At 38.0% G+C, this 219,408-nt stretch overlaps 5 protein-coding genes and 1 long non-coding RNA gene across 14 annotated transcripts; 4 read left to right on the forward strand and 2 right to left on the reverse strand.

Moving 5' to 3' along the window:
• Positions 1–701: 701 nt before the first annotated feature.
• ZNF566 (zinc finger protein 566) lies at positions 702–38,919 on the forward strand. 2 transcript variants are annotated; one of them, XM_082367398.1, is made up of 5 exons: positions 702–6,472; positions 15,360–15,432; positions 18,656–18,782; positions 19,083–19,181; positions 37,274–38,919. In XM_082367398.1, the coding sequence occupies exons 2-5, from the start codon at positions 15,424–15,426 to the stop codon at positions 38,296–38,298; spliced, it is 1,260 nt and encodes a 419-aa protein (XP_082223524.1). In that variant the 5' UTR covers positions 702–6,472; positions 15,360–15,423; the 3' UTR covers positions 38,299–38,919. The 2 variants fall into 2 exon arrangements, with proteins under 2 accessions (XP_082223524.1, XP_082223525.1); XM_082367399.1 differs by having other exon boundaries at positions 19,086–19,181.
• A 4,019-nt stretch (positions 38,920–42,938) lies between these two features.
• Positions 42,939–67,246, reverse strand: LOC309616658. The gene is made up of 3 exons (XR_014237553.1): positions 66,638–67,246; positions 44,414–44,477; positions 42,939–43,759 (listed from the first exon to the last, which is right to left on the reverse strand). It is a non-coding gene; the product is annotated as an uncharacterized lncRNA (long non-coding RNA).
• Positions 66,562–107,845, forward strand: ZFP82 (ZFP82 zinc finger protein). Of its 2 annotated transcripts, none has more exons than XM_082367383.1 (6): positions 66,562–66,697; positions 75,486–75,571; positions 77,037–77,163; positions 79,018–79,110; positions 88,378–92,341; positions 93,098–107,845. In XM_082367383.1, exons 2-5 carry the CDS (start codon positions 75,563–75,565, stop codon positions 89,733–89,735), a joined length of 1,587 nt encoding a protein of 528 aa, XP_082223509.1. In that variant the 5' UTR covers positions 66,562–66,697; positions 75,486–75,562; the 3' UTR covers positions 89,736–92,341; positions 93,098–107,845. The 2 variants fall into 2 exon arrangements, with proteins under 2 accessions (XP_082223509.1, XP_082223510.1); XM_082367384.1 differs by having other exon boundaries at positions 107,155–107,845.
• Positions 107,846–109,510: 1,665 nt separating this feature from the next.
• LOC309616637 (zinc finger protein 14 homolog) lies at positions 109,511–187,163 on the forward strand. 5 transcript variants are annotated; one of them, XR_014237539.1, is made up of 8 exons: positions 109,511–112,086; positions 112,741–112,783; positions 116,646–116,732; positions 118,563–118,641; positions 120,067–120,193; positions 121,326–121,424; positions 175,574–176,739; positions 178,089–187,163. XR_014237539.1 is itself a non-coding variant. In XM_082367456.1 (7 exons), the coding sequence occupies exons 4-7, from the start codon at positions 118,612–118,614 to the stop codon at positions 175,594–175,596; spliced, it is 279 nt and encodes a 92-aa protein (XP_082223582.1). In that variant the 5' UTR covers positions 109,511–112,086; positions 112,741–112,783; positions 116,646–116,732; positions 118,563–118,611; the 3' UTR covers positions 175,597–187,163. The 5 variants fall into 5 exon arrangements, 4 of the variants coding, with proteins under 4 accessions (XP_082223582.1, XP_082223583.1, XP_082223580.1 ...); XM_082367456.1 differs by having other exon boundaries at positions 175,574–187,163; XM_082367457.1 differs by having other exon boundaries at positions 121,329–121,424; positions 175,574–187,163.
• On the forward strand, positions 125,066–146,724 carry ZFP14 (ZFP14 zinc finger protein). The gene is made up of 2 exons (XM_082367389.1): positions 125,066–125,470; positions 141,387–146,724. Exons 1-2 carry the CDS (start codon positions 125,392–125,394, stop codon positions 142,751–142,753), a joined length of 1,446 nt encoding a protein of 481 aa, XP_082223515.1. The 5' UTR covers positions 125,066–125,391; the 3' UTR covers positions 142,754–146,724.
• LOC309616601 (uncharacterized protein) lies at positions 160,522–188,846 on the reverse strand. Of its 3 annotated transcripts, none has more exons than XM_082367358.1 (5): positions 188,313–188,846; positions 187,171–187,223; positions 173,082–173,205; positions 172,690–172,785; positions 160,522–170,157 (listed from the first exon to the last, which is right to left on the reverse strand). In XM_082367358.1, exons 2-5 carry the CDS (start codon positions 187,177–187,179, stop codon positions 168,722–168,724), a joined length of 1,665 nt encoding a protein of 554 aa, XP_082223484.1. In that variant the 5' UTR covers positions 187,180–187,223; positions 188,313–188,846; the 3' UTR covers positions 160,522–168,721. The 3 variants fall into 3 exon arrangements, with proteins under 3 accessions (XP_082223484.1, XP_082223483.1, XP_082223482.1); XM_082367357.1 differs by lacking the exon at positions 188,313–188,846 and adding an exon at positions 187,968–188,110; XM_082367356.1 differs by lacking the exon at positions 188,313–188,846 and adding an exon at positions 187,557–187,825.
• Positions 188,847–219,408: the final 30,562 nt, after the last annotated feature.

Genomic DNA, 219,408 nt, shown 5'->3' on the forward strand with positions numbered 1-219,408 from the left:
ATGACACCAAAAGCAAAGGCAACAAGCAAAAATCAGCAAGTGGGACCACATCAAATTTAAAAGCTTCTGCATAGCAAAAGAAACAAACAAAATGAACAGCAACCTAAAGAATGGGAGAAAATATCTGCAAATCATATATCTGATAAGGGGTTAATATCCAAAATATATAAGTAATTCATACTACTCAATAGCAAATAAAACAAACCATCTGATTAAAGAAATGGGCAGAGGAACTACATAGACATTTTTCTAAAGAAGGAATCCAAATGGCTAACAGGCACCTGAAAAGATGCTCAACACCACTAATCATCATGAAAATGCAAATGAAAACCACATTGACATATCACCTCACACTTGTTACAATGGCTATCATAAAGAAGACAAGAGATAACAAGTGTTGACAAGGATGTGGAGAAAGGAACCTCTTATACACTGTTGGTGGGAATGTAAATTTGTTCAGCCACTAAGGAAAACAATATGGAAGTTCCTCAAAAAGTTAAAAATAGAACTACTATATGATCCAACAATCCCACTTCTGGGTATATACCCAAAGATAATGAAAACAGGATACTGAAGAGATATATGCACTCCCATGTTTATTGCATCGTTATTCTCAATAGCCAAGGTATGGAAACAACCTAATTTCTCTTCAACAGTGAATGGATAAAAAAGAAGTGAGATATATATATATATCTACATACACACACACACACAGTGGAATATTATTCAGCCATGAGAAAGAAGGAAATCCTACCATTTTCACAACATGGATGGACCTTGAGGACTTTACGCTAAGCGAGAAAAATCAGAGAGAAAAAGACAAATACTGTATGTTATCACTTATATATGGAATCTAAAAAAAGCCAAATTCATAAGAACAAAGAGTAAAATGGTGGTTACCAGGGGCTGGGGGCATAGGAGAGAGATTAAGGATACAAACTTGCAACTAGTAGATAAATAAGTCCTGGTGATCACTGGATCACCATTAGCACAGTACATTAGCACAGTACAGTGATTATATGCGACAAATTTGTATTATAAACATCACACCGGGTAACAGACTAGCTCTTAATAACTCCCACCACAAAAAAGAAATGATAATTATGTGACATGATAGAGGTGTTAGCTAATGCTACAATGGCAATCATATTGCAATATATGAATGTATCAAATCATCATGTTGTATACCTTAAACTTACACAATGTTATATATCAAATATAATTCAATGTAAACAAGAAATTAAATTCATAGTTTAAAAATTCCAAAAAGAGAAAGTTCCAACCCAGATGGTTTTGCTATTGAAGTCCACCAAATATTTAAAGAATACATAATGGGAATTCTGCATAATCTCTTCCAAAAAAACAGAAGGGAAAATGTCCTAACTCATTTTATGAGGCTAGCATTACTCTGATACCAAAACCAGACAAAGACAGTACCAAAAAAAAAAAAAAAGTAAAAGCACAGACCAATACCCTTGTTAACATAGACACAAATCTGCTCAACAAAAAGTTAGCAAATCAAAACCAGCAATACAGTATGTATCACAAGCAAGTTGGGTTTATCCCAGGAATGCAAAGCTGGTTTAATATTCAGAAATCAATTAATGTAATCCACCATATTAAACTAAAAAAAAGAAAAACCATATGATCATATCAACTTATGCAGAAAAAGCATTTGACAAAATTTAAGGTCTATTCATAATAGAAACTCTCAGCAACCTAGGAGTAGAAATGACTTTTCTTAGCCTAATAGAGGACCTAACACTAGTGGTTAAAGATTGAATGCCTTCTCTCCCAGATCAGGGATAAGACAATGATGTCCACTCTCATTGCTCCTATTCAACATCATACTGGATGTCCTAGCCAGTGAAATAATAATAATAATAATAATAATACCCCAATGTTCATTGCAGCACTATTTACAATAGCCAGGACATGGAAACAACCTAGATGTCCATCAACAGAGGAATGGATAAAGAAGATGTGATACATATATACAATGGAATATTACTCAGCCATAAAAAGGAACGAAATTGGGTCATTTGTAGAGATGTGGGTGGACTGAGAGTCTGTCATACAGAGTGAAGTAAGTCAGAAAGAGAAAAACAAATATTGTATATTAACACATATATGTGGAATCTAGAAACATGGTACGGATGAACCTACTTCCAGGGCAGGAATAGAGACGCAGACATAGAGAATGGACATGTGGACACAGGGGGGGGAAGGCGAGGGTGGGACAAATTGGGAGGTTAGGATTGACATATATACAATACCATGTGTAAAACAGATAGCTAGTGGGAACCTGCTATAAAGCACAGGAAGCTCAAATCAGTGCTCTGTGATGACCTAGATGGGTGGGATGGGGGGGGTGGGAGAGAGGTCCAAGAGGGAGGGGATATATGCATACCTATAGCTGATTCACTTCATTGTACAACAGAAACTAACACAACATTGTCAAGCAATTATACTCCAATAATAATAATAATGATAATAATAACAACAATGATAACAATATGAAGAAGAAGAAGAAGAAGAAGCAGCAGAAACAGAAGCAGCATACTGTGGAACACAGTATGGTGGTTCGTCAAAAAAATTAAACATTTAATTACCATATGATCCAGTAATTCCACTTCTAGGTATACCCACAAATTAATTGAAAGCAGGGTTTCAAAGATATGTTTGTATACCATGTTCACAGCAGCATTACTCACAACAACCAGAAGATGGAAACAACCCACATGTCCTTCAAGAGATAAATGGATAAACAAATATGGTATAAACATACAATGAAATATTATTCAGCCTTCAAAAGGAATGAAATTCTGATACAGGCTACAACATGGATGAACCATGAAAGCATTATATACTAAGTTAAATAAGCCAGGCAGAAAAGAACAAATATTGTATGGTTCTGCTTACATGAGGTACCTAGAATAGTCAGATTCATAGAGACAGAAAGTAGTATAGTGGTTACCAGAAGGGAGAGGGGATCACTAATTATTGTTTAGTGTGTACAGAGTTTCAGGTTAGGATGATGAAAAAGTTCTGGAGATGGATAGTTGTGGTGGTTGGACAACAATGTGAATGTACTAATGCCACTAAACTATACATTTAAAAATGATTAAAATGGTAAATTTTATGTTATGCATAATTTATCACATACACAAAAAAGATAGGCCTAGCATGGAAACAAATCTGTTGGTCATGAGTCAGTAAATGTTGCTGAAGCCATCGTAGTGGGATATAGTTGCTCAAAAAGAAAAAAATTACAGATTAAGAGAAGATGGTCAATAACAGAATCCTAACTTTAAGAAGTCAAGTGGAAAAACAATTCACTAATGTTTTTGTTGCTGTTATTATTTGTTTTAGTGATCAGAGGATTAGAAGTAGAAAAATGAAAGAGAGGTTTGAAGGAAGTCAAGGAAATTGTCAAGAATGGGGTTGTGATACCTTTCTGAAAAGAAATGTAATGAACACAAAGATCTTGGATATGCATCATCATAACTAGATCTGTAGGATAAAATCCCAGAGGTGGGATTGCTCAGTCAAAGGATAAATGCAATTGGAATTTTGAAAGATGCTGCCAAATTGCCTTCCAAATAGTTTGTACCAATCGCAGTCCCTCTTAACAAGGTAAGTTTTCAAATTTTGGGAATATTTGCCATTCAAGTCTATAAGAAACAGTATCTCTACATAGTTTTAATGGCATTTATGTTCCTATGAATGAGGTGGAGTGTATTTTCATATACTTGAGAACAATATGTAGACTCTGTTCTGAGTACTTTTTGTTAATCTCGTTCTCAGTTTTTATTGGGTTGTCTTTTTTGTTTAATCAATTTTTTGAGTGCTCCTTATATACTAGGGAGATTAGCTATTTGTTTGTAACAAAAAATGCAAATTTTTTCCAGCTTGTCACTTTAACTTTTTTTTTTTTTTCTCATGTAGTAGCAATGATCAATCTTTTACGTCTTGGTTTTGGGATTTTGAAGTTAGGAAGGCCTTCCTCATTCCATGGTTATAAATTAATTCAAGCTTTCAGTCTCTGTAATTTATTTATTTTTTTGTTTAAGTTTTAAGTTTTGACCCATTTGGAGTTAACTCTGGATTCAGTACATGGCATAATCTATTTTTTTTTCCAGAAAGGCTACCAAATTGTTTCTATTACCATTATTGAAAAGTCCATTTTTTCCAACTGATCTGAGATGCCCCATTCACCAGACACTAAAATTCTTTATTTGGTTCCATTTTTGGATTCTCTGTTCTGTTCCACTGGTCTGTCCAGTCAGATAACAAGCCCGCATTATTTCAATTCTTGAAGTTTTAGGGTATGTTTTGTGATCGGGTAAGACTAGCCCCAACTGCCTCCCACTGCTTTTTTTCCCCCAGATATACTGTCTATTCCTTCCTTTGTCATTCCACTTGAACTTTAGAATAACCCCTATTTAGAAAAATATATTCTTTTCAATGGAATCATATTAAATTCATAAATTAATTTTAAATGACATGTTTATGATGTTAAAGATTTCTATTCAAGAATATGGTATAACTTTTCATTTGTTAATTCTTTGTGTGTCCTTCATAGTGTTTAAGTTTTTTATGTAGGTTTTATTTATTTCTTGCTAAGATAATTCTTAAGCATTTTATCCTATTCCAAGGTTTTGTTTGTACATATGAAGTTTATTTACACGAATTTTATACCCAACAACCGTATTTTCTCCTTTTATTTAAAACTACATTAAAAGTAACTGTAGTAAAATTCTTGGAGAAAGTATCTTTGCAATTAGAAGCAATTTATTTCTACACCTAACAAAATCCACCTGGCCTGGCGGGGGGCGGTAACCAGAAAAAATTAGTAAATCCGTTGATATGACTAGGCTCCTTGAAGAACTTTAAACTTAAATTCCTTGATCTCTCTAGACCATGGTGTTTTCATCAGAAAATGGGAATAACACTCCCTAATTCACTTCTCTGCTTGTTTCCAATGGCCGATACTGCTCATCAAACTTTAAAGTCATTTCTTAGTCCGAGACTTCACAAATCAGCTCCCTTAGACCTAAACCCCTCCCCCAGGACATTAAAAGAACACGTAAGATTGAATGGCTATGACTCCAGGGTCTGGGCTCTAAGCAAGGGCAAGCACCCCATTAAAAAAAAAAAGAAAATAGAAAAAAAGTTCCTTTCAAACCGACTTTCTTTTTAACGAAAGCGCTGTTTTTATTTCTATTCCAAAATTGACGCTTCTGGTTGAACATAAAAGTCAAGCTTTCAATAATTTATTAGCTCAATTACGTAACCTTTCTCCCATCAAATCTAAAAAAAAAAAGAAAGAAAAGGCTTCCAGATCTATCCTTCTTGTTATTGTTTTACAATGAGGCTCAGAGATTATTTTCCAGTATACAATCCCAGTCATACATACGGTGATACTCATTTAAATTATCAATTACACAGACACACACACACACAGTTCTGTTCCTGCCCCTCTCTACTACCCCTGACACCCTAAGTCACACACATCCGGGCTTTCGTTACTTGCCTCCTGCACAACCTGCCTCACCGCCCCCTCATTCTCCTCACTCCCCGACTACCACAGAGAAATCAGTAAGTAGCACAGAATAGCATCAACCCCCTTCGCAACATCGGAAACGCATCCCGTTCAGTTTACCCCTCCCTGTTTCACGTTTAGCGATTCCTCCCCCTTCAACCTCCCCAATAACTTTGCAGGTTCCTGGTTTCCTCCCCTTTGTCCTCCCTGACTAGATTTCAGAAGCTCAGGTCTCAGAAGCCCTCTGCACTGAGGAACCCCCAAACCAAACTCACGCCCGAAAAGCCAAAACGGCGACCCAGGATGCCTGCGCACTCCTTGGGCGCAGGGACACTCCCAGAAATCTCCGGGGTGTGACCAAGCGCAGGCTGTGAAGAATCAAGACGAATTTCAAACGACCCATCCACCGCTTTTCCTGCTCCCTAACTACATTTCCCAGAAGGCTCGGCTGTGCAAATTATCTCCCTTTGCGGACTAGTTCTTTTCTTCCAGAGCCTGTTCAACTCCAGGGGATAGTAGGGCGGGCCCGGAAGATCCATTTTCAAACGCTTCAGAGTGAGCTTCTTTGGGAGTCACGGCCCGAGGCTGAGCCACGCTCCGTGAAGCCTCCGATGCGCGGTTTGATGACGGAATGCGATCCTTTCGGCTGGGTCGCAGCTGAGCTCTGAGAGGAATCCGGGAGGCCGGCGGCCATCTTGCTCACCGCAGGGACGTCTCTGACTACACTTCCCAGAGGACTTCTCGGCAAGAACGTTATTCTCGCGCGAATTCAGCCTCAAAGTCACGCGCTGGCGGGACCCTCAGGTCTGCACAGACGACTGTTACAGTCCTTTGGAAGGTTGTGCTGCTTTGGAAGCTTGGAAGACCTGAAGTGGGGAACCAGAGGAGAGGGCGGGACCGGAGCCTCGGCTTTGTACCGCTGAGGGGGTGAGTTTGAAATTGTGTGATTGTGTCTGTGTAGTGGTATGTGATGAATGAACGCGTGATTGTGTCTGGCTGTTCCTGTAGTGAGCGCGTGTGTGGTTCCAGTGATAATCGTGTGCAGCACAATCTGAGAGCCTGTGACTGTGCTGGTGTGATGGGATGCGACCCGGTGATGTGCGTGTAATCACGTGCAGCATTGTATGTAGGGGTGTGAGGAGCTTGTGACTCGGTGGATGTGATAGCGTTTGTCCCCGTAGAGGGGTGTGACTGTGCGACTGTGGGCTGCAGAGTACACGTGGGGGCACCTGTGGATACTGTGTGGTTTTAATCTGTGGTTAGTGTGATTGTGACTGTGCGACCATGTGCAGGTGTGCAGTGCCTGTGACAGTGCCGGTTGTGACTGACTGTCCTCTTGGTAAATGTGTGATTGTGCTTATGTGACCATTTGGGGCCCTGGGTATGCGGCCCTGTTGTTGGGTTGTGGGTTATCTCTAGCTGTATGTCACCATGGTGATTTAAGTTTGTGTGTGATTATGTTTGTGTGACTGGCTAAATGTTTGAAGTTTTTTCGCTTGTGTTTACCTCTTTAAGCATTATACTGTAGTTTTCCCCCCGTTTTTAAACTTTATATGAATGTTGCCATACTGTCTTTTATCTCTTACTTTGCTTATTTGTACAACTGTTTTTGAGAATTATGCATATTAGATATAATAGTGGTTCATTTGTTTTCCTTGCTATATTGTATTCCATCCCTTTAAAGTATACTACTATTATTCATCCCTTCTAGTAATGATGGGCATTTGAGTTATTTCTAGTTTTTGACTTTATAGACTATGCTGCCAGGAGCATTCTTTTACATAGGGTACACATGCATGAGTTTACCTACCAATGGAGTTGCTAGGTCATATATCTTACACTTTACCAAATAGTGCCAAAATATTTACAAAAGAGGGTGCCAGATTTATATTTGCACAGCAGTGTTTGAAACATCTCATTGCTCCATGTCCCTACCAAAACATGGTTCTGATAGTTTTTTTAAAACATTTTTATGACATACAGCATATATACAGTAAAGTGCACAAATCTTCAGTATACAGTGATAAAACAGTTTCCTGGATCAACATAGAGAACTTTGCCAGCGCCCCAGAAGTTTCCCTCATGCCCCTTCCCAGTTATTCCTCTCCCAGAATCAATATTCAGAATTCTATAACCATTAATTAATTTTACCCATTCTTGAATTTCATATATAAATGGAATTATATGGCATGTGTTCTTTTATGCCTGGCTTCTTTTGTTCCACGTTATGTCTATGAGATTCATCTATGTTTTTGAGTGTAATTGTACTTAGTTCTCATTACATTTCGGGGTATATTGCAATTTATTAATTGATTACACTGTTCAGGGACATTTGATATTTTCTAATTTGGGGCTATTACGAATTGTGTTGCTGCTATGAACATTCTACTGTGGTTTTGGTGAACACGTAAATGCTCTTCTCTTGAGTAAATATTTAGGAGTGGAATTGCTAGATCATTGGGCAGGCATGTTTAATGGATACTACCAATATCTCATGTTGTACCAATTTACATTCCATCCAGTAATGTATGAGAGTTTCAGGTGTTCCACATCGTCTCCATTATTTGAAATTATCAATCTTTTAACTATTCTGGTGGATGTGTAGTGGAATTTCATCACAGTTTTAATTTGCATTTCCCTGGTGTGTAATGATGTTCAGCACCTTTTCATATCTTTATTGGCCATTTGAATATCCAATTTTTAAAAGTGTTCTCTTGTCCTTTTAATTTTTTTCATTAAAAAAACTTTTAATTTTCATATTGTAAACATAGTGCAAAGAATTCCAATATACTCTTCACTCAGGTGTCCACAGTACAATTATGAAAACCAGGAAATTTACCCTGATACAAAACATTTGCTAATTTACAAACCTTATTTAAATTTTGCTAATTGTCTTATCAGTGCCCTGTTCTGTTCCAGAATCCAATCTAAGTTCCCAGATTGATTTAGTTGTCTTGTTTTGTTAGTCTCTTCCCATCTGACATAGTTCTTTAGTCCTTTTTGTCTTTTATGACCTTGACACTTTTGAGGAGCACTGGCCAGTTATTTTGTAGAATGTCTTTCATTTGGATTTGTCTGCTGTTTCCTCGTGACTAAATTTAGACTATGCATTTTTGGCAAAAAGATCACAGAAATGATGTTGTGTTCTTCTCAATGTGTCATATCAGGAGTTATATCAGTATATCTCATTATTGATAATGTTAACTTTGATCACTTGGTTAAAGGTGGTGTCTGCCTGGTTTCTCCTTTGTAAAATTACTGTATTCCTCTTTTTAATTAATAAGTATCTCGTGGGGAGGTGCTTTGGGACTATGCAAAAATACTGTTTCTCATTATACTTTCACTCATTAATTTTAATATCCATTGATAATTCTTATCTGTAACAATTATTACTGTGATGTTTGCCTAGTGGTGATTTTCCCTTACCATCATTCCTTCTACATTTATTAATTTAAATTCTAGTGTAAAGAAGAGTTGTCCCTTATTCCTCTTATGTGTTCAATTATTTATGAACTCATATATATATATATATTATTCTATGAGTTCATAATCTATTATTGTTACATATTTTGTTGCTCAAATTGTCCCAGATTTGGCCACTAGGAACTCCTTCAGTTTGACTTCTGTGTCCTTTCAACATGCCATTATTTTTTTGAGCACTGTCTTACTTTCTGGCACCAATATGTTCCAGGCTTGTATTTTTCCCTCCTCTAGCCCTGGAATCAGCAATTTCTCCAAGGATCCCTGGTTTCTTTTATTGGAGAGTGGATTTATAAACCAAGCTCTGGGCACTTGGTGTGCTCATTTCTATCTGGGTGTAATTCCTCTAGTTCCTGGCAACGGACAGAGCTAGAAAATAAGCAAATGTATATACACACATATCTATCTACCTATCTATCTATCTGTCTATCTTTATTTGTATATATTTAAAAACCACCAGTTCATACTCATACTTTCAATTCCAGTTCAGTACCATGGGATTCTGTCAAGAACTGTGAAGTGTCTGAGATTTTACCCTACTTATAAGTTAAAAGTTACCTTGGGCAGCTTCACAGATGCTGGTAGAAGACATGAGATTTCGGAGTCAGAGATGAAAGTTTGTTGCTCATTGTGGTAACAGTAGCCAAAGTATCAATATTTTCCTTGCACTGGTTCACTTGCATCCATAGGGTGATGCAAAATACACAGGTATTTATGTGCTCCCTTGAATTTAGGGAACCTGAACCTTTTATAATGGGTAATAAGCATGCCTGGCTTTTGCTCTAGAGAGAGACTATCTCTGTCCTCCAAGGCTGTTCATTATATAAACATCTTGCAGAAATTATCCAGAATAAAAGCACTTAGTCTCCGACCTGGCAACATGTGCAGAAACATGCAAGACTCATGGAGAATTGTCTCCCTTCAGGTTTGGCCATTTCCTTATTTGTAACTCTTTTCTCCAACAATGAGAAACCTGCTTCTTAGTATCAATAATTTTTTTACACATATCCTAGAATGTATATAAAGTAGTTGCAGAATTGCTAACCCCATACTCGTGTAAAAAATAAATGTACTAAGTACAGTAAAGTATTTGTGTGCAACTTTTTTGTTCTTTAACTTAACCTTATATAGTCAAAACTGTTTCCAAAGTTACTCAATTTAGTTTTCTTCACTACCCTCTTCAGTATAGTTTTGTTACTCATTTTTCCTACATTTAGCTTTGTGTGTTACACTTTGGGTTCCTTCACATCCTGGTTGATTGTAACATGTCATAATATTTTGAGTATGAAAACATTAACATGGTTCCTGCCCACTTCTTGTACATAATCAGTCTCGTTAGTTTCTGTTTTATCCTTCTGGTATTTCCTTTGCACAAATGAGCAGATACAGGTACTCTTTTGAATGACCTCTTTTTTTTTGCATTAAAGATAACATATTCTAGGTACTCTTTTGAACATTGCTTCTTTCACTTAATGACATATCCTGGACATTATTCTACTGCAATTCAAAGAGATACTAATAATTCTTTTTTACAGCTACATAATATTCCAGTATATGGATTTAATCATAGTTTATTCAACCACTCTCCTATTATGGGCATTTAGGTCAATATTTTACTACTAGAAATACTGCTGCAATGAATACTTTGTATATATGTATTTTTGTATTGCTGGAGGTATATCCTCAGAGTAGATTCCTAGAAGTGGGATTGCTGGGTCAAAAGGTAGGTGTGTATGCAGTTTTGTTAGGTGTTGCTAAATTCTCCTTTAGAGCTGTTGTACCAGTTTTCATTCCCACTTGCAGTGTGTAAGAGTGTCTCTTTCTCCCCACAGCCTAGGAGCAGAATGTGTCCTCATGCATGCCTTTTGTTTTTACCAATCTAATACATGAAACATAGTATCTCGGTGTTGTTTTCTAATTTCTTTAATTATGAATGTGCTTGAACATTTTAAAATCTGTTTTTGTGATTGCCTATTTATATCTTTCCCCATTTTTCTAGCAGTTTTTTAGCCCTTTGTCTTTTAGGATTAGTGGTTTTTTTATGTCTTGAAAAGAAATCTTTGATTATTCCCAAGGTCTTGAAGATACACTCCTATGTTTTCTTTTAGAAGCTTTATAAATTTATCATTCACATTTAAGACTATGATCCATATTGAATTAATTTTTGTGTACGGTGAGAGGTAAGGATAAAGGTTAATTTTTTTTCCATTCAAGTACCCAGTTGTTCCACCACTATTTTATTGAACATACCATCCTTGCCCATCTGAATTGCAAGGAGCTTTTATCATAAATCAGGTGGTATTATATATGTGGCTCTCTTTCTGAACTGTATTCTTTTTTATTTTTTGTCTTTTGTCAGTACCACTGTCTTGAAATCTGTAGTATTAATCCTCTGACTTTTTTTCTTTTTCAAGAAATCAATTTCCTGTAGATGTTAGAATCAATTTGTTAATTCTCACCAAAAAAGAAAAATCATTGCTGGGATTTTGTTTGTGTATCTATTTGTTAATATGGGGAGAATTGACATCAGTATTGCATCTTCCAACTATTAAATATGGCTTATATCTACATTTGTTAAGGTCTTTAATTTCTCTCATCAGTTAGCTATGGTTTTCAGTGCACATCTTTTGTAGATTTATACCTGGGTATTTGACATTTACTGTTGAAATTGTAACAGCATTTAAATTTTGAAAAATTTCCAATTGCTGCTAGAAGTACAATTGCTTTTTGTATTTGTCCTTGTATTAGCATCTACAAAAACACCTATTGTAAATGCTATTTATCAGGTTGAGGGAGTTCGCTTTCTCATTTGCTAAGACTTTTTTACATTAATGAGGGCTGAATTTAGTTAAATGCGTTTTCTGTGTCTATGAAAGGATCAAATGTGGTATTGTTTATTATTAATCTGGTAAATTATGTTGATTTTCAAAAGTTGAACCAACCTTTTATTCCTGAAATAAACCCTACTTAGCCATAATGTATTACATTTTTCCCCCAGTGGGTTAGATTTGCTAATACTTTTTGTAGAATTTCTGCATGTGTGTTCATGAGAAATATTGGCCTATAATTTTCTTTTCTTCTAATGTCTTCATTAAGTTTTGGTGTCAGGCTTACATTAGCCTCATATGAGTTGGGAAGAATTCCTTGTGTTCTCTTTTCACTACATTGTAAGGCTACAGTTAATCCTTAACTTTGGAAGAATTCACTGGTGAAGCTATCTGGGCCTGAAATTTTCTTGATAGGTAAATTTTAAATTATGGAATCAATTTAACTTTTCAGCTATTCTGTTGTTTCTGTTTGTTTTGTTTTGTCAGTTTTGGCTTTTTTTTTCCAGGGAATTTGTCCATTTCATCTAAGCTTTCAAACTTAAGAACATAAAGTTATTAATATTCTCTTATTATCTTTTTAACGTCAATGCTATCTTTCATAATGTTCCCTTTTTCATTCCTGATTTTGTTCATGTTATCCCTTTCTTTTTTATCAGTGCTGTTGGTAATAGATCTTTCATTCTTCTGGGTACTATCAATAATTTTTTCCTTTCTCTTTGGTTTTTAGCAGTTTGACTCTGATATGCTTGGTTGTGGTTTTGCTTTTGTTTTGTGTGTTTTGTTTACCTTCTTATATATTATTCTTCAGGTTTGCTGAAGAAACCTGAAGAAGGGGGTTGAAACTCTTGTTGAGACTTTTAATCAATTCATGTATTCAAATTAAAAAAAAATTTTTTTTTTAATTTAAAAAAATTTTTTCAGATCGGTCTCCCCCATAGGCTCTTTTGTTGTTGTTGTTGTTTAATTTTTTAATTTAATTTTATTTATTTTTTTATACAGCAGGTTCTTATTAGTCATCAATTTTATACACATCAGTGTATACATCTATTCAAATATTAATTCCTCTCCAATCTCTTCTCCTTCTGAGACTCCACTTATGTTTGTGGTAGATCTTTTAACTGTGTCTCATGTGTCTTTTATACTCCTGTTATTTTTTTTCTCCCACACTTCATGTGGCTATTTTTTGTTGGCTTGTCTTTGAGTTCAGTGATCCTGTCTTCTGCTTGTCTGACCTCAAAACCATGCAATGACTTCTTTGTTTCTTAATTTGCCAAAATTTTATGGATTTCAATTCTGTTTAGTTTCTTCGTCTTATCATCCATTTGCCTATCTTTTCCTTGGTTGCCTTTAACATTTTAATTATAGCCATTTAAAATTATTTGTTTGCCAACTCCAGTATCTAAATTGTCTTTGGTTCTGCTGCTGTTTTCTGTTTTTATCTCTTTGCATGTCTAGTAATCTTTAATTGTATGATAGATATTGTGTCTAAAACAACCATGGGGACCCAAGTCAGCCACTACCTACTTCTAGCCTTCTCATTATATAAGAAAAATTAAACTGCTTTTCAGGTCTCTGTTACTAGCAGACAACTACAGTTCCTAGCATACAGGAAATTTTCAGGGTAATGCTGGAAATATTTAATACATTACATTTTTTTTTTTAATTAAAAGAAGTGTGTTATTTAGAAGAGTGCAAAATTCTCAAAAATTTTAAATCACCTATTAGATTGTAAGACTCTCTTCTCCGTAGTGGTATCTTCTGGCAGTGCTCCATGCCCCAGGTGTCGTCATGTTGCAAATATACGATGGTCTTGGCCACAGAGATTGTTGGCTTTAAAAGGGAGGAGCAGATCTTCCAGATGCAAGAATTCAGCCTGGGAGGATACCATCTGGGGCAAAGATGAAGAGGGCTGGGAATGTGACAAACATAGTATGGAGCTATTGAAGTGAGATGTTTCCTGCCCATTCTGCTTGGAAGGTATAGCACTTGAGGAAGTCCCTTTAAAGTCAGGGAAAGGCCAGGAAGAGACACCAGAAAGGGGGACTTAAAAGTGAGGAGTATAGGAGAAGGAACTCTTTCTTTCTGGATTACTGTTGATTCTTTAGTATCAACAGTGACCTCCACAGTCCCCCCTTCTTCTTTTAGCACAATACCTGGCATGTAAGAGGCTATGTGGTTGATAAAAATACTAAGAACTTAGTAAGTAGTAATAATAGTTATTTAAAGGAATGCTTTCAGGTTTTAAGGAAGAGGCATTTGTGGATTACTTTGGTTTTCATTTCCTGGAATGTGTTTACCTGTGGGGGAATGCAGTGAGTAACTAGGGGTAGAAGTAGCCATTAAATAATTTATAACATGATACCATGGTGTTACTTCCTGAGTCGTCAGTTTTACATGAAATTATTGATAAATTGTTTGATGATCAAGGAGCTTGGTATATATAGAGGATGCTCACTGCCCGTTATACTTTTATAATGCTCAGTTTATTACATTCCTATATCCAATAAACAAAAAAAACACAAATTTTCTTAAACATTTAAACATCGATGACAAATTCAGTTACTCCCCTTAAACAGTTTTAGACTTCTATTAGTATAGAAGCACACAGAATATACACAATTATGAATTTTATTACTGTACTTATAGTCAAAAGCTGTTCTAAAGCATCAGTGATGTGGGTTTAGTCCATTTCTATGTTATTTCTGTAGTTTTTAATTCCTTTATATTGTTATGCTAATTTTAATATCTTCCCCAAATTACTGTAAATTCTGTAAAATTACTTTGTTTGCTTTTCTGGATTTCAGTTTTCTTAAGTCAAGGCTCATTAACCCCAAAAGTCTTCTCAACTAGGCAAGATTAGAGGATCTGGTTTATCAACCAGATGTTTCTTGGTCAGGACTTGGGACCTGATTGTACAATCCAAGATCATTGAAAATTGGTTTGACCAATGTATATCCAAATTAAAATGCATATGATCAACTTTTAGGAATTAATCATTCAGAATTTATATACAGGTAAAATGATATATGTACAAGAATATATATCACAGCATTGTTTGTTATAGTGAAAGACTGGAAACAACCCAAATGATCATTGGCAGCAAATTGGTTGAATAAATTAAAGTGTATCCATTTAGTAGAATCCAATGTAGCTAAGAGAATTATGTAGCTCTGAATGTACTAGTTGGGATCTGGTCCAAGATATATTAAGTAAAAATAGTAACAGTGTGTATAATATGCTAAAATTTGTACTTTTCAAAAGTACATCTTTGTGTGTATATGTGTATATATACAAGCTATGTTCTCTAACCCATGTCAAGTTGTCCAGATCTATCTGGCTCTAGTCAAAGCTTGAGGTTTCTGGAGTAGGGGATAATGAGAGATTTGCCCATTCTTCTCACTGATACCCCTCAACTGTTTGTGTGGAGTGAACAGAGGGGAAATATGATCATTCTGGGAGCTATGAGGCAAGTGGGATCTTATATAGCTTCTTATCGTCTCCTTCAGCTCTGCCTTTTTCCAGAAGAGGAGCCCAGAGGAAGACTGGTCCTTTTCTGCAAATATCAAAGCCATGGCTCAGGTGAGATGCTGTTTCTTTTTGCTCAAATAGAGTCATTTTTACCCAATACATGTAAATATTTGCTTTCCTCATCATGAGCTTTTAGGTGTCTTAAAAAAACAACTTTCAGACAGTTTAGTTATAAGCAATGCCAAAATTCTCTTACTCTTGCTCTAAAGAAAAGGTCTCTAATAAGTCAATTCAAAAATTTCTCGCGGTGGAAATATTTATAGAAAAAATAAGTGGTTAGATAATCATTGTTGGAAAAAAGGAAGGAATGTCTGGTTAAAGATCTTTATACTCTTAAATTACAGATAACTGTTAGAGGGCTGAGGGGTTAGATAACAAGTTTCTCTGAAGGGTCTTAATCAGATTGAAATCCATTAGAAAATTGCTTATGGAGTTCATCAAGTATCTTTATTTGTTCCCACAAATTGTTAATTACATAATGTAAAAACAGTCTGACTGAGACCAGGTTTGGAAGAAAGTTTTTTTCACTGGTTAACATGGTCCCCCTTCAGGAACCTGACCCCTATTTCCTCCTAAACTACCCAGTGCCCTCCACAGTCCCCCCTTCTTCTTTTAAACAGTGTTTACAAATCCATTTAGTAAGTCCTTCAGCATCTTCTCTCAGAGTTGTGTCAGAAATCTTGGTAGAACAGAAATGTGTTTTCCATTTGTTAATCTAATTTGCTTTGGACAGTGATTTGATAGGATGGAGATGGGTAATTAGGGGCACCTCATAGGAAAAAGCCCTGATCATCTCCACAGACCTAGGTTTTCCAGTAAGAAAGTATGTGGAATGGTTTTCTTTGATTTCATTCTTAACACACAGAAAGATCTCCTATGTATGAGACTTTCAGGTTTGGAGGTATGACTGGTGGTTGGTACAAAGCTCTGACACCCCACGAGATCATCCATGATAAATAGACATCAGTAATGCCATTGTGTGAAACTGGATCACGTTCTGCCAATTTCCTGTAGTTCAGGAACAAAGGAAATTTACAGTTGAGCAATGGGCGGTTTTAGGTGAGATTGGGCCAATGTTGGGAAGGTCTTTAAAGATCACCTTCACCCTCAACGTCTGAAAGCAAAGGAGAAGTTGTCACTTATGTCCATATTATAGAATATTATTCAGTGAAAAAAATATGCTTATGGAAAGAATTTAACAAGGAATAACTTATTATACAGTAGTGTGACATTAGAATGGATCAGTCTTGAATTATATGGAAATTTAAAATATTTTTTAAAGTCATATTGTACATGTTCAGAAGTAAAGTAGTGCTGTTTCAATCTGGCTCCACTACCAGTTCCACTCCCAAAAGGTAGCTGCCCTCAACTCTTGAATATTGATAATCAGTTTTACTCATTATCTCTTGACTTACTGCAGAGTGGAAAGGACATTATACTTACATATTGCACCCTTCATTTCCTCTGATTCTGTTATTATATCACAATTTTTGGTTAAATCAATAGTGTACACGTTCTTAGGACTGTAAATATCACTCACTGCTGAGCCAGCTCATGGCTTTTTTCTGTTACAAGCTTTCATTTTACCTGGGGTTAATTGCTTTCTTCCCCCCATTTGCTTAGTTTTCCATGTATTTATATCCAAAATCTCCAGAATCACTGCCACATGCCAATCAATACGTTTTCCATCTGGTCAAACACATCAATTCCTTTTGAACATGGAGACATCCATCCCTATTCCCTTTTTCACCCTGCTCCCATCTAGTTGCTCTCTAGGTCTGTTTCCCAAAGACTTCCCCTTCCCCCCCCCCCCCCCCAGGGATTTTCCTTCACTGTTCTCCCATGTTAATTCACTTATTTCTTGAATCTCATGTCTTCCTCTTTTCTGGTTTACTCTCTGATTTTGGTGGAGCACAGCCTCTGGTAGTTTCCTAAGAAATTGTGCTGAGTCGTTCCATGTCTAGGAATTTCTTTTTTCAATTGTCACAACAGAATGAAAATTTGGTTATAGATTTCTAGATCAGAATTTCTTTTCTTCATCAGCATATTGAAGAATTGTTCTTACCATTTCTTGTTTTTAGTGGTTTTCTTAAGAACCCCATTGCCTCTCTGGGTCTTTTTTTAAAATTTATTTTTTATTTATTTATTTTTTTGGCTGCGTTGAGTCTTTCTTGCTGCACGCAGGCTTTCTCTAGTTGGGGCGAGCAGGGGCTGCTCTTCACTGCGGTGCGGGGGCTTCTCATTGCAGTGGCTTCTCTTGTTATGGAGCATGGGATCTAGGTGCGCAGGCATCAGTAGTTGTGGCACATGGGCTCAGTAGTTGTGGCTCACGAGCTTAGTTGCTCTGCGGCATGTGGGATCTTCCCGGCCCAGGGCTCGAACCCGTGTCCCCTGCCTTGGCAGGAGGATTCTTAACCACTGCGCCACCAGGGAAGCCCCGCCTCTCTGATTCTTGATGGCTTTTGTCCAACCTGCTTTTAATGTCTTCTTTTTATCCCTTATTCTGAAATTTTACTTATAGCTATTTTGGAAAAGATAGTCACATGTATTCATAACATATTATATGACAAGCATTTGCTAGTTGTTTGTGTATACTATTTCATTTAATGAGGAAACTCGTCTTGGCTGGATTTTGTACCTTCCCAGACTTACTTGGATAATGGAAGTGTCCCACTATGCACAGGCAGTTTCCTTGGAGGAAACAGATGACTTGGAAACTCAGTGATTCAGTCCTGCTTATTTGTTTACAGTCCTCCAGATGCATCCCAGACATTCAGCCCCACTCTGTATGCTTGCTGGTTTTCACTTCTTCTAGCTTTATTTTAATAAATTTATTTATTTATTTATTTTTGGCTGTGTTGGGTCTTTGTTGCTGTGCGCGGGCTTTCTCTAGTTGCGGTGAGCGGGGGCTACTCTTCCTTGTGGTGCGCGGGCTTCTCACTACAGTGGTTTCTCTTGTTGCAGAGCACAGGCTCTAGGCACGTGGGCTTCAGTAGTTGTGGCACGTGGGCTCAGTAATTGTGGCTCGCAGGCTCTAGGGCGCAGGCTCAGTAGTTGTGGCGCACTGGCTTTGTTGCTCCGCAGCATGTGGGATCTTCCCGGACCAGGGCTCGAACCTGTGTCCCCTGCATTGGCAGGCAGATTCTTAACCACTGCGCCACCAGGGAAGTCCCTCTTCTAGCTTTATTTTTTTCTTCTCTCTTTCCATCACAAAAACACTTATGATTATTAATCCAATCTAATTTTTAACAATTTAACATGGTTGTTGTTCCAGGAGTCAGTGATGTTCAGTGATGTGTCCATAGACTTCTCTCAGGAGGAGTGGGAGTACCTGAATGATGCTCAGAGAGATTTATACAGAGAGGTGATGTTGGAGAATTACAGCAACCTGGTTTCAATGGGTAAGGACATCCATAATAATTCAGATTCTGCCTTGAGAAGGTCTACTTCTTCTGGTGTTATACTCACCTACATTTCAAGTAACCATTTGGATTTCTACAGCTTATTTCCAGAGGAATAATTTTAATACTGTAGAGTTAGAAAGAGGAAGCTGCATTGAGTTATGAGGCAAGTTTCAAGTCCTCTGTTATGTTTCATAAATCTGATGTATCTTTCTTTGACTCTTTCTTAATAATGAAGGGACTGGATTTGAATTCTGGGACATTCTCATCATAAACTTATCTCATTACTTCTTTTGTAAGCAGGACGTTCTATTTCTAAACCAGATGTGATCTCCTTCTTGGAGCAAGGGAAGGAACCCTGGTTGGTTGACAGAGAACTAACAAGAGACCAGTGGCCAGGTAAGTGAGGCATGGCAGGTAATGACCCAATTGGTCAGTGGAGAGACTGCACCTTTGAGATGAAATCTGGGAAACTCTCCTTAAAAACTTTAGGCCTGTTGTGCAAAAGTAAACCTTTTCAGCATGACATTTCAAATGATCTTACCTTTTCCCCTTACGTAACACATTCCACCTGCTCTTCTCGTGTACTTCTGTCCCAATTCTAAACAGCTGGTGCCCTCCTCCACCTTCTCTAATAATATTCCTTTCTTTCCAAATTTGGATCTACTTCCTTATCAGCTTATCCTCTTTCGTATTTAGTCTTTAAAAAGCATCACTGTCTCCTGAAATATTTTTTTTTTCTACATTACCAAAGACTTATTTCCTTTAGGGTTTTTATGATACAGTAGCTCATACACTCATTGATTCATTCATTTACTGATTTTCTAATGTGTGTGAGGTACTCTGTCTGCTAGGTACTGAAGAGATTAAAAAACAAACAAGCAGGAATTCCCTGGTGGTCCAGTGGTTAGGACTCCACGCTTCCACTGAAGGGGGCACGGGTTTGATCCCTGTTCGGGGAACTAAGATCCCTTAAGCTGCATGGTACAGCCAAAAATGAAAAAAAAAAACAACAAGAAATGGATAAGCAATTTTAGAGTTTATAGCTTTATAGGGATACTATATATAACTCCTAAAATGTAGAGGCACCATAAGTGAGGTTAAAATAGGGAGCCCAGCAGAAAGTGAGGGCTAAAGAGGTAGAAGAGGAGTTGATCCACATAGATGTCATAGAGGGAAATTTGAGCATGCATGTCATTGACTTTAATGGAAAAAAGGAAAAAAGGCTCTGTGCCTCCATTGAGAGCTTAGTGCTAGCAAAGATAAATTTTTTTTAAAAAAGGAAAAACCAGGACAGCACATTCCTTAATTCAGTATATGTGTTTTTTTTTAATTTTTATTTTATATTGAAGAACAGTTGATTAACAATGTTGTGTTAGTTTCAGGTGTACAACAAAGTGATTCATTTATACATATACATGTATCTATTCTTTTTCAAATTCTTTTCCCATTTAGGTTATTACAGAATATTGAGCAGAGTTCCCTGTGCTATACAGTAGGTCCTTGTTGGTCACCTGTTTTAAATATAGCAGTGTGTACATGTCATTCCCAAACTCCCAGTTTATCCCTCCCCCCAACCCTTCCCCCTGGTAACCATAAGTTCATTCTCTAAGTCTGTGAGTCTGTTTCTGTTTTGTAAATAAGTTCATTTGTATTATTATTTTTTTTAATTCCATGTATAAGTGATAGCATATGATATTTGTCTTGCTCTGTCTGACTTCACTTAGTATAATAATCTTCAGGTCCATCCATATTGCTGCAAATGGCATTATTTCATTCTTTTTAATGGCTGAGTAATATTCCATTGTGTATATGTACCACATCTTCTTTATCCATTCATCTGTCGATAGATCAGTATATGTTTATTGAATACCTGTTGCATGCCCAGCACTACAGTCAACACTGAGGTTACAGCAGTGAATAGAATGTGCAGACTCTCTATTTCCAGAGTTTACCCTCTGGTGCACGGAGAGATACACAAATAAATGAATATATAATATATAATGGTAAGTGCTGAAAAGAAAAACAAAGTGGAGAAAGGGGATGGGGGGGTGCTATTTTATGTGATATGGTACAAGAAACTTTTTCTAATAAGATGACATTGGGACAGAGACCTGAAGAAGTATAGCTGTAAATCATTGTATGTGATTACTGGGAGGAAGAACATTCCAGAGAGAGGAAGCCAAACATTCAACGGCCCGAGGCAGGTATGCATTGGCTCTGTGTGAGGAGCAGCCAGGAGGCCAGTGCTTCATCTATCCCAGTTGTTATTATTAAAGTATTTTCAAATCCAAGACTTCAAGTCATTTCACCCTTGTATAACCTCAATATGTAATTCTAAAAAATATGGAAATTTTCTCCCTTATATAACTTTAATGCTTTATCATCCCTAATAACTTTTACACTGATTTCTTGGTACACTGGATTGTTTTAGTGTCATTCTACTGAGTACTAGTGAGAGGAATATTTTCACCTTAATGGTGCTACTGTTTTTAACTTGTTTGCTACTATATTTTACACTTTTAATCTATTACTGTCCTAATTTTTTTCAGTCAATTTTTATGGACTTTATGAAATAAAAACATTATATACCCATTTCCACAGGGTGCTTTTTACTTTTTAAATTTTAATTTGGATTGGCATCTTTAAGTGTATGCTTTAATGTGTCTGTAGTCAGCTCTTTTGTGGTTATTACAATTTCTAATTTTAGAAAATTAACTGACTTCTACAAACTTCATAGATATTTTGTTCTTTTTAAAACATTTTTCTACTATTTTCAATAGCATTTAAATCCATTTTAAAGTTCTTTTACAATAAGCTGTAAATTGAGAGTCCAAATCAATCCCCCCTCCCGTGCCCCCATACCTTATTTTAGCACCATTTACTGAACAGCTGCTTATATCATCATTGTTTTATCTGCCTGTTCAGTTATAAGTTCTGATTTATGTTAGTTTGTATTTCAGGGCCTCTTTTTCTATTTCTTTTATCCATCTATCCACTTGTACCTGCAGAGATAGACAGGCCCAGGAGACAGTTTAATATATTTTAATTCTTTTTATTGGAAATTATCTCAAGTACAGAAAAGTAACAAACTATAGGTAGATATTCAAACAGTTATAGAATGAATTCTCATGGAACCATCACCCAGGTCAAGAACTACAACACTATCAGCACAGATCTCTCTTTGTCCATAGTATCTTTGTGTCCCTTTATACTTTTACCACCTAAGAGAGCCACCCAGTTTTTTATAGTCAGAGTTAATTCATTCGATTATATGAATATACCACAGTTTATTTTTCAGTTCTACTTTTCATAGGCAGTTAGGTTGTTTCCAGTTTTTGACAGTTATAAATCACTACTATGAACATTTTCTATGTTATTTGAATAGGATAGAAATGAATGGATCATAAGACATCATATCTTTAGCTGTCCATTTTTCAACTTTTCTTTAATGCGTATACTAGTTTACAATCCCACCAGCAGTATATAGGAGCTCCCATTGTTGCACATGCTTCCTAATGTATGGTATTGTCAAACTTAGATTTTTACCAATTGCTGAGCATATAGTGATACTTCAGTGTGGTTTTATTTTTATTTATTTATTTATGTTGGGTCTTCGTTTCTGTGCGAGGGCTTTCTCCAGTTGCGGCAAGCGGGGGCCACTCTTCATCGCGGTGCGCGGGCCTCTCACTATCGCGGCCTCTTGTTGCGGAGCGCAGGCTCCAGATGCGCAGGCTCAGTAATTGTAGCCCACGGGCCCAGCCGCTTTGAGGCATGTGGGATCTTCCCAGACCAGGGCTCGAACCCGTGTCGCCTGCACTGGCAGGCAGACTCTCAACCACTGCACCACCAGGGAAGCCCCTTCAGTGTGGTTTTAATTTGCATTTCCCTTTTTACTGATGAGCTTGAACACATTTTCATATCATTATTCGTCTTTTGAAATTCTTTAGTCAATTGCCTGTTCGTCTTTTTTACCTGTTTTTCTGTTGTATTGCCTGTATTTTTCTTAATGATGTGTAAGAGTTCTTTATATATTTTGCTTATGAGTATATTCCATGTTCTAAAAATTGCTGATATCTTCTTCCACTCTGAATTGTCCTTTAGCTTTCTTTATGGTTTCTTTTTGTGAACAGAAGTTCTTAATTTTGGTCAAATTTATCAATCTTTCCTTTTGTGCTTCACACTTATTAGGACTTATGTAAGAAATTCTTCCTTGGCCTATTTTTGAATCTTATATAAACAGATCATGCTATCTGTACTTTTTGTCCTGTTTAAGAAACCTTTGCTTACCATAAGACCATAAAGATATTCTCCAATGTTTTCTTCTCAATGTATGATTGTTGTTCCTTTATAAACTTTTCTTCTAAGGGGCTAAATTTTTACTGTAATATTCAGGTGTGGTTACCTTTATTCTGCCATATTTTGCTTCCAGTTGTATTTTTATTTTTTATTTTTTTAATGGACATTTATTTATTTATTTATTTATTTTATTATTTATTTATGGTTCTGTTGGGTCTTCGTTTCTGTGCGAGGGCTTTCTCCAGTTGCGGCAAGCGGGGGCCACTCTTCATCGCGGTGCGCGGGCCTCTCACTATCGCGGCCTCTCCCGTTGCGGAGCACAGGCTCCAGACGCGCAGGCTCAGTAGTTGTGGCTCACGGGCCTAGTTGCTCCGCGGCATGTGGGATCCTCCCAGACCAGGGCTCGAACCCGTGTCCCCTGCATTGGCAGGCAGATTCTCAACCACTGCGCCACCAGAGAAGCCCCCCGGTTGTATTTTTAAATCTGAGGAGTTATATCTTTTTCTTGTGATAGGAAATCCTTGGCAGTCATCTCTTCAAACATTACCTTGCTACCATTTCCTCTTTTCTCTCTTAAGCGCCTATTAAACAGACATTAGAACATCTGGATCACCTCCAATGGCTTAAACTCTTCATCTCTTTTTCCATTTATACTGCCTTTACGTAGAATTCCTTGCCTCGATTTGTATTGATTCACTAATATATTATTCAGTTATGTATGACCTTTTGGCTCTTCAGCTTATCCACTAAGTTTTTTTTTTAATTAGTATAGTTATTTATAAAATATAGTACATGCACAATAGGATATATATAACAATTAACATAAAATTATAAGATAATAACATATAAATCTCTAGATTTGCATATACAAGAGATTTACTAGGAAATACACCTAGGAATATAATTGCTGGGTCTTGGCATACATTTTTTCCCCCCCACCTTTAAAGAGTGATTTTTATTAAACTTTTTAAAATTTGCTTTAAAAAATCAGTTAACCTGTTGGATCCTGATATCTCCAGATAGTCACTTCAAGTCTCCATTCCACTTAGCTTGTATAGACATATAGCCAAAAAAGAGGGTAAAGGCTTCTGGGGCTTTGTCTGAGAATTTAGTGGATATTAAAACACACCAGACAGGCTGTGTGGCCCAGTTGACTTTAAATAGGCATACTTTCTTATTCAGCTTTACCAGGTAATACCAAACTGTTTTCCAAGTGTCTGTATCACCATCTTTCCCTGTAATTGATATTGTAAGATTTTTTTCATTTTTTAACAATCTGATTGGTGAGTATAAAATCTCATTTTGGGGCTTCCCTGGTGTCACAGTGGTTAAGAATCTGCCTGCCGCAGCCGCATAGCACAGGGAGATCAGCTCGGTGCTCTGTGACCACCTAGAGGGGTGGGATAGGGAGGGTGGGAGGGAGACGCAAGAGGGAGGGGATATGTGTGTATGTAGAGCTGATTCACTTTGTTATACAGCAGAAACTAACACACCATTATAAAGCAATTATACTCCAATAAAGATGTAAGACAAAAAGCATCCGCCTGCTGGGACTTCCCTGGTAGCACAGTGGTTAAGAATCCGCCTGCCAATGCAGGGGACACGGGTTCAATCCCTGGTCTGGGAAGATCCCACATGCCACGGAGCAACTAAGCCCATGTGCCACAACTACTGAGCCTGTGTGCCACAACTGCTGAAGCCCGCACACCTAGAGCCCATGCTCCGCAAGAAGAGAAGCCACCACAATGAGAAGCCCATGCACAGCAATGAAGGCACAACGCAGCCATAAATAAATAAGTAGAATAGAATAGAATCTGCCTGCCAATGCAGGGGACACGGGTTCGAGCCCTGGTCCGGGAACATCCCACGTGCCGCAGAGCAACTAAGACCATGCACCACAACTACTGAGCCTGTGCTCTAGAGCCCACATGCCACAACTACTAAGGTCCACGCGCCTAGAGCGCGTGCTCCACAACAAGAAAAGCCACCGCAATGAGAAGCCCGTGTACCGCAATGAAGAGTAGTCCCTGCTTGCTGCACACAGCAATGAAGACCCAATGCAGCCAAAAAAAACGTCTTATTTCATTGTTTTAAATTGAGTTTTCCTGGTTATTGTTGAAGATGATTATCTTTCCACATGTTTGGCCAATAGTGTCTCTTCTGTGTAATGCCATTTTTTTTTTTTAAACTGCTATCCCTCCCTTCTTTTAATTGCAGTAGCTGCAATGCAGCTATGTTCCACTTCATCTGATTTGATAATCTGCACTTTTTTTTTTAAGATTTATTTATTATTTATTTTTGGCTGTGTCGGGTCTTAGGTGCAGCACACCGGATCCTCGTTGAGGCATTCAGGATCCTCCACTGTGGTGCACAGGCTCCTCACTGTGGCACGCATGCCTTTCTCCAGTTGTGGTGTGCAGGCCCTCTCCTCTCTAGTTGTGGCATGCAGGCTCCAGGGCGCATGGGCTCTGCAGTTGTGGCACACGAGCTCAGCATTTGTGGCGCGTGAGCTCAGCAGTTGTGGCGTGTGGGCCCAGCTGCCCCGTGGCATGTGGGGTCCCAGTTCCCCAACCAGGGGTCAAACCCACGTCCCCCGCACTGTAAGATGGATTCTCTACGACTGGACCACCACAGAAGTCCCTATAATGCCATTTTGATCATTTTTTTATTAGACTATTTGTCTTTTTCCTAAAATTTATAGGAATTCCTTATATATTTTCTAGGTACTAATTTTTGGTCAGTAGCATGTTTTATAGACATCTTTTCCTGTGGTAGCTTATTTATTCATTTTCTTTATGATCTTTTGATGAACAGTAATTCTTTGTGTTATTATGGTTACATTATATATTTAATAGTTAAATTATATATAATTATATAATTTTATATAATTATACATAATTATAATTATATAAGTTTATTAAAAAATTCTACTTTTTTCCTTCATAGGCTTCACACCTTTGGGGTCATAAGAAACCTTTTCCTAGCCCCATTTTCTCCTGTTTTTTCTTCCAAGAATGTTTATGTTTTTACTCTCTTATTAAAGCCCTGTTAATGTAACTGGAGTTGATTTTCACAAATGGTATGAGATCAGTTATAATTTTTTCCCCGTAGAGAAAACAAATTATTTTTGCACCACTGAATGAAGAGTCCATTTGTTTTCCACTGATCCACAGTCACATATTAAAACTCCATGTATACATAGGTCACTCTTATTCCATTGGCCTTTTTATCTATACCTGTCCTAATTACTCTTGCTTTTATCAAAAGTCCTGATCTCTGATGGGACAGGTCCCTCCACCTTTTTCTTCAGAAGTATTTGGTTATACTTGTCTTTTTGGTCTTTCATATAAATTTTAAAATTAAGTAAAATTTCATTTATGTTGTTTTTTGTCAACATCCATTCATGATAAAAACTCTGAACAAAGGGGGAACATATCTCAGCATACTAAAGGCCATTTGTGACAAGCCCACAGCTAACATCATACTCAGTGGTAAAAAATTGAAAGCTTTTCCTTTAAGATCAGGAACGAGACACGGATCCCCACTCTCACCACTTTTATTCAACATAGTACCGGAAGTCTAAGCCAGAGCAACTACGGAAGAAAAAGAAATATAAGTCATCCAAATCAGAAAGGAAGAAGTAAAACTGTCACTATTTGCAGATAACATGATATTATATATAGAAAATCCCAAAGACTCCACTAAAAAAAATGTTAGAATTATTTATTTATTTTTTTTTAAAAAATTTATTTATTTATTATTTATGGCTGTGTTGGGTCTTCGTTTCTCTGCGAGGGCTTTCTCTAGTTGCGGCAAGCGGCCACTCTTCATCGCGGTGCGCGGGCCTCTCACTATCGCGGCCTCTCTTGTTGCAGAGCACGGGCTCCAGACGCGCAGGCTCAGTAATTGTGGCTCACGGGCTTAGTCGCTCCGCGGCATATGGGATCTTCCCAGACCAGGGCTCGAACCCGTGTCCCCTGCATTGGCAGGCAGACTCTCAACCACTGCGCCACCAGGGAAGCCCCTTATTTATTTATTTTTATTGACGTATAGTTGATTTACAATGTGTTAATTTCTGCTGTACAGCAAAGTGGTTCAGTTATACATATATACTTTTTTTAAAGCACTATTAATGTTTTCTTTTTTTTAATATTTTATTTATTTATTTTGTTTGGCTGCATTGGGTCTTCATTGCTGTGCACGGGCTTTCTCTAATTGCGGCAAGTGGGGGTTGCTCTTTGTTGCGGTGTGCGGGCTTCTCATTGCAGTGGCTTCTCTTGTTGTGGAGCACAGGCTCTAGGCACGTGGGCTTCACTAGTTGTGGCACGCGGGCTCAGCAGTTGTGGCTCACGGGCTCTAGAGCGCAGGCTCAGTAGTTGTGGCGCACGGGCTTAGTTGCTCCGTGGCACATGGGATGTTCCCGGACTAGGGCTCGAACCCGTGTCCCCTGCATTGGCAGGTAGATTCTTAACCACTGTGCAACCAGGGAAGTCCTATATATACATTTTTTTACTACTCTTTTCCATTATGGTTTATCATAGGATACTGAATATAGTTCTCTGTGCTATACAGCAGGACCTTGTTGTTTATCCATTCCATATATAATAGCTTACATCTGCTAACCCCAACCTCCCATTCCATCCCTTCCCAAATCCTCTCCCCCTTGGCAACCACAAGTCTGTTCTCTATGTCCGTGAGTGTGTTTCTGTTTCATAGATAGGTTTATTTGTGTCATATTTTAGATTCCACATATAAGTGATATCATGTGGTATTTGTCTTTCCTTTTCTGATTTCGCTTAGTATGATCATGTCTAGTTGCACCTATGTTGCTGCAAATGGCATTATTTCATTCTTTTTTATGGCTGAGTAGTATTCCATTGTATATATTTACCACATCTTCTTTATCCGTTCCTCTGTCGATGGAAATTTAGATTGTTTCCATGTCTTGGCTGTTGTGAATAGTGCTGCTGTGAACACAGAGGTGCATGTATCATTTTGGATTAGAGTTTTGTCTAATCCAAATGCTCAGGAGCGGGATTGCTGGATCATATGGTAATTCTGTTTTTAGAAAAACTGTTAGAATTAATAAATGAATTCAGTAAAGTTGCAGGATACAAAATCCACATACAAAAATCAGTTGCATGTCTATAGACTAGTAATGAACACTCAGAAAGAGAAATTAAGAAAAAAATCTCATTTACAAGTGCATCAAGAAAAAAAAGAATAAAGTACCTAGAAATAAATTTAACTAAGGAGGTGAAAAGACCTGTACATTGAAAACTATAAGACACTGATAAAAGAAATTGAAGAAGTCACAAATAAATGGAAAGCTATTCCATTTTCATGGATTGGAAGAATTAATATTGTTAAAATGTTCATACAACCCAAAGTAGTCTACAGGTTCAGTGCACTCCCTATCAAAATTCCAAGGCATCTTTCAGAGAAATAGAACAAACAATTCTAAAATTTGTATGAAACCTACAAAAGATTCTAAATTGTCAAAGTAATCTTGAGAAAGAAGAACAAAGCTGGAGGCATCATGCCTCTTGATTTCAAACTAGATTACAAAACTGTAGTAAAAATAGTATGGTATTGGCATAAAAACAAACACATAAATCAATGGAACAAAAGAGAGCCAAGAAATAAACCCACATGTATATGGTCAGTTAAAATGAAAAAGCCAAGAATATACAATGGGAAAAGGACAGTCTCTTCAATAAGTGGTATTGGAAATACTGGACCACTGTCTGACACCTTACACAAAAATCAACTCAGTATGGATTGAAGACTTGAATACAAGACCTGAAACCATAAAACTCCTAGAAGAAAACACAGAGGGTAAGCTCCTTGACATTAGTCTTGTATTTTTTTGGATATGACACCAAAGCAAAGGCAACAAAAGCAAAAATTAACAAATGGGATGACATCCAACTAAAAATCTGCACAGAAAAGGAAACCATAAGTGAAAAAGTCAGCCTACTGAATGAGAGAAAATATTTGCAAATCATATATTTAATAAGGAGTTAATATCTGTTTTATACACACACACACACACACACACACACACGCAAACACACAGAACTCATACAACTCAATAGCAAAAAAAAAATACAATTTAAAGAAAATATAAAAAGAAACAAATGGAAATTTTAGAACTGAAAAATACAATGGCCAAAAATTTTTAAACTCACTGGATAGGCTCAATAGGAGAATGGAGAGAACAGAGGGAAATTAGTGAACTAGAAGGTAGATCAAGAGAAATTAGCCAATATGAGTAACAGAAAAAAGATTGAAAACTTAAAAAGAGTGACTCAGGGACATGTGGGACAACAACAAAGCTTTCATATTTATGTCACTGAAGTCCCAAAAGGACCATAGTAAATGAAAGAACCATAGAAAAATAATGTGTTACTTGTAGGGAAACAAAGATTTGAATGACTAGATTTATCTTCATAAACCATGGAGGTCAGCAAAAAGTGGAACAATATTTTATTTGCTAAAGGACTGTCAACCCAGAATTCCATAGCCTGCAAATCTCTTCAGAAATGCAAGTAAAATTTAAAAAGACAATATTGCAAATGTACATGGCAACTGAAACTCTGGCCTGAGCATCCATGTGGGGCTAGGAAATAGTGGGGACAGTGGGTAATGAGAGAGAGTCTGTACCCTGTCTCAAAGGAGTAAGCACTTGTTAAGTCTAGGAGACAGCAGTCATGAGAATACAGGCCTAGTGCTGCCGCATAATCTGGTCCTTCAAGGAAAGGCAGAAATCCAGATTTCTGTATTAAATCTCCTGATATGTCAACACTGGTAACTAATTCAAAACTTTAGAGAACTATTGGGGCAACACCAAACACAAACATGTGAATAGGATACAACTTGATTCATTGGGTTTCTACTTATATAGAGTTATCTTTTTCTTTGAACCTCAGAAATTCTACCAAGGTATATCTAGTTAAAACTCTTTCCTTGGGACTTGCCTGGTGGTACAGTGGTTAAGACTCTGTGCTCCCAATGCAGGGGGCCTGGGTTCGATCCCTGGTCCAGGAACTAGATCCCACATGCATGCCGCAACTAAGAGTTCGCATGCTACAAATGAGGAGCTGGCGAGCCACAATTAAGGAGCCCATGAGCTGCAACTAAGGAGCCCACATGTCACAACTAAGAAGCTGGTGAGCTGCAACTAAGGTGCCCACGAGCCACAACTAAGGAGTCTGCCTGCCGCAGCTAAGACCCGACACATCCAAATAAGTAAATAAATAAATTTAAAAGAACAAAAACAAAAAGTCTTTCCTCATAAATTCTGCTCAGCACAGAAAGGAACCATCTGATTACTAAGAGTTTTCTTTGACTCTGGGAATTTGTCTTATTGTTGGTTTTGCATCATCACCATATTCTCCTTCTGGAACTCATATTTCACATTTATTTTATTTCCTATATAATTTTCCTTCCCCATGACCCTGTCATATTTTTGGGGGGGGGTGGGTCACCATTTCTATCTTTTCTCTTCTGAGAATTTTTTTTCAAGAGTTAATTCTAGTTATAGTGATGATTCACTTTTCACTGTGGAATTTGAAGATTTAGCTTACTTCATATACTCTTTCCTCATCCTCCATATATACTGTATATAGTATATATAATCCTCCATATATACTATATCACAATTGTAATTAAATTGTTGTTCAATTCACTCACTGACTATGTAAATGTTTTTTGTTGCTGAGCTCTGTAGTCACATTTCACTCCTTGTACAACTTTTCTTTACCATGGAGTTAAACCTTGTCTTAATTGAGAGTTTGCTTAGTTTTCTGTTTATCTGTCACTAATCTCTTTTCAGACACATCAGGTAACTGTGGGGTATTGTTTTGTTTTGTTGTTTTTGTTTTTGTATACTAGCCTGGTGTGTCCTTTATTTTTTTTGTTTTTAATTTTTATTGGAGTATAATGGCTTTACAATGTTGTATTTCTATTGTACAGGAAAGTGAATCAGTTATACATATATCCACTCTTTTATTTTTTAAATTTTTTTGTTTTAATTTTTTAAAGATTTTTTTTTCACGTGGACCATTTTTAACACCTTTATTGAATTTGTTACAGTGTTGCTTCTGTTTTGTTTTGGTTTTTTGGCCCTGAGGCATGTGGGATCTTAGCTTCCCTATAGAACCTGCACCCCCTCCATTGGAAGGCAGAGTCTTAACCACTGGTCTGCCAGGGAAGTCCCCTATCCACTCTTTTTTAGATTTCCTTCCCATTTAGGTCACCACAGAGCACTGAGTAGAGTTCCCTGTGCTATACAGTATATTCTCACTCATTTTCTGTTTTATATATAGTAGTGAATATATGTCAGTCCCAATCTCCCAATTCATCCCACCCCCCCCCCTTGGTAACAATAAGTTTATTTTTTACGTCTGTGACTCTGTGCTTTGCAAATAAGTTCATCTGTACCATTTTTCTAGATTCCACCTATAAGTGATATTATACGATATTTGTCTTTCTCTTTCTGACTTACTTTACTCTATGACAATCTCTAGGTCCATCCATGTCACTGCAAATGGCATTATTTCGTTTCTTTTTATGGCGGAGTAATATTCCATTGTATATGTGTACCACATCTCCTTTATCCATTCCTCTGTTGATGGACATTTAGGTTGCTGCCATGTCCTGGCTATTGTACATAGTGCTGCAATGAACATTGGGTTCATTCATGCATCCTTTTGAATTATGGTTTTCTCCGGATATATGCCCAGGAGTGGGATTGCTGGGTCATATGGCAGCTCTATTTTTAGTTTTTTAAGGGACCTCCATACTGTTCTCCATAGTGGCTGTACCAATTTACATTCCCACCAACAGTGTAGGGGGGTTCCTTTTTCTCCACACCCTCTCCAGCATTTACTGTTTGTAGATTTTTTGATGATGGCCATTCTGACCAGTGTGAGGTGATACCTCATTGTAGTTTTGATTTGCATTTCTCTAATAATTAGTGATATTGAGCGTATTTTCATGTGTTTTTTGCCCATCTGTATGTCGTCTTTGAAGAAGTGTCTATTTAGATCTTCCACCCATTTTTTGATTGGGTTGTTTGATTTTTTGATATTGAGCTGTATGAGCTGTTTGTGTATTTTGGAGATTAATCCCTTGTCAGTTGCTTCATTTGCAAATATTTTCTCCAGTTCTGTGGTTTGTTTTTTAACTGAGATATCCCTCCTCTAATCCTCTGTTCTTCCTCCCCAGGTGTGATTGTAACATAGCTTTATTTTAGAATTTTCCTTTATTATCATCCAGTGGATTCCCTTAGGATCATCCCTTTGATTCCCTTAACTCCCCCCCTTTGAATTCGTTTTGATTCTCTTCTGTATTTGCATGCCTTGGATACTTTTGTATACCTAGACTGTTGGATCTCTTGCCTTCCTCCTTCTTGATTTGTTTTCTTATTATTCTGAAGCACATCTTTCAAAAGCAACCAAAGGAAGGATGCAAAAGAAGTAAATAGAAAGTATATTTTGTGAATCCTTTCATGAATAAAAATGTTTTCATTTCACTCTCATAATTTGATTGATAATTTGACTGGAGATGTCATTTTAGGTGGAAAAACTGACTTCAACTTTTTAAAGGCATTGCTCCAAGGATTTCTAAAATCTTCTATTATCTAGTGTTGTGGAGAAGTCCAAAACCCATTCAGGTTCTTAATTCTTTTAAGTGACCTGTTTAATCTCTTCGGAAGCTTTTAGCATTTGTTATTTATTTATGATGTTCTAATATTTCGTGTTGAGGTATCATGGTGTTGATTTTATTCTTTCTTGTACCAGGGCACTCACTTATTCCAGAAACTAAAAATCTCTGAAATTTTCTTCTGTTATTTTGTTGATCATTTGTTCCGCATTGTTTTCTCTTTTTCTGTGTTCTCTATGTTTCAAATGTTGATTGATCATTTTTTATGTCCAGTGCTTGGCACCATGTCTGACACATAGTAAGAGCTCATTAAATTTTTTGAATGATTGAACACTTGTAATTCAGATCTTAAATTTTTTGTGCTATCTCTAGAATTTCTTTTTCTTTTTTTTAAATTGAAGTATAGTTGATTTACAATGTTGTGTTAGTTTCTGGTGTACAGTGAAGTGATTCAGTTATACATGTATATATACATATTATTTTTTCATATAGTTCTCTGTGCTATACAGTAGGACCTTGTTGTTTATCTATTTTATATATAGTAGTTTGTATCTGCTCTTTTTTTTTTTTTTCTTGTTCCATCTCTCTTTTTATGTTGTACTTTCCGTGAGGTTTTATTAAGTTCTCATCTTTGTATTTTTATTTAAAAAAATTTTTCAGTATTTCTTTTTCTGACATCATTTTCTTATGGAATTGCTATATAATATTGTTTTTAGAAGCATTCTTTTCTTTTCTTTTTTTTTTAGAAGCATTCTTCTTTTGAATTTTGGTTTTTTTCCTCCATTGTCTCTCCTGTTTCTCTTTGTGTATTTTAAGCTCTTATGTTTTTTTTGTTTTTGTTTTTAATTAATTTATTTATTTTTGGCTGTGTTGGGTCTTCGTTGCTGTGTGCTGACTTTTTCTAGTTGTGGCGAGTGGGGGCTACTCTTCGTTGTGGTGCGCAGGCTTCTCATTGTGGTGGCTTCTCTTGTTGCCGAGCACGGGCTCTAGGCACGTGGGCTTCAGTAGTTGTGGCACGCAGGCTCAGTAGTGTGGCTCATGGGCTCTAGAGCGCAGGCTCGGTAGTTGTGGTGCATGGGCTTAGTTGCTCCATGGCATGGGGGATCTTTCCGGACCAGGGCTCGAACACGTGTCCCCTGCATTGGCAGGCAGATTCTTAACCACTGCGCCACCAGGGAAGTCCCTTAAGCTCTTATATTTAATGTTTTCCTGAAATAGCTAGTGACTCAAAGCTATTTGCTCATATAAAACTGTGGCATTAAAAAGCTGATTTGAGCTTATTTGTGACAGGATTTGTAGATTTATTGGTGGTAGTCACTGTAGCGTGATCTGCCTAGAACAGTTCATTGGCTGACACCACCTATCAGGTCTTTTCTCTTGGGCTGATTTTCTCCAGAATGGGTTCCTCTACTTTCTTTCTGGAATTAATAATATAAGCATGGCTGCCCGATTCTTGAGAGCTTTTGGGTATAGTGGACTGTGGAATCAGCCTGCTATATGGAGTAGGTTTGAGAATCTGCAGTCTGTCTGTTTCTTATAGATTTTCAGTTAATTATCCTTTTTGCAACCCTTATGCACCCTAGTTTCAAGGGTATCTGGTGATTGCATTCTTGAAAATATCTGGTATTCTACAATAAGACTAATCTGTGACTTAGGTTTCAAGGCTCAAGGTTAATACATCATTTATTACTATTCGATCTATTCTCTAGTTTCCAAATTTTTGTTGATGCCCTTTTTTTTCCCCACTCTCATTGTCCTCATGGAGTTTCTTCTTTTGTTGAATCTCATTACTGTCTTTAGTGGCACTTCATGAAAGAGCAGTAATAAATGCATATATCCAATGTACCATATTTGCAAAAAGTGTGTCCTTTTTTTTTTAATTAATTAATTTTTTTGGCCACGTTGGGTCTTCGTTGCTGTGTGCAGTCTTTCTCTAGTTGCAGCGAGCAGGGACTGCTCTTCGTTGCGGTGTGCGGGCTTTTCATTGCAGTGGCTTCTGTTGTTGCGGAGCACAGGCTCTAGATGCACGGGCTTCAGTAGTTGTGGCTCACGGGCTCTAGAGCGCAGGCTCAGTAGTTGTGGCACATGGGCTTAGTTGCTCTGCGGCATGTGGGATCTTCCCGGACCAGGGATTGAACCTGTGTCCCCTGCATTGGCAGGTGGATTCTTAACCACTGCGCCACCAGGGAAGTCCCTGTCCTTTTTCCCTAGAGGAAATTTTTAGACATTTTTCATTAAGGAGTATATATTTAAATACTTTCTAATTGAGTCAGTCAGTAAATATTTGTTGATCTTCCAATATGTACCATGTGCCATGCTCAGAGTTGGATACACATTGATGAAGACAATAGACATTTTCCTTGCCTTCACAGAACATAAGACCTATTGAAGGATAAGATAGTAAATGAACCTAAATAAGTATGTAATTACAAATTATGAAAATCCTGTCAAGGAAGAGAACAGATTGCTAAAAATATAATTACAAGGAGGGTGTAATTTGGTCATAGGATCAGAGAAGACCTCAAAAAGTATGACCTTTATGTAGAGATTTGGAAAATAAGTAATAGTTACCAAGGCCAAGAGTAAAAGAAAATGCCTTCTATACATAAGGAAAAGTACCTAGAAAGGTCTAAACAGGGACTAATAGTTAGGAGCATTTGAAGAACTATAAAATAGGACCAATGTGGATGGAGCTTAGAAACCAAAATGGAGCATGGTGTGAGATTTGGTTGAAAGGTAGGCAGGAACCAGATCATTCAGAGTTTTGTAGACCACATTCAGGAGTTTGACTTTTATTGTAAGAGCAATATCGTATAGGAAACCACCAAAGGATTTTAAGCGGAGCATTGGCAGGCTAATGCCATTCTAGTGACATGGATTCAAGACTACAAACCTCAAGTGGAGAAACTAGGTTGGAGGCTATTCCAGTATTCCAAGGGAGAGATATTTCATATTAGGTATTATCTTGAATATAAAGGGAAGAGTGTCAGGATATATTTAGGAGCAATATTAAACAGTATTTGCTAAATAATTATATGAGAGGAAGATGAATAAGATGGTACTAGAATGATCTTCACTTTTTTGGCTTGAGGTTTTTCCTCTGGGTCCATAGTGTGGTCTTCAAAACACTTCACTTGCCTAACATCCCTATTTTTATATGGAAATTCTTCCATAATATTATCTCCCAAATACTAAATAATTATTTAATACCAAGTATTTTTTCATGTAGTATTCCCAGTCCTCACAATGATTATAAGAGTTAGTTATTCCTATCATAGAGACAGACACTTGGGAACTCAGAAAGATGAACTAATTTGCCCAAGAAAACAAAGCTTGTAATTAACTGAGTTTGAGTTCAAAACTCATACAACTGAATCTTGTACCTCTGATCTTTCAATAACAATACACTGCCTCCCATTATATTCTTTTCACTTCTCTTTGAACCTACAAATGCCCTTCCTGTCAGTTGGTCATCACTACTACAGTGCTTGTGCACTTGTTAAGTCCTCTCCTCTTTTTTCCTAAGTTCAGAATCACAGAATTCCAAGGCATAGTATTTTCATCAAACCTCAAGCATATACCATATCGAGCCACAGAAAATCCTCCCTATATAACACTCATGCTAGGTTCATTCAGCACCTGACTTTTCTTAAGGTACTCTCCCATCTGGATTGCCACCTTCTGTTTCCCTGTCATTGGTTGAAGAGAACCTAAGCCTCTAGTTACTTAATCTAGAATTTTCAGCAATGGTGGAAATGTCTGATGTTTGTGATTTCCAGTATGGTAGACATTGGCTATATTTGGCTATTTCTAACACTAGAAATGTGGATATTGCCATTGAGGAACTGAATTTGAATTTTTATTTAATCTTAATTATGTTAAATTCAAATAGACATATATGCTAGTAGCTACTGTAATGGACAACACAGATCTAACCAGGGCCTGGCAAACTTTTCAACAGGCCAGATAATAAATATTTTAGGCTTGCAGTCAATGTGGTCTCTGTTGCAACTGTAGCTCAAAAACAGCCATAGACAATACGTAAATGAATAAATGTGGCTGTGTTCCAGTAAAACTTTACTTATAAAAATTATTGCAGGGCTGCAGTACATAGTTTGCCAACCCCTGGACATTCTCCCTTAGACATATTCATTTAATCCTGACAACCACCCTATTAAGTGGTATGATCATTCCCCTTATTTTACAGTTCATGCTCTGCGCTATATGTGTGTTTGCATATGCTGTGAGATTTTGTGTGTGTGTATGTATGATTAGAGCCATCCTGTAACAAGGGAGTCTAAGGCATCTGTATATTTAGCAAGCTCCCGTAAGTAATTCTGATTTATAGCAACGTTTAGAAACCAGTGGCTTACTTACTGTCCTCACCTTACTATGTCATCTCTCTTCACTCTTCTTTTCTTGTCCATTTTTTTAAATTTCAGTTTAATTCTCCCATTTTAATTGAAGTTTTATTTCTCCCAAACAAGAAAAATGTGAGTGATTGCTTTCATATTTTCTTTCAGTCCTGGAGTCAAGATGTGAGACCAAGAAATTATTTCTGAAGAAGGAAATTTATGAAATAGAGTCAGCCCAGTGGGAGATAATGGAAAGACTTACAAGACATGACCTTCAGTGCTCTAGTTTCAGAGATGATTGGGAATGTAATGGCCAGTTTGAGAAACAACATGGCTCTCAGGAGGGACATTTCAGTCAACTGATATTCACCCATGAAGGCATGCCCACTTTTAGTCAACATCCATCCTTTACATTACAGCAAATCATTAGTAATAAAGAGAAATACTGTGCAACTAAGGAATATAGGAAAACCTTTAGACATGACTCACAGCTTACCACCCATCAGATAATTCATACTGTTGAGAAACCCTATGAATGTAAGGAATGTGGAAAGGCCTTTAGACATCCCTCAAGACTCAGTCATCATCAGAAAATTCATACTGGCAAGAAACCCTTTGAATGTAAGGAATGTGGAAAAACCTTTATTTGTGGCTCAGACCTTACTCGACATCACCGAATTCACACTGGTGAGAAACCCTATGAATGTAAGGAATGTGGAAAGGCCTTTAGTAGTGGCTCCAACTTCACTCGACATCAGAGAATTCACACTGGTGAAAAGCCCTATGAATGTAAAGAATGTGGGAAGGCCTTTAGTAGTGGCTCAAACTTTACTCAACATCAGAGAATTCATACAGGGGAGAAACCCTATGAATGTAAGGAATGTGGCAATGCCTTTAGTCAGAGTTCACAACTTATTAAACATCAGAGAATTCACACAGGTGAGAAACCCTATGAATGTAAGGAATGTGAAAAGGCTTTTCGTTCTGGTTCAGACCTTACTCGACATCAGAGAATTCATACTGGTGAGAAGCCCTATGAATGTAAGATATGTGGGAAAGCCTATTCTCAGAGTTCACAACTTATTAGTCATCATAGAATTCATACTAGTGAGAAACCCTATGAATATAGGGAATGTGGGAAGACCTTTAATTATGACTCACAGCTGATTCAACATCAAAATTTGTACTGGTGATAAAACATAGACTATATGAAATGTGTGCAAATGCTTTTATTTACAGCTCAAAACTATTAACATCAACTATTCAACAAAAGAGAATTTATCTCTATATTAATCCCTCTAAATAGAAGAAGGTAGAAACATCTTATTTGCTGACTACAGCTTGTTCAGCCCAAGAAAAATCATGTAGGAGAAACACCCTATGAGTAGAATATGTTTTGGAAGCCATTTAATAAAAGCCCCTATTTCCCTTGCCATCAGGTAATTCAGTCTAGTAAATACTCAGAATGACAACAGCACTTCTGGCACCTTTCTAATCTTATCTTAAACATCAGAGAATACATGCTGAAATGTAATCCTGTGATTTTCATTTTATTTTCCCCCCAATTTGTCTATAGTTGTAATATTCTTAATCTTTTAATCCATTTAAATTTATATAACTGTAAAGTCCATCTGTGTATATCATGGTTTGTAAAATATCTTTATTTTTAAGATACCTTTAAAACCCAAGAGCAGTGACCTCTTTATTTTTGAAGATAGCTTATTCCTTTTGCTCTTTACAAAATTTAGACTTTCTTGTTGTAAAAACGTTCATGTAATGACTTACCACTCAGTAAATAGAGATCCTTTACTATCTTTATGGTGTTTTCCTTGTGTTGCTATAATATCATTTCATCAAATCCTTATTGATAGACATTGTAGTTTCCTCCAGCATTTTTGCCATTATACACAGTGCCCTGACGGGCATTCTCCCTAGGTATATCTTTGTGTCAGGTCTTTTATTTTAATTGCAGAAATAATGCCTCAACATATATTTTCCTTATAATAGGTTTAAACATTACAAGTAAGGCCTTTGACCACTATCCTTGTACCCATATCCCTCCCTGTTTAGTATTTATCCTTCCTGAGCATTTTTCTATGTTTTTATACATATATGTTTTGATAGAAATTATAAAATGGGGATAATTATAATACCTACCTCATAATTTTGTGTGAAGATCAAATAAAGAGACACAAAGTGCTTAGAATTGTGCCTGTCATATAATAAATAGATACCCACAGAATGTTGGTCATTGTTAATTGTATTCACTGTTGTCATTATTAGTATTATTTGTTGAAAAGCAACTGTTTCTACAGACCTTACTCAACATCAGACAGGATAGATAATTGAAGAAAGACCCATTGAGGGTAATGAATTAAGAAATTTTCCATTATCAGTTACTTCCTATGGAACATGAAGTAATCCTGGGTGTTGGTGGGGAAAGTAATGTTTGTAATGAGTAGGAAACGCTGTATTCAGACTGGTGTCCTTTTCACTACATCATATAATGCCTAATATAAAGACAGACGATAATATAGACAAAACATTGGTGACACTGATGAAAAAATATGAAAAGACACAGCATTATGTTTGAAAATGAATATGCATATGTACATAAAGAGAAACCTTATAGTGACTGATTTTAAATGTTATACTGAATACAGTACTTCCAATACATTTGAAAACCTAAACAAAATTATTTTTTAGGAAAATAAAAATTACAGTATTGACTCAAAGAGAATTAGAACTCTTGGGAGACTCATAAACACAGGTAAAAGGGGAAATTTAGCGTGAGATATAGTAGCTATTACTAATGAAGCATCAAACCCAATTTCTTTTCAGGCAGAACTCTTTTTTAAAAAAATTGGGGTATAATTGATACCAACATTATATTAGTTTCAGGTGCACAACATAATAATCTGATGTTTGTATACATTGGAAAATGACCAGCATAATAAGTCTAGTTAACATCCACCACCATGCATACTTACAGAATGTTTTTTCTTGTGATGAGAACAGGCAAGACTTTATCAAGTATTCAAGGAACTATTTGTTATATAGAAGTAGACATCTCATAACATACTCTAACATAATCCTGATGTTAGATATGGATTAGGAGAACACAAACAGGAAGCTATTTTTCAGGGTCATCCATGAAGATATATACAAGCATACTAAAGAAAATAGCAAACTGTAGGTATCTATTAAATGAACAGAAATGAACCTGCATTGGGACAGTAACTGAAGAGGATCCTCAGTGCCCAGTTCCAGCTAATGAGTGCTATGAGAAAATGCAGGCCTTGTTTTGCCAGCTGTTCTGACTTTTGGGGAAAATCCAGAAATCTACATTTTTTCAGTATGTGATAGCCCTTGATTTTTTAAATGGCAGCTAGGGTTTTGTTTGGTTTTTTTTTAAACATGGTATGGACCAAAGATATATTGACGCTGCAAGTAGCAAGTGACCCATAGCTTACTTTTGTTCTGGACACTAGAGCAGTGAGCGTGCAAAAGGCTCACAGGAGGAGTTTTTAATAGTGCAAATCCCTTAGCCCCAAGGAAACTTAAGGGCGGCAGGGGAATAGTGAAATACAAGATAATTTACCTGGAATTTATTAGATGTGAAAAGTATTTTCAGAGATAAAGTAGCTAAGCTCCAAATATAGTTTTTTTTTAAGGACTTGATCCAGTCCCATATTTTCTACATGCAGTTTTTTATTCTCAGCATCATGTCATTTAAAAACTAGGGTATATTTTATATGTTGTAATCCCATTCTTGAGCTATATAACTATAAACACACAACTGAAAATAAGAATAAAGAGTTAACCTATTGAGAAAAATAAATAGTCAGACCATCACTCTAGCAGCAAATATGTCACTGGAATTATGCATTCTGTTTCAGACCAAGGGTCAGCAAACTTTCTGTAAAGGGCCGGAAAATAAATATTTTACCCTCTGTATGTCATACTATTTCTGTTGCAACTACTCACCTCTGCCATTATAGTGTGGAAGCCTACTAAAGTTTCTTAAGAAATCCTGAAATTTAAAAAAAAATGTGTCCCACAGCTTAGCTTTGTTTAGGTTTAGGTTAGTGTTTGAGATGGGCTTTTACTGTTCCTCAATTTTCATGCTCAGCAAGCAGCTTCCTACACTGAATGGTACCATTCTGTGGAAGGAAAATCCATATATCCAAAGTTACTATAGATCTGTCCTTCTATGCCCCACTCTCTTTTTTCTTAGATCCCATATTAGAGGACTTTAAAAAACAAAACAAAACATTGAGCTACTTTATTTTTTACGAGGCATGAAGAAGTAAAATATTTAATAATCAATTTGAGATAAGTAGAGTGAGCAACATATCTGCAGCTGGAAGAATTAGTAAAGACGAGGCTGTTTTGTTCTAATATTTTGCATTACACTAAAATGAGAACTAAGTGGAATTTTATATTCTTATGTCATTTTAAAGTCATTTATTGAGTTCCTCATCTAAAATTACACAAGTAATGCATTTGCACTCGAACCAATGAAACAATGCCAGTAAAAAGAAAAAAACAGTATCTCTGCTCCTCTCCATTCCTCACTCCCTTCCCCTCTGTCCATTTCCTTCTGAGTAATGTCTAAACCTCGTGTATCTCCCCCATATATTTCTTCATGCTTAAACAGTAACACAAATAAATTATTTTAGTATTTTTTACCCCCAAAAATGGATGATACTTTATACATTTCTCTGTAATTTGCTTTTTTACATTCAACAGTACATTTTGGATTTTCTTTCAAGTCAGTAAATGATGATTGAACTTAGTTGTTTTAACGGTTACAGTATATTCCACAGTATGCTTGTACCAATACTACTCAACTACAGTATTTCCGCAGTTGTGATATTTCATATTATCTCCTCTTCTTTGCCATTTAAAATTAGTGCTGCAATAAACATTCATATATTATATTCTTGTCTATTTATTTTATTTCTATAAAATAGGTTTCCCAAAACATTTCCAATGTTTTCCATGTTTCTTAGAAAAGTATTGCTTGTAGAAAATTTCAGAGGACAGGAGGATAAAGGAAAAAAGTACAGTTTTTCGTTTATGTGGGTATGTACACACACAGATTTAACACTTAATCCATTTGGACTGATTATTACATATGGTGTAATATAGTATGTTGGCTTGTTCTCATCCAGAAATAAAGCCAATTATGCCAGAAACAATTATTAAACTATTGAACTATTAAACTATTCATCTTCTACTGAATTAAAATACTATCTATCATATATTAAATGCTCATATCCTCAAACCTATTTGCCAGCAATCTTTGATTTATACTTTTCAGTAACTTATTACTTGTAAATAAAAATACATATATTATAATTACATAGTTTTTATTTGAAAATAAAGACAAATGTTTCATCATAAGAATTAAAAAATTTTTTTATCCAGTTCCAGTAAAGATCCTCATTGGGATTATATTTTGAATTATTAAGTTTAAATACAGAGTATCCCAAATGAATGCATGATTGACACTGGATATTCATTAATATATATGTATGTCTTGAAATTTCTTTGAGAACTCTTCATCCTCCTTACTCTCTAATATCTTTATAATGTACATAAAATATAATATATATAGTCCTTAAGGTATGCTAGTAATAGCTGAAAGTTTAACATATTTTATTAGGGTATTGATTATAAAGTGATAGATTCTTTTGATCTTTTATAATGTGCAGATAAAAGATATACCCATCTCACAGTATTACACCTATTTTATTTTCTTGTCTTATTTCATGTTGTAGACCTGATGACAGTGGATTTTGAGCAGGTCTTCTTCTTTTTTACCAGATTTTCCCCATTTTTACAGACTGAAGAGTTGGATTTTGAGGATAATTTCTGCTTCCTGTTTTCATCCCTACTCTTGTTTGTGTGTCATAAGAGAATTGATTTATTACCTTGGTGAAATGTATTAAAACACATAAATTACCTCCCTTTATTTGACCCTGAATTTCTCATGTTTCCTGGGGCAGATTATGATTCTCTATGCTGACTCTGCAGACCCATTCCTCTGCTGGTATATGTCCCAATATCTAGAGTTTGAATGAAGTATTAGGTTGTGCATTTTAACTCCAGGTTCAAGCTGCCTCTTTCAATAAAGCATTACCAAAAAAATGTTCTATTTCTCAATCAGTCCAGAAATCAGGATGAGAGAGTTATAGTTAATTATCACCCACAAAAAATTTTTCTATAGCCAGTTTTGTTTTATTTCTAATTTTAATGGAAATACATCAGTTACAGTCAATATGTTCTACATTTTATTAATTTGAGTGGATAAAGAATTCATTCAAATGGTTTTGAGTTGCTCATGGAAAATCTTAATGTGCTGAAAAACAAAGATACAGAACCAGAAACAATGCTCCAAATGATGACACAGAGCTTGTGTGGTGAGATCACCACTGCTGCTGCTGTACACAGAATGCCTAGCTTACACTACTGACACCATGGGTGCTGGGCTCTGGATGTTCCTGCTACTGCCACCTGTGTACCTGGGGTTACCCATCACCCAGATGGAATTTCCACAGTCCTTGTTCCTTTGTACCATCAGCTTGCTGTTTGGAGAGGAGTGTGTTTGAGTGCTGAAGCCTAGGTTCCATCCCTGTGCATTAGCTGCTGTGGAGACAGATACATTTTCAGATTAGTAAGGATCAGCCTCTGCTGCTTTTTTTAAATATATATATATATATATATATATATATATATATATATATATTTATTTATTTATTTATTTATTTATTTTTGGCTGTGTTGGGTCTTTGTTGCTGTGCACGGGCTTTCTCTAGTTGCGGCAAGCGGGGTCTACTCTTTGTTGCGGTGTGCGGGCTTCTCATTGCAGTGGCTTCTCTTGTGGCAGAGCACGGACTCTAGGTGTGTGGGCTTCAGTAGTTGTGGAACGTGGGATCCAGTAGTTGTGGTTCGTGGGCTCTAGAGTGCAGGCTCAGTAGTTGTGGCGCACAGGCTTAGTTGCTCCGTGGCATGTGGGATCTTCCCGGACCAGGGCTCGAACCCATGTCCCCTGCATTGGTAGGTGGATTCTTAACCACTGCACCACCAGGGAAGCCTCCAGCCTCTGCTTCTTAAAGACGGATGTTTCCCATCATAGCAAGGGTACACATGAACTGGGCAGCGAAATGAATGGCCAGTGTTTATAAGATGGCATCCTATTAATCATACATAATTCTTCCCACAGCTGAAAATGAAAACCTCACTTAAAATAATATAGCCATTCCCCCACTCAACTGAAAATGTGCTGGGTAATGTCTATACCTCTTCTATATCTGTCAGGATCCTTTGTAGACATTCTGTAAATTTTGTCTTAAGTGGTAACAACCTACCTATAAGAAAAAGAGTAAAAAGAAATGTAATCATAATATATAGGTATATATAAATTAGGTAGATGCTCCAGTCTTCTTCTCTGTAAATGACAGTTGTGACACACTCCCTTTTAATTTAGTAGATTGGGGAGTTTTTATAGGTAAAGTGACCTAAACCTTGATGAAAAAAGGATCTGAATCCTTGTTGGTTATTATAGTTTTCTATTAACTTTTACTACTGGAAATGATTTAGAAGTAGGAGTTGACCCAGGGGAATCTTTGGGTTCTATCCATGTTCCATTTGGAAATTTCAAACCTATCTTTCCCTTGAGAGCCAGGATCAATCAGCCTGGCAAACACCAACCTACACCCTTCTTCTTCTTCCACCCCAGCCTTTGGTCTGTTGTCCAGGGTCACGAGGAGCTCTAAATAGCCAAGTTATAGGCTCACTTTACATTGTATTGGAATCACTGTTGTGTCCACTGGTGAAAGTATTTCTTCATATATTCTCTACATTATCCTTAGACAATGTTTTTGATATTTAGGTTTGACTTTCAAAATATGCTGAGATTTGATTATAATTTATGGTCTGGATATAAGGGGAGTGGAGCATGAGAAAAGTAACACTATTGCAAGATAACTACATCAGACAAGATCTTCAAACAGGTATCTCTAATAATGCATCGTGTCTTAAAGTTTAGGTTGTCTGCTAGTAGTATAGTTACATGAATTGTTTATTGTTTGTATGATATAATTTAATTTCAATTAATTAAATTTCAATTATTTTAATTTCAATTTTTTGTATCCTTAAGTTATAGATGTGTTTTCTAAACACAATATAGTTGCATTTTTAAATTCAATATGACATTCTTTGTCTTTTAAATAGAGTATTAGATCTAATTTATTCAATGTAATTACTGATATATTTAGCTTTAAATCTACCATCTTTAATCTTTTCTGTTTATCTTGCCAATTCTATATTCTTTTTTTCCTCTTTGTTTTCTTAATGATTTTAAAAATTGTCATTTTGTTTTTTACCTCTATTATTGGAAATTCTACATACTATTTCTATGCTTTAAGGGTTACTTCAGAAAATATCATGAATACTAAAACCTATCATGGTCTAAAACAGTTCATATCTTTATTCACTCCCATGACAATAGAACATACTTAGAGTACTTTAGCTACATTTATCCACCCATATCCCAACGTAGATTATTGTTTTCTTGCATTTTTATTATCTTTTTTTAACCTCATAGACATAATTTTTTTTAAAGTGTTTGCAGCCAATTCACTGTTTTTTTTTTTTTTTTTTTTTTTTTTTATTTTTATTTATGGCTGTGTTGGGTCTTCGTTTCTGTGCGAGGGCTTTCTCCAGTTGTGGCAAGCAGGGGCCACTCTTCATCGCGGTGCGCGGGCCTCTCGCTATCACGGCCTCTCTGGTTGCAGAGCACAGGCTCCAGACGCGCAGGCTCAGCAATTGTGGCTCACGGGCCCCGCTGCTCCACGGCATGTGGGATCTTCCCAGACCAGGGCTCAAACCCATGTCCCCTGCATTGGCAGGCGGATTCTCAACCACTGCGCCACCAGGGAAGCCCTGACATAATTTTTTATAGTCAATGTTCATTTACATTTGCCCCCATAATTCCTATATTGCTTTTCATTCATTCTTGTTTCTCAACACTTCCATTGGGGATCATTTTCCCTATGTCTCATTATTATTTTATTTCAGTGGATAGTATTTTATTTCAGCTATCATTCCACTCTCCTTACTTTCATTGCTGCTGTGAAAAGTCAGCTGTCAGTCTAATGGCTAGTTTGAAGGTAATTTATCCTTTCTTGTTTGCTGTTTTAAGATTTTCTCATTGTCTTTGATTTTATGCAGTTTCTCCATAATGGGTCTAGGTTGAAGGATTTGAGTCAATGGTTTAGAGACTGCCTTCATCTTTGGAAATTGTTCATTTATTGTTTCTTCTAATATTGAAGTTTAGCTGCAACTCCAACTCTGTCTGGCATATCTTTAAACTCTCTTTTATATACAGCCTCATTTTATCTCTCTGTGATAGATTCTGTGTATTTTTATCTTTCTTCCAGTTAAGTAATTCTCTTTTCTGTTTTGTCCAATTTTGTGCCCAACCTGTACAATAAGTATCTAATTTCAGTTACTGTACTTTTCATGTATGAAAGTTTTACTTTGTTCTTTTTCAAATCGTAATTTTTATAGTTCCCTACACATATTTTAAAGAAATAAAATCGAGCTTTAAACATAAGCAAAGTTCTTTGGTAACTTGTATCTATGATTCAAATGAAGGCCTATTGTCACTATCTTGTGTTTCTGCTGGTTCTCTTTCATAATACCTTGTTTCATTGAGGGCTTAGTTTCTTTTACCACATGCTTCTCATTGATCTTGAAAATAATTATTTGTGAAGATTCCCTGAGATCAAGAAACAATTAATATTACTTCTGCCAGGAAGATAAGGGTACCTGTTGTAGATTACCTTAAACCATGTTCAGGGCTTGAATTCCTGTCCCATACAGGCTTTGTCTACTCAGGCTCTAAATATGCTTGAGGGCTAGTAGGCATGATATCTTATCCTTTTAGAATTTCAGTGTTTGTTCATTCTCTGTGTAACTGGAACAGTTTTCCAGCAAATACAAATGTTTTCAGGCTTGAGTGGCTTTCAACAGCACTGACTTTTCCCCTCCATGTTTACATGCTGTGAAGGAGGAGAAAAGTTATAATTCCTGAGACTCTGTTTTTCGTCGTTGTTGTTTTTTTTTAATCTTTTTTTATTGCAAAAATAAAACACACACAGAAAAACCACAAAAATACACCCAAATGAATTGTTATAAGACAAATACCCCTGTAACCATCACTCAGGTCAAAAAATAGAAATTTACCAGATAAGTCAGAAATTCCTCCATGTGTTCTGTCCGAATCATTACCTTGCCCTGTCTCCAAAAGTAACCACTACCACTCTCCTAACTTTTCTTCCTTGTGTTATTTCTTCCTTGTGTTTCTTTATAATTTATCCATTTGTACATCTCTAAACACTATGTTTTACCTTACCCCTTTTTTTAATTTGACATGTCTTTTAAGTTTCTTTTAACCTACAATATTTCTCCATACTCATATGTTAATAAATGTTTTTTAGTTTTGCTGGGTATAAAATATTTGGCTCATATTTTCTTTCATTGAGTATTTAAAATATGCTATTCCATTTTATATTTCTAAATATACTGTATTTACTGTCAAAATGTCTGGTGATAACCTGACTTTTTTTTTCTTTTTAAAAGTCACTTATGGACTTCCCTGATGGTCCAGTGGTTAAGACTACATGCTTCCAATGCAGGGGGCACGGATTTGATCCCTGGTTGGGGAAGTTCCACATGCCAAGCAGTGCGGCCAAAAAAAAAAAAAAAAGTTACTTATATTTATTTCTCCCTAGGTGCCCAAATAATTTTTTTCTTTTCTTTAAAGTAATTTTACTAATATGACTTGGAGTTTGTTGTTCTGAATTGATATTCTCAGGTACACCATCTACTTTTTCAATATGCAATTGCAAATCTTTTTTATATCAGTATTATTATTATTATTATAAGTTTTTAGTATTCTGTTCCTTTGCTTTTGTTTTCTTCTTCAGGAACTTCCGTTAATATGTTTGATCTTCTTTGCCTATCTCCAATATTTTTCTCTGTCTCTCAAGTCTTTTTAAATTTCTTTCTTCATTTCTTTCCAATTTTAGAAATTTTCCTCATTTTTACCTTCTATTTCTCTTAGGCATTTCTTGGTTTAGTCATTGTTGTATTCCTTCTGGTTGAGTCTTTATTTCCATTTTTTAAAAATTTTTTATTGGAGTATAGTTGATTTACAATGTTGTGTTAGTTTCAGGTGTAGAGCAAAGTGAATCAGTTATACATATACATAAATCCACTCTTTTTTTAGATTCTTTTTCCGTATAGGCCATTACAGAGTATTGAGTTCCCTGTGCTATACACTAGGTCCATACTAGTTATCTATTTTATATATAGTAGTGTGATATATCAATCCCAATCTCCCAGTTTATCCCTCCGCCCCATGCCCTGGTAACCATAAGTTTGTTTTACACATCTGTGACTCTTTCTGTTTTGTAAATAAGTTCATTTGTACCCTTTTTAAAGATTCTACATATAAGTGATATTATATGATATTTGTCTTTCTCTGTCTGACTTACTTCACTCAGTATGACAATCTCTAGGTCCATCCATGTTGCTGCAAATGGCATTATTTTGTTCTTTTTATGGCTGAGTAATATTCCACTGTATATATGTACCACATCTTCTTTACCCATTCTTCCATTGATGGACATTTAGTTTGCTTCCATGTCCTGGCTATTGTACATAGTAAATAGTGCTGCAATGAACATTGGGGTGCATGTATCTTTTCAAATTATGTTTCCTCTGGGTATATGCCTAGGAGTGGGATTGCTGGGTCATATGGTAGTTCTATTTTTATTTTTTTAAGGAGAGTCTTTATTTCTGAAATGACTCTTTTATTTCTTATTCTTTTCTGAGTTAGCACCCCATTTCTGAATTTTTTTTGGTTCTAATTTATATTGTTCTTTCATATTTTGTATCATTTTCTAAATGCAATATTAGCTCATTTTGAAATAGTAGGTCCCAATTTTGATCTTTCTGATATGCTTTCATTGTCTGTAAGGATGTTATTGTATTCCTTATTCTCTCTCTCTCTTTTAAAATAGTAACTTTTATGGAGTTGGTCTGATACCTTTCTGTTACTTATTTTTATATGGTAGTTTCCCTGAACCACTTTAGAAGGAGGCTTGATTCAGGGTAATTTTTTACACCTACAGAGCTCCTTCTGTAGGCTTCACACAGTGTTGAAAAAGAAATACACACACACACACACACACACACACACACATATATATATATATATGGGCTTTCTGACACTTAATTGCTCTCTTCCTCCCTCCCACTTTTATCTGGACCTTGAATTTGAGTCTGTTTTCCCTGTCTGGCTCAATTATGATTCCCCATTCTTTGCATTTTCTCATCAGGGAGGAACTTTCTCCTGGAAAGAAATTTGGGCTGTCTACTTTGAGAGTTCTCGCAGACAAAGCTTCACAAGCCCCTTCAGATCTTCCGTCATGGACAACTTGCACTCCTCTCCCATTGGTGTGTGCAAAGCTGCATCCCGTTTCAGCTGTTGTTCTCAACTTGGCCCACTGTGCTTTCCAGTGAATATGTTTTGGTGTTCTCTTGTTTTCAGGTTACTTCAGATGTCCAATTACTTTGCTTGGCTTCCTTCTTCACAGATGCACAGATTCACCATGCAGGTATTGCATTATGATTTTTCCCTATCTGCTTTTATTTGGGGATTCATGGGGATGTTATCTGTATTAGTTTGCTGGGGCTGTCATAACAAATTACCACAGGCCGGGTGGTTTAAGCAATAGAAATTTATTTTCTCACAGTTCTGGTTGCTATTAGTCCAAGATCAAGATGTCAGGAAGTCTTTTCCTGCCTCTCTCCTTGGCTTGCAGATGGCCACCTTCTCACTGTGTCCTCACATAGCCTTTCCACTGGGCCAGCGCTTCCCTAGTGTTTCTCAGAGTATCCAAATTTCCTCTTCTTATAAGAAGAGACTGGATTAGGGCCCACACTAATCATCTTAATTTAATCATCTCTTTAAAGCCCCTGTCTTCAAATATGGTCACATTCTGAGGTACTGGGGGTTAGGGTTTCAACATATGAATTTGAGGGGAGGTGCAATTGAGCCAAAATTGTTTCATTCAGTTTTACTTAAATGTTGCCAATAGGTTTTTGGTTTTACTGGCTGCTTGCTCTATATTTATGTGGGGATTTGGGACGATTTAAAAACTTTGCTAATGTAACTCCTATTTTTCTAGAATCTTTTTTACTTTTTATTGGTTTTGTTTAATCAGCTTTATTGAGGTACAATTTACATGCAGTAAAATTCACCAATTTTAAGTGTACAATTTGATGACTTTTGAAAAATGTATAAAATCATGTAACTGCTACCACAAGCATGATTTAGAATGTTTCCTTCACTTCAAAAAGTTCCTTCAGGGACTTCCCTGGTGATCTAGTTGTTAAGACTCCATGCTCCCAATGCAGGGGGGCAGGTTCGATCCCTGGTTGGGGAACTAAGATCCCACATGCCGTGCGGCACAGCCAAAAAAAAAAAATGTTCCTTCATGCCTTTTTGTCATCAACCCCTTCCCCAATCCCTGCCCTTGGCCTCTGGTAGCCACTAATCTACTTTCTGTCCACAAAAATTTCAACTTTTCCAGAATTTCATATAAATGGAATCTACAGTACATAATGTATTATGTAAGACTTCTTGTATTTAACATAATTCTTTAGAGATTCGTTCATGTTGTTCTGTGTATCAGTAGATTATCTAATTCTTTTTTTCTTTCTGAGTAATACAGCATTGTACAGAAATACTCTGATTTGTTTATCTCTTCACCAATTGATGCACATTGGGTGGTTTCCATTTTTTGGCAGTGTGAATAAAGCTACTATGAACATTCAAGTGCAAATCTTTGTATAAGCAGGTATTCATTTCTCTCGGGTAAATAAAGTCATATGCTGAGTATATCTTTAACTTTATAAGAACATTGATATGTACCATCAATGTTTGAGAGTTCCAGTTGTTCCATAAACTTGCCAACACTTAATATTTTCAGTTAAAAATTTTAACCATTTTAATGAGTGTATAGTATCATCTCGTTTTAATTTACATTTAATTTATATTTTAATTTACATCTCACTGTTTTAATCTACTAGTGATGTTGAGCATCTCTTCATGTGGGTTTTTGTTCTATTTTGTTTTGTTATGCCATTCACATATAATTTTTGGTGTAGTATCTGTTAAATCTTTTACCAGTCTTTATTGGGTTATTTGCCTTCTTATTGTGTCATATGAATTATTTGTATATTCAAGATACGAGTCCTTTATTAGACATATGGTCAGCAACTATTTTCTGCCAATCTGTAGCTTGCTTTTTCATTTACTTAACAGTGGATTTTGAAGAGAAAACGTTTTTAGTTTTGATGAAATCAATTTGTCATTTTTTTTTCTTTCATGGTTCATGCTTTTTACATCCTATCTAAGAAATATTTCCTAAACCAGGGTAACTAAGATTTATCACTTTTATTTTTAAATGGATTGAAAGAATTCAGGGTTGGGCAGTGAATAAAAAAGAAGCTCAAGTCATAAGTTTAAGTAATATATCAATTATAATAAAAATATGGGAGTCAGGGAAGACTACTCTATAATAATAGTCTATGGTATGAGCATATCAAAATTCATTTGCCCACATTTTTTTGAGACTTCAAACACAATTCTTTAATTACTTGGGGTTGCTTCCCCCATACCTTCCAACACTAGGCAACCACTAATCTATTTTCTGTCTTTATAGATTTGCCTATTCAATATGTTTAATGTAAATGCAATCATATAATATGCTGTCTTTTGTGTCTGCATTCTTTCACAGAGCATGTTTTCAAGGTTCATCCATGTTGTAGTTGTGTCAGTACTTCATTCTTTTTATGGCTGAATAGTATCCTGTTGTATGTATACTACATTTCATTCCTTCATTCATTAGTTGCTGGACATCTAGGTTGTTTTTACTCTTTGGTTATGATTAATAATGCTATGAACATTCATGAAATTTTTCTGTGGACATATAGTTTCATTTTTCTTGGGTATATATATCTAAGAGTGGAATTGCTGGGTTGTATGGTTATATGGCTTTAACAGTTCGAGGAACTTCCAGACTGTTTTCCAAAGAGGCTGCACCATTTTATATTTCCACCAGGAGTGTATGAGTGTACTGATTTCTTCACAGCCTTGTCAATACTTGTTGTTATCTGTCTTTTTTATTACAACTACCCTAATACATGAAGTGGTATCTCATAGTTTTGACTTGCATTTCCCTGGTGACTAGTGACGTTGAGCATATTTTCATGTGCTTATTGGCCTGTATATATCTTCTTTGCAGATATGTCTATTCAGATATTTTGTCCATTTTTAAGTTGGGTTGTCTTTTTACTATTAAGTTGTAAGAGTTCTTTATATAATTCTAGATGAAAGTTCCTTATCAGATATATGATTTGCAAAATTTTTTCCCATTCCGTGAGATGTCTTTTCACTTCCTTTTATTAATTTATTTATTTTTATTTTTTAAATTTAAAAGAATTTTTGGCTGCATTGGGTCTTTGTTGCTGTGCATGGGCTTTCTCTAGTTGTGGTGAGCGGGGGCTACTCTTCGTTGTGGTGCATGGGCTTCTTGTTGTGGTAGCTTCTCTCATTGCAGAACATGGGCTCTAGGCATACGGGCTCAGTCGTTGTGGCACATGGGCTCTAGGGCACGTGGGCTTCAGTAGTTGTGGTACACGGGCTCAGTAGTTATGGCTTGCGGGCTCTAGAGCACAGGCTCAGTAGTTGTGGCACATGGGCTTAGTTACTCCGTGGCATGTGGGATCTTCCCAGACCAGGGCTTGAACCCGTGTCCCCTGCATTGACAGGCAGATTCTTAACCACTGCACCACCAGGGAAGTCCTCTTTTCACTTTCTTTCACCAGTGTCTTTTGAAGCACAAAATTGTTTTTTAAATTTGATAAAAAACAATTCATATATTTTTTCTTTTATTACTTATGCTTTTAGTTTCATATCTAAATCATTGCCTAATCCAAAGTTTCACAGATTTACAGCCATGTTTTCTTTTAGATGTTTTATACTTTTTAGCTCTTATATTTAAGTATTTGATCAATTTTGAGTTACTTTATGTTTATGGTGTGATGTAGGGGTCCAACTTCATCGTTTCCATGTGAAAATGTGGTCCCAAGATGATTTGTTGAAAGACTATTACTGCCCCTATGGAATTGCCCCTTCTCAAAAATCAGTTGATTGTAGGGCTTCCCTGGTGGAGCAGTGGTTAAGAATCCACCTACCAATGCAGGGGACATGGGTTCGAGCCCTGGTCCGGGAAGATCCCACATGCCGTGGAACAACTAAGCCCATGCGCCACAACTGAGCCTGCGCTCTAGAGCCTGTGAGCCACAACTACGGAGCCTGCGTGCCACAACTACTGAACCCCGCGTGCCTAGAGCACATGCTCTGCAACAAGAGAAGCCACCACAATGAGAAGACAGCACACTGCAACGAAGAGTAGCCCCCGCTTGCCGTAGCTAGAGAAAGAACGCGCAGCTACAAAGACCCAGCACAGCCAAAAATAAATAAATTTATTTTAAAAAAATCAATTGATTGTAATCTGAGGGTTTATTTCTGAATTCTCAGTTCTATTCCATTGATCCTCATACCACTATCATACTATCTTGACTACTGTAGTGTACTGTTTTGTATTTAGGAAATGTGAGTCCTCCATCTTTGTTCTTTTTCAAGATTGTTTTGTCTATTCTAGGTCCCTTGTATTCAAATATGAATGTTCAGATCAGCTTGTCAACTTATCAAGGAAGCCAGGTGGGATTTTTATAGAGATTGCACTGAACCTGTAGATCAATTTAGGAAATATTGCCACTTTAACAATATTAAGTGTTCTGACTCATGAACATGAAATGCCTTTCCATTTATTTAGATTTTCTTTAATTTCTTTCATCAATGCTTTATAGTTTAAAAAGTATAAGTTTTACACTTATTTTGTTGAAGTTATTCCTAAATATTTAATTTTTGATGCTATTACAAATGGAATTTTTTCTTATTTTCAATTCTGATACTCATTGTATCAGTCTATGGAAATACAATTAATTTTTGTATATTGATCATGTACCCTGCAACTTCTTTAAACTCATTTATTAGTTCTAACAGTTTTTTAGTGGATTCCTTAGGATTTTCTATACACAAGACCATGCCATCTTCAAAGAGATAGTTTTACTTCTTCCCTTTTATTCTTGAAGCTTTTTATTTCATTTTCTCATGCCTAATTGCTGTACCTATAACCTCCAGTACAATGTCAAACAGAAGTGGTGAGAATAGACATCCTTATCTTGTTCTTAATCTTAGGAGGAAAGCATCCAGTCTTTTGGCATTAAATATGATGTTATCTGTGAATTTTTTGTAGAAGAACATTATCAGGTTGAAAAAAAATCCCTTCTATTCCTGGTTTGTTTAGTATTTTTGTCATGAAGGGGAACTGGATTTTGTCAAATGCTTTTTGTGCATCTATTGAGATGATTGGGACTTTTTTGTCCTTTATTCCATTGATATGGTGTACTACATTAATGGATTTTTGAATGTTAAACCCATCTTGCATTCCCGGGATAAATCCCACTTGGTCATGGTGTATATGTATAGCTGGATTCGGTTTGGTAATACTTTGTTGAGGATTTTTGCATCTATATTCATAACAGATATTGATTTGTAGAATTTGTTCCTTGTGATGTCTTTTTCTGGTTTGATATTAGGCTAATATTGGACTTAAAGCTAAGTTGGGAAGTATAACCTCCCCTTCTATTTTTTGGAAGAGTTTGTTAAGAATTGGTTGTAATTTTCTACAAGTTTGGTAGAATTCACCAGTGAAGGCATCTCAGCCCAGTCTTTTCTCTTTGGGTAGTGTTTAAATTACTAATTCAATCTCTTTATTTTTTATGAATCTATTCAGACTTTCTGTTTCTTCTTCAGTCAGTACTTTATGTCTTTCTAAGTATGTGCCCATTTCACCTCAGTTATTTAATATATTGGTATATAATTGTTCATAGTATTCCTTTATAATATTAAAAAATTTTTGTATGGTCAATAATGATGTCCTCTTTTTCATTCCTGATTTTGGTAATTTGAGTCTTTCCTTTTTCTTAGTCAATGTAGGTAAAAGTTCGTTAATTTGGTTGATCTTTTCAAAGAACCAACATTTTATTTTTGTTGATTTTCACTTTTGTTTTTCTATTCCCTATTTCATTAATTTCCACTCTAATCTTTATTTCCTTTCTTTTGTTTCTTGTACACTTAGTTTGCTCTTCTTTTTCCAGTGTCATAAGGTAGAACTTCAGATAATTTTTTTTTTTTTTTAATTTTTGACTGTGTTGGGTCTTCGTTTCTGTGCACTGGCTTTCTCTAGTTGTGGCGAGTGGGGGCTGCTCTTCGTTGTGGTGTGCAGGCTTCTCATTGCGATGGCTTCTCTTGTTGTGGAGCAGGGGCTCTAGGCGCGTGGGCTTCAGTAGTTGTGGCACACGGGCTCAGTAGTTGTGGCTCGCAGGCTCTAGAGAGCAGGCTCTAGTAGTTGTGGTGCATGGGCTTAGTTGCTCCACGGCATGTGGGATCTTCATGGACCAGGACTTGAACCCGTGTCCCCTGCATTGGCAGGTGGATTCTTAACCACCAGGGAAGTCCAGAACTTTAGATTATTAATTTCAGATCTTTTTAAAAAAATATATGCCTTTTAATGCTATTAGCTTTAGCTGCTTCCTGTAAGTTTGGTAGGCTGTGTCTTCATTTTCATTTATTTCAAAGTACTTGCTAATTTCCCTTGTGATTTTTTTTTCTTTGGTCCATTGATTCTTTAGGAGTGTGTTCTTTAATTTCCACATATTTGTGAATTTCCCAAATTTTCTTCTGTTATTCATTTTTAATTTCATTCCATTGTAGTCAGAGAACATGATGCACATGATTTCAATCTTTTTAAATTTATTGAGGCTTATTTTATAACCCAGCAAGTGGTCCATCCTGTAGAAAATTCCATGTGTACTTGGGGAGAATATGTATTCCAGAATTGTTGGATGGTGTATTCTATAGATGTCTGTTAGGTCTAGTCAGTGTACAGTGTTGTGCAAGTCCTCCATTTCCTTGCTGATCTTCTACTTAGTTTTTCTATCCATTATTGAAAATGGGGTATTGCATTCTCCAACTGTTATTGTTGAATTGTATATTTCTCTCTTCATTTTTTCTAATTTTTAAGTCATGTATTTAGGGACTCTATTATTAGGTGCTTATGTGTTTCAAATTGTTATATCTTCCTGATGGATTGACCCTTTTATCATAGATAAGATTTTTTAATATTTATTTTATTTATTATTATTTATTTTTGGCTGCATTGGGTCTTTGTTGCTGCACGCGGGCTTTCTCTAGTTGCGGTGAGTGGGGGCTACTCTTCATTGCGGTGCGTGGGCTTCTCATTGCGGTGGTTTCTCTTGTTGCAGAGCACCACAGGCTTAGGCGTGCAGGCTTCAGTAGTTGTGGCTTGCGGGCTCAGTAGTTGTGGTGCACGGGCTTAGTTGCTCTGCGGTATGTGGGATCTTCCCAGACCAGGTCTCAAACCTGTGTCCCCTGCATTGGCAGGCGGATTCTTAACCACTGTGCCACCAGGGAAGCCCCCTTTCATCATAATAAATGGTCCCTCTTTATCTCTAGTAACTTTTTTGTTTTACTTTTTTTTTTTTTTTTTGCCATGCCATGGGGCTTGTGGGATCTTAGTTCCCTGACCAGGGATCAAACCCTGGGCCCATGGCAGTGAAAGTGCCAAGTCTTAACCACTGGACTGACAGGGAATTCCCATGTTTTACTCTGTCTTTGACTGGTATTAGTATAGCCAATCCAGCTTTGTTATGGTTGGTTTATAACTAACTTTTTTGTATCTTTAAATCAAAAGTGTAACTCATGTAGACAGAATATAGTTGGATCTTTAAAAAATAAATACCGTCTGACAATCTCAGCTTTTTGATTGGATTGTTTAATTCATTCACATCTAATGTTATTGATATTGTTGCATTTATTGCTGCCTTGTTACTTTTGTTTTCTATGTTTTATGCCCTTTTTGTTCCTCTATTATTCTTTACTTCTTTATTTTGCATTAAGTGAATATTTTCTAACATAACATTTAAATTCTTTTAATGATTTTTTTACCATATTTTGAAAGTTATTTTCTTGGTGGTTGCTCTAGGGCTTACCATACATATCTTACATTATCAGAATCTATTTCAGATTTAGAGATATGGTTATGTTACTCCTATATAGCTCTATTCCCTCTCCCTCTTTTTTTTGTCAATTTATTTATTTTATTTTATTTATTTATTTTTGGCTGCATTGGATCTTTGTTGCTGCAAATGGGCTTTCTCTAGTTGCAGTGAGCAGGGACTTCTCTTCGTTCAGTGCATGGGCTTCTCATTGTGGTGGCTTCTCTTGTTGCGGAGCATGGGCTCTAGGGTGCACGGGCTTCAGTAGTTGTGGCTCACGGGCTCTAGAGTGAAAGCTCAGCAGTTGTGGCACACAGGCTTAGTTGCTCCACAGCATGTGGGATCTTCCCGGACAAGGAATCGAACCCGTGTCCCCTGCACTGGCAGGTGGATTCTTAACCACTGCGCCACCAGTGCAGTAGTCCCTCCCTGTCCCCCTTTTCTTGCTATATTGTTATCCATATTATACTTATATATGCTACATATCCAACAATACATTATTTTAACTATTGCTTTACATGATTTTATGGTTATTAAAGAAGCTGAGATAAGAAAGGAGAAGAAGTATATATTTATAGAGTTTGCTATATTAACCTTCTTGTTGACCATTTATGGGTCTCATTTGTTCCTGTGGATTCGAGTTACCACCCTTTACTGGGTGTTGTTTCCTTAGCCTGGTACATCTTTGCTCCCATTCACTTTCTTTGTGCTGTTACTGGCAAATATATTTCTATATGTTATAGGTCCTAAATACTATTATATACATATTGTTTTATTTAGTTATTTTTTAAATGAGTAAAGAGAAGAATAGAAAAGAAATATGCATTTATATACTTTTATAATTAAGTAATTATCTTTACTGGTACTCTTTGTTTTTTTCATGTGGATTTGAATTACTGTATGAGGTCACTTGCTTTTAACCTGAAAAGCTTCCTGTAGTATTTCTTATCTTTTTAAAAATATTTATTTATTTATTTGGCTGTGCCAAGTCTTAGTTGGTGCATGTGGGATATTCGTTGCAGCATGTGGGATCTTTTTAGTTGTGGCATGCGGGCAGGATCTTTTAGTTGCGGCATGTGGGCTCTTAGTTGCAGCATGCGAGATCTAGTTCCCTGACAAGGGATCGAACCCTGGGCCCCCTGCATTGGGAGCACAGAGTCTTAACCACTGGATCACCAGGGAAGTTCCCCTGTAGTATTTCTTACAAGGTGTATCTGCTAGTAAATAAATCTCTCAGTTTTTATCTGTTCTCCATTTGTCCTATTGAAAAGTCAGCTATTCATCTTATTGGTGTTCTCTTATACATTACAAGTTGGTTTGCTCTGTTGCTTTCAATAGATTTCTTTGTGTTTAGCTTTCAGTGTTTTTATTATGATGTTTCTATGTGTCGATCTCTGTGTGATTATCCATCTTGCAGTTCATTAAGTTTCTTGGCTGTGTAAATTCATGTTTTTCATCAAATTTAGGAATTTTTCTTCTGTGATTTCTTTGAATATTTTTCTGCTCTTTTCCTTCTCTCCTTTCCTTGTGTTACTCACATTATGCATAATTTGGTGCTCTTATTGGTGTCCCATATTTCTCTGAGGTGCTGTCTACTTTTCTTCATTTCTCTCTCTGTTCTTTGGATTGTTAGATCTCTATCAATCTACAAGTTTGCTAATTCCTTCTTCACCAATTCAAATCTATTACTGAGCCGCTCTAGTAAATTTTTTATTTTGGTTATTGTTATTTTCAACTCCAGAATTTCCATTTGGCTTTCTTATTTCTTTCTCTTTATTTATATTGCCTATTTTTTAAACATCTTTATTGGAGTATAATTGCTTTACAATGGTGTGTTAGTTTCTGCTTTATAACAAAGTGAATCAGTTATACATATACATATATCCCCATATCTCCTCCCTCTTGCGTCTCCCTCCCACCCTCCCTATCCCACCCCTCTAGGTGGTCACAGAGCACCAAGCTGATCTCCCTGTGCTATGCGGCTGCTTCCCACTAGCTATCTATTTTACATTTGGTAGTATATATAAGTTCATGCCACTCTCTCACTTCGTCCCAGCTTACCCTTTGCCCTCCCTGTGTCCTCAAGTCCATCCTCTACATCTGCATCTTTAATTCTGGCCTGCCCCTAGGTTCTTCAGAACTTTTTTTTTTTTAGATTCCATATATATGTGTTAGTATACAGTATTTGTTTTTCTCTTTCTGACTTACTTCACTCTGTATGACAGACTCTAGGTCCATCCACCTCACTACAAATAACTCAATTTCATTCCTTTTTATGGCTGAATAATATTCCATTGTATATATGTGCTACATCTTCTTTATCCATTCATCTGTCGATGGACACTTAGGTTGCTTCCATGTCCTGGCTATTGTAAATAGAGCTGCAGTGAACATTCTGGTACATGACTCTTTTTGAATTATCGTTTTCTCAGGGTATGTGCCCAGTAGTGGGATTACTGGGTTGTATGGTAGTTCTATTTTTAGTTTTTTAAGGAACCTCCATACTGTTCTCCATAGTGGCTGTATCAATTTACATTCCCACCAACAGTGCAAGAGGGTTCCCTTTTCTCCACAACCTCTCCAGCATTTATTGTTTGTAGATTTTTTGATGGTGGCCATTCTGACTGGTGTGAGGTGATACCTCATTGTAGTTTTGATTTGCATTTCTCTAATGACTAGTGATGTTGAGCATTCTTTCATGTGTTTGTTGACAATCTGTATATCTTCTTTGGAGAAATGTCTATTTAGGTCTTCTGCCCAGTTTTGGATTGGGTTGTTTGTTTTTTGATATTGAGCTGCATGAGCTGCTTGTAAATTTTGGAGATTAATCCTTTGTCAGTTGCTTCATTTGCAAATATTTTCTCCCATTCTGAGGGTTGTCTATTTTTGTAAGACATTTTCATCATAACTTCCTTTACTTCTTTAAGTATGGTTTAACTTAGTTCTTTTGAGATATTTATAATGGCTACTTTGAAGTTTTTGTCTGAACCTTATTAGTGAAATTTTCTGTTTGTTGCTTTTTTCCTGTGTATGGGTCACACTTTCTGGTTTCTCTGCATGTGTCACAATTTTTTGTTGGAAACTGAACATTTTAGAGACTGGGCACATAAGATGGCATCATCGATCATTCCCAACTTCAATCCCCCTCACAAGAAGACCAACCAGAAACTATCCATGGACAAGACACTATTGTGAAAATCCCAGAACCCAGGGTTGAGCTGAAGCACCCCTGCTTGATCACAAAGAATGAGAAGAACCACAATAGAAGGGTAAGAAGAGTGGCTTCCTTTTGACCACATTGCCCCTCCCCCAGTCCAGCACAACACTGTACCAAGAAGGGCCCCCCAGGCCTACAGTTATTCCAGTAGGAAAAAGAGGACCCAAGGTGGACATGTAGCTTCCCCAGAATTGTGGGACACTTTCCAGGAAACCCACTCAGGTGTTACCTCATGGGATTCACTGGGGGAGCCTATAGAGTTCTACCACAAGTGATCAGATAGAGATGAAGAAGGGAGGTGGACAAAGAAGCAACTAGCATTTAGATCTTTACAGACTGTATTCCTGCTTACAGCAGTGCCTGAGCAAAGATCCTAGCTAATAGCTTTGCCCACCTGTAAAACTGAGCTAGTGGTCCCATGGCCAGGGAGCTCAGTCAGCAGTTCTACCTGATTTGGATCCCCAGCCAATGAGCTGTATTGGCCATGGAGCCCATTCTGTGGCTCCACTCAGGCAGGAGAGGAACTGCTAAGCATAGTTACCAGTCTCACCCCACCAGGAAGCCTGACCACAGACACCTAGGACCCACAGAGCATATCCTTTGGCCTACCCAGGCAGGGTTGCAAACTAACAGTACCACCAAACAGCTGAGCATAGCATCTAGTTCCATTCCTCTGGGGAGTGTAGCCACAGATGCTCAGCAGCTGCAGAGCACATCCTATGGCCCAACCACAGAGCCCAGCCTACAACTCCACCCAGTAGCAGATCCCGGACCACAACCCTGCCCAATTACTGAAAACAGCCTGGGTCCTTGCATAGGCAGGGAGCTCAGCCAGTGACACCACCCAGTTGCAAAACATAGACTGTGGTCCCACCTAGCCATGGAGCCTGAACAATGACCCAGCCTAGCCATGGAGCACAGTTTCCAGACCCAACCAACTGTGGGGTACAGCAGGAGCCCCTGCCTGACCAGAGAGCCTGGCCAGTGACCATGCCCAATAGTGGAGCCAATGGTGTACCTAGTCACAAAGCCCAGCCTGCAGCCCCACCCAACTTTGGGGCACAACCTGCAGCCCCTGCTGATTGCAGAGTACAGCCTGAGGCCCCAAACTACCATGAAGCCTGGCCTATTGCCCTGCCTGAACTTAGACTCCAGCCAGTGGCAGCATCTAGTCAGGAAGCACAGCCTGAGGCCCAGCCAACCAAGATCAGTTCAGAGCACAGCCTGCCACCCTGCCCAATCACAGAAGCCAACCAGTGGCACTGCTCTGTCAGGGAACACAGCCTGATATCCCCATGTGACCAGAAGTGATTGCAGAGCCGAGCAAGTGACTCCACACAACAGCAGAGCCTAGGCAGTGGCAACCCCTGACCTCAGAGCATGGGCAGTGGCCTCACCCATCTAGAGACCCTGATTGCAAGCCCCAGCTGCTCATGGTTGCTACCAGCTCACCAATCCAGTACCCCAAGCTGAGTAAACTAGTGAAGTTCTTTCCTTGCTGAAGCAAATATGTAAAGTCTGGAAGAGAAGACCATTTAATCAAATGTGCAGTTACCAACTCAAGGATACAAGGACCACAAAAAATCAGGTAGACATAACACCACCAAAGGAAACTAGTAAAGCTCCAATAACTGACCCTAAAGAAATGGAGATCTATGAACTGTCTGACAATGAATTCAAAATAATCCTCTTAAAGAAGTTCAGCAAACTACAAGAACACACAGACAGACAACTAAACTAAATTAGGAAAACAATGTATGAACAAAATGAGAAGTTCAACAAAGAAACAGAAATCATAAAAAAAAAATCCTAGAGCTAAACCATACAATGTCTGAACTGAAGAATTTAATAGAGAGCTTCAATAGCAGAGTCGACCAATAAAAAGAAAGAATCAGTGAACTATTGTAGCAGACACCTCGTTTGAAATTATCCAGTCTGGGACTTAATGGAACGCCATCAAAAGAAATCCATAGACACAGCATATATGTTAGTGGCACACGGAGCAAAATGTTCCTGTGAGTTTTGTTAGCTGGTCTAGCAAATTAATCAAACCCAAGGAGGGGGTTGTTCGAACCTCCAATCTATAACCAGTTGGTCAGAGGCACAGGTGATAACCTGGATGCCAGATGCCTGCAACTGGCATCTGAAGTTGGGGGTGGGGAGATGTAGGGCTGAGTCCTTAACCTCTGGGATCTGACACTATCTCCAGGTACACAGAATCAGAATTGAGTCCAATTGCAGGACACCCAGCTGGTGTCCGAGAATTGCTTGGTGGTGTGGGGAACACACACACACACACACGCACACACACACACGCGCACACACACACACACTGAAATTGGATGCAGAACCCTTTAGTAAGCAAATATGAGGTTTAGTCTAGGCAATCTACACCTAAGGACTGACCAGTGCAATAGTGCCCTCCCTCCCTGGACAGGGACCAGTAGAAATCCATTTGAGGATGCACACAAACTACCAGCACATCTTCTGTAATCAGAACTCATTCACCCAGCTATTGCCCGGCTTTGGAAAAGCTATTCTCTGGGCACCTTGTTTGCACCAATGAGTGCCACCAAAGTGGCACTATGAGTGTCAAGGCTCTGTAAAGAAGCAGAAGTGCTGGTCAGCAGCAGGCAAGGCAAACATTAAGCACTGGGAAAAATCAGATAGAGACTGACTTCAAAGAAAACTCAGTATTGCCTGATAAATTGTTACAATATTATCCTACCAATGGCTAGCCTTCATGCCATGAAGATGTATCCATTTTAACAATGTCACTATCTTACCTAACTGCAGATGATAGGTGACATGAGAGAAGACAACAGAAATGAATGTGAACTTAAAGGAAAACATCATACTATACAAAAATCTTCATCAAATCCAAATATTGTAAATGTACTTGAAGCAGAGTTCACAGCCATGTAAAACAAACTTATTAGCTGGCATTCTTCTTTTTCTCTTGTTTATGGATTTTAATTTATTTAATGGGTTATAATTAATTACGGAATTTATTGATGGCACAGGAAAAGAATTATTTCAAGTAGTTTTTAAACACTCTATAATTAAGAAGGATATACTCTAAAACAGGAGCCAGAAAACTTTTTCTGTAAAAGGCCAGATAGTAAATGCAATCTATCCTTATTATTTGCAGATTCCATATTTGCAAACTAACCTACTTGCTAAAATTCATTTGTAACCCCAGAGTCAATACTCCCAGCACCTTTTTGGTCATTCGTTGGCATGTGAAAATCGATGACCTATGAGTCTCCCGACACACATGTTCTCAGCTGAAGTCAAATAGGGTACCCTCTGCCTTCTTGTTTCTGTTTTTTTTTTTTCTAATTAATTTATTTTATTTTATTTTTGGCTGCGTTGGGTCTTCGTTGCTGAGCGCGGGCTTTTCTCTGGTTGCGGCGAATGGGGGCTACTCTTCGTTGCGGTGCGTGGGCTTCTCACTGCGGTGGCTTCTCTTTTTGTGGAGCATGGGCTCTAGGCACATGGGCTTCAGTAGTTGTGGCACACGGGCTCAGTAGTTGTGTCTTGCGGGGCCTAGAGTGCAGACTCAGTAGTTGTGGCACATGGGCTTAGTTGCTCCATGGCATGTGGGATCTTCCCAGACCAGGGCTGGAACCTGTGTCCCCTGCATTGGCAGGTGGATTCTTAACCACTGCGCCACCAGGGAAGCCCTTGTTTCTGTTCTTATACCATAAATACATATCCTTTTCTCAGTGTGGTATTACTTTTTTCCTCTCATTTTTGTGCTTTTAAAAAAATATTTATTTATTTATTATTATTATTTTTGGCTGTGCTGGGTCTTAGTTGTGGCATGTGGGATCTTTAGTTGTGGCATGCATGCAGGATCTAGTTCCCCAACCAGGGATTGAACCCTGGCCCCCTGCATTGGGAGCACGGAGTCTTACCCCCTGGACTACCAGGGAAGTCCCTCATCTTTGTGCTTTTTGTTGGTGATTTTGCTGTTTAAAATGGCCCCAAAGTTTATGCTGAAGTGTTGTCTAGTGTTCCTAAGGGCAAGAAGGATTACAGAGATGTGCCTTACAGAGACAATACATGTGTTAGATAAACTTCATTCAGGAATGAGTTATGCTGTTGTTGGACTTGAGTTCAATGTCAATAAATCAATAACATATAAAAAGTATCTTTAAATAGAAACACATAAAACAATGTTATGTATTCACTGGTTGAGGAAAGTGTTGTAACCAGATATTTATAGGAAACTAACTTTATATCTCTGCTAGGAGCAACAGTTCACTAATTCAGTGTTTGCAACAACTTTATAGAATATAACTACCATGAATAATGAGAATCCACAGGCCATTCAGTCTACACTAAGTACTCAAGTCTGCCCTTGTAGTTCAAATGTAGCCATAGACAATACATAAAGGAGGATGGCTATGTCCCAATAAAACTTTGTGTAGGACACTGAAATTGAAATATATAATTTTCACACCTCATGAAATATTATTCTTCTTGATTATTATTATTATTGATTTTTTTAAACCATTAAAAAAACAGACACCATAGACACTCACTAGCTATACAACAGGTGGCAGGCCAGATTTGGCCTGCAGGCTATAGCTTGCCAACCCCTGCTTTAAAAGAACTACAGTCTAAAATTATATTTACAGGCTTGATTGTTAGTAATAATATTGGTATTACAATTTTAAACTATTTTATAGCAATTCTAGGCTAAGGGAAATAAATAAATATGTTAATATTACTAGGAACTAGGATTTCTGTTAGAGAAAAGAAGCAGAAATATAAAATAAAAGGTAAGAATAAAACCCTGTAGTGTTAAATTTGAATTAGTAATGTCAGTATGAACTCATGCTTTGAGTCTTAAACAAGTTTCTTGCCCTCCTTTAACAAAGGGAAAATAGTGTCTGATCCAGAACTCAAGATATCTGACTTCCTAATCCTGGACTGTCTGCTCTAGCCATACTGCTTCTCTTATGTGTAAAGATGTTTTTTCATAGACTAGGGCTTCTTAAATTTTCCTAACAAAATCCCCTTAACACTATGAGAGAGGAAAAGCCCACTCATGGGAATTTGGGGCAGAAGCTAATCAACTACTCTATGCGGGAATTTCCTTTGAAATCTTATTTTTAAAGTAATGCTTATTTGCATTTTTCTCCATAAGAAACCTGTGATTAAATGTGAAATAATTTCCCAGAAAAGTCCGTTTTTTCACTAAATCCTTCAGTAAAGTTGATGCTCCTTGAAGATGCAATATTCCTTTCTCTGTTTCAGAGCTGAGGAGAGTGAGGCTCCTGGTCACATCCAATCATCCAGAGAGCCACCTCCTCACAGTCCTGCAGGAACATACCAGAAGCACACACACTCGCCACACAATCAGGCAGGTCGTTTCTCAGACACACACTGAGTGACTCACATTCAGGGTCTGCAGAGAAGGCCCAAGGAAAACAAATCTACCAAAACCGAGCCACATAAATGCTCAATTACAGACAGGTTCACAGAAACGCAACCTCATGCACTCAGTCAGCCCCACTATCTCACAGGCCCTCACAACATTCTCAGTCCGACACAGCCCGACACAATTCCAGTCATAAAATCTTCATAAACCGCATTCCAATCCCAACAGTCGCACCATCTCAAACACAACCAGCCACATTCAGTGAAAAACATCGCACCCAGAACCACTCCAAAGACAGATACACAAGCGCTGTCCTTGGTCACACACCTCTCCGGTTGGCCCCACGGAGAGTCCTATTTTCGCATACACATCCCTCTTTAATGCGCCCGTCGTCCCTCCCCGCCCCGCTCCAGGCCCTGCCGCGACTTCCTCAGGACAAAGAGCCGAGAACCCCGCCCCGCTGGGGAGCGACTGGATCTCGGGCTCAGTCGACACATCCCACTCAAAACAGCTCACTCACTGATGCCCCGCCCACTGGGGCTCGGCCGCGCCTGCGCACTCCGTGCGTGCAGCCTGCGCTCCCAACAAGCCCCGCGCGCGGCCCGTTAGGCCCCGGGGGCTGTGGACTTACCTGAGCTGTCGCGCGCTCTCTTCCACTGGGCATCACTGTGAGACGGGTTCGGCGCCCCAGGTGAGCAGTCCAGGCTCGTAGCATTTGTTCTGGCCATCGGTAGGAAAGGCGTTGCGGCCCGGCGATGAGGGAGAGGGAAGGGAAGCGCTGCAGCACCTCAGAGTGTCGGGAGCCCAGCATCTCAGCCCCGAGTGGGCGTGAGAACCGGGGAGGTGTAACGGTGTGGTGTGTCTGTGGGCGTGCCTGCACCGGGGTATGGCATCGGGACTATGTGCGGTTGTGAGGCCGGAACTAGTGGGTGATGGCGTTTGTGTGACTGAATGGGGTGCAGAGCCTCTTGTGTGACCGTCGGTTGCCGTGGACTGGGTGGCTCCGACCCTAGCGTCACGGCTGAATCTTCTGCCAGCCGCAGAGAAATGGCCCCCAGTCAGATAACTGAGAGCCCGAGAAAAGACTTCCAACAAAAAGACTCAGACCCGTCTTGGGATAAGAATGCTAGAACTGAACGTGCCCCCCAGGCTGGCTCCTGGGAGTATTCCCAGCGCACTACATCCTCCGGCGGGCGCGCGCGGACACACACGCGCGGTTGCTCACACAGCTCCGCACTTTCCACCTGCAGGTTTCGGAGCCACGGAATTCCCTCTCTGAAGTCCAATTCCAGTCCCGCACAGCCGTGACCCTGGCTTTTCTCTAATACTGGGAAGAGTCAGTACTCTTCCTCTTCCTTACTCTGGGCGTGCGTGGGTGGTGGTTGGTGGGGACAGATGTGGTCGTGGCGTGCCCTAATTTAGCCGGCGTGGGCAGGGCTCCAAGAAAGGCCTATGTTGTCTTAAGATTCCCTTCTTCCTGAGTCTTGTCAAACTAAGAAAAGGGCTCTGATGAGGAGGAGGAATGAATTGCTATTGCCCACTTCAAAGTCAAGGTCAAGACGAGTGGGTATTTCCTCTTGTTCTGTGAAATGCATTTTTATTTTTTAGGACCTGGGAACATTTGCTTCCTTCTGCTTAATATGACTTGTCCATTAACTTGATATCTAGTTCCCCTCCCTAGTGCCTATATGCATATATCCATGTGGCAGATACTTCCCCTTACTTCTGAGAGCTTTCTTTGTTTTTTAACTATGTGTAAAGGTCTTGTAACAGTGCCTGATACTTCATAAGTACTTGATAAACATTAGCTATTTGTTGTTAAGTGGTGGTTTGGAGCAATTCCCCATCGGCCTCCAATAGATCAGGAAAAATGGAAATACCGTGCTAATTGTGTTGAACATTTCCTAGTTTAAAAAAATGAGGTGCTCCAGGGAACTCTACTCAATGCTCTGCGGTGACCTAAATGTGAAGGAAATCCAAAAAAGAGGGGATATATGTATAGGTATAGCTGATTCACTTTGCTGTACAGTAGAAACTAACACAACATTGTAAAGCAACTATACTCCAATAAAACTTAAAAAAAAAAATGAGGTGCTCAAATGGTTTGAATAGGAATTCTTAACTAGTGGTAATTTAAATCCATTTGGGGCTTTCACTTTACCAGAAACCCCTTGAGATTGTATGTAAAATTATAATAGTTGTTAATATGCCATTTCTCTGGGAAGGAAGTCCATAATTTAATGAGATTATCAAACATGACCCAAAAAGATTCATATCCATTGGCCTAGAATCAAAAACTGTAATGTCTGAGAATGTTCTTTGAAATAAGAACTATATAAAATTAGTATCTATGGGAATTTTCTGGGGGTCCAGTGGTTAAGACTCCGCGTTTTCACTGCCATGGGCCACTGGGTTCAATCCCTGGTCAGGGAACTAAGATTCTGTAAGCTGCGTGGTGCAGACAAAAATAAATAAAATAAGGTAAGATAAGAGAAAATAAAATGTGTCTAATAATAGGAAATTATTAAATAAATCACATTCCATCCATGTGATGCGATTTTATGCCATTGGTATTGACTCATGGGAAGGAAAAGAAGTAAAATGATCAATTTTAAGCAATAGTTACAGTTTTGAACAAGATGACTCAAGACATTTTTAGTTATGTATGAATTCCTTTTAATAAACTAGGGATTTGTGTGACATTTTGCAAGGATATATCTAATATGAAAATTTAATTAGTTATTCAGTGGAGAAAGGAGGAGATAAAGCATCTGTTGTATACCAAATACTGTTCTGTCTGCTTTGGTATACTCTTTCTAAATTTGGGTATGCTGTTTACCTTCATTGTGTTCAGTAACAGGAGAAGGATTGTGAAGATCGCTTATCGTTTTGATGAACAGTAAAAGAACAGTTATTTATTTCTGCCATACTAATTTGTGTGTGTGTGTGTGTGTGGAACCCTCTCATGTCACAGGCCTATGACTCACATTTCTCTAAACAACTGGAAGGTACTCCCTCTCCCATCTATTTTATTTATATGGAAATAGTAATTTTTGTTTCTGATGATAGAATTCATGCAGGTTTATTGTAAAAAGAAAAAAAATACAGGAACCTAAGGAAGTTTTAAGAAGAAAATTTTAAATGCCCTTAGTCCCATCATCCAGAGTTAATGAATATTACAATTTTGATGTTTGTTTTTCCAAATATTTTTTTGTGCACTTGTGTACATATGTTTGGTTTGCAAAATAGAATCATAAAAATTGGTTATTTAAGGAGATAAAGATTCTCCAACACTTTGAAAAAGCAATCCAGTGCAGTCATAAGATTTATTATATTGTTATGCCTATGCAGGGTAAAAGGGAGTGCAATGGTTCCCCTCTAATTTGAAAAACTTTTCAAGAATTTACACTTCTTAGTTATGGAGATATTGATTTTTGTTAATTACTTTCTCAAGCCTAGTTCTAAAATTTATTGATGTTGTAAGAAAGACCAGTTGTGAAAATCTCAAAAAATTTACTGTTAAGAAAAAAGAGAAAGGGCATTCTAGTATTAAAATTATTAGAGGACTTCCGTGGTGGCTCAGTGGTTGAGAATCCGCCTGCCAGTGCAGGGGACACGGGTTCGAGCCCTGGTCCAGGAGGATCCCACATGCCGCGGAGCAACTAGGCCCATGCGCCACAGCTGCTGAGCCTGCTCTCTAGAGCCCGCTAGCCACAACTACCAAGCCCGTGAGCCACAACTACTGAGCCTGCGTGCCACAACTACTGAAGCCTGCGCGCCTGGAGCCCATGCTCTGCAACATGAGAAGCCACCGCAATGAGAAGCCCGCGCACTGCAACGAAGAGGAGCCCCCGCTCACCGCAACTAGAGAAAGCCTGCACGTAGCAACGAAGACCCAATGAGGCCAAAAAATAAATGTTCCTTAAAAAAATAATTATTAGAGATGATTTATCAAAAATTTTAAATTTTTAATTAAAAATTATTAAAGATAATTTTCTTTAATAAATAGAATGAAGGACATGTCATGTTTTTCATTTTATTCAGTGCTTATAATAAGCTGCTTTAAGTTCTTTATATGTATTATATTAACGATTCACAACAACCCTATAAGATACTGTTATTTTTTTGATGTGGTCCGTTTTTAAAGTCTTTGTTGAATTTGTTACAGTATTGCTTCTGTTTTTATGTTTTCGTTTTTTGGCTTCCAGACATGTGGGATCTTAGTTCCCCGACCAGGGATCGAACCTGCACCCCCTGCATTGGGAGGTGAAGTCTTAACCACTGGACCACCAGGGAAGTCCCCTAGATACTGTTATTCTCCAGTTTGTCTATGAGGGAACAGAGGCACTGGAAATTAGTAACGTGTCCAAAGCCTCCTAGCTGATAACTGTCAGAGCTTAGATTCACATCCTGCATCCTGACAGCAAAGCCTGTGTTTTTCATATGTGAGAGTCAATCACCTCCCAACATTGTGCATATTCTTTTTAGTCTGCCTAGTGTACTTGGCAGTTTATCATGGATATCTTTCTTCATTAATTAATATGAACCAGTATCATCATTATTAATAATTGTATAATATGCCAGCATACAGTGGAACATAATTTATTTAGCTTGTTGACTATTGTTAGGTATTCTTTTGGTTATAAATTATTCTTTGAAGAACTTCCTTGCATATACTTCTTTGTGTATACTTTTACAAATATTCCCTAAGGATAAATTCCTAGAATTGGAATTTCTAGGTTAAATTATCAGACATTTAAAAAGAACTCATATCATGCCAGATCCTGTGCTAGTGCTTGGGGAAAATACAGTAACTAAAATCCTTAAGTTGCTTTTTGTCTATCAAGGTAGATAAACCTCTACAGGAGTAAGACTAAAATAAAGTCAATGAAGAAGTCTGATGGCATGGCTTGGGAGTTCCTGGAAAGGAGACATCATCTGATTATAGCAAGCACTATCAGGTTGTGACCAAATAGTACCAAACCCATCAGATTTCTGTGGAGGTCAATGGATTTTATGTAATAAGCTTTTTCTCACAGTTTATTTTTTCCTCATGATGTTGATGCAGGGCGAGACCAACAGAACAAAGACAATTCATTAGCTCTTTGGAGGGCATCGTGACTAAAATGACTAATTCAGAACCAAGATAAATTCATCAGTCAAAAAGTTATGAGAAGCAGCAGAAACTTAGAAATCATAGAGTTGGTTCAGATATTGGGAGCTGAAATAAATTAAAAAATAGCAGCTTTTTTCCTCCAAGTTCAAGGGATGACTGCTTTAAAAAAATCCCTTTCACCTACTTGAAGAAAAACTTCCTGTTTATAAAATTTTTAAAAATATATATATTTCAAGGGTATATATGGCCATATAAAATTATGAAGTAAATGTAAGCAAAAAGAAGAAAATTAAGATCACAATGTAGAAATAAGCAATCTTTGCAGATTTTTTTCTGTCGATGCCTGTTAGTACCTCTTTATGCCAATATATATGTATACTTTACAAATATAATTATAATATCCATTTCATTTTATTTTTCTAAAGACTGCATATCTTGAATATTTTGTATGTCTGTGTATTTTCTAAAGCTTAAACTTATACAATATTTTACATCAACTATGCCTCAATCGAAAATATTATTTTAATAATAAAGGTTAGCATTTAGTGATTACTTTGCACATACATGAATATATAGATACATATAGGTGTTTTTACCTGCCATGACAGTATCACAGTACTCACAACTGTTGTTACCTGCATTCTTCAATCAGCAACATGTAGTAAACATATTTCCATCTTTCCTATTAAAGATCTACATCATAATTTTTATTTTTATTTATTAAAATTTTTTTAAAAAATTTTATTTATTTTATATTGGCTGCTTTGGGTCTTCGTTGCTGCACGTGGGTTTTTCTCTGGTTGTGGCGAGTGGGGGCTACTCTTCATTGTGGTGCGCAGGCTTCTCATTGCGGGGGCTTCCCTTGTTGTGGCTCGCGGGCTCTAGGCATGCAGGCTCAGTAGTTGTGGTGCATGGGCTTAGTTGCTCTGGGGCATGTGGGATCTTCCTGGACCAGGGCTTGAACCCGTGTCCCCTGCATTGGCAGGCGGATTCTTAACCACTGCGCCACCAGGGAAGCCCTACATCATAATTTTTAAATGGAAAGTTTTTTCACGCTATGGATGCTTTATAATTTATTAAATCTATTCCTTCTGAAGGATGCTTCAGTTCTGGAAAGGTTTTTTCCCCTAGGAATAATGTCTGTCAGCACACTTTTACATTTTTGTCCATATATACAATTATTTAATATTTTCTTTAATCCCATAAGTTAGAATTTCTGCATCAAAGGGTTTTCATGGTTTAAATGCTGCTTGTACCTACTTTAAATTTTGTGCAGTCTACAGGTTAGAATGTTCATATCCTTACAAACTTGCTAATATGGGCATCAGTACTCTTAAAATGAGGTTTAATATCTTTAGGTAATTTGATGTGCTATTTCTATTTTTTAGTGAGTCATACCGGCTCATGTTTCTCTCACTGGGACAAGAGATTCTGGGTTTCAGGGGCAAGAGCTAGAGGTGAAAGAGAGCTGACTTTGTGGTTAGAAAAATAAGGATTCCAAATGCAGCTTTGCTACTTATTAACTGAATTTCTGCAAGTGATTTCACTTCTTTTAGTGTGAATTTTCTGATCCATTGCATAGATAGGATAATTACAATACTACATAGCAATCCTGCAGATACAATTAACATATAAAATACCTATCATATAAAAGTCCTTTTTTTCTCTTCTGTTTTTTAATTGATGTATAATTGACATAGAACACTGTTTTAGTTTCAAGTGTACAACATAATGATTTTATATTTGTATATATTGCAAAATGATCACAGTAAGTCTAGTTAACATCTGTGGACATACATAGTTACAATTTTTTTTTCTTGTGATAAGAACTACTCTCTCAGCAACTTTCAAATATGCAATACTATATTATATATATATATATTAACTATATCACCATGCTATACATTACAACCCATGACATTAATTTTAAAACTAGAAGTTTGTACCTTTGCCCCCCCTTCAACCATATCACCCTCTCCACCCCTCCCATCCCCCCACCTCTGGAAGCTACTGATCTGTTCTTTGTATCTGTGAACTTGGTTAGAGCTTGTTGGTTTGTGTTTTTTAGATTTTACATATAAGCAAGATTATACAGTATTTGTCTTTCTCTGTCTGACTTATTCCGCTTAGCATGATGCGCTCAAAGTCCGTCTGTGTTGTTGAAAATGGCAAAATTTTATTCTTTTTATGGCTGAATAATATCCCTGTGTGTGTGTGTGTTTCACATTTTCTTTATCCATTAATCCATCGATGGACATTTAGGTTGCTTCCATAATTTGGCTGTTGTAAATAATGTTGCAGTGAACATGAGGGTGCATAAATCTTTTCAAATTAGTGTTTTCATTTTCTTCAGAAAATACCTAGTAGTGCAATTGCTGGATCATATGGTAGGTCTATTTTTAATTTTTTGAGAAACCTCCATACTGTTTTCCTTAATGACTGTACCAATTTACATTCCTGCCAACAGTGCACAAAGGTTCCCTATTCTCCACATTCTTGCCAACATTTGTTATTTCTTTTTTTTTTTTTTTTTGATAATAGCCATTCTAACAGGTGTATGATGATATCTCATTGTGGTTTTGGTTTGCATTTCCCTGACAATTAGTGATGCTGAGCACCTTTTCATGTACCTGTTGGCCATCTGTTATGACTTCTTTGGAAAAATGTCTATTTAGATCTGCCCATTTTTTAATCAAGGTTTTTGTTTTTTGCTATTGTATGGGTTCTTTATATATTTTGGAATTGATCCCTTATCAGATATATGAATGCAAATATTTTCTCCTATTCAGTAGGTTGCCTTTTCATTTTGTTGATGATTTCTTTGCTGTGCAGAAGCTTTTTAGTTTGATGTAGTCCCACTTGTTTATTTTTGCTTTTGTTGCCTTTACTTTTGGTGTCAAAAAATCATCACCAAGACCTATGTCTAGGCACTTACCTCCTGTGTTTTCTTCTAGGAGTTTTATGGTTTCGGGTCTTAAACATTCAAGTCTTTAATCCATTTTGAGTTCATTTTTGTGTATGGTATGAAATAGTGGTCCAATTTCATTCTTTTGCATGTGGCTGTCTGGTTTTCCCAACACCATTTATTGAGGAGACTGTCCTTTTCCCACTGTATATTCTTGGCTCCTTTTTGTAAATTAATTGATCATGTACACATGGATTTTATTTCTGGGCTCTCTATTCTGTTCCATTGACCTATATAGCTGGTTTTTTTTGGGGGGGTCGATATCATATTGTTTTGATTACTGTAGCTTTGTAATATATTTTGAAATCAGGAAGCATGATACCTCCAGCTTTTTTCTTCTTTCTCAAGATTGCTTTGGCTATTTGGGGCCTTTTGTGGTTCCATACAACTTTTAGGGTTGTTTGTTCTAGTTCCGTGGAATATTCCAGTGGAATTTTGATAGAGATTGCATTTAATCTGTAGATTGCTCTGGGCAGTATGGACATTTTAACAATATTAATTCTTCTAATTTATGAACATGGAATATCTTTCTATTTATTTGTGTCATCTTCAGTGTCTTTCATCAGTGTCTTCTAGTTTTCAGTGTGCAGGTCTATTTAACCTCCTTGGTTAAATATATTCCTAGTTATTTTATTCTTTTGATGCAATTATAAATGGGATTGTTTTCTTAAGTTCTCTTTCTTATAGTTCATTATTAGTAGATATAAATGCAACTGATTTTTGTAAATTGATTTTGTATCCTGCAACTTTACTGAATTCTTTTATTCTAACAGTTTTTCTGTGGGGTCCTTAGGATTTTCTATATATAATATCATGTCTGCAAATAGAGATAGTTTTACTTCTTCCTTTCCAGTTTGGATGCCTTTTATTTCATTTTCTTGTGGAAAGTCTTGACAAATAGATATGTGTTATTGTCTAACTGCTGAGAACATGAATCCACACCTCTTCAGCCTAGGTTGTAAGAAGCAGAATGACAAATGAAGTCATCCAGGAAAGCAATGTGGATGATTCTGATTGAAAATAGTGATGAGCCCAGAGGATTCTGGAAGTTATTGTTCTGACTGCAGGCAGGCAGGGCTGCCAGTGTAGTAATTTCTCAGTGGTAACGGCTGCTAGCATTAGTCCTATGAATTTCTCTCTTTGTATCTGTTTAATTTAAGCAGGCTTGTGAGATTTTGAAAGAGATTCTGGTTTAGATGATGTGGTCCCTTATCAGCCCTGAAATTTATAAGTAGGGATTAGATTTGTCCATACCTCCTCAAATTTCCGTGTGTGTGTGTGTGTGTGTGTGTGTGTGTGTGTGTGGTGGGGAGGTCCAGGGAGGGGAAAGAATATATTAAACTGAGTCGTTTTGAGAGTTCTGAGGCCTATCTCATGGCCCCCTTTTTCTCCCCCTAGCTCTGGCCTCTGTGAACTGTGCTTCTCCAGGCAAGTAAACCCCAAGGAGGACTGACCAGTTCTTGAATTTCTAAACCATGGCCCATGTAAGTTGCTGTTTCTTTCACCTTCTGGAAGTTAAGGTCCTATAAACTTTTCTTTATCCTGAAACTTTTTACTTATCAGAGCCCCATCTAAGGACCCATTTCCTCCAGATCCAGTGAGAGATGAGGCCAAATAAATAGTACAATGCCCTTCTTGTGAGTCCGCTTTTTTCCAGTCATTGTTCATGTATTCATTGAACAAATCATTCAGCATCTCTTATATGTGCTCAGTCTTCTGCTAAAAGCTGCAGTGGAGCAGAAATGAAATCCCTTTAGGGAGACGTTTCACCATCTCTTTTGAGTAGTTGAGAGAGTATGGGTCCATTTGACTGCTCATGGGAAAACGCTAAATTTTTCCAAACTTGAGTTTTCCAAGTAGGTGAGATTTGCTGTTGGTTGACCTCAGCCTCAGTACATGGTGAGATCTCATGCTTTATGAGGCTTTTAGGACTAGGTAGGATTATGGTTGGGTCTTGCATGCAGAGAGTTCAAGTATCTTCTCTGGAAATCCCTAAGAGTTGTATACCATTTATATTGGAACAGGATGAGCTAGTCTAGAATGACATCTTTGTGATTCTGGATCACCAGTATCCAGAATCTACATCAGTATCCTCTAACTCAGGAACAAGGAATGCATACAGTGAGGGATGGAAAATGATAGATAAGAAGATCATGCAGATATCTATTGCATAGACTATTATACAACCAATTTTTAAAATTTCATTAAAGAATTTGTCATAAATGGGGAAATGCTTATGATATGATCTGATTCAATGATGAACTTGGAAGAAATTTTTAATTGTATTTGGATCCTTTTCCAACATAGAGATATCATAGGAAAACTTTTTTAAAAAAATCTGTTCTTTAAGGGGAAAGGGTAGAAGAACACATTTTTTGAGAATTTGTGAGGGAGACATATAACAGGCAGAAGACTTATACACAGTATTTCATTTAATTAGAAAACTGAGGGACTTCCCTGGTGGTCCAATGGGTAAGACTCCACGCTCCCAGTGCAAGGGGCCCGGGTTTGCTCCCTGGTCAGGGAACTAGGTCCCGCATGCATGCCGCAACTAAGAGTCCGCATGCTGCAACTAAGAAGTCTGCATACTGCAACTAAAGATCCCGCATGCCACAACTAAGACCTGGCACAGCATAAATACATACATACATACATACATACATACATACATACATACATACTGATTATTTTTTTTTCCCAGATGTGTTTGGATAGTTAAGATATGCTAGAGTATACAAGAGGCTGTATCTGTAACAACAGGATCCTTCAGGAACATATAGGCATCCTGCTTTAAGCACACTCATTTCCTAACTACTGTGTTACAGGCTTCCAGCCCAAGCCTGTTTGCTTGCTCTATGATCCATTTCCTGCAGTATCTCTTCCATTTTTTTCTCTTTCCATCTTAAAACAAATTTTCTTTAATTTCAGTTGTATGGTTTGTCATTTCAGGGATCAGTGATGTTCAGTGATGTGTCCATAGATTTCTCTCAGGAGGAGTGGGACTACCTGGACTTGGAACAGAGGGATTTGTATAGAGATGTAATGTTGGAGAACTACAGCAACTTGGTCTCATTGGGTAAAGTTATCTGCCTCCAGAAATTTAAACTCTGTTCTCTGCAAAATTAGCTTTCTTCTCTGGAAATTTCAGGAATGTCTTTCAAGAAACTATATAAATTTCTGCTCCCTGTTCTCAAGGGAATGGTTTGAGCTTTTTTTGTTTGGAAGTGAGCACCTTCACTAAGCATATTCATCTTTCCCATCCTTATGAGGCCTTCAGGCCTTCCTTAATGATGAAAGGACTGGGTTTGAAATCTGGGTGATTTACAACCTTACCAGTGTCAAAGAAAGCAGGCTTCACTTTGTATCTGAACTCAGAATTGCTATAGGTGTTTTGTTGTTTGTTGGTATACCTATAAGGAAAATAGCTAGACCTTATATCTTGGTTTTTCTCTGACTCTCAGATGAACACATAATTTTTTTAGTGGTAAGTTGTATCAACCGGATTTATTTACAGTTCAAGAGAACTCATATCTTATATTAATAAACAAACATATTCACTCCAACCTACTTTTATGATTAAAAGTTAAAAATCCAAGAACTTTGCATGTAACATTGTATGAATATCCTAAGAAAAAACAGTAAATGCCTCAGGAAACTTCTTATTTTCCTCTCATTAAAATAGCAATTATATGATACAGCCACTGTGGAGAACAGTATGGAGGTTCCTTAAAAAACTAAAAATAGAACTACCATACAACCCAGCAATCCCACTACTGGGCATATACCCTGAGAAAACCATAATTCAAAAAGAGTCACGCACCACAATGTTCATTGCAGCACTATTTACAATAGCCAGGACATGGAAGCAACCTAAGTGTCCATCGACAGATGAATGGATAAAGAAGATGTGGCACATATATACAACGGAATATTACTCAGCCATAAAAAGAAATGAAATTGAGTTATTTGTAGTGAAGTGGATGGACCTAGAGTCTGTCATACAGAGTGAAGTAAGTCAGAAAGAGAAAAACAAATACCATATGCTAACACATATATATGGAATCTAAAAAAAAAAAAAAAAAAGAAAAGGTTCTGATGAACCCAGGGGCAGGACAGGAATAAAGATGCAGACGTAGAGAGAATGGACTTGAGGACACAGGGAGGGGGAAGGGTAAGCTGGGACGAAGTGAGAGAGGAGCATTGACATATGACACTACCAAATGTAAAATAGATAGCTAGTGGGAAGCAGCTGCATAGCACAGGGAGATCAGCTCGGTGCTTTGTGACCGCCTAGAGGGGTGGGATAGGGAGGGTGGGAGGGAGATGCAAGAGGGAGGGGATATGGGGATATAAGTATACATATAGCTGATTCACTTTGTTATACAGCAGAAACTAACATAACAATGTAAAACAATTATACTCCAATAAAGATGTTTAAAAAAAATAATTATAGTAAATAATAGCTAATAAAATATATGTAGCACTTAGTGTATATTCTAGGCAATGTTTAGGTATGGATATATATTAATATAACCTGCACAACAATCATGTACAATAGGTACTATAATTATCCCTATTTTATAGGTGAGGAAGATAAAGCATAGTGGTAACTTGTCCAAGGTCGCACTACTGGGTTATGGCAAAGGCAAAATTTGAACCCAGATGTCTATCAACCACGGTTGCTCTCAAGAAAAGGAGTACTTGTGTGAATATAAATGAAAATAAGACCTTTTCCCTCCCTCTGCAATCTCCATTTCTTCTGTAATATTAACATGATTTTTTTAATCATCTCATTTTTCTTTGTTCTGAAGGCTTTATCAATTACCATTTGACCTATAGTTTATTAAAACTTTAACCAAGACTGAATCAAAGTAATTTTGAATTTATTTTTTATTTCCATGTTACCTTACATTTCTTTTCTTCTGTCCAGGATGCTTCGTTTCTAAACCAGATGTGATTTCCTTATTGGAGCAAGGAAAAGAGCCCTGGAAAGTAGTGAGGAAAGGAAGAAGACGATATCCAGGTAAGTGAGGGCTAATAAGATAGGGGAAACCATCACCAGAGAAAACTGCCCTGCTAGTTAGGGAAGAGGCACACCCTTCTGATGTTGTTTAGAAAGCCCACTTTGAAAGACCATGGCCTAAGGAGAAAAGGTCTGAGACCCTGGGAGCAAATTAAGGACTTAGCTGGGGTTACTAATAGTACTACTGTATCCTATTTACCACTCTCCTTTTTTTTATTGTTGTTGTTCTCTCTAATTTTCCTCCCCTTTGAAGGGGGCATGAGGTATGGAAAGGTGCTCTCTGTTCCCAATATTATTCTATCTATATTTTCATTTCTTCTTTTGCATGTATAGATAGATAGGCAGACAGACAGATAGATCGATCGACCAACTGGGCTCTGAGCTAGGCACTATGCTGGACACCATCAATACAGTGGTAAATAAAACCACTAGAATCCCTGTCCCTATGAGGATTTACCCTGATTTACAGAAACATAGTAACTGTAAGTAAATAGAAAATATGTTAGGTAATAAGGGAGTACTATGAATAAAGGTAAGCACAGTAAGGGAATAGAGAATGGTATGGGATGGGAAGGCTGTTTTAGTTATGGTCAGGAAAGCCTTTCTTCCCTAACTTTTCTCATAAAATTTAAAATGGGAAATAGAAGACTATGGAGATGAGTGTGCTTGACGTGGTAATAATATCATACGTTTTATCAGCAACTGAAGTTTCATGTGAATTACTCTAGAAGATAGATCCTTAGTTTACAGAATATCATTTTTATTTACCTTTTTCCATGTATGTATATATCTACCTTCATGTCAGGAAGAAACATGAATGTAATAGACTATAGGGAAAATGATCCCTTGGTTTAGCTTCTACCTCTGTGCTATTTTCATCTCTCTTTGGACCTTTTGTTAAAAGAAGATCCTTAAAATTCTTGATATAGAGATATATGTTGTCACTTTATATTTTGCTCTGTGTTATATTCAGGTCTGACAGAGGAGGCTCATTTTAGGCTAAAAGCTCTTTTGTAACACCAGGGCCATTTCAGTGCCCATACTGTTTATAAGGTTATATCTTCTGATTCACTTTCTACCAAAGGAAAGAAAAATATGCTGTTTTTCCCAATCCTAACTTATTTTCTATCATCTGATTAAGTGATATTTACAACTGTTAATACTACAAAAATAATGAAATACAGTGGTTCCAAGTGAATAAGATAATATCAGTTTAGTCAGGAAATATTTAGCCAAAATAACAACTGTTGATTCAAAGTTAGACATCTTAAACAAGGTCATTATTTTTTTCCTTTCCTTTTCTTTCTTTGTTTCTTTCTTCCTTTTAGTAAGTTTTATTGAAGTATAAATGCATATAGAAAAGTGGACAAATGAAGGAAGGTTTTTTTGAGGAGATGGTATTTGAGGAGAGATGTGAAGTAAGGGCTCAAGCCATTTGACTCTAGAGGAAGAGCATTCTGAGCAGATAGAAAAGGCCTAAGGAAGAAGTTAGCTTTGCATGTTTGAAAGCCATTATGGCTAGAACATGGGGGAGAGGAAGGGAAAGTAATAAGAGATGAGATCAGAGTTAGTCAAGGGCCATATAATATAATCATTAAGAGAAATTGGAAGCTATAGTCTGCTTTCTGTTTTAAAATGATCCCTCTGGTCAAGTGCAAAAGTAGGAAGGACCAGTGTGGAAGCAGTTTCAGTTCAGACTGGAAGTAATGGTGGTTTGGATAAAGATGGCAGCAGTAGGAGGTAGTTAGAAGCTGTTAGACTCAGGTTATGTATGAAGGTAGTGCCAAAAGAACATGCTGATGGACTTATAAATGCAGTAAGTAAGAAAGACATATCAAAGGAGGAGATAAGGGTGTTAGCTTGAACAACTAGGTGAATGGAAGCACAATTTACTGAGGTAGGGAAGATAGGAAGAGCAGGATAGCAGGTAGACGTTGAGAGTTTCTGTTTTGGATATTTTAAGTTTGAATTGTCTTTTATTTTTCCAGTTTTAGATGTTGAGTAGGCAGCTGAATATGTATATACACATGGAGCTCAGGGAGAGGTTACAGCCTGATGTCCATCTGGGTGTCTTCACTTTATGGTTAAAATTGAAATCTATGGGTCTGAATGTGTACATCTAAGGAACACATGCAGGTAGAAGAAAGCAGATAAAGAGAAGAGGCCTAAAGACTGATTCATGGGGTACTCCCCTATTCAGACGTTAGAAAGAGGGGGCCGCAAAGGACATGCAGAAGGAGCAGCCACGATAAAAACAAAAGAAAATGTTTCAAAATGGAAGGAGTAGAGAATGAGGACTGAGAATTGACCCCAGATTCTGGCAAGATGGAGAATGCTGGTGACCTTGTCAAGAATGATTTTAGTGGAGTCAGGGTGAAAACCTGATTGGAGTGACTTAATAAGAGTAGGTAAGGCAGTGATGAGATGGGTGTAAGACAACTCTGGAAGAAGTATATATGAAGGGAAGCTGGGAGATAGAGTTGGTAGTTACACTGGGGTTTTGGGTTATAAGCAGTGTAGTTTATGGTATGCAATAATAGACCATGTTTGTGTGCCCATGGGAATGATTCTGTAGGTGGGGGAAATTGATGCAGTAGAGAGGGCATAAATTTGGAAACAGTGTCCTTGAGGTGGGAGTGGAGGAAGGGGATAGGATCCAGGGAACAAGAGAGAATTAAAGGGAAAACAATGTAGTTATGAATGCAAGTAAGTTGGTCTGGGTAGTGGCGAGAGGACAGCGTATTCTTCTATTGTTATTTCCTCAGTGAAATCAGAAAGATGATCATGAATAGAATGAGGATTATTCAATGGTAGCATTCACTATGGCCTTATTCAGGATGTGACTAAAATTGATAATTTCAGAAGTACAGTTCCTTGGATGTTAGGTTTTATTATTTTCCAATCTTTGTACTCTGTCCACAGTGTTGAAATGCAAATAGGATTACCTTGGAACCAAATCTTCTATATCCAATTTTTTTTGTATCAACAAAGCAAGGTGGTTAATAATAAAATGCCTAAACAGACTAAGTACTAAGTTCAGGTAATTTACGTGACATTTTCCATTTAATTAAAGCTGGTTCTCTGAAACGGGGGAATCACATTTGTGATTTTTTATATTTATATATTTTTAACTGATCAAAGAAAGGGCTTATATTTTTCTATATTCTCATCAGCATTGTGTAATAGAACAGAAATCCTTTGGTTCAACAGAATTGGGACTGGTATTTGGTTTGCTTATTCATAAAAATGGGTTAGATATTTTATGTACATACCATAAAAGTAATATTTTTAATCTCAACATTAAAATGTAGCTCTTTGTCAATACTTTTGACATGTGTCTAAGGCTTTCTTTCCATTGTGTCTCTTATTTAATTTTTCATCTAAACCACACATACAATTTATAGTCTATTACTATTTCTAGTTAAAAATTTTTTAAGTAGAACAAGAACCAAATTTGCAACAAGTACAGAACACTTCTTGATTATTATGTTTTCCCCATCTTTTACTGTTGTCTCTCCCACACTTAGTTTTTGTTAGCCATGTTTTGTTTTTGTTTTTATTTTTTCTGGCTGTGCTATGTGGCATGCAGGATCTTAGTTCCCTGACCAGGGATTAAATCTTTACCCCCTGCATTGTGAGCACAGAGTCTTAACCACTGGACCGCCAGGGATGTCCCTGTTAGCCATGATTTTTAACAATGTATTTATGACCAGGTTTTCCAAAGTGTTCAATTTCATTTTCATAGAACCAATTTCTTCTCATAGTTACTTATAAGTTTACATATTGTTTAATTAAATTGGGTACTTTCAGGAAAATGTGAAACTGGCCTAAACTTGTTTGGAACAAACAGAGTTAACTCTTGTGAGATAGGAGTGCTTTGTCAACTGGGCCTGTGGAGGTGGCCATATCCCCTGGACGTGACCAGCCACTGGACTGTCTCTCATGCCCTAGCCCGCATATCTGTTGCCTACTCTGCAGGCAGACAACAGAAGTTGCTATCTGGCCCAGGGGTGATAATCTGCAGGATTCGATATACCTGGCTACTTTGAATACAGAATTTACCCTGTTGTTTGCCATTGTCTCCATACCTGCTCAGCTTCTCAGCATGAACACCCTTGATAGACTGCTGTCCCCTTGTGCAGAGTAATCTCCCTCTTGTGATTTCGTGTGTGATATCTTTAGAAAATCTAATGCCAGATGCTTCATGAGTGTTTCAGTGTTTTCTTCATAAAGGTTACATATATATTTTAAGTTTACTCTTGAAACTGTTGTGACTGGAATCTTTTTTTCTCCATCATATTTTATTATTAAATGTATGTATAAAGGCTATTAGTTTTTTTTTTTTATATCCTCCTACCTTATTAAATTCTGTTATCATTTATATTATTTAAACCTCTTAAGTTTTCCAATTATGAATTATCATCTGAAAATACAGTTTTATCTCTTCTTTTAAATTCTTAAGACTACCGCTCATTTTTTTCTGATATTTAAGTGTCTTGACTAATAACTCCAAAGCTGTCTTTTTTTTTTTTTTTTTCAAAGCTGTCTTTTTGTTAAGGTAATATGTATTTTATCATTTTAGGGAGGTAATTATTCCTCCTTTATTGAGCTTTTTTTAAAAATCAGGAATGTTTCCCTTTTTTTAGTTGCCTTTTCAGCGTCTATGGAGTTGATCATGTGAATTAAAAAAAAAAAATATTGGGACTTCCCTGGTGGTGCAGTGGTTAAGACTCCACGCTCCCAATACAGGGGGCCCAGGTTCAATTCCTGGTTAGGGAACTAGATTCCGCATGCATGCCACAATTAAGAGTTCACATGCCTCAAGTAAGGAGCCAGTGAGCCACAACTAAGACCCGGCACAGCCAAATAAATAAATATTTAAAAAAATATATTTATTTGGCTGTGCCGGGTCTTAGTTGCGGCATGCGGGATCTTCGTTGACACGTGCAGGATCTTTAGTTGCGGCATGTGGGATCTAGTTCCTTGACCAGGGATAGAACCCGGGCCCCCTGCATAGGAAGCGTGGAGTCTTAGCCACTGGACCACCAGGGAAGCCCCCAATCATGTGATTTTTATTTTTCCCTTTCCTCAGCTGTATTAAATGTGTTGAATTATCTTAATAGATTTCCCCATACTGGACCTCTTTAACATTCTTTGAATAAACGACGCTGGGTCTTTTGACACACTGTTTTATTAGATGCTTAGAATTTTTACATCAGTTTTCAGAAAACTGGTGTGTAGTTTTCTTTTTATGAACAGGATTTAGTATGATAATATTACATCATGAAAATAGTTTGGAAGTCCTCCTTTTTCTTAGTTCTCAGTCTAAACAGAATTTGTATGGCCTGTTCTTTAAAGCGTTAGTAACCTTTTTAAAGCTTTTTCCTTGAAGAAGGAGATGGTAAGTCTGACTACAATCTCTGTTTGCTTTATGGAAATTAATCTGTTGAAACATTGTATCTCTTTTGTGGTCAGTTTTGGTAAACTATATTTTCTTAGAAAATTATTCATTTTAGCTGTGTTTTAAAACTTATTGGCAAAGTAATCTTTCTTCCAACTATGTTCTGTATTTAATCATTATTTTCACTTTGCCATTTTTTAATTTCTATGTCTGTGCGTTTTTGCTGTTTTTATTATATTAACTAATGGTTATCTGTTTTGCTGATTCATTTATAAAAAAGGAATCTGGTTTTACTTTGTGTGTTAGTTCTTTTTTTCTGTTTTCTAACTATTCTAATTCTGCTTTTATATAGTTAATTTCTTTTTTCTGCTTTGCTTCAGTTTGCTTTTCTAATATTTTTGGGTGGGATTTTTAGTTAATTTTTTCTTTCATTGTTTTGCTGTATGTATTAAGATTTTTTTTAAAATAAATTTATTTATTTATTTTTGGCTGTGTTGGGTCTTCATTGCTGTGTGCAGGCTTTCTCTAGTTGTGGTGAGCGGGGGCTACTCTTCGTTGCGGTGCACAGGCTTCTCATTGCAGTGGCTTCTCTTGTTGCAGAGCATGGGCTCTAGGCGCACGGGCTTCAGTAGTTGTGGCTCTCAGGCTCCAGAGTGCAGGCTCAGTAGTTGTGGCTCATGGGCTTAGTTGCTCCGTGGCATGTGGGATCTTCCCGGACCAGGGATCGATCCCTTGTCCCCTGCATTGGCAGGTGGATTCTTAACCACTGCGCCACCAGGGAAGTCCCATGTATTTAAGTTTTTGAATTTTCTTCTAAGCACTGTGGTTACAGTTTCACAGGTAATTTAATGTAGGTTTTTTTTTTTTATTGTTACTATTGTTTTCTTTAAACAAATACCATTTGGGATCTTATTTCTCTATTGATCTAAGAGTTATTTAAGATAGACTTCTAAAATTCCAAGTGGATTTACTTTTTTGTTGTTATTATTAATTCCCAGTTTTAGTAGAAACTATATGATTTCAGCTTTCTTATACAGACTATATTATAATATTTGAAAACATCATCATTTTTCTCTCTCATACACAGCTCATTCAGCACTTAAATTCCCCTCTGGCTATTTCTCCTCTTGGCTTACCATCCTCTGGTTTACATCTATCATGACCTTTGTTAGCAAGTTCTTCACACTCAAGTTACTACAAAACCCTTTGACCCTATTAGTGAGTTACTTACAAATTACGTCTTTTTTTTTTGCTAAGGATTTCATAAACTTCAGTAAGGTATAAACATGTTTTCCTGTCTGAAAGTCACATTTCTAGGAAATAAGGAATGGTCTTGCCTCTGAGGGGATGGAAGGGAGGAGACCAGAATAAGGGGATGAAGGAACAAAATCCACTGAGCATTTGCAAAATGGATGAGTAATAGAATAAGCTTAAAAGGAGCTTAAGTACATAGAGTTTCTCAGTGTCTTTGTTGTGATGTGGAGACAAAGAAAGAGCAACCCATAGCTATGTGAAGGAGGGAATGGCAATGTAGAGAATACTGCATAAATAAGGGTATAAGCAATGGAAGGATGTACAGGAAAATACAACCACCATTTTTCATTTATATAGTCAGCTGGGCTAGCTTGAATGAATAAAGAAAATATTTAATCATTGTAGTAAGATGTGAGAGGTTAGAGGCAGAGAAATATATTCAAAATAAGTATATAAATATAGGAATTAAATGAGTGAAATCTATTTTGTGCTCTGGATTTATTATTTAATGGAGAGTAAAGCAGGGATTGTTTCTGCCCTTAATGAGGTTTAGGGGTAAGAAAATAAGCAGAATAACAATTGGAAAAATTAATAAATAGATAATTTCAACATAGATCTGTGTTGTATATGATATATGTATAATAACAATGCAGATATACAGTTAACCCTTGAACAACACAGGGTTTAGGGTGTTGATCCCCCAGCATACGCAAAAATCCACATATAACTTTTAAAAACATATTTATTTATTTTATTTATTTATTTTCTTTCTACTTTTTTGGCTCCGTTGGGTCTTCTTTGTGGCACGCGGGCTTCTCTCTAGCTGTGGCATGGGGGTTTTCTCTCTCTAGTTGTGGCGCGCGGGCTCCAGAGCACGTGGGCTCTGTAGTTTGTGGCATGAAGGCTCTCTTTTTGAGGCGCATGAGCTCAGTAGTTGTGGCACGTGGGCTTAGTTGCCACGTGGCATGTGGGATCTTAGTTCCCTGACCAGGGATTGAACCTGTGTCCCCTGCGTTGGAAGGCAGATTCTTTACCACTGGACCACCAGGGAAGTCCCCACATATAACTTTTGACTCCCCCAAAACTTAGCTGCTTATTAGCCTATTGTTGACCGGAAGCCTTACCAATAACATAAATAGTAGATTAACACATATGTTATATATATTATATACTGTATTCTTATAATAAAGTTAGCTAGAGAAAAGAAAATGTTATTAAGAAAATCACAAGGAAGAGAAAATACATTTACAGTACTGTACTGTATTTATTGATACCATAAGTTTATGTTGTCTGTTTATAAGATAAATTTTCTGTCAGTATCTACATCAATATTGTCTTATATGATAAACACAGAACGTATTATATGTATTACTAACACTGGACATCAGAAATGAAAAGATAATGTGAAAAAAATTTATATTTCTTTACAGATATAATGACTCATGCATTGGTAATGAAGAAGCAGCAATATGATTGCTTTACGGTAACCTAGTGTAATTGATGTGAATGCTTCATGGTAGCCTAGCCTATACAGTAATGAATGAATCAGCATAAAACTTTTCTGGCATACAATATTACAGTCACATTTATAAAACAGTATTGGAAACATTGTTACATTTTTTAAAAAACCACTTACTGTGATGATAAGCTGATATGCAGTTTATCCAATCACAAAAGAGAGAAGCACACTGTACAGTAATGTAATTCTTTAAAAGCAAAGTTGTAAAACAGTAAGAAAGCTAACATATTATTAATTTTATATTAGATATCACTCACCTTATGCCTATGTAAGGATAGATTATCCACTTCAATACAAGTCTTGCACATGATGTTCTACACATATATGTTTGTATATTTATTGAAAAAAGTCCATGTATAGTGGATCTGCACAGTTCAAACCCATGTTGTTCAAGGGTCAACTGTATAATAAGCACATAGCTTTAAGTACTGTCAGTAGATTCAGCCTTAGCGTGAGTAACTTAATCTAAGACCTCAAAGTGAGAAGGAGCCAGCCATGCAAAGAGCCCAAACAGAAGATTTGTGGGGAAATAGAGCAGACTGAAAAGTCCGATGGAAGTAAGTGGGAACATGTTCTAAGATCTGAAAAGAGGCCTCTCCAGGTAGCAGTAAAGAGAACAGTGGTTTGAGATGATGCGTTATAGGTAAGCAGAGGCCTTTTAGCGAGTTTGATTTTATTCTAAGAATAAAGAGAAATTGTTGAAAGAATTTATGTATGAATTCTCAACCTTTCATGTCCATCAAAATCATTGAATGGAGAATATTAAATATAGGACTGCCCAGGACTGTAGAATCTGATCCAAGTGGTTTAGGTGGTGTCTAAATCATAGTATTTGTAACAAGCTCCCTTGTGATTCTGATTCACATTTCAGCTTGAGAAACACTGACTTAAAATATTTACTTAGTCACTAATCTCATTTTCCTGAATGAACTCTCATTTTCCTGGTGTTGCCTTTTGCTTTTTTTTTTTTAGCTATGTAACTATTTTTAGAATTTCATTGGGTAGTACTTTGGTTGTCTTTTATTTCTACTGTAGAAATTTTACTACTTTTAGAAAAAGAAAACTGCATGTTTGCTCTCTTGTTTTCTTTCAGATTTGGAGACCAACTATGAGACCAAGAAGTTATCTTCAGAAAATGACATTCATGAAATAAACTTATCCCAGTGGAAAATAATGGAGAGAATTAAAAACCATGGCCTTAAGAGACTCATTTTAAAAAATGATTGGGAGTCCAAAAGAAAATTTGAAGGACAAGAGGAATATTTCAATCAAGTGAAAATTACATCTCAAAAAGTGTCCTCTTACCAAAAACACTCATCTTTTTCTTCACATCAGAGAATTCATTTTGTGGAGAAACCCTATGAATGTAAGGAATGTGGGAAGGCCTTTAGAGTACGCCAACAACTTACTTTTCATCACAGAATTCATACTGGTGAGAAACCTTATGAATGTAAGGAGTGTGGGATGGCTTTTAGACAGACTGCACATCTTACCCGACATCAGAGACTTCATTCTGGTGAAAAACTCTATGAATGTAAGGAATGTGGAGAATCTTTCATATGTGGCCCAGACCTTAGAGTACATCAAAAAATTCATATTGGTGAGAAACCCTATGAATGCAAAGAATGTGGGAAAGCCTTCAGAGTTCGTGGACAACTTACTCTCCATCAGAGGATTCATACTGGTGAGAAACCCTATGTATGTACAGAATGTGGGAAGGCCTTTAGACAGTATGCACACCTTACTCGACATCAGAAGCTTAATATTGCTGACAAACTCTATGAATGTAAAGAATGTGGGAAGGCCTTTTTGTGTGGCTCTGGCCTTAGAGTACATCACAAACTTCATACTGGTGAGAAACCCTATGAATGTAAAGAATGTGGGAAGGCCTTTAGAGTACGACAGCAACTGACACTCCACCAGAGAATTCATACTGGTGAGAAACCCTATGAATGTAAGGAATGTGGAAAGACTTTTAGTCGTGGTTATCATCTTATTCTACATCACAGAATTCATACTGGTGAGAAACCTTATGAATGTAAGGAATGCTGGAAGGCCTTTAGTCGTTACTCACAACTTATTTCACACCAGAGTATTCATATTGGTGTTAAACCCTATGACTGTAAGGAATGCGGGAAGGCCTTTAGACTACTCTCACAACTTACACAACATCAGAGTATTCACATTGGTGAGAAACCATATAAATGTAAGGAATGCGGGAAGGCCTTTAGATTGCGCCAAAAACTTACTCTACATCAGAGCATTCATACTGGTGAAAAACCCTTTGAATGTAAGGAATGTAGGAAGGCCTTTAGGCTTAATTCATCTCTTATTCAGCATCTGAGAATTCATTCTGGTGAGAAACCCTATGAATGTAAGGAATGTAAGAAGGCCTTTAGACAACATTCACACCTTACCCATCATCTGAAAATTCATAATGTAAAAATATAAGAAAGCCTTTTTAGTCTATGAATGTAGTAATTAGTTCCTTTTGCTTCCTCCATGCACCTGACTTGGCATAACGGGGTTTAAATCATTAAAAGAATGTGTTAATTTAATATATTCCACCATCACTCAGACCTGAGAATCTTCACATTCATTCTAGAAACTAATCCTATTAATACAACAAATGTGGGAAAGACACATCATCATTTCTAGCCCATCACTTTCCTACCTGTGTTATATTGAACAAGATGTTTAACTGCTAGATGCTATAATTTCTTCATTTATAAAATTATAATACTGTAGCAGAATAAAGATTACTGCCGATTCTTTGGTACTCCACCCATCAAGACGTGGAATCCACATCCCTTCCCTTTGAATCTGGGCAGGCTGTGACTACTTTGACCAGTAGAATAGCAGAAGTACTGCTGTGCTAGTTTCTGGACCCAGACTTTACTGGTAGATTTTGCCTCATCTCTTGGAATACCCTCTCAAGTTCAGACCTGAACTGTTATGTTAAAAAGTCTGGCTACTCTGCTGAACAGACCACATGGAAAGGCCCTGAGACTACATAGAGAAGGAGAGGCACTCTGCTGTGCCCAGTCTTCCAGATTGCCCATGAAAACATCAGACATTTGAGTGAAATAGTTTTGGATCCTCCAAACCAGCCATCAGCTGAATGCCAGTGAATAACCTCAGTTGATGCCATGTAGAACAGAAAAATCCACCAACTGAGCCCCTGCCCAAATTCCTGACCCACGAAATCATGAGATATAATTAAATGGTTGTTGTTTTAAGCTACTAAATATTGTTTTATTATTATCATCATTAATATTACTCTCTTGAAAATCCATATGAAAGACTATGGGCACAGTGAATATAGAAATGCCTTCCACCAACACTCATCCATTATTGAATGTCAGATAACTTATTCTTGTTAAAATAGTGAAAGTGAGAAATCCTTTTTCAATTTTTTCATAAAAAAGAAGATATTCTACAATCTATACTCTCTGGCCTCAGTATAAATTTGATTTAAAATTAACAGAGGATGGATGGACCTAGAGATTGTCATACTAAGTGAAGTAAGTCAGACAGAGTAAGACAAATATTGTATCACTTGTTTGTGGAAACTAAAAATAGTACAAATGAACTTATTTACAAAACAGAAACAGACTCACAGACATAGAAAACAAACATGGTTATCAAAGGGGAAGTGGGGGGATAAATTAAATTAGGAGTATGGTATTAACAGATAACATACTACCATATATAACATAGGTAAACAATAAGGATTTACTGTATAGCATTGGGAACTATATTCAATATCTTGTAATAACCTATAATGCAAAATAATTTTTTAAAAGAATATATGTATATATATATATTCACTGTATGAATATATATATACACACTGTATGTATGTATATACATATATGTGTGTATATGTAACCAAATCACTGTGCTGTACACCTAAAACTAGCACAATATTGTAAATCAACTATACTTCAATTAAATAAATAAAATTAACAAAGAATAAGATAAAAAGAAACTATTTGGAAATTAAAAATCACCTATAAGTCCAGCATCAATTTTAAAAAATCCATTGTAGCCTTTTAAAAAAATGCTCAAATTGTCCTATATTTGGCCAGTGGGAATCCCCTCAATTTGGATCCTTTGTCCTTTTGTCATGATTACTGTAGCCTGTGATAACTTCCTTTTTTTCTAACAAAATGCATTGGTCAGCTACAGAGCACATTAGGGCATTTATTAATAAATAAAGGGAAAATGGAGCATTTATCCTGCCTTTCCTTTATGAACTATATTTCAAGACAACCAAAAGTTGATGAAGGAAAGTTCTTTATTATTAGAGAATTCTAGCTAATAAAGGTCAAAGGAATGATAGAATCCAAAAAGTCACACTTTTTATTTATGAAATAATGGGTCTTGATGGTATCAGTGGATGTGAAAACCACTAGGTGAGAGATTATTCTAAGATTTTAAAGGACAGAGCAGAATGACAACCCGTTAACCTATAGTAACATCTCTAAATTAAATCAGCAAGACTATGTGCTTCTTGATGTAATGCAATGGATGTATACTACCTGTGGAGTATTCTTGTCCAAAATATTGATTCAGAAGTGTAATTTAGTCTCTAAACCTACCAGTTTACAGGAAACTTGGGAAATAAATGAACAAATTCATGACACAAAGAAGCAAACAGCCAAATCCAGAATGTGGGAAATTCCACAAAATAAAAGCCCTAGTTTCTTAACCAATATATGTTAAGAGAATAATAACAGAATTTTACAAATTAAAAGAGACTTGAGACATATTAATTAAATACAGTGTATGGAATGTATTGAGATGCTTGTGTTAAAATGTACCCAGGATTTGCTTTAATCAGGTATGGTAAGTCACGAAGACATGGAAATGATTATCATGAAGGAAGAAGCTTATACGCGGAGATTTCTGCAAACAGGAGGAACTGAGTACACATAGGAGAACATGGAAGGAGCACCTAGTCCTGTTAGGAGGCAGAAGGCGGAAGAGGGCAGAGCATGACTCAGAACCTTTACTGGAGTTTTCCCAGGAAGGAATGGGTGACGTGATGCCAGGTAGGTACACTGAGCAAGTTTAAGACTGGGTAGATTGAATAATTTTGTGGGCTCTGAGCTCCAGTGGTGGTCCTCAGTTGTCCAGTACCTGGCCCTGGGGTGATTTAGGGCAGGAGGAATATTGGCTTGGTGTGTGAGAGTTTGATAAAGGAGATGTTTGATAAAGGGGTGTGGACTTTGGATTGGTTGGTTTATATATCAACGGCATGCTTGCAGGAGGGTTGTTTGTCAAGGAATTTGCGAGCCCTAGAAGTGGTAGTCTTTCCAAGATCAAGTCCCCAAATGCCAGAGCATCAAGAATACGGAAAATAAGAAAATACAGGCAATACAATCCTGATTTGGACAGATAAAAAAAAGACAACTTTTTACATTATTGTGAAAAAGTAAACCTAGAGTGGGTATTAAATTATATTAAATAATTATTATTCATTTGTTAGGCATGATGATGGCATGGGAGTGGGTGTGTGTATGTGTGTATAAATCCTATGCATTAGAGAGCCATACTGAAGTATTCAAGGATGAAATTATATGTATGATTTGCTTTATAATACTAAAGAAAAAATGGGAAGGATAGATGAAACAAGATCGGAAAAATGCTGTAAATTGTTGAAGCCGGGTAATGGGTACATAGGGTTCACTGTGCTATTCTTACTACCTTTGCATATATTTGAAAACTTCCATAATAAAGTTTTTGTTTAAGTAGAAAATCTGAAATTTTAGACTACTTAGTGATAAATGATAATTTGATCCCTACAGATAAAAATTTGTGGGCAGGGCTTCCCTGGTGGCGCAGTGGTTAAGAATCCACCTGCCAATGCAGGGGACTCGGGTTTGAGCCATGGTCCAGGAAGATCCCACATGCCACGGAGCAACTAATCCCATGCGCTACAACTACTGAGCCTGCGCTCCAGAGCCTGTGAGCCACAACTCCTGAAGCCCGGGCGCCTAGAGCCCGTGCTCTGCAACAAGAGAAGCCACTGCAATGAGAAGCCCCCGCTCACCGCAACTAGAGAAAGCCCGCACACAGCAACAAAGACCCAACGCAGCCGAAAATAAATAAATTAAATAAATAAATTTTTTAAAAAAATTGTGGGAAGCCACCAAAGCTCTACTTTGTAGGAAATAAACAACCTTAATGCATTTAGAAAACCTGGATTGAGCAGTTAGTTCACGACTCTGTTACCACACATACCGTGCCTGTCACATAGTAGGCAGTTGACAGAAGTGTTGGGGAAAAAAAGCATTAACTTAAGCCAGAAAACGTGTTTTTTACACGGGCTCTCAGCAGTGAAAGCGCGGAGTCCTAACCACTGGACTGCCAGGAAATTCCCAGAAAACATTTATTTATTTATTTATTTATTTATTCATTTATTTAATTTATTTTTGGCTGCGTTGGGTCTTGTTGCTGCACGCGGGCTTTTTCTAGTTGCGGCGAGCTGGGCCCACTCTTCGTTGTGGTGCGCGGGTCTCTCATTACGGTGGCTTCTCTTGTTGTGGAGCATGGGCTCTAGGCACGTGGGTTTCAGTAGTTGTGGCTTGCTGGCTCTAGAGCGCAGGCTCAGTAGTTGTGGCGCACAGGCTTCGTTGCTCCCTGGCATGTGGGATCTTCCCGGACCAGGGCTCAAACCCCTGTTCCCTGCATTGGCAGGCAGATTCTTAACCTCTGTGCCACCAGGGAAGCCCCCCCCCCCTTTTTTTTTTAATTAAGGTAAATAGCAGGAAGTAATTCATACAATAAAAGTAAAAGTACAACTTAAAAAAAGTAGAAGAGGGACTTCCCTGGTGGTGCAGTGGTTAAGAATCCACCTGCCAGTGCAGGGGACATGGCTTCGATCCCTGGTCTGGGAAGATCCCACATGCTGCGGAGCAACTAAGCCCAAATACTTAGCCACAACTACTGAGCCTGCACTCTAGAGCCCACGACCCACAACTACTGAGCCCATGTGCCGCAACTACTGAAGCCTGCGTACCTAGAGCCTGTGCTCCGCAACAAGAGAAGTCACTGCAGTGAGAAGCCCGCGCACTGCAACGAAGAGTGGCCCCCGCTCACTGCAACTAGAGAAAGCCCATACGCAGCAACAAAGACCCAATGCAGCCAAAAATAAATAAATTTTAAAAAAAATTTTTTTAAGTAAAAGAATAGTTAATAAAGTAGTAGATTTTATCCAAGAATATTCTCTTTGAAAATACCATTAATATAGAATCAGCAGTTATTATTGAGGGACAAAAGATGATTCAATTACAGCTTTATGTATGGGAATGGTGAAATAGGTACACATATCAAAGAGATTTAAAAGTTTTAAAATTTATATGTTACTATATACGTATATTTCAGTATGTATAAAAATATAGAGAATGAGCTATCTAGAGAAACCTAAATGATCAAAGTTGACTCAAGAGACTATAGAAAGCCTGAACAATGTATAGATTTTATATTTTATACAATTTATAATTTATAGATTTTATAAGTTATAGTTTTATAATGTATGAGATCTGTAAACAAAGGAAATTTAAGTGGAGTTCTTGTTTTTTTAAAAACTAGAATCGATAGTTTTTCAGGCAATAAAGTTTTAAAGAATAGGTAACCTCTAACAAAATTTTGCAGGATCATTCTATAAGGCAGATATCCCAATAATAAAATTTTAGATGAGGGTAATCCCTAAAAAGCAAAATCTAGACCAGTATCATTTAAGATACATGCAGACATTCCAAATAAAGTTCAGTAAATTGAACTCAGTAGTCTAAAAAAACAGTTATAAAACATAAAATGATTTACCAGGAATACCCAGGGCCTGACCTTTTGTGATTTAGTTAGGCATTTAGGTTTTCTAACTTGAGCAGTGTAACAGTGTTGGGAAAAATGACGTGATCCTGCCCCAATAATTTCTTTCTATTGTTTCTCTTCTTTTTCTCGTTTATTTTAGCTTCATCAATTTTATAAAAGGAATGAAAAATTATTTGAAAAATAGGCATTCAATACTTAAAAATTATTACCTTCTACAAAAGAAAAACAAGTATTGCCACAGCACTTTATTTTCAGCCAAATGAATGTCACTGTCATACACTGACTTGTACCTCTAAGTCCATTTTGCTCAGAGTGGGCAGATTGGGCAGATGTCATTGAATAATCAGTCACCATCTAGAATAATAAATCTCTTCCACTCATGATTTCAAATTGCTTTTAATTTGTGGACATAACACAGTGTTTACACAAAAATGTAACATACACAATGAGCATTTTAAGTGCTATTATGTGTTTCTTCTCCCTGGTAACATTTTCTTGTTAACTGAAGTCTTTTGGGGACAGTACATTAACTCAAAATTTCTTAAAGTATGTTCCACAAAACACCAGTACTTAATGGTTCTTGAAGAAAATGATTTTGTGTTCAAACAAGCATGCAAGCTCTATATTCTATATTTCTTGGGAGAAAAAAATCACATTAAGTGCCTAACAAAAGACTATCAAAAATGTTTCATTTTATCAAACTCAATGTATCTCATACTTCACTATAGAGCTCACATTCCCAATACCTATTGTAGGTGTAATTCCACTTTGGCAGATGTTGCCCTAACCAAAAGGAGAGGCTTCAAGGATGGAAATGTCAGCATTGTGGCAGGTGTATGGTTATCTAGCAAGGCAAGCAACTCAGCATGCTGTCCAACCAGCTGCTTGCTCTTTTTTGGATTTAACATGGTGCTTTTCAGTAGAATAGAAAACCCCTAGTCCTTTTCTTTATATAAATACACCATATGTATTGAGGCCTTTTATTGGTCAATATTTAGGTTATATATAATTTCTCACTGAAAAATATCTTGTTGAATATCTGAGTTTCTTGCTATACATAACAAGGGTTTCTCTGAGGTATTTATCAAAAGGTGAGATTGGTAAGTCAGAGGTTATGTTCATGTTCAACCTCACTAGATATTGCCGTAGAAGAGGAGAACATCTTTATGGTACCAATTTACAACCCCTTCAACCAGTGAAATATTATTTCCTTATATCCCCACTTCTGGTATGTGCTTTAATATTTTCCTGGTAAATAATGAGTTGAGCATCTTTTCACATATGTTTATTGCTAAATACTATAGCTTGCCAATTCATATGTATTGCCCATGTTCCTTTTTAAAAAAATCTTCATATAAAAATAGTGGGATTCTTAAAAATAACATTCTAGATAGTAATCCTTTACCTAGTATTATGATGGACTCACCTTCTCCCAGACTGTGGCTTATTTCTGTTTTTATTGTGATATTGACATATTAAAATTTTAAATATGGATACAATCATCACTTTCATTATTACCCAATAACCTTTAAAATTCATTTTTTTACTAGACTCTTAATTTTTTAGGCAATCAGTTATGTCAACTACAAATAGATATGATTTTTCCTGAATATTTATAGTGATTATTTTATTATTCTTACTCTAACAGAAATAATTTCCAGAACAAGATTTAGTATTAGTGGTGATAACGGGCATCTAGTTGTTTTTCCCAACTTAATGGAAATCACTTAGTGTAATGTTTGCTCTCTGTTTGAGGTAAACAGACCTTGTGTGGTTCACTTGTTTCCTTCAGTCCCTATTTAACTTTTTTTTTTTTTCAATTAAAAATGCCTGCTGAATATTTTCAGATGCCTTTTTGGCACACTGATATATTTTCCTTCTTGAATTTGTTAATGTGATAAGGTGTACTTTGGTCATTAAGACAACGTGATACTGATGCAAAACGAACAAGTAGACCAATAGAACAAAATAAAGAGCCCTGAAACAGACCTACATACATGTGGTCATCTGATTTATGACAAAGGTTCCTCGCAGTGTGATTGCAGAGGAAGTGATGTTCTTTTCAATAAGTAGCACTGGATCAATTGCATATCCATATCGATAAAAAATTAACCTTGGCTCTTATCTTACACTTCACACAAACCAATTCCAGATGTGTTAATGATGTAATTGTAGATGATATGACAAAGGCTTTAGAAGAAAACATAGAATATCTTTCTAGCCTTGGGGTAGGAAAGATTTCTTAAACAGAACACAAAAAGCACTAACCATATGGAGAAAAAAAAGTAAATTTTACTATATTAAATTTAAAAATCTATTTTCATCAAAAGACACCATTAAAGTGAAAAGGCAAGCTACAGACTGGGAGACTATATTCACAATACATAAATTTGACCAAGAATATATAAAGAACCACTACAAATCAATAAGTGACAGACAACCAAATAAGAAATGAGGGTACTTCCCTGGCAGTCCAGTGGTTAAGACTCCGTGCTTCCATTGCAGGCCGTGCAGCACGGCCAAAAAAAAAAAAAGCACTTCCAAAAAATGGATATCCAAATGGCCAATAAAGATATCAGACTGTGCTCATGTTCGTTAATTATCAAGAAAACGGAAAAATTAAAACCACAATGTGATATGGCTGTACACCCACCAGAATAGCTAATAAAATGCGTGCAAATGCTTGTGCATAATGCATACCTGGAGGGTGCCATGATGTGCTCTGGCTATTTCAATATGTTAGTGGATATTAAAGACAAGATCCCCAATCTCCAGGAAAATCTGGAAAGCAGAAAACCGGTGAGTACCTAACTAAGAAAACCTCACATATTGATAAGGGTCATGAAGAGAAAGGTACTGGGAAGGAGAGTTACTGGAGGGGGACAATTCAGTTAATCTTTTCATCTCAAGTGTATACAGTATCTATAGTGGCAGCAATACAGGTTTTATGTAAGTATAGCCAGGCTAACACTGAAAAAGGAAAGCTGCAAAGTGGTACTAGTCCAATCAGATAATTAAAAATACTAAAAAGTCCCTATAATCGAAACGATGTGGTACTCATGAACAGACCAGTGGAATAGAACAGAATTCCATAAATAAACCTAAATACATAGGGGATTTTAGTACATAAAGGGACAGGGACGTGACACATTCTTTTTATTTTTTGTATTTTTTTACTTTGGGGACCATATTAATGTTTTACAAATTTTAAAAGTCAATAACAGGGACTTCCCTGGTGGTCCAGTGGTTAAGAATCTGTCTCGCAATGCAGAGGACGCTGGTTCGATCCCTGGTTGGGGAAGTAAGATCTCACATGCTGCGGGGCAGCTGAGCCCGCATGCCAAAACTAGAGAGAAGCCCACGCACCGCAGCAAACAGCCCATGTGCTGAAGCAAAAGATCCAGCGTGCTGCAACTAAGACCTGACGCAGCCAATAAATAAATAAATAAGTAAATAATTTTAAAAAGTCAAAAACAACCAAAGGGGAAAGTGGGGAGGGATAAACTAAGAGTATGGATTAACATACAACTATATATAAAACACATAAACAACAAGGATTTACTGTATAGCACAGGGAACTATACTCAATATCTTTCTTTAAAATAAATTTATTTTATTTATTTATTTTTGACTGTATTGGATCTTCATTGCTGCACGCAGGCTTTCTCTAGTTGTGGCGAGCGGGGGCTACTCTTCATTACGGTGTGCGAGCTTCTCATTGCGGTGGCTTCTCATTGTGGAGTACAGGCTCTAGGCGCGTGGGCTTCAGTAGTTGTGGCACGCAGGCTCAGTAGTTGTGGCTCACGGGCATAGTTGCTCCACAGCATGTGGGATCTTCCCAGACCAGGGATCGAACCCGTGTCCCCTGCATTGGCAGGCGGATTCTTAAGCACTGCACCACCAGGGAAATCCCTATGCGCAATATCTTATAATAACCTCTAACGAAAAATAATCTGAAAAAGAATATATATGTATAACTGAATCCCTTTGCTGTACACTTGAAACTAACACAATATTGTAAATCAACTATAGTTCAGTTTTTTAAAAAAGTGAATAACAGGAGAGAACCTAAATTGGAATATAAGCAAAAAAAAAAAGTTTCCTTCACACTAAAGGGGGAAAAAAGACTTAGGCAAGCAAGTTTTGAAGACAATTTGACCATATTCCCTCAGGCTAAAAACAGAAGAAGAAAAAAAAAACCCGTAAACAAGTAATTAACTCTCGTTAGTAGGATTGATTTACACAGTGATTACAGATTAGTAATTCTGGAACTATTTCATGTATTCTAGAATCAAGCAAAAAAGTAACTGTATTTCGGAGTAAGTAAATATAATGGGAGCCAGGTTTGTTGTTGCTGGAGAAGGGCATTGCAATAGGGAGAGCAGGAGGCTAGGATGAACCCTGTGGTGTTGGATTGCAATTGGAGGTATCACTACAAAGTCGTGTTTTAAAAAAAAAAAATTTAGAGATCATATAAAGGTGTGTGTATGTATGTCCCCCTAGCAGAGAGGACATAGAAGCAATTACACCGCTGTAGCAATGAGAATATCCAGCACCCAGATCCCAGGAACAAGGGCTCCTTGGAGAAATAGCATAAGACACTGAGCAGAGAAAACACAAGATGGGATTGGAACATTCTGAGGGGGTAGAAAGTAGGGAAGTGCTCAAAAAATGGTTGAAATATGTCAAAAAGTCACAGTATCTCAAGGAGTTCTCACTGGCCAAATCTGGACAATCTGAGCATCAAAACAGGTCATAATAGTAGCAGATTGAGTAAAACCATTGACTAATACAGTGACTAAAAGAAGCATCCATGAAACATGCTTTATAGTAGAATGCCAACTTACTAATGTAGAAGGAATGGTGAAACTAGAAAATCACCATCCATCAACCATCACAGTAATCATTGATTCTGGTAAGAATCATCAATGTATGCCAAAACTAATGGGTGAAAATTTGATGAGAAACAGAATTTGATACCATCGTAAAGTCTCTCTCCACAAATATTAATTACAAAGGGGAAAGTAGTAACATTACAGTGAAGAAACCTGGCAGACAGCATCTTGACCAGTTATCAAAGTTAACATAACCAGTGTGGCACAAAATGACATCCTGTACCTCCAGAACAGAGCGACTCCTGTGATATTCCTGCCAGAAGGCATAACCAGAATTTAATCATAAGGAAATCACAGAAAAATGCAAATTGAGCAATGCTCTACAAAGTAACTGGCCTTTGCTCTTCAAAAATGTCAAGGTCAAGAAGGACAAAGCTTGAGGAATTGTTTCGGGTTAAAGGAGACTAAAGAGACATGACAAGTGTAATATATGACCCTGGAACAGAAATTTTTTTTCTGTAAAGGCTTTATTGGAACAATTGTGAATTTGAATAAGGTAAATATTAAAATAAAAGTATTATATCCATGTAAATTTCATAATTTTGATCATTGTAATTATGGAGATTACGGGAGAGAATGTCTTTGCTTTTAGGATGTATACACTGAAACATTTAGGGGTAAAGGAGCCTTACGTGGGCAACTGACTTTTCTGAATGAAATTCCAAGTGTTCAGAAAAAGATAGGATTGTAAAATAAATGCAGTAAATGTTAGCATTTACAGAATCTGTGTGAAGGGTATACAGGAATTCTTTGTGCTATTCTTGCAACTTTTCTGTACATTTGATATTATGTCAAAATAAAAAGTTTCATTAACAAAGAAAGCAGGTTTGCATTCTGCCTCCTCCATTAATTGCTCTGTGATGTTGAACAGGTCACTTCACCTCTGTGTTTCTGTGTCTGTCACATGAGGATCGAAATAGTACCCACATGATGGGATTGTTATGAAAAATAATTAATGCATGTAACATTCTTAAAACTAGGCCTGGTAAAAGAAAGAGCACTTTAAATTTTAGCTTTATAACTTTTACTTGAAAATTTGTCTTTTTTCACCTCCAAAAATTTTTCTCTGTCTTCCTTTTTTCTTTTTTTCTTAAAATTCCCTTTTCTTCCTTATTATTGGTTTCTCCTTGTAGAATTCCTATTAGACATTAGAATTTCTGGCACTGCCTTTCACATGTCATTTTCTCTCATGTTTTCCACTTTTATCCTTCTGCACAGAATTTTGGGAGAAACTCTAAGCATGATTTTTCTATTCTTATAGTTACTCTTCCATATATCTCCAATTCTACTATTCAGCCAAGCTGTTGAGTTATTTACTTCATGTGTTTAATCTCCAAGAAAGCAGATTGGTTTTAGAAAAGCCTAATCTGGTTTTATGCATACTCTTTCCTTTCTGGTATTTCAGAAGGTAAGGAGTGAGGTGGAGGGCGGTGGTGGGGGGGCAAGGCAGAGGCCTAATTGAGTTTTTAAAGTTCTGTTCCAAATTCTTGAGGTTCAGCCACTTTTTTGCCATTGGGATCCTTAAAACACTCTAGTATAGTAATATAAATCTCACTTTTCACTGTTACTCCTTAATTTAAAACGTCTAATGCAAGTTTCCTGCACCCATTGTCTTGTTCTATAGTCTCATACTTTATTTTATTTTTTAAATTATTTGTTTGTTTGTTTGTTTGTTTATTTATTTATGGGCTGCGTCAGGTCTTAGTTGCAGCACTCGGTAATCTTTCGTTGCTGTGCGCAGGCTCCAGAGCGCGTGGGCTCAGTACCTGCGGTGCACGGGCTCTCTAGTTGTGGCTCGCGTGCTCAGTAGTTGCGGCACGCGAGCTTAGTTGCCCTGCAGCATGTGGGATCTTAATTCCCCAAGCAGGGATCGAACCGGCATCCCCTGCATTGCAACACGGATTCTTAACCACTGGACCACCAGGGAAGTCCCTACTTTATTTTAAATAAGCTTTTTCTCTTAGAATGGTTTTAGATTTACAGAAAAGTTGCAAAAATAGTTCAGAGTTCCCGAATAATGAACACCCAGTTTCCCCTTTTGTTAACGTCTTATACTACTATAGTACATTTGTATATTCTTATTAACTGAAGCCCATACTCCAGTCAAATTTCCTTAGTTTTTACCTAATGTCCTTCTGTTCCAGAATCCTATCCAGGATACCACATTACATTTAGTCTTCTGTGTCCTTATGCTCCTCAAGACTGTGACAGTTTCTCAGAGTTTCCTTGCTTTTGATGTCCTTGACAGTTTTGAGGAGTACTGGTTAGTTGTTTTATAAATGTCCCTGAAGTTGTGATTGTCTAATGTTTTTTTCCTAGTTAGGCTGGGGGTTTGAATTTGGGGGAGGAAGACCACACTAACTGCCATTCTTACAACATCATATTAGAGGTATATGCTATCAACATAACTTATCACTGATGATATTAGCCTTGAATTCCTAGCCAAGGTAGTGTTTGCCAGATTTCTCCACTGTACAGTTACTTTATCCCTCCTCCCAGACTATGCTCTTTGGAAGGAAGTCACCATGCACAGTCCACACTTAAGGGGTGGGGAGTAATGCTTCAACTACTCGAGGAGGGGTAATCCACACAAATTACTTAGAATTCTTTTATATGGGAGATTTGGTCAATATCCCCCATTTATTTATTCAACCATTTATTTATGTCAGGATGGACTCATTGATATTTATTTTATACTTTGGGTTATAATTCAATACGATGTATTTTTGTTTTTGTTTTTGTTTGTTTTTCTCAAATTGTTCCAGCTTTGGCTATTGTGAGCTCTTTCAGTTGGCTCCTGTGTCCCTTTGACATACCCCATCATTTTGTTTTTTGAAGCACTTCCTTTATTTTCTGGTACTACAAGACATTGCAGGCTCATCTTGTATATTTCCTGCCCAGTCTTAGAATCAGCCATTTCTCCAAGGAATTCTGGTTCCTGTCAACCTAAATAAACCTAGGAGGCAATAATCAAGCAAAAAAACATTTATTTGGGATCAAAGAATTGCAATTTGAGGCACATAGATTCTGGTAACAACCCAGTGTCCCACTAGGGAGTAAAAGTCAGGGACTTTCAAAGGCAAAGAATGGAAGTTTGCATTACAGACTCTTAACTGGAATTGGAGGCAGAAGCTAGTTTTGGCTAAACATGATTGAGTGCTAAGGCTACCACAGCAGGGAGGTAAAAGTCCGTTACTGTGACAAGTTGCAGGTGTTCTTGCAGAGTCCTTGGAATATCTGTGGTTTGGCCTCACCTGGCTCCACCTGGTGAGGACGTGCATAAGGTCCACCTTCTAATGGCCTTCTGGCTCCATTTTAAAACCCCTTGACATTAGTGACTCCATTTTATTTCACATTTCACACTTCTTTCATTGTTGAATGGTATTAGAAACCAAATGCTGGGCACAGGGATTGCTCATTTTTCCTGGGATTGCTTCTAGGCCCTCTCAGCAGACAGAGCTAGAGAACATATTTGTGTATACTAACCCAGGTATATATACAAATCTATATTATTTATATATGTGTATGTATTAAGCTAAATATGAATTCATATTGATTTCTCTGACTCTAATCCAGTAACAAATAGTTCATTCTGCCTTCTGTGATATTGTGTTATAATAAGAAATATATATTTGGTCTTATACCCCATTCCTGGCACAGAGCTTCTAAAACCCTTGAAATTTCCTACGTGATGAGAGTGATAAAGGTGTCTTTTGTTGTGTTAAGGAAGTGACTTTTGGAAAGCACCTAAGGATGAGATCTGGTAGCCAGTGGAGCCAACCGTGTGATTAGAGGTTGAAACTTTCAGTCCCCCTTTTCCTCTCCTTCACTACCGTCCCACCGCTGGGGAGGGGGGAGGAGCTGGAGATTGAGTTCAATCATGCCTATATAATGAAGCCTCCATAAAAACCCAAAAGGAGGGAGTTCAGAGAGCTTCTAGGTTAGGGAACCAGAATGCTTCCATGTGCCACTGTGCCGGGCCCCAAACTCCATGAGAATAGACGCTCCTTTGGGATGTTCCCCTCCATATCTCTTCATTTGGCTGTTCATTCATATCCTTCATAATAAATCGGTAATCTAGTAAGTAAACAGGTTTCCTTAGGTCTATGAACCATTCTAGCAAATTAGTCAAACCTGAAGAAGGGGTTGTGAGAACATAACCAATTGGACAGAAACAGGTAAAACCTAGCTTCCAATTGGTCAGAAGCACAGGTAACATTCTGGGCTTGCAATTGGCATCTGAAGTGGCGAGGAGTGGGCAGTCTTATAGGACTGAGCCCTCAGCCTGTGGAATCTGATGCTATCTCTGGGAAAATGGTGTCAGAATTGTGTTGAATTGTAGGACATCCAGCTGGTGTCCAAAAATTGCTTGGTGGTGTGTGGGAAACCCGCTGCACACATTGTAATTGGTAACTAGAACCCTCTTACCTCCCCGCCTTTGGTGGTCTGGAACTTCCCACTCCAAGACTGAGGAACCTGGTTTTCATTGTCTTTCATCCATTTATTTATTTGTTTACATGTAGTGGTTTCAGAATTGTTTACCCATACACCATTTATGTACACTTGTCTTTAGACTTACAGTTTCTACTCATTCCCAAAGTTACTTAAGTCAGCTTCTTTTCCCCCCCATATCCTTCAGTGAGGTTTAGCATACATTTTTAATACAATTGGATTCTTTTATCATTGTCTGAATTTCATCCTGGGATCCCTCAGGGTCAACTTCCTAATTTATTTTTTTATGTATAAACATTAAGGTTCACTATTTGTGCTGTGATGTTCTATGGATTTGGACAAATGCATAGTGTTATATATCCACTACCACAGTAACATACAGAATAGTTTCACCACTCTAAAAAATTCCCTGTGCTTCACATGTTCAACTCTTCCAAATCCCTAAACCTCTGGCAATCAGTGAACTGTTTAATGTCTTTATGGTTTGCCTTTTTCAGAATGTCATATAAAATGTATGTATGTATGTATGTAGCCTTTTAGACTAGTACCCTTATAAGAAGACAGGAGAGCTTGCTTAAGCTCTTTCTTCTCTCTGCCATGTGAAGATGAAACAAGATAACCATCTGCAAACCAGGAAGCAAGCCCTCACTAGACACTAAATCTGCCTATGCCTTGATCTTGATCTGCTGGCTAGCCTCCAGAACTGTGAGAAATAAGTGTTTGTTGTTTTAGCCACACAGTCTATCCTAATTTGGTTTTTGTTCTTGTTTATTATTTTATATGGAGCATCTGTTTTATTTATTTATTTATTTTAAGAATTTTTTTAAAAATTAATTAATTTATTTTTGGCTGCATTGGGTCTTCATTGCTGTGCGTGGGCTTTCTCTAGCTGCGGCGAGCAGGGGCTACTCTTCGTTGTGGTGCGTGGGCTTCTCATTGCACTGGCTTCTCTTGTTGCAGAGCACGGGCTCTAGGTACGTGGGCTTCAGTAGTTGTGGCACTCGGGCTCAGTAGTTGTGGCTCGCGGGCTCTAGAGTGCAGGCTTAGTAATTGTGGTGCATGGGCTTAGTTGCTCAGCGTCATGTGGGATCTTCCTGGACCAGGGCTCGAACCCATGTCCTCTGCATTGGCAGGCGGATTCTTAACCACTGTGCCACCAGGGAAGCCCCTTATTTTTTTAAAAAATTATTTATTTATTTATTTATTTATTTGGCTGCGCCGGGTCTTAGTTGCGGCACGTGATATCTTCATTGCCGCGTGCGGGATCTTCATTGTGGCATGTGGGATGTTTAGTTGTGGCATGCGAACTCTTAGTTGTGGCGTGTGGGATCTAGTTCCCTGACCAGGGATTGAACCCGGGCCCCCTGCATTGGGAGCATGGAGTCTTAGCCACTGGACCACCAGGGAAGTCCCTATCCTAATTTGTTATAGCAGCCCAAACTAAGATAGTAGTGACATCTCGTTGTTTTAATTTGCAGTTCCCTAATGACAAATGATGTTGAGAATATTTTCATATGCTTATTTGCTACCTGTATATCTTCTTTGGTGAGGTATATGCTCAAAGCTTTTGCCCATTTTTCAAATGGGTTATTTTCTTATTGTTGAGTTTTAAGATTTTAAAAATATATTCTGGATACAAATCTTTTATTAGATATGTATTTGCAAATATTTTCTTCCAGTCTATGGTTTGTCTTTTCATTCTCTTGGTGTCTTTCACACAACAAAATGTTTTTGATTTTTAATAAGGTCTAACATATTGATCTGTTCTTTCATGGCTCATGCTTTTGTTGTTGTACCTAAAAATTCATCAACCATCCAAGGTCACACAGATTTTCCTTATTTTTTTTCTAAAAGTTTTATAGTTTTGTGTTATATATTTAGGGGTATGATCCATTTTGAGTATCAAGGTTTTGTGATATTTTGCTTTTTGTTCTTTTTGCATATGGGCATCCAGTTGTTTTGCACCATTCGTTGAAAAGATTATCCTTTCTCCATTGAATTTCCTTTGCTCCTTTGTCAAAGATTAGTTGACTATATTTGTGTGGATCTATTGCTGGGCTCTCTCCTTGGTACCACTGATATTTTATCTGTTCTTTTACTGATACCATGCTGTTTTAATTGCTGTTACATTATAGAAAGTCTTGAAATCAGTAATATGAGTTCTCCAAACATTATCTTTCTATATAACTCCATACTTTTGGTGGGAACATATATATTTCTTGAAAAAATCATACTTGTGCTTTAAGATTCAGTTCAAACGTAAGGTCTAGAAACCATTTACCCATCATTTGAATTCTCATTGCATCCTGTACTTACCTTGATTATTGCACTTATATGAATATAATCTCCTTCTATAATTTTTATGCCCAGAATCTACCAGTGTTATCAAAATCGACAGTCAAGAAGTATCTACTATTCTCAGTGGAACAAACTGCTATCTGAATTGTGTATGTAAACATTCTCACCCAATAATTGGCTATACTATATACTCAAATCTTAAAAGGAGATTTTTATACCCTAGTGTCTCCATGTGTTCATTTTTCATATGTTTAAGCGCTTGATATTTGCCAGGAACTAGGTGAGATGCTGCTGATGAAATGGTGAATAAGAGTCCTGATCAAGCCAGTCTTGTCAGATTAATTTTGTACTTAACATGTTGTGTTAAAATGGTCATTTTTCAGGGACTTCCCTGGTGGTCCAGTGGTTAAGAATCTGCCTTCCAATGCAGGGTATGTGGGTTCGATCCCTGATCAGGGAACTAAGATCCCACATGCTGCAGGGCAACTAAGCCCATGCGCCGCAACTACAGAGCCCATGCACTCTGGAGCCTGCGTGCCACAACTAGAGAGCCCACACACCACAACTACTGAGCCTGTGCACCACAACTAGAAAGAAGCCCACACACCGCAATGAAGAGCCCTCGTGCCACAATGGAAGATCCCGCATGCCACGATTAAAACCTGACGCAGCCAAAAATAAAAATAAATAAATAAATAAATATAAAATGGTCATTTTTCAGTTCTTGGCTGTGAGCTCATTGAGGGTAGTAACTGGGCTTTTGTGTGTGATTTTACTTATTAATTAATTAATGTATCTGATGCATAATAATGCCTGGTTGGGATCTCCCTGGTAGTCCAGTGGTTAAGATTCTGTGCTTCCAATGCAAGGGGCATGGGTTCGATCCCTGGTCTAGGAACTAAGATCCCACATGCTGCGCCACACAGCATGGCCAAAAAAAAAAAAAGCCTGGTCTGTGTGTATGATAAGTATTTGGTGAATAAATTATGAAGGACTTTCTTTCAGGTAAATGTGACTAAGAGAAAGTATTAACATTTTAAAAGTAACACCTAAAGACAGGGTGGTACCAAAAGCCTAATTGTCTCATTAAAGTAAAAGAAAAATGCAGCTATCTTAGATTTAAAAAAATAAAATACAATCACTGCAGGACACGGTTTCATTTTTCCACTGAGATGCCTGAAATTGCAGATTCTTTTTGTTGAATCCAATCAAGTACATCATGAGCACTGTAATAAAAGCAATGTATTCCTAAGTGCTAGACAGGTCAAATGTACTAAAAACTCAATTAATTAACTTACTTAAGGTTGTGAACTAGCAAAGGATGTTGGTTCAGTCTCCAACCAACAATCCTAGTGAACTAGAAATACAAGAAAGGTATGGATTGCAGGAATTTAAAAAATTTTAAAGCCTCCTGACCATGATGGAGTAACTGATATCAAACTAGGTTTCTTGCCAAAAACAATCATAAAACTAGGCAAAATATATGAGGCAATGGTTTTCAAACTTTGGACAATAGGCAGTGCAGGACTATGATCACTGATAGAAGAGAAAAACATGAAGTAAGCCCATGATTGTCTCTGCTTTCTGCCTGGGGCTACTTTCTGGAGTATGGTATGGAGAGGTATAGCTCAAGTAAACTCAGAGTCTCGCTGAGCGGAGTAGGCTAAGAATTTGGCCTAAGCCTAAGAGTTTGGGGATGTTAAGTGGCTGGAATTAGTGGGGTAGAGTCAAGAGAATAGTTTTCTGCAAAGAAGGAGTCCCAGAACTGTGCCTAGGGATCTTCTTACATTTTTAATCAATACTAATCTGTGCATGTACAGGAAGAGACTCCACAAAGCCTAGCAGAGAACAGCTGCTGGGGAATTACGAGCTGAACAGAGATTCTAGAAGTCCTGGGAAAAAGGAAATTCCAAACATTTAGAGTGGACAGACACTTCTGAACACCCTAGTAGTCAGCTCACACCCTAAAAAGGCCACACCTTTAGAGTACGGTTATGCTAGCCCTAAGCAAAGGCTACTCTAGATCTAAGGGAAGAAAGTTTTAAAATAGGCCTTGAAGGGATCAGACTGATCTGCCAGTAAATTAACTGGCTGCTATAAAAAAATCAATAATCTTTAAAGAAAGATAACAAAATCTGAACTCTCAACAACATAGCATCCACAATGTATAACATACAATCAAAAATGACTACTCATTCAAAAAAGCAGGAAAATGTGATCCATAAGCAGGAAAAAAGCAACCAATGGAAATAGAACTTGAGATTACCCAGATATTGGAATTAATTAGGAGGTAGTATAAAAATGTTTATTGACTTAATGGAAAATATAGTCATAATGAATAAATGGACAGGAACTTCAGCAGAAAAATGGAAAGGATAAAATAGAATTGGGAGGGCTTCCCGGGTGGCGTAGTGGTTAAGAATCCGCCTGCCAATGCAGGGGACACGGGTTCGAGCCCTGGTCCGGGAAGATCCCACATGCCACGGAGCAACTAAACCCGTGCGCCACAACTACTGAGCCTGTGCTCTAGGACCTATGTGCCACAACTGCTGAGCCCACGTGCCACGGCTGCTGAAGCCTGAACGCCTAGAACCTGTGCTCCGCAACAAGAGAAGCCACTGCAGTGAGAAGCCCGTGCACCGCATCGAAGAGTAGCCCCCGCTCGCCGCAACTAGAGAAAGCCCGCACGCAGCAATGAAGACCCAGTGCAGCCAAAAATAAATAAATTAAAAAAAAAAAAAAAATAGAATTGGGAATGAGAGTTTTATAACTGAAAAAACAAACAAAAATTTCACTGAATGAGCATAAGAACAGATGGTGGGCATCAGAAGAAATGGTCAGTAATCTCCATGATAGATCAGTAATAATTATCCAATCTTAAGTACAAAAAGGAAAAAGATTGAAAAAAGAAAGATATTTATGGAACAATATTAAGTGACCTACTGTACTTGTAAATAGAGTCCTAGAATGAGAGGATTGATAGAATGTGGTAGAGCAAAAACTATGGCCAAAATCCCCCAAATCTAATAAATAGAAAATCCTGTAATCAGATAGAAAAAAACAATACATAACTTATTGGGAAACAAAAATATGAATAATGCTGACTTAATCAGAAACAATAAAAGCCAAAAGACAATGGAATAACATCTTTAAAGTACTAAAGAAAAAAATGTGAATTCAGAATTCTATCCCCACAGAAAAATATCCTTTTAAAATGAAGATGAAATGAAGATATTTTCAGATAAATGAAGATTTAGATCATAACCAGTATAACTGTAGTATAGAAAACACTAGAGGGAGTTCTTCAGGTTGAAGGGAATTGACATTGGATGAAACAGGAAGGAAAGACCAACAGGTAGGAAAGAAGAGTATCAGAAATGGAAAATATGTGGGTAACTATAAAATTTGTTTTCTTTCCTAAATGTTATTAAAATATATGACTGTTTAAAGCAAAATAATGTAACATGGTACGGTGGGTTTTATAAGGTATGTAGTTGAAATGACAACAGTAGGAGAAAGAATAAAAAGTTCAGGGACTTCCCTGGTGGTTCAGTGGTTGAGACTCCACCCTTCCCCTAGGGGGTGTGGGTTCGATCCCTGGTTGGGGAACTAAGATCGTCATGCCCCATAGTGTGGCCAAAAAAAAAAAAAAAAAAAAGAATGAGGAGTGCAAATGAAATGATATTGTTACAGGTTCTTATATTTTACATGAAGTGGTATGATATTAATTCTAGTGTAAACTATATTAAAGATGCATATTTAATCCCTGGCGCAACCTCTAACAAGATGCATAGAGGTATAGCTGAAGAGCCAACAGAATTCAAATATATAAGAAAAAATTAATCAACCCCCCCCAAAAAAAAGCAAGAAAGGAGAAATAGTTAAGTTTTTTTAATGTGGCAAATAGAAATCAACAAAATAGTAAACATAAATCCAAACAAATTAATAATTATATCAATATAAATTGATTACATATTTCAGTGAAAAGCCCTAAGACTGCCACACTGGATAAAAAATGTGAAACCCAAACTACATGCTATCTACCAGAAATGTATATTAAATGTAATCACAGATGGGTTCAAGGGAAAAAAGGTAGAAAAAGATATATTTGTGCACACAGTAAGCACAAGCAAACTAGAGTGACTCTACTAATATTGGATAAAACAGATGTCAAGACAAGAGACACAGAGAAATGTTTCATAGTAGAAGGGTCAATTCATTGGGAAGAAACAATCATAAATGTGCATATACTATAATAACAGCTTCAAAATACATGATGCAAAAACTGAATGAACTAAAGGTAGAAATAGACAAATCCACAATCGCAGTTTTCATGTATCTCCTACTTCATACATATTCTACTGTTCGAAAAATGAGATTTAAGATTAGCCTAGATATTTTCAGATAATTTCTAAAGTTTTTTGAGAGGAGAAAAATCCTTCCATCTATGTATAACTAATACATAAAAAATTTAAGATGGGGAGGATGCTGGAGTGTGGTCGCTGGCAGGCTTATCCGGTTTCTTTCCTGAATGAACTCAAGACAGGACAAATCCAATTATTATTCATCTGGGAGACTTCTGAAGACACCCTCCCTAATGTTTGCTTTTAAATCCTCCTCATCGGAAAACAATCATAAATGTATGTACTTAACAGAGCTTGAAAATACTTGAAGCAAAACTTAGTAGTACTAAAAGGAAAATAGAAATAGCCACACCTATCTCAGTAATTACTAGAACTAGATTTTTAAAAATCAGTAAGGATAAAGAACATCTAAGTGACAATATCAACCACCTTAAACTAATAGACTTTTATAGAACTAAACGTTCACAAGCGCAGGGGGGAGAGAGGGAAAAAACCCAAAGAGAGGAGGGAGGGGGGGAGCGAGAGCGCGAGCAACCTCTGTGGGTCCAGGTTCTGCTAGGGTTTGGGGGATATTGAGACTTGATGTGTATCTACGTCCTGCTTGGGTATATATACTGAGCACCTGCCGTGTGCCTAGTACATATATTAGGCGCCTGCTGGTGCCAAGACCTCTCTAAGCCCTAGTAGGGGTTCCTCAGGGACAAAGCAAATCCAAGCTGCCAGCGTGTGCCTCGTTCAGCCCGGGGCAGCTTCGAAACCCCTCCCCCAGTAGCCCATCTCCAAGTCCGGAGGTCCACCGCCCGTTCCCGCCCCAAGCGCTCGCGCCCGCGCTTGCGCATTCCTCTCGGCCCGTTGGGGCGAGGACCAGGCCCTCCCTACCGGGACTACATTCCCCACAAGCCTCTGCACCTAGTTTCCTTCCGCCTTCCTTGCTGGTGTCGGCTCGGAGAGGTGAGTTGGTCTGGTGCATTGAGGAAATGGGCGCGGGGGCGTCGCGGGGGCTGCGCGGGCTTCTGTGTGCACTGGGCTGAAGTGACTGTGTAGTTTGTGACGCTGACTGGACACTGGGCGCCCTGGTGCGTCCTCTGTCCTCCTGCTTCAGGGCCGCACAGATGCAGCGGCCCAGAATGGCTCCGAGTTAGATTTATGAACCTCACAGTGAAGGCCCCTAACAAAAAGACGCAGAAGAACAACAGCTCTCAGAACCACAGCTTAACCAGAGCTCCCTCCCAAGGCAGCTTTTGAGAACTCAGAGACATATTCCAGCCCTGGTCTTTGTACTCTGGCCATTCTCACCCGGAAGGGTCAGCTTCTCCCCAGGCTCCCTCTTACTTCCATCGGGTTATGTGTGTGGTGGATGGCGGGAGCAAATGTGGTAACGGGGGTGTGTCCTTAATCTGGACAGGTTGAGCTCCGAAAAAGGCGCAATGTGTCCAGATTCCCGTCTCCTTCCCCCAACCTGGTGATCTTTAGGAATGGAGTCAGAAAGGGGAAAATAATTATATATATACAATTATATGTGTGTGTGTGTGTATATATATATAATTATATATATGTTTATCTTTCCTCTTTGTTCCATGAAATGTAATTTTTATTTTTTTCTAGACGTGGGGACGTTTGCTTCTCCTGTGAAAGAGTGAAAAATCAGGTCGGACTGAAAAAAGAAAAAGCGGCCCTGCCATTAATCTGGATGGGAGAGAATAGACAGATAAAGCAAGCTGCAGAGTTAATAGAAAACATTATTTCTGCCCAGGTCATGCAGCAGTTCTAAAATGCCATAAAGACTCCCTTTTGGAGAGCTTATAGCTTTCTTACCAGTGTTGTTCCAGACCTGCCTTGCTGATTTTATTTTATCAGTGGGGATACCCAGTTGCTAAATTACCCTCACTTCACTTTCTAGCACTCAATCTCCAATTAATCCCTGCCTCTCCTGTTCTCACCTCTGAAACAGCAGCCACTGAAGAATGGTTCCCCACTTCCTCAGAATCCTTCAGCTGGAATTCAGCTCTTTACAAAAGAGCTTTTCTTATCCCTCTCCTCCATCACATTCCAGCCATTCCTGTGGAATTTCCTCCCTCTTTTGAGTCAATAAATCTTATTTTGTTGGACTGTACAGGATTGTTACAGGTAGTCTTTAGCTGGTTAGGCTTTAACACCAGAATATCCTATCCATTGGCGTGGTACTTTGTTCTTCCTTCCCAGTGAATGCTGGAGAGGATGAGGGTAGAGTCCCCCACCTCCACCAAGGGTATCCTCTCCTCTCCAGTGGCTATTCAGATGAACATTTGGCAGTCATTTAATTCCGCCTGTGAGCTGCTGCTTTCTAATAATTTGAATGATCTGCAGGTAAACCTCATGCAGGGACGCTAACCGTAGAGCTTTATTTTAGGCTGTGATTTATTGTGATTTATTTATTATAGTTTAGTTGGAATCATACACTAGGTGCTTTGATCTTTTCCACTGCCCTGAGGTCAAAAGCAGGGAAAGATACAAGATGGTTTGATTGGTGACAGGGTCTTATGCTTTTGAGGCTTTTAGGAGTGGTAAGGTGATAGATTTTTAACAGGGAACTCTGTGTTGACAAGACAAGGGATTACTGGTGGGAGGGAAGGGAAACATCAGTAGAAATTTGAAAAGTGGTTTGAGGTTTTTGACGGCATGAGTTTGTTTCAGGCCACATATTTATGTGGTCTTATGACAGGCAGTTTAGTATAGTTGCAGTATGGGTTATGGAGCTGAATTATCAGGGTTCTAATCCTAATCCTTCACCCTTAGAGCTGGGTGAAGTTGGGGCAATTTATTTCATCTCTTTGTGCCACAGTTCCTTCATCTGTAAAAGGAGGATAATATTAGAACCTACTGTATAGGGTTGCTAAGAATAGGTGAATTAATATATGTAAAGTCCTCAGATAATGCTTGATACATAAGTGCTCAGTAGATTTAGTTGATATTATTAAAGTGTGATCCATGTTTTTTCTCATCACCCAGATCCAAAAATTATGAGGATTGTGCCATGTGTGCTTCATCCATCCACATACCCTCCCTTTGTAAATTGTTGTTAATCAAGAGGAATTGCCTATCAGTCTGAAGCTCTGAAATTTATTAGCATTCTAAGGAAGAGCGGGGCTGAGAAGCTCAAATTTTTTGCGGAAGAAAAAAGAAAGCACAGAAGAGAATTTTCTTTAATAACTGTGGGAAGCAGTATAGTATTCTTCATCTTCAGTGATATAGCTGATGTTTATTAAATGTTTATTTGCTACTTTAGTGTGTTATTATATGTAGTGTCTTATTTAATACACATAACAATGCTTTGGGATAGAATCTATAGTTATCACCATTTTATATAGGAGGAATCTAAGGCTGAAAAGTTAAGTAACGTGTCCAAGGTAACACACTTAATAACTGTCAGAGCTGAGATTTATATCTTGGAAGTTTGACAGCAAAGCCTATGTTAGTAATTACAACAGTATACCAAATCTCGTCATCACGTATACTTGAACAAATCCTTCCCACCTTACTCAGTAATCCATCATGAGGGGGGTGATATTAAGCTGACGACAGCAAGCACTGTCAAGTTATGTCCAGGTTATAGCTGTGAGGTCTCTGTAAAAGAATTTCATACAGTACGATTTATGCCTTACAATTTTTATTTTAATGATGTTACATGCAAGGTTAGACAGATAGGACAAGAAGATCTAATAGCAGTTGGAGGGCTTCATAGGCACCTTGGCCCAAAGGATTGGTTCAGAAGCAAAAGAAACCCATTTGTCAGGACGCTGTGAAAGGAAGCAGCCATGAGACTGTCATCAGTGCCTAAAAGATATCAGAGACTTTGTCATCCTTTTCTAGGTAGTACTCTAACATATGGGTAAATTAAATCATAGAGTTGGTTCATGATTAAATCATGAATTAGACGCTGAAGTAAAGAAGAAAAGCCACTCAGGAAAAACAACAGCTGTTTTTAAGAGTATCCTGAACTTTTTTCTTCAGTTCAGCAGAAGACTGGAGGAAAACTTGAATTGGGAAAGTCTTTCCCTTCTTTGGAGTATTTGCATACTCTAGGGTCACACTGTGTTTAATATGGTGGTGAGTGTTGTGAGCTACCACTGTAAACATTTTAACTGGTCCTTCTAGGCATACATGTGATTTTTTTTTTTCTGTCAAAATAGTTTAAGGCCACACATGCTGGGGGGTTTTTGTATTTAACATACTGGCTTTACCCATTTCATCAGAGTTAGGGCAGCATCATCATTTTTTACTCTTTGCATGGTTTTCAGTGGTATAGATGCAGTACAGTTTATTTAATCATTCCCCAGTTTAATTATTTTCAGCTTTTATTCATTATAAACCAAATCTGTTTGCATATCTCTGCAAACATCTCTATATACATGTGCAAATAGTTCCTTTAGTCCCAGAAGTGGAGTTTCTGGTTTACAGCGTTACGGGGTTTAAATGCCGTTTCACACAGTTCTAAATTTGGACCAACCTGGTGTGCTGTGACCTTGCTAATACAGCGTATCATCAGTCTTTTAGATCTCCCAATCTAGTCGCTGTAAAGAGGTAGTTTTTGGTTGCTTTAACACATTTCGTTAATTAGTAGTGAGGTCTAGTATCTTTTGAAAGGTTATTTCTATTTTTTAGTGAATTGCCCTTGCTCAGGTTTCTCTCAGTGAAGTAGAAGTTCTACCCTTCAGAGGCAAAAACCAAAGTTGAAAGATGGCTTTTTAGTTAGGGAAATGTGGACTCAAAACAAAGCTCTGCCACTTAATAACTGTGAATCTGGGCAAATGATCTGACCCCTGAGCATCAGTTTTCTGAACTATGGAAAGGAGAGAGGAACTACTTTGCAGAACAATGCTGAGTGATGCACCTAAAGCAGCCATCACATGAAAGTTCTCAATGAATGTTTGTTGTTGACTAACTGCAACAATCATGAATCCTCTACTGAAAGAGAGGGGGTGGAAAAGGACGTCATGGTATGAGAGGTTCTGATTGGGAAACAGAGTAGTGAGTTGTCCTGGCTGGGGAAAGGCCAGTGCAGCTTTACAGTGGCAGGAGCTGCCAGGCCCAATCTGTGTGGTTTTCAGTCTTTGTGTTTAGGAGTTTCAGGCAGGATCCTGGGGCTCATAGGGGGCTCTGTGTGCATGGTGTGGCCCTTTCTCAGCCCTGAAAAATTGAACTGGAAAGGGTAGATGCTGCTCAGGACAAGTCTGAGGAATCCAGTGTCAGGACCAGATCCACACTGCCAGACGGGAAACTGGATAGAAATCCTCCCGCTGAAGTATCTGGGCTCTGCGCAAAGATCATCATTGTTTAGCTGAGTTTCGTCAGGGCTTGGATTTCTTCAGACTCCCTATACTCTCCTCCAGTTGGGTATGAGAGCATGTGGGTATAGCGGTGAGGAGTAGTTTGGAAGCAGGAATGGAAGAGAAAAAAAGCTCATACTAACATAAGTCATTTTGGGAGCTCTGAGGCACATCTGGTTTCATGGCTGCTTTTTCTTCTTCCAGGTCTGGCTTATCTGGACTCTGTAGTTCTCCAACAGAGAAGTCTTGAAAAGGACTGACCGGTTCTTGCAGTTGAAAACAATGGCCCATGTAAGTTGGTGTTTCTTCTTCGTTCTTGAAATATTGCCAATTTCTAGGCCATGTTTCAGCATAAGGAATGATTATTCCGTATCCTGAAACTTCCTATTTAACAGAACTCCATCCAAGAACCCACTCTAGTTCCTCTCATTCCTGTGAGAGTTGGGGACAAATAGCTCAGTGTCCCCTATGTGCCCCCTTCCCTTTTTTCCACTAATGTGGACCATCTCCTATCTACAGAATCTTCTGTCAATAGCCATCAAGGAGCAAAAGTGAAATACCTTGAGAAGAATGTGGGTATTCTCTGCAGAGTGTCCCCCCGTTAACATTTTTGATTTTAGCTTTTGATTTTAATACCTAAACTTCAGAGAAAGCATATTTCTCTGAATTACAGTGATTTTGGGTCTAGTTTTATATGGGAAAAATTTACATCCCCAATACACAATTTGACATCTTTTAAAAGTTTTTTTAACTTTGTTTTGCTGTGTAACGTGCATAGAGAATAGTGCACAAATCAGAAGTGTGCAGCTGAATGAATTTTCATAAATTGAGTATATCTATGCTGTCAGCACTCAGGTCAAGAAAGAGACTATTACTAGCATTCACATGCCCCCCTTTCAGTCACTTTCTACCTACCCAGTCCAAATGTAACCAAATGTAATCCTGACTTTGCACACCATACAATAATGTTGCCTATTTTTAGAACTTTATGTAAGTGAAATTGTATAGTTCAATGTAACTTTTTTTTAAACAAAAAACAATGTGTAGGAAGTCTTGTTATATTCCAAATACAATTGCTGGATCATCAGAACCATCTGCAGATGTTTTGAAATGCATGCAGATATCATTAAAGGGGATGTGTATAACTGGTACTGCTGGTGATAAGGGGGGCCTCAGGGCATCATACAGAGTGTGAGCCAGGCCTGCCATTATGTTCTCCTTGGAAACGCATTTGCAAAGTGCACTTCACATGTAGCCCCTGTTTTTGTCATTTTGTAAAATGAGTTCCTAAGAAGTTGGAAAAGTATTGAAGAAACTTGTATAGAAAGAAGCAAAGCAAGTGAGAAAAAAAAATTTGGTAAAAGAGACAGTGAAAGTACTAAAGCCAGAGATATCATGTGTGCACTGACCCACATGTACTCTAATTCTGTCCTGGGGGAAATGTGAAGCTAGTTGGAGGGTTGGCATTGATGTATAATGCAGTATAATTCTTTGCTTTAAAATGATGGGAAAATAGGCACCCACCCAAAATGGTGGGAAAATAATGTAGTGTTAGAATGTCTTGATTTTCAGGAATGGATTATTAATATTAAGTGGGAGATCCCTGTTTTGAACTTTCCTTGATGATCTTGTGGTTTGATGAAAGAGAGAATTTGGTCTTATTTGACTGCTTATAGGGAAAACTCCAAACTTCTCCACAGACCTGAATTTTTTAAGTACATAAGATGAGATTTAGTATTGGCTGGTCTTAGTCCCTGTATGCGTTGAGATCTTATGGTATGTAAGGCTTTTAGGATTGGGTGGATTAGGTAGGGATATGATTGCGGCCTTGTATTGTGAGGCCTAAAAGTTCATATGCTGCCTTGATATCTTATCAAGTCTCCAAAGACTTAACCAAGAGTTCCCCTGCTCTCCCCAGATGTGGCCCCCATGCAATGGAAAAGACTCTTTACCTGGCTAGTTTCCCTATCAGCTAGACCAGCTAAACCCCTCCTAGTCCTCAACCTAATAGGTTTCACCTCCTTGCCAGCCCACAGAATTATTCAAACAAGCCCATCACATCCTCCTGCATTGGCCAGGGACCCCTCATCCTCTTTTTACTATAAAGCCTGCCTCCCACAGATCCTGCTTGTTCACCCTATTCCTGAGTGCAACCCCTGTGTGGCCGTGCATGACGTGTGGTGTCTTCCTCTCCCGGGCTGTGAGTATATGTGACTAATAGCCTGCTGTCAGTCTTATCTGTCAGGTGTCGGATATTCAGTCACCTCATACCATTTAGGGTGAGGGATCCCTCCTTCAGCTATGGGGCGAGTAGGAGGTGATCTGAACAGAACTGCAAATAGAGATGAAGAATCATCTCCAGGAACCCCTGACAGAAGGATACTAGGAGCAGAGTCCATCGTGTAGTTTTACAGGATGTTCTGGTTTAGAGCAGGGTTTCTCAACCTTGGAACTACACTTGACCTTTGAACAACGCAGGGATTAGGGACACTGATCCTTTGTGCAGTTGAAAATCTGGCCCTCTGTATATGCCATTTCTCCATATCTGGAATTCCTCATTATATGCAGTTCTGCATCCACAGATTCAACCAACCGAGAATTGCATAATACTGTAGTATTTACTATTGAAAAAAATATATGTATAACTGGTACCACGCAGTTCAAATCTGTGTTGTTCAAGTTTCAACTGTATTAATATTTTGAGCCAGAGAATATTTTATTGTGGGGGATTGTCCTCTGCATTGTAGGATGTTTAACGGTATCCCTGGCCTCTACCAATTAGACGCTTCTAACACTCACACCCCTTCTCCCTAGTTGTGCCTATCAGAATTGTCTCCAGACATGACCAGATGTCTTCTGGGAAGTAAAATCACTCCTCATTGAAAACCACTGGTCCAGGGTGATACGATACCTTTACCATTCGGTATCCTCTAACTCAGGAGTGAGGAAAGGTGTTCAGTGAGGGATGATGGATGATAAATAGTAAGAAGATCATCCAGATGCATAAGTAATAGATAAAGTAGAATGTGAGAGTTGAGGAAGATTTTTGAGACTGTATTGAATCCAGACATCTAAAGAGAGAGGAAAAAAAGATTGGATTTAATACATTTGAAATGTGGACTGGCATGTAGCAAATTTTAAAAAATTTACTAAAGAATTTGTCATAACAGGGAAGATGCTTATAATAAAATGTGACTTTATGGTGAACTTGAGTCTATTTTCTTAGAGATTTTGTAGTACATTTCATTTTTATCAATGTTTTTTCATGATCAGTAAAGGGGAAAGAAGGTAGAAGACCTCATATTTCTTAAGAATTTGTGGTGGAGATACAGCTTGCAGAGGGTTTGTGTGCACTGTTTCATTTAATTGGAACTTCTTTTGGTTATTTTATTCCTTTCCTGATATTTTTGGGTAAAAATTTAATCTTATCTGCACTCACAGGACTGTTCAAGACATGTAGCACTATGCTTCAGTGATACTAATTTTGTTACTGTTCCTTACACATGTCATAAAGTTGCTTGCTGTGTGCTCCCTCCCTCTTTGCAATGCAATCATTGATCTCTCTTTCCATTTGAAAAATATTTCATTTATTTTCACAAGTTATCCATGAGTTTTATTTTTTCAGGGTTCAGTGACATTCAGAGATGTGGCCATAGACTTCTCACAGGAAGAATGGGAATTCCTGGACTCAGCTCAGAGGGACTTATATAAGGATGTCATGTGGGAGAATTATAGCAACTTCATCTCACTAGGTAAGGCTGTTTATCCCAAATTATACTGGCTTTCTCTTCTGTCAGTATCAGGACTATGTTTTGAGAAACTAGATAAAATTTTTCTCTCTGTTCCAAAGGAATGGTTCAAGCTTTGTTAGGTTGGAAGTAGGCCCCTCTTTTTAACACTTCATCACTCTCAGGTTCAGCAGGCTAGGTCCTTCAGACTTGCTTCAGGCTCTGTTGTTTCCATGTTTCCTTAGTATCCAAGGGGCTGGGTTTGAATTCTGGGTTTTTTACGACAGAAGCATTCTCCAAGAAACCAGACTTCACTTTGTATTTGAGCTCGGAATTGATGTAGATGCTTAACCCTCCTTTATAATCCACCTGCAAAGAGAATACCTAGACTCAGGGATTCTGAGTCTCTTTAAAAATCAGAGGAGCCTGTAGAACTTACATAGTATGAGGTGGATCCACAAAGTTCATCTAAAACTCAAGTAAGTGCATTCTGTTTCCTATAACAGACATATTCAGTTCTACTTGCTTTGTGGTTGAAAGTTAAAGTCTAAGAACTTTGCATTCAACATTAAATGAATATCTTAGTAAGGATATGAGGATGTCTGAGGAAGCTTCTTATTCTCCTCTCAGCAAATTGATAACAATAAAAATTAATAGCTAGTATACACACATATTATGTGTATATATATACATATAACTACATATACTTAGGTACTATTCTGAGCATTGTACATTATTAATTAATCCTCACAACAACTCTATGAGAAATATGCTATTATTATCCTTATTTCAGATGAGAAAATTTAGGCACAAAATGTTAATAACTTGCAGAGGTAACATAGCAACAAAGGCAGGATATGAACCCATGCAGTCTGGATCCATATTCTGTGTTCTCAACTATTACAAAAGACTGCCTCTCAACAGAGCTTGTATGAGGTATGAGTTTAAATTGTTTTAAGGCCTGTTCTTACCCATCTGGTGTCTATTCCTTGTGGTCCTGAGGTTACCCTAGTATGAGTGTTCTTCAACTCCCTAGCACTTCTTTGCTCTTAGGCTTTATAAAGTACCATTTTGATCTAGCGTTTATTATAAATTTAACCAAATCTGAACCTAAGGACTTTGGGGCTTATAATTTCATGTCACATTATCTTTTAAGCAGGACCTTCCATTTCTAAACCAGATGTGATTACCTTATTGGATGAAGGGAAGGAGCCCTGGATGGTTGTAAGGGAAGGGACAAGAAGACATCACCCTGGTGAGTGAGGGCTTAGCAGGCATGGGGAAGTCATTACTGTAGGTAATAGCCAAGTATGTTAGGGTAGAGACATACCCTTGAGATGTTACACATCTCTCTTCAAAAGCCCATAGCCTGTGGAGAAAAGGCCTGAGACCTAGGAAGCAAATTAAAATCTTTTAAGCCTGGGCTAGCAAAGGAACTTCCTACTGGCCTTGATTACAACTCTGTGTTTCTTGTCTCATGTTTCTCTCCCACTTCAAAGAGAGAAACTGTTCTCAGTAGAAGGAAAAAAATGATAATAAATATGAGTTAAAATCAACAAAATAGAAAAAGAAAAACAGTGAAAATTAATAAAACTTAGAGTTGATTTCTTGAAAAGATCAACAAAATTGATAAACACCAGCTTGACTAATCAAGAAAGAAAGAGAGACAACATAAATTACTAATACCAGGAATGAAAGAGAGGTTTTCACTTCACATTTTACAGCCATTAAAAAAATAATAAGAGAATACCATGAATAACTTTATGTCAGTAAATTTGACAACTTAAATGAAATGGAAAAATTCCTTGAAAAATATAGCTTACCAGACCTGACACAAGAGAAAAAAGAAAATATGAATAATTTCATATCTGCTAAAGTAATTGAATCCATTATCAGAAGTCTTTCCAGAAAGAAAATGCTAGGCCCAGATGGTTTCACTGGTGAATTCTATTACATATTTAAGGAAGTAATATTACAGTATTACACAAATTCCTTCAGAAAAAGAAAGAACTCCTTCCAACTCATTTTATGAGACTACTATAACTCTTTTACTAAGTTCATGAAGGATATAAGTCTATAATTTTTTTCCCTTTGGTAATTTCTATCCTTTGTGAATATAGATATAAAATGCTTAAAAAATATCAGGAAATTAAATCCAGCAATATATAAAAATGATGACCAAGTAGGGTTTATCCCAGGAAAACCCTAGCTTAGTTTAACATTAAAAAATTAATCAGTGTAATTTATCATATTAACAGAAATGTGAGAAACCATGTGATCATCTCCATAGATGTAAAAATAGCATATGACAAAATTCAACATCCATTCATGATAAAAATTCTCAGGAAACTAGAAACTGAGGGGAGCTTCCTCAATCTGATAAAGGACATCTGCTGAAAAAATACTACATCATAAACTTCATCATACTTGATTGAAGAGTTTCCCCCAAGATTGTGAACAAGGCAAGGATGCCCAGTCTCCCCAATTCTACTTAACATTGTATTGAAGGTTCTAGCATTGCAATAAGGCAAAAAGAGATAAGAGATATTATAAAGATGAGAAAGGAAGAAGTAAAACTATTTGGAGATGGCATAATTATATACTTAGAAAATTGTAAGGAATCAAAATAACAGCTGCTCAAAGCAGTAAGTGAAGATCACAGTAAGATCACAGGATATAAGGTTGAGCTACAAAAATCAATTGTGTTATTATAAACTAAGAGTGAAAAAAATTAGAAAATTAAAGTCAATTAAGAAAAATTAAAGTCAATTAAGTCAATTTACAGTAGTGTCAAAAAAACAAAATACTAAGGAATAAATTTCACAAAATGTGTAAAACCTCTATAATAAAAATGATGGAACATTGCTAAGAGAAATAAAAGAAGACCTAATGAATAGAAAGATACCATTTTGGGGATGGGGACTCGGTATTGTAAAAATGTCAATTGTATAGATTCAACACAATTCCAGTCATAATCCTAGGAACCTTTTTTTTTTTTTTTTTTGTAGACATTAACAAGCTGATTCTAAAATTTATATGGAAAAGCAGTGGACTTAGCATGTCTAAAACAGTCTTGAAAAAGGAAGAACATATTATAGAACTTAGACTACATGACTTCAAGATACTTCAAGATATATTATAAAACTCTAATAATCAAGACATTATGGTATTGGCTAAGGATCAACAAACAGAACAGAGACCCTAGATGTAGACCTCACATGCACTTAAAGGGTCATTTATTTATTGACAAAGGCATCAAAGCATTCTAGTGGAGAAAGGAAAGTCTTTTCAACAACTGATGCTGGAATAGCTGGAAAAAAATCTTGAACTCTGTCTCATTCCAAAATTAATTTGAGATGTATTTTAAACATAAATATAAAAACTAAACATTAAAAAATCTTAAAAACCAAATATAAAAGCTAAGTATAAAAAATAAAATGAAAATTTAAGAACTAAGTATACATTTTATATATGAGAAATATAAAGCTTTTAGAGGAAAACATAGGGGAATGACTTGGTAGTAGGCAAAGGTTTCTTAGGAGAAAGCAATAACCATAAAAATTAAAAATTGATAAGTCACAATTTATCCAAATTAAAAACTTTGTCTTATCAAAATATACTAATAAAAAAATGAATAGGTGAGTCACAGACTGAGAGAAAATAGTAGTAAAACAAAGGACCAGTATCCAGTCTCTACACTACAACTCAACACTATAATGATGAACAACCCAATTAAAAAATGGGTAAATGGTACATCCATACCATGGAATAATGCTCACCAACAAAAAGGAATACATTATTAATACACACAACGACTTGGATGAACCTCAAGGAAATTATGCAGAGTGAGAAAAACCAATCACAAAAGGTTATATACTGTATGACTCTAATTGTCTAATATTTATGAAATAATAAAATTATAGAGATGGGAAATGGATTAGTGGTTGCCAGGGGTTAGGAATGTAGGGAGGGGAGGAGATGGTTGGGCTATAAAGGAATAACACAAGGGAGTTTTGTGGTTATGATATAGTTGAGTATGTTCATTGTGGTAGTGGTTATGCAAGGCTACACATGTGATAAAATTGCATAGAACTATATACATACACATACGTGATGGCATGTATAACTGGTGAAATCTAAGTAAGCCCTATGGATTATACCAAGGGTAATTTCTTGGTTTGAATATTGTACTATAGTTTGTAAGATGTTAACATTGAAAGGGGCTGGGTGAAGCCTGCATGAGAGTTTCCTGTACATTTCTTTGCAACCTCCTGTGAATCTACAGTTATTTCAAAATAAAAGTAAATAAAAAATGTCCTGTTGGGGGTGATAGGTAAAAGATTTGACAAAGAGAGGAGCTACTCTTTTTTCTTGATCAATGACTACAATTCATCTATATCTAAATCTGTATTAGGCAGCTCAGGCTGCCATAACAAAATACCATGGACTGAGTGACTTAGACAACAGAAATGTATTTTCTCATAATTCTGGTGGCTAGAAGTCTGAGATTAGCATCTTGGGGCCTGACGAGGGCTCTCTTCCTGGCTTGCAGATGACTCTGTTCTCACACTGTCCTCACATGGTGAAGAGAGAGAGCACAATCTCTCTCTTCCTCCTGTAAGACCACCAGTCCTATCCTATCCTATTCTACCCACCAGTCCTGTGAATTAGGACTCCACCCTTACTACTTCATTTAACCTTAATTGCCTCCTAAAAGCACTTTCTCCAAATACAGTCGCATTGGGTGTCAGGGCTTAAATGTATAATTTTGGAGGGCCACAATTTGGTCCATAGCAATATCTATATGGGATCCAGTTTCTTTCCAGTCTAACTAGTATATATATATTTGCTTGCCTAAAAATGTGTTCATTCATTTATTCGGCAAATACTTGTGTGCCCAGTCTGAACCAAGCACTGTCCTAGACACCAGTAGGACAATTGTGAGCAAGAGTGGTAGTTCCCAGCAGTCTTGTTGTTTACATTTTAATAGGAGAAGGGACATTAAGTAAACAAGTAAATGAATAAACAGTATTATATAGTGACAAGTGTTATTAAGAAAAGTGAGAAGAACAAGGGATAGAAATTGGCAGGTGTAGACAGGTTTGTTTTAGGGTGGTTGGGGCTTTTTGTGGAGGTGATATTCGAGTGGAGACATGAAAAAAGAGCTCAAACCATATGAATATCTAAAGCAAGAAGCAAGAGCAGTCGTAATGGAACAGTAAATGCAGAGGTCTTGGGTCGGAGGAACAAAGGCTTTGATGTTTGAGGAACAGCAAGAAGACCAGGATGATTATTCAAAAGGTAAGTGAAAAGTAGAATAACAAGATGAAGGCAGAAAGTCAGGCAAGGGCTAAATCACGTAGAAGTTTGTATGTCATAGGGGAAGGCATGTGACTTTATTTTTATTTTTTGCCCTGCTGCACCGCTTGCCGGATCTCAGTTCCCCAACCAGGGATTGAACCCGGGCCACAGCAGTGAAAGCCTGAAATCCTAACCCCTAGGCCACCAGGGAACTCCTGGCATGTGACTTTTAAGTGTGATAGAAAGTCATTGGAGATTTCTGAGCAGGGGAATGACATGAGCTGATTTGTTTTATAATTATCACTCTATGGAGAATAGATCGAATGGGGGCAAGATGGATAGTAGGAAGACCAATTAGGAGGCTATTTCATTTGTTCCAGTGGAATATGGTAGTGGGTTTTTAAAAAATTTATTCATTCATTCATTCATTCGTTTGTTTATTTATTTATTTATTTATTTATGGCTGCGTTGGGTCTTGTTGCACGTGGGCTTTCTCCAGTTGCGGCGAGTGGGGGCTACTCCTTGTTGCGGTGCACGGGCTTCTCATTGTGGTGGCTTCTCCTGTTGTGGAGCACGGGCTCCAGGTGCAGGGGCTTCAGTAGTTGTGGCACGCAGGCTCAGTAGACGTGGCTTGTGGGCTCTAGAGTGCAGGCTCAGTAGTTGTGGCCCTTGGGCTTAGTTGCTCCATGGCATGTGGGATCTTCCTGGACCAGAGCTCAAACCTGTGTCCCCTGCATTGGCAGGCAGATCCTTAACCACTGTGCCACCAGGGAAGTCCCTGATAGTGGTTTTAATTTGAATGGTACTGGTGGAATGACAGATACTAGATTCATGGTGGGTTTCCCCAGAAGATGCTGGGCTGCTCCTCTGTCTGGATCCTCTCCTTTTCTCACTGGAACTCCCCAACAACCTGTACAAGGCTCCCCCCACAAGTGGATGTCCTCTTTACCCGGATTGGACTCCTCACACAGCCTCCTCCCCCCTATGTAGATAAGGGGTATCTTTGTCTTTTAATTGGTGTATTTTATACATCTACATTTAAGTAATTTTCTTATATATTTGGGTTTAAATCTACTGTCTTCCTAGTGTTTTCTGTTTGTTCAACATGTTCTTTCTTCCTTTTTACTGTCTCCTGCCTATTTTTTGATTAATCAAGTATTTTTATTTTAGCTTTTGCCTCTTGAGTGTGTTATACATACTTCTATTTTTCCTAGTTGCCCTAGAGATTAACACATGCATTCTTCACTTACTACATTGTACCTTAAATTAGTTCCTTTATATCTTTCCCAATATTGTAGAGATATTAAGAACACTTAAATTCCTTTTATGTATCCTCTACTTTTTGTACCATTGTTGTCATGTATCTTAATTCTATATACATTTAAATCCTCACAGAGTATTAATTTATATAATATTATCAGTATTGATTTAGATTTACCTACACACATACCTTTTACAGTGGTCTTTTTTCTTTTCTGCATTGTAATCCTTCTGTTTAGAATCATTTTCTCTGTTCCTGAAGAACTTCCTTTAGTATTTCTACTAAGTCTAATCTGCTGTTAAAGCTATCTGTTAAATTTTTTTTTTTAATCTTTAGGCTCTGTGGTTAGGCAAAGGGATTTTTAAAAAAATTTTATTTATTTTTTTGGCTGCTCTGTGCGGCTTGCAGGATCTTAGTTCCCCAACCAGGGATTGAACCTGCGCCCTTGGCAGTGAAAGCATGGAGTCCTAACCACTGGACTGCCAGGGAATTCCCATAAAGCTATCTGTTAAATATTTAATTTTAGTTATTGTATTTTTAAGTTATAAAAATTCTATTTGGATATTTTTAATGAATTCCACTTCTGGTTAAATTCTCCATCTTATATCTGTTTTCTTGGAATTTTTGAAAAATATTTATTTGGTTGTGTGGGGCCTTAGTTGTGGCAGGCGGGCTCCTTAGTTGTGGCTCGTGGGCTCTATAGTTGCAGCATGTGGGCTCCTTAGTTGTGGCAGGCGGGCTCCTTAGTTGCAGCTCCAGGGCTCCTTAGTTGTGGCTCTAGGGCTCCTTACTTGTGGCGCCCCAGCTCCTTAGTTGTGGCACATGGGCTCCTTAGTTGCGGCTCACCAGCTCATTAGTTGTGGCACGCAGGCTCCTCAGTTGTGGCATGCGAACTCTTAGTTGCAGCATGCATGTAGGATCTAGTTTCCTGACCGGGGATTGAACCTGGGCCCCCTGCATTGGGAGCGTGGAGTCTTAGCCACTGCGCCACCAGGGAAGTCCCTGTTTTCTTGGAATATTAATCACAGTTTTGGAATAGCTTGGGTCTGTTTCTGTTGTCTGCTTAACCCCTTGGTTTTTTAGTCATTTTTCTCCAGTCTTTTATACCTGATTATTTATAGTCGAATTCTGGACATTGTGTTTGAAAATTTTTAGAGGCTCTGAATGATACTGTTTCTGAACAATATGTTGTCTTTCTTCAGAGATGATTTAATTTGCCTCTGGTAAGCATACAGAGCATGGGCTGATCAACTTCATCCATTTAAGAATAGTCTGTTTACTGCCTGTTTGTAGCTCTTCTGGGGTCTTAGCTGAAAGTCTGGGATGATTATTAGGAAACTTCCTCTTTAGGGGGATCTGGACTCTAATTTCTGTCTCCCCAGCACTTTGAGACTGCCAACATCTCTACTTGGACCTTTAGCCTTTTAGAAGTTACTTTCTGCTTAACATCATTGCCGTGATTGATGCTCAGTTTGAGAGTCAGCAAATACCTCAGGGGAAATTCCATGCAGAGTGTTGGCTTAATTCAACATATTTGCTTTCTCTCCAGGACGTTGGCTGTCTAGTCCTGGCTGCTTTGGTTTTTAATTATTATCATCAAACAATTATTTTAATTAACCATTTCAGTTGTCTTGGGTGGGTTAGTCTAAAACTAGCTTCTCCGTCATAGCCAGAAACAGAAGTCTCTTTCCCACCTCTTCTTATAGTATTTCTATATTTTAGAGCAAATAACATGTAAATTATGTTCTGTAACCCTAATTCTCACATTATTAACACATTTTGTTAATATTAGTCATAGAGTTAAAAAGGTTCAATACTCATACCAATTGTTATGACTTAGTTTTGTTTTTTCTTCTTTCCAGGTCTCTCTTGCTTTTCTTAATTTATTCTTTATTGAATTCCTCAAGAAAGGCTGATGGGGCCTAATGAAATTTACATATCTCCTAATTTACTTTATTTAAGTACATAATATTGTTATCAACAATATTTTTTATCGTTTTTTTTTAATTTTTGAATTTTATTTTATTTTTTTTATACAGCCGGTTCTTATTAGTCATCCATTTAATACACATCAGTGTATACATGTCAATCCCAATCTCCCAATTCATCACACCACCACCCCCACCCCCCGCCACTTCCCCCCTTGGTGTCCAAACGTTTGTTCTCTACATCTGTGTCTCAATTTCTGCCCTGCAAACCAGTTTATCTGTACCATTTTTCTAGGTTCCACATATATGTGTTAACATGCGGTATTTGTTTTTCTCTTTCTGATTTACTTCACTCTGTATGACAGTCTCTAGATCCATCAACGTCTCTACAAATGACCCAATTTCGTTCCTTTTTATGGCTGAGTAATATTCCATTGTATATATGTACCACATCTTTATCCATTCGTCTGTTGATGGGCATTTAGGTTGCTTCCATGACCTGGCTATTGTAAATAGTGCTTCAATGAACATTGGGGTGCATGTGTCTTTTTGAATTATGGTTTTCTCTGGGTATATGCCCAGTAGTGAGATTGCTGGGTCATATGGTAATTCTATTTTTAGTTTTTTAAGGAACCTCCATACTGTTCTCCATAGTGGCTGTATCAATTTACATTCCCACCAACAGTGCAAGAGGGTTCCCTTTTCTCCACACCCTCTCCAGCATTTCTTGTTTGTAGATTTTCTGATGATGCCCATTCCAACTGGTGTGAGGTGATAGCTCATTGTAGTTTTGATTTGCATTTCTGTAATAATTAGTGATGTTGAGCAGCTTTTCATGTGCCTCTTGGCCATCTGTATGTCTTCTTTGGAGAAATGTCTATTTAGGTCTTCTGCCCATTTTTGGATTGGGTTGTTTGTTTTTTTACTATTGAGCTGCATGAGCTGTTTATATATTTTGGAGATTAATCCTTTGTCCATTGATTCATTTGCAAATATTTTCTCCCATTTTGAGGGCTGTCTTTTTGTCTTGTTTATGGTTTCCTTTGCTGTGCAAAAGCTTTGAAGTTTCATTAGGTCCCATTTGTTTATTTTTGTTTTTATTTCCATTACTCTGGGAGGTGGATCAAAAAAAATCTTGTGGTGATTTATGTCAAAGAGTGTTCTTCCTATGTTTTCCTCTGAGAGTTTTATAGTGTCCGGTCTTACATTTAGGTCTCTAATCCATTTTGAGTTTATTTTTGTGTATGGTGTTAGGGAGTGTTCTAATTTCATTCTTTTGCATGTAGCTGTCTAGTTTTCCCAGCACCACTTATTGAAGAGACTGTCTTTTCTCCATTGTATATCCTTGCCTCCTTTGTATATGCTTGCCTCCTTTGTTATAGATTAGTTGACCATAGGTGCGTGGGTTTATCTCTGGGCTTTCTATCTTGTTCCATTGATCTGTATTTCTGTTTTTGTGCCAGTACCATATTGTTTTGATTACTGTAGCTTTGTAGTATAGTCTGAAGTCAGAGTGTCTGATTCCTCCAGCTCCGTTTTTTTCCCTCAAGACTGCTTTGGCTATTCGGGGTCTTTTCTGTCTCCATCAAATTTTAAGATTTTTTTTTCTAGTTCCGTAAAAAATGCCATTGGTAATTTGATAGGGATTGCTTTCAATCTGTAGATTGCTTTGGGTAGTATAGTCATTTTCACAATATTGATTCTTCCAGTCTAAGAACATGGTATATCTCTCCATCTGTTGGTATCATCTTTAATTTCTTCCATCAGTGTCTTATAGTTTTCTGCATACAGGTCTTTTGTTTCCCTCGGTAGGTTTATTTCTAGGTATTTTATTCTTTTTGTTGCAGTGGTAAATGGGAGTGTTTCCTTAATTTCTCTTTCAGATTTTTCATCATTAGTGTATAGGAATGCAAGAGATTTCTGTGCATTAATTTTGTATCCTGCAACTTTACCAGATTCATTGATTAGCTCTAGTAGTTTTCTGGTGGCATCTGTAGAATTCTCTATGTATAGTATCATGGCATCTGCAAACAGTGACAGTTTTACTTCTTCTTTTCCAATTTATATTCCTTTTATTTCTTTTTCTTTTCTGATTGCCGTGGCTAGGACTTCCAAAACTATGTTGAATAATAGTGGTGAGAGTGGACATCTTTGTCTTCTTCCTGATCTTAGAGGAAATGCTTTCAGTTTTTCACTGTTGAGAATGATGTTTGCTGTGGGTTTGTCGTCTATGGCCTTTATTATGTTGAGGTAGGTTCCCTCTATACCCACTTTCTGGAGAATTTTTATCATAAATGGTGTTGAATTTTGTCAAAAGCATTTTCTGCATCTGTTGAGATGATCATATGGTTTTCGTTCTTCAATTTGTTAATATGGTGTATCACATTGATTGATTTGCATATATTGAAGAATTCTTGTATCCCTGGGATAAATCTCACTTGATCATGGTGTATGATCCTTTTAACGTGTTGTTGGATTCTGTTTGCTAGTATTTTGTTGAGGATTTTTGCATCTATATTCATCAGTGATATTGGTCTGTAATTTTCTTTTTTTGTAGTATCTTTGTCTGGTTTTGGTATCAGGGTGATGGTGGCCTCATAGAATGAGTTAGGGAGTGTTCCTTCCTCTGCACTTTTTTGGAAGAGTTTGAGAAGGATGGGTGTTAGCTCTTCTCTAAATGTTTGATAGAATTCACCTGTGAAGCCATCTGGTCTTGGCCTTTTGTTTGTTAGAAGATTTTTAATCACAGTTTCAATTTCATTCCTTGTGATTGGTCTGTTCATATTTTCTATTTCTTCCTGGTTCAGTCTTGGAAGGTTATACCTTTCTAAGAATTTGTCCATTTCTTCCATGTTGTCCATTTTATTGGCACAGAGTTGCTTGTAGTAGTCTCTTAGGATGCTTTGTATTTCTGCGGTGTCTGTTGTAACTTCTCCTTTTTCATTTCGAATTTTATTGATTTGAGTCCTCTTTTTTTCTTGATGAGTCTGGCTAATGGTTTATCAATTTTCTTTATCTTCTCAAAGAACCAGCTTTTTTTCTTTTTCTTTTAAGAACCAGCTTTTAGTTTTATTGATCCTTGCTATTGTTTTCTTTGTTTCTATTTCATTTATTTCTGCTCTGATCTTTATGATTTCTTTCCTTCTGCTAACTTTGAGTTTTGTTTGTTCTTCTTTCTCTAGTTCCTTTTTGTGTAAGGTTAGATTGTTTATTTGAGATTTTTCTTGTTTCTTGAGGTAGGCTTGTATAGCTATAAACTTCCCTCTTAGAACTGCTTTTGCCACATCCCATAGGTTTTGGATCGTCTTGTTTTCATTGTCATTTGTCTCTAGATATTTTTTGATTTCCTGTTTGATTTCTTCAGTGATCTCTTGGTTATTTAGTAACGTATTGTTTAGCCTCCATGTGTTTGGGTTTTTTTACATTTTTTCCCCTGTAATTCATTTCTAATCTCACAGCATTGTGGTCAGAAAAGATGCTTGATATGATTTCAATTTTCTTAAATTTCCTGAGGCTTGATTTGTGACCCAAGATGTGATCTATCCTGGAGAATGTTCCGTGCACACTTTAGAAGAAAGTGTAATCTGCTGTTTTTGGATGGAATGTCCTGTAAATATCAATTAAATCTATCTGGTCTGTTGTGTCATTTAAAACTTGTGTTTCCTTATTAATTTTCTGTTTGGATGATCTGTCCATTGGTGTAAGTGAGGTGTTAAGCTCCCCCAGTATTACTGTGGTACTGTCAACTTCCTCTTTTTAACAGCTGTTAGCAGTTGCCTTATGTATTGAGGTGCTCCTGTGTTGGGTGCATATATATTTATAATTGTTATATCTTCTTCTTGGATTGATCCCTTGATCATTATGTAGTGTCCTTCCTTGTCTCTTGTAACATTCTTTATTTTAAAGTCTATTTTATCTGATATGAGTATTGCTACTCCAGCTTTCTTTTGATTTCCATTTGCATGGAATATCTTTTTCCATCCTCTCACTTTCAGTCTGTATGTGTCCCTAGGTCTGAAGTGGGTCTCTTGTAGACAGCATATATATGAGTCTTGTTTTTGTATCCATTCAGCAAGCCTGTGTCTTTTGGTTGGAGCATTTAATCCATTCACGTTTAAGGTAATTATCGATATATATGCTCCTATGACCATTTTCTTAATTGTTTTGGGTTTGTTTTTGTAGGTCCTTTTCTTCTCTTGTGTTTCCCACTTAGAGAAGTTCCTTTAGCATTTGTTGTAGAGCTGGTTTGGTGGTGCTGAATTCTCTTAGCTTTTGCTTGTCTGTAAAGCTTTTGATTTCTCCATCGAATCTGAATGAGATCCTTGCCGGGTAGAGTAATCTTGGTTGTAGGTTCTTCCCTTTCATTACTTTAAGTATATCATGCCACTCCCTTCTGGCTTGTAGAGTTTCTGCTGAGAAGTCAGCTGTTAACCTTATGGGAGTTCCCTTGTATGTTATTTGTCATTTTTCCCTTGCTGCTTTCAATAATTTTTCTTTGTCTTTAATTTTTGCCAGTTTGATTACTATGTGTCTTGGTGTGTTTCTCCTTGGGTTTACCCTGTATGGGATTCTCTGCACTTCCTGGACTTGGGTGGCTATTTCCTTTACCATGTTGGGGAAGTTTTCAACTATAATCTCTTCAGTTATTTTCTCGGGTCCTTTCTCTCTCTCTCTTGTCATTCTGGGACCCCTATAATGCGAATGTTGTTGCGTTTAATGTTGTCCCAGAGGTCTCTTAGGCTGTCTTCATTTCTTTTCATTCTTTTTTCTTTATTCTGTTCCACAGCAGTGAATTCTACCATTCTGTCTTCCAGGTCACTTATCTGTTCTTCTGCCTCAGTTATTCTGCTATTGATTCCTTCTAGTGTATTTTTCATTTCAATTATTATATTGTTCGTCTCTGTTTGTTCTTTAATTCTTCTAGATCTTTGTTAAACATTTCTTGTATCTTCTCAATCTTTGCCTCCATTCTTTTTCCAAGGTCCTGGATCATCTTCACTATTATTATTCTGAATTCTTTTTCTGGAAGGTTGCCTATCTCCACTTCATTTAGTTTTTTTCTGGGGTTTTATCTTGTTCCTTCATCTGGTACATAGCCCTCTGCCTTTTCATCTTGTCTATCTTTCTGTGAATGTGGTTTTTGTTTCACAGGCTGCAGGATTGTAGTTCTTGCTTCTCAACAATATGTTTAACCTGAAATTTTTTTAATATTTTAATGCAGGTTTTTGTCATCAGTGTCAATATTATTTTATTTATTTATTTATTTATTTATTTATTTATTTAAATATGTATTGTATTTTATTTATTTTGGTTGCGTTGGGTCTTAGTTGCAGGCACACAGCATCTTCGTTGAGGCATGCGGGATCTTTTTTTGGTGGCACGCAGGCTCTTTGTTGTGGCACTTGGGCTTCTCTCTAGTTGTGGTGTGCAGGCTGCAGGGCACGTGGGCTCTGTAGTTGTGGCGCGCAGGCTCCAGAGCGTGTGGGCTCTGTAGTTAGTGACACACGGGCTCTCTAGTTGAGGCACACAGACTCAGTAGTTGTGGTGCACAGTCTTAGTTGCCCTGTGGCATGTGGTATCTTAGTTCCCTGACCAGGGATCAAACCCGCATCCCCTGCATTGGAAGGTGGATTGTTTACCACTGGACCACCAGGGAAGTCCCTCTATAATTACTGGAGCTTTTTAGTGTGCCTCTACTAACCTTTGGGGTATTCCCTTCTTATTACTCTTCTTTTCCAGTTTTTAAAAAATTCTTGGTTATTTCTCCATATGGATTTTTGAATTAACATGTCTAATTCTAGAAAAAAAAATTCATTGGTATTTTTAATTTGGATTGCATTAATTTCATTCTACCTCTCTGTTTGCATAAAATGCATCTGTTGGATCTTACAGCAAGATTGCATTTCTAAGGAACATTATAAGAAAGAAATCAATCATTTGACTGGCATATTATTCTGATAAAAGACTAACTTTCTAGTTCTAGAGGAGAATAAATTATTTTCTTCTTCCTCTTGTTGAGTAGAATTTTCCACTGGGATTCAGAATCACAGAGTATCAGTTAAAACTGCAAGCCACCTTATGGCCACCCCCTTATGCTTTTGGGATCTCTCAGGAAGGAACCACATGGTGCTGATTTCTCTGAAAGCTGCTTTCTCCAAAGCAGTAGCAGCACTTCGTCCAGGAGGTCTCAGAATTTTGCAGCTCAGGTGGAGTCATATCCTGATCTCTTTGGTTGCCCTGCTGAGACATCCTCCAGACTTTCCATGTTTTGGGGTCTGCTTGTGTTACCTAATAAATAGGGACTGTGTAGTGTAATCTCGTGGAGGTTGACCTGGATTTAGGGCGTCAGCTACCCCAGTTTATCAATGGTACCTATATATTTGTGTAGAAAGCCCCAAACAAAAATATTTCGCTAATCCTTTTAAAACATATACTTAAGGGCTTCCCTGATGGCTCAGTGGTTTAGAATTCACCTGCCAATGCAGGGGACACGGGTTCGAGCCCTGGTCCGGAAAGATCCCACATGCCGTGGGGCAACTAAGCCTGTGCACCACAACTACTGAGCCTGCACTCTAAAGCCCATGAGCCACAACTACTGAGCCCACATGCCACAACTGCTGAAGCCAACACGCCTAGAGCCCGTGGTCCACAACAAGAGAAGCCACCACAATGAGGAGCCCGCACACCGCAACAAAGAGTAGCCCCCGCTCGCCACAACTAAGGAAAGCCCGCTCACAGCAATGAAGACCCAAGGCGGCCAAAAATAATTAATTAATAAAAAATTTAAAAAAATAATAAACCATATACTTAAAAGCCATTTACACAAATGGATTTAAAGTGTAGTGTTGATCCTTAATTCGAATCACTGTAGCATTATTGCATTGCATTAGGCCACTTATATCTCTGACCTACAGGCTTTTTCCATTCTAGGTGATAATCTGGTGACTAAAGAAAGCCATTACAAATTAATTTTTGGAACAGAGTTTGGGCAAAAAGAAAAATGACTTTTAGAGTTCATAATTAAATATTTCAGAACCAGAAAAAAGAAGTAGAATATAGGTGAGTTAGAGAGACAAGACACTTCACACTCATTTTTTTGAAATAGACTTCATTCATAGACAGTCTCCGTTCACAGCAAAATTGAATGGAAGGTACAGAAATTTTCCACATACTCCCTGAGGATTGCATTATTTTTATAAGTTAGTGGGAATCTACATCTTTTTTGTGTTTACATTTTTAAAATACTTTAAAAAGTTCAGTTTATTGATGAATATATAATTGACATACATTAAAATTCACTCTTTTTAGTATCCAGTTTTAGGCATTTTAATAAATGTATATAGTTATGTAACTACCACCACAATCAATTTTTAGAACAGTTCCTAAGTCTCCTCATGCTCCCAGTGTTTCTTCACTAGGTTAAATCTAGCTTTTGGGCCAAGAAATATATTTTTTATCATGTTAAGAAAGTAACTGTATATTCCTTTTATTTTGAGTGCTTTTTTTATAAATAATGAGTGCTGAGTTAATGTCAGATGGCTTTCCAGTGTCTTTAGAAATAAGTGTATAATTTTAATAGAATAATTAATATTATAGGGATTTCCTTGACAGTCCAGTGGTTAAGACTCCATGCTTCCAATCCAGGGGGCATGGGTTCAATCCCTGGTCAGGTAACTAAGATTCCACATGCCATGTGGCCAAAAAAATAAAAATAAATTTAAAAAAAGAATAATTAATATTATAAATTTTTTAGTAGATTTACTAATGTTGAACTGCCCTTCCATTCTCAGGGTAAGCCACAGTTAGTTATGATATATTTTCTTTTAGTGTGCTGTGAGTTTTGGAATGAATTTTTATAAGTGATATTGGCATGTAGCTTTCCTTTACTAGGTTTAGATTTCATTTTTAAACTCACTTAAAAATAATTTAGGGGGCTTCCCTGGTGGCATAGTGGTTAAGAATCCGCCTGCCGCTGTAGGGGACACGGGTTCGATCCCTGGTCCAGGAAGATCCCACATGCCATGGAGCAACTAAGCCCGTGCACCACAACTACTAAGCCTGCGCTCTAGAGCCTGTGAGCCACAACTACTGAGCCTGCGAGCCACAACTACTGAAGCCTGAGCGCCTAGAGCCCGTGCTCCGCAACAAGAACAATGAGAAGGCTGCACACTGCAATGAAGAGTAGCCACTGCTTGCTGCAACTAGAGAAAGCCCACCTGCAACAACGAAGACCCAACGCAGCCAAAAATAAAATAAATAAAAATTTTTAAATAACTTGGAATTTTTTTCTTTTTTTTAACATGCTGGGCTACTTTAAATATTGGGCTACATGCTTTCTAAAGTTTTGATAATCTTCAAGATAGTTTTTGGAGAAGGTCTTTGACTACTTTCTCTATATTTTCTTAGAAAATTACCCTTTATTGCCATAGTAGTTCCTTACGATTTTCAAAATATTCTGTTTTATTAATAATTTGTTAGTGTCAAGAAGTGTAAAGGGTCTGAAATTTTACCCTACTTGCAAGCTAACAAGTAGCCTACAGCAGTGTCATGGTTGCTGGCAGAAGACACAAGACTCCTAAGCCAAAGGCAAAGGATTTTATTGCTCAAAGCACAACAAGCAGCATGAACATCAACATATTTGCCTTGTTCCTCTTTGCCCACAAGTTCCATGGGGGTGATACGGATGGTCCAGGTAGATAACTGAACGTTCAGTGAGCTGCCTTATGGGAGAGGGCCTGGAGTTTAGAGAACCCAAATCTTTCATAATGGGCAATACATACGCATGACCTTTGCTTTGAGGGAGGTACTACCTTTATTATATTGAACAGTTAGCAAACCTGTATGTTGATTTACAGAGAGTATTTCTACCTTCCAAGGGTATTTGTTATACAAACATTCTCAAAATGATAGTCCAGAACAAAGGTAGTCAGTGCTTCTGCTTGCAAGATGTGCTCTGATGCCTAGTTGCTATTTTTTATTTTGTTTGAATGCTTTCCTTTTTTTTTCTTTAAAAAAAAATTTTTTTTTAATTTATTATTTTTGGCTGTGTTGGATCTTTGTTGCTGTGCGTGGGCTTTCTCTAGTTGTGGCGAGCGGGGGCTACTCTTCGTTGCAGTGCATGGGCTTCTCATTGTGGTGGCTTCTCTTGTTGCAGAGCACAGGCTCTAAGCGCGCAGACTCAGTAGTTGTGGCTCGTGGGCTCAGTAGTTGTGGCTCACGGGCCTAGAGCACAGGCTCAGTAGTTGTGGCACACAAGCTTAGTTGCTCCGCGGCATGTGGGATCTTCCCGGACCAGGGATCGAACCCGTGTCCCCTGCATTGGCAGGCGGATTCTCAACCACTGCGCCACCGGGGAAGCCCCTCTTCTTAATTTTTGAGTGGGATACTCATATATTTTTTTCTTTCATTTCTATTGCTCTAATTATTTAAATGTATTGATGAATTTTCTTCTAAGATCTGTAGCTGTATTTCATAGATTCTTGATAATGTGGTGTTTTCAATATTCTAGAAATTCTTCAATTTTTAAAATTTAGTAAATAGTTTTAAAATTCGGAAGTGAAGATGTCTCTTGGTTTTATGATTTTATTTCTCATTTTGTTTCACAGTGATTAGGCTATGGTTTGAGTCATTTTAACAGTTTTATACATTTATACTGTAGTCACAGAAAAATACTTTCCTATCTCTCCTATCCCATCTCCTCCCATCTCTTTTCTTACTTCATTTGCATTTAGATATTCTTCACTCAAGTCCCCCATCTGGGTCACTGTCTGCACGCTCACATCTAACATAGCCTTTATTTTTACTCTCTTGCACTCAGGTGATACCAAATCCCATTCCGTAGTTGACAGCCATTCTGCTGTACTCAATATCTACACATGCCTTTTTGCTCAGGATTTAATAAGCCTGTCAATATTAGCATGATTGAAAAATATTTGAGATCGTTCTCTGGGAAGTATGAAAGTTGCTGCGGCTATGTGGGATTGGAGAGGAGCACCTAGGGAAGATATGGAAGAGCAAGTGTTTGAGTAAATGTAGCACCGATGTAGTAATCGTATGAACTCCGGTGGAGATAAGCAAGTCATTGTAGTACAGTATAAAAGATTAAAGGCAGGGCCTCCCTGGTGGTGCAGTGGTTAAGAATCCACCTGCCAGTGCAGGGGACACTGGTTTGAGTCCTGGTCTGGGAAGGTCCCACATGCTGGGGAGCAGCTAGGCCCATGCACCACAACTACTGAGCCTGCACTCTACAGCCCACGAGCCACAACTACTGAGCCAACGTGCCACAACTACTGATGCCTGCATGCCACAACTCCTGAAGCCCGCGTGACCCAACTACTGAAGCCTGCATGCCTAGAGCCTGTGCTCCACAGCAAGAGAAGCCACTGCAATGAGAAGCCCATGCACCACAACAAAGAGTAGCCCCTGCTCACTGCAACTAGAGAAAGCCCGCATGCAGCAACGAAGACCCAACTCAGCCAGAAATAAAATAAAAAAAGATTAGAGACAGATGTACATATTTGTTAGTGATTACATAATTGTGGGAATTAAATGAGTAACATCTATTGTGAATTTGGGGTTGCTTATTCAATAGTAAGTGAACTTAGAATCGTTTCTACCACTGGGAAAACTTAGGGGTAAGAGACTAACAGAATAACAAGTGAGAAAATTAATAAATATGTTATTCCAAAATTGAGAAAAGTGTTATAGAGACGAGCAACACGTTGCTGGGATAGAGCATAAAGTGCCTAGACTTAAATAGGATCAACAGGAATATCTTTTCTGAAGAAGTGATTTTTGATTAGAGATCTGAGGATGAAGAGAAGTCAACCACGCAAAGTCAGAGGATTTCTCAAAGAAGGAGCAACCTGTCAAGAGCCCTATTTAATGGCAACAGTTGCATTAAACATTAAACAGTGCATTTTGTGAGCTGAAAAGAGGCCTTTATGGCATGAACAGAGAGAGTAAATGGGAGAGGAGTTGATAAGCAGAAGCCTTATTCATGCTCAGGTATTTCTATTTTATTCTAATTGTAAAGAGAAATCATTGAAAACGTTTAAGTAGAGAGACTCAAACATTGATCAGCAACGGTCATTTATTGTCAGATATAAATAAGAACAAAACAAAAACGTGCAGGAACTAGTCCTGTAGATCTTGTTTCAGTCAAACATATCTCTATAGTTTTAACAGACCTTTAGGTGATTCTTACACACACTTAAATCAGGCCTCCACTGATTCACACTGTTTCCCTAATCACCAACCTCACCTCCATTCCTGAACTTTCTTTATTCTCTGTTTCCTTTGCCTTGTTTTGAAATGTATGAGAATATAGTCTGTTCCATAATACAGTTAATAATCTGTAATACAAATTAGCTTAGTAATGATATGAAGTAGGGAATGATATCAGTATAATGTGGAACTTTGTTGTTTCACAGGTAATTTTCCTAGTTGAATAGTAGAATAGTACTATTCTGCCAGAATAGTAGAAATAGATTTATAACATTCAGCAGGAAAGGCAAAAGCCTTTAATTTGATACTTTATTGTTAAGAGCCCTTACACCTCTATATTAAGAAAATTAATAATAAATGCCTACATTCAGGGCTCCCTCCCCAGACATGGATACCATCAACATTGCATGTCTCCTAGCTGATGACAGGTTTCACTTCATCCTATTTCCATCTTAATGGTAGCCTCACTGGCTCAGGGCTTTATTTTCATGTACAGTGTCTCAGCACCTGAAATCCAGTGTTTTCAGTTTTTTGTGTGTGCATTTTAATATCCATGATGCAGCCTTCAGCTGTGTTGAGCTGCCTTTCAGGTTATCTCTTGAGATATCAATTATTATATTTGTTAGTGCTCTGCCGATAAAATTGCGTAGATTTGAGTGTTCTTCTCCAGCCCTGTTTTCCCCATAAACTGTAATTTTTGGTGTGTAATTTTACAGAAGATAGGTTTTTTTAGGTACACATATGTGTTATTGTAGCAGGAATGCCTATCTTCTAGAGATGTCTAATCCATTCACTGGTAATGATGCTGAAAATTCAGCCTTTGTGCACCAGTGCCGATTTGAATCTCGGAGATGGAGTTTTGGGTGAAGTAGAAAAGAATGGCTTTATTGCTTTGCCAGGCAAAGGGGGACACAGCAGGCTAGTGCCTCAAAAACTGTGTGTCCCAACCCAGGAGGATTTGGTGAGGAGTTTTATAGCAGTGGTTCAAGGGTGGGGTTGCTGATAAGGATCAGAGTGTGTGCAGGGCCTGTATTCCTTTAATCTGGCCTCAGGTTGTCTCCTGATGAGCTTCTCGAGGTTATCAAACTGTGACTTTCTCTCTGGAACGTCTTCCGTTTGGTAGGGGTTTTAGTTCTGCTGAAGAGCTCAAAGTTACTGTTATGTGTATCCCTTGAGGTGGAACCAGGACCCCCACCCCCACCCCCAAGGCTGTACTGTTGTTTCTTGGCTGCTCCTTCCTTGTTTCTGCATCCCCTCCCTTCCCTGATGAGCAGCTGTTCAAATCTGCCCTTTGGAACTCAGGGAAGGTCATGGAGGCTGGAGTCTGTTCCCTGCAAACAAAGAAATGGGGGATACAGAAAGACTTCTGTGCCCAGGAGCCCCACAGGGTCCTGCTCAGTTTCAGTAATAGGCATTATTTTAGGTGCTTTTTATTTCTGTATAGTTTTCTTTCTTCTGGAACCGGAAAACAGCGTGTATTTGCTTTCTTGTTTTCTTTCAGACTTGGAGTCCAGATACAGGACCAATACTTTATCTCCAGGAAAGGACATTTATGAAATATATTCATTCCAGTGGGAGATAATGGAAAGAATTAAAAGCTATGGCCTTCAGGACTCCATTTTTAGAAATGATTGGGAATGCAAAAGCAAGATTGAGGGGCAAAAGGAACCACAAGAGGGATATTTTGGGCAAGTGAAAATTGCTTCTGAAAAAATGTCCACTTACAAAAGGCATAATCTTCTTGCTGAGTATCAGAGAATTCATAATGGAGAAAAGTTATATGAATGTAAGGAATGTAGGAAGACCTTTATTCGTCGCTCAACACTTAGTCAACACCTGAGAATTCATACTGGTGAAAAACCTTACAAATGTAAAGAATGTGGGCAGGCCTTTAGACAGCGTGCACACCTTATTAGACATCACAAACTTCATACTGGTGAGAAACCCTATGAATGTAAGGAATGTGGGAAGGCCTTTACAGTCCTCCAAGAACTTACTCAACATCAGAGACTTCATACTGGTGAAAAGCCCTATGAATGTAAGGAATGTGGAAAGGCCTTTAGAGTACATCAGCAGCTTGCTCGACATCAGAGAATTCACACTGGTGAGAAGCCCTATGAATGTAAGGCATGTGGGAAGACTTTTAGGCAGTGTACACACCTTACTCGACATCAGAGACTTCATACTTCTGAGAAGCTCTATGAGTGTAAGGAATGTGGGAAGGCCTTCGTATGTGGTCCAGACCTTAGAATACATCAGAAAATTCATTTTGGGGAGAAACCCTATGAATGTAAGGAATGTGGAAAGGCTTTTAGAATATGCCAACAGCTTACTGTCCATCAGAGTATTCATACTGGTGAGAAACCCTATGAATGTAAAGAATGTGGGAAGACTTTTAGATTAAGGCAACAACTTGTTCGCCATCAGAGAATTCATACTCGTGAGAAACCCTATGAATGTATGGAATGTTGGAAGACCTTTAGTAGTTACTCACAACTTATTTCCCATCAGAGCATTCATATTGGTGAGAGACCTTATGAATGTGAAGAATGTGGGAAGGCCTTTAGACTACTCTCACAACTTACTCAACATCAGAGTATTCATACTGGTGAGAAACCTTATGAATGTAAGGAATGTAGAAAGCCTTTTAGACTGCTCTCACAGCTTACTCAACATCAGAGTATTCATACTGGAGAGAAACCTTATGAATGTAAGGAATGTGGTAAAGCTTTTAGACTTTATTCTTTTCTTACTCAACACCAGAGAATTCATACTGGTGAGAAACCCTACAAATGTAAGGAATGTAAGAAGGCCTTTAGACAACATTCACACCTTACTCAGCATCAGAAAATTCATAATGGAATTTAATACAAGAAGGCTTTCAAATGTACATTATGTTACAGAACATCAGAAAATTCATTTTTGAGAAAATTTATTTCATGCTCATAACTAAGCATTAAAAAGTTTATATTTCAGAAAAAATTGTTGCTTTAAAACCTTCCACCACCATTCAAACATTGTTTATCTTCAGCAAATTTATATGAGGAAATAGTATAATGAATGCAGGAAAATCTTTAGCCTTATCTATCATTATTGCCATTTCACCCCTTTATTACCAGTGTGTTATTAGATAAGGTACTTAAATTTCTGTGCCTCATTTTGCTCACTTGTAAAATGGTGATAGTAGTACTTATGTATATTAGTTATTTATTGCTGTGTAATACATTACCACAAATTTAGTAGCTTAAAATAATACACATTATCTCAGTTTCTGTGGGTCAGGAGTCTAGGCATAACTTAGTTGGGTCCTCTGCTTCAGGGCCTCTCACAAAGCTAAAATCAAGATTTCAACCATGGCTGAGTCTCATCGGAAGGCTCAGCTGGGGAAGGGATCCACTTCCAACCTCATGTGGTTGTTGACCAAATTAATTCACTGAGGGCTGTTGCGCTGAGGTCCTCAGTTTCTAGCTGGCTATTGGCTAAAGGCTGACTTCAGTTCCTTGCTACATGGGCCTCTTCAAGGTGGCTGCTTACTTCTTCAGAGTGTGAAAGCCAAGGAAGCAAGAGGCTGCTAGCATCAAAGAAGCTATCATCTTGTGTAATCTAATCATTGAAATGACATTATTTCATCGCCTTTGCTATCTTCTTTTGGTTAGAAGCAAGGAACTAGGCCACCCTACACTCAAGGGAACAGGCTTACACAAGAGTATGAATACCAGGAGGAAGGGACCACTTGGGCCAATTCAGAGTCAGCCTGCTACATCATGTAATAGAATTCTTGTGAGGAGTGAGTAGTTAATACTTGGAAAAATAGCAGCCACAAAGCATGTTTTCTGTAAATATTACCTATAGTTGTTATTAACATCATTAGTATTAGTGAATTCATATGAAAGGAATATCCTATAGAAGTAATAAATGTAGAAATGCCTCCTGTCACTGCTCAGCACTTACTAAACTTAAGATAATTTATTCTGGATAAAATCTAGGAGGTTATATTGAATGTGAGAAGTTCTTCATCACTTGAGCTGCATCCAAAATTTCATGCTGAAAAGAAACCTTATGAATTTCATGAATATGAGGTTGTTAAGAGTACAACTATTAGAAGAATCAAAGAGAAATATGAAATTATTTTCCCGTAATAAATTCCAAAGAGTAAATGTTTTATAATCCCTCATCTCTGACCACCATTCAATTAATTAGAAATTATCAAAAAGGTGGCATAAAGGAACTAACCACTTGGAAATTTAATTGTGTGTGTGTGTGTGTATGATACTCTTGTATAAAAGAAAGAAAACATTCCATTACAGTCAATATACATTTTGATGCTCAAATTGCCCCATCTTCAGCCAGTGGGAGTTGGGTCTTTTCACATGACCCCAATAGCAGTTTGATAGTTTACTCAGTTATGGCTGTTATAGAAAATGCTTGGGTACCAACTCATCATTCTGAAAACCAATAAATAAAGGGAAAAATAAGTATTTATTTTGCTTTTCCCATGTGAATCAACTTTCAGAGTCACCCAAAGCTCATCAAATTAATTTTTTTTTTAATTTAAGAAATCTCACCAGTAAATACAGAAAAATTGATAGGATTAGAAAATTTTTCTAGTTCCTAATGGAATAATGGGTCCAGAAAATGATCTTCAGTGGATATTAAAACTATTTGGGAAAAAGTTTATAGTGAGAACGTTATATTGGATTTATCAAGCTGACCACCTCTGAGCCCCTTATTCAATTTTAACCTCTATAAAGGTGGGACTATCAGACAATAGGCACCTCCTGATACAATGCAATTAGGAAGTACATACCACTACCTATGAAGTCTTATTGCCAAAATAATGAACTGAAGGAATCAAACCTTTAAATCAAAAAAAATTTTAAAGCCAAGAATTTGGGAAATAGATGAAAAAGTAAATGGCACCGCAAGGAAACAGCCAAGCAGATCCAGAATGTGTAAAATTCTACAAAACAAATGACCTGATTTCTTCAACTAATGAGTGGCATGAAAAAGAAAAGAAGGGCACTGTTAACAGATTTAAAAAGACAAGAGGCATATCAACTAAATTCAATATGTGGGTGTTATTTGGACCCAGATTGAACAAAATGTAAAACAACATTTTGGAGACTGGGGGAAATGTGGACATGCACTGAGTATTAAATGATTCTTAGAAATATTAGTTTTGTTAGGGATGATAATGTCAATGTGGTTATTAAAAGATAGAACATCCTATGTGTTAGAGATACATATATATGAAATAAGATACCCAGATTTGCATTAAAATAACTCCAGCAAAAGAAAAAGAAAGTAGCAAATTGGCAAAGAGCTAGAAAGTAGATTAGCAAAATGTTGATAATTACTGAAGTAGAGTGGCTGTTTATGGAGGGTTCATTGTTCTAACATTTTTACTTTTTTATGTATTTGAAATAAAATATTTAAAATCAAAGCTGAAATTATACACTACTTAAGAAATGATTGTTAATGAGATGCCTGCATATCTAAATTTGTCAGATGTAACCAAAGTTCTATTCAGTGAGAAATGTGTGCCCCTGAATGCATTAAGGAAACTTCATTTGTGGACCCAGTCTTCATCTTCACTTACCTGCAGCAATCAGTGCTGGGCCTGTCACATAGATAAATGTATTAAAGGAATGAATAAGCATTTATGTCAAGAAACAAGAAACAGAACAAAGTAAAACCAACACAAGAGAAGCAAAGAACAATTGAAAGTAGAAATTAAGAGATTAGACACTAGTAGACTTCCAATGTTAATGACTGTATCTTGGCAGGTCTAATCAAGGAAAAGAAAATGAAATATAAACATTCAGCATTAATGATGATAAAAGTGATTACAGATTATCAATAAATTTTCCTTTTAATTATAAGGTAACACTGTATGTACTATATATATTCCAATATGTGTAAAAATATAGAGGGATTACATTTTCTTCTCTAAGTATGTTATCACAATTGACTGTGCTCTAGAACCCACAGACCAACAAATAAATGTGTCTGTGTACGAAGTTCCTGTTTAAGGAAAAATTGTGATAGTTGTGTAGGTAAAAACCTTAAGAATAGATAATCCTTAACAAGATTTTACCAATTAATTTTACACAGGTGAAATAATCTGATACAAAACTAGATGAAGATAAGGAGCAAAATCTAGACCAGCTTCACTTATGAAAATTCTATTCTTCATAATTCTAAATAGTTATATTTAGAATTTCTTACAAAATCAGTCTTCACTAATAGGCCAGTGTTTTGCCTTTCCCAAGTACAAAGTATCTCCAGAAGACCAGTGTTTAACCAACATTCTCCACAAGTTTGTTTCAAGGAATACTAGTCCTTGATGATATTTGAAAAAAGGTATCTTGGGAAAAAGTGTAAATGAAACGAAGGATAAAGCATCTACTTCTGGGGGAAATCCAAGTACACGTTATCAGCTTGTTGAAAGATGTATTAAAGAAATTTTCATTTAACATAGTGTATCTCAAATTTACTTCATTGTGCACTTCTCACTCCAAATACCTTTTAACACCTTTAGAATGTGAACCACTTTGGTAGATGCTACCATAACCACAATGAATGTCTTCAAGGATGTCATTTCAGACATGGTGAGTGATTGTGTTGGGAAGGGGTGAGGAAGGGCACTTTTCTTTTGCAGCTCACATTATACTCTGAAATCAGCTTCCTGCTTGAACGGAAGGCTAGTGATTTTCTATAGAATGGAAAAGATTCCAGCCTTGTGCTTGATAATGTATGTATTAAACATGCTTAAATATTCTATTAAACAGTGATTAGGACAAAATGATTTTTCATTGTAATAAAAATGCTATATTGAATACCATTTTGTGCGTTTTTTTTTTTTTTTCTTATTTTTATTTTTTTTGGAATCAAGCCATTTTATTGAGGGGCTTTGGGGGAGGGTCGAAAGGCTGGGAGGATAATGAGATCCGATGTCCTTCTCCCAGCCGGGACCTCCCCAGCTTCACAGTCGCTGAAAGCCGTTTTCTTATTTCTTTGAAGAGTTGAGACTCAAAGGTGCATATCTAGAAGTGCTGTGTATACTGTGTTTCACATATTGCTAGATTGTTGCTCCATCATTGCACCAATATTGAATCCCTTAAGTTATTGAATATGAGTGTCTGTACTTCCCTGATTACAAGTGAATTGAGCACATTTTTTCATATGTGTTTATTGGCCAATGATGTTTCCCTTAGTGCTTTTTTTATTCACACATTTTCTCTCTTTCTTTTTGGGTTATCTCATTGATTTTTTAAGGAGTCTTAAAATAATCCAGGTATTGATAATTCCAGGTACTACACATTTATAAATGTTGGGCTTATTTTCTCTCAAGGTGGCTTGTGTTTTAACTGTGTTACGGTGTTTATTGTTTTGCTAACATTAAGTTTAGATACAATTTTCATTTTAAGCCATACCAAATAATTGTATTCTTTTTTCTTTTTTATATTTTATGTTTTCTGCCATGCATCTGCAAATAGAAATAAGTTCCCTCAGTATTTTTTATTATTTATTTTATTTCTATTTCTTATTGCAGTAAGCCAGAGTTTTCAGAATAAAGTTGAATACTAGTGGGAATAACTTCCCTCATTTTTCCAATTTAATGGAAATCACATATCTATTTAAACATTTAGTGTAATGCTTATTGACTTAGAGTAAATAGTCTGTTATATGTAAGTAGTTTCATTCAGTCCCTGTTCTACTTAATGCCTGTTAGATTTTGTTGGGAGCTATTTTATCATCTGTTGGTGTGAACCTGTTTTTTCTCCTTTAATTATCTGATGTGATGAATTATACAGATTTCTTGACAAATTCAGGGGTTCCTATAACCATTCTTAGGTTGAGTAGTTCACTACAACAACTGACTGAACTCAGGAATGTAGTGCAGTTATGATTAGTTTTATTACAATGAAAAGATACAAATTAGAATCAGCTAAAGGGAGAGATGGATGCATAGGACAAAGTGTGGGAGGGATCCAAATGTGGAGATTCTGGTCATCTTCTCCTTGAACACAAGGATGCTATTACCTCCTCTTGGCCATGAGTTGTGACAATATGCACAAGAAACCTTGCCCAAGCCTGTGGTCTCCAGATTTTTTGTTGGTGCTCACATTCTGTCCATGAGGTTAGGCTGATCTTTAGCCTTCAACTCCTTCAGAAGGTTCAAGCTCACACCTTTCAAGTATGAGCGTCGAAGTTTCAAGTCTCCAGTTCTTCCAGTGGTCAGAACTGATATGGTGTGTCCCAAAACCTCTATCATAAATCACATTGTTAGACTGGTGGCCAGAGCCCCCAAGCAAACAAAGACCCTCCTATCAGGCAGGACATTCTATGGGTCTAGAGATTACAAGTCTAAGGACATGTTGCCTGTAAGTAAAATTCTATATGTATATCCCACAAATGCTCAAATGCTTTGTACTTAACTTGATGTCATCACATTAGGCTGACAACGAGAATCTTTGTAATGTGGGCTTAATAAGAGCAGAGCTGCAAGTCAAAGTGAATTTTATGTTTACCTATATTCTATTTTACCAATATACAAGAATAACACGATGTCTTAAAGGGTGCAGGTAGTTCAGAAGAAGTATTATTGGAAAAGGAAAGAAGAGTAAAAATATCCTACTATACCAAGGGATGGAGAGAAACATGTTATTGTTTATTTTATATAGGTAACATCTGTTTAATTGGTCCTATTATATTTCCATTCTCTTTTTAAAAAAGTCTTACCTGTATGGTTCTTAAGAATACACAACAGGGGCTTCCCTGGTGACGCAGTGGTTAAGAATCTGCCTGCCAATGCAGGGGACACGGGTTCGATCCCTGGTCCGGGAAGATCCCACATGGCGCGGAGCAACTAAGCCCGTGCACCACAACTACAGCACCTGCGCTCTAGAGCCCGTGAGCCACAGCTACTGAAGCCCACGTGCCACAGCTACTGAAGCCCACGTGCCACAACTACTGAAGCCCACGCGCCTAGAGCCCGTGCTCTGCAACAAGAGAATCCACCACAATGAGAAGCCTGCGCACCACAACGAAGAGTAGCCCCCGCTCGCCACAACTAGAGAAAAGCCCACGCGTGGCAACAAAGACCCAATGCAGCCAAAAATAAAATAAACAAAAATAAAAAAAATATTAAAAAAAAAAAAGAATACACAACAGGGACTTCCCTGGCAGTCCAGTGGTTAAGACTTCACCTTCCAATGCAGGAAGTACAGGTTCAATCTCTGGTCGGGAAGCTAAGATCCTACATGACTCGCGACCAAAAAACCAAAACATAAAACAGAAGCAATATTGTAACAAATTCAATAAAGACTTTAAAAATGGTCCACATCAAAAAAATCTCTTTTTAAAAAAAGACTACACAACAATATGGCCTACATAATTTAAATATTAAATAGAGTTAAATTGCTGAATCAGAGAACAGAAAGTTTATAAAAATAGTTATATTTTCTTACACATTTAATTTAGTTAGTCCTAATAATTGCTACTGTTAACTAGTCCTGTTGTTTAAATGATAGCCTGTATGTAACAGAAAATTAAATTGTGTGGCTGAACCACACTAACTCTATTTTGTCAGCCTCATCTTAGGCCTGCAGCCCTACCCACTCCCCTTTCTGCATAACTGAGCTTTAGCCTACTTACAAGGAATGCACCCCAGCTAAATGAGTTTCTTATCAACTTTTTAAATTTTTAATAAATTTATTTATCTATTTATTCATTTTTGGCTGCGTTGGGTCTTCGTTGCAGTGCGCGGGCTTCTCATTGTGGTGGATTCTCTTGTTGCCAAGCACGGGCTCTAGGCGTGCGGGCTCAGTAGTTGTGGCTCATGGGCTCTAGAGCGCAGGCTCAATAGTTGTGGCACACGGGCTCTAGAGCACAGGCTCAGTAGTTGTGGCACACGGGCTTAGTTGCTCTAGGGCATGTGGGATCTTCCTGGACCAGGGCTCAAACCTGTGTCCCCTGCGTTGGCAGGCGGATTCTTAACCACTGTGCCACCAGGGAAGCCCCAACACTGGATAAGTTTAAGGTGTACAGCATAGTGATCTGACTTACATCTATAATGAAATGATTACCATGGTAAGTTTAGTGAACATCCATCATCTCATATAGATACAAAATAAAAGAAACAAAAAAATATTTTCCTTGTGATGAGAAAGAACTCTTACAATTTTACTGTTAGTCCTTTAACAGGTTTCATATATAACATACAGCAGTGTTAAGGATATTTATCATGTTGTACATTATATCCCTACTAGTTATTTATCTCATGACTGGAAGTTTCTACCTTTTTACTACCTTCATCCAATTGCCCCTCTCCCAACCGCCACCTCACCACTGATAACCACAAATCAGGTCTCTTTTTCCATGAATATGTTTGTTTCTTTGTTTTTGAAGTATAATTGGCCTACAAGACTATGTTAGTTCCTGTTACACAACATAATGATTCGATATTTCCATATATTTCAAAATTATTACCACAATAAGTCTAGTTACGATATGTCACCATACAAAGATATTACATAGTTATTGACTATATTTCCCACAAGGTACATTTCATATCCATGACTCATTTACTGTGCAACTGGAAGTTTGTGCCTCTTAATCTCCCTCACCTATTTCTCTACTTCCCTCAACCCCTCCCCTCTGGCTTGTTTCATCTCTGTATCTATAAATCTGTTTCTGTTTTGTTATGCTTGTTCATCTGTTTTGTTTTTTAGGCTCCACATATAAGTGAAATCATAGAGTATTTGTCTTTCTCTGTCAGACTTATTTCACTTAACATAATACCATCTAGGTCCATCCATGTTGCCACAAAGGGCATTATTTCATTCTTTTTAATGGCTGAGTAATATTCCATTATAATAAATACCACATCTTCTTTATCCATTCATCTGTTGATGGGTATTTAGGCGGCTTCTATGTCTTGGCTATTGTAAATAATGCTGCAGTGAACATTGGGGTGCATGTATCTTTTCAAATTAGTGTTTTCATTTTCTTCAGATACATAACAAGGAGTGGAATTGATGGATCATATGGTTGTTCTATTTTTAAGTTTTCCAGGAATCTCCATATGATTTTCCAGAATGGCTGCACCAATTTACATTCCCACCCACAGGGTTCCCTTTTCTCGACATTCTTGCCAACACTTATTATTTGTCGTCTTTTTGATAATAGCCATTCCGACAGGTGTCAGAATGATCAGGTCATTCAAGATGGCTGTTCTCTTGCTCTTTGTGAATCCCCTACTTGACCAGTTCCTCCTTCACCTGTAACCTACTCACGTGAACGTCTTTGCCTCCTGCCCCAGCTAGTGATGGTTCTAATCCTCAGGCCAGAATGGCTCCACCTGCTACTTTATTAAAGGGAAACATCTACCCTCATGATGCATGTTAATCTGAGGGGCTGTGAGGGACGTGCTCCAGCTGCTGGTTTCCCTGGTAACTGATGAGCCAAGCTGATGTCATTTCCCCCTATAAATTGTAGCCTCCTTCTCCCCTGAGTAGTAAGGATTGCTGCCATGTCCTACTCGCTGTCTGATGCACGCTGTGGGGTGTCACTCCAGGACCTTCTTTCAGGTATGTAAGATCTTCTCACCCAATAAACCATTGATGTCTCTGTTGCCGTCTCTGGGCTCTTTCTTCGGTCTTGAGGCTGGGCAACTACAAGGCTTGCAGTTCTGTGGGGTACAGCCCAATAATTGGCCAGCCAGGAGGCCGAGGGAACTCCCACAAGTGCCATGAGGTCAGGATATAAAGATGGGGAACACAAAGTTATGGGGGTGATCCTGAGGTGGCTGTCCACTAACATGTGGGGCCCTGTGGCAGCTGACTACTATGAGGCATGTCTTCCTCCATTACATTAATGATATCCTGTTAACCTCAGAGTCTCTTTCCAGTTTAAAAGTAGCAGCCCAATGCTTATGTCTTATCTGACTGCACATGGATGGCTGATGAATACAACACACAAGGACCTGGATTATCTACAAAAGACAAGCATCACCCCCCGACCCCTCACCCCTAAACAATTACAGACACAAGCTTTAGGGATATTACCTCAGGGATAGGCTTGTGAATTGGACGTGGCCAGTTACCCGGAAGGGTTTGGTTGGGGCCTGTGGCAATGGCAAAATAATAGTAACCTTGGACTTCTGGTCCCAGCTATGGAAGAGGGCAGAGCAACGATCTAGTGCGATGGAAGAACAGCTATATGCATTGCAAAGGTGGAAGACATTACCAAAGACCTACCCGAGTCATCTAACAATGCAAAAAACCCCCACTATTTGGGGTCAGGAACACCTGTGTGCAACATATAGGACCCCCATGGACATCAGGAAGGAAGGAATCTTCCTTCATCAAGGAATCTACTTTACCAGCCATGATGTTCAGGAATGGGCTGATTAAAAATGACATACGCTGGCATTTCCACCTGCCCTCCAACCTCACTGCTGCCGGGCTAATGGAAAGAATAAATGGACTCCTTAACAACTGATGATGGAGAGCCATGCTCTCAATATGCGGACCAGAGGCTAACTCAAGCCCTAAGGACTATAACTGAACATCTCAGGAGCAATTGTCCCAATGGCCAAGCCATATTAACCCAGAGACAACTAGTCAATGCAATCTGAGTTCAACGGTTGCCCACCGAAGGACTGTTGCCAACTATTGGTCAGGACAGTAACTCACTCTGGCCCTTGCCACAGGGTCTACCTCCAGGGGAACACGTTATAAAATGGCCCTGGGACTGGCAGGTAAGTCCCGGGTGTTTGGGGTTTGCTGCCCCACGGGGGACAGGATTAGAAAGGGACTGACAGACTTCACCTGTCTCCTACTCAGCCCACCTAAGACTACTAAGGTAATTACTCCGGGCCCCTTACTAGAGAAAGGCGCCATCATATTAACTCTGTGGTGGGTTGTTACACCACCTCTCCAGTATTCGGCACCAGCTGTGGGGCTAAGGGTGGACTGGCGGAATGGTACTGCAGGCCAGGACCACAGGCAGAGGTGGTATTATCTCAGAATGTGATTACTGCTTGTATTTTGCTTAATGGTCACGACCTTCCCTGTGTTGTGCCTGTTAAACATCTTACATTTTGTCCCTAGTCTGAGGGGAGGGAATTTGTTCGTGGACTGGGTCACAATGGAGGCCTCACTGTGAAATGAGTCTGATTGCTGGGTCTACAGTGACAGGCTGTTGGTGTCCTCCTGGACTTCCATGAAAAATTGACCTGATAAGCGTCTGGCTACAAAGTTTTTCCACCTCTTGGACTCTTGATATCCTTTAGATGCTGTTGTCTGTATTGCATTTGTGGTATTTGATTGCAGTGCACCTCTACATACCTGACCCCAGGGATATCTCGGAAGAGGGGTGGACCAAAATTGTAAGGGTCGTGCAGGGTATGTAGGGGTGGAGTGTTTGGTCAGGTCACTCAAGGTGGCTGTTCTCTTGCTCTGTGCATCCCCTGCTCGATCAGTCCTTTCTTTTTTTAAAAAAATAAATGTATTTATTTTTGGCTGTGTTGGGTCTTCGTTGCAGCGCACAGGCTTTCTCTAGTTGTGGCGAGTGGGGGCTACTCTTTGTTGTGGTGGGCGGGCTTCTCATTGCGGTGGCTTCTCTCGTTGCGGTGCACGGGCTCTAGGCACGCAGGCTCAGTAGTTGTGGTGCATGGGCTTAGTTGCTCCGTGGCGTGTGGGATCTTCCTGGACTAGGGCTCAAACCTGTGTCCCCTGCATTGGCAGACGGATTCTTAACCACTGCACCACCAGGGAAGCCCTCGATCAGTCTTTTCTTTACCTGCACCCTACTCACGTGAATGTCTTTGCCCCTTGCCCTAGCTATGAATGGTTCTAATCCTCAGGCTGGAATGGCTCCACCTCCTAGTTTACTAAAGGGAAACATCTGCCCTAGTGATGCTTGTTAATCTGAGGGGCTGTGAGGGATGTGCCCCAGTTGCTGGTTTCCCTGGTAACTGATGAGCCAAGCTGACATCAATCCCCCTATAAATGGTAGCCTCCTTCTCCCCTGAGTAGTGAAGACTGCTGCAATGTCCTGCCCACTGTCTTTAAGATCCCCTGTCCAAAAAACTATTGACGTCTCTGTTGCTGTCTCCAGGCTTTCTTTGGTCTCTAGGCTGAGCAACTACAAGGCTTGCAGCCCAACAGTGTGCTACTCTGGCCCATTTACCAGGTGACCTGAAAATCTGGTGGTTTTAAGTGGGGCCCAGAACAAGAGAAAGCTCTGCAACAGGTCCAGGCTGCCATGCAAGCTGCTCTGCCACGTGAACCATATGATCCAGCAGACACAGAATGTTTGACAAAATATCTCGGCACCATGGTCCAGCCATACTGACACACAAAATTAACTATCACAAAGATATTAAAAACTATAAACAAGTAAGCTTCATTCAGTAGGTTATTTTAAAAGTCAACAAGGACTTTCCTGGTGGTGCAGTGGTTAAGAATTGTTTTCGTTATTCTGAGGATTTTACTTTTCCTCGTAAACTTTAGAATAATTTTGATATCTACAAAATTTCTGGCATTTTGATTGAGAATTGTATTGAATCTACAGATCAAGTCTGGAACAGTTGACGTCTTCACAATATTGAGTATAAAAATTTCTCTTTTGAATCTTTTTTATTTATTTTTTTATACAGCAGGTTCTTATTAGGTATCCATTTTATACATATTACTGTATATATGTCAATCGCAATCTCCCAATTCATCACACCACCACCACCCCCCGCCACTTTCCCCCCTTGAGTATTCAAATTTATGAACTTGATTCTCTCCATTTATTTAGATCTTTGATTTATTTCATCAGAGTTTTATAGTCTTTCACATATAGATCCTATATATAAATAAATACATATATATATACACACACTTACATTTTGCTCTGAGTCTGTCTAATTAATACTTGTTAAGTGGAGCACAGGGCCAGATAGCTATGATTCAACAATAGACCACAAGAGAAATTGAAATAGGGAAGTTTACTCACAGGTCCTGGAGAAAGTACCCAGCATGCATCAAGGGGACATTGGAGGAGGTCAAGGCAGAGTGCAGACAGAGATAGGACCTGAGGCACATACCTTTATTAGGGTCATGAAGGAAGGCTTTGGGGTTCCTGGGCTAAGGCTGGATTGGCCAATTCAAATCAAAAGAGAGCTTTGACAAGGCCCACAGGGGCTGCAGAAGACTAGGGGGTGCACAAGAAAGTGCTGGGAGGCAGGGGAGATAGTTGATCACAAAGGTATTGAGGAGGTCGTATCAGGAACGTACATTTTTTTTTTTTTTTTTTTTTTTAGGAACTTACATTTGCTAGTGACTCTGCAGACTGTTATCTAGGGCATGTGCTAGCATGAGGGGGCTAGTGTCAGTTGATGGTCCCTGCAGGCTGCTTAGCCAAACAAAATGGATGCCAAGACAGCAATACTCTGAGTAGCTTACCTAAACTCTCGACAGATTTATACCTAATTATTTATTTTCATGCTAATATAAATGGTGCTGCATCTTTAAATTTCAAATTCCTATTGTTCATTACTGGTATATAGGAAAGCAGTTGACTTAGTATCCTGTGACCTTGCTATACTTGCATGTTAGTTCCAGGAATTTTTTCTTGATCCTTTGGGATTACATAGACTATTGTGTCATCTATGACCAAAGAAAGTTTTATTTCCTCCTTCCAATCTGTACACATTTTATTTCATTTTCTTACTGAACTAGTTAGGACTTCCTGTCTGATATTGAATAGGAATAGTGAAAGAGGATATGCTTGCCTTGTTCCTGATCTTAGGAGAAAAGCATCCAGTTTCTCACCATTAAGTATGATGTTAGCTGTAGGTTTTTTGTAGATGCTCTTCATCATGATAAGGAAGTTCTCCTCTTCTCCAAATTATCTGAGAATTATTTTATCAGGAATGGATTTTGGATTTTGTCAAAAGCTTTTTGTGTCACTGATATAATCACATGCTCTCTCTTTTGTCTGATGTGGTGGATTACATTAACTTTTTTTCTTTTTTTTAATGTTGACAGCCTTGAATAGCTGGAATAAATCCCACTTGATCGTGGTGTATAATTCTTTTAATATATTTTTGAATTTGATTTGCTAATATTTTGTGAGAATTTTTGCATCTGTATTGATGAGAGAGATTGGTCTGTAGTTTTCTTATAAATTTTATCTGGTTTTGGTATTAAGATAATGCTGGCCTCATAGAATGAATTATTAGTGTTCTCTCTTGCTTCCATTATCTGGAAGAGATTGTGGAAATTGGTTTTGTTTCTTCCTTAAACGTTTAGTAGCACTCACTGTTGAAACCATCTGTGCCTGGTCTTTCTTCTTGGGGGGTTATTAATTATTGATTCAATTTCTTCAAAATAAAGGGCTACTTGGTTATCTGTTTCTCCTTGTGTGAGCTTTGGTAGTTTGTGTCTTCAAGGAATTGGTCCATTTCATCTAAATTATCAAAGTCGTAGATGTAGAATTGTTTATAATATTCCCATATTATTCTTTTAATGTATATGGGATCAGTACTGATGACCCCTCTTTCATTTCTGATATTGGTGGTTGGTATTTTCTTTTTCTTTTACCTTGGCTAGAGATTTATCAATTTTATTAATCTTTTCTAAAACTTTGATTTCCTCTATTCTGTTTTCAATTTCAATGATTTCTGCTCTAAATTTTTTTTTCTCTTACTTGTTTTAGGCTGAAGTTACTCTTCTCTACTTTCCTATGGTGGAAGCTTAGGTTCTTGAGTCTATATCTTTCTTCTTCTCTAACATATGCATGTGATGCTATAAATTTCCCTCTAAGCACCGTTTTCACTTATTACCATGCACTCAATGGCTTAAAACAACAGTAACTTATTCTCGCTCAGTTCTGGAGGCTAGAAGTCTGAAATCAGAATAACTGGGCTGAAATCAAGGATTCATGTGTCATGCTTCCTCCAGGGGTTCTAGGAGAAGATCCATTCCTTGCCTTTTCCAGCTTCTGGTAATTGCTGTAATTCCTTTGGGTGATTTCACTTTAGCCCTCGGAACTGACATCTTCAAATATATCTTGGCTGTGTCTTCACATTACCTTTTCTTCTGCGTGTGTCAAATCTCCCTCTTCCTCCTTTTTAGGGCCCAATCAGGTAAACCAGGATAATCTCTCCATTTCAAGATCTGTAACTTAATTATATCTACAAAGACACTTTTCCCAAATAATGTAACAATCACAGGTTTAGGGATTAGGATGTGGATATTATTGGGGGGAGTATATTTTTCAGCCTATTACAGTTGTATTTTCTTTCTTTTAGTTTAAAATATTAAAAATGTCTCGAGAATTCTTTCATCCATCTGTTATAAAGAACTGTGTTAAATTTCCATGTATTTAGAGATTTTTCCAGCTATCTTTCCAATTCCTAGTTTAATTCCATTGAGGTCTGAGAATATATTTGTATGATTTCTACTTTAAATTTGTTAGGGTGTGTCTTATGGCCAATAATGTAGTCTAACTTGGTGAATGTTCCATGGGAGCACAGGAATGTATATTCTATTGTTGAATGGAGTATACTATAAAGGTACAAACTTCCAATTATAAGATAAATACACTGGGCATGTAATGTACGACATGATTATAGTTAACACTGCTGTCTTGTACATTTGGAAATTGCTAAGAGTAAATCTTAAAAGTGTTCACAAGGAAAACTTTTTTTTGATACCTATACGAGGTAATGGATTTAACTGACCTTATTGGGGTAATCATTGCACAGGATAGTATGTCAAGTCACTACATTGTACACCTTAAACTTGTGCTGTATGTCAGCTCAATAAAACAAAAAACTCAAAACTAAAAAAATGAATTCAATCATGCTGAATTGACAGTAATGTTATTAAGGTCAACCATATCGTTACTGATTTTCTATCCGTTTGATCTATCAATTACTGACAGGAGAGTGAAGTCTACAACTGTAACTAGTTGATTTGTCTATTTCTCCTTTCAGTTCTATCAGTTTTTGCCTCATGAACTTTGATGTTCTGTTGTCAAGTACATACATTTAGGATTATCTTCTTGGAAATTGCCTCTTTATCATTATGTTGTGCCCCTCTTTAATCCTGATAATGTTTGTTCTGAAGTCTGCTCTGATGCAGGTATAAACAGATCTTGACTGTGTCCGAGTTTGCCTGTCTCTCTAGATTTCAGGATAGTGGATTGCCCTGCAACCTGTTTTCTGATGTGTCCAAGAGAAGTTTTGTTTTTTAATTTGTCCAGCTTTTTCTTGTTTTGAGATGGGAGTGATGACTTCCAATCACTTTAAATCTCAGCACCGAAACCAGAAGTTCCTGATCTTTTTTTTGTTAAACAGATTAGTTTTGTTAATCAACTTCACTTAATCTTTCCTCTATCACCTTCATTCTGATATTGAGCCCATATGGTGAACTATGAGTTATATTTTTCAGTTCTAAAATTTTCATTTGGATATTTTTTACCCAGAGACACCCTCCTCCCTGTCCTCTGGTAGGTGAGACAACTTGCTTTTCTGTTCTACCATGCATTTCTTGTGAACCTCTAGGGCCATGCAGTAAACAGATATAAAGAAAGCAACAGGATTCCCCACATGTTTTTGGAAACACAGTTCCTCTGGTCAGAGAGAAAGGTTTTCCTCCCTTCAAATTTTTGGCATTGTCCCAACTGCCTCTGCTGTCACCACTATTGCTGCCATGGGACTGCTGGAGGCCTTTCTGGTGTTTTGTGGTACAAAATCTCACTTTGAATTTCTCTTCAAGACTTCTTCATTAAGCTCCCAAGCTTGTGGTATCAGTTGATATTCTCCCATATGCTTTCTTTTCTTTTTTTTTTTAAATTTATTTATTTATTTATTTATTTTTGGCTGCATTGGGTCTTCGTTGCTGTGCGCGGGCTTTCTCTAGTTGCAGCGAGCGGGAGTACTCTTCATTGCAGTGCGCAGGCTTCTCACTGCAGTGACTTCTCTTGTTGCGGAGCACAGGCTCTAGGCACGCGGGCTTCAGTAGTTGTAGCATGCAGGCTCAGTAGTTGTGGCTCACAGGCTCTAGAGCACAGGCTCAGTAGTTGTGGCGCATGGGCTTAGTTGCTTCGCGGCATGTGGGATCTTCCCAGACCAGGGCTCGAACCCGTGTCCCCTGCATTGGCAGGCGGATTCTTAACCACTGTGCCACCAGGGAAGTCCTCATATGCTTTCCATCTTCTAAAAATCTGTCATTTTTTCTGTTAATTCCCCTTTCATCCATCCTCTTTTTGTTTTTTTTTTTTTTGGCTGTGCCGCCTGGCTTGTGGGATCTTAGTTCCCTGACCAGGGATTGAACCCAGGCTACGGCAGTGAAAGCGCTGAGTCCTAACCACTGTACCGCCAGGGAATTCCCTGTTCTTTTGGTTTTACACTTGACTGTCATTTTAAGGGAGAAAGCAGAAATAAGCATGGTATGTAATCACAAGTCTGTCTCTTCTCTGGTCATTCTGTTCCTTGTTTAGTTATCCTATGTGGACCCTCCTAGTTTTATGCCACACTTTCACTGTAATTGTCACAATGTTTTCTGCAATGTGCTAAGTTATCTTTAAAAACAATCAAGGCTATGGATAACTGTTATTGTTGGTTTCTACCCATACTCAAAGGAGCTTCCCTCTCAAATGTTAACCAACAGAACACATTTCCACTTTGGATTTCTCTCCTAGGAGAGTAGGTCTGAAACCAAGACTCAATTCCACAATAAAACACTGCTGAAATTATATGAATTTACTATAAAATAATAGAAAATTTACAACTGTTGAAGTTAGTAATAAATTGCAGCTAATATTTACATAACAGTATGTGTATTATCTTCATCAACAGTTAACAGGTCAATTAGGATCTGTTCTAAACACCTCGCACATTAATTTGTTGAACTGATGATTCTTGGTACAACCTTTTAGAAGCAGCCTGAGAAGCTCATGAATAGTGATTCGATGGATGGGCATTTTTTCACGCAAGCACAGAACTTTTATACAAATTGAGAATATTCTGAGCCATAAAACAAGTTTCAACAAATCTCAAAAGGATTAGAATCATAGGATATGACGATCATAGTAATGATTCAATGAAGAATCATCAATGATATTAAACCTTTAATGGAGAACAATTATTTTAATAATCTAAAAGCATCTCCCCACATGTTACATATTAACTACAAAGAGAAAGATATTCTTTCCAGTGGAGAAACCTGGAAAACATCACCTTAATCAGGTGATTAAGTTACCATCACCAATAATAAGATAGCCACATCATGTATTCCTTCACATAATGTCTGAAGAGAGATTAGTGTTTGCCAAAAATTCATAAAAGCAAAGATGCATATTCTGAACTTAATCATGAGGGAACCCTTAACAGACTCAAATTGAGTAATCCATCACATTAACAGCTAAGAAAAAATATTTAGAAAAAGATAAACCTGAGAATACTAAAGTAGACACAAATCAGAAAAGGAATGCAGGACTTCCCTGGCTGTCCAGTGGTTAAGACTCCGCGCAGGGGGCACTGGTTCGATCCCTGGTAGGGGAACTAAGATCCCGCATGCCACAAGGCATGGCCAAGAAATAAAATAAAGGTGTATTTAAAAAAAAAAAAAAAAAAGGAATGCAAAAAAGAGTATTGAATAGGTCATCAGTTTTATATGCTGAGGGCCTGCAAAGAACTTAAAGCACCCCAGCAGAAAACCAGCAAGTGCAGGGAGCAGTGTGGCAGGATCACCATTATCATGCAAATAGGAACTTGACTCTCTCTCCAATACTTAAGCTCCATAAAGGAAACAATCAGAAACTAGGACAGCTGGGAGATGAGGAAAAAAATGACATGGATGGCTTCTGCCTTTCCAGTCTCTTTCTCAGCTGCCATCTTACCCACCCTCCAACATGCCTGAGGTAAGGGAAGGGAGAAGCCCACCTGTAAACGATGTTTAAGTAAGTCAGACAGAGAAAGGGTGGGGAGGAGGGATAGATTGGGAGTTTGGGATTAACATGTACACACTGCTATATTTAAAATAGATAACCAACAAGGACCTACTGTTTAAAAATAATAATAATAATAATAATAAATTAATTAAAAATAAAGGTTTTGCTTTCTATACATGGTCTGCCCATGATTTCCGGGGTCAGAGAAAGTACTTGTTCTACCAAATTAGAATAATATGTTAAAATAAGAATGAATCTGCCTTGTCATCCCCCAACTTGTGATTGCTCATTACAATTCACATACTTCACCTGGACCTCACTGTAGCTGGGAGCTGGAATGCAACTCCCTGGCTTCTACCAGGCACTACCTGAACACTGGAGGTGGAAGACATGAGTATAATGAGGTGGTGGCAGCATATCCAGGGGTAGGACCCACAGTGGCAGGAGTGACTGGTTCTCCTGAGGCAGCTATGGAAGTTTCTAGCATCCGTTCCCTAGAACACTAGGTGATATGCAGTAAGTAGCAGCAGCAGTTTTCCTTAACACAGTACCATCCAAGTACTGTTCAAGGAACAGTGTATCTGAGCCTTTATCAGCGCATCTGTGCTATATTTGGGCCTCATTCTTACTACTTTTTCCTGGATGGTGCACTCCAAAGGCCCGATTCCTTGGCCTCCTGAAGATTCTTCAAATTACAAAATACCTCTTATTTTTTTATTTTATTTTATTTTATTTTATTTATTTTTTGGCTGCATTGGGTCTTCATTGCTGCGCGTGGGCTTTCTCTAGTTGCGGTGAACGGGGGCTACTCTTTGTTGCAGTGCATAGGTTTCTTTTTTTTTTTTTTTTTTAATTTATTATTTATTTATTATTTATTTTTGGCTGTGTTGGGTCTTCGTTTCTGTGCGAGGGCTTTCTCTAGTTGCGGCAAGTGGGGGCCACTCTTCATCGCGATGCGCGGGCCTCTCACTATCGTGGCCTCTCTTGTTGCGGAGCAGAGGCTCCAGACGCGCAGGCTCAGTAGTTGTGGCTCACGGGCCCAGTCGCTCCGCGGCATGTGGGATCTTCCCAGACCAGGGCTCGAACCCGTGTCCCCTGCATTTGCAGGCAGATTCTCAACCACTGCGCCACCAGGGAAGCCCAATACCTCTTATTAAATCCATTGCTGCTTAGAATAGAATGGATTCTTATTTGCAATTGTTTTTCTATATTTTATCAGTAAAGAGACCGATAAATGCATAAAAATACAACAGCAAGTAAAAGAATTATATAAGTATTTTTCAATAGTTTTAGATCCTACTAAAATACTGTCAATAAAGAAAATTACAGATGTATCACTGCTTATGTTACTTAGGTGGTACCTCATACTACGCAGTTCTATGTGTACACCAAGTGTTGGTTTTCTATTGCTTCTACAGACCCAGGGAGAAAAGCAGGACTGAAGGGAAAAGACTTGACCTGTTTCTGAGATGATTTATAAAATTTTAATCAAAAACAATGAGGGGGACTTCCCTGGTGGCACAGTGGTTAAGAATCTGCCTGCCAATGCAGGGGACATGGGTTCGAGCCCTGGTCCGGGAAGATTGCACATGCCGCAGAGCAACTAAGCCCATGCGCCACAACTACTGAGCCTGTGCTCTAGAGCCCGCGAGCCACAACTACTGAGCCCGTGTGCCACAACTACTGAAGCCCGTGCACCTAGAGCCTGTGCTCCGCAACAAGAGAAGCCACTGCAACGAGAAGCCCGTGCACTGCAACGAAGAGTAGCCCCCACACGCCGCAACTAGAGAAAGCCTGTGCACAGCAACGAAGACCCAACACAGCCAAAAATAAATAAAAACATTTTAAAAACAAAACAATAAGAGGCCTAATTATTAGGCAGTAGTTGCTATTGTTTTGTATTTTATTTAGTCAAGATTTAAAAGCATAAAATAAAATGGAAGAAAATTTGGAAAAAATGAGATGAAAGACAATTCAGGAACAAAACCAGAAAACGAGATCTCATATAGCAAAAAGATAATTTAAAACAGGCGTCAACAAACGACAACCTGTAGGCCAAATGTGGACTGTTGTTTTTCTGAATACAGTTTTATTGGAACACAGCCATGCCCACTTGCTTACAGGTCAGGATTTCTCAACTTCAGCACCACTGACTTTCTGGACCAGATCATTCTGTTGGTGTGGGGGCGGGGAGGGTGGGTAGAATGTTTAGCGCATCCGAGATGCCAGCAGCACTCCCCTTCATGGCAATAACCAAAAAATGTCTCTTTAGTTGCCAAATGTCTCTGGGGGTTGGGGGTAGGGAAGGCAAAACTACCTCTGATTGAGAACCGCTGGTTTATTATGGGTTTTCATATTACAAAGGCAGTAGAGACTGTACGACCACAAAGCCTAAAATATTTACTGGCTGGTCCTTCACAAAAGTTTGACTTTTTGTCACAAAAAGGAAGATACATGCTAGACTAAGAAAACAGACTACAAAATATATGACAAAACAATCTCCTTAACAAAATTTCTACAAATTGCTTTAAAAGCTAGTCTAATTAAAAGGAATAGATTAAAAAAAGCAATTCACAGAAATAAAATTCAAATGAGTCAGGCATGGTAGATGCTCAACCTCATTGGCAGTTAAGAAAATGCAAATTGAGGGCACATTCTTTTTCTTCATCCAATTTAACAAAAAAGGTTCAGTCCTGGTTGAAGTTAGGTTGGAAATAGATACAAATTCCTATAGAGTTTAATGGCAAGTTTCACCAAAAATAAAAAATTAAAAAAAAATAAGGCATTAACTACATTTTAAATATACTATGTTGTCAGGCAAGGAATCCAACTGATAGGAATCTACCCACTTCCAGAAATTAAAAAAGCAACATGAAACAATACATGTGCAGTAAAATTGTACAATCATTTGTAAAAATAACAAACCTGGACTTTCATTGGTAGAATAGGGTTTGTCTTTATTATGTAATCATTTAAAAATTTTTTAATTTTATATTGGAGTATAGTTGATTAACAATGTGTCAGTTTCAGGTGTACAGCAAAGTGATTCAGTTATACATATACATATCAATTCTTTTTCATTTTCCCATATAGGTTATTACAGAATATTGAGTATAGTTCTCTGTGCTATACAGTAGGTCCTTGTTGTTTATTTTATATACAGTAATGTGTATATGTTAATCCCAAACTCCTGATTTATACCCCCCCCCCATTTCCCCTTTGGTAACTATAAGTTTGTTTTTGAAGTCTGAGTCCGTTTCTGTTTTGTAGATAAGTTCATTTGTATCATTTTTTTTAGATTCCACATATGTGATATCATATATTTGTCTTTCTCTGACTTCACTTAGTATGATCTCATCCATGTTGCTGCAAATGGCATAATTTCATTCTTTTTTATGGCTATTATCCCATTGTATAAATATACCACATCTTTTTCCTCCATTCCTCTGTTGATGGACATTTAGGTTGTTTCCATGTCCTGGCTATTGTAAGTAGCGCTGCAGTGAACACTGGGGGTGCATGTAATTTTCCAAATTATGGTTTTCTCCAGATACAAGCCCAGGAGTGGGCTTGATGGATCATATGGTAATTCTATTTTTAGTTTTTTAAGGAACCTCCATACTGTTCTCCATCATGGTTGTACCAATTTACATTCCCACCAACAGCGTAGGAGGGTTCCCTTTTCTCCACACCCTCTCCAGCACTGTTTGTAGACTTTCTGATGATGGTCATTGTGACTAGTGTGAGATGGTACTTGTGGTTTTGATTCGCATTTCTCTAATAATTAGTGATGTTGGGCATCTTTTCATGTGCTTTTCCTATGTAAGCATTTAAAGCTAACTAGTTACATCTGTAGGTTTTGACTGGAAGGAAGTCCACTGGTATGTTATCAAGTGAGAAAAGGAGGGTATACTTCAATGTGTCAGCACAATCCCATTCAAACTACACCGCTCCCAGCCATAACCCCCATCACGAAAATAAAGCTCCAATGTGGGTATGAGAGAGTATGGAGAAAAGGATGAAAGGCTTTTGATGTTGGCACTTCAGAAAATAGGTATAGATAGCTCTTCTTTTTGTTTTGTTTAAACCTTTGCAGTATATCTCATTTTTGGCAAAACATGTTACATAAATTTGGAATATAGATCTCTCAAATCTTGATAATAGAAATATGTATACATGGGCAAAAAATCAGAATCATTTCTTTTTTAAATTTTTTATTGAAGTATAGTTGAATTACAATGTGTTAATTACTGCTGTACAGGAAAGTGACTGAGTTATACATATATTTTTTCATATTCTTTTCCATTATGGTTTATCACAGGATATTGAATATAGTTCCCTGTGCTATACAGTTGGACCTTGTTGTTATCCATTCTATATATACCAGTTTTCATCTGCTAATCCCAAACTCCCAATCCAACCCTCTCCCATCCCCCTCCCCCTTGGCAACCCCCAGCCTACAGAGAATCATTTCTTGACATTCATTATAACATTTATTATAACTCAAAAAATGTTAGAAATTGTAGAGAAAGTATAGATAAAATTTAGTGATCATTTCCCTCTTTTAAAAAAATGCTCGAATTTTTAAGTTGTCCTCCAATGGGTTGATTGATATTTAGCTATGACCAATTTAATCTGTCACATAATACATGTTTACATTAAACTTAGTATGTAATATTTTTCTAAAGTGTGGGGCAAAGGTGGAATACACTGGATGGTGATTATTCCAAATGCTGTGACTGACTACACCCCATGAGCTGTGATTAAGAGGACAATGCAGTGACCTCACAGCAGTTGAATATGCATATGCTGTTAATAGTTTACTACTTTCAGTGGATAAGTTGTTTTAGTGTCTAGTTTTCAACGTGCAAACACTACATTTATACATCACATTTTTTACAGTCTGACAGATCAGGTCATGAACCATTTTATTCTAGACAAAACAACCCTCTGTTTTCTCTTAATAGGCTGCTAGCTTTGGCTTGCTATTTTAATTGGAATACTCATATACCATGAGTACAATGGATTATTTTTATAGCTGATTTGAGCTGGATGCTGTCCTTTTCCAAATTTGGTACAGGGGTTGTGTTAGCCTCATAGCTGATACTCTTTATATCTTAAAGACTTAGATTTTATCTGTAAGTTACTCTAGTACTAGAGGAATTATATGGTGTAGCTCTTTAATTAGTTTTTTTCTTGGTTCTTACTATATTCAGGAAACTACTACTTTTCCTGGATTTCAGTCATACTAAAAAAATTGCATATAAACATATACTGTGAGATGCTGAATGCAAACAGACATTTCCTACATCTTAACAAATCAAAGTTGTATATATATACACACACATATACGTTTAGGAAAATAATGCTTTTTCTATAATTTCACATACACTATAAAAAGCTTAATATAAACATTTTCTCATCTTACTAAATTAAAGTGGAATAAACGTGTATATATAGGAAAATACTTTTTTCCAGGACTCGGATATATAAAGTTGAATATAAACTTACAACAGATAGGCATGGAATTTCTTAGTTCACACCAGTCCGGGCACAGGGCAGTTCTGAATTGTTTCATCATCTCAATAATGTCAAAGACACAAGTTATTCCTGTGCCAATCTCAGTTTCTCGCCTCCCCTGGTTGCAAAATGGCCATAATTCCAGGTATCACACAGACACAGAAACATGCATCCTGTATATAGGAAGACCATTTCCTCCTATTTTGTTAGTAAAGAATATTTAACTGACGCTCACCTGCAGACTTTTTGCTTAGATCTTCTATGGCCGGGACTGTTACACACATGCCCAGCTGCAAAGCAATTAGGAGGGCAGGCATCTGGCATTTAGACTTAGGCGGGCAGCAGGCAATCCTGGCAAAGGGAGAATGGTTAATACCAATGGACAGGCAACCAACAGTGTCGGCCACAATATTGGCTTATTTCTTCACCTCCTTCATTTCTGTAGTTACATATCCTTTCTCACTTATGACGGTTGAGTTTTTTCTTTCTAGGGTGCAATCTTTTTCACTTCAAAAAGTTTAAGGTTTTTTTTGGGCTTTGCACTTATTTTGTTAGAGCACCTCAACATACTAGAGTTGGATGCTTATTCATTCACTCTCTCGTTCCTCTGATCAACAAATGTTTACTGGGAACCTACCAGGAATAGGCAGTGCACTAAGTATAAGGAAGTGAGAATGAATCCTCGCTTTGAATTGTCCCTGTTTTCTACATATATTGAAAGAAGTTAAATTCCCTCAGAGTAAAGCTTTGGTTGCGTCCTACAAATTTTAACATGAAGTTGTCTCTTTGTCATTCATTTGAATGACAATCTGCCTAATGATAATTTGCCTTGATTTCCTTTTTTAAAAAAAAATTATTTATTTATTTATTTTTATTTTTGGCTGCGTTGGGTCTTTGTTGCTGCGCATGGGCTAAGCGGCAAGCAGGGGCTACTCTTCATTGCGGTGCCCGGGCTTCTCATTGGGTGGCTTCTCTTGTCGCAGAGCACGGGCTCTAGGCACACGGGCTTCAGTAGTTGTGGCACTCGGGCTCAGTAGTTGTAGCTCGCGGGCTCTAGAGCACAGGCTCAGTAGTTGTGGCACACGGGCTTAGTTGCTCGGCAGTATGTGGGATCTTCCCAGAGCAGGGCTCGAACCCGTGTCCCCTGCATCGGCAGGCGGATTCTTAACCACTGAGCCACCAGGGAAGCCCTGCTTTGATTTCCTTTTTAATGTAAAAATTATTTATACAAGTATCTTAAATTTCCTTGTGGAGAAATGGATTTTGGCTGAGGCTTTATTTTCTAATTCACTAAAAGAGAGGCCAGAGATCATGGTATATGTCTCTTGTTTTTTGGAAGGTCTTAAAAAAAATTATCTAAGTCTTCCCTCTGACCTCATAGCACCCCACTTTTATTCTACTGGGGTTCTTTACATCATGAATCCCCTAACGGGGGAAAGGGCAACCTATGAAAAGCTTCAGTTTTAAAATTTTTCTGCAGAAGGAACTATCTAACATTCCATGAAGCAAGATGATGTAAGATGTTCATATAGTCACTGCACACATAAGGCCTTCCTCTCATATGATCTCTAATACACAATTAGGAAAACAAAATTAAGAATAAAGCCCCTCTTATTTAACACACTTTCAATATGCGCCAGACACTATTCTAAGGGATACAATATACACAATGCTACTAAGAAATATGGTGCTAATATTACTAATTGATAAATGAGAGAATTTGGTTAAGTAATTAGCCCTATAAGAAATGAGTAATAATGGTGAAGCCAAGTAAACAGTAAATATTGGTTAAATCCTTTCCCACTCTGATTCAGTTCAGATTAATTTTAGAGAATGAGCTTGCAAACATTTAACAAGAGTTGAATGGAATGGAAGAATCTGCTGCATTTTTAACAATGTAGCCTTCCTCTAGTACGAATTATCAGATGAATAATTAGCTAAAGCAAACTGGTGCTCCATATAAATATTTATATTGTGACTCCTGATTTCCCATAAGGGCTAATGACCCTTGATGTTGAGAAAAGTTAGAATGATTAATGTCTCTAACACTGCTTTCCTAATAAGCCTTCCCACTTTCTTTATATTCATGGAGTTCTTCACTTTTTCACCAATTGATTGAACTCTGATGTCTAATAAATTCTGAAACACAAATACACCCCTCCCAATTCATTTATAAGGTTTTTTATCAGTAACAAATGTCAAATTCTGGACTGCCTCACATCCACAGTATGAACTCTGATATTAAGTTGTTATCCTTAAATGCTTTCCCACATTCCTTACAATTACAGGGGTTTTTGTTTGTGTTTTACTAGTATGAATTTCCAGGTGTCAATTAAATTCCAAGCTTGCCACATGTCTTCATTCACTCCTCTGTCCTGTATGAATTCTTTGATGTTGACTAAGGTGTGAGCCACGAATAAAGGCTTTCCCACATTCCTTACATTCATAGGGTTTCTCACCAGTATGAATCTTCTGGTGTCGACTAAGTTCTGAGCCACGACCAAAGGCCTTCCCACATTCCTTACACTCATAGGGTTTTTCACCACTGTGACTCCTCTTGTGATGAGTAAGTTCTGACCTTCGAATAAAAGCCTTCCCACATTCCTTACATTTATGGGGTCTCTCACCAGTGTGAACTTTTTGATGTCGGATAAGTTCTGTGCTACAAGTAAAGGCCATTTCACATTCCCGACATTTATAAGGTTTCTCACCCGTGTGAGCTCTCTGATGTCTGGTAAGTTCTGAGCCACGACGAAAAGACTTCCCACATTGCTTACATTTATATGGTTTCTCACCAGTATGAACACTCTGATGTCGGACAAGATGTGAATCAGAGATAAAAGCTTTCCCACATTCCTTACATTTATGAGGTTTCTCACCAGTATGAATTCTTTGATGTAGATTCAGTTGTGAGGCACAACTATAGACCTTCCCACATTCCTTACATTCATAGCGTCTTTCACCAGTATGAATTATCTGATGAAGACTAAGTTGTGTGTCATAACGAAAAGCTTTCCCACATTCCTTACACTTATGGGGTTTCTCACCAGTATGGATTCTCTGATGTCGAAGAAGGTGTGAGGGACGGGTAAAGGCTTTCCCACACTCCTTACATTCATAGTATTTCTCATCAGTATGAATTCTCTGATGTAAATTAAGTTGTGAGGTAGATGGAAATGCCTTTCCACACTCTGTACATTTATAGGGTTTCTCACCTATATGAATCCTTTGATGTTTACTAAGTTGTGAGTTAGAATGAAAGGCTTTCCCACATTCCTTACATTTATGAGGTTTCTCAGCAGTATTAATGCTCTGAGATTTAGTAATCTGAGTGTCACGAATAAAGGCACATTTCTTATTTTCATCACTTTTTTTGCTTTCATGAATTCTCTGATGCTTAATCAAGTCTGACCTACTATTAAAGGCTTTCCCACATTCTCCACATTTAGAGCCTTTTTCTTTATTATGACTTCTTTCATGTTGACTATGGTGTGATTGGTACCTGAAAGTCTTACATTCCTTGGATTCACAGGATTTTGCTCCAGTATGAGTTGTCTGAGGTGTTCTATGATCTGTGCGCTGAATGGAAGTGGATCTTTCTTCAGAGGTTATTATGGCTTGTCTGAAACGTCCTTCCTGTAGCCTCTCCAAGTGGCATCTGATTTCTCTGTTACTTCTGACCCTAGTGCACTCAAGGGTAGAGCTTGTAAGTCTTTTTGTTATCTCTGGTTGCAATGATTGAACTTCATAACTGTCCTCCTTTAGCATCTTGGTTTCTCTTCTAGACTCCCAGTCTGTAAGATAACAAAGAAAATAGTGGGTATTTTCATGTTGCAGGAGAGGAAAGTTCTCAGGTAGAAATGACAAACTAAAAATAATAATGTAAACTGCTCTTAACACTGCATTGCAACTTGAAAAAAAGGGTTGGAGGGGGGGAATAAGAACAGAGAAAATGAGGGGAGCTTGTGAAGGAAGTGATTTTTCGCTTCTGGTTAAGAATCAGAATCAGCTGGGGAACTTGTTAAAAATATAATGTCCAGGACCCAAGCAACTAAATGAGAATCTAAAGGAGTAGGACATTATCTAACAGCAAGTCCTCTCATCTCTAGCCTCAAATATATCCAGGTTTTGACTACTTCTACTAGTATTTCTAGTAGCGATCACCTTGTCCAAAGCCATCCCTCACCAAGATTAACAAAACACTATCCTGGAGTATCTCCCTACTTCCTCCTTACATTCCACACACAACACAGTGGCTGGACTGTTCTTGTTAAAATAAGCTAGATCATGCCATTCTTCTGCTCAAAATTCTCCACTGTATTTCCCTCTCATGCAGAGTAAAAGTCAAAATCCTCCTGTGATCTACAGGGCCTTCCCTGAACTTGTCCTGCACTACCTCATTCTAACCTCACTGCCTATCTCCTCCCCTTAGCTGACTCTGTTCCAGCTCCCTGACCAACTGGATGTTCAAACTTGCCAAGCACACCTCTCCTTCAGAATCTCTGCCTGCAAATATCTTCCCTAAGATATCAATATGGCTCTTTCAATTACTTCATACTGACCTCTATGCAAACGCAGACTTAAAGAGACCACTATTTTTTTTTTTTTGGCCATGCCCCATGGCATCTCACTTCCCCAACCAGGGATTGAACCCAGGCCCTGGCAATGAAAGCACCGAGTCCTAACCACTGGGCCACCTGGGGATTCCCCAAGAGACCACGCTTTACAAAACAGGACCCTTATCACACTACTTACTGCATTTTTCTGCAGTACACATGTCATTTAATCTATTTCTCCAACATTATTATGAAAAATTTCAAACATAAAGAAAAATGAAAAGAATCAGACAGGGAACCCCCATATTCCCACTAGCTAGACTCTACAATAAACATTTGGCTCTACTTGCGTTTTCACACATCTATCTACCCCTCCATCCATCAATCCATCTTGCAGACATTAGTATACTTCACCTCAAAACTCAACAGATTATATTTTAACTTGTTTACTTCTCTATTGTCTGCTCACCCTTTACTGTACCTATACAGAGTAAATACTCAATGACTGTTTGGTGAATGAATGGCCATTCGTATTTTTTTTTTTTAATCTCCCTCACTGATTGAGGCAACTCAAAGTGTGGCACTCACTGTTTAAATACAGTGCCTTTCCCACTGCACTTAAAAAAAAAAACAAAATTCCCTACCAGACCTGCAAAATTCTATAGTATCTGGCCCCTGCTTCCCTATTCACCTTCATTTTGAGGTGCTCTCACCTTGACTCACCATGAGCTCACTATACTGGCATCCATTTGACTCCCATATCATGCCAATTACTTTCTCATCTTAGACCCTTTCAGGAAATGTTTCATCTTTCATGAATGTTGTGTGTTCCAAGATCTCTCCATGGCCAGCTTCTCTCATTCTAAATATCTTAATTTTCTGTCATGTACCCTGTTCTTTGCCCTCGATCTTTTTCTCAGTTCTAGAATTACATATTTGTTCATCAGTTTATCTACTGGTACAATTTCTCCCTAAGTGGCCTAGAACTAACATAATACTTATTTTATGCTCCATGATATAACCAACCCCAGCATACAGTTCAATTAATGTTAAATAAACTAATCAGTAGATTAAGCGTTTTCAGATGGAAATAAAGAGAAATATGCTAAAGATAATGAGATTAGGAGAGTGACTTGAGATTCACTTATCACTCCATGCTTCTAATTATTTAACAGGTGATAGAGGTGTCTTCCTGCCTCTGATTCCTTCCCAGCTTCAATATGCTCTCCCTACATCACTTCCGACGCATATGGCAGTTAACGCAGAAGCAAGCCTGTCATTAGAGCAAATCTGTTCATGTGCCTACACCAGTGTCCTAGAATATTGACAGTTTTACACAACAATAAAAATCTATGTAATCCTACTCAATAACAGCCCAATCAAAAAATAGGCAGAAGACCTAAATAGACATACAGATGGCCAACAAGTACATGAAAAGATGCTCAACATTGCTAATTATTAGAGAAATGCAAATCAAAACTACAATGAGGTACCACCTCATACTGGTCAGAATGGCCATCATCAAAAAGTCTACAAATCACAAATGCTGGAGAGGGTGTGGAAAAAAGGGAACCCTCCTACCCTCTTGGTGGGAATGTAAATTGGTGCAGCCACTATAGAAAACAGTATGGAGGTTCCTCAAAAAACTAAAAATAGACTTGTCATATGATCCAGAAATCCCACTCCTGGGCATATATCTGGAGAAAACAATACTTCGAAAAGATACATGTACCCCAATGTTCACTGCATTAGGTGAGTTCCATTACTCACCTGGGCACCATTCTTTTGTCTCCTTGCTGTTAACCATCCACGGTTCCTTCCCCTGCTCCAATAAGCAGATCACATCTGGCTTAGAATCAGAAAATCCTGTTCAAGAAAGAAAAAAAGGACCAAGTTATATTGTGGGTGTCCCAGAATTAAAATCAATCCATGATTATCAGGAAAGAGGACTAAGTAAATTAAGGGTCAGAGGAAAGGCTGAAGAAGATAAAGTCCGATGGAGCAGCCAATTTCTAACTTCACAAGGCACAAAAAGCATTCTTTGGTAAGCAAGAATCATTAATTCAGTCAAGCACTTGGGAGGCACTCACAAGAAATTTATAACAATAAACATAAAAATTCCAGAAGGCCAATTCTGAATTTTGGAGAGCAGGTAAACTTACCCAGTGAGATCAGGGTATTATAATTCTCCAACATCACATCTCGGTACAAATCCTTTTGAGCAGAGTGCAAGCACTCCCACTCCTTTTGAGAGAAGTAAATGGCCACATCTTTGAACTTCAAGTCCTGAAACCACAGATAAAAATACACAGAAATTAACGGGCAAAATCTTTACAATAAAATAAAAGAAATTTTGAGAAAGCAATTCAATAGGGGAACACCGTTGGGAAAACAGGATGTGCTGGACCTTTCAACATGAGTCAGTCAACAGCTCAATATCAAAAACAAACAACCCAATCAAAAAATGGGCAGAAGACCTAAACAGACATTTCTCCAAAGAAGACATACAGATGGTCAAAAGGCACATGAAAAGATGCTCAACATTGCTAATTATTAGAAAAATGCAAATCAAAACTACAATGAGGTATCACCTCACACCGGTCACAATGGCCATCATCAAAAAGTCTACAAAGAATAAATGCTGGATAGGGTTTGGAGAAAAGGGAACCCTCCTACACTGTTGGTGGGAATGTAAATTGATACAGCCACTATGGAAAACAGCATGGAGGTTCCTTAAAAAACTAAAAACAGAGCTACCATATGATCCTGCAAGCCCCTCCTGGGCATATATCCAGAGACAACCATAATTCGAAAAGATACATGCACCCCAGTGTTAACTGCAGCACTACTGACAATAGCCAAGACATGGAAGCAACCTAAATGGCCATCTACAGATAAATGGATAAAGACGATATGGTACATTTATACAATGGAATATTACTCAGCCATAAAAAAAGAATGAAATAATGCCATTTGTAGCAACATGGATGGACCTAGAGATTATCATACTAAGTGAAGTAAGCCAGACAGAGAAAGACAAATATCATATGATATTGCTTATATGTGGAATCTAAAAAAAAAAAGATACAGGCTTCCCTGGTGGCACAGTGGTTAAGAATCCACCTGCCAACGCAGGGGACATGGGTTCGAGCCCTGGGCTGGGAAGATGCCACATGCCACGGAGCAACTAAGCCCATGCGCTACAACTACTGAGCCTGTGCTCTACAGCCTGCGAGCCACAACTACTGAGCCCACATGCTGCAACTACTGAAGCCTGCACACCTAGAACCCGTGCTCTGCAACAAGAGAAGCCACCGCAATGAGAAGCCCGCGCACTGCAACGAAGAGTAGCCCCCACTCACTGCAAGTAGAGAAAGCCCGTACGCAGCAAGAAAGACCCAACGCAGCCAAAAATAAATAAAAATAAAATAAATAAGTTTATATAAATAAATAAATAAATAAATTTTAAAAAAGATACAAATGAACTTATATACAAAACAGAAATAGACCCACAGATATAGAAAACAAATTTATGGTTACTAAAGGGGAAATGTGGGCAGGGGAGAGATAAATTAGGAGTTTGGGATTAACATATATATACTACTCTTTATAAAATAATCAATAAGTACCTACTGTATAGAATAGAGAACTATACTCAATATTTTGTAATAACCTATAAGGGAAAAGAATCTGAAAACAATATATGTATAACTGAATCACTTTGCTGTACACCTGAAACTAACACAACATTGTATCAATAAATTGATTATACTTCTATTAGGAAAAAAAAAAGAAAACATGGATAGGTCAGTGTGGAAACAAGGATGATCACAGCACACGTTCTTGGTGCACACATCATTCTTTTTTTTTTTTTTTTAATTGAGGTACAGTTGATGTACAAATTATATGTTTCACGTATATAACAGTGATTCACAATTTTTAAAAGTTATATTACATTTATAGTTATTATAAAATATCGGTTACATTCCTTGTGTTGTACAAATCATTTTTAAACATGCTTGCTACTACAGATATAACCGCTTGGCATTATCCTCTTCCATTATCCACCCAGGCCTGGGAATAAACAAAGTCCAGATAATTGGTGTCTTCCAATTAAATGAAACTGTACGTACATGTACATAGCACATGCTATGTTCAGCACATAACACTGTGACCATCTCCTTCCATTCTCTCGTTTTAAAAACTTGTTTAAAAGTCTGAAGAATTCAGGAATTCCCTGGAGGTCCAGTGGTTGGGACTCAGTGCTCTCACTGCCAAGGGCCTGGGTTCAATCTCTAATCGGGGAACTAAGATCCCACAAGCCACGCGGAACGGCAAAAAAAAAAAGTCTGAAGAATTCAAAGATATCTTTAAAAATCTCTCTTATGATTTGGATATAACTTATGTGATTTAATTTCTTAAAAACTCAGGCTCATATTTAATCCTAGCTGTTTTCCATGTCACTATAAATAGACATCATTTTCATTGGCTGTATGATGCCCCATCTTATGTATTCAATGTTCTTATTTTGCAGCACTAGCTTAGACAAGTTCTCTTGCGGTTACAAGAGTCGTTACTTCTCAATAATTTATGCATCTGGTTAAATTGTTCCTGTTACAATAAGTTGTCCCTAACTATACTCTCCTTGTTCCAGAACTACCAGGACTGATGGAGTAAGATCCAGACTCACATTGATGTGACCCAAGATAAGTATACACCACACAAGTTCAAAATGGACCCACGGACTCCTTGGAATATCACATAACTTCATATACTGAATCTATCATATCTCCTATCATATTCCCAGTCAAAAAGAATCTCAAAGCTAAAGATATGGGCAAACACTGAGAGTGCAACAAGTCAGTGTCAATTACCTTCTTGTTTATCTGGAAAACTCAAGTTTGCAACATGGACTCTCACTTAATGACTCACCTCCACTTCAACAAAGCACAGCTCTAACAAGGGAGGTACAAAATTTTCAGCAAGGGTTGATTTTCCCATTCCATCAGTACTCCTGGTAGAAGGATAAGCACTCATGGAATGCTAAGGGGTTTTCTGAATAAATAGCTAAACATCTGTTGGAGAACAGAGAGACACTTATGGGACAGCAGCCTTTGGTAGCATCACTCATTGGAATAGGAAGAAGTGGGGAACAAGTCCCTTGGAAAGGCTCAGGGAGGCAGGCAGTTTCAGGAAAAAGAAATCCACTGTTCAAATCTTCCAGAATAAAAAATGCTTTCAATGAAGGAGAGAAGAAACATCAATTCATATAAACAATGGCTTTTAGGGTTGCAAAACCAGATCATTTATATCCTGGGCTCATCTAAGAGAAAAGCAAGCTTAAAAAGGCAAAGGAAGAAGAAGCAAGAGCAGCCCTGAGTCACCAGACTGACCTCAGAGTTCCCAAAGGACTGAAAATGAATTTTCCTCTCTCCTCCTCTGTTCCTATCTTCCTGCTTTTGGCAACCCAGTGAGTACACACACACACACACACACAGAGTCTCTTTCTCTTTCTTGATTTGAAGGAGAATAACAAACCTTTGCTTTCCCTGAATCCCAGGGAATCCAACTGTCCATAATGTATTCAGAAGAAATAACCTTCCCACTGTCAGGAGCTCATCTGAGCCCAGAAGGGCCTGCTCTAACCTGCCCTGGGTTGACCCTTGTTCTACCTGAAAGACACTGAGCTCCTCAGCCATGGAGGCATCTCAACGACATGACGGCACCCTCAGGCCCAGGAGCACAGGATATTTAGGAAGGCCCAGCCCTGGACGGTTTCTGCGACAGAGGTCTCCAGACTCCTCCAGGCCTAAGACTCAGGTACCTCCTTGGCTTTGTTCCCATAACCCAGAACTAGGGCCCTCAGAACCCAAACTGGAACCTCTTTCCACAAAGACCCTATCCAGAATCACCAGTACTGAGCCAGTACATGAAACCGTAATTCTCAGAATCCTTGTGGCCAAGTACATTCTGGTTCCCAACCAAGATCACCCATGGCTTTCCTGCCTGACATTATTCCTTCTCACCCCACCCTCAGCCTTCCTGTTGATAGGCAGTGTTCACTGCATCTCAAGCACAATTATTGCGCATTAAGCACTTTAAGTTCCTGGTGCCTTGTATGTATTAATCCTCAGGAGAGGCCTATGAATCTTAACTCAAAGGAAACTTTAGGTTAGAGAAGTGAAGTCATTTACTCAAATCTGCAGTAAGCAATGGCATTGCTGGGCTTTAAATCTAGATTTCTCCAATTCTATAGCTGAATGCCTTCCACTTCTGACTCTTGCAGATGCAGCCAGGGATTTCCTGATTCTTTGCAAGAACCCTGAGCTGGACTCTGCACTTAGGGAAGCAGAAAATGCTTGGTCTGCTCTGTCTGTCACTGCTGAGCACAGCACTCTATGAGGGAAAATCAAAAGTAGAAGTGAAAGGAGGAAAGAAGCAGTTCTGCAAACAAAATTCCTTTATCCAAAAATTTCAACCAAAATCCCACATGACTCTGGCTCTGTGTGGGCACTGGGGACATGATGAGTCTGACCCAGCACTTGTCCTTAAAAAGCTCAGAATCAGGGAGAAAAACAGAAAAATAGAGACAATCACCGGACATCAAGCTCTGTGGGGGACTGGTTACCACGACCAAATCGCCAGCTGAAAAACAATGTACTCAGTATTAAAAAGATTTTAACGGAATGTAATGATGAACTGGCAAAGACAGAAAATAATCCCGAGAGGCTAAAACTAAGTCAAAATGGGAACCAAGAGGAGTGTGCTGAGCCACTGATGCTTATTTTACCAGAGAACCTCTGCTGAGCCCAGATGACCATAAGCTTTGATATTCATGACCTTAAAGGGTAGGGAGATAGGAGATCAAGCCTACAGCTGGCCCAGATGGGAGTCCAATTGGTTCTGTACTGCAAAGACCTGGGACCTCTAGGACCAGGCCCTCAGAATAAGGGAAAAGTAGAAGCAGCACTCCCATTCTCAGGGGCTACAAGGAAAACTGCCTGACTTGAACTCTGGCTGCTGGTGGAAGGAAAATATTCTCCCCTGAGGAACTGTAACCACAAATTAGCCCTCACACAGGTCTCAGCTCACATTCCTATTACTAAAGTGAATCTAAAAAACCTACCATCTATGTATGAATCTACTTTAACGTGGTTCTGGTTTGGCAGTGCTCCTGGAAGAAGCAAGCCCAGATGTGTCCTACAGGAACAACCTTCATCCAGACCTCAAGAATCCATGGGTAGAATTCCAAGGAAAATGACCAAAGAGTCAAAAATAATAAAACAACACAACATTGTGAATGAACTAAATGCCACTGTACTGTACACTTTAAAATGATTAATTGTATGTTATGTGAATTTCACCTAAATAAAAAATTAAATAAAAATGAAACAGGCAAAGAGGCATAATTCCATGATCCAAGAGTCAGGAAAATCAATTGTTTCAACTTTCATTATATTTGAAAATTTCCATAATAAAATGTTGGAGGGAAAATATCACACCTGCAAAAATTTACATATTACGCAGATAACACAGGTATATGTTTTTTAGAAAGGGGGTAAGGTATTAAGAAACAAAACTCCACGAAAATAACAGGTAGATTTAAAAGAAAAAAATGAAAACTTCTAGAATAAAAAACATAATACTTAAAATTAAATCATACAATGGCTGGAATAAATATCTCTGAAGAGAAAAATTACTGGACTGAAATATTTAAAAAGAAATTACGCAGAATGCTATCAAAGACAATGTGGGAAAGTATTAAGAGGTTAAGAAGATAAAGTAAGAAGGTTTAACATATCTAATTAGAGTTCTAGAAGAAAAAAGGAGAAAGGACTGAAAAAGGTAGTAATTGAAGACATAATGTCTAAGAAATTTTCACAACTGGCAAAAGAAAGCATTATTCAGAAGCCAAATGAGTCTCAAACAATAAATAAAAAGAAATCCAGGGCAATTATATCAAAACTTCAGAGCATTAAAAACAGAGACTATGTTAAAAGTAATTTGATATTAAAGACAGATTGTCTACAAGAGAATAACAGTCTGATTGACAGATGTCTATTCAACAGCAACAATGTAAATCAGAGATGACAGAATAAAAATTCTCTCTCACAAGTGAGGACAAATAAAAACATTTTCAAAAAACCAAAAGAACAGAAATTCATTAATGTATGTACTTCCAACTAAAGGAAAGTGTTCCCAGATAGAGGGTTTGAGATGTAAGAATGGTGAATGGTGCCGTTCTTTAAAATGGCAAAAATGTGGATAAACTAAGCTAACATTCAATATATAAAATAATAAAAATGTTTTATGGACTAAAAAAAAAACAATGAAAGAAAAATACCTGACTACAATATAAGTTGTTTGATCAGCTGGAATATCTAGTTCCTCATACTATTGAGCAAGATCATAAGGATGTTCTTTAGTTTCAGACACTGGTAAGAAAGTATGTTAAAATGTCTAAGGTAAGCAATAAATAAACAAACATAGTTTATAACTTTCAAACTCACAGAAGGGAAAATGGAATGAGATAATAAAATACAGAAAAGGTAGAATAAAAAGCACAAACTAAGTCAACAAAGATACTTTCAATTATGTCAGTAATTACAACCACTGTATAGACTAAATGCTCTCATTAAAAGATAAAGTTGGTCAAAAACCAAAGCCCAGTTATATGCTGTTTACAAGAGACACATCCAAAACATAAACATCCAGAAAGACTGGAAGTAAAAGACTAGTAGATAACGTGTACACACCTAACAAATAATAAATATATATAGTACATACACATACACACAAAACAAAAAGGAACAGAATTATGACAGATAAACCCTCATCATTATGGGAGATTTAACATACCTCTCAAAATAACTGATAGATAACACAGATAAAAAGTCAGTAAAAATAGAGAACATTTAAATAATAAAACTAGTGAGCTTGATTTATTGGCCACATACAGAAAAATGCACCCAACTCAAATAATAATCATCTCAATCATATCTGGAAGATTCAGAAAAACTGACCACTCTGGACTTTAAGACAAGACACAAACATTTTTCATGAATACATACTAATAAAAAGATGCACCTTAATAGGATTGCCTATGGGGGGGGGAGTGGTAAATGGAATGGAAGAGAAGTAAATAAATCATCAGAACAAGAGAACAACCTTGCCCAGACCAACAACAATGTGCCATGAAGTGAAGATTATGACTAACACTGTACTCAAAGCCTCCCCCCATCCTACCAAGGGAAAAAGAAAAAAGAAGAGAAGGGAACACTATGACATATTTTATGAGGCTAGACCAGAAGTCAGCAAACTTTTTCTATAAAGGGACAGAAAGTAGATATTTTATTTTTAAAATTTTATTTATTTATTTATTTATTTATTTTTTGCTGCATTGGGTCTTCGTTGCTGCACGCGGGCTTCTCACTGCAGTGGCTTCTCTTGTTGTGGAGCACAGGCTCTAGGCACGCGGGCTTCAGTAGTTGTCGCACGTGGGCTCAGTAGTTGTGGCTCATGGGCTCTAGAGCACAGGCTCAGTAGTTGTGGTACACGGGCTTAGTTGCTCCGCAGCATGTGGGATCTTCCCGGACCAGGGCTCAAACCCATGTCCCCTGCATTGGCAGGCAGATTCTTAACCAGTGCGCCACCAGGGAAGCCCAAGTAAATATTTAAAAGTCTGTGGGTCATTACCATCTCTTGCAACTACTCTACTCTCACCGGGGCATGGAAGTAGCCATAGACATTACATGAATGAATGAGTGCAGCTATGTTCCAATAAAGCCTTATTTATGGACATTGAAATCTAAATTATATCATTTTCACATGTCATAAAATATTATTATTCTTTTAATTTTTTTTCTAACCATTTAAAAATGTGGAAAACATTCTTGGCTTACAGGCCAGGGCCACAGTTTGCTGACTCCTGGACTAGAGTAACCTTGACAACATAACTTGCACAAAGATTTTATGAAGAATGGAAATTATAGGCCAATCTTACACAAGCTACAGATGTAAAAATTCTAAATAAATTATTAGCAAACTGAATTCAGCAATATGAAAAAGAATCATAACACATCATGGCCAAGTTAGGTTTTTCCTGGTGTAACAAGGTATAAATGATTTTAGAAATCAATTAAAGTTACTAAGCACACATTAGCAAATTAAAAGAGAAAATCCATAAGATCACCTCAAGAGATGTAGAAAGATGTTTCAAAGAATTCAATATTCATTCGTGATTAAAAATTCAGAGCAAATTAGGAATAAAAAGTAATGTCTCTAACCTGATAAAGGACATCTTGAAAAAAACCAAAAATCCAAGAGAAAGCATCATAAATACAAGTGAAACATCAAAGGAATTCTCTCTAAAACTGGGACTAAGAAAAGGTGCCCAAATTCTCACCAGTCAATACTGTTCTGGGAGATGGAACCAGTGTGATAAGACAAGAATTAGCACCAAATAAAGACTGAAAAGAGGAAAACATCAATATTTACAGATAACACAATTATTTACACACAAAAAGTGTCCTTATTCATCAATGATATGATTATCTAAGTTAGACGACCCCAAATCCGAAAGAACCTACAAGATATTACAATAAATGAGTTCAGCAAGTTGGATGGCTATAAAATCATTATCTAAAAATCAATTTCATGTCTGTATACAAGAAACAATGAGAAAATTAGTCTAAAAATTAATACCATTTACAAAAAACACAAAATATAAAAATACCTAGGAATAAAATTAACAAAAGACGTGTAAGACTCCAATTAAAAAACTTTATTGGAAACCATTATACAAAATTGAAATCAGCAGAGTTATACCACATAGAGTGAGAGGGAAACTCAATACTGTAAAAATGTCAACATTCCACAAAACGATCTAAGATTCAATGCTGTGTGAATTGATATCCCAACTGGATTTCTATGTAACTTGATCAGCCAATTCTAAAATTTATATGGAGAATCCAAAGGCCAGGAACAGCTAAGCCACTCTTTGAGGACAAGACTATGATGGTAGAGGAACATGACTTACTAAATATCAAATATTATTACAAAGCTGTCTTAATTAAGACAATGTGGTTTTGGTGGAGGGATAGACAAATAGGCCAGTAGGGAAAAACAAACAGACCAGTGGATTAGAAAGGACAGAACAGACCAAAGCGCATATATTGAGATAGATATATATATATATATGAACTTAATTTATGACAGAATTGCCACTGAAGTACAGAGAGGAAAGGATGATTGTGGAGTAAGAAATTTGGCCTCCAAAGTGAGATTCTTGCCTTTGTCTAGCTAATAGGACAACCTCTAAACACTTGGAATTCCCCAAGTGACAGGAGTGTCTTTGTTATTTATGGTGGGCCCCCAAGACCACATATGTTTATGCTAATGAAACTACGCAGGGTAGGGGCTGGCCATGCCAGAAAGACCAACCATGTCATCAGAACCTTGGGGCTTTGGGTTATGTGATATCAGCTTGACTTCCAGGCAAGTAGGGAAGGGAGATGCTGGAGATTGCATTTAACCACATGAAAATGATTCAATCTTGCCTATGCAATGAAGCCTCAATAAAAACTCTAGACACTGAGCTCAGGTGAGCTTCCCTGCATGTTATCACATATCAATATTGGGAAGGTAAACTTCAAGTTTGGAACCCTCCCAGATTCTATCCTATGCATCTTTTCCCTTGGCTAATTTTGTTGTTGTTGTTTTTCTATCTGTCCAGTAAGACTGCAAGTTTTTTTTAAATTGAAGTATAGTTGATGTACAATATTATATGCTACAGGTGTACAATATAGTGATCCCTTGGCTAATTTTAATGTATCCTTTCCCTGTAATAAATGTGACCATGAATATAATAGCTTTCAGTGAGTTCTGTGGGTCTTTCTAATAAATTGTTGGACCTGAGGGTGGTTGTGAGAATTTCTAAGTTTATAGCCAGCTGGTCTGAAGTGAGGGTGGCCCTGGGGCCTTCAAACTTGCAGCTGGCATCTGAAGTGAGAGCAGGCAGTCTTACAGGGTTTATTCCCTTAGGCTGTGCAGTTTGCCTAAACCTTTGCAATGGCCTTTTCCATAAATGATGCTGGGATGTTAGTTATCCAAATGGAAAAAGTAAAATTGGACCCTTGCCATACACCATCGTAAAAATCAACCCCAAGTGAATTAAAAGCTTAAACACAAAAGGCAAAACAAAACCATTTATAGAAAACATTATGGGAGAATATCTTTACTCTTAGGAGAAAAGAGATTTCTTAAACAAGACATACATAAATTAGTAAAGGAAAACAGTGTTAAATTTGACGGCATTAAAATTGAGAATTTCTACTATCTAAAGGTTAGAAGTCAAGACAAAAAATGAGAGAAAGCATGTACAGCACATATGACTGACAATCCACAATATTTAAGGAATGCCTACAAAGCATTAAAGGGAACAAAAAACTGGAAATATAAAACTCAATAGAAAAATTAGAAAATGAGATGAAATGGTACTTCAGAGAAGAGAAAGCATGAAAGGGGGCTCAACTTCATTTAAAACCAAGATACGCACATTTAAATTCAGAATAACATAGCAATTCACACCCACCAAATGGGTAAAAATTGAAGTCTGACAGTACCAAGTATTTGGTGAGGATATGAAGTAACAGGATTTACTACTGGGTATAAACACTAGAACAACTGGGCAATGTCTAGTAAGATTAAAGATGCACATACCCTATGACCCAACAATTCCATTTCCAGTTATATACCTAGAGAAATTCTTGTGCATGATACCAAGAGACAAATTCAAGGATGCTCATAGGAATAATGACAGTAATATGAAAGAAAAAATATATATATTTATACAGTAGATGGCTATACAGTAGGATAAATTCACAATGTGAATGAATCTCATGAATATACGTTGAGAGACAAGTAATGAAGTTGCAGAAGATTCCAAAGTTTGATTTTATTTATATCAAATTTTAAAATGACAATAAACACATATGATTAAAACTGTAAAGAAAAGCAAGGGAAGAAAAACATAAAATTCAGAATAACAGTTACCTCTGAGGGGCAGAAAAGGGAATTGGATTGGGATGATTCACAGCACACATGGGGTTTTTAACAATGCTTAATGCTCTACTTCTTAAATATGGGTGTTCAGTCATTCACCACACCATAAACACTTTTTACTATTCAATATTTAATAAAAGCAGTTTTTAAACGAGAGTTACAATACAGTGTGATAAGAACAGATGCAACACAGGGGAATGTAGTCACTCAGAGGCAGCAAGCATAATCAGGAAAGTGAAGTAGGCTTCACAGAACCCCGAGAAAGTGGCGGTGAGGGATAAGTGCCCCTCTTGTGCTTCTTGTGCCACGGAGGCCAGAGATAGCACTGTGCATTCTGAGAACGGCTAAAGTCAAGTTAGAGAGGGAGCAGAGCAATGAGACTGAAAACAAGTATCAGCTCACGAGACCTTTAGAGGTTCTCACAGGTCAGGGATTTTTTTTTTTTTTTTTTTTTTGCTGTGCCATGTGGCTTGCAGGATCTTAGTTCCCCAAGCAGGGGTTGAACCCGTGCCCTGAGCAGTGAAAGTGTGGAGTCCTAACCACTGGACCACCAGGGAATTCCCTCACAGGTCAGGGATTTTAAGCAGGATACATGAGCTCCGATTACAAGTAGAAGAAACTTCCTATGGGAAATGAGGTACAGTGACTCACTTAGGTTGAGGGGAATGTGGAGAATTTCATGTAACATGTAGAAGATTAACTGGGACCCTGAAAAGGAAGAGAACTCCAACAAACAAAAACAGACCAAGCAGCATTCCAAGCAGAGTGAACGTGGTAAGTTGGAGGTAGAGAGGGAGACTAATTGAATTCTGTGTGTCTGAGGAGCAGACAGTTCACTGGGGTAACTGGTGAGGGATTCTGGGCAAGGAGTACATAGAAGCGATGCTGAAGAAGTCCAAAGGGATCAGAACAGAAAGGTCTTGGGTGACGGTCACCTCTGCCAGGACTAAACATACAATCTTTTCTCACCACTTTAGTCCAGTACTAGGATTGGTGCTCTAGTAAATATAGAATGTGCTTTTTAGTAAATAAACAATGAATGTGAAACAGCTAGAGCTTTATCCTGAAAGTAACAGGGATTCACTGAATAAAGGAAGTGACATAACTGGCCTATTTTATTTTGGAGGAATAACCTAGAGCCAGGGAGTACAATTAGGTCAACGTACCACCCACTTCCACAAAAGTCTCGTCTGGCACACAGACAGTGGAGTGAGGTCACAGGGCATGAGACCAAGGAGCAGGAAAGGTACAGATGCAAAGGGATCTGCCGCCACACTGAATGTTGGGGAGATCAGGAAGTAGGAGTTGGGGACCTCCTGGTTGCTGGTGTAAGTGCACATTCAGGTGAATTTCCATTACCAGCATATTCCCCAAACCCTGTAGACTACATTATACAGAAGAAGTTATGAGGAAGCCATGGTCTGAGAGCTAATAAATGACGGAAATGGGGTAAGACTCTATCCTTTTATGCAGTGCAGAGCCTCTTATTAATACAGCGAAAGTACAATGATCACTCTGAGGAGAGGGGGAAACAGAGGGAGAAATGGACAGTCGAAGGTTGAAGGGCAAAAGGGAGCTAGACTTTCTTCCTCACCAAAATGTGCTGAGAATTGATGGGGAGAATGTGGTCCTCTTCTGAGAATCTTAGGAAGGGTCCGGCCAGAATGGAAATTGGAAGACAAACTCAGTAAGTTCTCACAGGATTCAGAAAAGTCAAAGAGAAAGGAAGAAACAGATTCATCCAGAAAAGAAAGAATATTTCTTTAGTCTTTAGGGTGAAAAGAATCCTTGAAAAGCAAGTGGACAGAATTAATAAAGGAAGACCTACACTCAGACACATCCAGGAAAAAAACCCCAAATTTCACATACTACAAATAGCATGCCATTCTTTAAAATCAACTAGGAATTTTACAGCCAACATTCTCTAGTTATATCTCAAACCAGATACCTTAAGGATTAAATTGTTTAGACAAAAATACTTTAGAAAAATGAGTGACTTTCTATTTTTGTAGAGAAGACCTTCTGGCATGACATAAAGAAAACATTTTTTGAAAACTCTGAATCTTAAAAACACACAAAAGATAGATTAACTCTGAAAAAATATTTCGAAAACAACCTATAAATGACAAAGAGAAAATATGCTTAACGTATAAACTGACAAATGGGCAGAAGAAATCAGTAGGCAATTTAGAAATCCCAACTGTATCATTCATTTATTAACTGTAATTTTGGACCAAGTGACTTAACAGAATCTATTTTCTCATCTGTCAACTTAGAATAATAATATATTTCATAAAATCTGAGATGCCACTGACTGTAAAGCCACCATTACTTCATATACCACGAAAGAAAAAAAATGCAATCGATGAAACTATAACTTACAGAGAATTGAAAAACCCATCCTGATTTCAGAGAAGTTAAAATGTGGGGGAAAAAGCGTCACTGAATTAATGAAATACAGTCATACCTGACTCATAGGGTTGTTATGTGGATTCAACAAGATAACACATACCAAGAACTTCAAACTAGAAGTGGCTCAAAGTAAACACCCAATAAGTTAGTTGCTTCTATTAGTAATGTGATCCCATTCAGTAAACAAAATTACATACCCACACATATGTGCAGACAAAATAATTTTAAAACATTAATAGTGATTAACCTCTAGGTGGTGGGACCATGGGCCATAAACTTTAATAACTTCCTCAAATTTTGAAATTTTTGCAAAAATCTTATATTACTTTAATCGTTAGAAAGAGAGCAATTAGGTTATTTCTATTTGGGGGGGGGATATCTAAATCTGAAGGGGGCAGGCAGGCATTCCAAGCTGTTAGAAATTTGGAAGCAAATAGGCTACTGCATGTGACTCTGGAGGGGACAACAAAGAAATTAGTGAGACTTAACTAAACTTATTCTGTTCTTCAACTTCCCTGCCAAACCATGGAGGCACATCCTGTCAAGACTGTTATAGCACTGAACAAAATCCAGGGAAATGGAAAATCCAGATCAGATAAGACAATGTATGCAAGGCAGACAGCCCAGGTTTAGGTTCCTGGCTGGTTTAGGAGGAAACCATCTCTTCCCCTTTCTCCAAATCACTACTGTAAATCTCTTGGCTAGAATCCTGAAATAGGATAGTGTCCTGAAAACAGAGAAGCCCTTTCCAAGAAGAAAATTGCAAATACAACTTACCTCCGCCATGACTTTTGATGCCCAGCAGCTCTTTTCTCCTCCTCTTCTGGATTCTTAGAGAAGGAAAAAGGTAGAAAATGGTTAAGAAACTAAGAGGCAGCAGTTCCTTCCTGGAGCTCAGAGGAGGCCAAGTCAGCACAAATCCCTACCCCACCCCAGGCACTGAGAGGGAGCCCCAAACCAAAGAAGCCTGCAACCCCACCACCCTCTCTCATCATCAAAAAGAAGAGCAGGCGACCTTAGGGGCCCAGATGGGAGTTCTGGGAAAGACTCCCAGACTGTGGCCTCTTTCCTCCATAAGAGCCTGACTTTGGGTATTTTCAGACCCCAGTACCTTACACTGAGCCCAGATCTGTGCCTCCAAGAAACATCCTAGTTGGATTCACCTGTTAAGAGTCCCACATGCCTGAACTTTAGGCTGAGGGCACCTGCCTGGGCCTTGGTGGTCACACGGTGAAAGAACAGAGGAGTGGAAGTAGGAGGGGGGCTCCCAGCCCAAAGCTCTAGAAACCCCCCCGACACCACCATAAACAGCCCCAGGAGAACGCCATTCACTGCGCTGGAGAGCGAGCGACTGCAGCTGTGCCAGTTCTTGGGCTAGAGAGTGCAATGGGAGCGCAATCCCGGCCTGAGGTAGACGCCCGGAACCCACTCACCCGCGGAACCCACTCAGCGCCGACCAAAAATGTACAAAGAGGGCGCCATTCCCAGCTCCAAAGGGCAGAGTCTGCGACGTGGCCACATTGGGCGCGCGCACACAAGAGCCACAGAGAGTCCCGCTTTGATAGGGTACCCACCACGGGCCTGCGAGGCACTGGTTGCCGAGCACCGGACGTCTGGCGCACAAACCAACACCAGGGAGTATCTCACGGACTTTCCCCAGGCAGGAGGCCACACAGCTGCGACACCCATGACCTCCAGACATCCCCAGCCCGCCCCCCGCGCCAGCCTGAAGCCACACCCACCCGTGATGGCGCGCGGCCCATACCTCCCACCCCCGAGTGTCGACAAGCGGCCTGGAGAGAACCACCCTCCCCGTCGTCCTTTATTTTCCAAGCGCGGGCACGCAGCTTGGACATGCCCGACGGCCACCCATATTTAAAACTCCCGACAGACCCCAGCCCTGCCACGAGCCTCCTCACCGTCCACTCTTCCGGGGTCCTCTCACTCCAGTCTGATTGAATCCGCCCCAAACCAGTGAGCGAGGCAACCTGGAATGCCCCGATCCTTTGCGCCCGAACTCCCGGCAACTCACACCGGTCAGCCAACTTCGGCCGAATCCGCAAACACCGCGGAGCCCTCGGGGAAATGTAGTCCAGAGGGGGGAAAAATCCAACTAGAGCCTGAACCGGCACATCAGTCTTCTCCGCCCCAAGTCGCGTCGTATTCCAAGCTTCAATGAAGCCCAGTCCTGACCGCCCAGCCGCACGCGAGCATCCTCCGAGAACCTGGGCAAACCCACAGGTCGAGGTAGCAATAGGTGGCTGCGGAGGGGTAAGAAAGGGTTGTGGCCCGTAGAGGCTTCTGGGAAATGTGGCCCACAGGCGGGGAAAGGGGGTGCTCAAGTTTCCGCTGAGAATTCATTCCCAAGTCCCGGGCGCCGCCGGGAAGTGCAGTCCTCACTCCGAAACGCCAGAACGCTGCAGCCTGAAGTCCCGGCTTTTCAGCATGATTTGGGCGGGGCCCCAGGGACGCCCGGTAGGGGCTGGGCCCACCCTGGAGGCGTCTGGGAAATGTAGTACCAGCCTAGCGTGTTGGGGACGTGGCGGGGGAGAGTCTGAAAGGGAGCAGTAGAGTTCAGGGTGGGGGAGTCTGAGAAGGGCTTGGGGAGGTTCAGGAAGGACAACCCTGAGTCCGGAATGGAACCAATACTAAACTCTGTATACTATGTAATACTGTTTTCAAACATTTTATAAGTACATAAATATAGATAAAAAGACACTTAGGTAATAAGATCGCTGGAAAGTCACACTAACATTTGTTAACAGTAGTTAATTTCTAGGATGTGTGAGTTTTTTCTTTTTACTTTAAGAGTATCACCTTATATTTTGGCCATTTTCATGTCCTTCTTATAAAACATTACTTATTAAATTTTGTTAAATATAAAATGAATAACTATTGTGGATGCAAATAATCAATAAACCATCTACAATAAGGAATAGAAGAGTTTTATTCCAGCTGCGCTGAGGACTATAGTGGGGGATATAGCCTCTCAGTAGTTCTGAGAAACTGCTCCAGAGAAGCATGGCTTTCAGCATAGTTTTATATCTTGTCAGAACAAAGAACATACATCAAACATGACATGGGTACATTCCTTCAAGCTTTCAAAAGAGACAGATTAGCACGTACACAGTGAGTCAGTATAGGCTTGGTGTCTGGGAAAGGAACCTTATCTTTAAAGGAGAACTGGCATGGGCTTATAGGAAGGGAGGCATTTATCCTTATCTTCAAAGTGGACATTCTTTACTTCTGGATCATGCATTTTTTTCTTTAATGGTTAAAGCAGATGTGTAATGTATGATAAACAGGACACAAGGCTGTTCCAGGAACATAGAGTTCAGGCCAAATTATGTATAAACCAGAATGATTTCCCCATATCTCAATATATGAAAATTCCTTCTATCAGTATATATTCTGAAAATGATGAACTAGAAAGCAAAAAAGTGGGCTGGATTTTTAAAAATTCACAATTTGGTTCTAAAAGATAAATGAAACACAATATCAATAAACAATAACAAAACAAAACAAAAAATTAAAAAAAAACATTAGGAGTGTGGAAGGTTAAACCATAGACATAATGTTCAAAATAATTTTGAGGCTATGTGCAACTTTATAACCACAGTAGAGGTAACTGTAGATTTTCTAGTAAAATTTAAATTACTAATTTCTACTAAGAAGTAGAAAACCTGAACAGAACACTAGCTATAATGAAATTTAAATATATCTTAAAATATGTACTATTAAAAAGGTACCAGATGGTTATAATTGAGTTTCAGCTAATTTTTGAACTAATAACGATTGTTCAGCTTATTCAGATCCTAGGAAAAGAAGGAATGCTCTCTAATTAACTTTGTTTAACTAGCATAAAACCTGATAACGACAGGCCAAAAGAAATGTATTAATCAGTTTCATTTGTGTTAAAAGATATACTGAGACACAGAATTTTTTAAGCTTACTTGCGCATACATCAATTTGAATCAAGCAGCATCAAGTCGAAAGTGGTTAGGAGCACTCAACAAATAGGAGCTAGTGGAGAGGTTTTTACAGAGAAGACCCCAAAGCAAAGCAAGGAAGTTATTTGATTGGCTATACCTTAAGCAGTCGTCTTATTTGGGAAAGCTGAGTTGGCTGTTTGTGATTGGTTGTCCCTAAGGTTTATTCTCTCCGATTTGAGTGCACTGACTCTGGGTTAGGTTTTGGTTTGCTTACATAGGCTGCCAAGGCATTAGAGTCACCTCAGTCTAATAGCCTCCTTCTTTAATTACTTTAACATTTGTGATTATAGATGCAAAAATTCCAAATAAAAGGCTGATTTCAATAATGTAGTATAAAATTTGTACAATTAATTATGTCAAAAGATTTCCTAATGTTGAAAGAACAACAAAATGACAAAACGTATTGCATGAACAAATTAAAGGAGAAAAAATTATATATATATATATATATATATATATATACATACACACACACATATATATATATCAAATGATGCCAATAAGATAATGTGGTAGACAGAATAATGCCCCTTCTCCCATAAGATGTCTAAGTCCTAAGCTTCAGAACTTGTGAATGACTATGTTATGTTACATAGCAAAAGAGACTTTGCAGATATGCTTAAATTAAGGACCTTTCGAGATAAGAAGATTATCCTGGATCATCTGAGTAGCCCCAAAGTAATCACACAGTTCTTTATAAGAGGAAGGCAGGAGGGTCAGAGTCAGAAAGGAGAAGTGAGGAAAGAAGGGGAGGTTAGAATGATGTGCTCTGAAGAGGGAATAAAGGGCCATGAACCAAGGAGTACAGGTGATTCTAGAAGCTGGAAAAGGCAAGAGAAAATATGCTCCCCTTGGGACTTTTCTTGCAGTCCAGTGGTTAAGACTCCGCGCTTCCACTGTAGGGGGCCGTGGGTTCGATCTCTGGTTGGGGAACTAAGATCCCACAAGCTGCACAGCCAAAAAAATTAAAAATAAAAATAAAAAAAAAAGCTCCCCTAGAGCCTGTAGAAGGAATGTTGCTCTGCCAACATCTTGATTTTAGCCCATAAGATCATTTTCAGTCTTCTAACCTCTGTCTGGGTGAGTAAATCTTCCTTCAGAGCAGGAGGAGGAATGGAATGACCTATCAATTCATCAGAAAGCCAAGTCCTTCTGCCTCACTTCCTGAGATACTTCACCTCCCTCCCACCCCTTGGCCCAACCAGGATATTCTGCCTTCCTTCTCCAGAAACTTCTTTTACATAAACAAATTGGAGAACTGGCTCCCTAGTTCTCCTGTTCCAGTGGGGCCTTTGGGTACATCCTTAAGCATCTCAGTGCCCTCCCACATTTATTTCTCTCACACGGTACAGCGGAATCACCCAACAGGCACATTTTCTTCAATTTTTTATTTTGAAATTTTTCAAATCTCTGTAAGCATTCAAAGAATAGTACAAAGTACTCTTATACATGCCTATCCCCTGCATTCATCAGTTGTTAACAACTTGCCACTTTTGATAAACTTTCTTTCCCATTTGAAAATAAATTCAAGTATCATGATGCTTCACTACTAAATATGTCTGCACATATCTCTTAAAAACAAGGACATTTACTTACCACACACCACTAAACACAGTGTCTCACACATATATCACCACATACCGCAAAAAACACTCAATTGTTTTGATACCACAAAAAACACTCACACTCACATCAGTAAACACAGTAGCACATCCCATGTATCTCTAACCACAATACCATGATCAGAACCAAGGAAATTAATAATTCCACAATTCACTTGCAATTTCCCCCAAATGTCCCCAAAATTTCTTGTACAGGTTTTTCTTTAATCAGGACACAATGTTTATGCATTACATTTGAGGTTATGTATCTTTAGTCTAGAACAGTCCCTCCACCTTTTTGTTTTCTTTAAACATTGATTTTTTTTTAAAAAAGGGACTTCCCTGGAGGTCCAGTGGTTAAGACTCTGCACTTCCAATGCAAGGGGCGTGGGTTCAATCGCTGGTTGGGGAACTAAGATCCCACATGCTGCGTGGTGTCACCAAAAAAACTAAAAAATAAGATTCTAGCTTAGTTATTCTACAGAATGTCTTACATTCTAGGTTTATCTGGTTATTTCCTCATGGTAAAATACAGGTTAAACATATTTGGTAAGGATACTACATAGACAATGTTGTGTCCTCTTGTTGTATCACATCAGGAGAAACATGAAGTCAGGTCATGTCACTATTGGTGATGCTAAATTTGATCATTTGGTTAAGGTGGTAATGGCCAGATATCTTAATTGTAAAGTTCTAGTTTTTCCTCTCTAACTGGTGAGTAACCTGAGGGCTGATAACTTAGGACCACATGAATATCCTATTTCTCAACAATCAGATGCATATTTAATATAAGGTACATGTTACATAAATTAATATATGTGTTAATCTTTCATATAAATATGAACCATGAAATTGTATTTTGTATATGGACTTTATATATGTGTATTAATGATGTATTATTAACACATATATACACATTATTCCTCAGTGTTAGGTAATCAATCCATGTTATATGCCTTGTGAACCATTTAAGATATTTTATAGTATAATTTAGACTACAACCAATTTTTTATTCTGTTCCTGACTTTTGAATTTAACCCCCATAAAAATATAACATCACTGTAAATAAATATTCATTTTCAGGTTGTTGAGCTTCTCCATCATGCTCAAAATTGGCAGAAACACATATCTTGGAGAGAAAGTTGAGAGTCTTTATTGTGGAGATTATGATCTGTCAAGGAGGCAGATGGCAAAAACTATCCTGCCTTACAGGACTTTTAATAGTTGTGTATCATAGAGAACTTAAGTGTGAAGGTCTTGGTGAATAATGGTGGGTTTTTGCCAAAAATGAATGAGAAGTTTTTGCACCAGTAGCCAATTCCTACAGTCAGTTTGTATCAGTTTGGGTTCATTCACAAAACAAAAATTGTACCAGAATTTAAACAGAAGTTTAATATAAAGAATTATTAAGCAATGATAGGAGAGTAACTATAAAGACATCAAAGAATTTGAAAGGGTCCTTTAGGGCTGAGGAAGGACAAACTTGGAAGGAGGGTCCCTCCCAGAAGCTGGGTTTCAGACCTCATTTGATAAAATGTGGTTGCAGCCCATTGGATGGCAAAGACATTTGCTGGGATGCCAAGTACTCAAAGAGAGTTGGAATAGCACTGCAGGTATGAGGCCTGAGATGCATGGTACCCACATCAGGAGAGTTCCAGGAAATAGCCCTCCAAGGCACATGCAAGCCAAAGCTGATGGGCAGGCATGCAGAGAGAGTTGGTATGCCACTATGGGCATGAGGTCTGGAGCACACAGTGTCTCATCAGGAGGGCCTCAGCAAGGTGGTCACTAGGTCCAGGCCAAGTCTGCGAGATCTCCAAGAGACTGCATGCTCTGGAGCACAGCTGGTGCTGAGCATCACTGAAGGTTCACAAACACACACACAAAAACACACGCACACACACACACCCCTCATGGACCATGAAGCAAGAGCAAGAAAAAGCAAAATGCAGTGACCAGAACCAGGAAGAGATGCTGCCTTCCTCCTCCACTGCCCTCTACTGACAAAGCTTCACATCATATTCACTTAAAGATGCTTAAAGAATCCAGTCCAGGGACTTCCCTGGTGGTCCAGTTGTTAAGAATCTGCTTTCCGAGGGCAGACAGCAGAAGCAAGAAGAACTACAATCCTGCAGCCTGTGGAACAAAAACCACATTCACAGAAAGACAGACAAGATGAAAAGGCAGAGGGCTATGTATCAGATGAAGGAACAAGATAAAACCCCAGAAAAACAACTAAATGAAGTGGAGATAGGCAACCTTCCAGAAAAAGAATGCAGAATAATGATAGTGAAGATGATCCAGGACCTCAGAAAAAGAATGGAGGCAAAGATCAAGAAGATGCAAGAAATGTTTAACAAAGCCCTAGAAGAATTAAAGAACAAACAAACAGAGATGAACAATACAATAACTGAAATGAAAACTACACTAGAAGGAATCAAAGCAGAATAACTGAGGCAGAAGAACAGATAAGTGACCTGGAAGACAGAATGGTGAAATTCACTGCTGTGGGAAAGAGTAAAGAAAAAAGAATGAAAAGAAATGAAGACAGCCTAAGAGACCTCTGGGACAACATTAAACACAATAACATTTGCATTATAGGGGTCCCAGAAAGAGAAGAGAGACAGAAAGGACCCAAGAAAATATTTGAAGAGATTATAGTCGAAAACTTCCCCAACACGGGAAAGGAAATAGCCACCCAAGTCCAGGAAGTGCAGAGAGTCCCATACAGGATAAACCCAAGGAGAAACACGCCGAGACACATAGTAATCAAATTGGCAAAAATTAAAGACAAAGAAAAATTATTGAAAGCAGCAAGGGAAAAATGACAAATAACATACAAGGGAACTCCCATAAGGTTAACAACTGATTTCTTAGCAGAAACTCTACAAGCCAGAAGGGAGTGGCATGATATACTTAAAGTAATGAAAGGGAAGAACCTACAACCAAGATTACTCTACCCGGCAAGGATCTCATTCAGATTCGATGGAGAAATCAAAAGCTTTACAGACAAGCAAAAGCTAAGAGAATTCAGCACCACCAAACCAGCTCTACAACAAATGCTAAAGGAACTTCTCTAAGTGGGAAACACAAGAGAAGAAAAGGACCTACAAAAACAAACCCAAAACAATTAAGAAAACGGTCATAGGAGCATACATATCGATAATTACCTTAAATGTGAATGGATTAAATGCTGCAACCAAAACACAGGCTTGCTGAATGGATACAAAAGCAAGACCCATATATATGCTGTCTACAAGAGACCCAATTCAGACCTCGGGACACATACTGACTGAAAGTGAGGGGATGGAAAAAGATATTCCATGCAAATGGAAATCAAAAGAAAGCTGGAGTAGCAATACTCATATCAGATAAAATAGACTTTAAAATAAAGAATGTTACAAGAGACAAGAAAGGACACTACATAATGATCAAGGGATCAATCCAAGAAGAAGATATAACAATTATAAATATATATGCACCCAACATAGGAGCACCTCAACACATAAGGCAACTGCTAACAGCTATAAAAGAGGAAATCAACAGTAACACAATAATAGTGGGGGCCTTTAACACCTCACTTACACCAATGGACAGATCATCCAAAATGAAAATAAATAAGGAAACAGAAGCTTTAAATGACACAATAGACCAGATAGATTTAATTGATATTTATAGGACATTCTATCCCCAAACAGCAGATTACACTTTCTTCTAAAGTGCACACGGAACATTCTCCAGGATAGATCACATCTTGGGTCACAAATCAAGCCTCAGGAAATTTAAGAAAATTGAAATCATATCAAGCATCTTTTCTGACCACAATGCTATGAGATTAGAAATGAATTACAGGGGAAAAAAACGTAAAAAACACAAACACATGGAGGCTAAACAATACGTTACTAAATAACCGAGATCACTGAAGAAATCACAGTGGAAATAAAAAAATACCTATAGAAAAATGACAATAAAAACACGACGATCCAAAACCTATAGGATGCAGCAAAAACAGTTTTAAGAGGGAAGTTTATAGCTATACAAGCCTACCTCAAGAAACAAGAAGAATCTCAAATAAACAATGTAACCTTATACCTAAAGGAACTAGAGAAAGAAGAACAAACAAAACCCAAAGTTAGCAGAAGGAAAGAAATCATAAAGATCAGAGCAAAAATAAATGAAATAGAAACAAAGAAAACAATAGCAAAGATCAATAAAACTAAAAGCTGTCTCTTTGAGAACATAAACAGAATTGATAAACCATTAGCCAGACTCATCAAGAAAAAGAGGGAGAGGACTCAAATCAATAAAATTAGAAATGAAAAAGGAGAAGTTACAACAGACACCGCAGAAATACAAAGCATCCTAAGAGACTACTACAAGCAACTCTATGGCAATAAAATGGACAACCTGGAAGGAATGGACAAATTCTTAGAAAGGTATAACCTTCCAAGACTGAACCAGGAAGAAACAGAAAATATGAACAGACCAATCACAAGGAATGAAATTGAAACTGTGATTTAAAATCTTCCAACAAACAAAAGTCCAGGACCAGATGGCTTCACAGATGAATTCTATCAAACATTTAGAGAAGAGCTAACACCCATCCTTCTGAAATTCTTCCAAAAAAGTGCAGAGGAAGGAACACTCCCTAACTCATTCTATGAGGCCACCATCACCCTGATACCAAAACCAGACAAAGATACTACAAAAAAAGAAAATTACACACCAATATCACTGATGAATCAGATGCAAAAATCCTCAACAAAATACTAGCCAACAGAATCCAACAACACATTAAAAGGATCATACACCATGATCAAGTGGGATTTATCCCAGGGATGCAAGGATTCTTCAATGTATGCAAATCAATCAATATGATACACCATATTAACAAATTGAAGAATACAAACCATATGATCATTTCGATAGATGCAGAAAAAGCTTTTGACAAAATTCAACACCCATTTATGATAAAAACTGTCCAGAAAGTGGGCATAGAGGGAACCTACCTCAACATAATAAAGGCCATAGACGACAAACCCATAGCAAACATCATTCTCAATGGTGAAAAAGTGAAAGCATTTCCTCTAAGATCAGGAACAAGACAGGATGTCCACTCTCGCCACTATTATTCAATATAGCCACGGCAATCAGAGAAGAAAAAGAAATAAAAGGAATACAAATTGGAAAAGAAGAAGTAAAACTGTCACTGTTTGCAGATGACATGATACTATACATAGAGAATCCTAAAGATGCCACCAGAAAACTTCTAGAGCTAATGAATGAATTTGGTAAAGTTGCAGGATACAAAATTAATGCACAGAAATCTGTTGCATTCCTATACACTAATGATAAAAAATCTGAAAGAGAAAGTAAGGAAACACTCCCATTTACCACTGCAACAAAAAGAAAAAAATCCTAGGAATAAACCTACCTAGGGAGACAAAAGACCTGTATGCAGAGAACTATAAGGCACTGATGAAAGAAATTAAAGATGATACCAACAGATGGAGAGATATACCATGTTCTTGGATTGGAAGAATCAAGATTGTGAAAATGACTATGCTACCCAAAGCAATCTACAGATTCAACGCAATCCCTATCAAATTACCAATGGCATTTTTTACAGAACTAGAAAAAAAAATCTTAAAATTTGTATGGAGACACAAAAGACCCCGAATAGCCAAAGCAGTCTTGAGGGAAAAAAACGGAGCTGGAGGAATCAGACTCTCTGACTTCAGACTATACTACAAAGCTACAGTAATCAAAACAATATGGTACTGGCACAAAAACAGAAATACAGATCAATGGAACAAGATAGAAAGCCCAGAGATAAACCCACGCACCTATGGTCAACTAATCTATGACAAAGGAGGCAAGCATATACAATGGAGAAAAGACAGTCTCTTCAATAAGTGGTGCTGGGAAAACTGGACAGCTACATGTAAAAGAATGAAATTAGAACACTCCCTAACACCATACACAAAAAGAAACTCAAAATGGATTATAGACCTAAATGTAAGACCGGACACTATAAAACGCTTAGAGGAAATCATAGGAAGAACACTCTCTGACATAAATCACAGCAAGATCTTTTTTGATCCACCTCCTAGAGTAATGGAAATAAAAACAAAAATAAACAAATGGGACCTAATGAAACTTCAAACCTTTTGCACAGCAAAGGAAACCATAAACAAGACGAAATGACAACCCTCAGAATAGGAGAACATATTTGCAAACGAATCAATGGACAAAGGATTAATCTCCAAAATATATAAATAGCTCATGCAACTCAATATTTAAAAAACAAACAACCCAATCCAAAAATGGGCAGAAGACCTAAATAGACATTTCTCCAAAGAAGACATACAGATGGCCAAGAAGCACATGAAAAGCTGCTCAACGTCACTAATTATTAGAGAAATGAAAATCAAAACTACAATGAGGTATCACCTCACACCAGTGAGGAATGGGCATCATCAGAAAATCTACAAACAACTAATGCTGGAGAGGGTGTGGAGAAAAGGGAACCCTCTTGCACTGTTGGTGGGAATGTAACTTGATACAGCCACTATGGAGGACAGTATGGAGGTTCCTTAAAAAACTAAAAATAGAACTACCATATGACCCAGCAATCCCACTACTGGGCATATACCCAGAGAAAACCATAATTGAAAAAGACAAAAAAAAAAAAGAAAAAAAGAAAAAGACACATGCACCCCAATATTCATTGCAGCACTATTTACAATAGCCAGGTCATGGAAGCAACCTAGATGCCCATCGACAGATGAATGGATAAAGAAGATGTGCCACATATATACAATGGAATATTACTCAGCCATAAAAAGGAACGAAATTGGGTCATTTGTTGAGATGTGGATGGATCTAGAGACTGTCATACAGAGTGAAGTAAGTCAGAAAGAGAAAAACAAATATCGTATATTTATGCATATATGTGGAACCTAGAAAAATGATACAGATGAACCAGTTTGCAGGGCAGAAATTGAGACACAGATGTAGAGAACAAACGTATGGACACCAAGGAGGGAAAGCGGTGGGGTGGTAAGGGTGGTGGTGTGAGGAATTGGGCGATTGGGAATGACATGTATACACTGATGTGTATAAAATTGATGACTAATAAGGACCTGCTGTATAAAAAAATAAATAAAATAAAATTCAAAAAAAAAAAAAAGAATCCGCTTTCCAATGCAGGGGATGCTGGTTCGATCCCTGGTAGGAACTAAGATGCCCTGGGGCAACTAACCCCCGCACTACAACTACTGTGCCTGCACACCACAACTAGAGAGCCCATGCACTCTGGAGCCCACACACCACAACTAGAGAGAAGCCCATGCGCCACAACGAAAGATCCCTCATGCCGCAACTAAGACCCAACGCAGCCTAAAATAAAGAAATAAATATTAAAAAAAAATCCAGCCCATAGTCACAGAGCAGGTATTGAAGGGTGAATTTGGAGCTGAGAGGCAATAATAACTAGGCACAGTCAACCCCTTTGGCTACTCAGTTTCTAAACAACTTTCTACACACATTTGAGCTCCCATTCAATAACAAAACAACACTACATATCTGCCTAGCTAGGTACAACTATCCAAACAAGAAAATATACAATCCCAGCAGCTAGCTATAATGATTACTAATTAATTAATTTTTGGCTATATTAATTATTCCTCAAGCCAAAGTGGGATTCAGTAATAGCCCCACTGAATATTCTCTTGCCTAGAGAATAAATTGTAAAGTTAACCTCCAACAACTTCTTGTATATAAAATAAAAATGAGAAGAAAAAGTAGTTAGTACATACAAATAAACTCATACAACAAGCAAAGAGAAAATATGTAAAGCTACTACAGTCCTCATGTCTAACTAGATATGAGGTCATAGTTGATGTCTATGGCTTCCTTCTTCAACAACCCATTTCATATTTCCATTGCCTTCGAAAAGAACCTCAGATGTTCTAGATTCTTTACCTGGTAGATTTACCCAAACCTTCATTCCTGAAGATTCAGTGTCCTCAATCATTCTGTATTTTTTTCTTTTTGTTACCTACATTTTCCATTAATTTTTACTTTGAGGCGTGGAAGTACTAAGAGGAATGCCAGAGATGTCCAGATATGTCCCTCTTTACCTCCATTGTATAACAGTAACCTGATTTCTCCTTGGTAATTAGGGTCAATCATTCCAGCCAGCAGATTAACTTTTTTCCCCTGTTGGTACAGTGGTATAAGGAGCCCAAAATGTTCAAGAGGTAAGTCTCATCTTCCAATTCCATAGACCAAGTGCCACTGGTGTGTCTCCAGGTGGAAGAATTGCCCCCTTGGGAACTATTCTCTCCACAGCAGCAAAGCTCAAATTCCATGAGTGGGTTATTAGGTGTCACAGTGGGAGAAGCTACTCCCACTTCACTCCTTCATTTCTGGAGCATGTGTTTTGCCTATGCGGGAGGCCATAATGGTCTCCAATTCAAAATATATACTGCATCCTGTAAAACAGAACTCCAGCCGTTCAGGGTGATGTCTCCAACTGGTTCTGTAACTGAATCTTCAGTAAACCATTCCATCTTTCAACTGGGCCAGCTGATTACAGGTGATACAGCATGTGATAAGACCAGTTAATTCCCTGGGCATTAATGCACTGCTGCACTTCCTTTGCTGTGAAATGAGTTTCTTGTTCAGACAAAAATTTGTGCAGAATGCCATAATGGTAGATGAAGCATTCTATGAGTCTATGGTTAGTGATGCTGGCAGAAGCATTAAAGGGAGGGAAAGGAAATCTAAGATAATATGTGTCTATACTTGTGAGGATGAATCTCTGTCTCATCCATGATAGAAATGTCTAATGTAATCGACCTTCTACCAGGCTGGTCCTCACAGGGAATGGTGCCTTATCAGGGACTCAAGGTTGGTCTCTGCTGTTGGCAAAAATTAAGGGGAAAGATTTTGCTAGATAACTGTTCCCCTTCTATTAAGAAAGAAAATGCTGACACCCTGACCCCCAAATATATCTGCTTATATATCACTGGCCAGATTTATGGCACATGGTTGCCCTTAGTCACAAGGTAGGTTGGAAAATAAAATACTGAATTCCTCCAAAATCTGTAATGGAAATCAGCAAAGTAAAGGTGGGCTGAGACTGTCTATTATGTCTGTCAAACATCAGTGTGTAACACAAGCATCCACCAGAAGAGAACTGGTTTCTTGCCGGAAAGATACAAACTTGGGCCCAGAGTGAAGATTCTGGGTAAAGAGACAATGTTTCTGAGCTTAAGACATGGGCAAAAATCACACTGTTAGAACTAGAGACACCTGCAAATCAGATTCTTTGGAGGGAAATAAGAGGACATGGCCTTAGAAACAGAAATCACCCCTGAGAGTAACCCCTGGTAAAACCTGTGAGGAAGGGCCAAGGTGAGACTCTCCTGGAAGTGGCAGAGGCTGGTGATGTTTTGGATGGAGCATTTATTACCAGGGTAGAAGAAACAGTGTACACTCTGAGGCCTGTGGATAGAGGTAATAGTGACAGGCAGTTGGGTAGCACAGAAGAGGTAAGTTCCTACTCAACACCTTAAATAGCTCATTTGTCACAGAAACTGAAAAATGTGTTATGCACAGTGTTCATTCAAAGTGTGTGTATAGACACAGTATGGAGAATTGCTATTTCCTTCATATTTTCTTTGGTTAGGATTATGGAACTACAAAAGCTATGAGTATAATAGTAATTTTGTATCACCCCTATGCACACTTTAATGAACAATGTGAAGTGTTTAATATTATTTTCTTTTTCCCTGTTATGTTTGTTCTGATTATATTTATGAAAATCTAATTTTATGTTTGTTGAATCTAAAAATGAAAAAAATTAGGGCTGTTATGTATGTCTTTTTTATTTTTCATTAAATTTATGTTTATTATATTTTCCAAAAATCTTGGTCCACAACAGTTTGCAAATTTTAAATAAGAAAAGAAAAAAGATCTTGTCTTTCACCACAATTTGAGACGCACTACTTTAAAAGACAAAGGATGGGATGGGATATTTACTTAGTCTTCTTTGAAGAGATAGCTAATAGTTTTCTGTATTCTAGTCAATACGACCAAAGAAATAAAATAAGATCTCATTTATATCCTTAATGAAAATTTCAAGGCCAGCTGTAATCTCCCTCCTGTAACATTTGTATGTCCCCAAATAACTAAAGACCAAACTAGTGTCCTAATTAAGAGAGTGCAAAAGATAAATTCTTTTATTCAGAGGTACCCTCTTCTACCTCTAACACTGGGGGCATCAGTCAGCCCATGGGACATACCTTATTTGTCTTCTGCTGCAAGCTCAACCACCTCTTATGTTTACCTTCACTTCACTGTTTTTATTTAAAGATCAGATCAGTTTGAGTGCCTCATACTTTAAATAACACTTATGACTTACTCTGTGCCTTCAGTATTTGTCCCTTGAAGGAACTCCCAGACATAGCAGAAATCATGCCTGCGCACTAGACACCAGGAGATCTTAGAAAGGTATTATCCAACATGCAACAAGAAAGTAAAATTTCACAAAGGTTGAGGCCAATATAAATTCATGTGGCTTGAAACAACTTTGGGATGGGGCAGCAGTCATAGTATAGCTCTCTGCCAAGTTCATTTAACAGAGACTCTATTGGGAGCATTGCATAAAATGGCTGCTCATGTTGCTCTTGGTTGTCAAATTTAGAGAAGAACTAGCAGCTGGTTATCTGGGAAAACTAAAACAGTCATTAATTATGCCCCAGAAACAGCTGCTGAAGCTTTGCCTTGGCTTTTCCACTGGCGCCCTGCCCAAAGCCTGGTGCAGCTGATGTTCACCTGTATCTGTTGGTCCAAAATTATCAGTCGAAATTGCCACTGTGGCTAATATTTCCATGGGTTGCCAAGCTAAGAAAATGAAACTACTGAGACTGAATTAACAGTATCAAAAATTAAGAATCTTTATACATATACCTTATATAGAACTCAGTCAATCCACTCCTAGGTATTTATCCAAGAGAAATGGAAACATAGATCTATACAAAGACTTGTACACAAATGTTCATGGTAGCTTTATCTGTAATAGTCCCAAACTGGAAACAACCCAACTATTCACCAACAGGTGATTTGATAAACAAACTGTGGTACCCTTACTCAGCAATGAAAAGAAAGAAACTGCTACACACAACATAGATGAATCTCACATCTGAGCAAATGAAGCAGATACCAAAGACACTGTATGATTCCACTTATATGGAGTTCTAAAGCAAGCAAAACTAATCTATGGAAATGGAGGTCAGAAGAGTGATTACCTCAGAAGAGGATGGTAGCTGTTGTCTGGGAAGGAGCCAAGGGAACTTTCTCAGGGAATGGAAAATATTCTATTTCTTGATCTGGGTGAGGGATACACAGTTATACGCACATGATGCATACTTAATATTTTTATATTTTATTATATGTAAATTATACCTCAATTTTTTAAAAGGGAAAGAGTGGAGAAAAAGACATTAAAAGACCTTTAGTCATTAAGGAAGTAGGCGGGGAAGTTTTAGAGACATGACTCAGGGATAGAGTAAAGGATGAAGTGATGATGGGCAAACCACCTGATCCCTGTGGACTATTCTAGGGCCTACAAATATTTCAGACCTATGTGTAGGCTTTAAAACATGAGATCTACAATATAAAAATTACCATTTATAGTCAAATGTCTCTAAAATTCAATTTGACAGGTTTAATATTCAACATAAGTCTATGGAGCTACATAAAAATAATTTTAATGTAGGCTATATGTGGGGTTTTTTTACTGCATTTATTTGATTTTAAGTGTACTGAAGCCTTCATAAGTCCTTTAAGTTTATTGCAATCTTAAAGTAGCAGTGACTCTTCCTTCATTTCCTCTCTCCCCTCTGTGTTTTGCCTCCCTTATTCCCACACTTCTGAGTTGGAAATAATCTTCTACCCCAAGGATCTTGGCCTCTGCCTTCTACATTTCAACTTGGTTCAACACACCCTGTTCCCATTCAACTCCCGGTGAAAGGACATTTCACTAGGCCCAGTGCAGATCAATAGGACATGGAATTCTCTCTTATTAGAGATCTTCTTGAACCCATTTCTTCTACAGGCCCCCAAACCATCCAATTTTCCCACAAACAAAACTAACCAAAATCTAGGGTACCTTTGGGCAAACTTTGAGGCCCGTTGCACTAAATCCAAAGAGAAAGGCCAATGTAACATGAGTAAATAAAGCAAGTACCCCTCCTTCTTACTTTAGCAAAACCCTTACACACCCTTCCTAGTAATTCTTGAGACACAGTCCAATAGAAATAGAGACTTCCACCAAATCCTTTGAAAATCATAGGGCAACTAACTTCCATCAGAATTTCATCTGAAAACTTCGACTTTACAGACATTATATCTTAATCACAGGCTTGGGAAGTAGGTGGTTATTTATCTTTTTCAGAGATGCTTCTTTTTGAAGTCTTTCTGTCAATTTTGAAGACATTATTTGGACTTCAGAATTGTAAGGAATGTAATTCTACTGAGAAGAAATGTAGATACCAGATCCATGTCTCCTAACTTTGTCTTTGGTTTTGCTGGGTTTTGTCTGATATATAAATATTTTTTCTATCTATCTATCTATCTATCTATCTATTTATTTATTTATTTATTTATTTATTTATTTATGGCTGCATTGGATCTTCGTTGCTGCGTGCAGGCCTTCTCTAGTTGCGGTGAGCAGGGGCTACTCTTCGTTGAGGTGCGTGGGCTTCTCCTTGTGGTGGCTTCTCTTGTTGCAGAGCATGGGCTCTAGGCACGCAGGCTTCAGTAGTTGTGGCTTGCAGGCTCAGTAGTTGTGGCTCACGTGCTCTAGAGCACAGGCTCAGTAGTTGTGGCGCACGGGCTTAGTTGCTCCGCGGCATGTGGGATCTTCCCGGACCAAGGCTCAAACCCATGTCCCCTGCATTGGTAGGCGGACTTTTAACCACTGCGCCACCAGGAAAGTCCCTGTCTGATATTTTTACCTCAGGTGCACATAGTTATATTAGTAACAACCTTTGTCCATTCAGGGCCCACATGAGGTTTTTTAGTTGGCTAGTGTGGTAGACTTTGATATTAAACCATACTTTTTACCACTTTTCTCTGGGCCCCTCCTTAGAAGAGGATTATACTGCCTGCCCATTGATATCAGGCTTGGTAATGTGTGAAAGTGACATGTGCCAGTTCAGAGCAGGAGCTTTAAGAGTAGTTGTTTGGTTTCACCATCTCTCTTTCCCCTCTGCCATGAGACTGCCACATTTTATATAAGTGCTGCTTCTGCAATCTAGGTCCTGGAATAAAGATAACATGGAACAGACCAGCTGCCAACTTACAATGGACATGAATATGAGTGAGAAATAATTCTTTGTTGTTTGTCACTAAGATCTCAGACTCACTCATTACAACATGGTAATTCATTCTAAACTGATCAATGAAGTTTGTTATTTTAAATAATGTTATAAGCACTCATGAACCCACCACCCAGCATAATAAATATAACCTTGGTAATAGCCTATATGTAACTATATGTTAACTCTCTCCAACCCCCTTCCTCTCCCGGTAATCACCATCCTGAATCCTGTTTTCATCAGTCCCTTGGTTTGCTTTTATGCAGTTTTACTGCATATGTTTGCTAAAAAGTATATTATTAATTATTTTTTACTTGATTAAAAAAAGTTACTTCATTATATGTAATCTTTGGAATTTACTTTTTCTTCTAATATTATTATATCACTAAGACTTTCTGTACTGTTGTGTGTCATTGCAGTTCATTCATTTTGACTGCTATCTAATAAGTAGTCCACTGTGAGAGTAAAGCACTTTTTCCTGTTGATGGACATCTGGGTTGTTTCTATGTTTTGGCTATTGAGAATGGTTCAGCGATGAACATTCTTGTGCGTGTCTCCTGGTGTACATGTGTAACAGCTTATCTTGGGTATACTCCTAGGAGTACAGTTCCTGGGCATGTAAATGTTCAACCATAGAAGATAAAAACTAAACTGCCAAACTCTTTTCACAAATGGCTCACTAATTTATGTTCCTACCAGCAACGAATGACAGAACTTGGGAACACGTCCTCTCCAACATTTGGGATTTGTACTGAATAGCTTTCTTTTGCCTCTCCTGATCAATTCTCTATCATTTTTCACCCTATTCTGTGCAGGAGAGGCTGACCGGCATCACTGTCAGTTATGTGTATAGCAAATACATTTTCCTAATTTGTAACTTTTTTTTTTTTTAAGACTAGTCAAGTGCAGTAGTGAGAAGGGGGGAAAGAGTAGAATGAGGAGTTCGATCTGTAACTGACTGTGAACAATCTATTGAGATAATGCACTACCTTCGGACCAGCTGTAACTTGTGTTTTCTAATTGCATTCCTTCAATGGGAGCTTTACCAGGAGATCAGAGGGAGAAAGGAAAGTGGATGAGGCATTTATCCCTTCCCCATTCCTTCCCTGCAGAAGCGTGATGTTGGCTGTGACCCTCAACTAAAGTTCTCAGGTCTTGACAAACATTCCCTCTCCACATGGCCCTCTCTATTTGGGGGTTCTGGTACTCTCTTCCCCAGACTCCTCTCAGGTTTAGAGTGATAATGGATCTCTGCCTCAGGATACTGTGGTTTCTCTACACTCTATCCACATTTTTATAAATAGTTCCTTTAATTACCTCTACTCAATGCACCCAATTTGAATGACTACCTATTTCCTGCAAGGCCTGGATTGATACATTATTGTTAGACTCTAACTTTTGCTGATCCAATGGGTGTTAAATAATATTTTGCTGTGGTTTTGAACTTGCATTTCCTCTACTCCTAATTACATTGAACATCTCTTAATGTATTTATTGATCTCATATATTTTTTTCTTGAAATGCTTATGTTTCCTGTCAATATTCCTACTGGGTTGTTTTGCTTTTCTCCTTGATTTGTAGAGTGTTTTCTTGATATCAATTCTTTGTCAGCTATGTGTATGGCAAATGTCTTTTCCTAATTTATAACTTGTTTTTTTGTTTTAAGATATCATTTGATGAATGACCACTTAAAATGGCCAAATACATTAATTCTTTCTTTTTTAATCAACTCTTTGGTGTTTTATTTAAGAAATATTTCCCTACCCCAATGTCTAAAAGACATGCAACTATATTTTTTTAACCAGTGTTTTAAAGTTTTATGTTTAACATGAAAATCCTTCATCTTTATGGAGTTGATCTTGTGTATTATTGAAGGTTGAATTTCATCTTTTGCCAAATAAAAAACCAATTTTTTCCTGCTCCTTTGATTCAACTGTCCCTTCTTTCCTCACTGACCTGACAGGCTGTCTCTGTCTATACTGGATTGAATGGTGGCCCAGATATACCACGTTCATTGACTGCAAGATTGTTGTTACTATGTCAATTTTCATTCAAATTGATCTATAAATTCAATGTAGTCCCAATCAAAATTTCAGCACAATTTTTGTGGAAATTGGCAGGCTAATTCCAAAATGATATGGAAATGCAAAGGCTCTATTATAACCAAGAAAATATGAAGAAGCTGAAGGACTTAATTACCATCTACCAAGACTTGTGCTAAAGTCACAGCCAATAAGACTGTGGTTTGGTGCAAGGATAAATAAATAGATCAACAGAACAGAATAGAAAGTCCAGAAACAGACTGAGCATATTTAGATACCTGATTTATAAAAAAGAAGCCATTGAAATTCAACGGGTAAAGAATGGTCTTTTCAATTCACAGTGCTTGATCAATTGGATATTCATGTGAGGAAAAAAAATAAACCTTGATCCTTAATTCAAACTATACATAATAATTCAAAATTGATAATACACGTAAGTGTGGAAGATAAAACATTAAGGCCTCTAGAAGAAACTAAAGGGAAATATATTTATGATACTTCTATAGGCAAAGATTTTTAAAATTGGACACAGAAAGCACTAATCATAAAAGAAAAAATATTGATGTCACTCAAATTTAAGAAATTCTGTTCATTAAGAGATATCATTAAGAGAGTCAAAAACCAAGCCACTGGGAGAAGATAATGCATACATCTGACAAAGGATACATATCCAGAATATATATCCACAAATTAATAAAGATGGACAATCCAATAAATATATGGGCAATAGACTACAACAGGCATTTAGCAAATCTAAATGGCCAATAATATACAAAAAGGTACCACAATAAAATACCACTATACTCCCAAATATCCTTTTGCCACTGGTTTCATCAAAAAAGGATCCAAACAGGGACTTCCCTGGTGGCAGAGTGGTTAAGAATCCATCTGCCAATGCAGGGGACGCGGGTTCGATCCCTGGCCCAGGAAGATCCCACATGCCGCAGAGCAACTGAGCCCATGCGCCACAACTACTGAGGCTGCGCTCTAGAGCCTGCGTGCCACAACTACTGAAGCCCGTGTGCCTGGAACCTATGCTCTGCAACAAGAGAAGCCACTGCAATTGGAAGCCCGTGCACCGCGACGAAGAGTAGCCCCCGCTCGCCGCAACTAGAAAGGCCGCGTGCAGCAACGAAGATCCAATGCAGCCAAAACTAAATTTAAAAAAAAAAAAAAAGGATCCAAACAGAGTCTACACATTGTGTTTGGCTGTTATGTCTCTCAAGTCTATTTATTTATTTTAAAATTTGGCTTACATTTATTGGATTTAAATTGTCTGAATTTTGAGGTTCAAGTCTCTTTTAATCTAGAATGTTCCTTTGTTTTCATGCCATTGACTTACTGAAACTGAATAGATCAATTGTTCAACAGAATATGCAGTATTTGGGATTTGCCTGATTGCTTCTTTTTGGCATTACTTTTCCTCTACTCTTTATGTAAATTAGAAGTTAAACGTTCAATGAGATTCCAATGAAACATTACTGGCCCTGTCTTTATATTGTATAACACCAATCAGTACCTAGTATTTAGTTGTCCTACTTTGAGTCTGAGATTGACCAGTGATCCTTCCACTTTAAAGTTAAGTTGCCTTTTAAGTACGGTGACACTTTGGAATCCTAAAAATATCCACTTCTCAATCAAACATTTATTTAGGGTTTTGGCATAGATTGATGATGATTGCTTGTATCAGTTATTTCATTTAAGGTTGTAAAATGTTGATTTTTCTAATTCTAGCATACTTTTTCTCTAGCATACTTCTTAGACTTATTAACTAGAATTACTCTGTACAGACTTTTCTTTTTAAACTACTTAGCTATTTGCAACCACTATTAGGACTATTTGGGTACTATGAAATACAGTTCATACAAAGAACTCTTTAATTATCACATTTTCAATATAAGGAGTTGGTGCACCAGCCACTGGTGAAAAATAAGTTTTGATTTCTTGCTATTTTTTCCAGCATAATTTGATCCTATGGATTTTCACAAATTGTTATATTTCAGTCCTCTGTAGTCATTAGTCTTTTCCTTGTTAAAGTCATCTTTGGCCAGTGAGAGTCCCTTCAAGTTGGCTCCTGTGTCCTTTGAAATGACCCCAGTAATCTGGTAACTTTCTTGCTTTCTGATATACTGAAAGGTCCCAGGCTTTTTGTAACTGATATCTGGTTTAACTGCAATGTGATGAGATTGCAGCTTAAGATATTAATCTACTGATATTTGCTTGATACTTTCTTTATGGTCAACTTCTATAAATGTTCCATGTTTGCTTGGAAAGAATGTATATTCTGAAGTTGTCAGATGCATGCTCTAGATATGTCCAGCAGGTCAAATTTGTTAATTGTGCTGCTTAGATTATCTATAAGCCTAAAAACATTTTGTCTGCTTGATCAGTCAATTACAGAGATTGTAAAATCTCCCATCGCTATAGTCATTTTAACTACATATTCTATCTACTTTCAGAGTTTTACTTACCACCACTTTACTGAAACTAATCTTGTCAAGGTCACCAATAACTTTACTGTTGCTAAAGAATTCAGTGGTCAGTATCTCAGTCTTCTTTTTTAAAAATATTTATTCATTTGGTTGCACCAGGTCTTAGTTGCGGCAGGCAGGTTCCTTTAGTTGCGGCTTGAGGGCTCCTTAGTTGTGGCATGCGAACTCTTAGTTGCAGCATGAGTGTGGGATCTAGTTCCCTGACCAGGGATCGAACCCGGGCCCCCTGCACTGGGAGCGCAGAGTCTTAACCACTGCACCACCAGGGAAGTCCCTCAGTCTTCTTTTTACTTGACCATTTAGCAAAATTTGAGAAAGTTCATCATTCGCTCCTTTTAAAAACGCTTTCTTCACTTTGCTCCCAGTACATTTTCCTCCCTGGGTTTTTGTTCTAACTCCCTGGCTCCACTTTCTTATCTCCTATGCTGCTTGCTCTTCGTTTCTCTACCCTCTAAATGATGGAGTTCCCCCCAAAGATCAGTCCTTAGATCTCTTGTCATCCAGTCTCATGGCTTTAAACACAATTAATATTCTAACAACTCATGAAAGTATATCTCTAGTCAGACATCCCTCCTGGATTCCAGATCCACATATCTAGTTGTCTAGTAGACTTCTGTGCTTGGAAATCTAGGCCTCTCCCTAGCAACCTGTCCATCCAGACCCTCAAACAAGCTTGTCCTGTAGCTTTTCCATGTCAACAGATAGAAACTGCATCTTTTAAGTTGATCAGGCCAAAAATCTGGGCATCATCTTGATTTTTCTCTTTCTCTAATGAACCACACCGAATCTATCAGCCAATCTTTATAGCTCTACCTTGAAAATATCTCAAAAAACTGACTAGTTGTCAATACATCAACCATTATCACCCAGATCCAAGCCCTTATTACCTCAAGCCTCTCAATTTGTATCTCTGGTTCCACATTTGCTCCTCTGCCCTCTATTATTAATAGGTCCTATAAGACAATCCCTTTAAAACATAAGCCATATTGTGTTAGTCCTCTACGTATGGCCTTCCAATGGTTTCCCACTCCTTACAAAACAAAAGCCAATCCCTTCCTAGACTTATCTTCAAGACACAACTTAATCTGGCCTTCAATCTCTTTCTAAACTTCATCACTTACTAGTCCCTTCTTACCTCTCTTTTCTCTGACCATAATGTCCTGCTCCTTACCAGTCCTTGAACATGTCTTGTCTTTTTGACAGTAGCCATTCTGACAGGTGTGAAGTAATATCTCACTATGGTTTTGACTTGCATTTCCTTGATGATTAGTAATGTTGCACATCTTTTCATGTGTCTGTTGGTCATCCATATGTCTTCTTGGAAAAATGCCTATTCAGGTCCTTTGCCAATTTTTAAATCAGGTTGTTTGTTTTTGCTACTGAGCTGTATGAGTTCCTAATATGTTTTGGATATTAACCTCTTATCAGACATATCATTTGCAAATATCTTCTCCCATTCCGGAGGTTGCTTTTTTTGTTTTGTTGATGGTTTCATTAGCTGTGCAAAAGCTTTTAAGTTTGATTAGGTTCCACTTGTTTTATTTTTGCTCTTGTTTCCCTTGCATAAGGAGACAGATCCAAAAAAACAAAAAACAAAAAAAATTGCTAAGACCTGAGAAGAGTGTATTATGTTTTCTTCTAGGAGTATTATGATTTCAGGTCTTACAATAGGTCTTTGATTAATTTTGAGTTTATTTTTGTATATGGTGTGAGAAAATGTTCTAATTTCATTCTTTTACATGTAGCTGTCCAGTTTTCCCAACATCACTTATGGAAGAGGCTGTCTCTTCATTGTATATTCTTGCCTCCTATGTCATAGATTAATTGACCAGATATGTGTGGGTTTACTTCTGGGCTCTCTATTTTGTTCCATTTATCTATGTGTCTGTTTTTGTGCCAGCACCATACTATTTTGATTACAATAGCTTTGTAGAATACTAGGGGTTTTTCCCCCAGCACTTTACATATTTCACTCCATTCTCTTCATGCTTACATGGTTTCTGGAGAGAAGCCCAATGTAATTCTTATCCTTGTTCCTCCAGAGTTCAGATGTTCCCCCCACCACCAAACCTAGCTTCTTTCAAGATTTTTCTCTTTGTCTTTGGTTTTCTCCAGTTTCAATATGATATACAGTTGCTGCTTGAACAACATGGGTTTGAACTGCACGGGTGCAATTATACGTGGATTACTTTCAATAAATACAGTATGTATATTTTCATTTTACAGATCTTTATGTGTGGGGAAAGGTTTGTGTTCAATTAGAAATCACAATATGTGGGATCAAAAGAACTAGGGTTTGAGTCCTGATTCTATCCAAACTGTTTCAGCCTGCTGTCCTTGGGTGAGTCATTTATCAATTCCTTTGTTTCTGAGACAGAGATAGCAGTATGTGGATTTTTGACTGTTCCGAGGGTCAGCACCCCTAATCCCTGCATTGTTCAAGGATCAACTGTTCATAGGTGTAGATTTCTTGGTATTTCACCTGCTTGGTGTTTCCTGAGCCTCCTGGATCTGTCATTTGGTGTTATTAATTTTGGAAAACTCTCCTCCATTATTATTTCAAATATTTCTCCTTTTTCTCCTCCTTCTGGAATCCTAATTACATGTATGTAACACCTTTTGTTGTTTACCCACAGTTCTTGGATATTTTGTTCTGGCTTTTTGTTTTGTTTTGTTTTTGAGTTGTTTGTTTTTAAATGATTTTTTTCTCTTTACATTTCAGTTTGGCAAATTTCTACTGACATAGCTCCAAGCTCACTGATTCTTTGACCATATTCATTCTACTGATGAACCTATCAAAGGTATTCTGATTTCTAGCACTTTCTTTTGATCTTTTGTTAGAGTTTTCATCTCTTTGCTTACACTACCCAACTGTCTTGCATAGTGCCTACATTTTCCATTAGAGTCCTTTAGCATATTAATCACAGTTATTTTGAATTTCCTACCTGATAATTCCAAAATCTGGGTCATATCTGAGCCTGGTTCTAATGCTTGCATCATCTCTTCAGTTTTTTCTTGCCTTTTAGCATAGCTTGTAATTGTTTGTTGAAAACTGGATATGATGTATTGGATAATATAAACTGAAGTAATATACCTTAGTGTGAGATTTTATGTAAATCTGGCCAGTAGCTGGACCATGTTTAATGTTTGCTACAGCTGTAAGTGCCAGAGGCTTCAGTTTTCTCTGGTGTCATTGTTTCTTCCTCCTCTGTTGTCTTTGGGTTTCCCTAAGATGTCCTTCTTAAATCAAGTCTGAATCTTGTGGCTCTTTCCATTGCAATCCACTGTTATTATACAGAAGCCCTATCAATGTGGTGCTAAGGTGTGGGGGAGGGGAAGCATTCTATAATCTTATAGTTAAATCTCATTTTTTAGTAGGTCTGAATATTTTGGAAGTATTTCTCAGCCTTTTTTTCCCTTCTCCATTTCAGTGAGACAGGAAGGTTAAAGGGGGCTGGCACTGGCTAGCTGCCCTTCCCTCCAGGAGATAGGGCTCTGGTAATACCATTTGCCTAGGAGAGCAGGCATTTATTATGTAGAACACTCTAAGTGTATTTCAAAAAGGCTGCCCTTTTCTAGTCCCAAAAATGAGGGGGGGGTGGTGTTTCTTAGATCTTTACCTTGAGAACCTGGTGGGTTCTTAAGAAATAAAACCCATGAAAGTGTGGGGGTTCCCTAAGGCTGGGCCCTCAGAACTTCTCACACTCAAGCTAATCCACACTCACCCTTCAGCAATTCATCAAAACTATCATTTAAGTGTTCTTAACAGTTTATGGCTCCTGTGGCTTTTGCTCCAGGTAAGCTGATTTTGGCTGTTATCTGTATTTTTCCATCTCTCCACAATTCAGAGTGGTGGTTTTCCTTGTGACCTCAATTCTCTGATGGGTTTAAGAAAAGTCATTGTTTTCACGAAGTAAGTCAGAAAGAGAAAGACAAATACTATATGGTATCACTTATATGTGGAATCTAAAATATGATTCAAATCGACATATCTACAAAACAAAAACAGACTCACAGATATAGAGAACAGACTTGTGGTTGCCAAGGGGGAGGGGAGGTAGGGGAGGGAAGGAATGGGAGTTTGGGATTAGCAGAGGCAAACTATTATATATAGAATGGATAAACAACAAGGTCCTACTGTATAGCACAGGCAACTATATTCAATATCCTGTGACAAACCATAATGGAAAAGAATATCAAAAACAATATATGTATATAACTGAGTCACGTTGCTGTATAGTAGAAATGAATACAACATTGTAAATCAACTATACTTCAATAAAATTTTTAAAAATTCTCCATATGTCAGCAGGGAAATTAATATTAAAACAACCATGAGATACCAACTAAACACACCCATTAGAATGGCCAAAATTTGGAACGTTGACAACACCAAATGCTGGCAAGGATGTGGAGCAACAGGAACTCTCATTCATTGTTGGTGGGATGCAAAATGATACAGCCACTTTTTTTAAAAAATAAATTTATTTATTTATTTATTTTTGGCTGTGTTGCTGTGTGCAGGCTTTCTCTAGTTGCAGTGAGCAGGCGCTACTCTTTTTTGCGGTGCTTGGGCTTCTCAATGCAGTGGCTTCTCCCTGCAGTGGCTTCTCCTGTTGCAGAGCATGGGCTCTAGGGGTACAGGCTTCGGTAGTTGTGGCTTGCAGGTTCTAGGGCGCAGGCTCAGTAGTTGTGGCGCACGGGCTTAGTTGCTCCATGGCATGTGGGATCTTCCCGGACAAGGGATCGAACCCGTGTCCCCTGAATTGGCAGGAGGATTCTTAACCACTGTGCCACCAGGGAAGCCGATACAGCCACTTTGGAAGAGAGTTTGGCAGTTTCTTATAAAACTAAACATACTCTAACCAAATATTCCAGCAATCACACTCCTTGGTATTGATATTTACCCAAAAGAGATGAACACTTCTGTCTGCACAAAAACCTGCACACGGATGTTTACAGCAGCTTTATCCATACATGCCTAAGCCTGGAAGCAACCAAGATGTCCTTCAGCAGGTGAATGAATAAACTGTGGCATATCCAGACAATTCAGTGCTGAAAAGAAATAAGCTATTAAGCCATGAAAAGACATGGAGGAACTTTAAATGCATATTATTAAGTAAAAGAAGCCAATCTGAAAAGGCTACATATTATCTAATTCCAACTATATGGAAAAGGCAAAACTATGGAGACAAAAAGATCAGTGGTTGCCAAGGGTTGGGGTGAGGGAGGAATGAAGAGCAGAAAGGATTCTAAGAGCAGTGAAAATATTCTGTATGATACTATAATGGTGGATTTATGGGGATACTTTTGTCCAAACCCATAGAATGTACAACACCAAGAGTGAACCCTGATGTTAACTATGAACTTTGGGTGATTATGATGTGTCAATGTAGGTCCATCAATTGTAAAAAATGTACCACTCTGGTGGGGGATGTTGGTAATGGGGTGGCTAGGCATGTGTGGGGGCAGGGGGCATATGGGAAATCACTGTACCTTCCCTCAGTTTTCCTGTTAACTGAAAACTTCCCTTAAAAAAATCTTTAAAAAATAATAGCAATAATTGTGGGTTCCCAGAGTTGGGGGGGGGGAGTCATTGATTTTCAGTTTGTTCAGGTTTTATTTTTCTCCTTGTTGTAAGGATGGGAACAATGACTTCCAAGCTCCTTAAATGTCAGAGCTGAAACCAGAAATCCTGAATTTTTTAATCAGTATGAAAACTTTAATTTCCAAAAAAGTCATACATTTCACATCATTACCATTCACTTACTTGCATAATCATCAGTGCTGGATGTTATGTCTTTGTAATTTCCCAGCTGGCTCTGCAGCTATTTCTGTTCTTGTTACTAAGTGCTAGCCAGTAGAATGTGAAGGAAAGTAATGTCTCCAACTTTAGATACCTGTCCTTAAAGTAAACTGATGTGCCTCTCTGCCCCCTTTTCCACTTGGCTCCTTGGGATGTGAATATGATAGTGTGCCATCTTGGGCTGTGTGAATAAGGTCACCACCCTAGGAGTGTTGGAAAACAAGAAAGAGAAGTCGTACCAGTTCTGTATTACCTAACTTCAGACTATTAAAGTAAGGATAAAAAAAATCAGTTTTTAATTTTATTTTAAGGCACTGTTATTTGAGGTCTCTTACATTCTAAATCTGTATCTCAAAACATTAGCTTTAACAATAAAGGGACCTGAAATACTTTAAATCAAACCCACACCAATCCTGTGAATTATATGCCAGTGTTTTCCAGTAATTTCACTGTTGTTTTTAATGTCGTAAGTCAATTCTGCTATTCTGTTCCACTGTCAATATTTGTTCTATTTACTCACATTTTAACATTTTCTTTGCTCACTATTCTTGTTTCTCAACTCCTCTATCTAGGACCACTTATATTTTTAAATAGCATGCCAATACCTCTCCTCAGTTCCCCTCCCTTCACAACTTTTTAGTCCATTAACAATGAGTTTTTGAAGAGACCAGGGCAGATGTCAAAACAGCAGTTCTTAAAGAGTGGTTGGAGAATCCCTAGGGGTCCCTTAGGTCAAAATATTTTCATAGTAATTCCAAGACTTTATTTTCCTTTTTCACTTTCATTCTCTCATGAGTGTAGAGTCTCCCAGCCTATATAACATGTGACATTGCTACAGAATGAATGCAGATATGAGAAACCAGCTGTCTTCCATTAAACCATTAAAGGTATCTGAAAAATTATATAATGATGCCACTCTCATTATTTTTGTTCTGGAAAATAATTACTTTCATAAAATGTTATCATGTTAACATGTGATGAGTTTATTCATTTTTAAATGAATTTAAATTTTTTATTTCAGTTTGAGACTTGCTGTTGCAAAATGTCCACCTGTCTTAGGTCAGGTTCCCTGGGAAACAGAATCTGAGAGGAAACAGATTGGGTGGAAGGTGAAGTTGATCTGTGATAGGGTTGCAATCTGTTGGGGAGATCTAGGACTGGATTGGCTCTTTGGACTTGCTCTAAATTGCCCTTGGGGAGGCAGTGTTAACCGTGCATGACCCAGCTCTCTTTGTGCAAGAGCAACCCTTATAGAGGAACTTAGCTGTGAGCTGTCAGCAGTCAAGATCCTCAGCAGCTGGCAGCACAATGAGGGGGGAATCTTGACAAGTCTAAGGCATAACTTACATTCTAGAGTTCCCTTAGTGATCAGGCTGAAACGATCCATGGCAGGACTACAGCTGAGATCACACCCTTAACTTCCTCTTTACCTCCTGCTTCTTCATGCCCTTACCATTCTTACTGGGAGAACTTCCTTAATAAACCACTTGCATAGGAATCCTCATCTTAAGGTCTGCTTCTGGCAGATACAAGGTAAAATAATGTCCACAATAGAACTCGATTCCATCCTCCAATCTTTACCCCAAAATGTTTCTCCCTAGTCTGCTGCATTTTTAGCAAATGGCAACCATCCAGCTGTTGCTCTCCACAAAAATATAAGAGTTATCCTTTATCTCTCTTTTCCTCATCTTTCATATCAGCAAACTTCAAATTAAGTCTGAAACCTAGACTGGAAATTCTCCAGGCAGCAGTTCACATGCGTCCAAGTGGAGAGGGATTTATCGTAATTTGATTAATGATTTTTTTTCAGATGTTATCTCGGTCACTTATACCTTATTTCTGTTCCTTAGGACAGGGAAAAAACTTAGAGACCAGATCACTTTCTTGTTGACATATAGTCAGCAGAACAACCTTCCTAGACTTGAGATTCAGGTTTACTCTCAGGCACTTTATCTCACCCAATAAGCACAGCCACTCTTAGGGGGAGAGGCTAAAAGAGGCCCCTAAGATAGTCCTTATGGACTGCAGGTGAAATTTTAAAACTTTCTGTGGACTCCAAAGCTATGTAAAGGGGCAGAAGATTTAAATGAGATATGAGCCAAATAAAGAAACATGAAGAATTGGGAATTCCCTGGCAGTCCAGTGGTTAGGACTCTGTGTCTCACTGCTGGGGAACTAAGATCCTGCAAGCTGTGTGGTGCGGCAAAAACCGAACAAACAAAAATAAAAATAAAAAACATGAAGAAGAAAATCAGGGGACTTCCCTGGTGGCACAGTGGTTAAGAATCCACCTGCCAATGGAGGGGACACAGGTTCGAGCCCCGGTCCGGGAAGATCCCACATGCTGTGGAGCAACTAAGCCTGTGTGCCAGAACTACTGAGCCTGTACTCTAGAGCCTGTGAGCCACAACTACTGAGCCCACGTGCCACAACTACTGAAGCCCGTGCGCCTAGAGCCCGTGCTCTGCAACAAGAGAACCACCGCAATAAGAAGCCTGTGCACTGCAACGAAGAGTAGCCCCTGCTAGCCCCAACTAGAGAAAGCTGGCATGCAGCAACAAAGACCCAACGCAGCCAAAAATAAAAATTAATTATTTTAAAAAAGAAGAAAATCAGAGTGAAAAATGACAGTTTATACCCAAAAAATAAGTTTTGCAACTAAAAATATACAGATCTTGTTATGTATGTAACACATGAACTTTGAAAACTATTTTTAAAAAAAAGGAAGTCTACAAAAAAGTGTGCTGGCAAAATTGGACTCAGCACAAAAGCTATGAAAGAAGAGATTATGAAATTACAACACTCATTTAGATTTTAAGTTTTGGTAAATTACTGATTTTATAAAAATCAGCACCTGCTATTTACAATTATAAGTCACTGTCGGTCTTCAGAAATAGCTAATAAAAGTAAAACTGACATTATTCATGCTTGTACTTCATAAATTTAGTTTGAGAAAGATTTAGTTTTGTGAAATCAGCTTCAAAGTAAATGCGGCTGACATTCAAACATTCAAAGCTAAAGGTTCCTTTTGAACAACATCGCCAATCCTAATCACATTTTTAAAAAGGCACTAATGGTTTTCTGTATGTCAAGTAATACTGTAGAGGTGGTATAATTAAAAAAAAAATTACCTGAAGGGTTGATTCATGTATTGTTACAGAGAATGAGATCCTTTTAGCAAAACTCTTATTACTGCTCAGGGTCTTAGACCACCAATGCTTCCAACCAAAACTAGATAGGTACATAAAACAAGAGTTGTAGAAGAGTGAAGCAATTTTACATAATTGCTTATGGCCACCTCAAGAAAATAGAAGTCTTTCTTGGGATTGGTGGTCCAGTGGTTAAGAGTCCTCCTTCCAATGCAGGGGATGTGGGTTCGGTTCGATCCCTAGTCGGGGAACTAAGATCCCACATGGCGTGCACTGCAACTACTGAGCATGCGCTCTAGAGCCTGAGTGCCACAACTAGAGAGCCCACGTGCCACAACTAGAAAGCCCGTGTGCTCTGGAGCCCGCTCACTGCAACAAAAGATCCCACATGCCTCAGTGAAGATCCTGCGTGCCACAACTTAAGACCTGACGCAGCCAAGTAAATAATTTAATTAATTAATTAAAATTTTAAAATGGCCTATAAAAGGCTTTCTTGTTTCAAAATATTGTAATAATTAACAATGATATTAATGCCTATGCTG

Source organism: Balaenoptera borealis (genome assembly GCF_965194805.1).
Source record: "Balaenoptera borealis genome assembly, chromosome: 19".
In the NCBI taxonomy this organism is placed as follows: domain Eukaryota; kingdom Metazoa; phylum Chordata; class Mammalia; order Artiodactyla; family Balaenopteridae; genus Balaenoptera; species Balaenoptera borealis.

Bases quoted from the DNA above. Each gene is read 5' to 3' on its own strand.
- ZNF566 (XM_082367398.1), top strand. The intron at 18,783-19,082 runs GTAAGGACATCC...TTCTTTTGTAAG, and splicing joins CAGCAACCTGGTTTCAATGG to CAGGACGTTCTATTTCTAAA. The intron at 19,182-37,273 runs GTAAGTGAGGCA...ATTTTCTTTCAG, and splicing joins AACAAGAGACCAGTGGCCAG to TCCTGGAGTCAAGATGTGAG.
- ZFP82 (XM_082367383.1), top strand. The intron at 77,164-79,017 runs GTAAAGTTATCT...TCTTCTGTCCAG, and splicing joins CAGCAACTTGGTCTCATTGG to GATGCTTCGTTTCTAAACCA. The intron at 79,111-88,377 runs GTAAGTGAGGGC...GTTTTCTTTCAG, and splicing joins AGGAAGAAGACGATATCCAG to ATTTGGAGACCAACTATGAG.
- LOC309616637 (XM_082367454.1), top strand. From the start codon at position 118,612: ATGACGTGTGGTGTCTTCCTCTCCCGGGCT. The intron at 120,194-121,325 runs GTAAGGCTGTTT...TTATCTTTTAAG, and splicing joins TAGCAACTTCATCTCACTAG to CAGGACCTTCCATTTCTAAA. The intron at 121,425-123,177 runs GTGAGTGAGGGC...TTTTTTTTGTAG, and splicing joins GACAAGAAGACATCACCCTG to ACATTAACAAGCTGATTCTA.
- ZFP14 (XM_082367389.1), top strand. From the start codon at position 125,392: ATGCAGAGGTCTTGGGTCGGAGGAACAAAGGCTTTGATGTTTGAGGAA. The intron at 125,471-141,386 runs GTAAGTGAAAAG...GTTTTCTTTCAG, and splicing joins CCAGGATGATTATTCAAAAG to ACTTGGAGTCCAGATACAGG.
- LOC309616601 (XM_082367356.1), bottom strand. From the start codon at position 187,698: ATGGTGGTGTCGGGGGGGTTTCTAGAGCTTTGGGCTGGGAGCCCCCCT. The intron at 187,224-187,556 runs GTGAATCCAACT...TCCTTCTCTAAG, and splicing joins GCATGTGGGACTCTTAACAG to AATCCAGAAGAGGAGGAGAA. The intron at 170,158-172,689 runs GTGAGTAATGGA...GTTATCTTACAG, and splicing joins GACAAAAGAATGGTGCCCAG to ACTGGGAGTCTAGAAGAGAA.